Source organism: Dermacentor variabilis, unplaced genomic scaffold (assembly GCF_050947875.1).
Source record: "Dermacentor variabilis isolate Ectoservices unplaced genomic scaffold, ASM5094787v1 scaffold_12, whole genome shotgun sequence".
In the NCBI taxonomy this organism is placed as follows: Eukaryota; Metazoa; Arthropoda; class Arachnida; order Ixodida; family Ixodidae; genus Dermacentor; species Dermacentor variabilis.
This window is the reverse complement of record NW_027460280.1, coordinates 33,495,994-33,752,598: the sequence shown is the minus strand read 5'-3', so window position 1 is coordinate 33,752,598 and position 256,605 is coordinate 33,495,994. Positions and strand designations below refer to the sequence as shown.

Sequence of the window (256,605 nt, the reverse complement as noted above, 5' to 3'; positions counted from 1 at the left end):
CCTGGTAGTACGAAATGGTGATTTAAGGGTTTATTGGCACATGATTGTTGTTGCTTAAGAGAGAGAGAGGTAGAGAGAGAAATGCAAATGAGAGAAATGAAGGGAAGTTAACAAGAGTCAAAGCCTCCGGTTTACTCTGAACTAGGGGAAGAGAAAGGGGAAGAAAAGACGGAAAGAAGAGCGGGTACAAAAAGAAGGGCGTGAAAACAAAAAGGACGGGATCATTATGGTCTTTTAATAGGCCACTGTCACGTATAAACGTCAACGAAGCCTTGGCCGGCTTTCGGTGCGACGACAGCTCATGTCGGCATTCCAAGACTGACTGTTCTGACAGTGGCCTGTCGTCAAGGCGTGCCAACACGGCCGCTAGCGACAGCCGGTGCGCTCTGTATCGAGGACAGTGGCAAATTACGTGTTCTATAGTCTCCTCGCCGCCGCAGTGACTGCCAACCGCGCTCTCGTACATACCGACTCGGAAGGCAAAAGATCTTGTGAAAGCAACACCAAGCCACAGTCGGCAAAGTACTGTTGTCTCGAGTCGAAGTAGTACAGATGGGGGTCGAAGTCGAAGGAACGGATCCCGTCGGTGTAGACATGCGCGCTTCAAGCGTGCTGTGTTACATACGGCCCTTCCGGAAAGAAGGGCCACAGGAAGGGCCGATCAAACCACGCGCGCATGCAGGTAGGCGAAACGTCAGAAAACGCCATACAGTGTATCCCACATAACTTGAGCCAATAATTTAAACATGAAAGGCGCGTCGGAAGTGAATAGAACCGAACGCATATTATTCGCAATAGCCTAAAGTAACTCAGATATTTTTTTCCACATAACTACCGGATTAATTAAGTTTAATTACCCAACTTTTTAATTATTGGCTGAGGGCTCCAAGTATGATAAGCAGATTTGTAGAGCACCTTCAGAAACCACCGATCGAGTTGTTTCCTTTACGATACGTCTCACGTAGTCCGTTTTTTCCGGGTTGCAAAGCAAGCCCACGAAACATGAAAAAAGCCACGTGACGGAGTGTTTCCGCAGTGGTATTGTGCTCCTCTCAAGAAGACAGAGAAGCTACGCTTCTCTGTCGCCTTTAGTTAGGAGTTGTGTTCTCAAAGGCATACTCTACATTAATTGGAATGACTGACAGTGCAGCACGCGAGGCCTGTGGCACCGAAGAAAACATCGACCACCTGCTGTGCCACTGTCCACGATACACCCAAGAGAGACAAGAACTTGCCAAAACTTTCCAAAAACTAGACAATCGGCCGCTTTCTGTGCAGGTGCTGCTGGAACACCGCCCCCATCGCCCGTCGGCCCATAAAGCGGTGAAGGCGCTTTTGTGTTTTTCAAGGACGACGGGTTTGTGCAAGCACCTGTGACTATTAATGCAATTTCTGTAAGACCACACACGCCAGCGAACTCACCGATTTCCTTCTTTCCTTCCCTCCTCTCTCTCTCCCTGTTATCTTTGTTTCCCCCTTCCCCATTCCCCCGGTGTAGGGTAGCCAACCAGACGTTATTCTGGTTAACCTCCCTGCCTTCTACTTATCTCTTTTCCTCCCCTCATCCTCAAGAGTGCGTTCGGTGGACAAGGTCGGCTCCATCATGACTGGCGACGAAGAAGCGGCAGGGCGTTCTTTATCTCATTGGCCGCGCTCGGCCAGCAGCATGCATTTTCGCCGTCATCCGACGGAAGCCAATAATTAAAAAGTTGGGCAATTAAACTTAATTAATTAGTGAGTTATGGGGGAAACAAAAAATTGTCTGAGTTACTATAGGCTATTCCGAATAGTATGCGTTCGGTTCAATTCGCTTCAGACGTGCCTTTCATTTTTAAATTCTTTACACCTTTTTTCTCCCTTCTTTCTGTTACCCTTCTCTCTTCCCCCAGCGTAGGGTAGCCAACCAGACTATTGACTGGTTAACATCCCTGCCTTCCTTTATTCCTCACTCTCTCTTTTTTGGCTTAGTTATGTGGGACACCCTGTATATGAATAAAGACACGGATGCTTACTAACCAGTGCTGGTTAGTAAGCACTCGTGACGTTATAGCACCGACAAGGATCATCATCATCATCATCATCATCATCAGCCTGGTTACGCCCACTGCAGGGCAAAGGCCTCTCCCATACTTCTCCAACTGCCCCGGTCATGTACTAATTGTGGCCATGTTGTCCCTGCAAACTTCTTAATCTCATCCGCCCACCTAACTTTCTGCCGCCCTCTGCTACGCTTCCCTTCCCTTGGAATCCAGTCCGTAACCGCAAGTCGGGTTTCGGTGGTGCTATCCTTGTCGGATACTAGATTTAGTCGGAAACCCGACTAAAGCTAGCCGCGTTCAGATTGCTCACACAAAGTCACTGATTTCGCATACGGGCAAATAATTCATCCCTCTTTTTGCCAGTTTAAATGAGCAAATATGAAACGACAAAACGGGTTTACTAGCCCTCATATGGGGAGAGGGGGGTTGGAATACCTCGTGTTGCGGGCTGAATGAGAAACTTATGTCTTAAATTTAACTGGCATTCTCCTGTTGTAGTTCATGCGTTAAATATATAGAGCGTAAAGTGCATCGCTTGTTCCCTACACGTAGAAGTAGTCCGAAAAAGAAAAAAAAAGAGTGAAAGTTATTCACAGCCCTAAGACCAGAGAAAACAAACTCTCAGGCTCAGTGGCGTAGCAACAGGGGGGGCCGGGGGGCCGTAGGCCCCGGGTGCAAGGGGCCAGTGGGGGGGGGGGGGGGGGTGTCATATACGTCTGAAGACACCCGTTATTCCGCCGGCTACACCCGGGGGGGGGGGGGGGGTGACAGAAGACCTATGGGCCCCGGGTGCCAGACGACCTAGCTACGCCACTGCTCAGGCTATCAAAAGCACTCAGACAGTCGAGGCAGACTTTGATTCATGTTACCACCACCATATAAAATGGAATGTAAAAAAAAAGGGAAGAAAGCGCAGACACCCCGAACGCCCAGCGTGTCTGGTTTCTGCATATTTTCTTTGCGCGCCGTTTACATTGCACTTGTAACTTGAATCAAGGATTTGGCAACCAACGAGCCCATTTAATAGTATTACTTAAAGAAGGACCTTGTCACGGTAACCTAACTATACGACACTTATTATGGGCTCTAAACACAAACAGCCTAAAGGCCAAATAACATGTACGCTTGTCGGCGCCTACACATGCGCACCTGGTGCGCAACACATTGTACGTGCCGAAGCGCGGCGCAAGCACGGATATCTGCTCCAGACAGATATGGGTGCTCTGGCGGCCTCGCGTTTCCACGCGCCTGGCCACGCAGCTACGGCGTGGTACAATCAACACTCAGTGAGGAAGATTTATTTCATGCGGGAATGTGCTTTTTCTTTACTTTTTGCGCTGATCAAACGATTCTAAAAAAAGTTGCTAGTCACTTTCGCATACGCTGAAGAGGATAAAGGTGAAAGCCTGAGCGATCACTAGTTTCATTAAATTAGTTTGACATTCTCATTCGAATGTGTTGTTACTTTCTATTATCTGTTTTCTATTGTTTTTCTCTTGTCCTCTTTTTCGGTCGCCTAAATGTCGCCACTGATTTTGCGTAGTTAATGGCACGTTAGAGGAGGGGGAGGAAATAAAGAGAGAAGGCAGGTGTGTTGACCGAAAATGCGTCTGGTTGGCTACGCTACTCTGGAGGACGGGAAAGAGGGAATAGAAAGATGAGATAGAGAGAGGGAGGGGATAGGGAGGAAAGCCGCGGTGGGCTCGCTCACGCATGCGGATGGCCTGAGCGAGCTAGAACGGTCGTGGAAAGTCTATGAAGCCATTTCAATTGCAACGACAGCTAATTTCACCGATGCTTTTTTTGGTTTCATTGTCCGTTCGCTCTATATGGTCATGATTATGTGCTTGTATATATATATATATATATATAGGGACGTGAAGCAAGGGGTTTAGCCGAGGGGCCCGATTTTTATTAATCATATCATAAGAAGCCAACAAATATATATATATATATATATATATATATATATATATATATATATATATATATATATATATATATATATATATATATATATATAGAGAGAGAGAGAGAGAGAGAGAGAGAGAGAGAGAGAGAGAGAGAGAGAACATGAATACCATGTAACTTACCGCAAATGCTGGCTGGCAAACGAACCAGCCGCATAGACGAAGTTCCATGAAACACTGGGAACCTCAGTGCTTCCAAGGAGTCCTGCGCAAAGTTGCGACGCGTACGAGTCAGTATCACGAGAGCGCGCACGTCAAGGCGGCCTGTAAAACGCTCGCTGCACATTTTTGCCAGCTCGCAGCCACTGGTTGGCTCAGTGAGCACTACTCGCTTGTGGAGTTCACCAGTTTTCGCCTCGTTGAGCGCGTTATCTGGCAGCCTGTTTCATTGTTACATCTTCAGATAAACTCCACCGTGGTAGTATAGAGGAACTCAGCAGCGCTTTCGGGAAAGGAGTTCGAACGCTGCGAAGCGATATCTCATCATTTCTGGCTCACTGACACGACCTTCAATGAGAGGATCCCGCTTGGCCTGCTAAGCATTGCACTCGTTTCGCTCAGCGCTGCGCAAGTCGAATATATCAATATAAATAACAAGCACCGCGACGAATTGGCACAACGCGAGTGAGGCGAAAGATGTAATGGAAGGAGAAAAGGTTAAACAACGACGTCACAAAAGAAGGCAAAAAAAAAACGTACTCGGCTTCTGGGATTATGATAGCGGCAATAAACAGAACCCGTCCATCGTGGCAACCTGAAATCCCTTTGTTTGCTTTGAGAAGCTGCGGCCCTCCGCGAGTTGTGCTTCAGCCTTTTTTGTTCCCCATCTCCGCTTGACCGGGACTCGCCTTGTTGCATGTGCGCGCTCGGGCCGTGGTGCAACAAAAGCGCAAGACGGTGATGGCGCAGCGAAGCCCAAGAGCCAGCAGCATCCTAACTCTTCTCTATTTTATTTGCGAAGCGAGAAAAATGCAGGAATGGCAGCTCACACTCAGTCGTGAGCTGACGCAAGATTAACACGGCTACGGGCCAGAAGTATAACGCAACAGAGTAGTAAGTGAGGAGTATAGTGACCATTATCACTAACAAATTTCTAGCGGTTAAAAGGGAAGCTTTCCATCCACTTAGAGGTTAAGGTCAAGGTCAAGGTAACTAATGAAGTAGCAGCCAATGACGCACGTTATTGAACGCCTTCTAAACGTCCAAGATGTCTAGACGCAGGATGATTGATCAAGAATGCGGTCTACCTGATGAGTGAGTCACGAAAACTGAGTTTCAGATTAGTGTGCTTTCCAGAAGCAATGAATAAAGGGAAAATCAGACATCCACCCGTTCGTAGCAGTTGCTACAAAGGAAACCCATACGGGTTCCTCGAAAGAAAAGCTTCTAAGTTGAAGAAAAATTCGTCCTGGTCCGGGACTCGAACCCGGGACCACCGCCTTTCCGGGGCAGCCGCTCTAGAAGCAGTGTTGTGCCGACGTGAAAAATTATTTATTTTTCAAAAAGTAACTAAACATTTAAGGTTACATGTTCATGCAGTTTACAGCCTGTGCTAGTAAGTGAAATAGGGTGGTAATTCAAGGGTGAATTTTTATTACCCCACTTGTGGAAGGGATACACTGTGTCAGTTTTTCAGTCAGTAGGAAAGGTAGAAGGATCAAGGGACTGTTGGAAAATCTAGGTTCATACAACAGAACTGTCAGCTGAAGTACTCTTAAAGAATTCACTACTGATAAAATCATAACCAGGACATGAATTGTTTTGTAACCATCAATTAGCTTAGCAACACCAGATACATCAAGAATGACGGGATACATAAATGAAAAATCATGATTGTGTAAATCAGGTAGCTGTACATTGGTAGCAGGGTAGAAGTGTCTAGCAAAGCTGTCATTGAATATTGTAGGGCAGAGATTGTTAGGAATGCGGTCACCAGCCTAGCTTTCAGGCGCAATGAAGGAGTCCTACGAGGTATTTATGAGATGTCAAAATTTTCTAACATTGTCCTTCAGCAGTGATTGCAGAGTGGTTGACATGAAGTTATGCTTAGAAAATTTAAGGGCTTGTACGTAAACCTTAAACGCTAACTGAAACTCAATTCAACTGTTGTCGGCGACAGTCTAGCAAAACGGTAAAAATCTTTGTTCCTGTTCGATAAACGCTCAAGGACTATACCGAAGGACTTGTGGGTTTGTGGAGACATTCAATTATGAAATCTTATCTGTTAGCTGATGCACCTTGGTTTTAAGCAGTTCCCATGGAGTTAACTTCAACGAACCGGTTATCGCAATCTTCAAAGAAATAGTCAATAAGCGTGGCTAGTTCGCTATTAAAGGCTCGAAAATTAGTTCTTTTGTAATGTAGGCTATTTTTGCTCATTTTACCTGTTTTAGAATGCAGTCTGTTTATGTAAAAATGAATTAGAACGTCATCACTGATTTCTGGAAAATGCACAAAGTCAGATACGAAATCCGGATTGTGATTAATCAATAGTATTTATAGCGTTACGGGATACCCTGTTTGCCACTACTATTAGCTGGGTTAATGACAACAGCGAATAGAGGTCCGAAAATTTCCGAGCTTAGGCCGAGAATGTCTGAGAGTTAGATGTAACCTCTGGAAAATTAACATCTCCAAGAAAAAAGAAGTGACAATGGAAAATGCGTGCGAACGAAATTAATGGCGTCGTGTAATTCATCAATAAACGTAGACGAGTGAGAGGGAGAACGATATCCCACTCCTAGCATTATTTCAAGATGACCGACTATAACTGAGAAAAAAATTATTTCCAAGACACTATCAATACGGGTGCATGAAGACGGTATTCCTTTAGTAATAGCAAGCAAGAGAGAGAAAGAAAAGGATGCACAGAAAGGCAGGGAGGTTAACCAGAGGTAGTTCCGGTTGCCTACCCTGCACGGGCAGAAGGGTTAAGGGGGATAAAAAGAGAAAGAGAGTCGAAGGGGGAAATAGAGAGAAGGAGAGACGAGCACGGACAAACTGCGAACATTACAGAGCGGTTGGGGGCGACGTTCAAAAGTCTATCGTGAAGCTCCATAAACCGCAGGAACCTTAGTAACGCTAGTAAGGCCTTCAGCGCAGATGTTCTTTGGGAGCACTTACCTAAAGCTTTGAGTCTGATAGTGAATGATTGTCCAACTAGTCCAGTACTCTGCACATCACTTGTCTCTGGGCACTACATCGCGAGCAGACACAGATAATATGTGCGAACGTCTCAACGCTGTTGCATGTGTCGCACGTGAGCCTGTTGGCCATTCCAATAAGGAAAGCATATGAGTTCGTAGATGTAAGGCCTAGCCACAGATGGTACAGCATGGTCTGTTCATGTCATGGTAACCCAGACTGTAGGAGAATAGCAGGCAAAATGCCATCGCCACGCCTGGCTGTGCGATCACACCGTTAAACGGAATAATAATGCGCGTCATGAAGAGCACCAGAATGATGAACATGTGTAGACAGCCAAGTTTCCGTCAACGCAATGATATGCGCCGAGCAGCGATCAATTGCTCAGTACAGATCAGCATGCTTCTTCAGTACACTTCTAACATCGGAGAACTGATACATGATGTAAGGTTAATCGCCCATCAAACCTGGCGCTTCCCTAATTAGAGGCATGTGGCGGAGCGTCAACGTCACGAACACTGCTGTCGCCGCATGTCACTTTACAGACGCTGTCGATAGATCCCTCGTACACTGAGCAATTATTTATTTAAGAAGATTTTGTTGTAGCACAGTTTAAAATCTGGTTATCCGGGTCGATATTTCCAAATTCTATAAGCTTCTTTCAAGCAACACATGTACTGCGTGAGAATTCGTGCCTGATAGTGATGTTCCTCGACCTGACCTGATTGCGCAGTGAAAGAATCTTTTTGAAGATCCCCTGGCGATCAAAATTAATCCGAAGTCCCCCACTACGTCGTGCGTTAAATAAAATCGTGGTTTTGGCACGTAAAACCCCTGAATTAATTCATTCAAAGAATCGTTCGCAATAATAGAACAGGGGCAGTAGTTCTTTGAGAAAGAGTCTAAGCATGGCCCAAGCGGTCCGCACGTTCTATTGAATCTGTAGGAAACGGGTCAAGCCTTGCTGGTATTGCTGATGCCAATTTAGATTCCGTTTGTTCCCAAGATTCTCTTACATCAGCGATGTCACAAAAGATCAAATTATAGCGCCGGGATCTGTCTTCGATTTCGTCCAGACAAGGCTACATTAGGTTACTTCAAACTATTTTTAATTGCTTCTTTTACGTTCAATCATTGTTCAGTGAATCAATCTATTGTTTCGCCTTTTTCTTCAAGTTCATTAAGACTTGTGTGTATGTCACATAATTTCAATTCAATGACCCGTTCTTGATGGCCTTACCTTAACGCCAGCAGCCAATTCTGTCTAACTTCTTGAGCTTTGCAATGTGCGAGAATGCACATCTTTGAGCCACTGCAACATAATTTTCATTTGGTCGCCAGAATCATCAGGTAGCCTTTCAATGTCCCATATTCGGGAGGTCCCAAACGCTTGGGAGGCCCCAGATTTTGTTCAGCATCGCCTGAACGCAATAAAAAATTCATAAGCAACAAAGTTATAAGGTTCAACGAAGCAAGTAACCGATCTGAAAAAGAGCAAAGCTAAACAAGCGCGGGCACTACTCCGTTTTAAATCCACTTCCTTCAAGCCCAAGTTAAAGCTACCTCAAGCTCAGTTTGTAAGGAATAGTAGTTTCAACGTTTATGACAAACATGCGAGTATTCCAGCAACTGTAGCTGAATGAGAAAGCATATATCAAGTGATATACGATCATGCCAAGCCAAAGTGGTACGAGGCATCAAATGCTATGAGAATTTAAAACCATCTTGAAATTTTGTAAACATATCCCAAAGCCATATTATCTTTGTAGCCAATAAAACAGTGTTCGACAGCTTTAGGTACATTCCAAAGGCGACAGTTTACAGGAGTCATAAACATATTATTTGTGTAAAGCAAGGTTTTAAAAGGCCAAGCTTCATTGTGTCATATTATTTGTGTAAAGCAAGGTTTTAAAAGGCCAAGCTTCATTGTGTAACTTATAGAAGAAATTAATCATGCAAGAACAAGCAAAAATTTTACGAACCTGTGCAAGCATATCAGATCCTGGGAACACAAGGTATGTAGAAAGCGGGATAGCACAAACATTAGGTTCTCGTAAAGCTGCTTGCACTGTACTTATTATAAGTACTCACTGGAAAAACTTTCATAAAGTATGCGGAAAGATTAACTTCACGTATGCACTTGCATAAATGCGGGCGTAAAAGATGGAAAAGGCCACTGTGTTGGGTAAAACATTTGCATTGAGACTACCAAGAAAAGCACATCGCATACATGTAACTGTCCAAAGGTATCGGGTCTTTAGTTTGGTTCATGGGTGCAATATAGGCCGACACATTTCGCTGGCTCGGAATGGCCTGGCGTGCCCCCTGAGCACATCTCGGTGCTGCGCTATACGCTACAAGTGCGCACTACCGAAGATAACAACTTACCGCCTTACATCGATAAACCAACAACTTTGTTTCACGCCATCTTTCAACTTGTGCAATGTCTTAATATTACACGTCCTTCACTGTGCTAGAGCTTTACATTCGGAGCTGTCACCGAATATTCAATTTATTTATGTGGTCTTCCAATTTCTCAACTCACGAGGCGCGAAAATCTGTTTAGACCAGTTAGTGCTAGCGGACTAGGATTGGTGCACCTCTGTGCGTAGCAGATTATTAACCGCTGTGTCTCTTTCCTTACGCAATAGCTCTTGACTACCAGTCCTCAGCGCCACCATGCGTTCGGGAGAATACCTGGCGCTTGTAAGCGTGCAACGTTTGTGAAGAAATAATGAATCACCCGCAAAGGTCATAAGGCTCATTTCAAGCCAACTGTCGCAACCAACTGGCGCTCGACCATCTCCGAATCGTTTCTAAATATTAAGAATTTAATGTGGTTTAAAGCGAACTTTTCACAATAAATGTTGAGAGCTTCTCTTACGTGCGTGCACGCACTCCATACCTGTGCGAGAGAAATGTGAGACAAACGGAAGGGTCGCGTCGCTTGCACCACGTGTGTCTCGTCATTTCTGCACAGCCTATAGCCACGTGCCAACTAGAGCGATCGCAGTGTTTGTTACGCGTGCCTCTCACCAAGTTCACTGCGTAAAATTTTGGACACCAAAACGCGTGTTCACAAAGAGTTAGTGTGATGTTCGTAAGAGTAGATACCAAGCACTGATCATGATCACGGACATAATATTAGCGAAGGCGACCGGCCAATGGGAGTCAGCGCTTATGGAGGAGTCATAGCGAATTCAGCCCCAAACTTTTGGTAATATTTGGCGCTATTTCTGATCGACAACGCGGTCGATTCTCCAAACAGGAAAGACTTAGTGCCCGACGCTTTTATACGTATCTGGAAGACTACCATAATCGCGAATACCACTCGATTTTGAGTAACAGCTGAAAAAGAAAATTGGTGGAAAGGTAAACAAGAACTGGGGCCGAATTCATGAACCTTTTCTTTTGTAAGTGTTGTTTGCCATTGAACGGCTGCCTGCGCTAGTAATATTGTATTGGGGATGCATGAAGTATGCACGCGATGTATTTACAGATATGTACAGACGTAGTCAAGATGACTGACCAAACATTGGCGCAACGAGCCGAACCCCAACATCCGCGTGATCTCCCTGCATGCCGGCCGGTTCTGACATATAACCGCATAACTCCGTAGAAATATGTCCAACATTACGAGTGACTTGAATGTGTCCTCAAGAACAGTTGTAGAGAAATAACTTTCCTGTCAAAACAATCCCTGGGCACGTATTCACGAACGGCTTCGTATGGAAGAACAGACGCCAGCAAATTGGTATATCGAACATATTAACGAAGGCGACCGGCCAATCCCGAAATGTTCTTACGAAAGGGGCTCTTCGTGCATTCCGCCCCCGAGCCTATATTCACAAACAAGAAATTGCGCTGAAAGTCCATAAGACGCCCGCGTATTGTGATGTTGTGTACGCTATCAGCGAAGGCAGCCGGCCAATGGAAAACAACCCTTACGAAAGAAAAGCTTTGTAAATCCGGTCCTTGATTACTAGCTCAAACACTGCTCACAAACAAGCGCACGTGTGCGCATCGTGCTCATGTGGAAGATGAAACTCTGTTTAACTTCGGCTCTAAAATTCCTTTCACAAGTCCACATCATGCGATCTACTTCCAGTGCGCCATATTTCTTTCTCGTTTGACCGTAAATGCATTTTAGATTTGCTTACTATCGTCCAGTGTCTCCATGTAACTGCATGGGTGTTCTCTATGTGGTCGCACCGGCGAGAAAGCGAATGGAACGACGCAGTATAACATGGCTATGCTGAATTATTTGTGCGCCCAGAAGGGGAGTGTGCAAATAATTCAGCTTGGGTGCATCGATGAGCGGGGCACAACCTCTTGTATGTTTACAACGTCTGTTTTCGTAGGAGAAAGGAAGCAAGAGGCGCCCAACCACAGGGACATACCCTTTGAAACGACTTCACAAACGACTGCCTTGGCGCGCCATCTCTCGCATGAGAGCAGAAACTCTTCAGGAAGGCCAAGCACGCGGTCGGAGCGCAGTACAGGCGATGTGGCGGTGCGGTCGCATTTCAATGTAACATACAGTTCTTCTATGTATATGATCAAACGGAATCGCTTTCCAAGTGAATTAGCACTGAGTGATCCACGGAGTGCGTAACGCCGATTGCTTGAATGAAATAGACGACTTCGATCAGCACGATGACCCTTATTTCCAAACAACTGTTATGCTAGAATTATTTGTCAAAGAAAATTTCAGCCAATCCTAATGCTGGACATCTTATTAGAGAAGGTGACCAGCCAATGGTAAAGAACCTTTACGAGTGGGAAACTTTGTGAATTCGGCCCGAGGTGTACAATAGAACTGTCATGGTCCGGTAGCCGACATGAAGGCAGTCCTACTGCGGCGTTGACATGGTTCATATTTAGGTCACTTACAGTTTGTGTTATAACCAGATTATCGAGCCGAACCCTAACTGGAACCGAAAACGTAACCGAACCGAAATTCTGGTCGTAAATCAACGAGAACCAATATTTTTTAAACGTTGCTAAAACCGAATAGAACCTGGGCTTGTATTAACCAAAGAGCTCTTACGCTGGAATTGTTCGTAAAAATGCAAGCCAATGCAATCGTTATGCTAGCCATATTATTAGGGAAAGTGGCCAACCAGTGGCAAACAGCACCTACGAAAAAAAGGCAGTTTGGCCCCTGAACAAAAAAAAAGTAGCAGCAGTTAGGGGTTCGCAAAAAAAGTGATCAAGCATATCGGGTTACACGGGGAGTGCACGAATGCGTTAGGCTAACCAAAAGATCTTGCCACCTTGTCAACTAGCAGTCTACTAGCAGTCCGAGAGAGAGAGAGAGAGAGAGAGAGAGAGAGAGAGAGAGAGAGAGTAAACTTTCAGTCTAGGAGTCCAGCGGCCTTAGCTACCCTTCTCTCTCGGTTGACCAGGTTGAGCTGGCCCGTCGAGTTGGAGCTGGACAGCGCTGCCTCCCAATGCCGTATGGTGTGGTGTGTTATGGGTGTGAGCTGTGGTGAGACGACTCGCAAGATTGTGTGCGCTAGTCGGCACAGATGCTACATATACATGCTAAGCAATGGTGGCATCTAGGCCGAGACCCTTACAGTTGCGAACTGAAAAGTGTCAGCTGGGCTCTAATAGCGATAACTTTCTTCGAGGGTCTCCGAAGGACAGCCGATGAAGTTGAAACATTGTGGTTCCGCAGTAGACACGGTCAACTCGAACATCTGCGGTTAAAAGAAAAGAAACTCTGCTGCAGTGACTAGCAAAAGCTTACAGCACGCCCACCAAAAGATATGCATAGTAGAAGGATACGCTCTCGGGGTGGAACGCGGCAAGCCCAGGAAAAAAAAGCGGTAACCTTCGCACCACCAGCGCGAGTGAATGTCGCTGCCTCGAAAAGCCAAGTATGTCGTCACGAGTAGTGTGGAATGGACGGCGCAAAACAAGCGCCGGGTGCAATAGCCCCAAATTAAGCAGTTAAGAATCATTTTAAACGTAAAGATAAAGATAACGGAAACACCACAGCGGGACGACGACGGCGGCATGACGACAACGGAAAGATGACAGTGCGACGACGATGGCAGGACACCGGCTGCGCACCTGCGCTTTCTTCGCCTCTCGTTTACTCCACGGAGGCCAGGTATCCCTGCGATCGTTCCCTGCAGAATCACGCATATCCCATGCACAGTGTGCATGGGAGTCGATTTAGGCGAAGCCGTGGCGAGCTCTGCACCTCGGCTGCGCGTGAGCGTCCACCCTTTGCATCGAGCAAGTCCTGCCGCCGCCCATGAAAACTGACGACGGAGAAAGCTATTCGCTTCAACGCTTAAGCGTTGTGTCAGTCCAGCCGAGTGAAATGGTGCTGGCACTTCGTTACACCAAAAAACATGTCACTCGCCCCGCCTCTCGCGTGCATCTGACAAATCCGTAAGTAATGAAAGGGTAAAGGGTCGCTCACCCTGATATACGCGGCTAACAAAAGGGGATAGGAAAGTTAAACAAAGTGCCTTACAGTACATTTTGTGCGCGATCGCCTTTATGCGAAATCCCACACTTTTCGCACTATTGGCATTCTCTGCAAAAATGACCAGTGGTGTAATCTCTATAATAATAAAGTTCAGACACCAGCCAAGCACAATGCTAGAAAAAAGAAAAAGGAAAAAAGCAGCCCTGGAGCCATTAGCTTTAGCTCGGGTGCTCCTATCCAAATACATGTAAAAGGAGAATTCGTTTTTCTCGGCAACCACTGCACCAAATTTGGCGAGGTTTGTTGCATTTAAAAGAAAAACATAAAATCTAGTGTTGTTGGTTTCGAATTCTTGAGTTAGGTCGTGAATTTTTTATTACAAGTTGGCAAAGACTGAAAATTTTCAAAAACAAAACTATCAAGTTTACAACTCTGTAACTCAACAACTAAAAATGATTATACAATTCTGTGAACTGCATCTAATTGTACATCTAAAGCTGACAAAATTGAGATGTTAAACATAAATATAAAAAAAAATTTAATAATAGGGAAATACAACTTTTGCAAAACCCTTGTAACTTACGTAACAAATTCACGTAAGATACAAAATGACATATTGAATTTGTCCGCTTTGAATGATCTAATGGATGCCGTTTACAGAACCGCGATATCTGTTCTTGATGTAGAGCTATGAATTTGTAAACTTCGTGCTTCTATTTTCTTTCAAACGGTCAAATATTTGAAAATTGTTTTAAGAAAATTAAAGCCCTAAATCGAAATTGCACTTCCAACAGTCACTAGAATTTAACTTTTTCTTTCAAATGCAACAAATTTCATTAAAATCGGTCCAGGGGTTATCTCATAAAAACGTTTTTTGTGTTTTACATGTATTTGAATCGGCCGCGTCGGAGTTTGGCCCGAGCTAAAGCTCCCTCTTAAAGAGGAAGACAGGGATGTTAACCAGAAAATCGTCTGCTTGGTTGCCGTATGCTGGAGGGAGGAAGAATGGGAATAGAAAGATGAGAGAGGGGGGAAGGAAAGACGCGGGGAACGCGTGTACGCGAGCGGACAGCACCGCGCAGTGAAAGGCTCTCGCAAAGGACAGTCATTCTCAAAAAAAGAAAAAAAAATGGCCTTCACTACTTTGTGGGCCAACGAGCGATGGAGACGATGTTCCAGTAACGTCTCCACGAACCGTGGACGATCGTTCAGTCGTCTCAATGCACTGGAGAGGCCTTTGCAAATCATATTGAAGACAGTGTCTCAATAAGTGGTCAACGTTGTCTTCACAGCCGTAGACCTAGGCCCACCAGCGCACCGAGCAGTCTGCAGGACAAACAGTTAAAAGCGTCACCTGTTGGAAGAAAAAAGGAAGCAAAGAATAAAACACATCGGTGGAAATGTCGGCAGGCCCTTTTTGAACAACGCGGTTCGTCCATCCGACACCGGGCAGTTTATGATATAAAAAACAAAAGAAGCGATAAGGCACGGAACACGGCAAGATCGCCCAGTGGGAGCGCCGGCCTTTCGGATATACGGCGGCGTCGCACGACGCGAGCACAAATGGCCTCGCGGCACGAGAGGGCAGTTGCTACGGGCGCCGGGGTCTCTGTGCGAGAGACACACGTAATGAACGCACATAACTCGAAGGCGTGCCGGCAGTGCATTTGCCAGCCGCGCGGCACCTCGAATTCCGAGACCGGGTTTAGGGAGCCGTTGGGGAAGGGCAAGCAGAAGAAATATCCCCGCTGCGCGCCCTCTCAGCTCCATCGCACGCAGTGAGACCCCGCCGAGGGCGTGAGACAAGAAGCCCCCGGATCACGCAACAACTTCGTTTTGCGCGCGGAACGTGTCTCTTTGCGGAAGCGAGAATCGATTCCACCGCACTCCAATTGTTCACGCCCCCCACCAGCAACCTTCTTCACTACAAACCCCATACTCCAGCCTTCCCTCGACACCTACTCCAGATCGTATATATGGCAGCCAATACTCCGCGCCGTGCAGTTTGGCTCGCAGTACGACCACGCGAATCGTTCCGTCCGTAAGGTTAGGAGAAGAAGGACTCAATCTGGTGCCCGTTTAAGCGGGTCGTAAAAGGCCTCTTTAGCGGTGCATACAGCCTCCCGGCAGCTTCTCCGCGCCGCCGAAACACGAAACTCTGTCACTCTCAGCCCCCTTGTTTTCCCCCATCACAGAACTGCGTCACATACCACCCGAGAAGCAAACGAATGAGAGAGCATAAGCACTGCGCAGACACGACGCAGAAAAACGAGCATAAGGACCAAGAGCGCGTGAAGGAATAAAACAGATGAAGTTGAAAAAAACTACGGCAGAAACTCCACTGGAGTTGCTAAGTATGTGTAAGCATTGTGACCCTTGCTCATCGCGACGCAACCCGGTGTCATTATCACCCTTATCAAACTTAATCCGACTAGTATAAACCCTTATCAAACCTTATCGGTTGTTATCAACCTCATCGGACTCGATCCGATCCTTATGAACCCTGATGTGTCCTTATCAACCTATCGGTCATGCTCCAACCCTTATCAGCTCTTATCAGTCCTTATCAACCTTACTGGACTTGATCCGACCCTTATCAACCCTTATCGGTCCTTATCAACCTTATCAGAATTGTTCCGACCATTACAAGTCCTTATCACTTTTTCGCACCTTATCCATCCGCATATAACCATTGTCAACCGTGATTAAACCCATATAACCCCTCATCACTCCTCATTATCCTTATCAATTCACTGACTGCTTATGTGTTCGTGTTGCGCGACGCGAAGCGCATGAGGCTCAGAGATTGGTAGCATTTCGGTCGGCGAAGGAGCCAGAGACCACCTATAATAATTAGAGAAGGGAAACTGTACCTTCCAAAATTCAACGGAAATAAGAATAGCGGTGGCGTCATGAACAAAAGTATACGACCAAGAGATAGCACTGTCAAAAGTCAAAACTAATATCATCATCATTACGTAGTGAGCAATGTAGCCGCTGCGCTGAGACTGTTTGCGCTGCGCGCTCACTGGTTTTGGGCGTTTTGTTAGCGCTGGTGGCGTGGTATTTGTGTGTACGGTATTCTAACATGACTACAGATATCTTTATTACTTCGCCATACGATCTAAAGGCTTAAACTAGCAAAAAAAACTTCAAACACGTAAGGTTACATTATTTATCGTCAATGGTGAATGAAGCAGTACATGCCCACAATTTTCGTACTGGTCAGATGGACTTAATGCTGTCAGTCACTGAGCTTACAAGATACAGAAATACAGATAGCTGTTTATTTAATTGAATTGAAAGCTGAAATCGAGCGAAGTTCTCGGCGTGCCGCTAAAGCAGGGAAAACGAAGCTTCAGGCAACGATATTTGCGCTGGGCTACCCTCGCACTGTAGTTACGTACAGTGCTGCTTGACGTGTTCCATACCATTAGTATATTGCCTGCGTTCGAAGATTTCAGCTAGATTAAAGAAAACGAAACATAGAAAGTGACCGGTAAAGATGTAGTGTTAGCAAAATAAGATCGAGCTGCAATGTCCCATCCTTGTTTCGCTTTGTTTCTCTGCAAAACCTGCGAGCTGCCGCTCCCTTGTTGCGGCAATGGATGAAGAAGCCCTCGAGGACCTTCCTGGCGTCCAGCCATCACGTCGGGTCGCGTCCAGGAAACGTGGAAACGCGTCAAGTGACACGGACAGCGAGGCAACCGAGTTGTACTCGGACAATGTTGACTCGTCGGACGACGATTTCACGCTCGTCATGAGCCGAACTACAAAAAGAAGACTGCTACGGAGGTCATAGTCGCCAAGTGTCTCCACCGTGAAGACAACGCCACAGTGCTGGCTGTACACTATGCTCTTCATGCCAGTGGACCTTGTGTCCAATCTACGACTCCTAAACAGGCAAGTCCTTTCTGCGTTTCTTTAAGGAATCGCGCCAAAGGAGATGAAAGACGTGAGAATAAACGCACGGAAGGATGTCCTAGCAATAGACGTTCTACACCGTAGTGCGCTTCAAAGCCTGCGGCACGTAACGGAGATCGACAAAGTGAAAGTGCGATCCATGATTCCTACAGACTGCAATGGCACTGTCGGCGTGATTTATGGTGTCGATATTTCTATACCAACCGACGACTTAACAATAATAATAAAGCCAACTACAGAAGGCACTCTCATCACGCACATCACAAGACTTGGCAACACACGTTGCCTGAAGCTTGTGTTTGAGGGAGATTGTGTTTGAGGGAGCTCGTGTTTGAGGGAGCTCACACGTCAAAGTTGGCCACGTCCGCCAATACGTACCGAAGCCCCTGCAACGCTACAAATGCTGCAAGTTGGGACACGTAAAAGGTGTCTGTAGGAATAACCTCGTGTGCCCACGGTGCGCTGAATCTCATTAAGCAGATGCCTGCCGCGCAACTGTGTTAAAGTGCCATAACTGTCATGGCACTCATGAGGCCTCACCCAATGATTGCCCGCTAATGAGGAACGAGCGAGCAGTACTCAAACGTATGGTATGGGACCTTTCAACACACAGAGAGGCTGCCGTTACTATCAGGCGACGACGACATCGCCACCGAAGAGCATCACGAAGAGTTGCATCTACCGATAGAGATACACCATCTTCCGGCAAAGCGCCTACCATATCAACGCCGACTTCACAAAGACGGACACTGCGAAAACGAAGAAATGGGCAAGACTCGCACCTCCTGAAGAGTGGCCTACACTTCCACGAGCACAACCTGCCTCGGAGTCACATCAAATTGCGCCGCCCTCAATGACCTCACGAACGGCGGATGCGACGGCGACTGAGGATCGCCAAGTCATAGTGATGTTGAAGGCACTTATGGACACCATGCATATTTTACTGAGCAACATGAAAACCTCGTCGGCACAGAGCGCACTGCAGGTGCTGGACACCTTCTGTCAGGTGCTTGTGGCTCTAGGGTAAAACCACGGTCCGAGAGATACCGTCGTTTCAAGAGGAGCTCAAGAATGCCTCTGTCTTTCAGTGGAACGCCAGAGGGCTTAAGTCACGCATGCCCGTTTCTAGACAGTTTGTCTTTACGCACCAATTCCCCATTATCGTGATGAGCGAGCCCAACCGGGTATGAGTGCTTTCTGTCCTATACCCACGGAGAGTGCAGCAAGGTTCTTGTGTTTATACGTCGTGACTTGACTAATGTGCATCACCCAGTGCCTCCTGAAGAAGTAAATCAATACGTTTTCTTAACCGTGAAGAAGAAAAAGCTCACGTTCCCAATTCTTGGAGCCTACTTGTCTCCAACAAGCCGTCTAGATTGTGAGCGCTTACGAGAAATTTTGACATCGACTCCACAGCCGCGTGTGATCACTAGCGACATTAATGCCCACCATTACCTATGGGGAAGCTCCAAAGTGAACTCTAGACGCAGAACGTTGGTGTCCTTTGCGTCTGAACGCGAATTTCGCCTGTCAAATGATGGAAGCCCTACTTATCGGCGTGGATCAGCGTGCAGTAGCTGCTTGGACCTTGCCTTCGTTTCACGTTCGCTTTCGAGAACAGTGCACTGGTTTTCGGATTTAGAAACGCAGGGTAGCGACCACATCCCAACTTACTTGAAGATCGAAGGTTTGACTAGCTCCAAGTCCTTCAGAACCGTACAGTGCAACGATTGGCCTAAATACAAAATAATCATGGAAGATTGTTGTCGTGACGGCACCTCCTATAACCTACAGGGCGCGATAAAATATGCCAAACAACCACGCATTGGCTTTTGAAGAGTTCTTCCCGCACCGATTTTGACATCGAGCTCGCGAAACTTCGAGGAATTCGCCGTCGTGCGGAACGAAGGTATAGACGCACGAAGTCAAATCATGATTTGAGATTGGCTAGACGAACACAAAAGAAAATATAGCATCACATGAACAAGCTGGCATCCCGACAACGGGTATCCTTTTGCGAGTCCCTGGATCCGCGAAAACATTTGTCGCTTATATAGAGGACTGTTCGTGGCCTTCGCACAACCTTTGGTCAGCGCCACCCGTTGAAATGTCTGGCACTCCATCTACAATGTAGAGATATTGACGTCGCTGAATCTCTCTGCAGAAATATTACTGGTGAAGTAAAGTGCGATGGAACGGGTACGGAAACGCTAGAGCACCCACTGTTCTCACGCGATCCCCGCATGGAATTCCGTTTTTCTATGGAAGAACTAGAAGCTGCGCTTGCTTTGTGAGGCATTCCTCAGCGCCAGGACCTGACGGCATTACATACCGTGCCCTATGTAACCTAGGAGACCAAGCTCGGAAGGCACTCTTGTTCCTGTACAACGACTCCTGGCAGACGGGTACGGTTCCACAAGAATGGAAGTCAACTCGCCTCATTCCACTTCTCAAAGCTGGCAAGTCGCCTTTGGACATTTCCTCATACCATCCGATCGTACTTGCCAGCTGTGTCGGAAAAACAATGGAAAAAATTATTTTAACACGTCTGGAATGGTACTTTGAGTACTATGAAATCTACCCAGATGCTATGGCCGGATTCAGGCGTGGCCGTTCGTTAACAGACAACGTTCTTGACTTGGTAACATTTGTGCAACACCAAAAGGCCTGTAAACGACTATCTGCTGCTCTGTTTCTAGACGTTAAAGGGGCTTATGATAACGTCACCTATGAAGCCATCCTTAGCGCGTTAGAAGCCGTCGGACTTGGTGGTAAGATACATATGTGGGTGTGCAACTACTTACAGAGGAGACCATTCTACGTGCACACAGAAAATGGTCCGACATCCGAGCATTATGGTAGCCGAGGAGTGCCTCAAGGCGGTGTGCTTAGCCAGACGCTTTTCAATCTGACCCTCATTGGATTAGTTGACAACCTGCCAAGCACCGTACGGCTTTCCATCTATGCGGACGACATCTGCATTTGGGCATCTGGTGTAACACGACTTCAGCTTCGCGCTCGGCTTCAGAAGGCAGCCACAATGACATCTTGCTACCTTCGTCAACAAGGACTTGAAATTTCATGTGGAAAGTGCGCAATGGTGGCATTCACGAGGAACCCAACGTCTGCTTATGGCACATCAATTAACGGACAACTTATACCATACAGCGGAAGTCACAGGTTCTTGTGAGTCGTAATTGACAGAGACCTGTCTTGGACTCCGCACGTGAATTACGTGAAAACGTGGCTGACTGCTATCTGTCACCTGTTCAGGTTCCTTGCAGGAAAAAGTTGGGGAGTAACTATGCACGCTACGTTACAGCTGTACATGGCGTCTGTTCGTTGGATTCCTGCGGTACAGCCTGTCTGCAATATCCAACACCTGTAAGACTAAACTGCGCACGATTCAAAGCATTCTTGCCCAAGCCCTTAAGATATGTCTTGGCTTACCACGCAGTGCATCAACGGCTGAAACCATTGCCATTGCGCAGGATTACCCAGTCACGACGCACATTACCATTGAGACAATGCGTATGCATCTCAGACATTATGCTAGCCCCCTTCCTACCACCTGGCGCGCCTCACTGCTGAAAGGCCCTGCTCGACATTTAGCGCTACTGTCAGAGCACATCGTGCGTCGTTTACTTCAGGGTACGCACCTGCGGCCAAGCCAGTGCTTCCTCCGTGGTATTTGAGCCGTCCACAAGTAGATATAATGATTCCAGGACTACAGAAGACATATCTACCAGCCCCTGCTCTAAAACAGCTGAGCTTACTTCTTTTGCATGAAAAGTATAGCAACCACGTGCACATCTATACCGATGGATCGACTACGTCGTCTAGTTCTGGTGGTGGGGTGGTTTACCAACGCGAGGACTAGCACAGCGGTTCAAGACATCGCATGTCACGACCTCAACGGCGGCAGATCTATAACGGCGCTGCGTCGTGCACTGGAATTCATTGATTCTGAAAGACCTTGCAAAATGGGCTGTGTTCTCGAACTCAAAACCGGCATTACAGTGCACGCAGTCAGTTCTCCGACGCGGATGTCATGAACACTTGACATACGAAATCGTGAAACTTCACCATCACGTCCAACAAAAAGGTCACGAGGTTGTTTTTCAATGGGTACCTGGCCCATTGTGGAATCAGTGGCAATGATTCAACCGATAACGCTGCTCGCACAGTACATCAAGAAAAGCAAAGCGTTCCAATTCCGCTTTCGAGGACAGACGCCGCAAGGCAGCTTCGACACCTGACACGCAGTCTCTCACTGACCGAGTGTAACTCGCCAAACTTAAGACTTACACGATGCATCGCTTAAACCCCTCACTGCAACTCCGACCTCCACTCGGACTTTCTCGACGTGAAGCTACGCTTCTCTGTCGCCTTTGCTTAGGAGTTGCCTTCACAAAGGCATACTCTACATTAATTGTAGTAACCGACAGCGCTGCATGCGAGGTCTGCGGCACCGAAGAAAATATCGACCACCTGCTGTTCCACTGTCCACGATATGCCCCAGAAAGACAAGAGCTTGCTAACGCTCTCCAAAAACTGGACAATCGGCCGCTTTTTGTGCAGGAGCTGCCGGAACACCGCCCCCACCGCTCGTCGGCCCATAAAGCAGTGAAGACGCTTTTGTGCTTCTTGAGGACGACGGGCTTGTGTGAACGTCTGTGACTATTAATGCAATTTCTATTAGACCAGACGCGTCAGCGAACTCACCGCTAATTTCCTTCTTTCCTTCCCTGTTCTCTCTCCTTGTCATCTTTCTTTTCCCCTTTCGCTCCCTTAGCCAACCGGACGTTATTCTGGTTAACCTCACAGCGTTCTGCTTTTCTCTTTCCTCCTCCTTGACGAGAAGCACGCAGCGCAAGAAAAACAAAAAAAGAAGCTTTGTGCTAAATTTCACAACACATATTGCCTGCTCTTGATAATTCTGCTGCATGTTTAGTGTTCAGGTGCGGCGGTAAAGCCTTTGACACAAGTCGAGTACTCATAAGAAAGCAAGGAACGTTTTGGAGACAACAGTGCTTGAAAGGGCTTCAGTAAAGATTTTGTGAATACAACAAGGACACCAAATAAACACATAAGCAAGCCCAATTAATGGTCACAGCTCCTTGGAACATGCAATTTACGGTTTCATGTTGACAAAAAAAACAATCTCAGTTTATGTATTAAAATCTGGCAAAGAGATTGCAAGGAGTTGAACACTTCGACTGAGTAACAGAGGTGAGCAAGGGAAGCTTCAGCCTGGAGCCAAGGTTTCAACAAGAAAACATATTTTTTTAGGGCCGCGACGAAGACAAGTTCCCACGCTGAGGCTTCCCTTTCTCGCCCACTGTTGACTTGCTGAATGTTAAGCCAAACTTACTGTTCGCCGAGTATATTTTTGGGAAACATACCGTGCTCAGGCGAGTCTAGCAGTGCTATTGGAGGAATTAGAGGGCCGTAAATGGGATATAGTAGGGCTCAGTGAAGTTAGGAGGACAAAAGACGCATATACAGTGCTAAAAAGCGGGCACGTCCTGAGCTACCGGGGCTTAGAAGCGACGAGAACTAGGAGTCGGATTCCTGATTATTAAGGATATAGCTGGTAACATACAGGAATTCTATAAAATTAACGAGAGGGTGGTACGCCTTGTCGTGAAACTTCATAAGAGGTACAAATTGAAGGTCATACAGGTCTACGCCCTTACATCCAGTCATGATGACCAGGAAGTCGAAAGCTTCTATGAAAACGTGGAATCGGCGATGGGTAAAGTCAAAACAAAATACACTATACTGATGGGCGACTTCAATGCCAAGGTAGGCAAGAAGCAGGCTGGAGACAAGTCAGTGGGGGAATATGGCATAGGCTCTAGGAATAGCAGGGGAGAGTTATTAGTAGAGTTTGCAGAACATAATAATATTCGGATAATGACTACCTTCTCCCGCAAGCGGGATAGCCGAAAGTGGACGTGGAGGAGCCCAAACGGCGAGACTAGAAATGAAATAGACTTCATACTCTGCGCTAACCCTGGCATCATACAAGATGTGGGCGTGCTCGGCAAGGTGCGCTGCAGTGACCATAGGATGGTAAGAACTCGAATTAGCCTGGACTTGAGGAGGGAACGGAAGAAACTGGTACATAAGAAGCCGATTAATGAGTTAGCGGTAAGAGGGAAAATAGAGGAATTCCGGATCAAGCTACAGAACAGGTATTCGGCTTTAACTCAGGAAGAGCACCTTCATGTTGAAGCAATGAACGACTATCTTATCGGCAGCATTAAGGAGTGTGCAATAGAAGTCGGTGGTAACTCCGTTAGACAAGATACCAATAAGCTATCGCAGGAGACGAAAGATCTGATCGAGCAACGCCAATGTATGAAAGCCTCTATCCCAATACATAGAATAGAACTGGCAGAACTTTCCAAGTTAATCAACAAGCGTAAGACAGCTGATATAAGGAAGTATAATATGGATAGAATTGGAACATGCTCTCAGGAACGGAGGAAGCCTAAAAGCAGTGAAGAAGAAACTAGGAATAGGCAAGAATCAGATGTATGCGTTAAGAGACAAAGCCGGCAATATCATTACTAATATGGATGAGATAGTTCAAGTGGCTGAGGAGTTCTATAGGGATTTGTACAGTACCAGTGGCACCCACGACGATAATGGAAGAGAGAATAGTCTAGAGGAATTTGAAATCCCACAAGTAACACCGGAAGAAGTAAAGAAAGCCTTGGGGGCTATGCAAAGGGGGAAGGCAGCTGGGGAGGATCAGGTAACAGCAGAATTGTTGAAGGATGGTGGGCAGATTGTTCTAGAAAAACTGGCTACCCTGTACACGCAATACCTCATGACCTCAAGCGTACCGGAATCTTGGAAGAACGCTAACATAATCCTAATCCATAAGAAAGGGGATGCCAAAGACTTGAAAAATTATAGACCGATCAGCTTACTGTCCGTTGCCTACAAAGTATTTACTACGGTAATCGCAAATAGAATCAGGAACACCTTAGACTTCTGTCAACCAAAGGACCAGGCAGGATTCCGTAAAAGCTACTCAACAATAGACCATATTCACACTATCACTCAGGTGATAGAGAAATGTGCGGAATATAACCAACCCTTATATATAGCTTTGATTGATTACGATAAAGCGTTTAATTCAGCCGAAACCTCAGCAGTCATGGATGCATTACGGAATCAGGGTGTAAACGAGCAGTATGTAAAAATAATGAAAGATATCTATAGCGGCTCCACAGCCACCGTAGTCCTCCATAAAGAAAGCAACAAAATCCCAATAAAGAAAGGCGTCAGGCAGGGCGATACGATCTCTCCAATGCTATTCACAGCGTGTTTACAGGAGGTATTCAGAGACCTGGATTGGGAAGGATTCGGGATTAGAGTTAATGGAGAATACCTCAGTAACTTGCGATTCATTGATGATATTGCCTTGCTTAATAAGTCAGGGGACCAATTGCAATGCATGCTCACTGACCTGGAGAGGCGTAGCAGAAGGGTGGGTCTAAACATTAATCTGCAGAAAACTAACATAATCTCTAACAGTCTCTGAAGAAAACAGCAGTGTACGATAGGTAGCGAGGTACTGGAAGTGGATCTACTTAGGACAGGTAGTGACCGCGGATCCGGATCATGAGACTGAAATAATCAGAAGAGTAAGAATGGGCTGGGGTGCGTTTGGCAGGCATTCTCAGATCATGAACAGCAGGTTGGCATTATCCCTCAAGAGAAAAGTGTATAACAGCTGTGTCTTACCAGTACTCACGTGCGGGGCAGAAACCTGGAGGCTTACGAAAAGGGTTCTACTTAAATTGAGGACGACGCAGCGAGCTATGGAAAGACCGATGGGTGTAACGTTAAGGGATAAGAAAAGAGCAGATTGGGTGAGGGAACAAACGCGAGTTAATGACATCTTAGTTGAAATCAAGAAAAAGAAATGGGGCATGGGCAGGACATGTAATGAGGAGGGAAGATAACCGATGGTCATTAAGGGTTACGGACTGGATTCCAAGGGAAGGGAAGCGTAGCAGGGGGCGGCAGAAAGTTAGGTGTGCGGATGATATTAAGAAGTTTGCAGGGACAACATGGCCACGATTAGTACATGACCGGGGTAGTTGGAGAAGTATGGGGGAGGCCTTTGCCCTGCAGTGGGCGTAACCAGGCTGATGATGATGATAATGACGACGATGATGATGATGATGGTGGTGGTGGTGGTTAAGATGATGATGATGATGATGATGATGATGATGATGATGATGATGATGATGATGATGATGATGATGATGATGATGATGATGATGATGATGATGTATTACGGTGCAGGGCTAGCCTAGTTAGTGATTACATGCTAACCGTACATGGACCATGTAAGAGACTGCCAGAGATCCAGTCAACATGAAGTATCATTTCCTCGAAATTGAATTCAGCGCTTTTGATCGTAATAAAATTCTTTGCATTTTCATGTAACAAATTATCGTTGTCAGGGAGCATGTCATGCATGGCGGTAATGCCCGCCAAGCCAATTTGAAAAGAGCCGATGACAGAATTTGTGCGTCAGTAAGTAGGGGTTTGCTACATTGTGTCTGTCCTGGTCGTCATTGCTATAGTTATTAGAAAAGAAATAAGCTGTGACTCAACATGTTACTTCTCCGTTTGTCATAAAATAGCCTTAAAAGCAAGTAAGCTTGCATGTCAAATTTTAGCATTCCCGTTCCATATGATACCGAACTGCAGGCTGCAGCTTTCTTGATAGGCTTCACACCACTCGATCTCGTAAATTTGCAAACATTTCATGGTGAGACAATAGTTCAAGAGCACCTGTTGTCATTTTGGTGACTGTTGAGCATCTCATGGCTTGGCATAGGCAGCTTGCAGATCAATAATCTCTCTTTTGTCCGTCTTCCTGAAAAGATAAATGATAAAGCCATGACAAACATGCAAGCAAAAAATAGTGGAACAAGTCCAATAAATGAACAAATCAAAGTTCTGGGTGAGGTGTTTAGAAACATACTTTGTGAGCATTCTGGCCATTGATGTTATTTCAAGTGGTGACACATTGACTGTTCACTTGTACGTCCAGAAACAATGGGGTCCAAAGGGGTGAACAAATATGAGCAGCGTCTTGGGGGCTGGAGTAAAAAAAAAGTCTTATAAATATTATGGTGGAAGTGTGGGTGCGCTTGCGATTCATATCTGGCTGAGAACAGTGCAGAAAACGCTCCGCGACAGAAACGCACATACAACACTGTTTTGCGTATGCATTTCTTTCAGTGGTGCCCTCGCGTGCACTGTGCTTAGTAAAGGCTCAATTAGACGACAATTGTTTCTGCCAGACACTAGTAATAAACACAGTCATGTTATTATGTCTCAAATGCAAATAATCTGACTGTGTCATCGGAAGTACATTAGCCACTAATGTGCAATGAATTTATCGCGGTTTATAATTTGTGCAAAAGGAGCCAATACTATTTTTTGTTTATGCTGTACTTCATGTTAAGAATTTTAGTCCGCCTACTCCTACTCCTTAGTATGCAGATATCACTAAAGCAATACACGGACATTCTGTAAAGAGACTAGCTACTTGATTTCTAAAAGTCCCGGGATCAATACTCAATTGGAGATAGCAAAAGTAATTAATGACAAAATGATTATTTACCTGATTACGCAATATTTAGGTAATATGAGTAATGTAAACCAACAACACACTTAGTTTTAATCCCTTTCATTAGGTAATTTATTAATTAGTTGAATAACTAATCGGTTGATCAAATAACTAAATGTTTGTTTATTTGGTCTGAAACTATTATTAAATTAATCCATCAATTAAGTTATTCATTTCATTATACTCAGTTTTTATTATTAATAATTATGTTTCATTTACATTACTTATTTCAAAAATCGATAATTGAAAGTACTTCAATACTTAATATTGCAGTCAGATCTTTTTTATTTCTGTGACAACCGCTGTATATAATTCAAACTGGAACATCCCAGGGAAGAGCAAGCCTTTATTTTAAACAAATGCGTCGTTTGAACTTCGTAAACTACAAAAAAAAAATATCACTAACACAAGGTTCGACGCACACGCTAGGGGCACACAACCAGCACAACTGACAACAGCAGGAATGAGCGACGGGAAACCCTATGCGACCAATGTTGGCGGCGGCGTTGCTGTCGCATGGACTGGCATCCAGGTGCCGGACCTTTCCATACTTACCGCCTCACGGCAATGCATGGCGCGTACCGTTCCTTAACACACTACCCCCTTCTAGTACAGTGCAATAAAATTCACCGTCTTTAAACACGTTCGCTTGGTGGCGGCTATCGAATGTTGGACGCATAAACTGGCTGAGATATTATTATTGTTATCTAATTAAAGCGAACCTGCGTGATGCTGCTCAAAGGGAACGACCACCCCGCTCCTAAATATTACCGCCATGTACAATTGGATTGATAAACGGCCCCAACTGCAATTGATACCAATGCGCTGCTGCTTATCGCACGTCAATGAGGTCACAAAACCTTTATTCAAGTAATAAAGCACAGAATAACAGAAGTCTAAGAAAAACAATGACCTACTTATTTTGTGAAAGATGACATGGTAACTATGTATGTCGGTTATTATATATACATCTATAAATAAAATATTTTGCATTGTTGAGCGCCCCTAGCATAAAAAATATGAATTAGAGAATACGACCACACTACAGTAGCTCTATTTACGCGCTTCATGCTAGAACACGCCGCGGTTGATTTTGCGGCTTCTGGGGCGATCGCTGGCAGTTGAGAGAGCACGGGGCCTGAAGGAACGCCCCAACAAAAGGTGCATCCCGCGACCACCGAAACGCATCACGGATGTGGCATGCGTGGCACTAAAATTTCACAGAATCGGAATTCCAAGTCGGGGCTACACGTGGTCTTTGAGGTGGCTTTTCACCATCACCAAATCTTTCAAGAAAGCTTTCATAAACTTTCCTTCTTTGATATTTTTGTACTGCCGGTGCAACACGTTCGTATGGTTCAGATATATTCGCTATTTGCAAGTGTGGGTGCGCAGCCCAGTGGATAAGGCACTAGGAGGAGGAGGAGACAAAGGGGAGGAAAGACAGAGAGGTTAGCCCGTGTAAGTACCGGCTGGCTACCCTGTGCTGGGGAAAGGGGTAAAAGGCACTCGGCTTCTGAGCGTGGGGTCATAGGTACGAAAGTCACCACCATCAATGTTCTTCCTTTCGAATTTATTGTGTTTTTTATGCAATAATGTCTTTATAGCGATACTACTTACGTAACAGACGGACGGGTTTCCTCGTTGGGTAGGCGCAGAAATGCTTACCCATTTAAAGAGAAAGAAAATTGGCGTTGGCGCAGATTGCAAATTACAGGTGAGCACTTAGGGCTCAAAATAAGCGGCAGATGAACAGAGGGAGTTGTCAACACTCCTGGGCGAAATTCGCTTCTACACATTTATTTCGCTGCGTCTCGGAACGGGTTCCGCGTGGAATGTCGCAGAAAGGTATGCGGCAACTCTGGAGCGTACGTGATTTGCGACATGTTTCCTAAAATGTTTTCAGTGACAATGTTTAGCGCGGTAGTGAACTATTTTAATGAACAGTTGCAACAAGAGCCGCTAGTAACAATATGCACGCGTGCGCCTGCTTTTACAGTTGCGCGCGCAACTGTAAAAGTCATGTGTCCCGGATGCACACACGACTCCTCTCAGCACAGCGAACGCATGCGCACGTGTAGAATCACTTTGCCTCGTGTATGCCACGTTCGGCAACTCAATCATATTACAAAACCTTCATTAAGGAAAGCCTACATCTAAACCAGTCATTTGTTTACCACAGCTCTCTATTTCGGCAATTTCGCTCTTCTTTCGCGGTCACCAGACGATCCCATTTTTGTGACGTCTCCCTTCCTGCTCTCCGGCGCCTTTCGCAAGCCATGACAAACCAACTAGCCCAACAAGGCGTTTTGACCGGTTTATTATTTGGTATGTCACAGATACCATATTTGAGACATCGAGTTGAGTTGGCATTTTCCGCCACCACCTCTCACTCGAACATTTTTCTGGGTTTCTCAGTAATTACATTTCTTTGTATATATGCGGAGATTGCTTTCTTTATTTTATTGTTTTCGTGTAATCTCATTTCCACATTAGTTCGCGCCTCGTTCCCATGTGTTATTTCCACTGCGCTGTGGTAGCCAACCAGACGCATTTCTGGTTAAGATCCCTGCCTTCTCTTCTTATTTCCTCCTACGCCTGCGCAAGTGCGTCGCGTTTTCATGCTTTGGTCGAGGGAATCGTTTGTTATTAGGTTTAAAACCCACCTTTAGTAACTGTGTGTTCTCGTTTTACATGCATTGAGCATAGGAATATTATTCTTAGCATAATATCTAAAATGGAATCCAAGAACGCTCTGGATTCGCAATCCCCGTAAGGCATAATAGAGCGATACGTTGCACTATCTGAAGAACTAAACCAACAGTAGCAAAGTGTTACGCCGAGTTAAGGTCCAAGATTATCTGGTAAATTCTACATGTACATAGCTCTGGCTATTTCGCTGCATGTCTACCAGTCACAATATCGCCACTTGTGAAACAAAATGTGGAAGACTTCGCTCGACTCGTCCAGTTGCGCAGAGCCCACTCTTCAGTCCCTGACAAACGTTGGGGAAAATTAAAGGCTTCAAATAATCTCGCGGTTGTTGTCTTAATGATGCTACCTCCTAATGAGGGAAGACTTCCTGCACTTCCTGCATCATCGTGTGGATGACGCGCCTCATGTGCACGATGCCGCAGGTTACGGCAACATCGCGCCGAGCACCAGCGCCGGCCGGGCAGCGACCATCGCTTACGCGTTATTTGGCATTCCACTGCTGCTCATGGTGCTGGCAGACCTAGGAAAGCTGTTCACGCGCCTCATCAAACTCGCCTTCTCGACCATCCGGCGCTTCTACAACACCAAGAATATGCGCAGCCTGCGTAGGGCCAGCCGCAAGGTCTCCAGAGCACCTGGACAGGTGAGCCCGTCCGTGCTCGCTGCCAACATTTGCTTTTTTTTGTCTGTCCGAGCTCCTGTATCGCAAAATAACTTTTGCAAGAACCCTCGCTGCGTATTTCTTTTGTGAAATTTTGTGGAGCACGGAGAATGTTTGCACCTTGATATGTTGGTTATACCATATTTCCCTCCGCAATGTCGGAAACCAGAGAATGTGGAAAACAAGAGAATTCCATTCTCCCCTCTTCACGTTTTCTTATCCCTTTTTTCTCCCTATCCCAGAGTCTTCAATAGCTTCCCTGCGTTTTCTTTCACTTTCCTCCCCTCTCTTTCCTTCTTTAACCAGGAGGCGGCACTGTTGACTAAATACGTCGTACTACGCAGTACCGAAAATAGTAGGGGTGTGCGAATATCCGGAAATGGAATAGAGAATTCAATATATATGTATTCAATTCGTTACTCGAATCGAATAGGTAATATTCTAGACACCAAATATTTATCGATTAGTTTTCGGTTAACCCGCACCGACCTGCAATCCCTCGAAAAAGAAAAAGCTAAAACAGCGATGGGTTCATTTTTATCGCTTCCAGCCTAAGACTACCATGGCATCTAACGTGCAGCTCAAGCTTTAATGTGACAGTATGCACAGTGCTGATATTTGGGTTCTTGTTACCGATGCTTATGTGCCACCAATCTGATATTGTTATGATATGGTTAGCAGCTTCTTTATCTACCGCATTCTATATCACAGAGCTTTCTGTTGGCCATGCTTCAGCAGTACCATGATACTCTGGCTTCGCTCGTACATCTGCCATTTTATTAAGTCATTTCGTTTAATTTTTAACGCCTGACTTTTATTTAAGAGATGATGACAAAACAGCAGAATAAATGCTGTATTCGCTGGTACATAGGAACTTCTTTCAGTGCATAGCGTCTAATATTTTTTTTTATCAAGAATGCTCGAAGTAAAATATTATGGAACTCGAGCACTGCATTAAAAAATTGTTTTATTATTGGAAAACAGTGCGAAAACTATTTGATTCATGCTCTATTCGGTTTTGTATTCGTATTAGATTCGGTACACTCGCAAAATAGAGTGCCGAAGACCGCACGGTTAAAGCATTTCTATAGATACATATACAGTGAAAACTTGCGGGACCTGGACAAGAGAGAAATCGTCTGCGTCGGTCATCGCAGATTCTTGTGGCCTGGAGGACCAAGGCGGCCTACTCGTCGTACCCACCCAGAGCGCGCATCCGGCGTTCCCGTGGCCGCTTACGGACGGAGGTCGCCGACGAGGCCGCGGCTGAGGCGCGGGTTCCGGTGTCACTGGTGCTGCTTTTCCTCCTGGCCTACATGACGCTGGGCGCGCTCATGTTCTCGCTCTGGGAGGGCTGGAGTTTCTTCGAGGCATTCTACTTCGTGTTCGTGTCCATGAGCACCATCGGCTTCGGAGACTACGTGCCACAGCAGCCCGCGTTCATGATGGCCGCGTTTGTGTACCTCTTGTTCGGCCTCGCACTCACTTCCATGTGCATTACAGTAATACAGGAAAAACTAGCGGCCACCTTCCAAAAGGCTCGGGCCCAGATCGGCGTTTCACTGGGACTGCGAGACGCCAGCGGCCTGTTGGGTGGCGCCTATATGGAGACGGCGCACCATGGACCACTTCTGAACGCCGAGACCGTTTAAGGACCCGGGTCTGGTACATTGATAGTCTCGGTAATGCAGCGCGGAAACCGGCTTCTGGCGCGCTATAACGTAAAACTATTCCAAGCTTTTCTATTCCAATTCTGCAATCAGCCCTTCGCGATTGGTTAAAACTTTTTTGAACCACCCCCAATTCACCTGTCTGTCACGCGACGTCACGAAAACCACGATAGCTCCCCCATCTGATATGACGTGTATGCACTGATTATGCATGGTTTGACCAAACAAAAGAAAAATAGTTATTTCTCATTCGACGCCTTTTCGCCATTAGCCCTCGGCTATTGGTCAAAAGTTTCGGGCTGCACCCACTTCACCTGCCTCTCACGGGACGTCAGAAACCGCAGGAACTCGCCGCGTCAAAGTGATGTGTACGCGTTAAAGATGCATTAATATGCCGAACAAAACTGACTTTTGTTCTGAATAGCCGCAGGCTGCCCCGTTCCGAAAGGAATAGGAAATGGCTGTCACCGATCGCTCAGGCACTGGCTACTGGCACCTGCCGGAGAGCATGGGTTTATTTGCGTGTAATAAACCTTTTTGCGTGGCCGTGCAACGTTTTCGAGCACTTTCGGCACGTTTACGACCTCGTTCTGCCAACTCTTCTTTGCTGAGGATCCGTTTTAAAGACATTCTTAAGCTTCCGTTGCATGTCGCCGCGATTGTCGACGAGCCACCGCAAGCTAAGGGAAAGCGGACCAGTCGCAGACGCCGGCACCACGCTCTTCATCCGGTTATCGATTTTCAGTGCACTCGCTCGGCCCCATCGAATCCCTCTTCACTTGAGCGTGCTCCTTGCCTCTTGTAAGCCAATTAGATACGACAAGCAGCTCAGTGTAGGCAATGTTATTCGTTTTTCAAGCAAACAAAAGTGACCTCCTATGACCGACGAGAGCGTTTGATTGGTCTGTTCAGACAACCCTGCGGGTGACCACCCGGTGCTTGCGTCGTCGGTTACGCAAATTTGACGTCAGGAGATTGGAATAAAAACATATTGGAATAGTTTTACGTTATATGGCCCCAGTCGTAAGAAACTTGTCGCAAAAGTGCTTATCATTTGGACGTCACATGGCAACACTGTACACTGCTTGCAGTGCAAATTCCGTTCTCTTCGTGAGCTTTTCGATATATAGAGGCGGTGTGTTCATCGCAAAAATAATTAATGTCATGATAGCTCAAGTACAATGAAATAACTTGGTGAGATAAGATCACTTTATTATTATTACTTACACAAGAAGCGCCAAAAGCATGATGCAAGAGCTTATCATTTGCTTTTAGATAATAAAGGCTAGCATTGCAAGAACTTTGCGCAGATGGTAATAAAGTAACCCTGTTATAAAGCCTTTCCTCTTCTTCTGCTCCTTCTTTATTTCGATCAGAATTTTATTATTTCGATCAGAATAAGTCATCTAACTCTTCCTCGTCCACGAAATTACTTATTACTTCCGCAAAAAGTCGCAATGTGTAATATCTGATTACCAAAAGTTATAGTAATTCACCATACAGTTAAGTGCTTTAGGGCACACATTGCAAGTACGCAGTCGACTCCGTTCAGTGCTGGATGCATGTGTGTTAGGCAGAAGCCCTGAGATTAGTCCCAGTTTTGAGGCATATCAGTCCCCAATATGTATAATGTTATAAGCTGGCATTTCCCTATAGAATGATTCTGGAAAATAGTACGCGCAATGCGCAACTTGTTTCGCCGCTATTCTTGGTGGAGGCGGGGCGCGTGGGAATGGGGAGGTTGGGGGTTGATTGAGGAGATGTTGAGGAGCAGCCCGCGAATACACGCAAAATTGCCGCGTAATTGGCCTCTCGAGGCACTTTTGCGTGTATTCGCAGGCTCCTTTCACGATCGGAAAAACACTGTTATGTAGCAGGTATTGATCACAGAAAGCTGCATCGGGAGTTTCTCATATTGCTCAACAATTTTCTCATTGGCGCTTTTCATCTTATTTTAACAAATGAAAAGTTCCTTAATTGATCAAGACTACTTATCTAATTAGGCGGAATACAAAAAATAATCTAAGCATCTCCAAGCGACGGCAAACGACCTTACCTTGGTTCTGGACCGCTACGTAACATTTGCATATTTTTAAAGTTTGACTCAAGTTAAGTGAGACACCCTGAATATACCCAATTTGCTGCACAAAAATTTACCGATATGACGCTTTCGACATACATTTTTTAAAAGAAAGTGCTGTTTCATGCACAGATAAACAAAAGTAACCAGAACACCATTCCACTTTGAAAATAAATATCTCGAAACAGATGTGTAGTCTTCAGAATTAGTTCCAAGTGGATACGCCTTGCAAACTCACCTTCTATAATTCATAGATCAAAATATCTGCCGTAAAATAAACAATTAAGAAGTTAACTATCGTAATTAGGTTAATTACTCAATTAATTCATTTGATTTCTCGTAGAAGTAATGTCCGCTTCAACGAGTAGCTTAGATCAAGGGTCAGAATTTTGCTATCTGTCATAGGTAATTTTTTTTTATTTCTGGTGCAGCCAAAAAAAATACACCCCAATTAACGAAATACTAGTGCGCAGGTTTTCGTGCTCGTCAGGTGTTTTCCATGACCCAATTCGTAGAATGTCGTCAATTATTACGGCTGCTGCGCTGTGTCACGCGCTAATAACTTAGATAATTGTTTGCATATGTGACGTTATATAAGTAGGCAACTGAAAAAAATGAACGCTAGAAAATGCCGAACGAAGGCGGATACCTAACGTTGCTTTGCAATTCCGACTTCGTTTTCAGAATGTGTGTCAGAATGTTAGCACAACGTGCGCGAGTTATTTCTTAACCCTTTGTCTCGCATGCTGACAGCTGGGCGTTGTTCCCGGATGCAGAACTTCTAAATGCTTCGCGTAAAAGGCTTCACTTCGTTCTATTTAAAAAGACAAGATGCATCCATCCCATCGTCGCCTTTTCTGACGGCTGACGCCAATGTCTGAACGAAGTACGTGATTAAACACAATGGCGGTGTTAAGGAATCAGGGGCGCTATAACGTAAAACTATTCCAAACTTTTCTATTCCAATTCTGTTATCAGCCCTCCACGATTGGTCAAAAACTTTTTTCGACCACCCCCACTTCACCTGTCTGTCACGCGACGTCATGAAAACCGCGATACCTCCCCATCTGATATGAAGTGTACACACTGATTATGCATGATTTGACAGAAAAAAGAAAAACAGTTACTTCTGATTCGACCCCTTTTCGCCATTAGTCCTCGGCTATTGGTAAAAAGTTTTCGGGCTGCACCTACTTCACCTGCCTGTCACGCAACGTCACAAAACCGCAAGAACTCACCGCGTCAAAGTGACGTGTACGCGATAAAGATGCATTAATATGCCGAACAAAACTGAATATTCATCGGAATAACCGCAGGCTGCCCCGTTCCGAAAGGAATAAAAGATGGCTGCCGCCGGTCGCTCAGACGCTGGCTACTCGCACCTGCCGGAGAGCTTGGGTGTATTTGCGTATAATAAAACTTCTTGCGTGGCCGTTTAACGTTTTCGAGCACTTTCGGCACATTTACCCCCTCATTCTGCCAACTCTTCTTTGCTGAGGGTCCGCTTTAGCGTCATTCTTGAGCTTCCGTTGCATGCCGCCGCGATTTTCCACCAGCCACCGCAAGCTAAGTAAGGGAAAGTCGACCAATCGTAGACGCCGGCACCACCCTCTTATTCCGGTTATCGACTTTCAGTGCAGTGGCTCGGCCCCATCGAATCCCTCTCCACTTGAGCGTTCTGCTCGCCTCTTGTCAGCCAATTAGATACGTCAAGCCGCTCAGTGTAGGCAATGTTATTCGTTTTTCAAGCAAACAAAAGTGACCTCCTATGAACGAGGAGAGCGTTTGATTGGTCTGTTCAGACAACCCTGCGGGTGACCGCCTGGTGCTTGCGTTGGTGGTTACGCAAATTTGACGTCAGGAGATTGGAATAGAAACATATTGGAATAGTTTTACGTTATAGGGCCCCAGGGTGCTCGAAAATAAAGCCCAAGAATAATTACATTTTGCTTCAGAATTATAAAGAGTGTGTTATTTGTCTTTCAAGTTTCTGTCATACGCGCTTTCGAACTTTATATCTAAATAAACAATTAAACCCACCGGCGTAATATGTCAAGAGACATGTGACCATGCGGATATAAGCCATATTCTGCATGAAAACAATTTCAGGGGCCGAACTTACAAAGCGTTTCCTTCGTATGTGCCATTTGCGATTGGCTGGCCACCTTCGCTAATCCAGCATCAAAATTGGGTGGAATTTCCTCTTACGAACAATTCTAGCATAAGAGCCTTTTGTGAATGCGGGCACTGGTGTTTCAAAGCCACCATAAAACATGACGCATAGGTTGTTACCATAGAAACGGCCTGTAATTTGCGACTGTATCTGAAGCGCAAATATATAGTCGTATTGATAATACGAAAGAATACAGGCGAAACTGCTCCCAAAGCGCCTCGAGTGTCCTTGCCGTGACCACGTGCAACAACTCGCGGCCATAAACCAACCGGTATCGTGAGAGAAACAGGATGTCAATAGATAAATGATCAATCGGAGCCTATCAGTGCGTTCACCGTGACCAGATTAGGCGCGACGCCTTTCGATATATATAGCGCCCACTCCCGGAGAAGTCTCCTGCGCTTCCACTCACGAACTGAGCGAAAGGTAAGCTCATTATGGATCACACTTGAGAAAACCAGCGAAAAAAATTGACACGCAAACACGTCAGAAAGAAGAGACACCACAACGCGGGACTAGCAACTGACATATATTTGAAAACACGGATCAACTCTCGAACATCAACCGCCAACGCATGCGCAGTGCTCTTTAGCAAGGTACAAATTCTTTAAATTGATGAACACACCATTTTGCCCTAACTACCTCATCTTTAAATTCAGCCTTATAGAAAAGCTACCTCTTCATCGCTCAGAGAGATAAAATGAACACTGATGCATTTTCTTTCCTCTTGTATACTGATATAGAACGCCTCAAGTATTTCTCTTTCGGTTTTCGTCCTTCCCCTGCCAAGAATCGTCACATTTTCAAAAAGTGGTGCACAGTGGTGGTGCGCGATGACAATGAAAAGCCAAGTGACCAGCTCCTTGAGAATTGGTCAACGCACAATGCTCACGCATCCAGTCATTGACGCATCGGCCTGTTTGGCCAATATAGACCTCACCATACTTCAACGGGAGTTTGTAGATAACATGTGCCGCGCACTTAACGTGTTTGCTCACATGCTTCGTTTTGCAGGCTTCTTTCTTCTTTCCAGCACTTTCAATACGTGTGCACAGTCCTGACAGCTTACACTTCTTGTGCCTTGCTAAGAGCATCGTTCATGCGTCGGCGGTTTGATGTTCGAGGGTTGGTCCGTGTTTTCAAATATATGTCAGTTGCTAGTCCACCGTTGTGGTGTCTTCTTTCTGTCGTGCTTGCGCCTCAATTTTCTCGCCTGTTTTCTCAAGTGTCAGCATGAACCCACTGGCCCAGAAAGCAGCGCTTCTACAGTCATTATGGTCGCCTCCTCATTTCAGCGGGATGCGTAGAAATCGTCACTGAGGGTGCAGCGAGCCCAGTTTGCCTCACCGCATGGTTGGAGACGAAGAATATCGCCACACACCTGTCATTAGCTCTATATGCTCTCAAACCGCATAAGAAGCAGATGAAAGACGCTTAAGCTTCACAGCTGTAAAGCAGTGATTTGGGCTTGTTGGTAAGACATCGCGAGGCTTATAGCGCGTGAAGACATGCTTGTCAAACGCATTATGTAAGTCATGCCCGGAGCTGATGACCGAAAGCATCAAGGATCAGATCCTCCGTCTTCGATTGGCAGGTTACCCTACACATGTACTTATTAGCGTTGCTGAGGGTCTGCTCAAGTCGAAGCTATCAAAGAATTCCGCCAGCGTGCCTTGTGTACATAAGAGGAGCGTTGCTGTCATTCCATATAACCACGGCCTATGGCACCGTTTAAAGAAAATAGGTCAACGTGCGAATGTTAGGGTTGTGTTTTCAGCTTCTACAAAATTGCAATGTCTGTGCAGACTAACCAGACCAGGCCTCTCTGATAAGCGCACGTGCGAAAAGAAACACCAGGAACCGTTTGTTGAATGTGTGGAAGCAGTTGTTTACAACCTTCCTTTAAAGTGTGGGAAGAACTACGTGGGGCAAAGCGGAAGGTGCCTCAACGAGCGTTTAAAGGAACACCGTTATAATGTAGCAGAAAAGTGGGGTGGGTTCCTTGACGCCCACTGCAGGCATTGCAGGTGCACTGTTGCCGGGTTGGATGATGGTGACCACTCGACATGTGCTCCAGCATACAGAGACTGCTCCATTGTGGGAAGAGCCCGAGGTAGGATAACTCGCGAAATTATAGAAGCAGAAATGATTGATAGGCTTGGGGATAATTGTGTGTCAAAACCATCGATTGCCCTTCCCCCAAAGAGTTATTGTACCTGCGCAATGGAGTGTAAGGTTGTTTTTTTTTTTGCAAACAGCGCATATATGATGTACGCGAAAAAGTTGTATATATGTATGGGTCCCTTGCTCGAAATAAAGATTGTTGCAAGTTAGCGCATGTTGTTGCGTACTCCAGGGTAGCGTATCGTACTGCTGCCGAGAAGTAGCGGCACCTGCCTATCGAAGCTCGACCGACGTTACTTATTGGGTAGCGTGGCGTTGTCGGCGGTCTGCAGGCATCCGGTAGACCATGGCGACCAAGCAAGGGCGAGACGATTTTCTAGTGCGAAACTTGCACGGTTTATTCAAAGGTAGATGAAAGAAAATGAGAAGAGCATGAAGTGATTAAAAGTACATTTCGGAGCCCCTTAAATAGGCTCTCTACAATCGTGGGCGGGATCTTGCTTCCGTCGATGTTACGTGACCGGCACAGAAAGAGGGCCCCTCCTCCTCTGTGTATACCGAGCCTGCTGAAAGGAAGAAGTCGTCCGGCCTCCCAGAATTGTAGACGCCTGTCCGCCTCTTCTGCGTTTTGCGGGTTCGTGGAAGTTCTCTTCTAGGTCCCATTCGAGGAAAGGGTCTCTCTAAACTCGCACACACACACACGCACAAAAGAGGCTGTACACTGCGGGGCTTCCGGCAGACAGGCACATTCGAAATGGTCATGGCGAATTAGAAAGTCACGCTTCATTTCGACGAGGCCTGGTAAAAGGTCCGGTGCGAGAAAGTTCTTTCTGCGCGTGGATCAGGACGCCCAAAATAGCAGGCGAAGTCACGCCTCATTTCGACGAGGCAGGGTGAGAGGTCGGTTGAAACTCCTTTCGCCACGAAGTCTCAAGACACCAACCCTAACACTGTGTGTGTCACGTCTCACTTTCGTCCTTGTCTTTTTCACGCGCTATAAGCCTCACGATATTAAGCTTCACCTTTAAGAGTGGGACGGGATAGCATTCAAAGATCTCTGACTGCACCTCGCGCTTCCTGGCACCTGGAGCGCATGTAACCGTAATGTTTACCGGGAAACGCTGGCCGCCAATGCTATGCACGAAGGCGGGCTTTCTGGTAGAAACGCCTCCTGCGTGGGCCGCGATGTATGTATGTAATGTATGTATGTATGTATGTATGTATGTATGTATGTATGTATGTATGTATGTATGTATGTATGTATGTTATGAGCGTCCCCTTTGGAACGGGCGGTGGGTTGCGCCACCAAGCTCTTGCTATTATACTGCCTAATGTCCTACCTAGGTTAAAAAAGAACAAAAAAGCAAAAAAGAACACGATGAATTTTCATAAACAAATTTTCTGACCCCCTATTGTGAACTTTGTTTTTGTACGTCTCCGTTTTTTGTCGTTTCTTTTCTTCCACTAATCCTCCAATCACCTCTGTCTAATCTATATTGCTGGCATGTTTACTTTCCCCCTGCTCTCGCTGAACCCAAGGGCTTCAAGGAGGCCAGTGGTGCCTAAATCGACCGCTGGGCAGATATCTTCACATTCCAATAAAACATGCTATATCGTTTCCCTAGCTTTACCACAGCAAGCACCTGCTTCTTCTTCCTTCTTATATCTGGCTTTATAAGTGGGTCTTCTAAGGCATCCTGATCTCGCTTCGAAAAATAATGAGCTTCCCTTTGAGTTATCATAAATTGTTTCTTTGCTGATTTCGTTTTTTTTCCTCTTAAGTGGTTACTCATGGAAGATTTCTTTTCCATTGCCGCCACCCATGAGATTATTTCAGCCTCTCTGACTTTCCGCTTGACGTTCTTTGTTGCTGTGTTGCCCACCCTACAGGCCACATACTTGCTGGTAAGCTTCCTAGTTCTTTTCCTCCACTATGAATCAATGTTTTTCCTGTACAGATACCTCAACACTCTCCCAGCCAAATTACTTTCTTTCATATTCCTCAGTCGTGCGTCATAATCAATTTTACTGTGAGCTTCCCTCACTTCAAAGCTAGTCCAGCCCATATCACTCTGCACAGCTTCATTTGTAGTCTTACCCGTGAACGCCCAATGCGAGGCGACCCACTTACCTTTGGTTCCCATCGAGTCCTGATTGTACCCCTGATTTAAAGCAAACAACCGCATTTCCAAAAGTAAGTCCTGCAAACATTACACCTTTCCACGTACCCCAGAGCACCTCGTACCTATTGTATCCCCATAGCACTCTGTGCTTCATTATGGCTGCATTTGTCTTCCCCTTTACTGTTATTGTTTTTTCCTGTGTTTCCATATATCTATTGCCTTCGTTTATCCATATAACAAGGCATTTATATTCTCTTACCCGAGCTATTTCCTGGCTCTGTATTGCCACTGCCTGTTTACTGTTTACAGTGAATACCATAACACCTGATTTTCTAACACTAAATTTCGAACCTAAATTCTCGCCTTCCTGTCCACAGATATTAGCAAGACGTTGCAAATCACTTTGCTTGTTAGCTACAAATACAATGCCATCCGCATAAAATAAACCTGGAAGCTGCTGCTCTACTACTGCACCCGCCTGTCTGTATGAGCGATTAAACCAGATATTACTTCATTCTAGCACCCTCTCGATCCTCACCATGTACATCATAAACAGCAGGGGGGATAAAGGGCATGCCTGCCTCAGTCCCTTGTTGATATGAACTTTCTCCTTGCTCCTCATCCCTTTGCATTCAACGCAAACGGTATTTTCTAGGTAAATCTCTCTCAAAAGCTGTAGACAGTCGTCACCTAAACCTTCCCCTTTCAGAATATCCCACATGTTGCGGTCTACGTTGTCATACGCCCCTATAATGTCTAAAATGGCCACATATAACGGTCTGCTTTCTACTCTTGATATTTCAATACACTGAGTAAGAACAAATAAGTTATCATCCAAACGTCTACCTATTCTGAAGCCATTCTGACGTTCTACCAAAATGCCTCTCTGCCCATGCTTGCAGCTTTAATTTGATTGCCAGCATTGCTAGCCTGTATATCACCGATGTAATGGTCAACGGTCTATACGAGTGAATTCTATCTTTCTCCCTCTTACCTTTATAAATTAAATTCATTCTACTTTGTCGCCAACTGTCTGGTATTAGTCTATCTTATAATTTTTTTTTTATTTTTTAAAGCGATGCGTCGGAGCCGACCGCCATCTGGAGGTATTTATTGCAAGGAATCGGGCGCGTCGCTCCGTGGCCCCCGAAATACTCACGCGCCGGCGGGCGCAAATGGCGGACGCAGTGGCCGGTCTATGAATGGTGAAATGCTGGAAAATGGGTTTATTTGAGTTTTCGCGTAACAGAATTACGTTTTCTCGTATAGTCAAATTACAATCCGATGCTATCATGCCTGCTGGTTGTGTGTAAGTCGTACTTTACGATTTTTCTACGTACTTTAGCTTGAGAAATTCAATCAGTTCAGCAGCTTCCTTGCACCACATGGAGGGCCTGGGTATGGCTGGCTCCTTTTTGCCGAAATCTTTTAACGAAATCTTCTTTTGCCGATACGACGTCCGACGCTAGACGCTGATGCCGACGCCGGACCTTTTGAGACACGGGGCCCTTAACGCTGCCGCGTTAAAATGCCAAGATAGCAAGGGGTTTTATATTCTCGAAAAGAATTAGCGTGCTAGCACACAAGCGCGTATAGTACAGAGTTGCAGTTGGATGCGAGACACTGGTGCTATGATTTCCCTGTGGGCAGGAATTGAATTATGGGGTTTTACGTGCCAAAACCACTTTCTGATTATGAGGCACGCCGTAGTGGAGGACTCCGGAAATTTCGACCACCTGGGGTTCTTTAACGTGCACCTAAATCTAAGCACACGGGCGTTTTCACATTTCGCCCCCATGGAAATGCGGCCGCCGCGGCCGGGATTCGATCCCGCGACCTCGTGCTCAGCATCCCAACACCATAGCCACTGAGCAACCACGGCGGGTCTGTGGGGAGGAAACTTTCCGGATGCATGCGTGCTTCTCAAGCACATTTGCGAGCGACCACAATGATCTTTGAGATACATCCGGGAATGAAACAGAAGACAACAGAGTTTTTAGCCCTTCCACGTTCCTGTATCAGTCTTACGGTAATGCAAACGTCATCCTCAGCCTTGTATCTGCTCCGTTTTGCATGACGGAAACAGTCATCGCGTGGTCAGGTGCTTTCCCGCATGGCAATGCAGCACGGCTAATAAAAAAAGTTAGAAAAAAAGACTCACGCGCATGCGGCCAGCACGGCAACCTTTCTTTATTACACTGTATTCACAACGGTTTAGCCTATCCCTTCTGAACACCAGGCAAAACTTTAAAGCATGCAGGAACCAGGCGAAAGTAGAACAGCGTAGCGTCTCCATTTGTGAGACATGCAGAAGTAAGCGGAGGAGCGCTGTGCCAGCAGCAAATAGCGCACTTTTTTAGGCGTTGTTGATGAAACACCGGCAGTGATATCGAAGGTAACTCGCTCTGTGAGCGCAGACAAGTCTTGGCCCGACTTGCATCTGCGTTTACTTCTGCTGATTATTAGCGCAAAGAGCACAGCATACAGACGTTGCATTGCCAGCATCATAGGTTGGCGAATTTAAGTGAAGTTTACCGCGATTATGTAAAACGGGAAAGCGACCCTGGCATGAAAACTTGCGCAATTAAGTAGCAGCGCTGCATAAGCATGGTTAATAACATTCCTAACGGACAACCAGTTAGGCAGAAGGATCATAGGCAACCTGCATATGAAGACAATACATCGTGCCGCGTGAATCGCAACAGTGGTCGCAGTAAATGCAGAGACGCTGTGAACAACCCTCGGATTCCGACTTTGCGATGGCACCGGAAAGCGGTTCTCCCGCCATTCGCCGCTCGACGCTACCCGAATTGCCAAGCGGGGAATGAAATTAACTAAAATGATAATATAGAATACGTAGATCCAAAGCACATATCGGAATTTATGTCAAGCGAAGCTTTAGTGATTCAGTTACTTAAATGCTAACAAATTAAATGCGATTACGCAAGTGTGTTTATTTTCACCGCATGCAGCGTTTCTCTTTCTGCACTGCACAGGTCACAGCTTTAATGTCATGCACTGTTTGTGTTTATACACTACACCGTTCAGAAGCTATACCGGAAGACAGACTCCTAACTAGGCGGATGCAGTTCGAGATATTTACGCAGTGATGTCACGTGGGGGAAGGCGATGTTTGATGCTTGTCGGTGAAAGTATGCTGATGAGAGGTGTGTGGACGAAAATAAAGAAAGCAAAAAAAGCTCCGCTTTAATATTGCAATTCAACGCTCGCTCAATGCTCCTTATTTTAAGTTCTTCTTCGTAAAACTACTTTCAATTGATTCTGTCATCTGTCTTGTTTACATATGATGTTGAGGACGGACCAACTAGCAAAACTGGATACAGTTGTAGAATTTTGACCCTGTGTATTATACAATAAAGCGAATTCTAGAGGCGCATTTAAATCGCACAATATATGAGAGGATCTCAAGAGCGCGCCACTGCGCTGGTGGCAGCACTCTCCACGATAAGGCAAGCAACAGTGCTTGCCTCTACAGGGAGGGGTACACCACCTTCCGCACGCACCCTAACTGTCTCGTTCAAGGCAAACATCTGGACTATCCTCGGAGGCAAAAGTGGAGCCAACAACACTCGGCTGTTTCCAGGTGGAGTACACCACCTTCCGCACGCACCCTAACTGTCTCGTTCAAGGCAAACATCTGGACTATCCTCGGAGGCAAAAGTGGAGCCAACAACACTCGGCTGTTCCCAGGTGGTGTACACCACCTTCCGCACGCACCCTAACTGTCTCGTTCAAGGCAAACATCTGGACTATCCTCGGAGGCAAAAGTGGAGCCAACAACACTCGGCTGTTCCCAGGTGGTGTACACCACCTTCCGCACGCACCCTAACTGTCTCGTTCAAGGCAAACATCTGGATTATCCTCGGAGGCAAAAGTGGAGCCAACAACACTCGGCTGTTCCCAGGTGGTGTACACCACCTTCCGCACGCACCCTAACTGTCTCGTTCAAGGCAAACATCTGGACTATCCTCGGAGGCAAAAGTGGAGCCAACAACACTCGGCTGTTCCCAGGTGGTGTACACCACCTTCCGCACGCACCCTAACTGTCTCGTTCAAGGCAAACATCTGGACTATCCTCGGAGGCAAAAGTGGAGCCAACAACACTCGGCTGTTCCCAGGTGGTGTACACCACCTTCCGCACGCACCCTAACTGTCTCGTTCAAGGCAAACATCTGGACTATCCTCGGAGGCAAAAGTGGAGCCAACAACACTCGGCTGTTCCCAGGTGGTGTACACCACCTTCCGCACGCACCCTAACTGTCTCGTTCAAGGCAAACATCTGGACTATTCTCGGAGGCAAAAGTGGAGCCAACAACACTCGGCTGTTCCCAGGTGGTGTATACCACCCACCGCACGCGCCCTAACTGTCTCGTTCAAGGCAAACATCTGGTCTATACTCGGAGGCAAAAGTGGAGCCAACAACACTCGGCTGTTCCCAGGTGGTGTACACCACCTTCCGCACGCACCCTAACTGTCTCGTTCAAGGCAAACATCTGGACTATCCTCGGAGGCAAAAGTGGAGCCAACAACACTCGGCTGTTCCCAGGTGGTGTATACCACCCACCGCACGCGCCCTAACTGTCTCGTTCAAGGCAAACATCTGGACTATCCTCGGAGGCAAAAGTGGAGCCAACAACACTCGGCTGTTCCCAGGTGGTGTACACCACCTTCCGCACGCACCCTAACTGTCTCGTTCAAGGCAAACATCTGGACTATCCTCGGAGGCAAAAGTGGAGCCAACAACACTCGGCTGTTCCCAGGTGGTGTACACCACCTTCCGCACGCACCCTAACTGTCTCGTTCAAGGCAAACATCTGGACTATCCTCGGAGGCAAAAGTGGAGCCAACAACACTCGGCTGTTCCCAGGTGGTGTACACCACCTTCCGCACGCACCCTAACTGTCTCGTTCAAGGCAAACATCTGGACTATCCTCGGAGGCAAAAGTGGAGCCAACAACACTCGGCTGTTCCCAGGTGGTGTATACCACCCACCGCACGCGCCCTAACTGTCTCGTTCAAGGCAAACATCTGGTCTATACTCGGAGGCAAAAGTGGAGCCAACAACACTCGGCTGTTCCCAGGTGGTGTACACCACCTTCCGCACGCACCCTAACTGTCTCGTTCAAGGCAAACATCTGGACTATCCTCGGAGGCAAAAGTGGAGCCAACAACACTCGGCTGTTCCCAGGTGGTGTACACCACCTTCCGCACGCACCCTAACTGTTTCGTTCAAGGCAAACATCTGGACTATCCTCGGAGGCAAAAGTGGAGCCAACAACACTCGGCTGTTCCCAGGTGGTGTACACCACCTTCCGCACGCACCCTAACTGTCTCGTTCAAGGCAAACATCTGGACTATCCTCGGAGGCAAAAGTGGAGCCAACAACACTCGGCTGTTCCCAGGTGGTGTACACCACCTTCCGCACGCACCCTAACTGTCTCGTTCAAGGCAAACATCTGGACTATCCTCGGAGGCAAAAGTGGAGCCAACAACACTCGGCTGTTCCCAGGTGGTGTACACCACCTTCCGCACGCACCCTAACTGTCTCGTTCAAGGCAAACATCTGGACTATCCTCGGAGGCAAAAGTGGAGCCAACAACACTCGGCTGTTCCCAGGTGGTGTGCACCACCTTCCGCACGCACCCTAACTGTCTCGTTCAAGGCAAACATCTGGACTATCCTCGGAGGCAAAAGTGGAGCCAACAACACTCGGCTGTTCCCAGGTGGTGTACACCACCTTCCGCACGCACCCTAACTGTCTCGTTCAAGGCAAACATCTGGACTATCCTCGGAGGCAAAAGTGGAGCCAACAACACTCGGCTGTTCCCAGGTGGTGTATACCACCCACCGCACGCGCCCTAACTGTCTCGTTCAAGGCAAACATCTGGACTATACTCGGAGGCAAAAGGGGAGCCAACAACACTCGGCTGTTCCCAGGTGGTGTCCTTCCCAAGAATAGGAAATGCCGCCTGAAAGGTAGCTTTACCTATGGAGAGCTCCTACCTAAACAAATAGAAGCGGGAAAAGCTTCCCGCAACATACAATGAACCGGATTCAATTGGGCGTGTAAAAAAAATCTTGCCAATGTATGAGGCACATTTTTCTTTTATTTAGGCTGTCATCTTTATATATAAGAGATGCTGAAAATGAAAAATAAGGAGAAAAGTCGATGCATTAAGTTTACAACTCTGTAACTCAGCAGTGAAAAGACGACGTCACCATTCTGCGAACTGCATCTGTAAGGACGTCAAAAGTGGACAAAATTTATGTACGAGCGTACTATACACCGCTCAAACGTATAATAATAATTTGTGGATAGGACCTTTGCAAGACACAAGTAAAGCATGTGTCAAGGTGGCTATTGACAAGGTGCGCAAAGAGCGAGAGGTCGAACTCGGTGCCGCAGTCGGAACCCTGCAAGCAGTCAGAACCGGCCCCGTGCGTAAAGCGATGGCGATGCGCCTGACTGACCGGCAGTTCTTCGTTGTATATAATGTGATCGGAATGCGCCAGGTTAACTGGCGGTTTTTCTTCGTTACATTTGTCCCCCGGAGAAAAAGACGTCATCCTGGCGATCTAAGCATATGCTAACACAGAGGCATCGTAGAGGGGCTTGAGCCGATCTGAGTGAACAGTTTCGCGACCATGGCGGCGGTGATCCGAAGACGGCGACACGGGCTCTACGACATACATAACTGTAACGAAGAAGAACCGCCGGTTAGCCAGGCGTATCCCGAGCATGTGATGTACAACGAAGAATAATTCGCTCGGGTATACGAGGACGCCAAGGGACGACGCCGGCGCTCGTCGCAGGAACGGGCGCCGAAGAGCTGCGCTCTAATTAGATTAAATTATGGGGCTTTACGTGCCAGAACCGCGATCTGATTATGAGGCACGCCGTAGTGGAGGACTCCGGAAATTTTGACCACCTGGGGTTCTTTAACGTGCACCTAAATCTAAGTACACGGGTGTTTTCGCATTTCGCCCCCATCGAAATGCGGCCGCCGTGGCCGGGATTCGATCCTGCGACCTCGTGCTTAGCAGCCCAACACCATAGCCACTAAACAACCACGGCAGGTTCGCGCTCTAACATAAATTATGATTATAATTATAATTATAAGCGACTGAAAGGCGTCGGTGACGTCATTTTGCCCAGAACTGATGCTAATCTGGGGTTTAGAATAAGCCTGCCTAGCCAACCAGAAGGTGGCAGTGTCTATCAACTGCCGTCGCTTTCTTGCTTTTTTTTTCTCTCTCTCTCTCTTGCTTTTATTTTCGTCGTTTGGTCTTTCCATGGCATTTTGTCTGTTCCTGGCTTTGCGAAAGCAAAAAAAAAAACTGTCGTTTTCCTTATACAAGTTTCTGGCAAGCACACATAAGTGCCGGGATATGACGTGGTACCCTATAGGGTGATGTTCGTTTTCCACCCAACGGCACCTTAATCATCATCATCATCATCATCATCATCACAATTTATTAAACCCTTAAAGGCCCTTTGAGGGGAATTACATAAGGGCGGGGGGGGGGGGTCAGTAAGAACAGCAAAAAGCATGATCACCGTGAAGCGAAATGACAACTTGCGTGGTAGTGATGTCACAGAAAACGTATGTACACAGAACGCTCGAAAAGTAACATACTTATTATCTAAGCGCTTAAGAAATATTCGCTGGGAATTCTTCAGAGTGGGCACGGCGAAACGGCTACGACCATGCCGCTGACCAAGAAATTTGTTCGCGTTATGCAGGTCAGTTGTTCCTTCTCTAAAGTTAGGTGCGGAGACGAGCTTCTCTTACTGGTTTTGCCACGCCCAGGCATTTGTTTGAGGATTGCCTATGAATGTTATGCAGTTATTACAATTCTGCTATGTGGTAACGTTGAATCCAACACGGGACCCACTACAGCTGAAATGCTTCAAAATGTTCTGAGGGGGCAAGCCGATATCCGCGCTGATGTTGCTGAGATGATAACGAAGTTTAGCTAGTGTGAGCAACTCATTCGTGATCTCGACTCACGTCTACGATCACTAGAACGACTTATGAAAGAATCAAGAGAAAACTCTCCGATAATTTCAGCGCTTCAATCATCGTCTGATACCCTTAAGAATACGGCAACCTCGCAAAGTAGAAAACTTCTCGACCTCGAAGATCGCAGTCGAAGGTCGAACGTTATTCTTTATGTCATTTTTGAAGAGACCGAAGAAAGCGACGCATTTTAAAGAAAAAGTGTTAATGACGTATTTGGGGGAAAACTCGGAGTTAAATGCAAATCTATAGCCCGTATTCACCGTCTTGGCCGCCATCGATGCCGCCGCCCAGCAATTGCCTATTTCCAAGATTACGCTGAAAAACAAACTATCATTCAAAATGCGAGCAAGCTTAAAGGCACAAATATTTTCATCCGAAACGACTACAGCCACGAAACAGTGCGCATGTGTAAACTTCTTTGGGAGAGCGCTACGCATAATCGAGAGAATAAGAAGCGCGTGTCTCTTATTCATGATAAGTTGAAAATTGATGGTATACTGCTTGTATGGGACGACGCCAAGAACGAACGTGTACCACTACCTAAACAACGGGTCGTCCGACATTGACGTAATGGGCGTGCGGAGACAAAACACTTAAGATTACTAAATTTCAATGTTCCAAGCCTTATAAACAAAGTAGGAAAGTTTGAACTGTCACTTCTTGAACATGACCCACACATAGCAATAATTACCGAAACCTGGTTACACGATAACATTAGCGATTCGGTTCTATCTCCTACAAGCTATACTGTTTTCCGTCGAGATCGCCCAACTAGGGGTGGTGACGCAGCCATAGTCTTTAAAAAGCCTTTGTCCGCAGTTGTTATGAACCAAATAAATGGTCACGAGAGTTTGTTACGGGTTAATTGCTGAGGCAATTCTTTTATTGTATGCGCTGCGTACAGACCCCCTTTGGCTTCTCCTGAGTACATGTCCAAACTATGCGATCACATGGCGTTGTTCACTAATAAGAGAATTACACTCGCTGGTGATTTTAATATTCCTTGCATTGATTGGCGTAACCCCGCTCCATTCTTTGATGCTGACACTAACCCGTTTGCGCCCGTGTTGTCTTTATGTGTCTTCCTTTTGTGAGTGTTCAATTGCGGCAAAAAACATGTCTTTTAGCAAGCACCAACTATGCCAACAAGCAGTTTCGTTAGTGGATATTGTGACCATGTGTGATTTGAAACAAACTGTTACAGAGTATACAAGAGAAGTAGCTGACGCCTGTTCAACAATTGATTTAATTTTTTTTGGTAACGACATATCTAAATACACTGTCGATGTGCTTGACGGCGGCTCGGATCATAAAGCGGTTTGTCTCTCCTTTCCGCTAGGATTTACGAAGTCGCACAAAAAAACAAGAAAGGAAACTAATTAAGTATTTTACTAAAGCTGACGACCACGCCATAATGAACCGTTTGTGGGACTTTTGTGATAACATAATGGGCAGCGTCGCGACACCCTGGGATCCTCTAAAAGAGACAGTTCACTATTGCATTGACAAGTTCATTCCTGACAAATATGTTCGTGCTAACAAAAACAATCTGTGAATGGCCAGAGAAATCATCCATTTACGCCGTAGGCTAAAACGAGAAATCCCTCAGCATAATTACTCATCTAAAAGGCAAGCTTGGGCCCTATAACGCAAAACTATTTCAATATGTTTTTATTCCAATCTCCTGACGTCAAATTTGCGTAACCGCCGACGCAAGCATCGGGTGGTGACCCGCAGGGTTGTCTAAACAGACCAATCAAGCGATCTCCTCGTTTATAGAAGGTAATTTTTGTTTGCTTTGAAAAGGAACAACATTGCCTAGACAGAGCGGCTTGTCTTACCTAATTGGCTGATAAGAGGCGAGGGGCATGCTCATGTGGAGAGAGATTCGACGAGGCCGAGTCAGTGCACTGAAGATCAATAACCGGATGAAAAGGGTGGTGCCGGAGTCTGCGATTGGTTCGTTTTCCTTTTGCTTAGCTTGCGGTGGCTGGTCGAAAATCGCGGCGGCCTGCAATGGATCCTCAACAAAGAAAAGTTGGCTGAGCGAGGTCGTGAACGTGCCGAAAGTGCTCGAAAACGTTACATGGCCACGCAAAAAGTTTTATTCTACGCAAATAAGCCCATGCCCTCCGGCAGGTGCGAGTAGCCAGTCCCTGAGTGATCGGCGGCAGCCATCTTTTATTCCTTTCGGAAGGGGGCAGCCTCCGGCTATGCAGAGAAAAATTCAGTTTTGTTCGGCATATTAATGCATCCATAACGTGTACACGTCATTTTGACGTTGTGAGTTTTCGCGGTTTTGAGACGTCGCGTGACAGGCAGCTGAAGTGGCCGCAACTCGAAAACTTTTGACCAACAGCCGAGGGCTAATGGCGAAAAGGCGTCGAATCAGAAATAACTACTTTTTTATTCAGTCCAATCATGCGTAATCAGAGTCTACACGTCGTATCAGATGGGGAGCTATCGCGGTTTTGTGTGACGGCGCGTAACTGACAGGCGAAGTGGGGGTGGCCCAAAATGATTTTGACCAATCGCCGAGGGCTGATTGCAGAATTGGAATAGAAAAGTTTGGAATAGCTTTATGTTATAGCGCCCCCTGTTACTAAACTTTCCGATGACAAAGTTAGATGTTTCACTAAATCATTGCCTGACTTCTTGATAAACAAGCCCTGATAAATTCTGACGATATCTAGAAAAGACAAATGCTGTACCCCGTGAAACATTCGTTGACGGTTGTCTCGTGAATGATGCCCCAAAAAGTAAAATTGCTGAGCAATTTAACCATTACTTCTTTTCCATATTTACCACTTCCGGGCACGAGGCAACGCATGATAAAACTCTTTCAGTAATATCTCCCGATTGTATAACATATATGCAGGTGTACTGTGTCTGCTACTTAACCTGAAAACGAAATTCTCAGCTGGTCCGGATAATATTCCGAACACATCTTTGCGCAGGTATGCCGAACCGGTTGTACATATTTAAGTCATGTTTTCCGTCTTTCCTTCGAAAATTCCTTAATTCCTAGTGATTGGCGAACGGCACGTGTAGTGCCAGCGTTTAAAAAAGGCGATCGTCTGAACGTTGGAAACTACAGGCCTATTTCTTTAACTTGCACGACATGTAAACTATTAGAACACACAGTCGCACATTACACCACCTTCTTTCATGAAGAAAATAATTATCTGTCGTCTTTCCAGCACGGCTTTAGGAAACAATTATCAACAACAACACAACTGGTCACAACAATTCACGAGTTCGCCGCATCGCTAGATACGGGAAACCAAATTGATGTTACATTCTTGGATTTTAGTAAGGCGTTCGACCTCGTCATACACAGCAAACTCATTTCGAAATTACAAGGCATAAGCCTACCTGTTAACTTGGTTGACAGGATTCCTTCCTACATTTCTGATGGTAATCAATATGTACGAGTGAGTGACTGCGCGTCTGGCGTTGTACCTGTAACATCAGGAGTCCCTCAAGGTAGCGTCTTGGGACCTGTTATTTTTTTAGTGTACATAAATGACATTGTTACCTCCATAGATACGTACAAAATATGTATAAATCTTTTTGCAGATGACTGCATACTTCTTAAAACCGTTGTCACTCCTAGTGATCAAGAATGCCTACAATCTAACCACTGTGCCGTTTCCAAGTGGTGTAAGGATTGGTCCATGAAATTAACAATGATAAATCAGTCTTCATGCGCATTACACACAAACAATGCCCTTTTGATTACGAGTATACTCTCAATAATTGCCATCTGACGGAGGTTGATGAATATAAATATTTAGGTATTACGATTACAAACCGCTTAACATGGTCAAGTCATATTACTAAAAGATGCTCATCCGCTTCTAAAAAGCTTGGTTTCTTGAGGCACAAACTAAAGACAGCTCCATAAAAAAATAAAGCTACTGGCCTATAATGCATTTATAAGACCTAAATTAGATTACGCTAGTGTCGTTTGGGATCCATATTTCAAGACAGTTATTAAGGAACTTGAGATGGTGCAACAAGAAGCGGTCCGTTTTATATTTAGTGCTTACCAGAGAAATGACTCGCCGTCAGCGCCTTTGGCTAGTAATAACATTCCTGTTTTACAACACCGAAGAACAATCGTTAGGCTGAAATTTGTCCACTTACTATATTTTGGTAAACTTTATATTAAACCTGAAACTTACTTAACACACCGAATTTCTAGGCAAACTAGACACACACATGCTCATACTCTTGAACCTTACTTTGTGCGCACAATTTTTTTCATGTATGCTTTTTTTTTCCTCGGACCATAAAAGAATGTAACGCATTACCGTTGGAAGCATTTAGTGATGGGGATAATGCTGACTTTGAGAGCTGTGTACGTTTCTGTTTGTGACCGCGCGGTACAACCTGTGGTGTGCTTTTTTTTTCATATTGTGTATCTATTTGGTTGTGCTTTGCACTTTCGCTCTATTCTGCTGACTTTTAATTCATCATCGTCATCACCAGTCTGTTTTATGTCCACTGCAGGACGAAGACCACTCCCTGCGATCTCCAATTACCCCTGTCCTACGCCAACCGATTCCAACTAGCGCCCGCGAATTTCCTAATTTCATAGCTACACCTATTATATAGTCTTCTGCCGTCCTCGACTGCGTTTCCCTTCTCTTGGTACCCATTCTATAACCCTAATGGTCCAACGGTTATCTAACCAGCGCCTTACGTGACCTGCCCAGCTCCATTTTCTCTCTTTATGTCAAAAAGAATATCGTCTATACCCGTTTGCTCACTGATCCAAACCGCTCTCTTTCCGTCTCTGAACGTTACGCCTAGCAATCTTTGTTTCATCGCTCTTTGCGCGGTCCTTAACTTGTTCTCAAGCTTCTTTGTCAGTCTCCAAGTCTCTGTCCCATATGTCAGCACTGGTAAAATGCACTGATTGTACACCTTCCTTTTCAATGATCATAGTAAGCTTCCCGTCAGGAGCTGACAATGTCTGCGGTATGCGATCCAACCCATTTTTATTCATTCTATGGATTTCCTACTAATGATCAGGGTTCCCTTGTGATTAATTGACCTAGGTAAACGCACTCCTTCACAGACTCTCGAGGCTCACTGGCGATCCTGAATTCTTGTTCCCTTGCCAGGCTACTGAGCATTTTCTTTGTCTTCTGCATACTAATCTTCAACCCCACTCTAACACTCTCTCTCTTAAGGTCCTCAATTATTTCTGGCAATTTGTCCCCAGCGCTGCTGGACAGGACAACGCCATCAGCAAACCAAAGGTTGCGCAGATATTAGCCGTCCATCCTTACTCCTAAGCCTTCCCAATTTAATAGCTTGAATACTTCTTCCAAGCGCGCACTCAATAGCATTGAAGAGATTGTGTCTCCCTGTCTGACCCCTTTCTTTATAGATATTTTGCTGCTTTTCTTGTGTAGAATTAAGGTAGCTGTAATACCTCTGTAGATATTTTCCAGGGTATTTACGTAAGCGTTCTGTACTCCTTGATTACGTAATGCTTCTATGACTGCTGGTATCTCTACTGAATCAAATGCCTTTTCGTAATCTATGAAAGCCATATAGAGAGGCTTAGAGTACTCTGCAGATTTCTCAATAACCTCATAGATGACATGGATGTCATCCATTCTAGAGAATCCCTTCCTGAAGCAAGCCTGTTGCCTTGGTTGACTAAAGTCCAGTGTTGCCCTTATTCTATTGGAGATTATTTTGGTAAATATTTTATATAATACTGGGAGTAAGCTAACGGACCTATAATTTTTCAATTCTTTAACGTCTCCCTTTTTGTGGATTAGTATTATGTTTGCATTCTTCCAACTTTCTGGGACCATTGCAGTCGATAGACACTTCGTATAAAAAGCCGCCAGTTTTCCAAGCATTATGTCTCCCCCATCTTTGATGAAATCGACTGTTATTCCATCTTCTCCTGCCGCTCTTCATCGTTTCATGTCTTGCAAGGCCCTTCTGACCTCATCGCTAGTTATAGGAGGAGTTTCTGCATCCTGTTCATTGCTGTTTCTAATTTAGGTATACTCACTCCTCTGGGTTCTGTACAGGTCAGTATAGAATTCTTCCGCTGCTTTTACTATATCTTCAAGATTGCTGGTGTTAATAACCTGCTTATCTTTCAATGTATACATCTTGGTTTGTCCTATGCCAAGTATCTTTCTCACTGATTTCAGGCTGCGTCCATTTTGTACGGCTTCTTCAGTCTTTCTCACGTTATAGTTTTGAATATCACTTAGTTTCGCCTTGTTTATCAGTCTTGACAGTTCTGCGAATTCTATCTTGTCTCTTGAGTGGGACACTTTCTTTCTTTGTTGTTTCTTTAATATGTCCTTTGTTACTTGGGAGAGCTTGCCTACTGGTTGCCTTGGTGCCTTGCCGCCCACTTCAATTGCTGCCTCTGAAGCCAGCCTAGTTACGGTTTCATTCATTATCTCTATGTCATCTTCATCTCTATATTTGTTTGCAAGTACCAGCCTGAATTTGTCCGTTTTTACCCTTACTGCCTTTAGGTTGACCTGTTTCTTCTTGACCAATTTTACTCTTTCTCTCTTCAAATTGGGGTGAATCCTAGCCCTCACTAACCTATGATCACTGCACTTTACCCTTCTAACACTTTAACACTTCTACATCCTGCACTACGCTCGGATCAGCAGAAAGTATGAAGTCAATTTCATTTCTTGTTTCACCATTAGGGCTTTTCCAGGTCGACTTTCTGTTGCTACGCTTTCTGAAAAAGGTGTTCATTATTCGAAGCTTATTCCTTTCTGCGAATTCTACCAGCATCTCTCCTCTAGCGTTCCTATAATCGACGCCATAGTTGCTAATTGCTTGTTCACCAGCCTGCCTTTTCCCTACTTTTGCATTGAAGTCGCACATTTCTACAGTATACTGAGTCTGCACTTTTCTCATCGCTAACTCAACGTCTTCATAAAACTGATATACATTCTCATCATCGTGGCTGGATGTTGGAGCGTAGGCTTGTACTATTTTTAATATATGCCTCTTATTAAGTTTGATTACGACTACAGCTACCCTCCCATTAATGCAGTAGAATTTGTCAGTGTTGCCCGCCATATCTTTATGGATTAGGAATTCTACCCCGTATTGCTTCTTCTCTGGAAGAACTCTATAGGAGAGGAGACGGCCGTTATTCAGCTATGTAGACGCCTCACCAGTTCTTCTAATCTCACTAAGGCCGATGATATCCGAAACGATGTCTGATTGCCTGATAGACTTTTGATTATTATTATGTATTATACTGCTTTCTACCGTTTCACCATGTTTTTGTGTTTTTTTTATTTTGTCAACTGCTTTTATTACGCCCCCCTGCTTGGTCTTTCGACCACAGTATGTTGTAAATAAAAAAAATAACAGCAATTATAAACATACATAAAAGTCACCATATACATATATAAAATAGTGCAGATGCGAGGGCGGAGTATTAACGTGACACTGAGAAAAAATGGTTTGCTATTAGTTGACTGAATTTTAGCGGGTCACGCTCTGCAACGATCGATTTGAGTAAGTTGTTCCATTCCTAAATGGCTACAGGAAGAAATTGTTTGTTAAATGCGATGGTTCTACCAAAAAGTCGTTCAGTGCTCATGGAGTTGAATAGGTGATGTGAATAGCGGGCGGGAGGCAGTAGTAAGGAGCCATGCAAGTTAGGAAAGCAGTAATACAATTTATTAATTAAGCAGGGTCTAGCTAACTTGCGTCTGAAGTCTAGAGATTGCAGTTCTAGCGACTCCCTAATACTATTGATACTCGAATAGTAGTTGTAGTTAGATGTTATGAACCAAGCACACGATTTTTCACGGATTCCAGTAGCTTAATTAGATAGATTTGATGAGGACTCCAAATGAATGACGCTTATTCAAGTTTAGTGCGAATTAAGGTTATATACACTATCTGGCGGACTGAGGGTAGGCACAGGAACAACGTTCTTTTTATATAACCAAGTTTCTTTGATGCATTAGACGCAAGTTTAGCAATGTGTTCGGACCACGTTAAGTTGCTACTGATTAGGATGTCAAGGTACTTGTACTTATCTACATGTATTAGGTTCGTTGAATTTAATGAGTAGTCATATTCCGAGTTAGACTGCTTGCGAGATACTCGCATAACTTTACATTTAGAAGCATTAGTCGGCATCATCCAGCGCGAGCACCAGTTTTCTATCAAACGGAGATCGTTTTGCAGTAGTTTGTGGTCTTTAGTGGTGGTTATGCGGCGGTACAGGACACAGTCGTCAGCGAATAGTCGAATGTATGATGCAATTCCCGATTGCAAGTCATTTACATAATATAAATAGAGTAGAGGGCCACGCACTCATCCCTGAGGGACTCCAGACTACAGATTCATTATCAGCATCACACTTGAATGGCCTATTTTCCATGAGGAGCTTATCAAACTAGATTTTAAAGGTACAGAGCCCGTATTCACAAAAGAACTCTTACGCTAGAATTGTTCGTAAGAGAAAATTTCAGCCAATCCTGGTTTTGGACATACCATAAGCGAAGGCGCCAATAGCAGAGTCCACTTACGAAAGAAAAGCTTTGTGAATTCCGCCCCAGTTCTTTTCTCGGACGTACAGGTAAAGTTCATTCCAGGCTAGCCGAACGCGAGAAGAATAATCTTCTCTAATTTGGAAAGGAGAGCCATTAAGGGTGGATCAAGCGGCAAGTATTTTCGATTTATCTTTAAAACTAGCAATTTTTACTATTATTGGGCGGTTTTTTGCGTTTTAAAAGCGGCCCAGCCGGTGAGCCCGCTCAACAGCGGCTCAACGGCTCATTATCAAGTGTGATGTTAAGTTTTTCGAACAGAATGATATGACGCATGACACTGATTCCGCCCATGTCTCACTTTCCGCCAGCTGGAGTCCCAAGGAATCTTAGGTTGCAACGGCGCTGGCGGTTTTCAGAGTCGTCACACTTTGTGGTTACTTCCTTCACTGCAGATGTAAGTTTTACAATAGCACAATTAGAGTTATGGCCTGGTATCGGTTCACCGGTCTGAAACACTTCTTGAAGAACGTCATTTCGAGAGGTGAGACTACTGACTATATTTAAGTTAGGCTTTTCCGCGCGAATGAGGGTTAGTTCAGCCAGCATTATATTTTTACCAAGTTGAAGGCGATAAATGAGATTAGCTATAGTTTCAAGGGACGGGGAAGGGCTAATATCGTCAGGACCGGGGCTCAATTCGACGTCTCCGGGGAGCATAAGTAAGAGATTAGCAATGTAAACATAGATACATAATGTTCTACCTGTGCATAATGTGCAAAACCGGTTTATCGCGGATAATTCAAACGTGTTTTCAGGCTTGTGAGATCCTCTGTGCGGAAATTCTCCGACATAAGATGGCCTCATAGCCTGCAGGGTTATCTGCCTGAGCTAGCTTGGATGCTCGGTTGCCATAGTCGGAAGTTCGAAACCTCAGTTGTTTTGTTTTTTTTTTAATCTGAAGGTGGGAAGCTCGAATTCACTTTCTCCAGTACGCTACGTCTCCAGAGTTGGAGTGGCGCCTGACAACGGCAAAGTGCCGAGAGCTACTGGGGCTATACTAATCCAGGTGCAAGCAAATTAAGAAGACCCACTAAGCTTCAACAAAAGGCACTCCCTCACCAGAACAAGAATTGCCCTCCCTGGTGCAGCATTCGGCAACTCCCTCCCAAATGACTCATTCTATCAGCTAATGGCCCTCAGTCCCCAGCAACTGCGGAGCACCTGACCAAGGCGGCGGCAGACTTGTAACGCAGCAGAGGGTGCTAAGAATCTCTGGACCCGGACAGGCTGCCAATGAAAACTGACTAAACTCTCTCGAGTGATGCTAGCTTAGCAGGACTCTTTGAGGAAATATCAGGCATTGTTTGGGATATCATTGGCCTTAGTGATGCTAGAACTGGTGAGGCTTATACAGTGCTGACTAATGGTCATGTCGTTTGCTATATAGGACTTCAAGATAAGAAGTAGTACGGAGTAGGAATACTAATGCATAAGAACATAGCGGGTAACATTGACGAATTCTATAGCATTATTGAGAGGGTAGCAGTAGTCGTAATAAAACTCAATAAGAGGTATAGATTAAAGCCTACGTACAAACTATAGTACAAGCCTACCCTTAGACCTCTAGTCATGATAATGATGAAATAGATCAGTTTTATGAAGGTGCTGAATCAGCGATGAGAAAAGTGCAAACTCAGTGTACTGTAATGGGCGACTTCAGAGCAAAAGTGGGGGAAAAACAGGCGAGTGAACAAGCAATTGGCAACTACTGCGTCGATTCTAAGAACACTCGAGGAGAGATGTTAGTACAATTCGCGGGAAAATAAGCTGTGAATAATGAACACCTTCTCCAGGAAGCGTAGCAACAGAAAGTTGACCTGGAAAAGTCCTAATGGTGAAACAAGAATTGTAATAAATTTCATACTTTCTGCCGGTCCCAGCATAGTAAAGGATGTAGAAGTGTTAGGTAAGGTAAAGTGCAGTGATCATAGGTTAGTGAAGTCTAGGATTCACTTCAATTTCGATAGAGAAAGAGTAAAATTGGTCAGGAAGAAACAGTTCAAACTAGACGCAGTAAGCAGACCAATTCAGACTGGCACTTGCAAACAAATATGCAGCCTTATAGCAGAGAGATGAAGATTACATAGACGTAGTGAATGAAATCGTAACAAGGCTGGCTTCAAAAGCCGCAATTGAAGTGGGAGGCAAGGCACCAAGGCAACCAGTAGGCAAGCTCTCCCAAGTAACAAAGGACCTAATAAATAAACGACAAAAAATGAAAGTGCCCAACTCAAGAAATAAGATAGAATTCGCGGAACTGTCAAAACTGATCAACAAAGCGAAATTAAGGTATATTCGAAATTATAACGTGAGAAAGAATGAGGAATCAGTAAAAAATTGACGCAGCCTGAAATCAGTGAGGTTGAAATTTGGAATAGGACAAACCAAGATGCATGCACTGAAAGAAAAGCAGGGTAACATCCCCAGCAATCTCCAAGAAATAGTAAAAGCAGCGGAAGAATTCTATACTGACCTACACTATACAGTACCCAGAGCAGCTGCGATACCTCCATTCGAAGCAGTAATGAACAGGTTACAGAAGCTCCTTCTATAACTAGCGATGAAGTTAGAAGGGCATTGTAAGACATGTAACGGAAAAAAGTGGCAGTAGAAGATGGAATAACAGTCGATTTAATCAAATATGAAGGATACATAATGTTTGAAAAAAATGGAGGCCCTTTGTACGAACTGTCTATCGACCTCAAGTGTCCCAGACAACTGCAACAATGCCTACATTACACTAATCCACAAAAAGGGAGACGTTAAAGAATTGAAAAATTATAGGCCCACTAGCTTACTCCCAGTATTTTGAATAAGGGCAACACTTCAGTCAACGAAGAGAGCAGGCTGGCTTATGAAGGGACATTCTACAAGGGATCATGTCCATGTAATCAATCAGGTAATCGAGAAATCTCCAGAGTACAGTGAACCTCTTTATATGGATTTCATAGATTATGAAAAGGCATTTTATTCAGTAGAGATACCAGCAGTCATATAGGCATTACGTAATTAAGGAGTACAGGAGGTATACGTGAATATCTTGGAAAATATCTACAAAGATTCCATAGCTACCTTCATTCTCCAGAAGAAAAGTAGAACGATACTTATAAAGAAAGCAGTCAGGCAAGGAGACACAATCTCCCCAATGCCACTCGCTGCATGCTTGGAAGAAGTATTCAAGCTATTAAACTGGGAAGGCTGAGGAGTGAGGAATAACAGCGAATATGTCAGAAACATTCGGTTTGCAGACGACATTCTCACGTTCAGCAACGCTGGGGACAAATTGCAACAAATTATTGAGGACCTTAACAGCGAGAGTGTAAGAGTGGGGTTGAAGATTACTATGCAGAAGACAAAGATGATGCTCAATAGCCTGGCAAGGTAACAAGAATTCAGGATCGCCGACAAATTGCAACAAATTATTGAGGACCTTAACAGCGAGAGTGTAAGAGTAGGGTTGAAGGTTACTATGCAGAAGACAAAGATGATGGTCAATAGCCTGGCAAGGTAACAAGAATTCAGGATCGCCAGTCAGCCTCTAGAGTCTGTGAAGGAGTACGTTTACCTAGGTCAATTACTCACAGGGGACCCCGATCATGAGAAGGAAATTTACAGAAGAATAAAAATGGGTTGGAGCGCATACGGCAGACATTGTCAGATCCTTACTGGAAGCTTACCGTTATCATTAAAAAGAAAGTTGCACAATCAGTGCATGCTACCGGTGCTAACATGTGGGGCAGAAACTTGGAGATTGACAAAGAAGCTCGAAAGCAAGTTAAGCACCGCGCAAAGAGCTATGGAACGAAGAATGTTAGGCGTAACGTTAAGAGACAGGGAGAGAGCGGTGTGTATCAGAGAGCAAACGGGGACAGCCGATATTCTAATTGACATTAAGAGAAAAAATGGAGCTGGGCAAGTCATGCAATGCGTAGGTTAGATAAGCGGTGGACCATTAAGGTTACAGAATGGGTGCCAAGAGAAGGAAAGCGCAGTCGAGGACGGCAGAGAACTAGATGGGGTGATGGATGGATGGATGGATGGCTGGATGGATGAATAACTTTCTTGAGGTCCGTGAAATTAAGAAATTCGCAGGGGCTAGTTGGAATCGGTTGGCGTAGGACAGGGGTAATTAAAGATCGCAGGGAGAGGTCTTCGTCCTGCAGTGGACATAAAATAGGCTGATGTTGATGATGACGAGTACAATGAATGGCATAATGATCCACGTGGGTAATGCAACAGCCCGAGAGGGGGGCAAGGGGGGGGTGGCACAGCACCGCACATGAGCATCGGTCATTGAAGTGAACGCTAATAGCGTTAGGCAAGTAATGAACCTGTGTAAACAGTAGGAGTCTCATGATCGTGACTGTTACGGTGGCGTGCCCCGAGTGATACCAGAGTGACATCGGCTTTTGTAGGTGTGGCGTATCTCCCGCGCGCCCGGTGGCACGCTGTTGCCAGTCGAAGTCACTGTTGATGACCAAGCTCGGCGGTAGGCGTTTCGTTCTAGAGTCTCACGATGAAGCAGGAGCCGAAGTACCAAACTTTCTGGGTAGGCACGGGCTCGCAAGGAGCCCGTGCTCAAGCCAGCCAAGGTCTGATGCCGGGATGTCGGTGATGTAGTTTCGAGCAATGAAAAGTTGGCGTCATGTCACATTCCACATATTGTATTGCAGGCCGCTTTACAACGTTACCCTGCTGACCTATTTAACGACGCTTCAGGGTGACATGAACCATTCTAGTCCATTCGAATCAAGAGGCACAGACCAACCCAACAGGTGATGTCCACTCAAAAGTTGTTACGCACACAGAAGGGTATTCGTACGCTCTCCTTTAACAGGACTGATTACAAGAGGACTCAATCGATGATTATTCGTGTCGTTTGTGATGTGTATTTTATTTAAATGCATCGCGCTTGTTCGAGCATACCATGCGATTTTCATGTAGATGGTGGGACATGACATTATTTATCATTTTAATTTTTTTATGTCATCGTATCGACGTCCCGCTTCGTATGATTGACAAGGTTTCTGTGCGTCGTATACATACGTTCGCTCACACAATAAGATGCAAGGTGAGCAATACCCTGGGCGCAAGCACGACGTCGCTCCGAGTTAGTCCTGAATTGAAACTATGAGCTATGTAATAGAAGGATGAGGCTAACATCACGGAAGACGAGAGCGAATTGTACAACAGCAACAAGCTTTGATAATTAGACACGTTTAGGCGTTTTGGCAGACACCACACTTCTATGTATCTGCTACCACCCAACAGAGTATCATAATATTAAAATGCAGGCTATTGCACGCCCTCTGAGCAAAAGACCCTGTCAGACATTAAGCACGAGTTCACAGCGCAGCATTAATGTTACTGTCTTCCACAGCAACACACGCCCAATACAATTTATAACTGCTCTGTGCACTTTGATTACAAATCAGAGCGCGCCACAAAGATGAAAGTACGCGCTATCCTCGGCTATCAGTTGTGGCCTCGGGCCAATCGTCCGCAACGTATACCATCGCTTACGCGCGTCACCTAGATCGGCGCAGGTCGACATAATTATGTTCGTAAGACTGCTACCACCCTATCTTAGAAATTCCTTCTTACGTTGACGGCTACGACGGCTGTTTGGGTTTTGTAAATCGACTTGCGCTAATTATTAGCGCGAGTACTCAAGTTCGCACCTGCGCTACCATTAAATACATGTCTTTTGTAGACTACACCGCTCGTCTTTGTAGCGGCAGGCATCGCAAGCTTGCTGATTTTAGGAGTCGTTTGGACTCTGTGAACACGCTTTTTTTTTCGTGAGATATTTCTTGCGCCAAATTCCGCCCCAGATCCGCTTGTCTCTTCCTCCAGCATGCATGACAGTTGACCTGAGCGAGCTCTAGTCATAACCTCCCTGTCTTCTTTACCTCCTCTTTCTTGACAAACCTTGTCAATATCTTGCCGCTCGAGATGTTTACCATACTCCACGACTACGAGAACTAATCAGCCCTGTCGTGGTACGCCGATACGCCAACCATTACAAACGCCAACAAACGCCGACCATCAATTGAAAGGCCGCACAGAGCCCCACGCTGCAGACTCCTGTGTAGCCACGGCTCTCAAATGCATCAATTGCATTGGGCCCCATGATGCTACCTCAAAGGACTGTCCCAAAATGAAGAAGGAAGGAGAGGTCTTGAAGCAGATGGCGAGAGATCATTCGACTCGTTGTTGTTGCCCTTAGAAAGCAACGCTGCCGACGCCGTCGGACTTCAAAGAAGACAGATGCCTCCGTGAAGAGCGCGCCACGTCCAACAACTCCTCCTCCTCTGCCCAGTACGCATGGCGGAGTCGAGTCTAAGGTCGTGCCGCACAACACCAATACTGAAGCTAGGCCCGTGCTACCAAAGCGACAGCCCCCGCCACAGCCGAAGAAACTGCCGGGGCCACAGCCGATGTCACAGCTGAAGCTACAGTTGAAACTACAGCCGGAGCCACAGCCGAAGCCACAGCCGGAGCCACGACTGATGCCACAGCCGATGTCACAGGTGCCACAGCCGGTGCCACAGCCGGTGCCACAGCCGGAGCCACAGCCGGAGCCACAGTCACATCAAAGGATACAGCACACTGTAGTAGAGTCCACAGCACCGACTCCCGATAAAGTGTCGAAGAAGACCAGCAAGTAGTGGATCATCTCTATCCAGTGCTTGCAAGTCTCGAGTAAGCCCCATAGCTCACCCGCAGTCTCCTATTCGCGCAACGATCACTGGCCCTTTGGTCGTCCCAGATGTGATCAACGCAGATCACCAGCCATGGAACTCTGCTTTGTTGTCACCGTGCTTCACTGCACACGCAGTCATCACTTCGTTCCTCTTCTCTTCTTTCTATTCCCCTTGCCCTCACTCCCAATATAGGGTAGCAAACCTGACGCTTGTCTGGTTGACCTCCCTGCCTTTTCTCTCTTTGCTATCCCTCTCTCTCGCACAGTGGCCGAAAATATGGCAGACACAAAACTTAATTGCGAAAACTCAGGGGAGGCAGCGCTAACTGTGAATCAGGGGCACGCGCAGGCGTACGCGAATTATAACTGTTTAGGGATGGTATTTCATGTTATGTAATATTATGAAAAGCTGGCTAATGCACGCACTTCGTTTATTATTGATATGTCACGCCTAAACCATAAGACTCGCTTGTCCGTTCTTATGTCTGAATAAAACCATACTGTCATCAAATTTTCGAACGCGTTTACGATCGCGACAGTGTGACGAAAAATTTGACGGTGTTCATCCGGTTAACAAACTTTTATGCTAAAAAAAGAATAAGAGGTCGTTAACCGACATATCAATGCATCTTTAGTGCATATACACGTCACTTTGACGTGATGAGTTAAGGCAGTTTTGGGACGTTGGGTGACAGATAGGCGCGAAGTGGGCACCGCCTAAGAAATGTTGACCAATAGTACAGTGCTAACGGCGAAAACAGCGTAGAATTGAAAACAATAAAGATTTTTTTTTACCTAATCAGGCATAATCAGTGTATACGCGTCATATCATATGGGGAGTCATCGCGGTTTTGTGACGTCGCGTGAAAGACAGGCGAAGTGGGGGGTGGCCCGAAAAAATTCTTGACCAATCGTGGATGGCTAGTAGCAGAAATGAAATAGAAACAGCTTTACGTTATAGCGCCTCGTGTCTTGTCTTATATATAGTTTTTGCTTTGTCCTAGCTGGTGTAGTACAGCGTGAACGTATGCACGTAGAGCTTGCAGGTTATATGCCCGAAGATTCGCGAAGATAGCCACGTAATTTGCCGCCAGAAGGCCTACGCATGGAAGTCTACTGGCACAGTGCCAAATTTCCGGCTGAAAAACGCGCTAGAAAGCATCAGTACCGTATAATGCAAGCCCTGAACATCGTTATTTTTTTCTTTTTAGCACAATAATGATAAGATAGCTTATGCAGAAGCAACGACCTACAGCGCCTTTGGGCAATAGTTTGGAAAACTTCTGCAGAATTTGTGGGCCCATATTCGCGAGAAGCTCTGGCGCTAGAATTATTTGGAAGCGCAGTTTACAGCCAATCCTTAATTACTGTGGATATGTTATTAGTGAAAGCGAACGGGCAATGGCAAACAGCACTTGCAAACGAAAATCATAGTGCATTCGGTCCCTGTTACTCCTGCACGGGAGTAGCTAACACGCGCTTAGACCACTGCATGGCTTTAACCGTGTGTCACAAACGGGTCATACAAGACGATATGCAAGCCACTGGTTCGCGATATGCATGTTTTCTGGTGAACCTTGCTCGCGAATGGTTCCACAGACCTCGCGATAGAGGAGCTAGAGAACACCCTGATGACCACGTACTATACATGTAGCAGTGCCACGCAGCACGGCCACCTGCACCTCAAGGACAAGAAGTGGTTGTCCGGCCATCGAGCCACCTTGCGGGTACGCTTGAGCAAAGGAGGCGCAACAGCCAGGTTTTGCAGCTGATGGTCAATAGTGCGACATGTGCGGGTTGTTTACTCTAGGGTTACGGGCACAAATCGAAAGTTAACGTCGAGCACCGTAAACATAAGGTTCGCGCAGCAACGACCGGTTGAAGAGAGGTTGAATAACACAACCCAAGGCCAATCGGGCCGCGCGCACCAGGGCAACAACCGGCGGAGACAGTACGTCCACGCCGACCACAAGTCGTGCGCACGGGCGCGCCCTTGCTGCACGCTTCACTGCTCCAGTGTAAAAATCCGGTTCGCACGAGCTGGCCTTATAAAGCGCACCCCACTTCATTACGATGCGGCCTCCGACGCTGTAGTACGTTCACCAGGCAAAAGGCGGCCGCGACGGCAGCAGCGTTGGTATTTCTTATCGCCGCGTTCTCCTGCACTTTCTCTCTGGTCTGGTCCGTAGCTGCCGGCCGGAGAGAGATCGAGGGGCGAGGGCGCGTGGTCGGCGCAGTTACCTCGGACGGCGAGACCTGCCTGGAAGGCCCTCCTCTTTGACGAAACGCTCTCCGCCACACTGCAGGCAAGGATGAAGTGGGCCACCTCCTTGGGCCTGCTCCTGACCCTGCTGGTCGTCGGAACAAACTCCGGTGAGTGGGCGACGCTGCTGAGAGCAGCACTGTGGGGAAGGAATTCCTGGACAGGCACAGTGTATACGCCAGCCCGCTAAGGTTAAGCGAGCGCGTAAGCGGCGGCGACAGGCAGAAAACCACCACCGCTTACGTGACTGAAAAGCAAAGCATCGAGCGCTGCGGCCGCAGCTCAAGTGAGCTGCATTGGCGGGTTTTAACCATGCCATTTTAGTTTTTTTTTCCCCAGTACGTTTATCTGGTACGCGGAAGACCTTCACTTACTGGTAAAAGGCTCTTCGTGAATCTACCGAGGTAGAACGCTCTTCCAGTATGCGAACAGCTGTTCTGCCGTTTCCGCTTTAAACACTCGTTCTCCTTCCTGTTAGACCGGTCAGCAAGCGTTTGTTCGCCTTTCCCTCGATTTGCGTTTTTTTCGAAGCATCCTTGTCGTTCACTGTGGTTGCAGCACCGAGGCAAGAGTTCAATCGATCAGATCAAGCGAGCTCGCCTCATTATGTGCCAGAGATGCAGTGCTTCGATAAGACAAGGACTGTCAGTGCAAATGTTAAATATCGCAGGTACGAGGGTTATTCAAAAAGTAAGGGCCGTTTGGTCCTTATATATATTTGTTAGTAAAAGTTTTTATTGGCGGATGTAGTTTAGTACAAACCTACTTCACTTTTCTACACAATCACCGTCAACTTCTAAGTACATTTCGTACCGCTGCACCAGTGTCTTTACTAACTCTGCACATAAGTTCGCCGCCTGGGAATTGAACCAGTTGACAACGGCGGTCTTGAGTTTCTCGTTGTCTTCAAACCGTTGTCCCGAAAGCCACTGTTTCAAGTGCAAGAAGAAGAAATGGTCACTGTTGCAAGGTCGGGACTGTAGGGTGGGTGATCAAGAAGTTCCCAACCAAAATCTTGAATCTTCTCCTTGGCTCGGGCAGCGGTGTGAGAACGCGCGTTGTCATGGAGGAGGACAATTTCAGACGACAGTTTCCCGCGCCGTCAATTTTTGATCGCACATCTTAATTTGCTGTAACTGTGGCCCCACGTTCCATGAAATCAACCAAAAGAACGCCCGTTTCGTCCCGGACAACGGTAGCCATAATTTTCTGACTCGAGTAAGGAGATATTGCTTTAATTTTTTTCGGTTTTGGTGAAGAGGAGTGGCGCCACTGCGTTGATTGTTGTTTTGTTTCTGCAGTGGCGTAGGATACCCAAATCTCGTCGCGTGTGACAATGTGCGAAAACAACTAATCTCCGTCTTGTCGGTAGAGGTCCAAAAACGCTCGTGCACTACATTCCTTGCTGTTTGAGTTGGTCGATAAGCGTTTTTGGTACCCACCTTGCACAGACTTTGTGATATCCGAGCTTCTCAGTTACAATCGTGCATATTGTAGTGCGTCCAACAACATAAAATTTATCAGCCAGACCACTAACTATCAGTCATCGATCTAACCGCAATTCCCGGTCCACTTGTTGAACAGTTTCAATGGTCTGGATGCTGGCCCTGCCATTCCGCTCTTCATCGTGCATATTTTTGCGGCCATTTTTGAAGTCCCGACACCATTTTCTGACCTTTACTTCGCTCATCACTGTAGGTCCATAAACTAGGCACAACTCCCCACGAATTTGAAAAGCTGATGATCCTTTTGCATGCAAAAATCGAATTACAGTTCATACTTCACAACAGGCGGGAGCAACGATTTCCGCAGACATTGTCGCTTGTATTCCCCGACAAGCAGACGACTACTGGGCCAAAACAATAACTTCATTACATTCGCGAATAATTAACAGATGGTTCTGCCCAAATAGAACTTTATTTTGAAGTGTAAATATTTAAATATAAGCAAATGGCCCTTACTTTCTGAATAACCCTCGTACATTCATAGCGTGTAGTTCTGAGGACATTTGGTATTTTCCTGCGGACGAAATGGAGCATCGATCACTGTTCCAGAGGAGGCCTCGAGAGATCACGCGCCGCTATCGCTGGCACCGAGGCCGGCACGAGCCTTCCCCAGAGCACTTTTAGATAACTTCCCAGTGCTTCTCTTCACTGGCGGGTCTCTAATGCACTACAGTTCATTTACGTGGCTTACAACTAATAGCGGGAACCGAACTCAGACCTTGCGTATGCCCGTGTAGCACATAGTGAACATAGTGAACGGCCCACAGACCTCTTCGTACTACGGCCGCAGTCAGAGAAATTTCAGCCTCTTGCTGTGTCAACCTGTACTGGTGTGCGAGGATGGCTTCGCAGGTGCGGTCGAGAATTCTTCGCACAAGCGCGTGGCTCGGTCACTTCTCTCCTCTCTGCAGTTACTGCAGAGAGAAGAGGAACGACAAAGCCACGCGTTCGTGCAGGCCCCGTGCTTCACGCCAACTCTGGGCGCGGTTTATCAAAAGTGCAAGAGCGCTCGCGACCATCTCTCACACTCATTGCCATGTCAGAGGTATTCCACCGTGCCCGCGTGGCACGGCGCTACGCTCGCTGGTGGTGTTCTTATATTCACGTGTAAAGGCCTTTTAGAGAACTCAAAACAATAATCATCCAAGCTACCGCCAAAGCAGCAGCTCGACACGGTCCGAGCTGCCCGTGAGCGCCTTCGCCTGAGCAGCTTGAGCGATAGATGCAACGTGATTGCTTGTACCAACGGCAATGCGCAAGCTAATGTCCTCGGTTGGTGACCGTTGTCTTCTGAAGTCATTACACCGCCGCGCATGGTGGCGTCCAGTTACCGTGCATTTGCAATGTCAAATACAACTGTTGGCAGTTTTCACATTGACTGTATATTAGGTCTCTGAGTAATACTTGTTGGGGGGCTAGTTGGTGCATGTTTCCAGAAGAGGGTTATGTTTTTTCGGCGCTATAACCCTCTTCTGGAAAGGTATATTAGGTCGCACGTTGGACAGTACAATAGATGGCATCCGCATTTGCAAAACCGAGACGGAAACACTCGAAAGCTTTTAATTTAAGGCTGTAATTATTTGTTTTTGAAAAACTGCACCCGAACAGGGCTACGGAAGAAATGGGCACGGGTTAATGTGGAATTCGAGGAAACAGCGAGTGAGGCTGGATGAAGGGAAAGACCGATTGCGTGCAGCAGAACGTCGCTCGACGCCTTCAGCTTTTCGCGTCACGGTGTGGCCTCTATAGTCGCGTGTGCTGCAACCACCAAGCAAGGCGGATGACTCGACAAGCTTTATTTCTTAATGGCGCCAGTGGCACCGCGCGCTACGTAGAGCCCAAACTCAGCTTGAGCTTTTTGTACCCAGGCCCATAACGCCCACAAGTATTGGGTCTGCTATTTCTAAGAAACCGCTATTCATTGAACGAAGCTTCAAAGGGCCAAAAAACTTCCTAAACCGTAAAGCAACCAACCACGATGCCATCGTGCACTTGACACTCGCCTTGAAGTTTTGACCAAGTATAGCCATTAAAAGACGACATAGTTATCTGCCGCACAGCGGGCCGAACGAGTCTTTATATAATTAGTGAATCAATCGATAGCTACCTATACTTAAAAGCAACACGAATAATATTGGTGTTAGCACTCATGTAAAAGCTGAAGTGAGATGGCACCTTCAGGTTGCGCCGGTTACTCCTCGTACCAGTGGGAAAAAAGGAATCAACGGAAATGTCCAAAACCAGACGCACGTATAACATTAAGAATTGTCCACTCTTTGCAGTAGCACCCAACTACTATACTCAAGCAGTCATGGCAGCTTCAATTTTGAACTAAAGGTCGCACTTTATTGTAGATGTCCGAGTTATAGAGTTAGACATGCGATATCACCAGCTGCTCTTTCGCAAAGTAAAAGGGATGCAGAAGCTATATTAAATAAAATGATGAAGATATTTTTTTTTCCTAAGGCGGTACCACCTCATACAGTTGTTGAGACCGAGAGACCATTTCGGACGCACTATCACAACGGCGCAAATTAGTCAAACACAAGCGTATAGCAGAGAACTACAAAAATATGACCGTTCACAAAAGAACCAATGACACTCATATTGACACGTGTACTTGTTTATCTTTATCGGGCAACCACGTTTCACCGCCTAACAAATGTTATCGCAAAGCGCAGGACGCGCCTGCATGTATCAGAGGTTTCTGGAATGTTATCGATGGTTCCATCCGCTGTCTGTGACCGAACCTTGTGTAATCTGTTTGAATGTATGCGCGACGCGAATAATGTAGAACTTTGTGGAAGGCACGCGGGTCCCAGCGATTACTCTGGAACATTCGACAACTGATGTATAAAAGCCGACGCGCTTGACCCGCTGATCAGATTTCGACGACCACCGATCGTGCTCGACGCTATTGCTCTCCTTTAAGTGTAACTTGCTTTTGTAGACACAAGTTCGCCCAATAATACGCGTTTCACCATTTACCGTTTTCTTCCTTCCCCGTCACTACCACGTGACAATATATAGCCTTCAGGAATTCTTGCCGAGCTAATCACCTCAATTTACGAGACATAACGTCGCTCAAGAGAATCAAGAAAGAAAGGGGGAAAGAAATATAGCGCCAGGAAATAATAACCCTGCCTGTATAACAGCGCACACCCGCCTGGTTACTCAGTGGCTATGGTGTTGGGCTGCTGAGCACGAGGTCGCGGGATAATCCCGGCCACGGCGGCCGCATTTCGATGGGGGCGAAATACGAAAACACCCGTGTACTTAGATTTAGGTGCACGTTAAAGAACCCCAGGGGGTCGAAATTTCCGGAGTCCTCCACTACGGCGTGCCTCATAATCAGCAAGTGGTTTTGGCACGTAAAACCTCATAATTTAATTTAATAACAGCGCATGAAACGATGCCATAAAACTGCACACTCCTGCAGGAATTTACTGCTTCTTACAATGACGACTCTCTACAATTATTAAAGGCTGCACGATTCGAAACAAAATGGTAACCTTTTGCTGGCCAAGATTCATAACCGAGTGGCGGACATCAGGAAGCGTGCGATAACTGTGAATGCGCTTTTTATCTAACATTCAGTTATTAACTACGGCCAGTTACCGCAAGACCTATGTCACAGACGCGGAACTAGTTTCGAGATACGCGTCCCCACACTTGCAGCGAAATGCACCGCCTGCCCACCACCCCGCTCATTATTTCCCCTGAAAGTGCGCACTCCGGTACGAAACTATACGGAAGACCCAATCTACTTCGTCGTACATTTCGGTGACGATCATCTCGGAAATGGCGTTGGTCTCACAATTCCTACTAAGTGGACAGCTTTGAGCGTCGACCGGCTTCGATTCCGCCATTTAAAGTAATTATTACATAGTTCGTCACCAAATTCAGTTAATTCAAGAGGTGATTATTGCCCAATTTCTTATGTCGGCCGCTGCTCTATTATAAATCTTGAGCATCCAAACTGACCATTTTGTCGCAAATCCCTTATTTTCAGTGACTTCAGGTATTCAAGTTCATTCAATATCAGTAGAGCAAGAAATTGCCCAATGATTAAATGCGATGAGAGCCTATGAAATTAAGAAATACAATAACTGCTATATACAATAACCAAATAAAGTTACAAATATATATGATTTAATGAAGCCTCGTTTAATACTCGGCTGCTTGAAGCATTTCACGAGTGCGGCATTTGGCTGCGGGAGAACTATAAATACAGGCGGGCAGAGCAAGTGTACACGATCGTATTCGCAGGTAAATGCCGAGCGGTATAGAATCTTTACACTGCAGCTCCGGTAGCAGTTGAAACGAAACATCTTTGTTCGTGGTGCAGCGACGACAACGACGAGAGCGCCCACGGCTCCTACACAGGATAGCGGCCAGTTGGTGGTCTGCTACTGGAACAGTTGGTCCTACTACAGGAAGGGCAAAGGAAAGAGCCTCGTGCAGAAGATCGACACACGGCCATGCACGCACGTCGTCTACAACACGGTTGGTATCCGCGGCGCCGAGGTCGTCTCGGCAGACCCTTGGAACGACTACTCGGACAGTGGAGGAAACGGTGAGTCTACTTTACTGCGTTACACAGGAGGACACCAGGCCACGATGGCGTACACCACCGGTTTGCCGCGCAAATAATTGTACAAGAAATGTTAAGCGCTCGTGTTTGTTGGAGTTTTTCACGTAATTCACGTGTTCAAGTAATTTCACGTCCCGCAACAAAATAATGCTGTGTCGCAGCGTTTAGCGCGAAACTATAGTGCCATGAGCATGCGTTGATTCTCTTATAAAGTGAGTGAATTTGCTGTCGCTAGTGTAATTCGTGTGTGGTACGCGATGGTGTCATAATAGAAGCGACGAAGGAAGATGAACGCCACAAGTAGCCGATATACGGTGAACCAGGCCCCCGCAGGAAATCAGAAACGCGCCCTTCTTTCTTGTTGTTTTTTGTATACGATGGAATTCTGCAAATAAAAACTTAGCCGTCCGTAATGTTGTATAACTGGGTTTGTAACGCTGGGCGGTGACGGAGGCAGTGCAATCAAAATGTGCGTTGGCCTGATAAAAGTGCACGATACGTGTTTTCGAAAGGGTTTTAATGCGATGGCATTAAACATACCAAGACTTGGCATGCGGCAATGTATGGACTTATGTCCTGGGAGGAGCAACTGGCGGCGTGAAAGCGACGAAGCGGGAAGGAGTAGCACGCAGTGGTGTGACGTATATAGAGAGAGGCACGCGAAAGGAGCGCCAACGGTTCCGCGGCATGCGCGCTGGATCGCGCAATTTCCTCCCCCACACTACACGCTATGTGGAGGTGGTTGTGATAAAGCTATATCTGTGGTTCGAATGGGTATACCCATATGAACCACAGATATGTAGGTGTGCGAGGTCAAACAGCGATAGATATGGTCAGTGTGCAATAAGAGTTCGATAACGAGAGCTGCATCATATATGTTATATAGCGATCGCCGTCATGTATACTCATCGTGTTTCTGGGGCTTTACGTGCAGGCCACGACATGATTATGAGGTATGCCGTAGTGAGGGACTGCGGGTTAATTAAATGTGTTTAAGAGAAACAAATAAAAAAACAGTCGTGCTGCGTAGTGTCGGCTTACGATGGGTGATATTACACACTCGCGGACAGCAGAAGGTAGACAAGCAGCCGTACACAGATAACCATGTAGTACAAGTCATGCCGACAGATAACCAAATGAACTCGTAATGTTTCACTCGAGTGAAGGATGAGGACTTGTGAGTTTGTTTATTTTTCTCTAACTTGCCCTCACATTTGTTAGCAAGAGCAGGACAAATTGGCGCGGTGCTATTCTCCATGTTGTTGTTGCGCGTTCCTATATGTCCCTCTCACACGTTTAGTTTCCTACAAGACGGGTTTTCACCGTCGATTCCATATATGCGTCTGCTGCAGCAGCTCATCAGGCGGGCGGTCTGCTTCAGAAATTTTGGGCGTACTCTTTTTGCATAGAAAACAATTTGCGGCGTAGCCTCTAAGCCGCGTCAGCAAAATGCTGCAGATACGTTTTCTCCATAATTTGTCTTTTGCTGCCAGTGAGAAAGCATATATCACTATAGGTTTCCCATTGCTCCGATTCTCAGGCAACTTGCGGCGGTTCGCCAACCTGAAGAAGCGCAACGGCGTGCCCAAGCTGCTCGTGGCGGTGGGCGGCCAGAGCCTCGGCTCGGTGCCCTTCAGCAAGGTGGCCCTGTCCGAGAAGCACCGCAAGGAGTTCGCCGAGAGCGGCGTCGCCTTCTGCCGCGAACACCGCGTCGACGGCCTCGTTGTCACGTGGCACTACCCGGCCAGCGGGGGCGGCCGGCCTCAGGACAAGGAGAACTTCGTGCTCCTGCTCAGGGTACATATCCACAAAGCGGTCCATAACAGACTACCGTTACGTTGCGGACAGACGGAAACTATAGAGACTGACGCCATCTCCCTGTGTCAAAACATGAGCACTTACCGAAAAGTACGCATGAGTAAGAAATGTCCAAAACTGCAAGCGTGATTTAAAAAAGGCGGATGCCACTTTTAAAACTCAGCCCCCGCTGACTTGGAACCAAAATGGCGCCGCCACCGCGGAATGGCAACATTGATACGCGGCGCGAAGCAGCAAGGTCTTCGACAAAAAGTGGCATCACCAAAAGACGGAGTCGCGCGCGAATGTATAGCTTCTGAAGAGAGAGTAGCCAGACTTTCTCTGCGTTTGCGCCGACCGCGCCCTGAAAAAATATCAGTATTGTGCGAAGCTGGCGCCATTTAATAGCGCACCATTCACATCAAAATGATCAAACGACTGCAACTCGTCTATGTTGCTCAGTAGATGAAAGAGAATCCCTGGACGAGCGAGTCTCGTCACTGCAATATTTTGAAGGAAACGCCTCGAGGAGTGAGACTCGTCCTTGGCACGGAAAGGATTAATACAGCCTCCACCATGAGCAGCCTGCACGCTACGTGAGGACCGCCTGGTGATTGTGAACACAGACGCTGGCTGTTCTCAGAAGAACCAGTCCCGAAATGCTACAAAAAATGAAATTATGGGGTTTTGCGTGCCAAAACCACGATCTGATTATGAGGCGCGCCGTTGCGGGGGGCTCCGGATTAATTTTGACCACCTCGGGTTTTGAACGTGCACCTAAATCTAAGTACGCGGGTGTTTTTGCATTTCGCCCCCATCGAAATGCGGCCGCCGTGGCCGGGATTTGATCCCGCGATCTTGTGCTTAGCAGCGCAACACCAAAGCCACTAAGCAACCACGGCGGGTAAAATGCTGCAAAAATGAAGAAGTACGCGTGTATGCATTCTGTCTAATGCTCTCTCTTTTTCTTTTAAGGAGGCAATGCGAGTGCTACGCTGGATTGGCTATGTGAGAACATTAATTTGATACGTATAATACATATCAAACATTGTGCCTTATGGCAAGCCTCCATTTAAATGAAAAGCTATTATCTTAATCACCGGGATAAGGGCGTATATGCCTAAATCGCGCATATATATTCCACAAATTTTATGCAAGGCGAACCAAAATCGGGCAAAGCCAGCCTCGAGGCGGCAGGTAATCGGCGAAAGCTTTCAACATCACTCTCAATAAGAGTTGTGGGATTCTCGCTCAAAATTTTATTTTATTATAACGCTTTGTTAACGTCAAAGCGCATTTAACTGAGCGATGACCTCAAAAGGAATATTAAATTGCATTGTAATAATCTACGTTTCCGCAATAGCAAAGCACCACTCTTACCGTGAAAGGATGCTTGCTAAGCCAGAAAAGAAACGGAACACGCGTACGTGGCGACGCCGCCACGAACATCCCGAACCACCTCGCCGTAAGGTCAGGGATTTTGACAGCATCCACACACGGCTCTAGCTCATTGTTTATCGGTGAAGGACCACACTGCATTCTAGAGAAACTTATAACTCAGCCTAGCAAGTTTCGAAAACTTTTTCGGCGCCAGAACGGCTCAAATACAATACTTGGAAGTTCGTCAAGTATTGGTGACGTATTCGTGACGTGCTAAAGAAGAGGTTGCGGCGGGAATTCAAAAAAAAGTTTGGCCTCCGTTTTTTCGCCAACAGTAATTAACGCTTTTCCGCCAAATGAACGAAATATGTTTGGAAGATTGCCTCTACCAGTCTGGGCTGATCTATAGTCAGTGCCCATGAAGGATTCGCGTCGAGCCCAAGTTTGCTGCATTACGGCAATGACGAGGCGTCAGCGCCACGCTGCGTGCCGTTCGCAGGCCGCAAAGGAAGGCGAGCAGGGCCCCCAATTTGCTGCTACCCGCCGGTGGCAGCAAATCGCTCAGTGGCTATGGTGTTGGGCGGGCTGCTGAACACGAGGTAGCGGGATCGAATCCCGGCCACGACTGCCGCATTTCGAAGGGGGTGAAATGCGATAACACCCGTGTACTTAGATTTAGGTGCACGTTAAAGAACCCCAGGTGGTCGAAATTTCCGGAGTCCTCCACTTCGGCGTGCCTCATAATCAGAAAGTGCTTTTGGCACGTAAAACCCCATAATTTAATTTTTTTTTAATTTGCTGCTGACGACACCTGCCTCATTTAAGAAACTTTTGAAAGCCGCGAATGTTTGCAAGAAACTAAAGCTGTGGGACCCGAATACAATGCTAAAATTAAATGTGGCGTGGCAAAATCCGAAAACCATACATTATATGCGGTATTTCGCCGTAGACCGCAAACTCACTAAACGAACTTAATTTATGAAAATGCGCGAACTAGTTAACCGGTTATTGCGGTTTCTGAATGTTACGTCCGCCTCTCCATATAAACAGAATCACAAAGAAAGTGCACCCTACCACAGTTTTCTAAAAGAAATGCTTAAAAAAAAGGCTATTTATATTTCTCAAGCCTATGCTTATTAAAATATGTCACTGTAAGTTACGCCACACTATTATTTAGTGGTGGACGAACATTAATTTCTCTCCTTTTCAATATGCAGGAAATGAAGACGGCATTCAACAAAGCAAAGCTTCAACTTGGAGTCGACCTTTCGGTCGCTAGAGAAATCGTCATCAACGGCTACAACCTTCCAGAGATAGCAAAGTAAGTGTGATATCGTAAGACTATTTGTTACGCATACTATATTGCCGCCGGCCTAGGAAGAAGACAGAGAGAGACGTGCGGCTGAACCTTCTGAATGTGCAGCAGCGATTCAATTCATCCGACCGTGCTCACTGAAACGTGTTCAGTGGATATGTACGCTGAGGCTGTGCTACGCCTGGGCTGAGATGCCAGATTACATTGCCACAATCAGCAATGTGCACATTGCGGTCCACTGCTAAAAGGAACACACGAACGAAGAGCACGTGCGAATAACCTCCCCCCGCCCCTCAGTCAAGTATAATCGCCCGGCTTTGCAGTAGATTACTTGTGGTTAGCTGCCCTAGCACCTTTAGTGGATGTACCAGTGCAGTGCAGTGACATAGCGTTAGCCGGCATCGCAACCAGAGCGCCAGCAAAGTAAGAGCCGCCCGTTTTGAAGTGCTCCCTTGAACAATGGGCCGATGTTTCCTTTTGTTAAGTCGCCTTATCTGCAAACAAAGTACCGCCCACTCGGCCCAAATGTGAGAATTTTCACAAACTTAACATTACGGCATTATAATTAGTATTTGATTTATATTATATTATATTATGGGGTTTTACGTGCCAAAACCACTTTCTGATTATGAGGCACGCCGTAGTGGAGGACTCCGGAAATTTCGACCACCTGGGGATCTTTAACGTGCACCTAAATCTAAGTACACGGGTGTTTTCGCATTTCGCCCCCATCGAAATGCGGCCGCCATGGCCGGGATTCGGTCCCGCGACCTCGTGCTCAGCAGCCCAACCACTGAGCAACCACGGCGGGTTATTCGATTTGCGCAAAAAAGAACGATCACAGAGGGGAGAAAAAAAAGTAGCTAGCTGGCAACGGCCACCGAGACACAGCGCCTGCTGGCTCTACAAAGAAACAGGTACATAGAAAAATGATAGCGGGTAAAGAATAGGAAAGAGAACTTTAAATAAAGAAGGTGAATATAAAGAAGTGGAAAATAAATTAAATAATAAATAAATAGTTACAGCAGAATTTGTATTTGTTTTAACGATTATTGCTTTCCCGCGCCTGTCTTCTGATTTGGGCCGACAGTATTTTTAATAAATAAATAAATATCAATATTTGTATTGTCAAAGCTATTATTTATTAGGTAGTTCTTACGCACACATCGAGTTTCGCGGTAGATTCTGGAGCGTTCGTTCGACATCGAGCGCTGTTTGCAGCCTACGAGAAGCTATAAACTTCAGGATTCTGGTACAATGACCTTCGGCCTTCGCGCTTATCACAGGAACGTGGACTTCATGACCGTCAACGCCTTCGACTACTGGGGTGTCTGGTCAGGCCAAACTGGTCCCGTCGCCCCCCTGCACGGCTTGTCTGAAACTGACTACACCACCGCCAGCGTGGTAAGATATTCGACGATGCTCGCCAACACTATCTTAATCTTTCAAGCGGCCCTTTTCAACCACTCGATGTTCTAAAATCTGAGATTTGTGACGCGAAGCAGTATACACAGTGTTGGATTAAGCAATGGTGGGTGCGGTTATGGTGGCTGCAGTCTTGAGCCCTGACCCCTGAGACTAGGGATAGCAGGACCCCATTTATCGCGACATGGGGGAGTATGTCACCCACAGCCGGGAGCAGAAGCCGACAAAATTAGTTTTATCCGCCTAGTATCGTTACTTTGAACGGTACTTATGCCTACCAATCGAAATTAGGCCACTTAATTTCCGGTGCTGTTTCTCTAGCAGCTCATGCGCTGCGAATAGTTGTGTATAGTCATCAAAAGCTTACGTACTGCTAGACATAGGAAAAAACTAAATATTTCCGTAGCCTGGGCACGCAGCCTGGTATTCGGACTTCCAGCCTGTACTAGTGCACGAGAACAACATAGTATTGTACAGTGACTACGGTTCCCAAACTGCTCGGAAATTCAGCGTTTTCACAGATCTCGTAGTCCCTAACCTTGCGACGTGACTGTGTGTGTATTCTAAAGCCTTCCCTTTCATCGTGACATCGCGCACTAACAGGGAAGGCAACTGAAGGCGAGGATATGGACACAGTATTTCTCCATCGTCCGTTTTTCGGCCCACTGTTTCACTGCGAACAACTCGCACAAAATATGGTACTTGTACGTATGCACAGACCGTTTGCCGTAGAACAAGTATTCAATCATTTGGGAGGCGCTTCAAGGCAGCGTTGCCCGTTGCAGGCGAATAGCATCAATAGCTACCTCAAGACAGGCGTGCCGAGGTCAAAGATCGTGCTGGCCATCACCACACTGGGTCGCACCTGGACGCTGAACGACACCACCAATGTCGGCTACGGCGCGTTCACCTCGGAAGGCGGCCAGGCGGGCAACTACACCCAGACGTCTGGCGCTCTGGGCTACAACGAGGTGAGCGGGGCACTGCGTGGTTCGCGGGTGGGAAACGTGAATATGGCTGGCGCGCCACGCATTGCTCAATCAGCGCGAAGACTAAAGACGCGCTTCCTGTGCTTGGTTCGTTCGCGCTGCACCAACTAGTTGAAACATCAATTAGTCGGCCTGCCTGTCAGTGGTACCAGGATACGGTCATATGAATATTTTGCGACACGAAATGTTAAAATTTCAATGCTGCGGCCGCAGTAGCTCGGCATTCGCTTCACCCAGCAAATGTGCCCAGAACATACTTCTTTTTTCTTCAAAGAGTCGCTGCAGAAAACAAACGCATCGCAGAACGAGTAGCAAGGTTCCTGGGCATGAAAGGGGAATCAAGAAGCGTGACTCATCATGAATTCGGAGGAATAGTTGGAGAGATAAAATAAACTGAGATTAGCGCTGGGGAAGGTAAATCACCCGTGCGGTCGTTATGCCTCAACGCCCCAGATTACGTACGCGCAGTTTACGCCCTTTCGAATTTCGAAAGTATCCTGCAGCACCAGGCAATCGAACCCGCGGCTTAATCTCGGTGGTATACTGCCGCATGTATATGGGAACAACAAAATTTCCAACACCCATCACCTGCGACGCTGTACATTTACAGATCTGCGAATCAATGAAGAAGGATAAATGGGTTGTTAACTACGACAAAGGTCTGAAGGCCTCCTATGCGGTGCTGCTTCCGACGTGGATCAGCTACGAAGATCCTCAAAGCGCCAAAGACAAGGTAAGCGATTGTGGGCCGTGCGTTCTCTTGATAAACCAGTGCGCGATGCCTCAATAGCGACGAGCATATGTGGGTGTCATGACGTTTCTGCCAAATTCACTTGACGAAAATGTCGATCGACAACAGCGTGAAGTCCAAATAAGGTCGAGAGGAACTGCACCGGGCTACGAATTCCATTCGTCACGTGTGCTTCCGCTGGTTAGGTTAATCGGCGCGCCGACAGATGAGATCAAGGTTCAGATTGCAAAACGCTGTAGAAGATGACAGAACTCTGCTGTCTGTAAACTGGTGTGCCACGTCAATAACAGCAGGCTAACTCTGCAGATAACTGGCTTGAAACAACATTACAGATCAGAGTTTAATAGCGGGTCACCCATAAGTGCTAAGTGATAAATAGAATGTCGCGCTTGACGCTTATATAGCATGCATTCAGTAGCTTCTACGTGCTCACATTAACCCCAGAAAGCCCTGTTACACTATCCCAAGTGAAGGAAAATCATTTTAAATCAACTTGTCCATCTTTATTTCTGGCCATGAAGAGTACATTCGTACAAAAAAACAAAATGAAATGTTTTTGAGTAAAGGTAATTAGTTTAATGATTAATTAGTAATTGGTTTCCTGAACTACCCAGAAGTGAAAACTTGCTCCAGCATATTAATAAAAACCACTATGGGCTTTGCATTAACTTTTACGCCCTTAAACAGAGTTTCGACGTGTCAAATTGAGCGTATCAAACATGATAAATTGGCTATACTATATGGGGTTACTCGAACTTTCTACGTGAGACTGGTTTAGACGATCGCCTCTAGAACCTGTGAGACGTGCAGACAGTGCGAAATGCGCGATAACTTTTTTGTGTGGACAAGATTACTCTCGCGTGTATTGTGTCTACAGCGCGCATCCGCGTATTGGACGTGTATGTAGTAGCTAATTGTACCATGACATAATCGCCTGCCTTTTCCTGTATCCCCCACTTCCCTTCACCCACTGTGAGGAGTCGCAAGCCAGAGACACGCTCTCCAGGCCGACCTCTCCTCCTTCCTCTTCATTAAAATGTCCTCCTCTCTCCTTGTACTTCGGTCAACAATGGGCGCCGTTATTTTTGCTATTATTTACTGTGACAGCAGCTAATAGCTCGAAAGAGGGTTTGCTGCGTCCATGTGCCTTTCTCGCTACGCCGTCGTCAGGCCACCTCCTCCCCTACCTCCTCATACCCGGCTTGCATGGGGATGAATAAAACAAAACTTTCCCCACCTTGCGGCAATGTGCAGTTGAGAGATGGATGCAGTAACCACTACGCTACCGCTCAGCTGCAAAGAAATTTCTCCCGCACTGGTGGGCAAAATTATGTTCCCCGTTATAGCGCACCTTACTTAAAATGTAATTATCAAGGTGTACTTACCAAGATGCACGTGTCCGTCAGATCATTCCTCCTCGGATGACAACTTTTTATTTTAAACTTAAATTCGCCAGCCTTTCTTGTTAAAGCGTGGTTAGAGTGTCTTGCGCCTTTGCTCGACAAATTGCCGTTTGTGTCCCAGCGCATCGAAACAATTCATCAATGTTTTGTAAACTCTAGAGGTGTCGTGTTCCTCTGGGAATTTCTTCAAAGAACGCTTTAGAAAGGCTCATTCATCACTCCATACACAATAGGGTTATTGTTTTTCCTTTTAGAAAACCATGTGACACCCGCCATATGACACAATTATGTTGCTTGGCCTGCATAACCTTCAGAGCCAGTTGAGTTTCGGATAAAATTAAATTAATTAAGTCCTGAGGTTTTACTTGCCATAACCGCGATCCGATTATGAGGCACACCGTGGATGGGGGGACTACGGATTACTTTTTACCACCCGGGGTTCTTTAACGTGCTTCTAAATCGGGCGTTTTATTTTATTTTCGCCCCATCGAAACGCGGCAAGGATCGAACCCGCGACCTCGAGCTCAGCAGCGCAACGCATAGCCACTAGGCTATCGATCGTTCTTTCTGCTGTTTATTATGTTCGTAGTGTGTATGCGCAGCTCAAGAACCACCGCCGGACGATATAGACTAATTGGACGCTTTTTTGCCTGCCTGGCTGAATTCTGAGTGCATTTGTTTAGAGTAAACTTGATTCATGTACGACGACTGGTCCGTGCATGCGTGCGTGCGTGTGTGTGTGTCCCTCCACCGGACAAAGCTACAACGGAAACCCCATACGAGTTTCTCAAAAAGAAAACTTCGCAGCTGAAGCAAAATTCTTTTTTCTCCGGGATGCGAACCCAGGACCAGCGCCTTTCCCGGGCGGTCGCTCTGCCATCTGAGCTAACCAGGCGGCTAGCAGACCGCGCAGTGAGGGCGAATTAATGGACAACACGAGTTGCGATATTTTGACGTTGAAACTCGAAAGAGTGTTTTCGAAAGCTCCCAACTCTTGTTCTGAGTAAGGCACATCAATAAGCTTGATCTAACGGCATTCCTTGAATCATACGGAAGCCAGTGATACCCTATTTAGCAAAATCTGAGGAACATATATTTTGCAAATCTTTACAGGAAATAACTAAAGGAAGCTTGGAAGTGATCTGGAGATAGCTCATACCTTTTTGCGCGCTGTGTTCTTGTCGCTCTTTCGTCGAAGCGATAGACCACGCGAACGTAACTTCGCTCGCTGCTGCTGCCGCGCTTGCTCACACCAACGTTTTCACAGCGAGTGTCCGCGCTCATTGAGTGTGATGTGTTCATGTTTGCTCGTGCGCGCTGACACCATGCTTGTTAATTCTGTTAGTAAGCGAATGTTTCCAAGTTTACAGCGCCGATAAAACTACTATCCTCCCTTCGTATAGCTGTGCACTAATTTGCTATAACAATAGGTGCTTCGCCTTGCGGGCGAAACTGCGACTTTTTTTGACCCCACTAATTATATTGCTGACTCACCCGATTCTTGGCCAATCCCCCGTAGTGAGTATGAGCCATTCGTTAGAGAAAACCAGCCAACCAACCAACCAACTTTGAGCATTATTTTAAGCGCTTCTTATTTCTACCTGTCTGACTGACTACCTTTGTCGGGAACCGAGGGGTTGCAGCGGAGCGCCAGGACAAGAGGACCAGTATAGCAGGCTTCTAGAACCAGACAGCGCGTGCCGTTCTTGTGCGTCGAGCACGCGCCGCCTATCTTTATTCTCCTCATATTTCGCAGCCGGCACCTGTACTCTATACTCAGTAGTTCCTTGCAGCACTGTGGAAGCTGCACGAATCCTGAACCGATAGGAAGACCGAATGCCTCTCGAGATGTGCTCATCTGCGCCACGTCGTCTGCTCAGCGTCTGCTAGCCATCGTGTCGGTACATGCTCCGTGGTTGGTGCGTTGACTAAAAAAAAATGCTTTGACTTCATAACCATAAGATTAGTTTACATGGATGCGACAGCGGAGCTTCGCTTCAGCTGTACGTCTTCCCTGCAGTTACTTTGCAGCCTCCTTAGCAAGCAGTAAGGGCGAACGCCTTCATAAATGTTCACCTGCGGCACAGCGTCTCGCTGCTTAACGTCTACTTGGCGTTTGCTCGCTAACGTCATCACGTACCATGCTAGAGCAGGGTGGTAAATTAATGGGGCAGTGAACAAGATTGCATTTATAGTGTTCCGCATAGTCAACGTATCACCAGGGTTAATAGTGTGGCGCCATCTGCTAACTAGAAATCAAACCAGTTTTACGGCTTGGCGACGTGTCTGTAGTCCTAACAGCGTGAAGACAAACAGCCGATCTGAATAATTACAATACATACCTAGTGCTGTGACCTCATTTGAGATGCGACTTAGCGATGACGGATATCGCCACTTGTTTCTTGCTGACAGGGCGGATAGCCAGTAACAAGCGCAAATTCAGATCGAAACAGGAACTCGGCGCTGTAAGAGCGTGGCCATGTTGCTATAGTTGATCACGGTTAGGGTGGCTACTACGGTTACCGGCGGTAACTGTCACAGTAATTCTCCGTATAAGACAGGCATGCGCAGAGACCGTAACGTGTCATGTATCGCTGTACCGTATCATGTAGCGAGCAAAAATGAAACTCTCTATAGCAGCCAATAATCAGCCAGTTACACCCGGAACTATACACCGTTGCGCAAGGATATTAGCTGTGTACGCCTCGTACATTCGGCATTGCTACGAGGTAGTTGTGAGAGCGCCGACCTTAGTTGCGGCGTCGGTGGGCGCTACACCTTATTACGCACTATTTTATTTTATTTTGTCATCGGTTTCTTTCATAGCTTCGTTTACATATTTGTTTGCTAGTTAATTATATTGTCGACCGGGATTGTGGCATAACCCCTATAGGCGCCGTGCACGCCGACGGACGCGCCACTGGTGGAGGCCTTGTGCAAAACACGCGGGAGAGGAGCCTGGCGCGCGCCGTAGTTGTGTCGTTGATCGTGCTTCTCTGTCTTATTCACGTTTTCAGAGCAAGATAGGCAACACCATTCGCACGTGTGGGGTGGCCAAAGCTTCAGGGAATGTCGAAGAAGAATTGTTGCAGGGTGGGGGGGCTCAAATACCGGTGAAAACGTGCCGGGGATACGGTTCTAATCATTCCCGGCAAAGCCTCATCAGCGGGAGCAACGGTAGCAAAAATGGATTGTCGCTTCGAAGGGAAATTTCTTGTTCTCATCCTTTCCTTTGTCTCGTCAGTGTTTTTTTTTTCCCTCGATCATAGACGCGTGAGCAACGAAGTTCGTCTGCAGTGCAGCATGAGGTTTAAAAGCATTTCGCTAAAGTTCGGAATGCTGTTTGCCGCTTATATTGTTGTCCGCTTCTTTACCGCGTTGCGCTAGCTAGGCAGCACGACTGCACGAGCGCATTGCGTTGTATGTTAAAGCTACTGAAGTTTGCAAGAACTGAAATGGTTGGTTTCATGTGGCGCGGTAAATCCTCGCACCAGCTGTCGCGCACTTCATGTTTTTACATCTATTTTATGCGTGGCTTTGCACATGTTTAATTGATGCTAGTTGCTCCATGCATAACTTTTGTCGATTCTTTTGAGCTGCGAAGTTTTCACCCTGCCTTGCTTGTAAAGGGTATAAATCACGCTGTGTCTTATCGGAATGATACCAAGGAAGTGCTTCTTTAACAGCTTTATTCTTTTCACCCGAGGGCATCTTAGATATTGTTTGCGTTTTTGGAAATGTGTTTAGAAAATAGGTAGTTCAGGGCGAGAATTGCTAATAGCTGCTGCATATGGTATTTTTGATCCATTTCTCGCTGAAAAGTTCGCGTCCCGTTTGGGAAGTCATCACATCTCGATGCTGCCTGAGCAAACTTAACACGCCGAGTGATTCGTTTGTTTCACAACGTAGCCTCTTCTTGCATGTGAGTTTTGTACTCAACTGAATTCTTTCTTATACTTACGCTGCAGACGACTAAACCGGGCATTGCGCCAGCACTCATCTACTTTGACTGGCGCTGCTCTGCCTTTAAATATATCATGTGGCACCTCTCTCTAGTAATATAAAAAAGTACTGAAAAGTTAGTCAGTCTTTAGCTTTGTACGTTTCCAAGCAGCTCTCTTGGGGAATTTAAAATTGCACAAACTGCATCGGGAACGGTAGTTAATCGGCGTATGCAGCAGAATTGCATCGGCGGTACAGCCCTAACACGCGCTTTTATTAACCCGTGTGTTCGGTGACTTCGTTGGCTAGTGTAAGCGTTTCCATCATTAAATTGGCAATTACTCTTCTTGAGGCGACTTCGACTGCACTTATTCGGCGATGTCACATGTATTCATCGGCAGAAAAATCGCAACGGCATATGCAGAGATTGCACCGTGCGGATTTGTTTAAGTCTGCACTAACGACGGGTGCTTATTATTCAGGTACAGAAGCAGCATTGCGGCAAGGGTAGAATAAAAAAAACCATCGAGAGATCGCATCACTCAACAAAATTTATCGGCTAGTGAATATGAGCTCCACGTCATGTAAATGGGGTTCATGGCGTTTGTCTGCGGGACACACCTTGCACGTATGTGGACCATGTTGTCCCAAACACAGGTAACATCGTGTTCATACCCGCTCGCACAGAGGGCAGCATCTTCCCTAAAGCTGTCACAGCGGAAGCAGCAGCCTGGCACCCGAACAAAGGAGAAATCGCAGCCGCGAACTTCAGCCATCCTTGCTGCAAAGGGTTGTCGTCTGCTACTGCTCCCGCGTGTACTGTTGGAAGCGTCCGCTAGGTGGCTTTCAATGGCGCCTCTATAGGCGGTGCACGAAGCGTATAGTGGGTTTGTGCAATTCAAGAAGGGATCATCGTCATCATCAAGAACGCCAAACCAACGCCTTGGCCGAACCAACGCAGTTACGACGAGATTCGATGACCTTCCTGTTGAGGTGGCCTTGAAAGTATTCAGCTATCTTCCGAAACGCTGTCTTGAGACAATAGCCGATGTATCTGAGCGATGGGAGAAGTTAGCCTTCGACCCTTGCCTCTCGACCGAGGTGTGTATAAACCTTTGGGCAACGCGGACTGGGGGGGGGGGGGGGGAGTGTACGCATTGTCTTAACCACGGCCGCTCGATCCAAAAGCACAAGGTGCGGCCCGCTGCGTCGCGCCTCTCGGGCCTAATTCTCCGTGCGCCCGCTGCGGCGCCACTGCTCGGGGATGGCTGCTGATAGAGAGCGCCTTCACAGCTGCGTTGGCAAGCGCGATCTTTACTCCAGTCAAGGCGTAAATAATGAGTTTTATATTTGGAAATTGCAGATAAAATGTTTTAAGTCGTCATTGGAAGTGCTCATTACGCCACAGCAGATTGCCACAGGAGTGGAAATCTGTTCAAGAAGACAACTGAACGCTATCCGTGACGGTTGCCCGTACGATGCACGACCGGGTGATGCACTTCCATCGAGAGGTTCTGCTTGAAGCAATGTATCAGTACTTTTATTCATTTCTCATGAATGCGTACGAAAAATAAAAACTTTACATAGGGAGAACTTGTACCGAGTTTCCCAAGTAATGCAAACTAGCTTAGCTGAAATAAAAACGCTGATCATTGCAAATAATCATCAATAGATTGTTTCTCATGAAAACGAAGCATATTGAGTGATGCTAGAGGTTATCTAAGGAGTGCGCCCCTTTTAACGAGGTTTAACTTTTCCTCTCTCTTGCCAGTGTTCCTGACAAGTAACTCGCCCAACAGCGCCTCCCCCCTCCCCATCCTGCTTGGCATCAAAATCACCTCAGGACCCGTAAAAAAAAATTCTGGCTACATGCCTGGATGTCCACATTTAAGTCATTAATTGAAACAAACAATTCAATACAGGTGAAGTTGTCGGAAGTTTACAAGAGCAGCTGCAGCCAAGAAAAGTGCAAGAAATGTTTCAGCCGGCAGCTTGATACTTTTATTGCATTCTCATAAGCAAGGAAGAAAGAACTACGTTCAGAGCATGATTCTAAGGCAGTCTCTGGAACTAGAGCTTCCACCTTGTCGCTGAGAAACTGCGAGGCACTTTCGATGTTGGGGCTTTCTCCTGAGCTACCGCAATTATCGCTTGCCTCAACTACTGTGTGATCAGTAAGGTTTCTTGGATGGCGTTTCTTGGGCTGCACATTCTCTTCTTGCAGGTACTGTGGATATTTGCAAAACACGGTCGGTACCGCATTTGGAAGCAGGAGCCTAAGTTTCGTGTTCTTTTTATAGTCACTTTCTGTAAAGTGCAGGGAACGTACCAGATACCTGCCACTCGGTTCCCACTTGCTTCCTTTTCCCGACACTCCTTGGCGAGAGATATCTTTTAGCCACGCTTCTCGAAGCTCCAAGCCGCAGGGGAACTCGTGATATTTAACAGTCGGGTCCTTTTTGGCACTTGTGTCGCAGAGTGGCACACAACAGTTGCGCGGCATCGCGCCACATGAACGAGGCTGGCTACGGCACACACGCACACCGAAGAGCCTTAACAAAGCACAGCAAGCGCAGGCAAACTTGCTCACACACACACACGCGAAAAAGCACGAGATTAATGCATATCGCACGAGGCAAACACGTTCTGACGCGAACCGGCTTGCTCACACACACGCACACGAAAAAGCAAGAGATGAATGCATATCGCACGAGGCAATACACGTCCTGACGCGAACTAACTTGCTCACACACACGCACGCAAAAAAGCACGAGATGAATGCATAGAGCACGAGGCAAACACGTTCTGATGCGAGAACCAACGCCCGCTTAGCCCCGGCGCGAAGTCGCGAAAGCATCCCCGAGCAGTGGCACCCTCACCAAGAAAAGCAGTCGCAACTGTAAACTCGGCCGAGACGCGCCCGCCTATTGTCCGCGGCGCGACGTAGCTGGCCGCACCTTGCTTTGCATCAAGCGACCGTGTCTTAACAGAGCCACGCTGATACGCAAGCTCAACGTCGGTGATAACATCTTTATCCAAGAGATCGCTTCTCTCTCAATGCACTTCAAGCTGATGAAAGAGCTGCTGATTCCTTGCTACGCTCTGTCGAACCAACACATGCCGGCCATTCTGCAAAACTGCGAGTCTCTTGGCACCGTCGTCTTGTCTGGCAAGGGCCCAACTACATCCGCGCTCTCGACACATTAAAATGTATCAAAGTGCTTTCGACTTCCAGAGAGATTCGCATGAAATACGACGTTCTCCTGAAGGTATGCATCACCTGCAACGTGCTTGAACTCTCGACTTCAGCTTGGAATTCATTCGTCATATAACCACATGGGAGTGCCTCATATCACTGAAGCATCTCAAATGCCTATCGATAACTCTGATCTCCACGAGCGAATTGCTGCACGTGTCTAAGGCCTGTCCAACACTACAGTCACTCAAGATCAGCAGCGTTCAGAACGACAACAATGTGACAGTGGCTCAGGCTCTCGAGGCTTTCCACAAGCTCCGGATCCTCTCAATGGACGCAACCGCGGCACCCGATGGTTACACTCCATGTTCAGGATGCCCCGAGAGTCGGAACGCTTCCACATACAACAGCTCCAGATGGACGAGCAGCAGGTTGCCACCTCGTACAGAGATGCGGACACGTCACCATCAGTGCCAGAACGCTCACCCAGAAAGGCCCTCAACATGCTGCACGACTGCCGGAAACTGGAAAGTATCGCAGTTTACGGTGCCGGCAGCGACAACATGCTGCTCAAGGTGCTCTACACGCTCCCACAGTTTGTACGTGTCGAATTTAACTTTCCTGGAGAGGCAACAGATGTTGTGAGCAACCACGTTAGCAGATATTCGGGACAAGTCTGGCAGAGGCTACACGCATTTCACATCTCAGTACGCATTTCAAGCCCTTCGCGGCAAACGACGATATACGTGCTGTGCGGAATCTTAAGGAGTTCCTAGGTCTAAACACGTGTTTCTCTGAGAATCATTGCAAGTCCAAGATTTAGCGAGTCAATGTTGGTGAGCGGACGGAGGGAAAAGTTTCTGGGTGACCCGGGGATTGAGAAGGCTGCACACAGTCCAAACTTCGCTTCCCGCCATAAGCAAGACGTTGAAGTACCCTGTAGTGAACGTGTACGAAAAATGAAAACTTCTGGACAATCAAAAGAAAACTGTGTACATTAGTGACTGAGCAATAAATAAATGTAAAATCATTTGCCCTTGAAGCGGCTGTACATTCTTAAAGCAAGTGACGCGACCTCACGGTTTCTGGAAGATGTTCTTTCGGTGTATGGTAACACTAAAACAACTAAGTATTTGCAAATATTGGCTGCAATATCAAATGCGATATTTACTCTGGCAGGTTTACAAATTTCCAGAAATGAAACTTCAAAATTTGTTGCTATAGTCGACTTGCTTCTTCATTTGTGCAATTTGCCATATTGCTGCACGCACTCAATAAACCTCAGGCCTTGTACCTATAATCCAAGATTCGCGTGTAATGCCAGATGCCTTGCGGCTGCTTCAGCTTCGTACAAGTGCACAAGTGCTGCCGACGCCAGCCTCTTGGACTGTCATGAAAATGAGACACTGGGCAGGAACAGACACACTCCCGTTTTGTGTGATACTCGAACTTGATAAGCAAAGCCTTGCACAATCCACAGTATTGTTAGAACGCGTATTTCATAGGCCTTCGTCACTAGGTACTTTGAACATGCACAGCATGCGTGGTTGTGCAACCTTCGCAAGAATGAGGAAAATATTGCCTCAGAATAGACAATGACGACGACAAGGTGAACGCGTAACTTTCCTACAAGTAAAGCAATGAACTAGTTAGTGGACATTCACGATTGTGTTGCGCTTCATATAATACTCATGGAAGAACTTGAAGAATGAACATAAAAGAACAAGAAATGGACGCACTTGCGCGATGTACGTACATTTCTTGTTCTTTTATGTTCGTTCTTAGAGTTCTTCACGTAAGTATAATACTAAGCGCAATACAATCATGAGTTTCCTACAAGGTATATGCCTTCTCCTGTCGCACTGTCGACAGTATGGAAAGCTTGAGCGCGCGGTTCCTGTAGCCAGCCTGCATTGGCAAGGTGGCGCTGCGACTCTTTCATTTATCACGCTAGTGTTCCAACCACCAGCCGTTGGGGCCGTGATGAAAATTAAGCATTTCTAAAGCAGACAGACGTGCTGATGCTTCACTGGTCTGACTGCTTGATGACATAGAGTTTCCTACAATAATTTGCTAGACGACATAGATAATAATAATATTTGGGGTTTTACGTGCCAAAACCACTTTCTGATTATGAGGCACGCCGTAGTGGAGGACTCCGGAAATTTTGACCACCTGGGTTTCTTTAACGTGCACCTAAATCTAAGCACACGGGTGTTTTCGCATTTCACCCCCATCGAAATGCGGCCGCCGTGGCCGTTGACGACATAGAGTTTCCTACAATAATTACTAGAGGGAAGTCTGGCACTGCGATTGTTCAGCCATCAAGGAATGATGGGGTACATGGATTTGCCTGATCTTCGTGCTTGTGGCTTCGCTTATTACGCTTTATCTGAGCCTAAATTGGACTAAATTTCAAAGCAATTTATACTTTTTTAATGTAGTAGGTAATAAGACTCTGCAAGCACGCATAATCCCTGCTAACTGCAGTGGTTCCACTTGTCTATGCGTCCATGGCGTAATAGTTTCAAAAAACGAGTAACCGGGCAAAAAACGGGATGTGCAGACTGAGATAAACTAAGTGCTATCAACCCATAATTTATTGTGCACACAGCAATATACAGGGTGCCCCAGCTAACTTTAGCCAGAGTTTAAAAATATGCGAATGCCACGTAGCTGCACAGAACCAAGGTAATGTTGTTTGCCATCGCTTGGAGATACTCAAATTATTTTTTCATTCCGCCTATGTAGATAATTAGTATTAATTAATTAATCAGCTTCTCGAATATTATAATTAACTGAAGAGCGTCAATGAGAAAATTGCGGAACATGAAAAACTCCAGATACAGCTTTCTGTTGCTCAATACCTGCTACATAAAAGTTTTTCCGAGCGTGAAAAAAGCCCGCGAATGCCTCAAGTGTCCAGTCGCGCAGCAGTTTTGCGTGCATTTGCCCACACCTTTTTGCACGCTATGTTCTCGCCGCTCTTGCGTTGAAGCGATAGACCGCCATGAAGGTCACATCGCTCGCTGCTGCTGCTGCACTTGCTCACACCAGCGTTTTGACAATGAGTGTCCCCGCACATCAAGTGTGATGTGTTCATGTTTGCTTGTGCGCGCTGACACTGTGCTTGTTAACTTAGTTAGTAAGCGAATGTTTCCAAGTTTATACGGCCGATAAAACTACAATCATTCCTACGTAGAGCTGGTCACTAATTTTCTATCGCAATCGATGCTTCGCCTTTCGGGTGAAACTGAGACTTTCTGCGTGTGCGCGCGTGACACCACGCTTGTTAATTGAGATAGTATGCCTATGTTTACAACTTTATACGGCCGATAAAACTACTATCCTTACTTCGTATAGCTGTCTACTAATTTGTTATCGCGATTGATGCTTCGCCTTTTGGGGGAAACTGTGACTTTCTTTTTTCTCTCTGGCTTGCACTTTCCTAATACAGAGACTTGATAGCACGACCATTTCTATTACAGGCTGCATTCGCACGCGAGAAGCAGCTGGGAGGAATCGCTATCGTCACCTTGGATACGGACGACTTTGGCGGAAACTGTGGAGATCCCTTTCCTATCCTCCACGCCGCCGCCAAAGCGTTTCAAGGAACTGAAGACGAAAGCGTCTAGAGAGAGAGACAGCTGGTACCAAGCATAAAACTGAAGCAGTTTTGAATTTACGCATCAGGTATGGCTTGAAAGAAGATCCAGCAATCAACTACAGTTAATGCTGCCAGCCATTACAAGATTCGGTACAGGCACCCTCACGATGGGAATGCAGTGCCAATCAAAGTGTTGTCGTTTTCCTTGATCAGACAATAATATGCTGTAAAATGAGCAACCGACCAAACTGCTTCAGCTTCATTATGGTGCACCAGCTGAAAGCCTTCTGACACATGGACTTCATATGAGAGTGCTTCACTAAGCCATGAAAGTACATGCCTACTTGTTTTCTTCATTTAACTAGGCAGCTTAACAGTCATACGTTCTAAACCAAAGTGATATGCTTGTAAAAATACTGGAGAAAGCAATAAACACTCATCCTGTGGTTTGATGAAGTTATTCCGTGTGCATATCAAAATACTCTTCGAAGTGATAAAATATCCCTTACGAGAACTGATGCTACAGACGAGTATATCCGAAAGGGGTTCCTGTCCAGGAGCGCACACATATAGTACAATTCATGTATTTTGTATACACATAGCTGCATTGATTTTCTTGTAGCAGCAGAAGGACAATGGCAAAACTGCACAGTTGGTTATGAGGGACGCCGCAGTGGAGGACTCCAGATTACAGTTTGACCACCTGGGATTCACTGATGTACGCTAAGTACACGAGCTCCTCTCCACCAAAATGCAGCCGCCGCTACCGTGAATCGAACTCACAATCCCGTGGCATAGCCACCGAGATCGGTCAGTGCGCGCCACAAGACCCGGAGGCTTTCACTAGCAAAGCGCCATAGCGACTGAAGTAACTCGGCGGGTAAGCCCAACCTTGGGCTTAGTAACAGAGATCACCACCTTACAACAGCCAAAGATTGCATTTTACCGCTCTGTAATCCCCTTTACCTAAGCAGCGCAAAATTTGGACTGCGTATCACGCTACACTGTTTGATGGGACAGACAACCCTTCAGAACATGAACCGAGATAGCCACGCGGATGGAGAGATTGTGTCTCGTATTGACTGAAACTAGCACTGTTTTCCTCATTAAACGAAGATCTATATTGTCAGTTCAGAACCAATCGCGACAAGTAAAGCCCCTCAACATTTACAAGTAACGCCATCCTTTGAACATTTTGTTTTTTCATCCGAGAAAAAAGCCTGCGCTTCTCAAGTCTCTCCGGTGCCATTTTAGTTAGAAATGAATGAATACGCGCTGTAGTGTACGTAGTATATCATTTATATGGTGACCAGAGCTTTCGTCGTGAGCGCGTCTTTAAGAACAGCGCGCTTCCTTGGCGCTGTTTCTACTCTTCGGCATGAGTTGCTGCCGCTACGTTTGTCGTAATCGATTTAGTGAAGAAAAAAGTTCTTCACATCACAGTTCGGCAAACATGATGTGGAGCGAATAAATATATGGATGCACCGGATTGGTCGCGCAAAATTCAATGGGCCGCCGTCCGCGCGCCTTTGTGAGGTATGTAGGAGGTTTCCAAACAATACAGTGTATCTGAGGTATTTATTCCCAAGCTTTCGCACCGCGCTGTTACCACGGATGTCGTGTACTCCTTCTTTGAGCACCATGTCGACTCAGTTTTTCTTCCTTGAGTAATAGTCTGCATTTTTTTTTTGTATAAGAAAATTTAATGATGCATAGACTAAAATTTGAGTTCTTTAAGCTTGTGTGTTTAGTCATGCAAAAATATACAGCGCCAACTGTTAGAATACTCAATTAACAAATCAGACTTGCACGCGATCATACTTTAGCAAAAAAAAAATATAATGTTTCAGCTTTGAAAATTTTGTGTGAGACGCTTCTTATTCGATCAAAATTTACTAGGGCATTACTGTTTTCTTTTTCATTAGTGTTTGTCCGCGACGAATCGTTTTCGGGACGTATGATGTTTAATTTATGTAGGACATTTTTTGCCTTTAGTTGACTATTTAGGATCATTTTTCAGGCGACCAATTTCAGCCTTTGATTGCATCGCGAGAAATATTTTCGGGCTGCATTAGTTCGGTAACGGAATGTTCTTCGTTTACCCATTTAATGAAGATAACTTCAGCGTCCGCCAGCTCAGCGCTAAGGTCTTCAAAAGAACACTTGCATTCTGAGAAAATAATTGGACTGTACAAGTCTACAAAGTTGTTTAGAAATATTAGTATAAATCACGCCCCGGCCCTTACAGGCGAGGCCCATTCGTGACCCTAAACAAAATCGGAAGCGCCTTTTATTTTCAGGGAAAACGAAATAAATAAATAAATAATGTCGCACCTCAGTACAAGCCTGCGTGAACACCGCCGAATGCTCCAAGGTTATCAGCCATTGCACACAGTCAGTGCCAACGTAATAAATGTTAATGTTTATTACAAGCCTCTAGGCAAACCGATTATGCCCAAATGGCTGTGGCTTCATTAACGTTTCCACTCACCTTAACAACGTAGCTGTATATAACTGAGCAGTTGCAATCGCCAGTAGTCAAAACAGATATGCAGCGTCTATTTTTAACTAACACTTTGGGGCAGCTGTGCTTCACAAGTATACTTGCGATGATTCACAAACCGCACTATGCGAAAACCCGTACAACGAAACGCGAACACGTTAGCCCACGCTATCCCGCTCGTAACTCGAAAGCATAAGTTTTCTTACGCACCCCCCCCCCTCCCCCTTTAAAAAAAAAATAGTTTCGTTCATACCGGCTTTTTTTTCCAGGGTTTAAATAAGGCTTTCGGATGAAATTTCAGTGCGACAGGAAATAAATAGGAGCTAAAGTAAAAGCGCCAAGCTAAAATGTTATCACCCGGCTCACATTTACGCGTAGCGTCGTCTGCTACGCTGCAAAGGACAAGGGGGTGCCCCAATCGAGGAGCGAGAGCGCGCGTAAGAACAAGCAAAGCGGGGAATGGCGGCAGAGATAGCGCTACTTTTAATCATTGAGGGGTTTTAGGGAATGGATGGATACTATTAGCGTCCCCCTTAGAACAGGGCGGTGGGTTGCACGCCCCATTCTGTACAAGTTTCCTTTCATCAACAAATTAGATAAACTACACCTAAATATATCGCAAATGTGCTGTGCATGAAGACAACTTCCCCTCAAGACAACGTACAATACAGCGCAATCTGAAACAGCCTGCACCAACCATAAGATAATTTTATCTTCCTGGAAGATTAGCTCACTTTCATCTGTGAACATGGTTACCCCAGCACTACGCTACCACCTTTGCAGCTAATAAGTCACTATCGTCACTATATCAGTGCAGACAGTACGAAACAAAATGGCACCACGTGTTTTCAATGCCAACCTGCTTGTTTGTCACCTGCTGCCTACCCTCATCGAAACCGCAGTGTGGAAAGTAGTTTTCATGCAACACTACAGCTATAAAAAGTGGCTTCGTGTAAGTGGGCAGAGCTACACTTTTTTACACCAAGAAAAATGGCGACTTCTTACACTAGCTACACTCGTGTAGCCAGCGTAGGTAAAAAAATAGCCCTACTAGTATTTACAGCAGCCACAGGTGCACCAACTTACGACAGCAGCATTTAATTTTCAGAAGTGAAAAAGTCAAAACGCAGATGGTTAATGAAACTTGCACGAAGTCCTGCGAAAGCCATCCATCACTGTGCTTTTTCCAAATTATGAAGCAGGCTATTGGTCGCAAGATCGAGCGGAGTCGCCGCCTGGCAGACACTGGCTGAACCCCGATAGTGTGGATGGCAAGTCGCATCGCCTGCTGGCCGCTACTTGTTTACATGTGCGCATATGGTGCACACATCCGTTAAAGTCTGTTTGTTCCATGGTTGTAGCACAGTCATAAATAGTGGTATTTTTTTGACGATGCAAAGGCTTTGTGCGGTAGTTGTTGCACTGCAATAAAATCAGTAACTGCATGTGTCAAGTGCACGAAGTGCGATTGTTGTGCCCTCCATTCACCACAGTCATTAAAAAGTTGTTGCTGTATTGCGATTCAAGCACTTCACAAAAAAAAATTTGGCATAGTTTTTAACAAATAAAGTAATCGCTGCTATACTTAAACAGAACGTTTTATCAACTCTTTGTAGCATTGTGTTGATCATTGCACAATGTTCGTGATACCACGAAACATAAACGAGGTGGCGCGAGATCAGCTAGCAGTAGGAAAGAAAATCTGAAGCGCTTTTATGAACCGAGCAAATGTCTGCATGATCTAATCATGCAGACATTTGCTCGGGCGTATTTCCACTTCTAGCCCACAGCGACGTGTTTCAGCAGACTCTGCTTCCCACATAACCTCGAGATCAGTGACATCACCATTCCCAAGCAAATCACTTGAAATACAAACCAAGGGAGCGAGCAAAGCAAAGTGGGCAACGAAATGACCATGTGCTGCCTGTATGTGCGCGACCACACCAGTGGAGCTGTTCACGTGCTGCCCATGTGCAGCGTTACTGTACAGGAGCAGTTCATCCCATAATACGGCCAGGGTGGCTATCAGCGTGGCGAGGTGCGTGGTGATCACATGTCATGACGCAGCCGCTTGCGCTCAACCGATTTTCACTCCCCCTCCACTCTGCCTTTGTTTTCTGACACAACTCAACCCAACCCCACAAAGACACACTGCACCTTCTGCACAATGCTTTCACATTAAACAAGGTGCCCATAGAAAGATGTACTATATGAAGTTTACAATATAAATAAGCATAATAAAGAAACTTGCCACCATAGTTTGCAAAATAGCACTTTTTACTGGAGCAAGTAAATGACGCGAGTAGCCACAACTACAAAAGCAAAACACGGTCGCCCTATTCAGAACAGCATTACATTCAGATGGTCTGTGCGTCATAAGACTGCTAAGCATGAATAGAGAGGTGTTTATTTGCAAAGCCAGACTACCATAAAGAACAAAAGCAATGACACACACATGAGATGTTTCAGGTAAGGAACAATGTCTTGCATCACAAAAACAACATTCTATTCATATTAGCAGGACACCTCAACTGTACACAGAAATCTAATAATATAAAGCATCTGCCACAGAGTGAGATGTCCCTGGAACTAAGCAATAAATTGTTTTGCTATCTAGGGTACTGTTTCAACACCTAAGCTTTCAAGCAAGAACAGCACAAATGGAAATGTATAAAGATGGCATAATGGCACTTCAAAGGATCAAACACTAACTGATATCACTGTTATGCACAAGGAAAGCACCTAGCTTTAAGCAATGTTCGTGTTGGGGAAAAAAATGCACTGCCACATTTCATGCTGTTAACGATATGCTTATTCCTTGATGAGTGATGAAAAAAGAACCAAAGTAATGAACTAAATTGCCAAATTACTTGAAGCAAATAAATGCACGAGTGGCAATGTTCTGACTGCTGTGTGGTCAATAAGCACACAAAGAACAATGCACAAAAAGAGCTTCAATACTAACAACCTTGCAAAACAGCCACTAGGCCAGTGTTAAAAATTGGTTGTCTGTTTAATGTAAGTCAATAAATACAAAAAAAAACAAGTAAATGTTATAAGAAACAACATTTACAATAAGAACATATGCACATCAATCAAAACAAATTTCACTTCTTGTTCACCATAAAAAATTGCCACTTAAGATGCCATGAAAAAATTCACTTTGCCAGAAACCACAAAGGTACAAACTTGATTTTTTTCATGGTAAGAAAAGCCAACCAGGTGTGAACAACCAGTAGGTCAATTGTATACTACCCTGTCAAATGGTTTTAGGCAAGGATGTTAACTGGTATAACAGATACATCCTCAATGCAGCCCCCCTCCCAAAGAAACTTGCTCAACCTCTAAAATTGTAAGCAACATGCATACATTACTGTCTCTCTCACCTGGGCCTTACTGCCTCAAAGAATCCCATGAATTCACTGCACCAACTAACCCTAACAAACAAGCCCTGCAATATAACAGCCTGTTTCACCACAAGGTACAGAAGTGACAAAAATGAAAAATAATGCTCCACTGTAGATAATAAGAGCCTCTATTCGTTGTAAATATTTAATGAGCATGACCGGTTTTTTTTTTAATTTGAATATAAAATTTACATCCTTCAAATCTTGAACCCATACTCAGGTCTTGACAAAATTCATTTCTCAATAAAAAAATTCACCTACCAGCAGAAAAGTAAGGGGCATGAGGCCATCAGTGGTCTTTTAGTGAACTGCCTGTTTTAACACCGAGCATCTATCATTTAATATTATACAGTACCTGTGTACATTGTGCCTCTTAACAAAGAAAACATAAGGTGAAATCTGCACAATTATTTCATTTTAGAAATGCAATAATGAACCTAAGAAAGAAAATAGGCAAATATGGCCTATTATGGCTAGTGTTAATGCCCTCATTTCCTGTCACATAAGTGTATTGTTTTTTTTTACATCCTCTTTCCTTTGATTCTCTTTCTTTTAAAACAGCAGTTCATTCCTTTACTGCCTCGCAAAACAACTAAAAGTATACAGAACGAGACCGTAATGCAACCATATTAAAATTAGCACGTGGCACTCAACCCACAATGCTCCCCCTAATAAACTGGCTGGTTATGGCATTCTGCACCCAAGGGCAGGTTATGTAGGGGCAGTGAAATGAACCAGCTGCCTTTTTATTTGTGCATTATTTTACTATTACTATACAAAGCGAAAAACTAATAAATGAGGCAAGTTGGCAGCTGTCTCTGAAAGGTGCCCACCAGCCTCAAAGGGAATAGAGAGGACACAGAAAGAAAAAGAGTAAACAAAAAATATTGAGAGGAGAGGGAGGGAACATGCCAGCTAGGGGCACCAGAGAATCATTGAATGAGTACGAATAGAGACAACACAACAGCGAAGAAGACTGCAAGGACAACATGAAACTACTGCGCTTGTCCAGTCTTCTTTGCTTTCACATTGTCTTGTATGAAGTGACTAGCCCAGCAATGTGCAATGTTAAGTGACCCTTTTATGCTTATAATGCATTTCATCACAGTTCGTGATGTGCTTGAAATGTTCTTGAGTGATCTGGTGTCAATTTTATTATGCGCTAAAAATAAGCACAAGCTGGACCAACTACATGGGTAACAATCAGACTAAATAATGCTACATTTCTTGCTTCGCTGCTTACTAAGTACGGAACAATGATTGCCTTATTGCTTAAAACGATGTTCAATATTTAGAACACTGATCGAGCAGCTTACATATAAGTGAAATTTTGAGGCAAGAATATTGCCACAGATAGAAAAATTAGAGAAAGGTAAATAAGAAAGATACACAACTAATTTGCTTAATTAAGCAACTGTGGCATCCATACTAAAATTGCATTCAAGAAATTAAAGTTTAAATTACCACTAGGGTGTACAATTTTGCAATGTTTGGGATGTTTTCGTTCAAATATACTTTTGTAAAAAGGAATCAAAAGCAACACTGAAGATTCCTCCTTTTAAGTATTTATGTAGTAAATGTCAATGTTAAAATATTATAAAGTTCACTGAAAGTGGCTACCTGTGGCTTCGGGCATCTCTTTCCCGCTATTCTTTTGAACGTGGGCAATACTTTTGGCAGCAAAAACCACCGGTTATCACATCGAAGATCCACAACACATGTAATTTTCATCAAAATTTTAGATGTCATGTGGAGATGGCTGTTTCACTTTAACCTATAGCAACCTGTAGTGTCTTTGTGCATTATTTTATAATTGTTCAATAATGAAATACAGCACTGTCCTCATGACAAAACTTTTTTCTGCCAGCATGTCACTATAACTTGCTCCACTTGTTTCATTAGTCCTATGGCAACATACAAAGGTTCATGAAGTATGCCCATTCACTTCATTATACTCATGAAGAACACAACAAAAGAGCTTGCCTGCAGCTTGATGGCCAGAAACAAGTATGCTATGAGGTCCTCTCACTCCCATTTTTCTGCATACAGATGAAAGTTTGGGTGCATGACTTACTGCACTATAGGTGCAAAAAGCAGTAAACGACCAGTTATATATATGTCATCGTATGCTGAATTAAGCACACATCTTACACCACCAGTTGAAGCTTAGACTGTTGCCACATGCATAGATGGTGTCACTAAGTTTTTGGTTTGGTCCAATTGCCACTATTCGGCTCACATATTCTTCTAAATTCAGTCTAGGCTCTTCCCCACCTGAGCAGAAATGCAAACGTGGTCTGGACGCTCGAGATAAATCCTAAATAATTGAAAAATTTATTCTAGGCTATGGTAGAGAACTCCTTCAAGACGCTGTCCTGGCCCAAACCAGACAGTGTAAGTTTCTGCCTGAAGTCCGAGACCACATTTCGAATCTGTGAGAGAAAAAAAAAAGATGTAATGACTCAGGTTAACTGTTTCATAATTTGTTCATAATTTTATTTTTGTTCACAGTGAAATACAGTAACGCTTATCACAGAATCACACAGCTATGGTTGGTTATATGGGTCTATAGGGACACTAATAAGGAATACATTCATACCTTGATATAACAAAGTTCTACTTGCAGTACAAAACTTAATTAGATCACTAATTTCATTAGGTCGAGGTTTATATGCTGGAGCAATAAAGATTACCTGACATGTTCCTAGAAGAGTACTGGTAGACAGCATCTTGTCAATAAGCACCCAGGAAGAGAATCCCACAAGAAGGTCAATAATTATGGCACCAAAAGCACTGGCATGTGCAGAGGATATTGTATGGAGAGCAAAGCTTCTACACAGACAATGCCTACTGCTAGCGGTTGCTATTGCATTGTGCCATGCGTACACATGTATCACTTCATCACAGCCCACCAACACTAGGAATTTATTTTGTTTGTTTACAACGGTGTAGTCAGTCGTGACGCTAAGAACAATGTAACATTGTCCATCCAGCCAACCTATGAAGTTTGCAATTAGTAAAAGTCTTATAGACACGACACGCAAGAGAGCAAAATAGCACACAGTTTTTTAAAAGTTTGCCCTAAGCACACACTTTATGCAGGATGTATACACACATTATTAACAATGATTTAGTACCTTTACACACAGCACACAAGCAGCTGCAAACTTTAAACAGCACAAACTGACAAGTAACACACTGCTTTTTAGATTACAGTGACATTTTCAACAACTTAGCTGCTGTCGATTTTATCGGCTTCAGGAACTTCTCTGAATAACCTTACTCCAAGTGGGTACCCTTCTGGTGTCCTATCACAATCAGACTCTCCACGGTATGGTCACAGAACAAGTGAAACTTTATGACAAACAGAATACATCTTTTGTAAAGCATGATGAGACAGTAATAAAATCATAGAATGAGCCTGAATCAGTAGACTTTATGTAATTTTCAGAAGAGTTGGCAAATTATACATTATATTCATTTACAATAATGACATGGTGCAATGATACTACGATAATACACATTTCCTTCATTGTCACTAAGGTGCTCTTATGCTCATTTCCAATAGGCATTTTTCTGTCCCAACTGGCTATTAGCACAGTTGAGAGCATGTGTACTTAATATATTACATTGAAAAAAATTTCATTTGATTTCAATATGCTGTGAGGTCATGAGCATGAATGGAGCACATCCAGTGCTGTTTCCATACTGGCACGACTGACAGCCTGGCAGTTCCCTCTTTCACTCAACAGTCAGTGTTTCTCACCGCTTGCCAGCAACATGCATACACTAGGGGATAAACACTAATGATAAACTCATTGGTGAGCAATATTTTTTTTCTGCTGCTTGTCACAAATGCTGCAGGCACATGCACACAATGGTGTGGACTTCATTAACTCTTCTACTGCTGGGTTTTTTTCCCCGACTACTTCTCACCGCTGGCAGATTCTTTTTTTTTTGCATGTTAATTCAGTGGACATTTTCATGCTACACAGAAGCCAGTTCCTTGTCACCGCTTTCGTATGAGTCACAAAACAGTTAATAAATTTCGTTCATGCTGCTGGCGAAATTTCGCCTGTAAAACATGCTTAGCCATTGGACGTCTAAGCTTTGCAGAAAAACCAGCCTCTCAGGCACGCGGGGCGCGGGTTTGCGAACAGCGAGGGTGCACTTTCATGCCCACCAAGAGTAGAAAGGGGCCACTGTCTGTGCTTCCAAAATGCGTAATTCTCAGTATAAATAAAGACTTTTGTATTTTGATGACTGGTTTGGTAGAGCTCTCGTGATTGGAATACTACAGCACATGCCAGATCGCACGAGAAAAATAACCCCGTGCCTTCTACAATGCTGCGCGTCATCTGCTTTTTAGCTTCATTGAAAGGGAAAAAAAATAGAGCAGCTTTGAATTGCTTTTGCGCTGGTTTACATGTTACTGGCACATATACAACTAGTTTTCCAAGCTTAAAATGAATCAGTTGCTATTTAACAAGTACTTAATAAAATGCATTTATCGAAACCATTACAAACCTGGGGTGATAAGATGATCGAGGCAGGAAAGGTACAAAAAATTCTTCATTCATTGTTTTAATTAAATACCCTTGGTTTATGTAGCATAATATTTATATGAATTTTCTTTTGTGTTTTCCCAAACTTATTTTCAAGAATGTGATAGGTGTTCCTTTTCTGTTCCTTCTCACATCTTTTTTTTTTTCACAGCAACACAGTACAAGAACACACCTGCCGCTAACAGTAGGAAGCAGACTTTGGTAAACTTTCCTCGTCGTAAATTCACTTTGGAGCAAAACAAAGCACCATGGAACAAACACACAGGATATTTTTTTGTAGCGGTGCGTCGCCACGGGATCCTGTTTTCAGACTATGCAAAGCGTAGCATCAGCGATGCTCGCTGCAATCTTTTTTCACTGGATCACGGCTCAGAATAAACGCATGCGGCCCGAATAGTGCATCGTAAGCTCGGAATAATATTTCCGGAATGGTAGACCACCATTATCAGTTTGGGAATTCACTCTGACAAGGGGTAGACGCACACGACTGACGCGACTTGGCCCAGTTCCAAGCGTGGGCAGCCATCTTCTCATTGGCGGAGTTACCAGCCATCTGGCTCGTGACATCAGTCTAGAGTGCGCACCCATTGGTGGAGGCTCGCGTGCATCTGCCTTGGAGGAGTAAACGCCCCTACATATGACCTCCAATCATGGCGGCACCTATATCTCGGAGGCCACAACGCCAGTCTATAACGGGTGCACATTACGGGTGCACATTACAATCGAGGGCATTTATTTTCCTTCTTTTTGGTCACGGAAAACGGGTGCACGTTACAATCGAGGGTGCGTTAGGATGGAGAAATACGGTATGTGTTCCTTAGTTATACAGATGTGCAACTGCCATCTCATGTTACAGTACAAGCACTGAGATGCCTATTAAGTGTACTGGCAGCCCTTCAGAGCTATTTTCGACTTAGCTGTCGCGATTAGAGCCCTTGAGGGCAATAAAAGGTATGTTTTTTTTTTTTCCGAATGTTTTCACGGTCCCTAGGGAGTGCAAAAGTCAGACATTGGCTGATTAGTAATTACACAACTCAAGCAAATCAGTGCAGGCGAGGCCTGGTTAAATCTGCACATCCCCAAATAACCTTACAACTAACAATGAACAGCTGGTTAAAAAGAGCTCAGTAACAAGTTAAGCAATCCTATTTGCCCTGCGTCTTAACCTGTTTAATCTAGTGTAACCGAAATCGAGCCATATTATTAATGCATATGGATATTATGAAGACTTCACATCCTTGCACAATCTGCATGATGACAGAAACAAGTGCACCCACACAAACATACAGAGGCAAAAAAACTCAACTCACCATCAGGGTGAAAAATGGAGACTCTTTTGGTTTTTCCGAGTACTTTTCGTACTGGTCAAGATTGTCATGAAGTTTTAGTGTCAACGTGTCATAGTTGCTTCTCACAACATCCAAAACCTGCAAGGTAGTAAAACATGCATTATCTAGCACCATCTGATCACAGAGAAAAATGTCAATTTATAAAGCACTCTTCACTGGCTCTTTATGAATAACGCTCAGATTTTTTTTTTTTTTGCTCATTTTGCTTGTAACCCTAACAAGGGCTTGGCTTCATACAAGTCTCACTGCATTAAAGGGACACGATAACAAAGTTAAGATTGACTGGTAAGTTACACGCCAGGAATACCAAATAGGTATGATGTAGTAGAATACCATACCATACCTATTTCTTCCACTGCTTGCGGTACAATACCACCAGCAGAGGAAGTGCAAGCTAAACAAGGAGTGTAGAATCGAAATACAGGTGGAAACACCATGTTGAAACTCCCACACCAGCTCCAGTGTGATCATGAATTTTGGTAGCACCCTTCTTCAGGTTAGCTGAGCATACCTTAGTATAGAAGGACTATATTGCTTTTGAAAGCAAACAAATATGCAGCCTAGCAGCTGTTCATAGCTTTTCCTGCATGAAAATAGGCACAATGCTCAAAAATGCAGCAAAATTCGTGAGGTCACGCCAATGTCATTGGTGCCACGGCACAAAATTTAATCCGGGAAAGTTTGGTCTCCACTTTCCTAGCTAATATTCAACCTATCTGTCCCGAACAATAGAGCTTTTCACAATACATTGCCAGTCTAGACTGATTTAATGCTTCTCTTTAATGTGACTTTTAAAAGGACCAATAATAAATGAAGCACTCAAGGTACTATCCTACTAAAGACATAACTAAAGCTTGAAAAATTACCACAGTGCATGTAGCTGTGTGCATTAATTCTCGAAAATATTTGATATACTGATAGAGACATTGATCACCTTGAGATAACTATAAGCAGAATCGTTTGTTTTTATCTAATGTAGTGCAGGCATTCTTGCAGGCGACAAAAAATGCCTCGACAGCAATATGAGGAAGGGCAGTATTAGGCCTAAATGAATTAAAGCAAATTGGTCTCGAGACAGCAAAAGGTCAGCAGTAATGCTGTATCGTCTCAGTAAGATGCATCAAGGTGAACGCCTTTTTTTTCACCATTATTATTTATTTATTTATTTTTGTGTACATGATCAAGAGCAAGTAGCAAGGGCAAATATGGTTCAAAGTATAAGCACTGCACGCTGCCACCATGTTGCCTCGTTAACTACACACGCCACATAAAAACAGCAATGCTACATCCAAATTAGTATAGTGTGCTTATGCTATCTGTCAGACTCCCTTTCTGCAAGAATGCGAGAGTGATCCGAGAAGGACAGTGGCTTGATGCACGCCCAATGTTGGAGGTCACGTGATATATGCTTAAGTGGGGGTGCACATCTCCTCATCTAGTCCGGCCAAGTGTCACCCGCACCCTATCTTGGCAGAAATGTCCATCCAGCAGGTGCAAATGGTAGGTGTCCCGAGGTGGCTGGTGGCTGCATGTGCACATTCTTTGCGCATGCTTCCCTGCTGGAGGTCACGTAATGTCAAGTTTCGGAGCCGCGCTTAACAGGGAGGCAGTACAAGCACTAATTCCCCTTTGTGCTCTACATCACAGTTAGTGTTTGCAGTTTGCAGTCAGGAGAGTAAGATCTGGTCTTGCTTGCTTGTGCATGAGTGACACCATGCTTGATAATTAATTAATAAGCGAATGCTTGCTGCAGTTTGTACGGCCGATAACACTATGAACCTTACTTTGTGTAGTTGTGTAATACTTTGCTATCGCTACCAACGCTTTGCCTTTTGGGTGAAACTGCAACTTATATAGCACACACATGGGCTCTGCATATGCTATACTAAAACTGCCTACCTAATATGCACCCAACTCCAACCATATCAAAAAGCACCATCTCCACACTTGCTGATTTAGAATTTCACAACACAGGCAGCAGCCGCCCAATGGCTATTCGAGTGGCTAAATAGGTGGTGGTCAGTTGTGATCACTGCCTCAGCTCCATCTTTCTTGCAGTAATAACTCTTATTTGGCTACACTGGGACAAAGCACCACTCTGGGACTAAAATCTCATTTCTCAGGATCACTCAACTGCTGTGATTGCGGTGGCTGTCATATTTTAGAACCGTCATAAGAAGGGCACCCCTAACGCACTCTTTGTTCATTCTTTTAATGGCTTTTGGAGATTCAGTGCTACTAGGTGCTGCAAGAGCGCACAGCGCTAGTGGCATACTGGTGAATGGATACAAAAGGAATAACGCATCGCCAGGGTCGGGACCTGTTGGACAGAGCTTCAGGACTGCTATTTCACCACAAGCTGATGCTATCATAACTACCTACTGCTACATGACATACCAAATTTTCTCAGTATTGTGGTAGCATGATAATGCCGATTCCAGCACTTTTGACATCCGAAGACTGTTCCAATTGATGAACTTTATTAAAGCGACCCTGAAACGCTTTTGACGATTTTCTACAAACGTACTGAGTCGCTAGAGTAGGTCCTTCTGATCATTAATTGACACATCTAAGTGCCCCGCGTAAAGCGTGTAATTTATTATATGGTTTTAAAACTGCACATCGCTGCCGATCGCAGCACACTGCTCGGCGGAATTTTAAGCCGCCCCTACCAATATGACCGAAATCACCCATACGACGTCAGTGGGGCGAGCTATCCAATTGGCTGACAAGGGCGCGTGATCGATAATTTTTCCAACTTTATGGTAAACAAATGATCTTCGTAATAGTTGGAATGTTAGTTAATTTGTTTTTATGAAAAGAAAGTAACATAAAGAGAACGCACAAGAACAATTTTTCAGTACACTTAAGCACTTCCGGCACACAGCAAGTGTCGTCTGCTTGTGTTACAGCGTACTCCATTTTGACGAGAGCTCCGCGGTCAGAGTCGGTCTCAGTCTTTCCGCGAGCACTATGATTCGATTTTGTTGCCTTGTGGACTGCAAACGTAGCGACTGGCAATATGTCAAGCTGCGACATTGTGTCCCTCTGCAAGGCAGCGTACGAGCAAACTGGCTGCTGCGCATCGGACTGCCGCTATCCGATCGGTGCCAGGATTTGCGCGCTTGTGGCCGTCACTTTACACCAGAAGATTACTAACGCAATAGCGTTTTGCGAGTCCGGTATTATTAGGGCAAACGCAAGCGCAAGGGGACAGAGTCTGGCCGCTTGACTGTGCCGTAACGGGATGAGCCATGAGATGAGCAGAAGGGCAAATGTGAATGGTCTGCACGGTGCAGCCACCTGGTGGCACAGAGCTCAACCATACACAGTAGCAGCAATGAAGTGTATTCTTCTTTGCTGCTGGTGTGTATTTTTCGCAGGAGTGTAATCATCAACACGTTGTTTTTATAAATGTTTAAAATGTTTTAGACTTGGTTAGAGCAATTTTAGTGCTTTGTTTGGATGGTTAAGCGCTGCGCCAACAAGTGTATGGACCGCGCAGACCGATCAGGCCGCTCACGTACGTCTATGCTAAAGTTCCTTCATCAGCTTGAGTTTATGCCTCCAGTCATTTGCCGAAATGACCAGCTTGCCTGTGGTTACCGGAATACATGACACGTTCGGCGCTACGACAGAATGCTCGCAACGCACGCTGCTTCGATAGCTCTCGCTTGGGGTCGATGGCCAAGCGGCTAGCGGAGAGGTCTCACGCGGGTGGGGGCGGGCTCCAAAACAACCGGAAGTGGACAATGTGACGTCGCATCGTGACGCAGAACCAGTGAAGGCGGAGCTTAGCCCCGCTCGCTTGGCGAACGAGTTGAGGAGGAAAAGCATGGCTAGGGAGGAGGGTAACTTCTAATCGCTTGTAGCTCCATTAATACGTAACGCTTCACTTAACTTGTTGTGCGAATGTTCTACTTAAACTGTACCCTACGCATCTACAAAATTTGTCCGAACTGTTTCAGGGGCCCTTTGATAAATAAATTAAAATATCAGTGCTTACAGACCTTCATGCTTGCAGAGTACCATCACTAAACACAACAGAAATACAAGGTATTTGGTACAGATTCTATAACTTATAAAATCAACTTGGAAAATTATCACCAGCAGTGTTTTAACACAGTGGAAGCATAGTGCAGGAATATGCCAGACCATATGGATGTGGACAGCACTGCTAGTGTCAACGTCTTGTGATGCTATATTTAAAGAAAATGCTCGGAACTTTTAGTTCCATGATTGACTACATTCCATTTATCTGCTACTGTACATGTGTTGGCAGTTGCACTATCATCATAATAGTATTCTTTAATGTTTTTCTGCTCCCCATTGACATGAGTTGTGAAACACAAGCATACTTCTAGAATATACCTGTAATGCTTCGGGGAATAATGTACAAAGTCACATTACACTGCTGCTAATCCTTGAGCTCCTTGGCTGTAGTGGTGTGTTTACAAAGCATAGAATGCAGCAACAGTATGCAATTTTTTACCGCACCTGTTTTTCCGTCAGTGCTGACATGTGGTTGGCTGCAGACCAAGAATCAATTTTTGGTGTGAAGTGGTTCACAATTGCCCTGCACAAATACACGCAAGAGAATGGCGATGCATGGTGATGGATTGTCAACACAGTGAAAACATGTAAAAAGAAACACGTTCCCGAGTTCACTCAGAATCCAAAGACAGGAATCCAAGTTCATTGTCAAACAGTTCTTTTTTATAATGTTGCTCGAGAGAGGAAGAAAAGAAAGAAAAAAAAAAAAGATACAAGCTACTAGATAAGAATACCTCAGAACCAAGATATAGCAAAGCTGTAGTGCTTTCACACAGGAACATCACTAAACCACAAATTTTGTGAAATCAAGGCTTCCACATTTATCACTGTAAATAGTACTAGTACTCCCCACTTTCAGTACTCTCTTTTAAGCAAGTATACTGGAATCCTGAATATGCATTCCACATTTTTGCCATGACCCAAAGTCCACATTAGTGCACCATGTAAAACATCATCACCAATAATGCAAAGTGTGTTACGAGTTTTCATTAAAAAAAAAGATTAGATACAATGCACATAAATTTTGGTATAGCATTGCAACCTTTGAGACTTCTTCTGTAGCAGTGAAATCCAGGAGGCCATGGTGAAAGGAATAACTGTTCAGCAGGACAAATTATTCATGATTCAAATGCTAGGTCTCCTAAAGCTGAATTATTTGACTAGCAACTGCTCAATTAAAATTTAAAGCTGGACCTTTAACATCATTACTATAAACACAAATGCCTTCTTTTTTTTTTCCTGGAAACTGCATTTTGCTAGCTTAGATTACTGTTTTTCTCTGGGTGGCAGCATACAGGGACCATAACAAAAAAAACTTAGGTTGTCAGTCCAAGCTTCATTCGTCTACTATGAGAGTTAAACCTCGAAATAATGAAAACAGTGAAATCAGTAATTTGCTTTGTTATATTGAAATATGTTGAAATTCAACCTTTTATTTATTTATTTATTTATTTATTTATTTATTTATTTACTTATTTATTGATAAATACCTTACAGAGCCCTCATGGGACACTGTGCAAGAGGGGCAGTACAGTAAATACATACATAAAGATCAAAATACATTAACACTTTAACAAAGTAAAACATCGATTAGTGCAGAAAGATGCAAACGAACCCAAAAACTTAAGATACACTATAAAAGCAAGGGACTAACAATAGCATTCAAAATGAAAGAACAAGAATGAAAATGCAACAATGAACAAAAAAACAATTTTAACTCAACGGGAACAGTACTACGGATTTGCAAAAGATAAAAAATAATTACAGGGTTTTATGTGCCAAAACCATGATCTGATTATGAGGCACTGTCTATAGGGGGATATTGAAATTCTGATCACCTGGGTTTCTTTAACGTGCACCTAAATCTAAGCACATAGGTGCTTTCGCACTTCGCTCCCACTGAAATGCAGTCGCCATGGATTTGACAAAAGGTCGTTTTCACATTAAAAAGAAAGAAAAAAAGATGGATTTATCGGCAACAGCACTATAGACAAGGGCAATGGTGAAAGTGGCAAATGCAAAACATCAGATTTTGGAGCACAAATATTTTTTAAGATTATCGCAAAACTTTTCGTGATCTCGCTCTGATACAAGGTTATCCAGAAGGTCATTTCACAAACAGATAGCTGGTGGAAGAGCCAATAAGTTAAAAGCATCAGTATCACCGTACACGGGCGCCAAGCTCAATTAAGTTGTTACGCAGTCTGCGTGAAGTTTGATGAGTGAGATTAAGGTGTACAGAGGATGTCATACTGGTGTGATGAATTTGTGGAATATTGATAAAACAGCAATGTCACAACAATTAATGGCTGAAGTGAAATGCCTTGTTTAATTTCTATGGTGGATGAGTATCTGAAGTTATGCACAATGAACCAACTGGGTTTGTTCTGAATGGCTTCTAACATGTTGATAAGATATTGTTGATATTGACACGTGTACTTATCTTTATCGGGCGACCACGTTTTGCCACCTAACAAATGTTATCGCCCAGCGCAGGACGCGCCTGCATGTAAAAGAAGTTTCTGGAATGTTATCGATGGTTCCGTCCACTGTCCTTCACCGCAACTTGTGTAATCTGATTGCATGTATGCGCGAGGCGAATAGTGTAGAACTTTGTAGAAGACACGCGGGTCCCAGTGGTTAATCTGGAACATTCGATGACAGAGCTATAAAAGCCGACGCGCTTGACCCGCTGATCAGATTTTCGACGATCGCCGACCGTGTTCACCGCTATCGTTGTGCTATAAGTGTAGGCTGTCTTGTGGGCACGGGTTCGCCCAATAAAGGTTAAGTACATGTGTCAATATAGTGACCAAATTAAGGAGGTGCATTCAGTTGAGGATGAATTAAAGCGAGATGAGCCAGTTTACATACACTGGAGGGAGAATTGTGTAGGTTACGGCATAGATAACCTAATGACCTTGATGCGTTAGCACAGACCGAATGAATATGTGAAGACCAAGAAAGATTTGGGGTTAAGTTTGTGCCTAGGTACTTGTACTGCGTAGTATGTTCCACAATGTTGTTACCAATTTTATAGAGGCCACTAGAGTTATGAAGTTTATGGCTAAAGGTGACTAGTTTGCACTTGGAAACGTTTAAAGTCATTAGCCAGGTCTTACGCCACTCACCAATACATTGTTCAAGGTCCTCTTTTTTTTTTTGAAAGTGAAAGTTTATTTTCTTTTCAACGAAAAGAGGGCGCCAAGACAAAAGGCAAGAGCCTGACAAGGTCCCTGTCACCCGTAAAACAGCTGGCATTGTGCATAAGCACTTCACAACAAAATACACAATGAATTTCTCAAGCACTGTAAAAGCATGAAGCAGTAAGTTAACATGCACAAAATTTGTACAAGAAAAGAATAAATTGAGTACACAACTTATCGTATTAGTGGTGTAAAGACACAATATCTTTTTTATACAAACATAAAAATATCAGTCCTAAAACAAAGAAACAATATCACAGCTTGCAACATGTGCGTTATAGAAAAAAAAAACATTTGAAAGGTAGTAAATTAAATACAAATAAATACAAAATATGGCGACTAAATAAATGTATCATTCCGTTTGTTCCAATAGGTATTTTTTAATTGTAGCTTTAAAGCGTTTTTGTGGAAGGTAATACTCAGTTTCAAAGGGAAAGTTATTTATTACCGTGGGAATCTGGTAGCTTAGTGTTTGCTTGCCATAATTGGTGCGTGTGATAGGAACAAGTTTACGTTTCATCCGAAAAGCATAACGGCTGCTGGAATTATCTAGGCAAGAAAAGAACAATCTATGATGATGGATGTACTTCAGTAGACAGAAGTTGTATACTTCTTTTACTTTAAGGATGCCATATTTCTGAAATAGCAGTAACGTAGGTAAATCTGAAGGTCTACCATGAAACCCTTCAATGGCACGCATAGCGCGTTTCTGAATTGAAATTAATTTGAGGTAATTGCTGGACGTCGTAGTTCCCCATACAAGGATACAGTAAGATAACCTTGAGTACAGAAGTGCGTAATACATGGATATCTTTAACCAGAGGGGCAACAAATGAGATATCTTACACAAACAGCCGACTGTTTTACTTAAATCAGACATTAATTTGGTGATATGAAAATTCCAAGAAAGATTCTTATTGAACCAAACACCAAGAAATTTCTGGTTTGAAACACGTTTTAATTCAGTATGTTCGTAGAAAATTTTCAGAGTGATACTCTCTACTGTATTAATAGGCTGAAAAATTATGTAGTTAGTCTTTGATAAATTGAGGCTTAGCCGATTCGTCAATAACCAGTTATGTAACTTTCTTAAATATGCATTTGCCGTAGCCTCCATTTGGGACAAGGAGTGGGATGAAAAAGATATATTCGTATCGTCAGCGTACATGACCAGATTAGGCGATTCGGATATGCTAGCGATATCATTTATGTATACTAAAAACAATAACGGTCCTAATATAGATCCTTGAGGAACACCATGCTGAATTGCCAATTTCTCTGAGGGTATGCCATTAACTTGAACATACTGTAATCTGTTATTTAAATGGTTCTTTAGCAAGTCAGATGCAATACCACGTATGCCATAACTGTTGAGCTTGCGTAGCAGGGTGTTGTGATGAACGCAATCGAATGCCTTTCGGAAATCTAAGAAAAGACCAAGAGTGTACTGTTTCATTTTGATATTCTTAATAATTCTTTCTTTTACTGTTAAAAGCGCCTGCTCTGTTGATTTGTTTTTCAGAAATCCATACTGCGAGGTAGTAATAAAACACTGAACTTATGGAAAAAATTCTCGAGACGAGTATTGATGACACCTTCAAAAACTTTTGATAAGACGGGTAGAACAGAAATGGGTCTATAATTCGATATGTCATTCTTTCCCCCACTTTTGTATACTGGACATACACGTGCTATCTTCAGCTGATCTGGGTACACTCCGCTTTCTAACATACGATGAAGGGCAAGATTGTCACTATTGTTGTAGATTGGATGGTAAATAATACTATCATCAGCAAATATGCACATACAAGATGATATGTTGCCAGGCAAGTCATTAATGTAGATGAGAAAAAGTAAGGGACCTAGAACACTGCCTTGTGATACCCCAGAGGTAAAATAACAAATTGATGAAGAATAATTGTTTACTAGAGTAAATTGCTGTTGTTTTGTTAAAAATTACGAAGGCCATTTAGCGTAAGTGAATCTAGTTTTAGTAATGATAGTTTTAATATCAAGCAGCAGTGAGCTATACAATCAAAGGCCTTAGCAAAGTGAAGGAATGTGCAATCTCACTGAACATCACTGTTCATGTTAAAATGCAGGTCAGTAGTAAACTCAAAGAATCGAGTCTCGCAAGAAAAACCCTTTCAGAACCTATGCGGTCAGAAAAAAAAACTGTTAGACTCTAGATGAGCGTAACTATGAGAAGCTACAATATGCTCAAGCATTTTGCAACAAATGCATGTCAAGAAAATGGGGCGATAGTTTCCAGGTGAGTTCTTATTTCCATTCTTATGGACTGGCACCAGCTTTGCTATCTCCCAGTCAGAACGTAACTTTTCAGTAATTAACTATTGCCAAAAGATGTGGAATAAAATTATGTTTGAGAGTGATGTAGTATCCTTTAAAATTTTCGAGTTGATATTGTCAATACTAGAAGAACAAGACATTTTAAGGTTTTCTATAATTTTGGAAATACTTTGGACTGTAACATCAATGTGTGCCATGCAAGCGCCTCTAGTAACCTTGCTCGAGAATTTTGGGAAGATGGTCATCTTCACTAGTGAAGACAGACGAAAAAAATGAGTTAAAAGCATATGGGGAATCAGTGTCGGGGATAGAAGTGTTATCTTCATGATGCAAGGAAATGCACTTACTGTCACTATCAGGACTTATTACTTTCCAAGTTTCTTTGGATTAATCTTAAAGGGACACTAAAGTGAAAAATTATTTCTTCTGCATCAGTAAATTACCGTTCCACAACACCAAAAACACCACTCTTACAACGATAAGACGCTTGGTAAGCCAGAAAAAGCGCAAGAACGAAATACGGGTGGCGGCGCCTACTTAAGTTCCTGCACCTGGGGGCTGTGACGTCTTGGATTTTTATGGCATCTTCTAGAGCCTACTAATTATATATAGCGGTACATATTGACTACATTGTGTTCTATAGGAAGCAAATATTAAACATGGCAAGTTTTGGGAACCTTTATTCAGCCAACGCGGCCCAAATGCGAAAATATACTTTGGAATTCCTGCATCGACATCACGCTGACGTACCAGCGCTGGGGTTTCGGCGCGAAATTCAAATACTGATACTTAGACCTTCATTTTCTCATCTAATAATCAAACTTTTTTTTTAAATGACTGCCTGCAGGATTCTCAAACAATTCTTCATTAGTCTAAACTGATTTATTGTTTCGCTTTAGTGTTCCTTTAAGGAGTGATGGGAAGGGAAGTCTTGAGAAAAATACTTTTCCTTGGCAGCAGCAATTTCGTAACAGTATGTCTTACGGCATTCCTCATACTTATCCCGGGCAGACAGTGAACGAGAATTTTTCGCTGTCTTATAAAGCCGCATCTATCTTTTTCTGAGTCAGTGCAGAGCCTTGTTAACCCACCGATTAGTTTTATCATTAGTTACAGTTATCAAAGGGACGTGCTTTTCTAGTAATCTTGACATCTTATTTTTGAAAAGAACCCAGTTTTGTTCTGCTGAGCAACTGTAAAAAGAAGGTAACAACAAGCTATCAAAAATGGAAGTAAATTCCGTGTTAATGGTGCTGTAGTTGGCTTTATTATAATCTCTCATTTTCTTTGAGTTCCTGCAAACGGTGGCTGTATAGCAACAGTTACTTGTCGTAATTTGTGGTCACTAAACCCATTCAAATAATCTATGTGGCCAATTGTTTCAGGTACAGTTGTTATAGTAAGGTCTTAAGGTCATAAGGTGAGTAATAACTTGGGAAAAATTAAAGTCTAATGTTAAGTTGCAAATAAGTGCAGTCACCGATGGATGATTCTTACACGAAAGGGGCCGCAAGATCTTTCGAATTATCAGGCACTGATAAAAATCAAATTTGAATGAGAAAAAAAATCATTTTGTTGAGTTTGAGAGTCAGCGACGAAAGATATGGTTCCACGCCGATATCTTCACATCAGCGGTATGAAGCGAAGCCAGCGACACTTTCGCATCCGGTCTGTGCCAGTGGCTGATAGTGTCGCCCACAGTAGGACAATGCTATTATGAAAAGTGCCAGCAGTTGTGAGAAAATGCTTCACCTGCCTCCCACTTCAACACATCCCTGAAACTCTAGATTACATGACCTCCAACATTAAACGTGCAGGAAGACAGCACACGATGCCATGCCACCTCAGCCCTGCCCAGTCTTTGCATAAGTGACAGATTACCGCTAAAACAGAATGCATCGGCTGCGTACGTGCTCAGCCACGCTCACAGCCATGTGCAGCCACGTGTAGGATACGTGTGCCAACTTGTGAATAGTGAAATACTTTGTTACATCGAGAATTTTGTTATATTAAAGTGAGTTATATCGAGGTTTAACTGTACGTCCTATCTCGGTACTACTATATCTTTCTGACAAAAGAATTCAATTTTCAGGAAATACAAGAACCTAAGTTGAAATAATTTCAAGACATACCTATCAGCTCTCAATAATAGTGGCTGAAAATAGGACACTAGAGAACATTCACAACTTAATCTTTGAAATGAAAATTTACTTGAATTCCGTTCTGCAACATTACATTCTTAGCTACTAATCCCTTACCAGCTAACATACGCAATGAAAGATGCCACATTATAACCCCAACACAAGCTTCATGCAGATAGGCAAAGCTGGAGCAGCTTTGTCCAAACTGAGGCCCACCTGTGTCTTGGTTAGGTTATGCATTTTTATCAAATTCAAAAAAAACTTGATTACGGGAGAAGGGCAGCACTAGACAGTGAAGGACACCAAAGGTTTCAAAAGCCAGCCCATTGCATAGCCAGAAGTTCATAAAAAAATTTGTCACAAAAGTACAACTTTCAAAGCAACCTGCAGTCTGAGTTTTCAGAAAGAAAAGAAAGTTGTTCATTGTAAGACAGAGGTTTCTGTCAATGTGCATTCCATTAGCACTTACACATTACTCTAAAGGAGGATGGGTATAGGCACTGGGCAGCCAATGTGAGATGCCATCATCGCACTGACGAGCAGCACTGCTAACGGCAGCAGTAAGAGCACTGGCATGTGACGCAGACGATGGGGTGGAGGGCACACATGGCACTTCCAGTGATTCCATTCTGCGGTTCTTAAAGCATGACGAAATAGAAAACGAATTTTCGTGCATTGGCCCTAGAGAAATGTCACTGTTTGTACAAGGCAGCTCACATTTATGACATCAGGTGGTATATAATGCAGAAAATGAGTGCAAATTGCAATGCAAACGTACCCTGCAAACAAAATTCACTGCATCAAGCTCAGACCTGTAAGTGCAGCAGTTATGCTGCAGACATTTTGTTGTGCACATTAACATTGCTATGTATTTAATCATGCAGATTGGCGAAGCAGCAGAAAAATCACGGACAATGTCTCCGTGTCTTTTTTTTTTCTTCACTGTTCACCGACTACACGTGTTCAGCATGTTCCTGTTCTCTGTCCATTCTTTTCCCCCAATACTTCGGCGATTCTAATGACTTACAAACTAGCCAATCTTCAATCTTGGTCTATTTCACAGTTTGGCGTGACATGAACCAGCGGCGGTGGCCGCCGGTGCACGTGTAAGGCCGGTGGTGACGGCAAGTACGAACATGCCATTGCATTGGCATTCCCTGTCAATGCAGAGCCTATTCAATGCATATTCAATGCCTACATCTATGCCTATTGGGAATGCATTAATGATGAAGAGAACAATAGGGAAAAAAAGGGGGGGGGTAATACATAAAAAAGAAAGTGGTTGTCATGGGAATTTACAGGTAACACACTAAAAACATTTAAGGCACTGTATAACTGAGTAGGGAACATCACACTCACCTGACATTTACCAAATGATTCGAAAGTTTGGCTGCAGAGTCCTTCCACTGGCTGTCTCCAGTTGTGTAACGTAGTGCTGAAAATGTTAGCAGATACATGTTCAAGCAGAAACAATGACAGAACTCATCTAGCACCGCAGAACAGAACTGTGTCAAAGGGTTAAGGGCTCTCAAACAACATTTTGCATGTCTTTATATATACTCTGAACAAAAAGATGTACACATCAGGATTTCATGGCAGATCAAAAGGTCATAAATCTGTATTTAGATGTTTGTAAAGCAGTAAGAAAAAAGTAAGAATTTTAAATGCACTATCGCAATAAATATTGTTGCAGTTTGCGGCAGCCTATGGAATGTTTTTCTCTTGCTTTTGTTTTATGATGAACCTGCATAAAATGAATTCATGATTCACAATGGAAAAAAGTGTTATGCATAAGTTGAAATAGTTAAACCTCGATATAATGAACTTCAATGCAATTAATTTCTCAGTATAAGTAAGTAAGTAACTTTGACAACTTCTTGTACATGGAGCATAATGTATTTTGAACCTCAATATAATGAAGTGTGTTTATACACGATTTAATATAACAATTCTCTGCCACCACAAAGGAATACTGAGACAATAAGTGGAAACTTCCATGGACACAGATGGTCAAATGAATGAAGTGCATTATTAAAAGCACTTCTTGTTGGGCTAGTTGGTAGCTGTTCATTATAAAATATGAAGACACCAAATAAACAGACACACATGCATCTGCTTGCAAGCACACCTCACAAGTCGCACGGCGCAGGGCAACCACCGATGTCAGTAACGTCATGTTCGGTATAAAGTCCAAGTGTGATAAAATCACACTTGGACTTTATTGGACATTGTCAATATTTATACAGCTTAATTAATAATCAAGCACAGTACAAGAATAAGGTGCTGTAAATGTGAAGCTTTACATGCACTATATGTATCCTCCAAGTAATGATCCTTCAAATTCGAGGTGCATGAATAGAAATTTCTGAAACCAAATCAAATTCGAATCGAGTAGTGATAGAATAAAATTGAACCAAATATTAAACACCTTTCAACAGTTTTCAAATAATGAACAGCCACATCTTCAATATAAGACTATGTTCACATTCTAGTATATTTACTTCTTTCTGTCATTACATTGCGCATTACAAAGCATCGTTTATTAAAAGTTCAAATGGAGCATTATTAACACATAGGTGGTTTATTCACAGACTCAGGACTGACTGGCAAATGTAAATGATCGTGGTTTAGCAAGAAAAGTCTGGCTGCCTGAGCGGCAAAGCATGCTCCACTGCATAACTTCTCATGTCTAATGTCACTAAGGGCGTTCAGATGCAATTTATCAAACTCTGGCTTCAATTTTATGTTTTTATTGTGCTCAGTTGACATTTTGAAATATTCCAGAACTACACGAAAACTGTGTTTACAAATAGTAGCTACTCAGTCTGAAAACAGAATCAAACAAGACAATAAGACCATAACAGTCGATTCGTCATGTGAAAGTTTTGAATGTTCGCACACCCCTACCTGAAATAATTACGTACCCATTGAGTACATGCTGTCAAAGACCTGGTGCATACGGATGACCTCATAGTAGAGTTCATCATAGCTCCCAGGTGAAGGCAGGAAGGTGTCTCCATATGTAATGAAAAGGTTGAAGATGTTCACCACTTGACTAGCCAACTGGAAGATGTCATGTTTCTTGACAAAGTCTGACTCTCGGCTCAGCAGGAACTTGAGTAGGCTGATCAGTGCTGCAAATATAAACAATCACATATGCACCACCAGGGAGGATAGTACTACACACTTCAAAACCCATTGTCACAAAACCTACAGAAACATAAAAAAATCCAGGTCACTGACATAAGGAAAAGAAATAAATACCCTCTAAGGTTTTATATGCTAAAACCACATTATAACTATGAGGCATGCCATAGAGGGGGACTCCGCATTAATTTTGATCACCTGGGATTCTTAACTTGCACCCAATGCATGGTACATGGGCATTTTTACATTTTACCCCCATCGAAATGCAGCCGTTGTGCCAAGATATGACACTACACCCTTGGGCTTAGAAGGGCAACATCAATACAGCAAGTGCACATAAGGGAAAGAACAAGCTCATCGCATTTTTGAAGAATCAGCCATAAAAATTCACCAACGATTACAATACTCCCTAATGCAAAATTTGAGTGTAGCTCTACACCTGTTTTCATTACGCAATATACTGAGGCTTCGCACCGATCACCGCACCAACTGGCGGGGCCGCAACGCATGGTGCTATACAGGGTGTTCCAACTATCATGTACTAAGATTTAAAAATATGCAAATGCCATGCAGCTGGACAGAACTAAGGTAATGTTGTTTGCCGTCACTTGGAGATATATTATTTCATCATTCCACTTAATTGCATAATTAGTCTTAATTAAGTAATCAGCTTCTCAAATATTATAATTAGATGAAAAGTGACCATGAGAAAATTGTAGAGCAACATGAAAAACCCTCGATACAGATTTCTGTTGCTCAGTACGTGCTACGTAAGTGTTTTTTGGAACACGAAAGAAGCCCCCGAATACTTGCAATATGTGCCGTAAAGTAATTAAGAAGTGAAATACCTAAATTCCCGCTGTCCATCACAGCGCGCCTTTACATGTTCTGATACAATATAGTGGTGCAGCCAGACGTGTCACCCCCCTGTACGGAGAAGCATGGCATTGAGGCACCCCAATTGATTCTTATTTCGAGTAAATCCTACTTGGCCTCATGTCGGTTACTGAGTGAATTAGATATATTTATTACCACTGCATGCAAGTGGCCATGTTTAATTCTATCCCTAATAAATGTTGTAGATTATTAGAAGAGTTTTCTTTTTTTCATGAGTTGTTAGTGTTGCCTAGTTTAAAGAGAGCAATCCTGAGACACATATCATTCCCATGCATTTGACATGCCATTAATAAAAGACCCTGCTGAAGGGATCACCGACGTCAGCAAGTTTTTTTTTCAAGCTAAAAAAAGCAGGCAAAGCAATTTGAAGGAAGTGGAACATACAGCAAAATAGTATTCATACTCTAGGCACCTATCGTGGTTGCTCAGTGGCTATTCGATCTCCGTCAAAAAAGCAAAGCCTGTGACAAACTTGCGCTAATCGTCATCTTAGCGCTAACCAGAGGCAATTAAGTTCTCGCGAGTGTCCAAAAAAAAAAAGGCAACCGAAACGCATGCACGGCGGCATCCTTCCTATGTGCACCTTTGTGAGCACTAAACGAGCGAGAAACAAGTGGTAGCCCTTTGAGCGATTAGTAACGAGATAGCCACCAGTTTCGCAAGCAAAAGAAGTCGAAACCGCCCGCAGAACAAAACCCAACCCGCCACCCGCCTGCGCACGCACGCCAATGCGTGAGTGATAGTATATAGACGCACGGGAGTAAACTAGCTCTAAAACCATGCAACGAAAACCGAGAGAGGGAAGTGCGCGAAAAAAATTCTCTGTATTCCCACATAGTGGCAGCACATGATAGAAAAGAAAAAGTTAGGAAATTGGTGCGCTTTTAAACGTACAGACGGCGCCGTAAATATACGGCATCGACCACTTTTAGACTTGTTCGCGGCATCGTATATTTACGTCATTGACCTTCAAAGGGTTAATGCTTGCACCATGTTTCCATCTACAAATCTGGCAGTTCGGGTCAGCTAAGACTTCAAGGGTTTCAATAGTGAAATAAAATATCCTTTCGCTGCTTTATGTGACTCACATTCGGTGTAGGCAATCTTTGTTCGCAGGGAAAATGAGTGGTATAGCACCCTGAAACAATTAAAATCCAACTCCGGCGAAACCATGTTGAGAATTTCAAAGAAAATCAATATTTTTGTTTACAGTAACATGCTATTCAACTGACACAAACTTTCAATCTACAAATATGTAAGAAATTGTGTACTTTTCTAACTTTGTACAAACAATCTACAATTACAGTATAACCACGTTGATACATTCCCGTAACGTATGTTATCTTGGCGCCAACGTTCACTATCGAGAGCACAAAAAATGACCCAATAGAGTTACGCACATTTTTACCGGTACATACGTTCCCGGAAAACACGATTTTTCGGCACCAACGTTCAGTACGTCGCTAAACTGCAATCGTACGATACATCTTCGGGCCGCTAGATCCCATGTAAACAAGAAAATGCGCGAGGCGCGCGCGATGAAAAACAGTATATATAGCTGCCCGCCACGGCAGCTTCACCGCAATACTCGGCCGCCCATCCCACATGAAAATGCTGGCGCGCACTCAGTTTCTGGTTTCGGTACCAGCAAATCCCTAGGGTCTCACACGCGGCATTCACAGCTACCACCACCAATCCTATTGCGATAAGCGTCTTCGCCTATCTGTTTCAGAGCATAGTGCCGTCGGAAGGGTAGCGTACGCTTTTAATAGGCGATAACCGAAACGCGCTACTATTCCCTGCTGCAGACTGCGATCGTATAGGTTTTCCGGCCGCTAGATATCGTGTGAACAAAAAAAAAACGCGAGGCGCGCGTGGTCGAGAACAGTATATAGCCTCCCGTCTCGCGTGAAAACGACAACGCGCACTCAGTTTCGCATTTCGGTACCAGCAAATGTCCGCCCGGGTCGTCACACGCAGCATTCACAGCTATCGCTGCCAAACACATTACGATAAGCATCTTCACCTATCTGTTTTACAGCACGTGGTGCGTAGTGCCATTGGTAGTGCACTGCACGCTTTTATTTAGGCAATAATCCAAACGCGCCGCCGTTCCCTGCAGCAGGCAGCGCGAAAGCATTACGTTTCGCTTCGGTGGCATCTGGCGCCACCAGCCAGCTCGATTTCGTTTCGGTTTCTCTCGTCGCTCTCTTAAAACACCACACAAAAGGAAAACAACAAAACGCGTCTCGGGCTGCTGGAGTACCACCAACTTGATGCGCGTCAGTGTCTCGTGCCGCAACGATCCGTGCGTGACGCTTTGTATTACATAGATGTCAACAATAATTGAGTCTGTCAATTTTTTTTCGTTACTTCGGATCGTACGTTTTCCCGCTTAGTATGTCTTTTCTCACAGTTTTTCCCAAAACTTATGAACGAGGTTGCATTGTATTCCCAATAGCACCATTTCAATATTTTGCATGTTACTTATACACTATTTAAATTGGACAATTAATAAATAAGAGTGAAGAAGCCCGTACTAGATCCACTAGAACTACAGGCATACCGAACACCACTATGAAACAACAGTACCATAATCAAAATGCCTCCTTCCAAAGGAAGCGACAGCGCGTGTAAAGCTAACCTATTTAATGCAAGGCTTGAGCGAAAAGCACACCATAGTGCCCTCACAGAGCTCAAGGCAACTTACATGTCCACAACTCCTTCCAGCTGTACTGAAGCCGCACTCGACACTTCTTCTGGTAGCAAAGTAGCCGGTGAATTATACCTAAGCACCGCCTGCATAAAAACAATAATTTTTAACAGAAAGCAAATGTAATTATACTAATTATAAGCTGGTAAGTTAGTCTGCAATTATTTGAGTCCGCTGTTATTCATACCCTGCTTCTCAACAAGATATGATGATATGGTAACTTCATTCATGTTGCCTTGAATTCACATGTGCGAATACTTGTGATATCAAACAAACAACCTAAAACCCTCTGACTCTTGGCAAAAAGCTCTCACCAACAAAACTGTGCATAGAATATGTGCCCCTCTAACATGGTGAAGAAATAGTGCAAACACGAAACAACAGCTAGAACACAGCACTGACATTTATTGCGGTGACCGCAATCTATACATAAGTCAAAACACAATAAAAAGCGGCTAAAGAGTAGGAAAACAAACCAATACCACCCATGAGAAAATGTCATCTGCTGTTAAGAGGAAGCTTTAGCTCGGGCCCAACTCCGACGCGGCCTATTCAAATACATGTAAAACGCAAAAACGTTTTTATGAGATAACCCCTGGACCGATTTTGATGAAATTTGTTGCATTTGAAAGAGAAAGTTAAATTCTAGTGACTGTTGGAAGCGGAATTTCGATTTAGGGCTTAAATCTTAACACGATTTTCAAATATTTGACCGTTTGAAAAAAATAGAAGCACAAAGTTTACAAATTCATAGCTCTGCATCAAGAACTGATATCGCGGTTCTGTAAACGGCATCCATTAGATCATTGAAAGCGGACAAATTCAGTATGTAATTTTACATCTTACGTGAATTTGTTACGTTGGTTACAACGGTTTTGCAAACGTTGTATGTCCCTATGATTAAATTTTTTTATATTCATGTGTAACATACCAATTTTGTCCGCTTTAGATGTACTATTAGATGCAATTCACAGAATTGTGATATCATCTTTCATTGCTGAGTTACAGAGTTGTAAACTTGAGAGTTTCGTTTTTTGAAATTTTTCAATTTTTGCCAATTTTTAATAAAAAATTCACAACCTAACTCAAGAATTCGAAACCAACAGTCACTAGATTTTGAGTTTTTCTTGTAAATGCAACAAACCTCGTCAAATTTGGTGTGGTGGTTGCTGAGAAAAATGAATTCTCCTTTTACATGTATTTAGACAGGAGCCCCCGAGCTAAAGCTTCCTCTTAATCCTTCAGATAGGAAAACTCTTTCTTCGAAACAAATGACTGACGGCACGTTTATAAATGATGACCCCTTCCTGGAAAGTTTCTATGTTTAGTCACCAACTAGATTTCACGAACTTATCAAATGACCAACTTCGCAATACTGTTTTGACCACTTCCGCAAGCCTCATGCTTCAGCTTTCCCAATGACACATAGTTTTTGAGAGAACACGTTACCATCCAAACGCAGGTGCTTGTGTTTCTCTCTTATTTGAGTGTACGTATAATAAAAGCACACTGACTTATGTTTTTTAATGTCTGCATTTCCACTGCCTAATTCACTGCAGTATGTTGTTCCTAAACTGACACTGATTCGTTTTGGCCACTTAGAAAATCTGGCTTATTCAGAAAATAGCAATTCACTGCTCCCATGATATCATGGAAGCAGATTAAACCTGGCAGGGATTCATCAACGCCACAAGAAAGTACTACATGCAATAAAGTGAATGTGTTGGCTAGTTTTTAAGCATCTTGAAGTAGGAAGAATTGCAAAAGACTAGGACACAGAAGAGGCACAAGGCAACCACACATAGTACTGTTGTTCTTTTTTACTTTAATTAATTACTACACGCAATATCTAGAGTGATACTGTAGGCTCGCTATTGCACCTTTTTACAGCACAACTTCTTAACACGGACAGGCAAAAGAACACAGGACAAGTACTGCATTCAGCACTTGTCCCATGTCCTTTCACCTGTCCATGTTTAGAAGTTGTGTAAAAAGACGGAGCGGTACCAACTCGCTCAATTTACAATCCGATTAGGTTCCCTGTTGCATGCAGGAAAGTAACTTTTTGGACCAGGAGCTCACGAAAGCATTTTCTACAAGCTGGGAGTGCTTATGTGCTATGTTTAAAATGTGCTGCAGTGCCCTTTAACAGTAATATTGAACACACATACAGAACACAAGTTTTCCCTTTTCCAAAATCTTTGATTTACTACCTCTATTGTACAACACTGGAGGAATACGCAATGGCAGCAGTTACCCGACTAGTTATAATGGGGTACACCTGCACACAATGCTGCAGGTGTACCCCATAAGAGGAGTTTAAAAAAACCTACTGGTAGAGGTCAATCAGCAGGTTCTTTTTCATATGGCTGAAGATAAACTCCACCATGAGGTCCAAGAGTGCACAGGCTAGGGGACGAGAATGAACATCTCGCAGAGGTGTCACCTTACGATGACGCATGGGCTGTCAACCAAGAGAGGATGCAGTTTAGATAGAAATTATCTGTTTGTGCTGGTGTCTCTAACACATAAGCCACATTTCACACCACATTGATGTTTTCAGATTTCTTTTAAATGCTGTCAACAGTGCAACTATTGCATGGTGCATCAGTGCATACATGTGTTAGTGTATGTTAGCAAAGGCACAAATTAGAGGAGACCACCTCACAGACTTTACAATGTTCCAAGACATTGTTTTAAACCCCATGACAGGTGCCCTAGTGTTTTTGCTCATAGTTTGTATGCAAGCACAGTCACAGTTCAAAGCGCAGCAGTGCTGAACAAAATGCCTCCTACTGTGATTGGGAACATCAATAGTATAGCACAGAAAATACTGTTATGCATGCAGCATACATTTGCATGAAGGCTATATGTGCTGACAAAAGTTCCCAGGGCACCTGCAATATCTGGCATCCCCCCCTCCTAACTGGCAAATGCTCAATGAATATATCGATATAAAAGCAAGACACAGTAGGGATGAAAGTAGCTTATTTTGTGCACACATGCCTTTGCAGAAATTCAGCATGGAAGGATGCAAGGGGACGATATTTGTGGTTTCCTGCCAGCAAAACTGCCTTCCACAATCAGTCTTAATAATCATCAAATCTGTCACAACGTCTGTCAATAACATATTCCACATATTTCGATATCTGTCAACAAGTTTTCACCATAGCGAACACCTTTCTTGCTGAAATGCTGGCTACATGGACAAGAACAGCCACTATGAAGTATGGTAGTTGCAAGCCACACATTGGTCAATATGCTTGTAGCAAGCCTACGCCTGTGAGGGGAGATTCGGCTCAGAGTCTCACCAGGCCTGAATGCGGAACGAATGTTTGTACTAACAAGGTTGTGTCAGGACTCCCTAAATTTTTTTAAATGTTGGACAGTCCCAAAATTCTGATATAGTTAGCAATCCTAACTCTATAAGCAAGCATATGAAGGCTACTTAAAGGAAATTCTGGAGATTCAAGACAATCTTTTACTGCTCGCTGTCACACTAGCCCTAAGAGCTTGATCCGTAGAGGGCCGAGCAACTCTGAAACAAGTCTGCAATTTCATGGGATAAAAGGTGCTAAAGGCAGCTCCACCACATATATGTGCTAAGGTATAGACCACTTTATGGGGGGCACAAGACCACTAGTAGTTCAATGAATGTGCTGGCATATGGAATATGATGTAAAGTTAAGGTTACAACACTTCTACACTTTTACAAGTGGTTTCCAATAAAGTATTTGCACTGTTTAATACATGCAATAATTCAAAATGCCCAGGCCAAATATAAACAAGCTTGGCAGTAGTTAGTATAGTTTCTAGCCCTTGTGGAACACATCAACCATGTGTAAATTCCAGATGTGAATCCACAACGAATACGAAATTCCCTACATTTGTTGTTTCTCACAACACTATTGATACATTTTGATAACATGTTTTAAAAGAACATCTGAAGGCATACAGATAATTACTTGTGCCATTCATTCATAATGACAGCATTAAAGAATGAGGCAGTGATCTGTGCAACATTTATTTGCAAATAAGCACGAGCAAAAGACGTATCGTCCCATTTTTTTTTTTATCCATGCTCAGCGAACAGTACGGCTGCAAACTGTTTGACCAGAGGTACAATTTAAAAAATACATCTAGGCATACCATTCTATGCAGCTGAACCTTGAAGACCATGTTGACATCATGCATCATGGAATTGGCATACTGATCCTAAAATAAAAGCAGATCAAAGAATAAAAGAAATGGACAGAACATGCTTGATAACAAAAGTTGCAGTTTCGTCTGAAAAGTGAAGCATCGATTGCGATAGCAAATTATTAGACAGCTATACAAAGTAAGGATAATAGTTTTATCGGCCGTACAAACTCGTAAATATTCACTTACTAACTAAATTAACAAGCATGGTGTCATGCACGCATAAGCAAACATGCACATATCTCACTCGATGACCGTGGACATTCACTGTCAAAATGCTGGCGTGAGAAAGCGCAGCGGCAGCAGCACGTGAATTGACCTTCAGGCTGCCTCTCGCTTCAATGGGCGCAATCACAGTGCACCCTTAGCTATCACCACTCAGATCAGATCCATCACAGATCACTTTCAAGATAGGGCCCGTGCGGCTGCACCATACGCAGACGCCGCCAGAGTAGACCCACTCCCCACTTGGTACCTTGAGCTCAATGCCAGACAGCACGCTTCCTCATCGCCTTCCTCCCTCGCGCGCACAAGATCAAGTCACCATTGTCAGCTCACCCTCACATATTTTCACTCACACATACAGTATACAGTGCGTGGCCACAATGTTATCGCACTTGGACTATATACGGAACCTCATGGCATCGCTGACAGTGCAAATGTGCCTGGAATGTCCTTATAATTGCTATCGCAATAATAGCAGAAGATATGCTACGACTCTCAGGAGAAGAATGACCCATTATAATGAGAAATGCAGATTACAGTAAAAGGGACCCTGCAACAACTTTTTGGGAATATTATCTTCTCTTAAAGCTGCCATTTTTAGAAAGTATTAGCAAATACAACAAAGGAAATTGTGCACAAGAATGCAAGTTGTCCAAAATGCAACCTAATAATATGCTTTCAACTCAAATATCATGGGCTTCCACTCTCGCATTTCCTCTCCTGGCAGAACCTGTGGTCTCCTCGCTACGCTCACAGCACGCACGCTCTGATATCGCGCGCGCCGGATGACCACCGCGGGTTTGTGCACTCTGAGCCGCCATGTATACAGGGCGCCACATCCACACCTGCTCCAGCCCGCTCCGTGTGCCAATGCGCCGCTGCGTGCATGCGCACCTCGCTGGCCCCATTTAGGGGAAAGCGAGACCGCACGCAGAGCAAGGGAGACCCTAGGCTAAGCACTCGGGAAGGAAGAAATACCATTTATTAAGCTGGGATTCGATACAAACACCAGTTTTATCAACACGTCCAAATCTAAATCTAATGGCGACACAATACATGGCCAAATGGTCGCCGGTGGCCGCTAACGGCACACCACAACTGAGGGAACAAAGAACAAAGAACCAAGCAGCAAGAGGCTGCCTATCCTTCAGTCAATGTCTGCCATCGTGCGCCCCACAGCAGAGAAAATGGAAATAGAAAGAAATGATAGACGAACAGACAGGGGCACAATCGGAAGATGCTGCCTCAGGTCATCGAGACGATGGAAGAGTGCCCACCGAGCCGAAGTAACTATTGGCGTGCCGCGGACAGAGGGGGCCGCCGCCGGCAGACAGGAACACATACGCACCTACAGATGCCCCAATGTGGTCTTTCCGGGCCCCGTCCTGCGCAAGCGTACCAGGAGCACACGCAGGCAGGGCCCGAATCCCGCCAAAATGTCGGCCAATGGGTGAAGCATGTTGACCTTCCCGTGGGCGGGATGACAGTGACCCGCTGCCAGCCCGTCCAGGCAAGGAGGAGAGGGACACGGAGCCCCCGGAAATGCAATGCAACGGCTCCACACAACCACCGCGAGAGCCCGAAACCCCACAAACTTTGCCATGCAGAAAATAATAGCAACATATTGCATATGTATAGAGGAAGATAGTATGCCGACAGCAGACTTGCAAGCATGAGCATGCACCACTCAGAGGTGCATGAACTGAATTGAGACACCATGTATCTCTTTTGGCAATCTCTGTGTAACATTGAAAGCAGGTAAATAGTTGAAAATGGAATTAAAGCAATTTGCAGGAGTGAAACTAGAGTGCAAGTTGATGTCAGCAAAGAGTACATCATGACTCGTACATGACAAATTACGTGTAATGAATTACTCATAATTTATTGTAGTTTTGTAATTAAACAACTACATTATTTACTCTGTAATGCTTACTGTAATTCAATTACCTTTTGAGTAACAATTACATGTAATTAGTTACTTTTTGGCAAGCCAAGCCATAACAGGTGACACAATTTTGGAAACCTGACTTTGGTGGGCCCGATAGCAGCTTGATAGCGAAGGCCGTTAGGATATAATGCCAAGATATCATCGAGGATGATTTCTGCAGCTTTTAATTAGCACAACCAGGAGGTTCTTCTTCAAGTCCCAGCAACAATGAAGTGCTGTGCATCGAAGAGGAACCAGATACTCAGTATTGACAATCTCGTGTGCAAGACATCCGCACATTACAACACAGCCCTGCCTCTGAGACTGCCCACCGAGCCAATTTTCAGTGTCACTGCTGATGTATTCATGACAAAAACTAGATAAGATGACCAATTACATTTTTAAAAAGCAATTGTTTGTAGATATATGTAATGTAGAAGGGCTGCAGAGGACGTACTAATTATGCCAGGCCAGCTCGTTCTGTTTATGGCATCTGTACTTTATAAAAGTTTGGAGAAAAGTAATGTAAAATTAATCAATTACTTTTGAGTAATTCCTCAGTTACTTTTGTGGGACAGTAACTGGTAACTGTAATCAATTATATATATTAAAGAAGTAATTGTAATTGAAATCGGTTACTTTTTTTTTGTAGCATGTACAAGACTGCATACAGCATGCATACAGCAGCAAATTCTGGTTCTTCACTGGAACTATCTGAATGTCCAAAGAGTAGGTGTCAGCTGGTACTGCTATGAGTTCAGCAAAGCTGTCCCTGCTCACTCACCAGACAGGCCCACATGAGAGCAGACATAAAATACACCTGTTTGCCCACTGGTTGTCATGCCACAGATGATGTCACACCAACTTATTTCTTATGAAACAGTTTGTCACTAAGTATAACCTATTTCTGTTCACAAAATGGAGCTACCATACAGCCTTTTATAACGCAAGGCAGCACTACCAAGTACAAAAAATCGCACCAACATATAAGTACTAGTTTGGATTGATACTGCAAAGCTGGGTTCCTTGCCTTCTTCACGAGAAAATTGCTCATTTCACCTCCCAAAGTTGAGAGTGCAGTTTGCACGCAAGTGTGACCAGTACACAAGTCTATGCAGTATTTTTAGCAATGAAGCAAAGTAGTGAGCGGAACATTGCTGATACATTCCCAGTTTATATGCCCATTGGGTTTATGCATGTTTTTTTTAACAATTAACCCCTTCCGTGCCATACTACTCTCCAGAATTCTCCCCAAAAGATGGCCAATTTATTTTTAATGACCTCAGATGCCAACACGTTTTACTTCCTCAAAAAGCATACATTTGCTTCTGCTTGATCTGTCTCTATCTATTAAAACCATGACTAAGCAATGAGGCAAAACTAGGCACTTCCATGGCATTTCTAGAAAATGCAACATACTGTTGACGAGCTGAACTCTTCCTTGGATGTTTTTGCCAGAAACAAGTGGACCACCCCAGCTCATCCAAGGCACGGACAGGGTTTATACGTTCCTGGGTAACATGATTTCCGAAAAAATATGCCCGACATTTTACCAGATTTTAGTAAAATTTTGCATCCTGATAGACAAAAAACACGTTAACATACGAGCATACCAAGTCTCGACAGTTGCAGCACGGCATGGCAAAGCAGGCACGGCAAAGTTTCAGGCTACTGCGAAAGCCTTTCTCAAAGATGAACTTCAAATGACCAGCAAATAAACAATGCATAGTGATTAATCTGCGCAGTCCTTTCGACTACTCAAGTGCAGCACATACCACACAAATGTCACAACAGAGATAAGTAATATGAGAGAATGCAAGATTCAGAATACACAATCTTTTGCTTATCCTTAAGCCAAGCCTTACCAGCAGTCAAGGAATAACTTTTTTAGACTGTACTATTCATGCATAACTTACAATAACAGTAGCATAAGCAAAATAACTAGCAAAAAACCAAGCACTCACTTCAGTGATGCAGGTAAGAATGATGAACCCAAGCTTAGTCGTGTTTGCATTGGCTTCAACTGAAAGGAAAAAAATTAAACAACATATACTTGAAGAGTGTGCCAGGTAACAAATAACCAGAAAATCATATGCATTCTATAATAGCAGCAGCCATCACATAATGGTCAAGTGAGATGCAAAATTTCATAAGCTGCATACTCATGTTACATCTGCATTTTCCCATTCATAATTGCAGAACCAAAATCTATTTAAACACAGTCCTTGCCCCTAAAAGATACCATTTTCCATACTTACCATGCACAAACATCAAGTCCTCCCCCCCCCCCCATTACATGGTACTCCAATCCCACGCTATATAACAGTCAAAAAGAGGCAAGTGCTTGGGCCCTTGTATGGATGGCTTCCAAGAGCTTTCAACAGAGGTTTGTATCTATGGTAAATGAATTTTCCAGAAACTGCATTCCTTTATTACACGAAAGCCAAGCTGAACAAAGTTGTAAACAATTACAGTCTCACAACAGAAACATTCAAAATATTGGCAGCGCTACTGCATAAGTGCAAAAAACACCTGATTTGAAAGTTTCTTGCACAGGGCATTCTGGTGGTGTGAGCACCAGAACATTACAAGCATATCAAATTTAGGACAGCGCAAAACTGTCCTGTGTAGACCCTTCCATATTTAATCAGTTGGTGCTATAATTCATACTCGCTAATCATAATAACACTCTGCCAGATAATGCTGCAGAAAATAAAAATAACACAAAAGAATACTGTATGGTGAGACATGGGATAATGTTCGCCTCGTAAATATTCTTCTGCTGCTGGGCAAATGTTGTGTATACAAAGCATTTCATTCAAGGAAAAGAGGAGTTTCTTGGAAAACCGAAAAAGTCATCTTCCTACTGGCAGCTTCAGAATTCCTTACTTGTGCTCGCAACAATGTCCAACTAAAGAAAGATGGCTACAACATCCAGGTTCACGGCGGCTCTTTTACTTGGCGCTGTTGGTGCTCTTTTCTCTGTTGGTGCTCCAATTAGAGTCGCAAACAGCTTGCTGAGGAAGCAATAGGGCCTCATTAACTCATTATAACAATACAGCCTTATGCTTTGAGTAGTCAATTAAATCACTTTGGCCCTGAAATCTGCTAGCTTCCTGGTTAATTCAGATGGTAGAGTCACCGCCCCAAAAGGAAGTTGGTCCCATGTTCAATTCCTTTAATCAACTTCATTAATGTGCCAACATACTAAACTAATCGGAGCTCCGTCGTAGCAATAAAGCAAATGAGCATTGTAAGAAGTACCACAACTACAAAACAAAGCAAGGCTCTTTTTACAAGTTGAAGAACAAACTATGACGGCATTGCTGCTGAGCAGCCAGCAGCTACTAAGCATATACCATGCCCATGCAGAAAAGGTCATTAAATAGGCACAGCAGCTGGGTATTGTCCTCATGACAAATGTCACAGCTAAAGTGATACTTCTATGAACCAGTTACCAGTACATTTGCAATGGTCCTGCAAACTGAACCCACCTTTTGTTTTTTGCATTACAATGGAACAGAACTCCAGGAATGTGACAAGCAGGTTGGATGGCGGCTGATCCATGGTATTCACATCAACAGGGACTAGGTCTGCACGTATACAAAGCAAAAAGAATTCGGCAGAGACACCTAAGATTGCTTGCATGTGGGAATGCGAAAGCATTGTACCGTTTGTAGACTTCGGAATGTCATGAACACGCTCATTGCACGCACTAGGCACACCTTTAGTCAGCCAGAACTATGAAGCTACTGTAGCATCAGGGAAACATGTTCGTCTCACACCCCGGAGGCCCGGGTTCAATTCCCACCCAGACCAAAATGTGCTGAATTTTCTTTGCAAATTAATTTACTTTGCTTACAGGAACCTCCCTGAAAAATTTGACATCCATCCGAGCATTTTTTTATAAGTTTTTACGCTTTGCGCCATCAGCCATTTTTGGTACCATCTTTTGGTCACACTGATGCAAGCAGATTTTTGTATAATGGGGCATATAATGCATTCACTTTAAAAAAGCAATAAATTACATGTAACAGTTCTTGCAAGAGAGACTGCAAACAAGTAAATGGACTATCTATTCTATCTGTCTAAAATTGCTCATGTATACAATGATTTGGGTGCATGTTAAGGAACTCCAGATTGTGAAAAATCAATCCTGAGCCCTTCACTATGGCATTCCTCAGAGCCCACAGTACATCTTTAGGATTTCAAGCCCCATAATTTAATATCTTGTGCTACTTAAAAAAGCAAAGGGGGCGTTCAGTAAATGACATCACTGAAGTTCATCACTAATTCAAATGTCTAACATTATAATGGAGCGGCAAGGAATCAATAAAGCTGGCAAGAGAGAGCTAAAAGAGGTGTTCATATTACAGTAGGCATGATAGGGTTGTTGCTATGATTATAACAATATTCAAGCTTGTACTAGCTTTCCCAATATGCTAACATATTCCATTCAAGCATCCCAAATGCTTCTTTCCATGGGTTTCTTCCACAGCTGGTTTTAGACTATAATGACAATGCATAAACCAAAATGGCAATAGTCAAACGCATTTATATTGCACTAGTAAATAGGTGCCCCCGAATTCGATATCACATGTAATTCAACATAAAAGTTTTATGAAATTTGACCAGGAAAAATATATTCGATTTGGCAAGGTCGTTTTTCTTATTTTTTTTTACGGAACTCGCGAAGTAAGGATAGGCACGCTGATTACCTATTAGCGGAATGTCCCGACGTCATAAGTCCCACATCCATAGACCAACACAGGCAGGCTCACAAATGCAGCAATGGCTGATGTACTCATAAGTATTTAATTATATTCTTCCAGCTGTTGGCACAGCATGGCTTGGTGCACGGCCATGATGTGAGAAATTCGTGTACATGACGTGCAATGCACGCTGCCAGTGAAATTAAAGGTTTGTTTATTTGTACTTCCTCAATGATAAGCATGCTAGCTGCCTATGCACACAGGAAAGCCAACTTATAAACACATTCGGCACTGCGCAAGTTTGATCTATCAGGTGTATGCGCAATTTACATTATATACATATTAACAATGTACAGAAATTTTTCTATATAATGGATAAACTGGTGTAACTGGGTTTGACTGTACAGCTGTCGTAACAAATACTGAACAGGTGATGATAAACTGCAACATGCGCCCTCCACAAGAGAAGGGGTTACTAGAATGCATTAGCAACTGGCTCACCATGTGGCGAGTGTTCCGTAGGAGATGCAGCACCACTGGTTGGGGCGGATGCAGTTGCATAGGACTCTGTCTGAGACTGAGTCAACAAGACAAGAGTTCAATAATAATTGGAAAGCAAAACATAGAAAGAAGCCCAAGCCACCCCCACCTCTCAGCCCCATAGATGTACGCACAGTGGAGCACAGAGGGGCCATTGCCCCCCTTAGCCTGCTTAGGGCAGGCGTCACTAATCGAGTGACTCCTCCTTAGTTGCTAGTTCCCTGTTTCATGAGCCCCTTTAATGGCTGATTTTGCCTTTTGTTAAACAGGGTATTCTACTGTCTACGAGCTATGCTTTGACCATTCAGCATTAGTCAAAAGAATGCAACGCTTTTGCTTTTAAACAGGTGAGGACAGAATGCAAAAGTGCTAGAACTATTAGTCAATTATCCACCTGTATTAGCATCCCGAGTTGAGAACGTCTACGGCCTTGATAAGCATAATCTTTAAGTGTCTTTATGCTAAGGAGAGTTCTGAAAAGAAACCTACACTATTATGATGATGCAACAATCAGCACCTTGTGGATCTTCCTAGTACAAAACGAGAAAGCAGTTAATATTGTTTCTTTGCATCAGTTTATATAATAGTGCCTGGTCCATGGCTGCAGGCCACTTCAAATAACCTGTGGACAAAATACATATTGCACAACAGCCTAGCACATTGCAATGTAGAAGTATGATAAGCAATTGTTTCATGGTAGCTTTTCATTGCTGGTTGAACCAAAATGTCCCAGGGTGGATAGCGTGCCATAAGGAATGTGGATATGTAGGGGAGGGGGGGGGCACTGCAAGATATCTTGGTTCCCTTAATGAAAAGCACTGCATTCTCTTAGGTATGTCCCGCCCTAAACTAAAAAAAAAAAAGATGCCGTATTTCCACGTCTACCAAAGTAAAAAATAGAAAGTACAGTGCCTCACATTTGTCAGGATCGTTATGAAGTTCCTGTTTAAGTGAACAGCCTCATACAGGGCAAGAAGAACAGCATCATCGCTCCTGAATGAAATAAAGAAGTACACCAAAATTAACAACACACTTTACATCATCAACAAACAAATGTCAACTGGTATAAAAATCAGAAACAGCAAGGTTGTAACAGTTAAAATAGTTTGGTATATCCAAATAAGTTGAAGCTAAACTGACTTAAGCAGTTTCTCAACTAGAGAAAGAGCTACTTAGCAAAAGCATGTCAACCACAGCATGACCAACTATGCCTAGGTTTTATAGGGTTTTTAAATGCCAACAGTGCTCTATGTCACCCTTTTTTTGTTCTTTTTTTGTTCTTTTTTTCTTTCTTTAAAATCTTGTTAGCTGCAAACCTGAAGCATAATGCACCAAACCAGCCTCTCCATTTATTCTCATCAATGAAGAGAGATCCCGCATGGCATGGTCTCCAAGATTAAAACCAGCCAATCAAATGACCTCCTCACATTGTCTGCCGCGAGATGAACTTTTAAGATGGGGAGTACGCAGGCACGAACACTCTCTGCTGTGTGCTGCTGCATCATAATGTGGCAGGTGTAACAGTCGTGCCTGGCACAAACAGACCAGTTTAGCAACTGACAATAATTCAGAAACATTTGCTCTGGCAGCCCTTTGCAGTTTTACATTAAAATGTCGAATAGCGAAAAAGAAAGAAAGTCAGATGCAGTAACAACATTAGACACGAAATGAGCATGAAACAAAACAAGAAGTAGACGCAAGATGCATCAAACAAGCAACAGAAAAACTTGTTAACCATTCACAAAGGCTTGTAGCAGTGTGTGCCGAGTTTCCACATTGTTCAGTTCAGTTCGTTATATTTTACAGCGAAGCTGTATGTGGCTAGGGTTCCATGTATTTTTTGTGTGCGTCAACAAAAACTATCATTATCAATGGCTCATACCTTCGTAAACAAGGAAAAATGCCATGGCTCATAGCCCAATAAGGCAGAGGCTACAAGCATTCATCATAGTGAAGCAAACAGTGCTTACATTTTTTCTAATCACGCATACAACATAGAGAACAGCAAAATACTGTCATCATCAATGGCTCACAGCCCCTTAAGGTTCATGGCTACAAAATGTATGCACATTTGTCCTCTTGATTCGCAACAGGACAATGCCAGTGACTGTGGGGATGTATGTCCGTGCCATATAAACGAAATACAGAATTGTGATATCCATTGTGCATATATCTCCAGGCACACCCAAAAGTGATATCGAGAAGTTCATGACCAAGCACTTTGCATGGGTGATCCGTGATAACACTACCCCGGTGATCATCATTGGAGACTTTAATGTGGAAATTTCAAAACCAGACAAGAAATGGTTCACTCAGTTTGTTCTAGAAAAGTTTAGTTTGAGGTGCCACACAAATCAATATGATAAACAAAATGAGAACAAGGTAAAAGCGAGAGCCAACGTTTTGACAAGTGGTATTGTCTTTTTCAAGACCTTGAAAAAGACAAGTCCACTGGTAGAAGTGTTGGCTCCCGCTTTTACCTTGTTCTCGTTTTGCTCATCGTCTTGAATTTCCATCTCCCACCTTCCCTGTGTTTTTCCTGGACACTAATTCAAGTCACTCAACTACTCAACAATAGTCATGTAAAGATTTAACTTTGACCAAGATACTGTGTAAATTTGTAACCAAACCAATCAGTATATATCCCAGTAATCACAAAGCTGTTGTGACTGCCATAACCAAATAATGAAAATAAATACATTTACCCTTGTTTAACTCTGTGTGATATGCTACAGCTTCGCTGGTCATCCACCTTCATAGAGTGAAATAGCTCCTCAATTTTTATTACTTTAAGGACCTCCGAGAAGGGGCATTACATAAGGGGTAGTTAAATAATAATTTACATAAACATAACACTGAACCACGTTAAGTAATGCACAAATACAAGTGTTGCTTATACATCATCATCATCATCATCATCATCGTCGTCGTCGTCGTCGTCATCATCATCATCAGCCTGTTTTATGTCCCCTGCAGGATGAAGGCCTTAACTGAGACCTCCAATTACCCTGTCCTGTGCAAACCGATTCCAACAAGCGCACACAAATTTCCTAATTACATCGCTCCACCTAGTCTTCTGTCGTCCTCAATTGCGTTTTCCTTCTCTTGATAGCCATTCTGTAACCCTAATGGTCCAACAGTTATCTAACCTGCGCATTACATGATCTGCCCAGCTCCATTTCTTTCTTTTGATGTCAATTAGAATATTGTCTATACCCATTTGCTCTCTGATCCAAAACGCACTCTTTCCGTCTCTTAACATTATGCCTAGCAATCTTCGTTCCATCGCACTTTGCACGGTCCTTAACTTGTTCTCAAGCTTCTTTGTCAGCCTCTAAGTCTCTGCCCCATATGTCAGCACTGGTAAGATGCACTGATTGTACACCTTCCTTTTCAATGATAATGGTAAGCTTCCAGTCACGAGCTGGCAATGTCTGCCGTATGCGATCCAAGCCATTTTTATTCTTCTGTGAATTTCCTTCTCGTGATCAGGGTTCCCTGTGATTAATTGACCTAGGTGAACATACTCCTTCACAGACTCTAGAGGACGACTGGTGATCCTGAACTCTTGTTCCTTTGCCCGGCTATTCATCATCATTTTTGTCTTCTGCATATTAATCTTCAATCCCACTCTTACACTCTCTCTGTTAAGGTCTTCAATCATTTGTTTTAACTCATCTGCATTGTTGCTGAATAGAACAATATCATCGGCAAACCGAAGGCTGCCGAGATATTCGCCGTCTGTCCTTACTCCTAAGCCTTCCCAGTTTAACAGCTTGAATACTTCTTCCAAGCAGGCAGTGAATAGCATTGGAGAGATTGTGCCTTCCCGTCTGACCCCTTTCTTTATAGTTATCTTCCTGCTTTTCTTATGTAGAATTAAGGTAGCTGTGGAATCTCTGCAGATACTTTCCAAGCTATTTACGTAAGCGTCCTGTACTCCTTGATTACATAACACCTCTGTGACTGCTGGTATCTTGACTGAATTAAATGGTTTTTCGTAATCTATGAAAGCCATATAGAGAGGCTGATCGCACTCTGCAGATTTCTCGATAACCTGATTGATGACACGGATGTGATCCATTGTAGAGTATTCCTTCCTGAAGGAAGCCTGTTCCCTTGGTTGACTGAAGTCCAGTGTTGCCCTTATTTTATTGGAGATTATTTTGGTATATATTTTATATAATACCGGGAGTAAGCTAACGGGCCTATACTTTTTCAATTTTTTAACATCTCCCTTTTTGTGGATTAGTATGATGCATAACTGCTAGTCGGCCTAGTTGGAACAGATTCGTCTTAAAACTTTTTGTGCGCAAACAAACAGGGACGAAGAATAGGGGCAACACAAGGACGAGTATGATGTTTGCATTTTTCCAGTTTTCTGGGACCCTTTCAGTCGATAGACACTTCGTATAAAGAGCCGCCAATTTCCCAAGCCTTATGTCTCCTCTATCTTTCATTAAATCCACTGTTATTCCATCTTCTCCTGCCGCTCTTCCTTGTTTCATGTCTTGCAAGGCCCTTCTTACCTCATTGCTAGTTATAGGAGCAATTTCTGTATCCTGTTCATTACTGTTTCTAATTGAGATATCCTGACTCCTCTGGGTACTGTACAGGTCAGTATAGAATTCTTCCGCTGCTTTTACTATATCTTCGAGATTGCTGATGATATTACCCTGCTTATCTTTTAGTCAATACAGTAGGTCATTATTATACACTGTTACGTTTGATAGGAAAAAACATAACAATAACAATGAACCATCTTAAAAGGGTCATGAACCACTCCTCAGGCTTGGTGAAAAAAACACAATCTGCAGATAGCATACGGCGTTGTGAACATCTCAGCCAAATTTTGCAACCCCGCGCGGTACATGGAGCTCACAGGAAGAGCACGACTCTCTTTCAAACAAAGCAATGTCATAGCCGTCGGGTCTCGCCAATTTCGATTAGTTTTGAACACTCAACTAGCCTCAAACCACGCGAAACTTAAAGGGACCCAAAACAAGTTTCACGATTCTGTACAAACGTATTGAGTCATTAGGCTAGGTCTTTCTGATCATTAACTGACACATCTAAGTGCATCACGCAAAGTGTGTAATTTATTACACGGTTTTAAATATGTACATCGCTACCGACCACAGCACGCCACTCATCTGAGTTTTCAACTGCCCCTGAGCAGCTGACGTGAAATGACCATATGACGCCAGTAGGGCAAACTATCTGACTGGCTGCCCAGGGCTCATCATCAATCATTTTTCCAACTTTATGACGAACAAATGTCGTTTGTAATAGTTGGAATGTTAGTTAATTTGTTTCCATAAAAAAGAATGTAACGGAAAGAGAATGCACAAGGACAATTTATCACTACGCTCCAGACTTCCAGCACACGGCAAGTGTCGTCTGCGTGTGTTACAACGTGCTCCATGTTGACGAGAGCTCCGTGGTCAGTGTTCGTCTCGATCTTCCTTTTCGAGAGCCCCATGGTTTGCTCTTGTTACGTTTTGGGCTGCAAACGTTGAGACTGGCAATATGTCAACCTGCGATATTGTGTCCCTCTGCAAGGCAGCAGACAAGCGGAGTGGCTGCAGCACATCGGACTGTCGGTATCCGATTGGTGCCAGAATTTGCTTGCTTACAGCCATCACATTAAGCCGGAGGACTACTACCACAACAGTGTTTCGCATGTCTGGCATGTCAGCACAAGCGGATTGGGCCTGGGCTTTCAAGGGATGAGCGGAGGCACAAACATGAACAGTCTGCATGGTGCAGCAAGCTGGTGGCAGAGAGCTCAACCAAACAAAGAACTAATATAGCAGTAACGAAGTGTACACTACTTTGCTGCTGGTGTAAATTTTTGTTAGGAACGTAATCGTGAACACATTGTTTTTCTAAATGTTTAAAATAGTAGAAATAGTAGTGTGGAGGGGCTTTAGTTTATGCCTCCACCCATCCGTCTAAACACCCAGCTCGCCTGTGGTTACTGGAGTACTGGACACACTCAGCTGGTTCATCCAGGCCTTTTAGTAAAGCAATGAAGGGGGCTAGTTGGTGAACGTTCATGGTTATATTGCGCTCAGTTTTACAGACACGATATTAAGGAAGGACAGGACGAAGCGCTTTGTCCGTCCACGTCCTGTCCTTCCTTAATATCGTGTCTGTAAAACTGAGCGCAATATAACCATGAACATCCAGGCCTATATCGACAGGAATGTATGCTCTGCAGCGCGCCTAGAGCCAACTTCCATCACATAATGTTCTTATGCCCTGAGCTCCAACCACCCTCCAAGTGGAAACTCACCGACGTAGAGGGATGGGAGACCGCAGTGTCTAGCTCCAACCTAGCCAATCAAATACGGCTGGTGGACTGGGCTCTGAGGGTTGCCAAGGGCCACAAACTCCCGGACACCCTACACACTCCTGAGCCCCCTCACAAGTAATGTTGTAAAAAGGCTCAAGTAATAAATGTTTACCACCACCACCTCAGCACTGCGACAGAATGCTCACAATGCACGCTGCTTCAATAGCTCTCGCTTGGGATCGACTGCCAGGCGGCTGGCAGAGAGGATGGAGAGGCTTTGCACGCTGGCTCAAGACAACTGGAAGTAGATAACACGACGTCCCATCATGGAGTTTAGCCCCGATCACTAGGAAAACGAGTTGAGGAGAAAATGCATGGCTATGGAGGAGAGTAACTTGTAATCGTCCATAGCACTCTTAAAGGGCCCCTCACCAGGCCCCATAGCAAATTTTGGTTATATTCTGGCAAGTTGTTACATGTCATCTAGGGAGCATTCTTCCGCAAAAATTTGCGGAAGAATTTGACACACTCTCCACTCACCCCGTCTAGCCTCCGCAAGCGAAATTCCTTCCCTGCATTCTCCCATAGCGAACCTCGAGGATCGCATGACGCATACGTCACGGTCCCCGCCTTCATTTTTTTTCTCCTCACTTTTTCGCAGCGTGGCGCAATTCCGCTGATGGTGTCACGCGCAGCTGTTGCGATTGTTTCGTTTCCCGCAGCACAAAATTTTCCGCATTGTGCATGAGGACATCTGACAGCAATATAAGTGCTACACAAATATTGAGGCAGACACAAATGGATCACAGAGCATGATCCCACTCTGGAACACGGTAGAAAATGACCTAGTTTCAGTGTCTGAGCGTGTGACTTCACAACGTGGGAACAAGCAGATGAAGATGTTGCCTTGAATAATTCTCGAAGTCGTGCGTCATCACGAGTGATGCACAGTGCAAACATGTATAAGTAGGCGCACTAGCACATGCACGTCATCCTTGGGCTTGGAGCGCGGTGGCCGCGAGGAGAAGGGAAAACGGCGTTCGGTTTGAAATTTCAGATCTTTCCGCGGCACGTATCGATGTAATACTTTGGAGACACGATCGTTATCACATAATGTATGCTCTGCACTTGTCAGCTCAAAATGGCCAGACCTGGTGAGGGGCCCTCTAACATGAGATGCTTCACCAGATTGTGGTGTGAATGATTTACTGTAGCTATACCCTACACGTCTACAAAATTTGCCCAAACCGGTTCAAGGACCCTTGAAGGTCAGACCACACGTAAGCTTGCCAGCGCATGCATATCCTAGCTAGACGCCTTGGCAGACATGGTTTCATAGTCAGCTATTGATAGCGCTTCAAAATGCCCAATTTTAATGTGGTTACTATCTGTCGGTCAAGTTGGGGCAGGACGAAGCCAGTCTGCACCACGTAGCGTGGCCGTACTGGAGCACATGAGCTCGAGCATGCAATCCAGGCCTGTCATGCACATAGCAAATGTTGTGCTATACTGGCTATACGCACTACAGTTACCACAGTTGCATGTAGCTGCATCTGCTGTGCAGCATAGATACCACGGCCACCATGGGGTGTCGCGACTAGCCCACTCGCTTAGGGTCCCTCGATAACCGTCTTACCCACTGAGAGGAGGTGTGCATTGTGGCACCCTAGCTCACTGAGCTCACTACCAGCTTGCTGAAAACGACCGCATGCTCCGAGTGTTCTTTGTGGCTGACATAGCTTCAGGTGCATGACAAGCTGGCCCGAGCACCAACAACACACTGGAGCAGGTTGTCTGCTTCCTATGTTGCACACCTTAAAGGTGTGTAGCCCTCACAGTCAAAGCTCGTTATATTGGGAATTCTTTCAATGCGAATCCACAGTGCAGCATCCAGCGCTTACCCGATGTGGGCACTGTCGACATACTTTCACTAGCAAACATAAAGACAATGTTTCGTTCACCCTCGGAAATTGTGTGATTGCCATAGTGATAAGTACGAAAGAAAATGTAGTACTTGTCACTCTGTGCAAGAAAACACAGCCATGTGCAGCTATCTGGTACTTTGTAGCACAGAAAATGGATGAGATACCGTGAACGCAACCGTAAGTTGAGGGATAGCCTCCGAGTTTGGCGCGTCGTAGGTACCAAAATCGGATGTAGTGGCATCTACGTTAACCAAAAAAAAATTTGACCTGCCCACCAGTGACGTTCAGTAGACGGAGCGTTGTGGGCACTACCCGCTCCACCGTAGCCCTTACAGTGCAAGGCAATGAACATGGAGAGGGAACACTGCAACGGGGATCAAAGGCAATCTTTGATTGCCAATAACTCCGCTTCTGCTGAACGCAGTGAATCACTTTTCCCTGCAAAGTATTTCTAGAATAGTCTATTATGACTTCAAACACTCTTCTCGACTTCTATAAAAAAAGTATTTCAAAGCACCTTTAAGCAATACTAAAAATACAAGAAAGTGTTACTTATACAATGCAGCAAGCTATTGTTATCCACTCTAAAGTTTGAGGTATTCAGTCAGACGTTGCAAAAATAAAGATGAGCAGGTGATGGCAACGATTTCTTTGGGAAGGCCGTTCGAGTCTGGCAATTCGAAAAAAGAATGGTGAGAAAGTAGTGGTTCGCACACATGGACACAAGACTTGCTACGGGTGCAATGTAAGGTGGTTGATTAAAAGCACTGAAAACTTGTGCTAGAGCGACAGGCTAGCATTGTGGCAATGATAGCCAAGGGGTGATAGACCGGATTGCGATTTTGGTGATGTAATGCTTGTCATATGAATACCAAGAATGATGAACCTAGCTGCACAATTCTGAACCTATTCCAGTGCATCGATGAAGTATGCTTGATGTGGATGCCAGACAGCTTATGCGTAATTCAATTTTGGTCAAACAAGTGGTTGATATGCAATTAATTTTACGTGCTGTGAAGTGTGGCAAAAATTGCGCTTTAGAAAACCTAAGGTTTCGTTAGAAGCTGACATAACGTTTGTGACATGAGTACGCCAGTGCAGGTCATTGCACACAGTGACACCTAAGTATTTACATCATAGCACTAATTCCAGGGGTGCGCTATCCTTTTCGTAAGGAAACACGAGAGGGTTAAGGCTTCGAGAAAATGACATCATTTTGCATTTTTTGGCATTAAGAGCCATTAACCAAGTGATACACCATTTTAATATGTTAGAGAAATCACCCTGTAGAGTTATTTGATCAGATATATTCTGTACATTGCGATAAATAACGCTATCATTTGCAAACATGCAAAAGTTATTAGACACATGCAATGGTAGATTATTAATATATATTAGGACTATACAACCATTTACAGCTTCTATTTTACACGGAAGCTGTATGTGGCGGTGTGGTCAGTCTAAAATGTCATCCATAGAACAGCCACCAATGCAGCTTGCATTGGAGCCCCAGAGCAGCCATATGACCACAGCATCAATGAGAACATGTAGCCGGATATCAGCATTAGTAGAGCCAGCGCAGCATATAGGAACATATGTCCAATATAGCAGAGAGTAGAGTACAAGTACTAAGCTCGGATATAGTGAAGCATTTGCAAAGTCTCAGGTGGATTTTGGGCAGTGGCAAACAAGACACTTAGGACTTCCAACGAGTGTGAGAACTCCCTCAAGCAGCTTCACTGTCTGTAGCTCAGATTTGCATACAACTCTGAAGTCGTCATCTTTTATGATTCAGTCACTCACGTAGAAGTAATAGGTTATGTGTTGTCTCACTGTCAAATGCTCGTCAAATGCTGTCTCATTTTCATAACATCTTGAATGACCCGTCTTCTTCCCTCACACTAACAGTGCAAAGACAAAGATTATTTTCTCTCTTTTATTTGTTCGCATGTTTAGCGACTCATTTTTCTTTCTCTCCTCGCCAACAAGGGCCCACACAGCCTGGGTCCACATCTGCAGATGATTTCAGCTTTGGGCAGTGTGCTTCCTTGCAGTGAACCAGAATGAAAGGAAGCACAACTTGAACCTCAGCGACTGGAACAACAGCTGAGGCAACAATCAGTTAAACTAAAGGTTTTCAGGTCATCACATACTGCAGCAAATGGGCATGGGCAGGACATGTAATGAGGAGGGAACATAACCGATGGTCATTAAAGGTTACGGACTGGATTCCAAGGGAAGGGAAGCATAGCAGGGGGCAACAGAAAGTTAGGTGGGCGGATGAGATTAAGAAGTTTGCAGGGACGACATGGCCACAATTAGTACATGACCGGGGTTGCTGGAGAAGTAGGGGAGAGGCCTTTGCCCTGCAGTGGGCATAACCAGGATGATGATGATGATGATGATGATGATGATGATGATGATGATGATGATGATGATGATGCAAGCATGTCTGCGATTCAGGCAAACACGCATCACCCATTTGTTAACATATTAATGTGTTATTTGTGCACGGATTATATACCTAGAAGGTACAGTCTCAAATTTAAGAAGAAATAGGGCAGCTCACACACAAGCTTATATGGTGTGTGTTTGCTCTTGTGCATGTACATGTTTTTAAGCATGTAGGCACGAATGTGTGACAGCATAGAAAGACAATTAACAAACCTTCCGGAGTCTTTCATGGGTGCTCCCTCATCAGTAAGGAACATGGTGCCAACCTGAAACAAGAATGTGAATGGCTATAAGAACACTATATGTCTGAGGAAACAAAAGGCAATATAACCTCAGATTTCTTTGCATCATAGAAATCTGCAAGACATTAATGAAATAAAAGTGATGTTCCATGCAGCTATTCTTGCTGGCATGAATTAAGTGCCAGATGTGTGCTGCAATTTTTTTTCCGACAAGGTTTGTTACAGTGCGTATAAAATGTGCCTAAATAAATGCATGCAGACCTGCTTCATACAGAAACTGCAGCAAGGCATTATGGAACACTCTGCAGAACAAAGAAACTGAGGATTGCTGACACACTGCTGACATACCGATGTGTGAGAATGATACCTCAATTTCTTTGTGTTGTAGTGAACAGATGCAGTTAGGTATTGCTGTTAGTGGAGCTAATGATGGTTGTAGCTTTATGTCTGAGTATCTTCACTGCTCAAGCAAATGTGTCCATTTTTATTTTGCATTGTCTCTTGAAACAAAGTCAATTTAAAGATAGCGCTCATCCTGTTCCCCTTGTCTTTTTTAGAATTATCAAGTTTAAGTGTAAATGTCTGAAGGGACCCAGACACTTACATCAGGCCTGTGTACGTGACCCTACACTAGCTGCCAAATGGCTTCATGTACAATTTGGCTATGTGTCTGTTGGCCTGGAAACATTTTTAACAGATAGCACACTTCACCACTGCACAGAATGTGTTCAACATCACTGACTTGAATCGCAGCATTTCACTCATTGCCAGCTCTACAACAAAACCACACCAGCCATGACTATTTTACTTGAAAGCTTTCAACTTACAAAGTTCGTTACTGTAGACAAGAGACCAGCTTGAGGCTCAGCTTGTTCTTGCAGAAATTGTCTGAAATGCACACATATCAACTAATGGCACAGTTTCACAAAACGTTTCAGAAGCAGCTAACACAACATAAGTAATCATGCACAGTAGTACAATCTCATGCAAACTACAAAGATAACTCCCTTTAAACAAATTGCACAGTGCTATAACCTCATATAAGACATTAAGCTAACACTTTCTTAAACAAATGCCACTTATGTAGCACAAGCAGAATTTGCATTAAATTTTGATGTACCAGTGCCTGCAAAAGTTTATGGGACATGAGATTCATGAAAAAGCTGAATTCCTGCAACAACTGGGCACATGACCCAAATTTGAAGCTTCAATCTGTAATAGGTTTCGCGACCCACACAGTGGTTTATCAAATTAAAAACCCTATGTTGCAACAGAGCAGAAACTTGGCATTTGTCGTGGAAACCATGTTCTGTAAACATCTGCGGACATCCTTACAAATTTTTATCAATTTCATCCGTGCATCAACCTGTTATTCAGTCAGCACCGAGTGACGGAGCACAGGGGCATAATATGCTCGTGCTGAAAGTGCTAAACAGTGTAGTTGTCTACCATGCTACTCCTCTGACAACGCACAATCCTTGCTGCTTATCAGCTCATAGTTTTACCTGAATACCTAGATAAAGAGAAAAAGAAAAGCATCCACACTACCACTTAACTATGACTTACTATGACACTAGTGCAGCAAATTAAAAGCTCTGGTACACTTTCACACAGTTGGCAGGCATGGTTGCACATAACTGCTTGCCTTCAAGGTGACAAGCACGAAGGATAGCAGCACCTTCAAGAGAACAGCCTTCACAGAAAACGGTCTGTGTTATGTGCTCTGCACGTGTGCACCAGCTTCACCAACACTATGACCGTGCTCAATTAAAGGGCGCAGAGCAGCAAGCCGCCAATGTTCACACAAAACATTTACAAAAAACACAAAGATGTACAAGAAACATGTTTTCCAGCTTCCATGCTGGGACACCAGAAAACAATTGAATGTAACGTTTCTCACCGATTGAATTCAGCAAGGGCAGTGGATACAACCATTCCATACCCCTGAAACAAGTAATGGTCACTTTAAGAAAACCACTAAGAGTTTTTGAACAAAGAGGAAGTGAGGTTTCCACACCTTCATCTCACATTTCAGCCATGTTTGAATGCTGATCTTATGTTGTGAAATGCATAGGCAGGAACTCAGAGAAATTTTCAGATCACGAGAGCAATGAAAAAACTGGGTTTACTAGGTAATTGTTTAGAACATCAGCATGCATAGAGAGGCGCATGCATTAGGCTGCGCATATAAGTGCAGAGTGCACACCCCAATTCTCGGTTGTGTGCTTTGGCTATGAGTAAATTCAGCTCTTAAAATTTTTGGAAACACTTGCGCAATGGTTAAAATCTACGGGCAACATCAGAAAGCTTTATGGCAAGGCACTCCTACAGTAGGCAACCTGATATCAAGCAGTCACATCAAGCAGTCGTCTTCTCTCACGTCCGTGTCATTTTTTAGTGTCGTGCAATATCATTTAAGTAATGGATTATCAACTTGCCCGGAATGCTGCTCTCATTAAGTCACTTGCAGTTTACAGCAGCATCATCCTCTCCAACTGGGGCTTTAACAGTCTCATTATATCTACCAAGACGGCAGAGATCGAGTCCCACTAAATTGCAATACCCTGGTCATCTTTAATGCAAGAAGGAATAAGCACCAAAGTATAGAAACTAGATTGATATTAGAAAGCCAGTTAACAGAATGTCGACCAAAATGATGTTGTCGAAGGGGTTAGACGTTTCGGCTTCCACACGGAAGCCTTGTTCTGAGTGAACAAGGCTTTGGTGTGGAAGCTAAAATGTCTAATTCCTTCAACATAATCATTTTGGTCCGCATTCTATTAATTGTATTTCTAATATGAATCCACTTCCCGACCAGACAAGATGTCGTCCAATTATTGATTTATACAGACTATAGTTTATGAAACTTAAAGAATTGTAGGACCTACATAAAACAATGGCTAAATAACAAAAACATATCTATCTCACTAAAGTGCCTTGTGCAACCTGGAAATGTTTTGCCCCCAAACACCTGCAATACTTACATTCAATGCCAGTTCATTGTCCACAATAGAAAGCTTCACAATGTAAGGGTTGGCTGCCTACACAGAAAAAAAAAGGGTGTCATTTCAAATGGATGAACCGGGTTGGTGCTTATACCTTTCATAACGAACTGTTTTGAAAATTTATGTATTACCTCCCAAATTTAATTCATGTGATCTGGTTTTTACCACATCCTAATATGTTTGTCCCACTATAACCTTATTCTGTTTGCTGGACAACGTGCATCATAGGCAAGGCAGGGTAAACACCATCAAGGATATTACTCTACCCTTGGCACTGCTACTCAACAGTATGGCCCGCTTATAGGATACACCAAAATGATATTTTTTTAAAGGTGACAGCAAAGTGCTCACCTCATACTTTCTATAGCTCACAAGAATTGTCAAGACCAAGACCGCGTCATAGCCACAGTGTGCTCGAGAATGCTTGTCTGCAAGCAGCTGTAATGAGAAAGCACCACTGTTAAACAGAAGTCACGAGGTAAAACTATGCTTAAGAAAGATTGATGCCAACTGTACCTGTAGAATGGCTTCAAAAACACAGTTCATCATGACATACTCCAGCAGCGTGTTATTGCTAACATTTTCAGTAGCCTGGAAGATTTTGAAAACCGAGAAACACACAATCATTTCAGTGGTGTCATAGCTAAAAACCACTTGAGTGCACTGGCTTCTAACAATCTACTAAAATGTAAAGTAGAAGGCAAGCATACGCCCATAATTAGGAACTGCTCCAGCCACAGAAACAGCAACCCACAAATATAACACAGGACGTCTTTTACTTACACCTATTAAAGCCAAAAATTATTCAGTTACCTATCAGAAATCAGTTATCAAAGAACTACAACATGACTGATGGAAAGGAGCACACTTTGTCAACCTTGAGTTAACCCTTTCAGGTGCCAACTAATTCTGATGATTTAAAACTTGATTTCACCACATTTCTTACATCTTCAGCTTCATTAAAAACGTACAGCTCCAGAATAGAATAAGAATTTTAAATTCTCCAGCAAGTTTTGTCAAGTTTACAGAATGTGAATTCCATGCGAAAACTCACTATAGGAACATCAGATATGAGAACATCCATTATTTCATGTCTAGCAGGCTTAAAAAGCACCTATCCAGCCACTAGAAAATTACACCTGGTGCAACACACTGTGAAAAACAATGAAAGAAGTGAACCCGCTGCATACAACATAGTCGCACCAAACAAAAATACCCAACCATCTACCTTCACCTCATTTTACTAAAACACACATTTTATTCATGCTTGCAGCATGATTCCAATCAGAAGAGTTTTAAGATGTATGTGACACATTTTAAATATAATTACTTTTATCAATGCTGTTGGTGCACACAACTGAATGCACAGCATCTTAAAGGGTTGAACAAATTTTACCAAAGCAGTCACTCTGGATATGAAAAACTAGGCGTCAAATAATCTCACACTGGTGGTAGTATAAACCACAGATGACGTGCTTTTTAAACGGCTAACAGTGCACATAATAAAATGCAGGTAATGTCACTTAACTCATAAAGAGCTATGCTCAGTTTCAAAGCACAATTATCTTTACATATCTCCACATATAACAAATTGTTTGGAAGGTGTTTTAAAACTATCACTTTGGCTGATGCCAGCTGTACATCAGACAATTAAAACAGAGCACTTTTCCAGTACCCTAACTTGGGACCATAGCGTGAATGAAATGCATAGAAGCTTGTGCATACTGATGGCCAAATAAATAAAAATATATACGTGTTACCTGAATGCATAAAACTTTTGCTGGACAATTGTTCTTAATTTTAACCCAGTTTACATAAGCTCACTTGGTTTGGTGAATGACGACAAAGAAAAACGAACTGATTACTACTGCTAAAGAAGAAAGAAATTGAGGTTATAGCAAATACTCCTTTTCATTCTGATATTCAGGAGATCTTGGATAGCTATTGCATAATTAAAATCAATCACTTCCATAACTACAACCTTACACATTTATACCTCACAGCTAGGGTTCCATGTTTTCGGTAAATACTGTAAATACTGTCTATATTAACCCTTACTTCACAAAACCAAGGCACTTGCCGGTTAAATTTTCTAGTGCACAGAAGACCTAGAAATGGGAAGGAAATGTGCGACCATTCAAAACAAAAACTCCAAATTTTGAATAATTCAAAAGAAAAAAATAATAAACACCAGTCAACACAAAATTCTTTTGAAAAAATTACCACTGAAGAACTTCGTCAAGTTCTAATGCTGAATTTCATCAAAAATAAACACTGAAAATGCGGAATCCTACTCGTATAATAAAGATTACTCAATTTACTTTGGCTTGTCAATGCTAAAAAATTATTCATCTACATGTTGTCCAGAAACCTGTCTTTCTTCTACTCATATTTATTTGCGATCCATAACTGAAGCTTTCTCACTCGTTCATAGATCCTCAAAGAACTATGCTACTGACTGCCATGGAAAACAATGCACAATATCATTCTCTCATCCAATCCTGTCACTGCTTGTGTATGATGACAATTGTTTCCAAAAGTTTTTTTATGCATCACAATTATGTTATGCTCATAATTTATGCAACATAACCTTCTTGGCACTATTTCATTGTGCAGAGAAAATGCTCTCTGCATGTATCTTTCTTCTTAAATATGACCAGGAACCTTATATCTGCAGGTGTATTGATTTCACAATGAGTCTTCTGTGAATATATGGGGATTCACCTCATCCAAGCACATTATAAATGTATTTTTAAGTAGGTGCACCTTGCTTTTGTTTTAAAAAAATATTTGATCAGATCTGATTAACATCGATATACAGTCCCTGCTAATAGTTAAATGCCATACATGCTTAAATGTTATACAATTTCATTTTCTATAACTGCCAGCCTGAACAAGCACATTGTGTTATAGCATAATTACGGTCCTAACATCATGGCAGTCATTGTTTACCCCAATCATGCACATTAAAGAAGATTTCCTTCTAAAGCACTTATTAAAATAGGTTAAAAAAAGGAAAAAGTGTGTCAGCAACCACTAAACTGATTTCGATGAGACTTGTTAGATATAAAAGAGAATGTCAGGCGTCACAATTAGAAAACGTCTAACAAAACATCAAGTTTACAAATTTGTAATACCATATTAAAACGGATATTACATTACTGTGAACTGAGCAAATTAGGTCCTTTAAAGTAGAAAAACCAGTTATGTTGCACAGTGCTCTGGAGTATGCTACTAACTTTAAAAAATTAATTCTTGCATTTTACGTGCCAAAACCACGGTTTGATAATGAAGCCCACCGTAGTGATGGACTATGGATTCATTTTGACCACGTGGGGTTCTTTAACGTGCACCTAACGCACGGTACACAGGTGCTTTTGCACGGCTACTAATTTGTGAAGATGACTTTTGCAGAACTTATCCCAACAACACATAAGCTTGAACATGCCGTATTTGTGTGCTCTTGACACTCTAATAGATGCTGTTCCCAGAATTTGAACAACCATTTTCAGTGCAGGGTATGAAATGTAAACTTTGTGCAGTATTCTTTATTTTCAGTCATTTTTGGCAATTTTTGCTACAAGAAAACAACTGACACCTTCAATCAAAATTTCTTTCATATCAGTTCAGTGACTGCCCAAGAACATTTCTGCCTTTTACATGCAATGCACGGGGCACGGGGAAATTGGTGTTGGCACTGAGCTAGAGCTACTCTCTTAAAATGCAATAGGCTCAGCCACTCAGCGGCTAAGCCTTACAGGAAAGCTAACTTCTCAATGGCAGGAGGCATGACTACAGTCTAGCAGGTCAAGAAAGCAGCAGCAAATGATTGTCAAAGCAAATGTGAATATGTGCCCCAGCTAATCACCCCTCATCCAGGTCTCCCTCTCCTAACTTATTCTTTGTACCCATGTCCCTCCTTCATTTTCCTCAGATGTTTCTTTGTCGCAAAATCCTGTTGTTTATCCTGTTGTGGGAGCTTATTGTGTCTGGTGTGAGTGTGACTCTCCCACTGTAGTCGCCCAGCCATGTAGTTATGTGTCTTCACTGCGTGGTGGCACTAGGCTCTGACACTGTCTCATGCAGCGCTTCAATGGGTCGAGATGGCCCACAGCAGAGCGCGGTATACAGCACATGGCTTCTAGCTCAACGTTTAGGGCATTAAAGTTAAATTATCTGCGCTGGTTTTATGTGCAGTATAACTGGAATCATAAACAATGTACAGTAGCAGCATGGCACTGAGTTGAAAGCAGTGGTTCTGCATTAGGTCTCTGCGGCGCCACCATTGAAATAAACGAGATGCAAGATGTTTTAGTTGGTCTAAATAAGGGGCAAATTATGATAGACGTATAGGTAACGTTTAAAGTGTGAGGTTTAATTAGGGTTGTTGCAATAAATTAGATATTTATGCCCTCTGAAGCATTATAAGAGTGGTTTAATCATTATTATAAATGCCGAAAAATTTTGCTCGATGCCCTGCGAGAAGTACAAATGCCACCAAGATTGAATTTAGATATTATATGGAAAACATTATGGCAGATCACAACATGAAGCTAGATTGTGTGGTGTTCAATTACACCCTTAGTAAAAGAATCCCTTTAGCAAATGCTAGAAAGTGTTATATACAGCCTTTTTCGGCTATTTCGCAGCTTGAAATATTGCCAGTCGCTACGTTTGCAGCCCACAATGCAACAAATGCGAATCATGGTGCTTGCAAAAAGACTGAGACCGACATTGACCGCGGAGCTCTCGTCAACAGGGAGCACGTTGTAACACAAGCAGACGACACTTGCTGTGTGCCGGAAGTACTTAAGTGTAGTGAGAAATTGTTCTTGTGCATTCTCTTTCTGTTACTTTCTTTTTATAGAAACAAATTAACTAACATTCTAACTATTACGAAGAACATTTGTTCACCATATAGTTGAAAAAATTGTTGATGACACGCCCTGGGCAGCCAATCGGATAGATCACCCTACTAGCATCATTGGGCAATTTACATCAAATGGTTAGGGGCGGCTGAAAATTCAACCGAGCGGTGTGGTGTGATCGGCAGCGATGTACATTTTTATAACCTTATAATAAATTACACACTTTACGCAGAGCACTTAGACACATCAATTAATGATCAGAAGGACCTACTCTAATGACTCAGTATGTTTGTACAAAATCGTCAAAATCGTTTCAGAGTCCCTTTAAGTGCTATGTGTGGCTTAACTTCACCATTTCTGGCTTAATTAGGGGCTTTACATGTAAATACAGGACCTTCTTTTCTTTTTACTGTTTTTTAGTATGATATATATTTTCATGCGCGCGCTATATGCAACATTCGGATTACGTGTCACTGGCATCTTCAGTGGACTAAACAAAGTAGCTTGATTAGATTCGGCTAAAATTAGAATAAGGCTACAGGTAACATGACAGCACAGTTCAAGAGTGCATTAATAACTGCCTTTGGAATAAATTCATTATACAAGCACTTCAAAGCATTATAAGCGTGACTTACGAGCGGTGCAGAATTTAGACCATTGCCCAGGGAGAACTGTAAATGCCACCCAGATAAAGTTTAACCAAAATGGGGAGAACTTTATGGCAAATCAGCACTCAAAGTTAAAGGAGTACGGTTAAATCCCAACCTTTGCAAAAGAACATAATTTAGGAAGTGCCTGAAAGCAGCGTACCATATTTACTCGCATAATGATCGTACTCGCGTAATGATCGCACCCCTGAATTTTGTCGTCAAAATTCTATTTTTTTTATTTCCCACGTAATGATCGCACCCCGAACTTGCCGCAGCCATATGTTGTGTGCCAAGTCTAGCTAATAATGATCGTGCTTACCATCTGTCGAATGCTAAGCGAACGACTCTTCCAAGACAAACCGAGCGGTCTGCACGCACCAAACATTCTTAAGTAGATGCCGCATTTCATTACTTTCCGCACTTCCATGACTAAAAAAAAGCTGTAACCAATCTTGCCTTTATTATGTGTAGGCTTTATAATGCAAAAAAGAAGTGAGGCGTGCAGACAGGACACAAGAGTAGAGAAGTGGACACCACGAACGCGGACTATCAACTGAAGGGAGCACTGAGGCGAAAAAAGAAAGAAGACACAAAACTCATATGCGCATGCTCAGGAATGGTAACACCACGTGTCAGTCTGGTACAAGTGCCGGTCTACGTGAGAGATAACTGTTAAGGCACTTAATCTCTTCCTTATGTAAAGTAATCGAAGGCTGACTCACGCACGCACTTACACCACTATAGATATGCCATGCCTCTACCATAAGACGCGTAGCTTCATTCTTATGCCTGTACAATATCGCGCATTCATCTAACTCTAACGTGCAGTTACAATCTCGGCAATGTAGCGAAAGATTAGAAGGTGATCCACCGGTTAACGACCTCTTATGTTCCATTAGCCTCTGATTGATTTACCGTCCCGCTTGCCCTACGTAGAACTGGCCACAGCTAAGGGGAGTTTTATAAACCACACCCATACGACAGTCAGTAAAACTGTTGTTCTTATTGAGCTTCACTGGAAAAATATCTGTCCGTTTTTTGCCTTTTACCCGCTACTTTTTATTCTGTACGGCAGCGCATATCTTACCTAGCTTATTGGGAGCAGTGAAAGCAACATTAACATCATATCTACTTGCAACTTCTTTAAGCCTGTGCGACACTGAATGAATATACGGAATAGCCACTACTCTTTTTTTGCTATTACTGCTTTCTGTAATCACGTCCGTCCCTCTCGAAACCGACTTCTTTAGGCACTCAGCCACAGTGGCCACCGCTACACTAGGATAACCTGCTTCTAATAGGCGCCGGACCTGCGCATTAAAACTGGCGCTCATTTTGTGCATGCAGGATCTGGTGAGGGAAGACTTAAGGCACGACATGGCAATTCCGTTTTTAAATAATTTAGAATGCTTGGATTGAAAATTTAACAACGCCTTCGAAGATCTTAGGGAGTACTGCCAACAAACGTGATTTTGTTCAAAGACCAAGGAAATGTCTAGAAACTGAATTACGCGAATTACGAGTATTCCTGCGGCAGGCAGCTATGTACTATTCTCGATCGCACATTTTCTTGCTTACATGGGATCTAGCTGCCGGGAAACGTATCATATGATCACATTTTGGTGACGTACTGAATGTTGGTGCCAAAAAATTGTGTTCTCCAGGAACGTATGAGCAGGTAAAAAATGAGCGTAACTCTATTGGGTAATTTTTCGTGTTTTCGATTGTGAATGTAGGCACCGGGAAAATGCACGTAACGGGAACATATCAACGAGGTTCTACTGTATATACACGGGCAGCATTTTTAAAGTGTTTGACTTAACTACAGGCAGCTTAAGTTCTTAGTGCAACTGCTCAAAAGAAACACACAAGTCTGCTATCCTTTCCCATATGTCTTGCGGCAAATCCTCTAGAAAATTTTTTTTAGAAAGTCTGCTGTCCTTGCGTATACTGTGGCATGCAGCAATACTGCATAACTGCAAGGTCTAGCAGAAGTCTAGACAAGGAAGCTAAACTTGAAATGTTAGGCTACAAGTCGACTTCTTGCAAAAGAGAATGTTACCAAATGCACAACTGAGCACACTGCGGTCCCTCACTACCTCAGCATGGTCAGAGTCGAGCCCGAGTGTAGTGTCAGACAACAGCGCCTCTAGCAGCTGCTTCTGTTGCATGATAGACGGCAGTAGGAGAGGGCTTGGCAGCACTTCAGCCGCCCATGTGACATGCATCTAGTTAGAGCAGGTGTTGGTGATACACATGTCGGTGAAAGGATCCATCATGCAATTCAGCCTTTCCTGGTACATCTCGGTGGTGGCACACGCCCACAAACAAAAGACGGGGTACTTTGTACACAAGGTCAATTAGATTGCATTCTTTATCCCCTGTTAAAATGACCCATTTGTGCTGTGGAGATGTCTTCTTAGTCTGCACATTTGGTGTTTTTGGCTGTTCATGCACAGCACATGACGGTGGCATGCTCATAGTCAGAGCTGGTATGTCACATTACTTGGGAGGAGCAACCCCTGCATTCTTTACTTGTCTCTGATTAGGGGTGAAACGAATGGGCCTTTTACTAATTTATTTACAATCCTGCTTTCGCCCGGAGGCATTACAGTAAGGGGGGTGGCAAACGACACAAATAGCCTTGAATGTGCCTAAAAACCTTCACAGACAGGCTCTGCCATGCTACATTCAACAAAAATCAACAACAAAAACATCAATCAAACAACAAAAAGTACAAGAAAAGGCAAAAAAATTATGCCAGGAGCTGCAAAAAGTGCTTGAGCATAACAAAAAAAGCTAGAATCGCAAGAACTTAGCACAACATGTGCTGGAAGACTAATCCATTACCTGAATGTGTAAGGAAACAAATGAATTTTGATAAAGAACAATAGGCCATTTCTTTTATCTTTATGGCGTGATCATGATGCAGTGACATGTATGTAGGAGCATGAAGAAGGTAGCTATCTTTTCAAACTGCACTTCGTCTTAGGAGTATAACCCTTAAGAAAGTTAGACGAAGAAATGCACGTTGTGTTGATAAGTCACGCTAACTAAGCTGTTTCTTTATTTCTGTGATGCTACTCAAGGGTCGGTACTGCATTGTTGCAAATTTTACCGCATGGTTTTGAATGATTTCTAAGCGCTGTTATGGTACTTTAATATGCGAGCACTTGCAAGCACATTCAAGAAAGGGACAAATGTTAGTTATGTAAATAAGTTCCCTAACAACCTGAGGAGAATGTTTAAGTTTCGCTTATAAGAATCAAGACTCAACCGGATTTAGTGGCTACAGTATCTATGTGGGTTTGCCATGTAAGGCTCGATGAAAATGTTACGACTAAGTATGTTGTATGGTTAACTTATTGTAATTCTTTCGTTACGGAAACAATACCCCGAGCTCATAACGCTCCGTTTGCGACTGAAACATATGTATTTGCGCAATGAATTGTTTAATATCATGAGCCATTTGTCACACCATGAACAGATTTGGTTTAAATCAGGCTGTAAAGTAGTTATATCAGAGTAATCCCTAATCTCACAGTATACAACACAATCATCTGCATGTGAGGTAACATTACAGCCAACATCATTAATGTAAACCAGAAATAAAAGTGTACCCAGCACAGATCCCTGAAGAAAGGCAGAAGTAACTGAAAAAGAGTCAGAATTTAGCACAGAAGGGGTCCAAGTGCAGTAAAAAAGCTGATCTCGGGACTTTAAATCCAATGGTTCAATCCACTGCAGTGATATGCGTGCATACAACCTCACTGTGCACACACCTGGCACCATTTTACAGCCTTTTATGATCCCATTAGGACATTTTTAGCAGAACAGTGCAAGTGGCAATGCATTGCCGTAATGTATGCACACAAAGGACCCCGCATAAGTGCGCATGGTCCCATGGTCAGACGCACTGCAGTAGCAGATTGTCCATCACGTCATGCAAAGAATTTCAAGTCCACAGATAAGGCAGCATTAGGCATCATTAATTCTTATTATAATCAAGTATGTGTGTTCCCTTCTTATTTTAAGCCAGCTACCAGAAGTCTCCTTCATGTTACTTTCATAGCCATGTTATTTTTACACAAATAAGATACCAATACAAAGGTACAATTGTCTTACACAGTCTAGAAGAATCACACAAGTAGAAAAAGTCCTATCAACTCAAGCAAAAAGAATCTGTAAGCACACACTTACTGTTACAAGCACGAGCAGAAACCGGAGGACCAACGATTTAAGGCTGTGAGTGTAATCACCTTCCAGAAAGCCACGGATCAATTCAATCAGTTCCTATATGACAAAAAAGAAAGTGAAACCAAGAAAAATAATTACAGCAATGAGCATACCTGTAGTTTGCCCACATTTCCTTTACATAGAAATTCCATTTAAGCCAGAGGGTCGATGACAATAAAACTACATCATTCATTGACACTTTTACATTATGTCTGGCTGGGTATGAAGGTTATCAAGCATCATCTGCATCAATAGAGGCAGAGAAAATAGCCTAAACCAGTGTTTTTCAAAGTGCGGGACCTTTGCGGGACATTTTGGTATGCGTCCCTCCAAGACTTTTAATTTAAGGTACGGGAACACAAAAACAAGGAAGCTTTATTGAGCGTAATGTTAAAAACTAATTTTTCTCAAAGAGAAAATGCAGCAGCCGTGGAACCTTCCACTTCCAGATCCAGTGACCGAGCATGATGCAACACATTCGCGATGACAAGCTCCACAAGCACCAGCCCAGATATCTAGGTGTCGTAATTTGTGCAGGGTTCATTCGCAGCTTGTTACGCTGATCTCTTCAAGGGTTTGCAGTCATAATTGCATTGTGTGATCACAGTCCGAAAAAATTTTCTTATTTTCTCAGGCATCATATTATAGAGATGAGCAGAAGTACCATATTACTGCATCATTGGTAAGCATCTCTTAGTCCACAACATGAGTGAAATCGCACTTTAGGAACTATTCCAAAAGCATCCTCTGCCGCTGCTGCTCCTGTCAGCGCTGAGAACAATGCTGCTTTAGGCCCCCATGATTTATATCAGAGCGAAGAAATAAGTGCATTTGTTGATCTTCTCTGAAGCAGAAATACTGCCCCTATTTGGTGCAGACTCCGCTTGTTCACCATCATAGATGAGCTTCTGCTAACCATGCTGCTCACCTTTTCGTCGTAGAAGCTTCAACATGTGTTAGAGATATGCTGAACTCAAACACGCATTAACAGAGACCTGTATCACCTCATTGCATAAACTGATGGCTACAGATTACAGTTTTTTACTCTGCATGCTTTATTTGTTGCGTGCCGTCTGCCACAAGTACCAGACGACATGCGCCGCTGAGAACCGTTGTACTGAACACAGCCCCACTTTTGCATCATGATGCGGAGAAGTGGCAAACTATGCTCCAGACGGGTCAGTCGGCACACCTACTCCTCTAGCCACCATAATCCTGCTGTTACTATGCCAACACATCCCGTTAGGCCGACAGGCACCGGAATCACAGAACTATCTCCCAAATTAGACTTACTATGCGCTCATAACTAACGTTTCAGGTGAGTTTAGAGAAGGTGAAAGCTCATTTCAATAGTTCCTGGCAATCAACACGAGTGAGAATGTAGCCATCACAATAATTCACGCTGAAGTGAGAGTCATAGGTGCTGCCATGTTGAACAATGCCATTTCTTAACGTATGTAAACATTAGATATCTGCGCTCACGCCGCACTTCGAAGTGTATAATCTGTCCTGCACCGTCTGAGCATGCGTGAGGTGCGTGGGCACGAGCTTTCGTGTACCAGCACATATACATGCAGTTAGACCTTAAAGCAATCAACGCTAGACTAAAGTTTTCTGTCAGTACTCCTTTAGCCAAGCAATGCTGTCCACATGGCTAATTAAAGGATGGGTATGCAAAGGTTCCTGTGGACATTTAGGTTCCAGGCATAGCAAAAGTGCCAGTGCCACCCTGTTTGCAACAACTGAAAGCCATTAGAGCCTGCTATGCCTGTTAATCGTGCCATCTGTGTCCAAAGGAAGAGCACTAACTGAGAAATACTGCATCACGATACAAATTTACTTGCTACATAAGTACACATGTGCCAACGCAGCTCCATCACTGTGTTCCCCAACCTACAAACCTCACTCTTCTAGGCATTGATTCTGACCCTTCAGTGTTCTTACACAGAGAAACTAAGCACCACAATATAACTGTAAAGTAGCTAACTTACTGGACATCACATTTGTCTGCAAACTCTGGCCACTGTTCCCCTTCATTGTCCTGCTCCAGTGTTCCCATACCTGCCTCCCCAATTGTGCTGCTTTGAGGTTCTCAAAAGCTGCCCACTCTAGGAGAGCTCATTAAATTAGGCATTTAAGCGCTTATTTAGGCTTTCAATCTGCCAATGTACCTTTTTTAGCATATTTTCTGAGCATGTGTTCATTACGGTACTGCTATGTTTAGAATGCACAGAGTCATATTACAAAAAAAGTACTTTAATGCGCTGGTCATAAGAATTTTGTACATTCAGATGTATTTGTGAAATTCTTCTTGAAGCTGATAAACTTGATGCAGTTTTCTAGATGCAGTGCGATCTCGATTTTAAGTGGAATACGTGCATTCAGACCACAGTACACCAGGGACATCTGCACTTGAAACAGCTGCACAACTGCTAAACAATAACAAATAGTCATCTACAACCCTAAAAGCCTTAAAAGGCTCAGAACCTTTGGGCCTAGAAAGAAACTTAACCAATAAATTGCAGAAACAAAGAAGGTTTGGGAAAACAATGTGCGGTCTCTGTTTCTGTCTCGTTGATAAATAAGTGGCTTTCTGAGCAGAAACATAGGTAAACTTTAAAGATCGTATAACTTTTGTTTAGTGATACTGGAATAGAGGTATGTGAAACATAGTAATTTCACGTAAAATTTCACAACTTACTGTATATGATAAAGGAGACCAAAAATAAAGCTGTTTTAAAAGCCTACCTGCATTGTTGCTTCAGCCATATCAAATCCAATGAGGAGATTGATGATGTCAAAGCCATAGTCGCCATGAGATTTCTTGTAGACACCTTGAATAAGGGCACACAGTGTCTGGCAAAAATAACAATTAAAATTAATGTGTTGCACCAAATTTCACAACTACAAAAAAGTACAGCATCCAAGTAACTGTGGAAATTAGCTAACATACACCTCACAACTTGTCAGTGCACATAAACATGTTAAGCAAATGAAATAGTAAAATTTATTTCATTATCTACGTATAATGTCACATAGAAGTTCTGAGTGCTCCTATTCACCCACTGCAGAGTGCCATTACAGCAAAACACAATGCGGTCTGTACTTTAGCTGCGCATTTCAGTGTAGCTAATATAGGAGTAAGAGGCACAGGCTCAACATAGCAAGCATTCTTCAACTTCCCAAATGCATTAGTTTTGTTCAACTCTGCCATCTCTTTTTTTATCCCCCTTTTCTCACGAACAGCTGCAATACAGCAGGTGGATGAACATAGTGCTGTCCCGTTTACTTCTGTATTCCATTTTTACGCCTTTTTTTTCATGATGACTCCTCACCAACTAGTTCACCTTTATATCACACTAAGGATCCACATGACGGTGTATGTGCTATAAGAATTTTTAAAAACATTACTGCTTCATGTTCAAGTCATAAGCATCAAATATAAATGCTTGAAGAAAACGAGTAACAGCACTGGACAACCAGACGTGACTGAAACAAACGAAGCACTTCGTCTGTCTCAGTCACATCACGTTGTCCAGCGCTGTTACTCGTTTTCTTCAGACATGCAACAACCAGCCCAAACAGGCACATTATTGCATTACAAATGCTCGACATATTTCATTCTCCCATATCCAGAAACATAGTAGCCTGACAGTTGGTCTTGTAAATCATTCAATCCAATCCAGCCTGCGAGCACACAAGCACACTCAGTCAGATTAAGTTTAAATTTTTTACACACATACTACTGAGATAATCCTGGTACAATAGTGCATAACATTCCTTGCATACCAGAGGTAAAACATTATTCTTTAGTTCATTCAGCCACTCGCAACAATCATGAGATTGGAAAGAATGTTATCAAGACCATTACGGTTATGACTAGACTATTATGGTTATGAAGAGTTCGGCAGCGGTGCAATACGGTCACCCGCATTGACTTTCCTGCTTTTTGCAGGTAAGCAAAGTTTTCTGTACGTGTTTTTCATGCCTATTTCCTTTCACACTGCTGCCAAACACAGCTGTTGTACTGGTGGTTGCTTTTTTTGTGTGTGTGCGTTACCAGTTGACAGGTAATGCACACACACAGCATCATTTCTAAGAAATGCCGCCTCCGAAGGGAAAACGCGTGGATGCAGAAGACTTCAACAGTTCACAACAAGATTTGATAAATTTCAAAAGGGAGGTTCTTGATGAATTCAAAGCGCTTAAGAAAAGTGTTCAGTACTGTAGCGATACAGTACTGAACTGTGATACAGTACTGTGATACAGTACTGTGATACAGTGGCCGAATGTCACAGGGATGTCAAAGAACTTATGAAAGACATTAAGTCGCTTAAGACTAGCAACCAAGCTCTGCAGGAGCAAAACCGCAGGTTAACCCACCAAATCAAAGACCTCAAACACTATTCTTGAACAAACAACATTGAAATTAAGGGCATCCCTGCAGACTATGAGCTACTTGAAGCCGTCACCAAGTTGGCAGAATTTGTCGGTGAGTCTGTGACCGAAAGTAACATTGACATTTGTCATAAAGTACCAACCGTAAAGAGAAATAAAAACATTGTCGTGCAGTTTGTGAGGCGAGAAAAGCATAATGCAGTCCTTACGAAAGCAAAAGAAAATGCAGATCATGACTACTATGCTGGGGCACGGGAAAGCAAGTACTGTGTACATAAACGAGCATCTCACCCGAAAAAACAAGCAGATACTTGGCACTGTGAGGGCAAAAAAGAGGCAGGTGGGGTGGAAGCATTTACGGACCAAGGACCGGAAAGTCTTCACAAGTTGAGAAGATAGCTCCCCTGTGCTTCAGCTCAATAGCCCCTACGACGTATAGCTCATGATAAACATTGCTGAAGAGCCATGATAAGCCTTCCAGAGCGATCTCTCTCAATCCCAAGCTTATGTCTTATTTTATTGTTGTGCCAAGATGGCTGTTGCGCCGACAAACCTAAAAACACTGTGAAACAAAAACTTCTTAGCCTTCCTTCATCTTAATGCGCGATCATTGAAAAATAAGCACGATGATATAGATTTGCTCATTGATTCTACTGGTGTTCACTATGACGCCATAATGGTCTGGGAAACTTGGTACTCATGACAAAACGTTCCGTTTACATTACTGGTTATTAAACCTTCGTGCTAAACCATCCGCAACGCCGGGGCGGTGGCATGTTGCTGAAGGTTAGTCGCGCTCACACAGTACAAATTCGGGAGGAATCCTCTGTCTCAAATGATAATTTCGAAATATTAACTGTGCAAAACGGCTCCAGGATTACATCCGTGGTATACCGGCCTCCTAGCGCTCGGTGTAAAGTTTTTCTTGATTTTTTTGAGGAAATGTTAGAATTTGTGTCCCAAAACAAATATGTACTGTTTCTCAGCAGTGACCTGAACATAGGTTTGCCATCTGTTTCCAGCATTAGTAGTGATTTTCAGTCAATTCTCACATATAGTGGATTTAAAAATGTTATAAATTAATCAACTCACATTACTGTTAGAACAGCGAGCCTACTTGATCTCTTCATTACAAATGCAGACTGTGAAACTGTGTCAAGTGGAACACTTATGTGCGATATTAGTGACCATCTCCCTGTCTTTGCTTTTATTTCTGATGGAAATTAAGTAAAGTGTGAACATAGCAGTCCTGTGTGCACGCAGGATATTACAGATCATTCCATTCATGCCTTTCAAATGGAAGTTCAGATTCATGATTGAAGTCATCTTCTATCGTGTAGCGACGCAGATAGCATGTACGAAGTGTTCATTGTGGATTTTAAAGCTACGGTATATATAAAAGACATTTTCCAGATATCGTTATCAGAAAATGTAAGAACTCTCGAAAACCTTGCATAAACACGTCCCTTCACAAGCAGATAAATTTGAAAAAGTGCATGTACTGGGAATTTGTGAAAACTAAAGATATCGACAAACTTAAGGCTTTCAAGGTGTTTAGAAATAAACTCAATGCTAAACTAAAAGCCGCGAAAAAAAGACTATCATCAAGCCTATTTTAACGATGTTGTGAGCAACTCTGCCCTGTTCTGGAAGCGACTAAACAGCCTTATAGAACAGACCAATGTTTCTCATGTTGACAGCATGTTTGTGAACAACCACATTGTTTGCGTGGCAGATCTTTCAAATCTTTTAAATGATCATTTCATAGCTGTTGGAGTGCCTACAAGTTGTAGCAGAACAAGAATACCCTCGATTCATAAAATAGCAAAATTTTCTGGTAGTATGGTGTTTTTTCCCACAAGTGAGAATGAAGTTAAAACTATGTTTTATAGCCTAAAAAATTCCAAGTCACGTGATGCAAATGATGCGGAAGTTAGGCCAGTTAAATTTGTTATAGACATAATTGCGCCCATTTTAGTTGAAATTTACAACTTATGCTTAGAAAAGAGCTGCTTTCCGAAGGAAATGCAGATTGTAAAAGTGGCAGCAATCCATAAAGGTGGAAATAAAAACGACCCAAATAATTTTAGGCCGATTTCCATTTTACCTGTCTTTTCGAAGGGATTAGAAAAAAATCACACAAGCAATTGTATGGTTTCTTTGACAAACACTCGCTTATCTCGACATCAGAGTATAGTTTTCTCAAAGGCAAATCAACGTAATTGGCTTTACTAACCCAAAAAGAGTTAATAACTGCGGCACTTGATGCAAAAGAACTGGTCTTAGGTATATATTTAGATCTCACAAAAGCATTTGATACTGCTCATCATATCACACTTTTAGCTAAGCTTGAAAAACACGAGATTGATTACGAGAAAGCATTTGATTCAGTCGAAACCTCAGCAGTCATGGAGGCATTGCGGAATCAGGGTGTAGACGAGCCGTATGTAAAAATACTGAAAGATATATATAGCGGCTCCACAGCCACCGTAGTCCTCCATAAAGAGAGCAACAAATTCCCAATAAAGAAAGGCGTCAGGCAGGGAGATACGATCTCTCCAACGCTATTCACAGCATGTTTACAGGAGGTATTCAGAGACCTGGATTGGGAAGAATTGGGGATAAGAGTTAATGGAGAATACTTTAGTAACTTGCAATTCGCTGATGATATTGCCTTGCTTAGTAACTCAGGGGACCAACTGCAATGCATGCTCAGTGACCTGGAGAGGCAAAGCCGAAGGCTGGGTCTAAAAATTAACCTGCAGAAAACTAAAGTAATGTTTAACAGTCTCGGAAGAGAACAGCAGTTTACGATAGGTAGTGAGGCACTGGAAGTGGCAAGGGAATACATCTACTTAGGACAGGTCGTGACTGCGGATCCGGACCATGCGATTATCCCTCAAGAGAAAAGTTTATAAGCCACACCCCCCCCCCCATCTGCGTCTTACCAGTACTCACGTACGGGGCAGAAACCTGGAGGCTTACGAAAAGGGTTCTACTTAAATTGAGGACGACGCAACAAGCTATGCAAAGAAGAATGATAGGTGTAATGTTAAGGGATAAGAAAAGAGCAGATTGGGTGAGGGAACAAACGCGAGTTAATGATATCTTAGTTGAAATCAAGAAAAAGAAATGGGGGGCATGGGCAGGACACGTAATGAGGAGGTAAGATAACCGATGGTCATTAAGAGTTACGGAATGGATTCCAAGGGAAGGGAAGCGTAGCAGAGGGCGGCAGAAAGTTAGGTGGGCGGATGAGATTAAGAAGTTTGCAGGGACAACATGGCCACAATTAGTACATGACCGGGGTAGTTGGAGAAGTATGGGAGAGGCCTTTGCCCTGCAGTGGGCGTAACCAGGCTGATGATGATGATGATGAACAACACGGAGTACGTGGTCACGCAAACAAGTTTTTGTCTTTGTATCTGCAACAACGGTCTCAGTACATTAGCCATAATAAATCAAACTCAAAAATAAAACCTATCTCACAAGGTGTGCCACAAGCGAACATTCTCAGACCACTTCTTTTCATTGTTTACATGAATGATCTTTTTTCGACCACTGAAAATATCAAAAGGATAGGATATGCAGACGATACCAACATATTTTTCAGGGGCACAAATCCGGACACTCTCGTAAATTGTGCAAACATTGTGCTCCAGGATATTGCAAACTGGTGTGATAGAAACTATTTAAGAATCAATGCTTAAAAAACATAAGCTATCATGTTTCACCCAAAGCATAAGGCCCTAATATTTGAAAATAGGTTTTATATAAAAGATGAAGAAATTAAAATTTTAAATGAGGTTAAAATACTAGGAGTTAAATTTTCAGAATATCTACTTTGGAACAAACATGTAGAATGTCATTGCGGAAAGCTAAACAGAATAACGGGACTGTTACATAGACACCGACATGTCTTGCCTACCAGTGCAAAATGAACTGTGTATAACTCACTTTTTCTTTCTACACTAAATTATTGTCACCTAGTCTGGGCAACAACATCAAAACAAAACATCACTAAACTAAAATTATGTCAAAAACGAGCAATTCGCGCTGTAGCTAATCTTTCCTCCAAAGAACACACGTCTAAATATTTTTACAAATGCAAATTAATACCAGTTGAATTCATTTATTCATCTCGTCTAGCATGCATGTACAGAACTATGTTGAGAAGAGGAAGTGTTGATTATGCAAATTTGTTTAACCTGAATTGTTGCGAAATTCCCTATAACATAACACACGCAGACATTTGGCTAACACATTTTTGTAAACTGGCCACCCTCTATACGCAATGCCTCATAACCTCGAGCGTACCGGAATCTTGGAGAACGCTAACATAATCCTAATCCATAAGAAAGGGGACGCCAAAGACTTGAAAAATTATAGACCGATCAGCTTACTGTCCGTTGCCTACAAAGTATTTACTAAGGTAATCGCAAATAGAATCAGGAACACCTTAGACTTCTGTCAACCAAAGGACCAGGCAGGATTCCGTAAAGGCTACTCAACAATAGACCATATTCACACTGTCAATCAAGTGATAGAGAAATGTGCAGAATATAACCAACCCTTATATATAGCTTTCATTGATTACGAGAAAGCGTTTGATTCAGTCGAAACCTCAGCAGTCATGGAGGCATTACGGAATCAGGGTGTAGATGAGCCATATGTAAAAATACTGGAAGATATCTATAGCGGCTCCACAGCCACCGTAGTCCTCCACAAAGAAAGTAACAAAATCCCTATAAAGAAAGGCATCAGACAGGGAGATACGATATCTCCAATGCTATTCACAGCATGTTTACAGGAGGTATTCAGAGGCCTGGAGTGGGAAGAATTGGGGATAAAAGTTGATGGAGAATACCTTAGCAACTTGCGATTCGCTGATGATATTGCCTTGCTTAGTAACTCAGGAGACCAATTGCAATGCATGCTCACTGACCTGGAGAGGCAAAGCAGAAGGGTGGGTCTGAAAATTAATTTGCAGAAAACTAAAGTATTGTTTAACAGTCTCGGAAGAGAACAGCAGTTTACGATAGGTAGCGAAGCACTGGAAGTGGTAAGGGAATACATCTACTTAGGGCAGGTAATGACCACGGATCCGGATCATGAGACTGAAATAACCAGAAGAATAAGAATGGGCTGGAGTGCGTTTGGCAGGCATTCTCAAATCATGAACAGCAGGTTACCACTATCCCTCAAAAGGAAAGTGTATAACAGCTGTGTGTTACCAGTACTCACATATAGGGCAGAAACCTGGAGGCTTACGAAAAGGGTTCTGCTGAAATTGAGGACGACGCAACGAGCTATGGAAAGAAGAATGATGGGTGTAACGTTAAGGGATAAGAAAAGAGCAGATTGGGTGAGGCAACAAACGCGGGTAAACGACATCTTAGTTGAAATCAAGAAAAAGAAATGGGCATGGGCAGGACATGTAATGAGGAGGGAAGATAACCGATGGTCATTAAGGGTTACGGACTGGATTCCAAGGGAAGGGAAGCGTAGCAGGGGGCGGCAGAAAGTTAGGTGGGCGGATGAAATTAAGACGTTTGCAGGGACAACATGGCCACAATTAGTACATGACCGGGGTAGTTGGAGAAGTATGGGAGAGGCCTTTGCCCTGCAGTGGGCGTAACTAGGCTGATGATGATGATGATGATGAATTATGGACAGCAATCCACATCCTACCGCATTGCTGACCTTCCAAACACCCTAACTACAAGTGGTACAAACCCGGATACCATGTCTCCTCTCGTTCCTTTCTCACTTATTTCCTTTTGCAAAATCTTGTTGTGTGATTCTTGTACTTGTATTTGAATATTGTATACATATCAGTACGCATGAGTATGTGTATTCCTACCTATATATGTGTGTATATATATATATATGCACATAAACGTATGTCGTCTATTTATACAAAGTTTGATGTGTCTGATGTATTCATTTTTGATTTCATTTTCATTTTAGCTGCATTGCCGCAGCTTATTTCCTGAAATTATTTTGTATGTACCTCTCTGATACCAGTTTTCATTTCTTTGTGCTAGATAAAAAAAAAAAGAAAACCAATTTACTGCCTATGCATCCATGTTACTGTATTGGACGTTTCTTTTTTCTTTACACTTTCTGTAAAGTGCCTAGACTTATGTTAAGCTGTCATGTACCTATGTTACTGCTGCACACTGTTGAATTGTATCATAGGGGGCCGGACTTAGTCAAGCTGCAGTAATGCCACTTTCACCCCCCCCCCTTCCCTTTTTCTCTTTGTTGAGAGATGAAATAAAGTTTGATTTGATTTGATTTTTGGCGCAGAGGGAAACAAGGTCAGGTTAAGTGGCAAGACACTAGCAAGAAAATTCTTGGAGCCAAGAGGCTGGAGTGAGAAACGGTACAACGCAAGAGACTTTGGCTAAGTGACGACACTTACATGCAGTAAAGCATCATTACATTAGTAAACCCTGTAGAAGCAAACCCTGTAGAAGTCACATGAGACAGTACAAACGGTAGAAGTCACAACAGAAAATTGTCTGCATCAATATACAGTAAAGCACTTTAAAGTTAACTGCCACTGTTCAATATCACTGCTCGCAGTCACACTCAGCTTTTGTAAATGAAATTAAAACCCAAAACATGAGGAGGCACCAAAAAAAAAAAGGAAAATGGCATTTATTTTTCTCATTTTCATTACCCCATTACATGTTCGACCCACAACAATCACTGCCCTTTCTATGTCACCGGTGCCGTCCCATTCTGCTTCCTCCAACCAGCTTAAAACTACAGCAGTTTAAGCACATACATTGCCTAGCCTGCTCTAGTAGTTAAAAACTAATTTTGTGTTCTCAGTAATACCAGCACAATACATTCATAACTGAAAATGAACTTTTTCTACTTAGAGCCTTACCTGCAAAGCATTCACTACTCGTATACGATGGTCACTTCGCAAGGCTTGTACGCAGTGGTAAAAGAGGTTGTTTATCGTATCCTGCAAACAAAACATAGAACACAATTAAAGCAGCGCCAAGTAAACGACCAAAGCTGACCCTTAAAGTAGTTATTTTTCTCTTTCTCTTTATTATTTAGTTTACCTTGAGTCTGACGAGATCTTCCCCTGACAGGTTGTCAAACTGTTGTTGTATAAAGTTCACATTGACCTAGAGACAAACAATTGGTTACTAAACTGTAGCGAGAACAGGCGACTTTCTTTTACCTTTAACAAGAACAGTTCGTCCCAAAAATTTTGATTATTTGCTGAAGGATCGACGCCCTGGATAGAAGAATACAATTGGTTTACACGACTGGGACACAAATACAACATCCAATTGCAGCACTTGCCTTGAAAAATCCTTCGTAGATCTGAACAAACTTTTCTTTCAGTGGCTGTCTAGATGCTTGTTTGGCGATCATGATGTCCTAAACCGAAAACCAGGCCCTCATGGAGGAACTGCGGAGGAAACAAGTGAACGATGTGGTGTCGCGCTTGTGGTGTCGTCTTCTCGTGTCGTGTATCGTCTACGTTTTGCGCTGTTAACACCAGAAGTGAACGATAACGCCCATTTTTACTAGTTTGCTTTGACAGGCGTTACAACGCAGTGAACTTTAACGGTTACAAAATTATAGTTTACGCAGTGCCAACAGTTATCGCTGTCAAATAAGTCAAAGAACTAAAAACGTTTTACAACTGCTGCTCAAAGAACGCAAGCGCCTCAAAAAAAATGAGCACTGAAGTATATGATCTCACTGCGCGCCACTTTTGTAAGGTTAGTACGGCAGGCTAAATTTTGTATGTAAACTTTTATTTACTAGCAGACCCAGGGGATTCACAGTTAAAACCGACGAAATATAGACACAGAAACAGACGCTGAGATTTCGTTAAGAACACTGCTTTTCGCATGGCCCCCCGTGTAGATGCATACGCACGATTGGCTTTCGCGACAATGTGTACACTTGTCAGTACTCTTCAGCTTTTGGATCACATTTTCGTTAACAGTCGAGGACGTTTCAATCACAATATGGAGCAACGGCACAGAGTGTAGCGCTTCTCCTTTTTTTTTCGAAACCGTACTGCGACCGATAGCTACCGATTCACCAGATTCACCGCAAAAGAAGCACGAGCGTGAGCTTCCGGACCGGCCATAGACAGCCGTTGTTGCCAGCTGAGGCTTGCAACATGGCCAAGTAGTTCGTGTTTCGCAAATAATTGGTTTCGTTTTCGCGTTCTGTCTGCTTCCAGCATACAGCGAAGCCGTGAAAGCTTAGTGCATAACTCTACACGGCAGGTGAATTGAATCGAGCTATTTTACTGATTAAATCAGTAGACTCAACACAGCTATCGGTGAATATAGCAGGATGGAAAGTGAGAGTGCTAGAAATTGATACTTACTAGTGGTAGATATTTGTTTAGTTCATCTGAAGTGGTATGCCTCGCAAACTCACCTGCTACAATTCGTAAATTGCAATATGTGCAGTAAAGTAAGTAATTAATAAGATAATTAGTGAATTTTAATTAGTTGAATATGTATTTTGATTTCTCGTGTACGTAATATCCACCTCCCCGAAAAATGCACCGGTGATTACAATACTCCCTGATGCGAAATTTGAGAGCAGCTCTATACGTGTTTTCCTTCCCAATGTATATATACATATATATATATATATATATATATATATATATATATATATATATATATATGCAGCCGTAATATTTACCGGGAAAAGCTTGCGACAAACGCTATGCGCGAAGGCAAGCTTTCTGGGTCTTTCTTTTTTCCCGCATGGCCGGTGCCACCGCTGGCACGGAACCATAGCGGCGAGAATTAGGAGTGGCGCCCTCTCGCGAGTGACGTGACGGCCAGGACGCCACTCGCTGCGGCTCGCTCGGCTGCTGCGCGCTCGTTCCCTTCGTGTATGCTTGGGGTATGAGTAGCTCGAGCCGTACGTATTGAAGGATACGTCGGCTTCTTTCAGCTGCCATGCCTTAACCACAGTTTCTTCTTCAAAAGCGCGTGAGTGGAGAAACCTTGCGGTTTGGATATCGCAAGCTATGTAGCATTAAAAGGGTCTACTGGTTTTGCAATGCACATATGCGCCGTGTCTATCCGTAAATTTTGCGTAAAAAGAATGTCGGCAAATTCAACACGCGAAGTTGTGTATGATGCCTCGCTAAACCTTTAACATTCCCTTAGTATTTAGCTATGAGCGACATTGCATTTTACATGGAAGAAAAATCTTGGTAATTGGCGCCAGCATGTTATCCGATGTTAGAAAGACACTGCCCAGCGAAGCTGTCATCATGATTCGTATTACTCTGGTGTGTTGTTCTATTCAAATATGGCCATTCATTAATGCGTAAAAAACTAGGCGCGCATTTCTTATGAAAAAGTTTGCTGCTACTTTAATCCTCCTCTGAAACAGGCCTCCAAAAAACGAATTGCTCATGGCTGCTAACACGACGGCGCGTCATGTAAAGTATTTACATAGTTAATTCACAAACACTATAGTAGCAATCACCTGAGAGAAAAGTTTCGTTGTTAAGATTGAGAGCCAATCAATTGAAAGTGATGAAACGTTTCATAGTGGCCCTCAGTAGCCTTTATCGACAATATGGCACACCCCTGATCTCGTAACGGTAGCAATCGACTGTCGGTATGGCGAGGCACGCTATGTTCGCGAAACTCATCAGTTCACTACAACTTCGAATTGAAACCATAAAGCATTTTTTACAGCGCCAAATGGAATAGCTAAAGTATTCTCGAGCTACTACAGCGTAGCTTAGATTGCCTAGAAAAGGAAAATTCAAGCACCTTCTGTCTCACCTTGTCTCGATCCAGCGTTCTTTAATTGTATAACTATTCGTTTCGTCTGTACATAAAAGAGAACCTTGCCCAACTGCAGTCTAAATAAAGTTTGCTCCAATCCAACGCAAACATTCACAAAGAAAGCACCACAAGCGTTGCATATACTTTCACTTGATTTCTGACCCTCCACTGGAGAATTTCGATATCTTCAATATGTCCCATACTACTAATGATAGACGCTTCGGCTTCTTTCTGGCTGCAGCCATGCGGTCCAACAGGCATACTTCGCTAAAAAAATTGGGCCGAGCAGCCTGTGTCAGTTCGCCAAACAGATTCGTCATGTATATTCCTCAAGCAACAAGCACCAGTAAATTTCTCAAGTGAGTTGAACGTGTATCACGGAAAAGGAAATATATATTGGCACATTCTTATTTGTATTCTGTAAATAGCTGTAAGCCTTCATTAACTTTAGTTCAAATTTCCGCCGCTTAAGATAAACACGGGAATAACCGCCTAATGTTGACAACCAGTTAAAGAAGCAAGTGGTGCTTGTAGAATCTAAACTCCAGTATTAGTTAAGTCCCCGTGTTACTGCCATGCGTTTCTGTGAAGAAATGCAAAAATTCGATATTATACCATGAACTACTCGTCGTGAGCAAACCTGTTTTAGCGGATTAAAATCAACGTAACTGTTGTAGAAGTCATATATAGCCAGCGTTTGTGACATACTTGTTGCACCGCGGCAGGTATGGTATCATAACTGGATTGTTGTATGCTATGTTTTTGCGATTGTCCATCCGCGCATGAAAAACCCGCAATGGGCTCTTTTGCGCTCCTTCGGCTGGCACTGTAGCGTTGCCTTTGAGAGCTGCATTCTTGTCTAAGAAATTAGCTCTTTGAATAAGTGTTCGCAAAGGAAGACGTCGTAAAAATATATTTGAGACGACCGCCATAAGTATACAAGCAGAGAGAACGATGGCGATCAAACGAAAACACCGCAGAAAGCGCCCGGACAACGCCCGAACTGTAGCAGACGACAGGCGCGAGTCCTTGCCCTGACGTCACGCGAGCGGCGCTCGCAGCGCCCCTGTAGTTCGTTCTCGGGGCTAATGGTGTTGGGCTGCTGAGCACGCGGTCGCGGGATCGAATCCCAGCCACGGCGGCCGCATTTCGATGGGGGCAAAAACACCCGTATTTAGGTGCACGTTAACGAACCTCAGGTGCTCGAAATTTCCGGAGTCCTCCGCTACGGCGTGCCTCATAATCAGAAAGTTGTTTTGGCACGTTCTTTTTCGATCACCACTGCCGTGGATGGATGGATGGATGGATGGATGGATGGATGTTATGAGCGTCCCCTTTGGAATGTTTGGAATGCTATTTCGTTATGTTGATGATCACCTGATTTTCTGCAATAGGGAAGAATTCGATTCCGCTGCTACTTCAGTAAGTGAGCAATTTCAACTTTATGGAGGAGGATTAAAGTTTACCAAGGAATTTCCCGCGTTCACGCGTAATTCAGTTTCTAGACATTTCCTTGGTCTTTGAACAAAATCACGTTTGTTGGCAGTACTCCCTAAGATCTTCGAAGGCGTTGTTAAATTTTCAATCCAAGCATTCCAATGTAGTAAAAAAACGGAATTGCCATGATGTGCCTTAAGTCTTCTCTCACCAGATCCTGCATGCACAAAATGAGCGCCAGTTTTAATGCACAGGTCCAGTGCCTACTAGAATCAGGTTATCCTAGCGTAGCAGTGGCCACTGTGGCTAAACGCCTAAAGAAGTCGATTTTGAGGGGGACGGACGTGATCACAGAAAGCAGTATAATAGCAAAAAAGAAAGACTAGTGGCTATTCCGTACATTCATTCAGTATCGCACAGGCTTTAAAAAGTTGCAAGTAGATATGAAGTTAATGTTGCTTTCACTACTACCAATAAGCTAGGTACAGGGTCTGTTCTGATAGTAGGACTCATTTTTTTTCTAATTTATTCGTGGGAATGATACAAATGATTAGAATTTTTCAGCGTAGCACCCTTCCGCATCTATACACTGCTGCCAACGAGCTTTTTCAACGAACGCAATGATTCGCAATCTAAGTGACGACACGCTAAAGAGCTTGACCAAATTCTTTAACGACACGGTCTGGACAGAGGACGGCGTCCTTCCAAAAGAAAGGAAGGAAGCAAAAATTATTCTTATTCCAAAATCAGGCAAGCCTCGTAACATCAACAACCTTCGAACCATATCCTTAACGTCGTGCGCGGGGAAACTCTTTGAAAAGGTTGTGCAGATCCGGCTCTCGTACCACATAGAGCTAAACAACATGTTTCCCTCCAACATGTTCGGTTTCCGACCCCACGTGTCAGCGCAGGACGTTTTTCTACTACTAAAGCACGAGATCCTGCACCCCAACAAAGGGTCGGACGATAAATTTGTACTGGCATTGGACATCAAAAAGGCCTTCGACAGCATCTCCCACCACACTATTCTAGAGGGGCTGGAAGCGGTGAACTGCGGAACGCGAATTTATAACTATGTGCGCTCGTTCCTCAGCGACCACACGGCTACAAGCGGATTAGGCTCCACGAGGTACGACACCTTCAACTGTCCCGACAGAGGTACCCCTCAGGGAGCTATACTCTCTCCACTGCTATCTAATGTAGGGATGAGAAAGCTAGCCCTGGAGCTAGATAAACACCCGAATCTCGGTTGTGCGATGTATGCCGATGACATCACGTTCTGGGCTCACCAGGGGTCCTACGGGGACAAGCAAGAAACTCTTCAAAAGGCCATAGACGCAGTCGTGGAATACGCGAGGGCGGCGGACATGGCATGCGCACCCGAAAAATCGGAATTCATTCGGGTGCGCGCGAAATATGCAAGAAAGAAGGACTGGGTGCCGTTCACTCTGACTGTCGACGGGGCGCCAATTCGTGGAGTGGAGACACTCAGAATATTGGGGATGTGGATACAGCAGAACGCTGGAACATCTCACACTCTTCAAAAACTAAAGGAGGTCACAGGGAACGTGGCCAGAATGACACGGAGAGTGGCAAGAAGCAGAGACGGCCTAACTGAGGGAGAGACCATCAGCCTGGTTCACGCATTCGTAATTAGCCAAACCACAAACGCCCCTCCGTATCAGGCCTTGACAAACCAAGAGATTATACAGGAAAACACAATAATAAGAAAAGCCTTCAAAGCCGCCCTTGGTCTTCCCGAATGCGTTAGCACAGGGAAGTTCGAGGGACTGGGCCTGCACAATACTTTTGACGAGTACGCAGTCGCGACGTTATATGCCCAGAAAGAACGACTTTGTTCTTCAACTCAGGGCAGGGAAGTATTGGCGAGGTTAGGTCTCTTCTGAAACCCCAGTATTGCGGAGAGGAAACGGCACAGATAGACCGCAGCGTTCGATCGCACATCGCGGTGGCCCTAATTCCCAAAAACATGCACCCCAAGTACCATCCCGGACGACGCAGAGCAACGGTAAAGACCCTTCACAAACGTTTTGGCATGGGACCGGGGGTGTATTATACGGATGCCAGTCGAGCCAGTTCAGACACTTTCACCATAGTCTCTACATGCAACAACAACATAACAACGGCATCCTTCAAAACCGCCTCGGCATGCGTGGCAGAGGCTGCAGCCATCGTCTTGTCCATTCAGGACGCCGAGCGCCAAACCAATTCGGCTGTCATATTATCCGACTCACAAGCGGCTTGCCGCCTGTTTTTACATGGAACGGCACCCAAATCAATAATCAAAATTTTAGGCACTCAACTAGAGGGGCACCACACTATCGTATGGTGTCCGGCAGACGAGCGACTGGCAGGAAACGCGAGGGCAGACCGTATTGCTCGAGGATTAAACGTCCGAGCAACGGCATGGCCTAGCGACGACCTTCCACCGAATTCTCGTGACATCCTCCTAGAGCAAAGGCAGGAGCAGAGACGTTTTGGACATCCTCACTCCGATTTAAACAGCCAACAGGAGAGGGATTGGCGTTGTACGTATTCAGACGAATACATACCCCAACCTGCACCACCTACACAGAATACACCCCACGAGGTTCACTAACGAGTGCCCGTGGTGCACAGACACACCCACTCTAAAACACATCACATGGGAGTGCCCCAGGAGGCCTCCGCACATAGACAGTCCCATATTACACCAACATCCACTAATGAGGAATAGGCAGTGGGAGGCATGGCTTGCGGACGAGGGTCGGGAGAGCCAGTTGGCTCTTCTGGACCAAGCCCAGTGAGCCGCTCGTGCCAGTGGGGCCCTGGAATAGGGGCGCCAACCATCGTGCCTTATTTTGTTTACATTGAATAAAGTTTTACTCTCTCTCTCTCTCTCTCTCTCTCTCTCGCCAGGAATGCCTGGACCGGAATGCTGTTTAGATCCCTCGTCACGGCCTGTTGAACCGCCTCTACCGATTCGGGATGCTTCCCATTGAGCGTCGATTTTATTCTCGGGAATAGAAAAAATTCTCGCAGGGCCAAGTCGGGGCTGTAGGAGGGCTGAGGTAGCGTTGCCGCCATGTGCTGGGCAAGATATACTCCACGAAGCGGAACGCTGTGTGGCTCGACGCATTGTCATGGTGCAACCGCCAATTGTTGGCGATGGCTGGGCGGACACGAACAATGCGTTCTCGCAGCCTTTTGAGGACTTCCACTGAAAAAACTGCATTAACTGTTTGTCCGGGTGGCACGAACTCTTTGTGGATGACTCCATGCCGATCAAAAAAGCAAACAAGCATGGACTTTTGCTTGAATTTGCTCATTCATGCTTTCTTGGGACGTGGGAAAGAAGGGGTGTGCCATTCTGAGCTCTGGCGCTTGCTCTCCGGGTCGTAATCAAACACCCACGTCTCGTCCCCGGTCACTACCTTGTCCAAAAAGTCGGGGTCCTCATTCACATGATGAAGACGATCCTGGCAGATCGCTTTCCGGTTGGCCTTTTGCTCCTCTGACAGCACTCGCGGCACGAACTTTGCGCACAATTTCCTCATGGCTTAGTTTTCTGTCACGATCTCAAAAACTTGGGTTTGAGGAATGCTCAAGTCATCAGCAATCATTCTGATACTCATCCTACGATCAGTCATTAAAATTTTCACTCGCGACACATTTTTGTTGGTCTTCCTGGTCGAAGGGCGTCCGGAGCGGTCATCGTCTTCCACTCTTTCCCTACCTGCTCGCAACAGCTTGTGCCACTCAAGAACACCTGATCTACCCATGGCAGCATCACCGTAGGCCTCCTTAATCACGTCGTGGGTCTCTTTGCCCGTTCTACCAAGCCTTACACAAAATTTGATCGCGTATCGCTGATCCAGTAAGCGATCCATGATTCGCCGTGACGAGGCGTTTCGAGAGGGGTTCACAGTACAAGCGACCTGCTCTCTTCAACGGCCAAAAGCCGACTTCCGATTTTTCCCAGCGTTCCCAATATCCCCCTTCACCGATCCTGCGCGCGTAGACAGCCTCTCGTCCACCCGTTCGCCCAGGAAAAAACCAGTCCTACTACTTTCAGAACAGACCCTGTAAGATATGCGCTGCCGTGCAGAGGAAAAAGGAGCAGGTAAAAGGAAAAAAAAAAAGAACAGATATTTTTTCCTGTGAAGCGCAATAAGAACAACAGTTTTACTGACTGTCGTACGGGTGTGGTTATAAAGTTCCCTTTAGCTGTGGCCAGTTCTACGTAGGACAAACGGGGCGGTGTAATAATCAGAGGCTAATGGAACATAAAAGGTCGTTAACCGGTGAATCGCCTTCTAATCTTTCCCTACATTGCCAAGATTGTAAATGCACGCCAGAGTTAGATGAATGCGCGATATTGTACAGGCACAAGAATGAAGATACGCGTCTTATGGTAGAGGCATAGCATATCTATAATGGTGGAAGTGCGTGCGTGAGTCAGCCTCCGATTACTTTACATAAGGAAGAGATTAAGTGCCTTAACAGCTATATCTCACGTAGACCGGCACATGTACCCGACTGACACGTGGTCATACCATTCCAGAGCTTGCGCAGATGAGTTTTGTGTCTTCTTTCATATTTTCGCCTGAGTGCTCCTTTCAGTTGATAGTCGGCGTTCGTGTTGTCCACTTCTCGTCTCTTGTGTCCCGTCTGCACGCCTCACCTTTTTGCATAATAAATACAGATGTCTATTTTCCGCCTTAGCTATTTCTATGCACTGAGTAAGCACGAACAGGCTAAGCGCCTACCACTTCTGAACCCGTTCTGAAGTTCTCCTAGTATTCTATTACTTTCTACCCATGACTGTATTTTTAATTTCACCGCCTGCATCGCCAGCCTATATATAACTGATGTTATCGTAATTGGTCGGAAGGATTTTATGTTCGTCTTATCGCCTTTCTCTTTATAAATCATTCATTTTACTCTGTTTCCAGCTGTGCGGAATTTGCTTATTTGTTATGACTGTCTCCAATGCATTTATCAGCGTTTCCTTGCTCCTTGGGCGAAGTTCATTAATTAACTTGATTGGAATTTCATCTATCCCTGCGGACGTGCATTTTGGAAAATTTGCTTCCGCCTTTTTCCAGTTAAGATTGGTCAGTTCTAAACTGTTTTCTATTGTGCTATCCTGTGTTGCTCCCTTATTAGGGGCGATTACCCTATCGTCTTTCCTAACTGACTCAGATTGTTAGATACGGGACCGTTTCCTGAGCCTACTTCGAGTTCACCAGACCACATCGAATCGCACCACAGCTAATTAAGGAGCGCAGAAGCACGGATACCACATTCCCGAGGCGCAGCACGAGCAAACAAGTTGGCGGCCCCCACCTCGTATGCCGCAGGTGGAGCTATTCACGGCTTGACTCTTCCCGAAAGTGAAGCGAGAGCCTGGCACTGTTGCAGGTAAAGTGGGTCCCGAAGCAAGACGGCTGTAATGCACCGTGAAAACCTGGCAGCGTCGCCCCCATTCATCTATTGTGACGGCGCATTGCAAGTCAGCAAGGCAAGACCGCAGGGAGAAGTAAGCCCTCGCCGATTGACCGAAAATGGCGTCACCTGAGCGGGCTCTCCCATTGGCCGAACGTGGCGTGTCTTCGAGACACTGAAGGGCTTAAAAGACGCAGACCGAGAGCATTCCGGGAGCATTCCTTGATTCATCTCTTTCGAACTTCTTGCGACGGGCCGCAGCGTCCGAGTTGCTGCCGGCCCGTAATGACTCTAAGACTGTTAATATACGCTCACTGCAAATAATGTAAATAAACCTTCCAAGTGTTTCATCCCGACGTCCTCCTCAACTCTTACAACATATAACTGAACCAATGTTGTTCACAGCGTCATCTCTCTCTAAACAATTTCCCTCGGCATCGTAAATTTGTTCTTGATTTCTGTGATTCGCTTTACCCAGCCAGCTTTCGCGTCCGCGCATAGGGTTTCACCCCAATGCGCGGACGTGAGCGCCATATGGTGGTGCTTCAAGGTGGCTTCCTCCGCTTTCCTCCTCACGCTTCCGCTGCACCCTCCTCCTCCGCTTTCGTCCTCACACTTCTCGCTCTCGCCGTCCTTTCATCCCCCACTGCGATCCACTCTTTCATCCTTCGCTGTACTCGTTCGCTCGGTTACGCCGAGGTACGATGCTGAGGCACGCCGACACTCAACGCAGGAACCGGCGCTTAAGAGCTGCGCTCCAATAATCCAGCTCAAGGACTAGAATTACATTATTTGCAACAGGCGATTTTTTTTAATCCCGGAAAACTTCAAAATAATCACCCCGTATCGAACTTTCGTCGGGCGAGGACGAAAGAGCGCGCGGCGAGCCTCTCTTCCGCCCTAGCTTATGCGAGCCGGCGCAGCGCTGCTTCAATGTGTTGCCGTCGCATGCTGCGGAACGATTTTGGATTTTCACGGAACGAGTTTTAGCTCGTTCTCCGTGAAATTTACGCGATGTCAGTTGATATAAGGTCGTCGAACAACCACTGTGTAGGGTTTAGGTTCAGCAGTAGCCACACTATTAGGAAATTTATCTTGGCTGCGCAAATATGCGACGCGCATCATCATGTGTTGTGAATTATGTTGAGTATATCAGTTTTCACTCGACGAAGAGAACCGTCGTCTGTGAACTGCCAGCATGAACTGAAAAATCTGCTCACTGTCTGATCGCTTGACAGGGGAACTAAACCATAGAAGTGCTATTCAAAACTATTTTATTCGTGGGTAGAAACCCCGTTAGCGAAGAGGGTAGTCGTGCATTGTATCTGTACATATAGCAATTTGAACGCTCTTCAAATTAAATAGCACAATTTATTCCGCAGCAGAACGGTACCCGCGTCACAAGTTTCAGAACTAGTCATTGCTACTAAACCACAGCTTAGAATTACAGCGAGAATGCTACAATAACGTCACATTTGTGAAACGGATTTGAAGAAATACAGAAGTCTGCACATCGCGCTGGGTGCTCCATCCCCCTCAACAGCAGCAGAAAATCCAGCCATGCCGGTTTAAATCACTTCAGTACGTCTCACAGAACAGTTTCCCACGTAGAAACGCCACGTCATGATAAAGAGACCACGCGAGCGCGAAAAAACCACCAGAAATTGCCGCTGAGCGTATACCATGGCATACTACAGGGAGAAGCCAGCATGCCGACTGCCCATAGATGGCGCCACTGCCTGTGCAATATGGCGGTGCCCATAGGGAAAAAAACGAGGATCGACCTATTCAGGAGGGCCGGGCTATACGTACACACTGCGAAGCCGAAATCTCAATATAACATCACAAGCACTGGCTGATGCCACGCTTCACTCGCAAGATAGTGCGGAGAACCATTAAGTTTGTCGCATCTTTCTTACGGACTCAAATGGATGCCATCTTACGATGACATTACTTCCGTCAGGAAGTCTCGGACATAGGCACAAATATCCTGTGCCAAAAATAGCGAGGCTGGCGGTCTTTCAGTAATAGCTAAATTCTTGATCGTGCTATATTTCCCCGCTTCGGCAATTTCTACCCTGACAAGACCGTTTGACGCCCTGCTGCTTGTCATTAGGAAAAAATAAAATTGCTGCTCCGACGATCCTCCTCCGCGCAGAGTAGGCACGCAGCAGTAAACAATATCTTACTTCGCGGCGCACATGCCGGCACACAGTGAGACAAGAAGTGGCGGTACCGTCATTGGTCTATGAATTAAATTTTTCTCTCCTACGTCCATAGGTGAAACAACAAGCACTTTGTACACAAGCCCTTCCATACGACTCGTGGAAACTATGGACTACATAGAACAACATTAACTTCATAATTCGTAGTTTCTTTAACATTGAATTTGCACCACCAAGGGATACAACCCAACCATCAATGCAATCTTCCTTTCGCTCTGAGTCGCGTGCCCTAGGAAGTTGTGAAGAGCAGCATAACTCAAGAGCTCACTTATCGGAGCAGACAACACGTCTGAGGCTGTTCGTGTATGCCCAATTTATTTCGTTCATGGCTTGTCTTTAACTACAATTTTTTTTCGGTGGGAAATTTCAGCTTGGATTTCTTTCTTCTTGTTATCGTTTCTCTAGTTGTGGGAGTGGCAATGAGCCGTTAGACCTTGCTCCGCGACTTGGAAAGATGCGCCAGGATACTGATGTCGTCAATTTTCCAGGTTTCATTGGCACAAAACCGCTGCAGCTGGGCCTCTATGCTCCTGCAGCCTTCCTCGAGGCGCGACGGCAGCGCGGCGATGCACTCGTCCAGCTTAGTCCTGTCGCTGCACCCAGCGCGCATGCGCTCCGCTGCCTCGAGGGCCTCCTGCGCAAGCGAGAGAAAACGCTCGCGAACACCGTCACATCTGGGGCCGATGCGCTGGGGAGACAGAGAGAGAGAAAAGAACGGAAACAGCGCGACACCCCACACTTCAAGACAATGCGCGATGTACAACACCTTTTTTTGTAGACCTTTCAGTTTCGACTTGTGGCGCAGCCGTATCGAAAAGCTGGGCCTTTAATACAGCCTTTTGTGACTGTTTTTGGCTCCAATTTAGCTCGCTAGTGCAACGCCGGATGCGTGTGTATTTCTCTGGGCCGCAATGCTGATCGATCGCTTTAGAATATACCGCTTCAACGGAGCAACGGTCCGTAGAGCTATCTGTATATGGTCGCATAGGATGCGACGTAAAAATTTAAATAAACAAACGGAACGCTTCACGTCAAAGAAAGTTTACAAAAGTATACATTTGAAGTTTAACCTACATATGTCGACGAAGTTAAATTGTGGTCTACACGCAGCAACTCCGGCGAACACTGAATGAATATTCAACTATGCATACGTGGTGGTATAACGCGTTAATGTATCGGTCTGCAATGTTCTCCTAGGAAAATGCAACACACGCTTGTATTAAATGAAAGACGGAAGGACGCATGAAATCTCGGCCAGTTAAACCTATACAATGACCCCATAGCCATAAAAACATTTATCAAGATCCTAGGCTTTATTGTATAAGAAGGCGGGTAAGCTGAGCATTGGATTAAAAAACGCTAAACTTAAATAAATCAAATCTCTCACGTGAATAGTCGAATAACTAATAGCAATGAATAAAAGAGTAAGAATTACAGAACCGCAGAGGCAGTCACACTGCTCCCTGCATGACACTATAAGGCCAAACAAAGCAAGAGGGAAACAATCGGCATCCAAGTCCGAAAAGCAACGAGGCCATTCACTCTAATCAATAATTGTACATGAACGATAGAATCAGCGTACACGCATCGGTTAAAAGCAACGACTCCACAAACACCCGAACAAGGAAGAAAAATCTTCGAGTATCAGCTGGCGCCAATACCGGGGGAAAAAGTTCGGCAGCATGTTACACTCCTGTAATACGTGCAGGCGACAGCCTGCTGCACACTTGGTAATGAATTAAGTTATACGATCGGAGGGGTCAAATTTCTTGCAAGACATAACGAGCCGCAGTGGTTCGTGTACGTGTGGTGCTTAAGGTCGACTTCCTCAACGACACAAGCGAGCACTTCCTAAAGGTGCAGCATGCTTGTCGCCAGTAAGTGTTACAAATGTGTAACACAAGCCGAACACAATTACAATGCATCCTCTTAGCAAGGGAAAGCAGCGCTCGCGGTCGAACGCCTTGCTCCCGCCGCATCGCACGTCGCAACTCGTATATCGCTTGGCCAGCACCCTCGGTCGTAGCGTAATTCCGAGGCCTACATCGCAATCCGCTAGGCCCCGCGCGAGCGTCCTCCATCGCCATCTCTGTCACTCCGCAGTCGACTGTCGCCACAACCACCACCGCCGCCGCCGGGTGGCGTCAGCAACGCAACACCTGTTTTAAATGTTTTAAAGTGGAGCTTTTTTCGCCACTTTCCCACTGCTGCTGCTGCTGTCTGGCATGCCGCGTCGGGGGGTGGTTCGGGAGCGTGGCAGTGAAGAAAAGAGACGCGAGAAACTCGTTTGGACGCTGGTGTTAACAGCGCAAAACGTAGAAGGGACACGAGACAAGAAGACGACACCACAAACGCTCACTCGAAAAACAGTTGCACCCTTTGGGGTGTATATTTGTCCCACAACGATAATCGTCATCTGTCTTGCCCGCGTTTCCTTTCTTTAACGCTGCGAGCCCGGTACTTCCCGGTCACGAACGGCATGCGCGTTATCAGTGTGACGCAGCATTCTCGACAGGAAAGCAGCGAGCGCCGAGTTTTCAAGAAAGGAAACGCAAGCAAGGCAGATGACGATTATTGTTGTGGGACAAATATACACCCCAAAGGGTGCAAACTGTTTTTAGAGTGCTGTTTGGACCGCACAGCGTCGAATGTGCACAATGCCCGCGGGAGCTCCCTGGGCGGCGCCACAGCTGTAATTATCCGTGACCTCCCGCAAGCGCTTACCTTGCTACTAAGGTGCAAGTCCAGAGGGAAGCTAGAAACAACAGAATAGAGGAGGGAGGAGAGGAGGCGGAGGAGGGCTATAACCGAAGCTTGTCCGGTATGCGGGTAAACGCAAACCAAGTGTATTTTACTTTACTGCGATGGTGTAAATTTTTGGCAGTGCCGAAAATTTACGCCAGCAGCGAAGTAGAATACACTTCATTAAGGCAATATTAGCTGTTTTCGTCTGTTTGAGCTCTGAGCCACTAGGTGGCTGCACCATGCAGGCTGCTCACGTTTAATTACGCCTCCACCCCAACATCCCCGCCTGCGTTTACCCGAATACCGGAAACGCTAAACCTCTCAAATAACAGCCTTGCCACTCTTCGCTCCTAGTTCCCTTACAAATGCAACACAAGGGGGTGGGGGGGGGGCATAATAGGTGACGTGAGAAGGCAAGGAAACGCTACTACTATAGACACGAAAGCGGTTGCGGGGAAAGTGGATGAACTTAAGTTCAAGGTACGGTACGGTGCGTTTCTGCTATTTCTGAAAGATAAACGCCATGCAAATATGTCAAGCGGACAACTTACGCTGGGCGTGCTAAACAGAGCCGCAATAAAAACGCCTCTTTCTCTTCACAATCAAGCTCTCTCTCTCTCTCGTACGATCTAGGCGACACTGCGGAAGTGGTTACGCGTCAAATAGCTTTGCGGCTATGACATTGCTCGAGGCCGCGGGTTTGATCCCGATGCAGCCGCATTTCGGCGGGGGCGAAATATAAAATGTCCGAGCACTTAGATTTAGGGACACGTTGAGGAACACCGCAGTGCCAAAAATAATCCGGAATCCGCCACTACGGCCTGCCTCATAATCCGTTTGTGGGTTTGGCACGTACAGCCCCATAAGCCAATTCAAGTTTAATGCTTCTGCCACGATGCGATGTGCGTGTGAGGCAATGGCAATGCTCATCCCTATCATAAGTTATGAAATATGGCGCACAACAATGCCTCAAGCAAACACTTCTCCCTCTGTGCTTTGTGTACTACGCAGTCAAGCAGCAGTAATGCACGCAAGGTAACGTTTAACATCAACTCCTTACTCTCGTGTTCGACAAAATGTTGAAAAAAATTAAACATTCGCCGTCAACATCACCGCTAACTACCGTCAGTCAAAGCAAACAACACAGAAAGTTTCGCTTACATCGTTTCCCACAGTGTGTGGGATCTGCATAATTTTCCTTTTTTCTCTGTCTGCGCGCGCCGCTCGTTCCTCTCCAACCACCTCTCGCAGAAAGACGGTAGCGTTTTTTTTTTTTTTTTTTTTGCATCGCTCGACTAGACGCCACGTTTTTTTTTTTTTCAAGGCCATCACGCAAGGCCTATTCAAATACATGTAAAACGCAAGAACGTTTTTCTGAGATAACCCCTGGACCTATTTTGATGAAGTTTGTTGGATTTGAGAGAAAGTTAAATCCTAGTGACTGTTGGGAGCGGAATCTCTATTTAGGGCCTGAATTCTCTTAAAAGAATTTTCAAAAATTCGAAAGTTCGAAAAAAATAGGAGGATGAAGTTAACAAATTAATAACTTCGCGTCTAGAAGGGATATCACGGCTCTGTAAACGACATCCGTTAGATAATTTAAAGCGTACAAATTCTTTATGTCAATTTATATCTTACGTGAATTTGTTACGTTGTGTACAAGGGTTCTGCAAAAGCTGTATTTCCATATTAGTAAGTGATTTGATATTCACGTGTAACAAATTAGTTTTTTCCGCTTTAGGTGTACTGTTAAATGCAATTTACAGAATTGCGATATCATTTTAAATTGATGAGTTACCGAGGTGTAAACTTGATAGTTTCGTATTTTGGAAATTTTCAATTTTTGCCTACTTTAAAAAAAATTGACGACGTACATAAATCGAGAATTTGATACCAACAGTCACTAGATTTTAAGTTTTTCTTTTAAATGCAACAAAGCTCATCAAATTTGGTGCAGTGGTTGCCGAGGAAAACGAATTCTCCTTTTACATGTATTTATATAGGAGCACCCGAGCTAAAGCTTCCTGTTAAAGATTACACCTAGAAAGAAAGGCACTTGAAAAACCACGAGACAAACCATACCAGCCTCAGACGAGACACGTATGAGGCAGTAATCGTCATGAAATCGCAAACCGGTACACTCATCACAGAAAGGTACAAGAATTATTTCTATATAGACTGCAAGGTACACTCAAATGTTCAAAGTACGGAGCAACTCTCATAACGAACACACTTTCTGGAAACGCCCAGTGTAAGAGTTGGAGTCGGATATGTCAAAAGGGGTAGCCAGCCCATGCCGTCGTCCGACTCATCCATGCTAAGGACGTTGTTGAAGGGAGGAACATGCTCTCAACGAACGAGGAGTACCGGGTTTATTTACAATAGAGAGTTTTAGAACAGGGGCCCCAATAGTTTGGGGCCCCAAAGAGCTTTGCGGGTGTTAGCGTTGGGCACGCAGGAGTAAAGAGCTTTAGAATAGGGCTATGCGTTTGCGGATAGCGTATTGCGCTGACAGCGCCACTACGGCGAAAAAGAAAAGATATTAGAAATAATTAAATAAAATATACCATTTTATGATAAAAATAGTAATTTTGACTTTCGTGTTTTCACGTTTCACGTTAACAATTTACAGGTTATTCTGTAAGCAGCAAACAATTCGTTGCGCTTAGTTTTAAGTAACCAACTTTGCGTGCCTTCATCAGCCAAGCTAAGCCGTCTTAGGCCTACGAGCCATAAAATCCACAATCAAATTCGGAATCAGCGGCGTCTAATGAATCAATCTTCATAAAACACGCTAGTTGACAGAAAGCGATAACCGCAGTCACTTCTCCTAGCTTGAGAACTTCACGCATTATCACGAATCGAGCCCAGTTTGGTGCTAGGTTAGAGCCGTCGCTTCGATGGGTGCCGCCATGTTCGCTTACGCAAATCTTTTGGGCAACTTTTGGGGCTCCGGCTAAATCAGCGAAATAGCGTGCCCGATGCAAAACCCAAACGCAGTTTGCGTCTCGCGCATGCGCAGTAGCTTCAACACTATTTCTTTGGGCCCCCAAAACGTTTGGGCTAAAACTCTCTAATATCAACGTGAAGAGTGGAGAACGTTACATGTCATCAGTCTAGCATAACTGAAGCGAAGTACACCGAGGAGCCGAAAAACTTCGCTTAAACCCTCTCGGTTCCAACAAACTGGGCATGATGCAAGTTGCGCAAGCAGGCAGCTTGTTACGGTGGGAACTGCCCAGCGCTAGGCGTTATCCGCAACGCAATCGTGCATGGCGAATCCCGCGCGTCTTCCGCTACAGGGCGTCCAGAGAAGCCACAAGATAGAATCGTTGTTGTCCAAGCAGGGATATGCGTAGTAAAGTATTACTTATGTGGTCACTATACTAAGAAAGAAAATTAAGCCTCAGCTATAGTTTTAGTGGACTTTCCAGCGTGCAGTCGAAAGCCCCTCTGTCCTCCCTAGATCCCTAGGCCAGGGAAAACTGCCACCCCCCTTCGTCCAATCGGAGTGTCCAAAGTCGTCGAACGACCCGCGTTGAGGGCGAGGGTTCACACAATTACTGCTGCACCTTTTTTTCACTGGACACACAGAAAGGAGGGGAGCTTCGTAGACGGGGATTGCCACGCTTGACTCAAGCTGGCACGTCTTGGTTGCAGGGATGACCCCGCAGTTAAATTAAATCTGCAGGTATTCAATGTGTGAACAGATTTTCAGGTGCCTTAATTGTAAGAGCGGTTGAAGCACATCCCTAGGGAAGAATTTGGTTAGAGGTCTCGAGCGGCTTCTATGTTCAACTTTTCCAACAAGCAAATCTATTCGTGGGAAAGTGGCTGGTCGGGGAGAAAAAATGTATTCAGATGGATATTTACACAAAGCTGTCTTTGGGTGCGAAAACTGGAAGAAAACTGAGGCTTACTCGAAAACAAAAGTATGCCTTGCCTATAACTTGAAGAAAACTAATGGAAGCACATACTTTCACGAACTTGCCCGAAAATATGGCTAACATATGCGGAGAAGATCCAGTTTTCTTCTTCTGCCAACCTTTGTTCTTTTTTCGCCAATTTCCTTTTTGCAAGAAAATCCAGATAAAGTGGTTCTGATTTATTTGTTCGCTTCTTCATTTGTTAGTTCGTTCTCTTAAGTTTGTTTACTTGAACCACCATGCCAAAGCCTGACTGTTGAGTGAAAGCACACGTCATCTTAAATCCAGTGCTGACAATTCAACCCTTCAACGTTCATCGTAAGTCCAACCTTTAAAAAAAAGAAACCAAATAAAAAAAACACTGCCCAAGCAGTCCGTACAGATAGTTAATCAGCGAAGCTGACACGTGTGGCCCCAGTGTTTATCCCTGAGTTAATACCCACGGTTAATTAAACGACGGCTCGGCAGGTTGCCGGATCCTCGGTACGCAATTGCTGCTTGCACTCGGCTGCATGAGCCTGTTCTTGTGCCCGGGCTGCAGCATCGGCACGGCGTAAACGAGATCGTTCCCGGTTCTGCTCGCGGCGTTGCTGATCGAAAGCTGCCTTCTCCTAAGGAGTACGTATGACGCGGGGCCTACCCATTTCGGAGCCGGAGAGAAACTTCAGCGCACGCACTCGGTTGCGACGGAGAGCAACGGCATCCCTACTGGTGCAGCAAAACGCGCGCCTCTCGCTCTCTAACATTTTTTTTTCCGCATGCGCGTGGGGTTGCGCCGGAGGAGTTTTCGACATACAGGCGACAGATGGACGAATCGGCTAGCCAGCTTCGATGTATAAAGAAACTGACGTCGAGATTATACACTTATTCGGCCGACTTCGTGAAACCCTCAGCATAACCAAGTATGCGTTAAGTCTTTCAACTTTCGTGAACTGTGAAAGATTTGCATAAAAGTGACGTTGCCCGGGTCAGAAATCGATTGCCTCACCATGTTAGACTTGACAAACTGTCTCAAGACTGACTTTATTGACTCTTTCGCCTCCCTTCCATTTTTTGTTACTCCGATTTAATTAATTTTTTATCCCATGTCGTCTGCACACGGTAAAATAGTTAAAATGTGTGAAAACGCAATACCGTTCACGAACAAACCCCTGACTGCTAGACAGGAGCGCGTATGTGCATGTACAATCATGAATAAAATGAAGCCAGTAATAAAATTCAAATTACAATTGAAAGATTATAAGGGTGTGCCTTAGAACACTTACATTATTGTTGTCGATTCAAGCTTCTTTTTAACAGGGAGAGGCGGGCTAGTTGGTGGTCGATATATTGTAATGCATCATGCAACCGCGCCTGTCCTGTGTGTTTCCTTCTTTGTCCTTTGTTGTTTGCGCGGTTACATGATGCATTCCAATATCGATTCAAGCTTCGTCATGCGACATATGACGAAGAAAGACAATTGCCTTTTTATTTGACAATCCATGAGCGAAGTTCTTATGTTTTTTGCCCGTTCATGTTTCAATTTTCTCTCCATCTATTTGCTTGTTCATATGTCTAGTCGTTCGTGCCCTGTCTATGCGCTGCGCCTCAGTTCTTTCTGCAACGTCCTCTTTCAGCGCTCGAAACTCAGGTCGTGTAACATATTTGTAGGCGAACATTTCTCGTTTGCTACTCGTCATGGTCGCAAATGTTTGATTAATTTTGCTAAAGCATTACCCAAGTCGCCTGCTTACCACGTCCGATTTCATAAATTGTTTGTCAATGACACGTGTTATACGTATAATCGCAGTAGCGGTAGCGTGCGGCAATTAAGTCGCAATGCTGTTTTAAACGACAACACTGATAATCTCAATAGTGATACCAACGATAATATTGGACCTGCATATAACACACGTGCGCGCTCACACCATGGTAATTCGCAATGACTCCATCCCAAGCGTACACGGAAATAACAATCGACGAGGGGAAGTGGTGGCTTGTCCTCTTCATGTTTATCGGTTCCAGTTTTATTTACTAATGCTACGAGCAGCATGCAGGATCGTGATGAACTTGGCATTGCTATGTCCTTGTGTGATGCTGATTTAATCATACTAACGGAAACATGGCTTAACCCGCGAGCACGCAGTACGGAACATTTCTAGTTGAACAATGCCTATGATGTACATCGCTGTGGCAGGGAGGATCGGCAGGGCGGTGATGTTTTGATAGCAGCAGTGCAAGGCATCCCATCGTTTCGTGTAGACACTGAACCAAATCTAGAAATAGTGTGGGCGTGTCTTACACACAAAGAAATAGAGTGAACTCCCGTTAAGACGAACTGGGTTAAGCCGAATTCTTGCATATAAGTAACGACATGGGAATGTGTGTTTGGTTTTCCATAGATCCAATGGAAAAAAAATCAGCTTAAGACGAACCGCCTCAGACGTACCATTCGGTTAAGACGAACATTCGGAGTGACCGCCACCGCTACCGATCCTGCAGGTTAGGGTGCCTCGATGCGCCGCGCCCGGGAGCGCGACCATCGAGGCACCCTACTGGAGTCCTGCGGCGCACATCGCCCGTGGACAAAGGTGAAAGCAAGGGGCGGAAACAAAAAAAGTTAGTGACGTTTACTTCGTGAACGCGAGTGACACGCAAACGCATGGGTGCTATAGTGGGCACGAAGCTATCGGCTCCCGGTGCGTTCAGACTTTCCGCAACGCAGATCATATTCAAGACGGCTCGCGCGGCCGCGCCATAGGCAGCAGCCGCCGGAGTAGAACGCCCCCTTGTAAACATTCGCTTACTAACTAAACTAACAAGCATGGTGTCAGCGTGCACAGGCAAACATGAACACATCACACTCGATGACCGCGGACGCTCGCTGTCAAAACGCTGGCGTGAGGCGCAACGTACAGTAGCGAGCGACCTTCGTGCCGTTTCTCGCTTCAACGCAAACTGAGCAGCAAGAACACAGTGCATGCAAAGCTACGAGCCATCGGCCCACCTAGGCTGTACCCCCAAAGCAGATCGCTTTCAAGATAAAGCCCGCGCGGCCGAAGTACAATGCCCCCCCTCCCTAACCTCACCCGGCGTCATGCGCGTCAAAGAAGACGACGCGCTTCCTGCCCCCTTTTCTCCGTTGCGCACGCGAGATTGAGCCGCCGTCGTCGGCTCACCATCGCACGCTTTCACGGGCACACACAACGTACGGCGCGAGAGGGCGATGTTATCACGAGACGAAGCCGGTTCGTCCGTATCGCAAACAAAACCTGTAGCAACTGCTGGAGGAGGTCAACCCAGCGCGCCTCCGCCTACCTTCCTCCTCTGCGACGCTTCGCCTCGTATTACCTTTTTCTATTAAGTTTTCTTTTAAGTTCAGCTAAATAGATGCTTTTTGTCATTTTCCCCCTTTGTAAGTCTTACTTCATTTACCGTTTTGAAGTAAGATATATGGATGCACCTGGTCATGCTGCCAATTATTATTTTGATAAGACGAACTTCTTATAAGACGAACAAATTGTCATGGTCCCTTCGAGTTCGTCTTAAAGGGAGTCTACTATACTCGAATCGTATTAGGAGCCTGCCTATCGCCCCCCCCTACACAATTCCGTGCCAAGTTTCGTTGATGACTTACATGAGTCGTAAATGTTATTGTCAGCCGGTATCCTTCCTCCCCAATCATTCTTTTAGGGAACTATAACTATCCGAACATCACGTGGTGGGGTGGACTTCCACTACTTAACCCATTCTCGTCGCACTGTCAGGATTTCTTAGACATGTGTGCATGCTTTAATTTCACGCAGATGGAAACTAAGCCTACCAGAATCGCCGCAGGAACATCTAGTACATTAGACCTTATTTTGCCTACACACCCACATCTCATCTTAACACTCACGCACTTGTCTGGTTTTAGCGACCATTCGCTGCTTCATTTTAACATTAACATGTCCTTTTCCCGTCACACTAAACAAAAGAAATTTATCCGCGACTACAAAAAAAGCAAATATTCATATTATTAATCAGGAACTGTGCACATATTTTGACGTATACGTCATTGATTTTGATACACGGAATGTCGAAGAAAACTGGGTTCTATTTCGTAATAAAGTCGGGCAGCTTATCACTGCTTACGTTCCTCTGAGACGCATTCAGTGCAATAAAGCGTCACCTTGGTTTAGCAAAGAGCTAAAGCGCCTTTCCTATAAAAAAGAGCGTTTGTTTCATTCAACAAAGTTATGAAGAACAGAAAATCACAGGGAAGTATATCGAAACGTTGGAACCCGAGTACTGCGTAGCACTCTGTCATGCCAAAGATTATTACGCTACTAACCCTCTCCCAGCCCTTTCATTAGGTAGTCCTAAAGCATTTCGGAGAAGCGCAAATGTGAAGGAAACAGTATTATTTCTCTTGATAATTCTGAAAATGAGCCTATACACCCGAAGAATGCGCCTCAGTGTTTAACAATGTTTTTTTTTTTTCAGATAATTTTTCTTCATGTCGAGTTGATTGTGTTAAAAACGTATCACATCATGATTACCCTTTGATGTCCCCTATCTTGATCGAACACTCTGGAATATTTATTGAAATATTATTTAATAGACTCGCTAAGGCTTTCTTCGCCTTGTGGAACTGATAGTATCAACTCTGAATTTCTAAAACGGACTAACCATTACTCATTTTTGTTTTTTGCTGAACTCTTCCAGAAGTCGCTTGATCATGGTATCCTTCCTCTTGATTGGAATATTGGGAAGGTGGTTCCTGTTTCCAAATCAGGCAAAAAACATTCTCCATTAAATTATCGACCCATTTCGCTAACAAGTATCCCTTGCAAGCTGATGGAGCACATATTGTACAGTCATATATTTAATTCTTTAAAATTAAATACTTTCTTTACGTCATCACAACACGGCTCCAGGCGTTCGTTTTCTGAAACTAATTATTTATTTTCACTCACCGCTTGCACTCTACACTATAGACAACAATTCCAGATCGATTGCGCCTTTCTAGACTTCCCGAAGGCTTTTGATACGGTGTCTCATGTGTTGCCGAGGCAGAAAGTTTCCTCTTTGAACCTTGACAATTATGTACAATGCTTATTTGGCTTGACCACTTCAATGATTCGCCCTTAACTAATGTAACTTCAGCAGTTCCGCAGGGCTCTGTTTTAGGTCCGTTACTTTCTCTAATAAGCATTAACAACTTGCCTGATTGTATGTTATCTTCAGTTAACCTATACGCCGATGGCTGTGTACTGTATCGTGGGATTCGTGATGATAAGGACCAGGAAATTCTACAGACTGATCTAAATAACATCGCCGCTTGGTGTAAAAACTGCCAAATGGAACTAAACACCAAGAAATGCAAGCTGATGACTGCTACTAGACGCGACGTGCACGTACCTGCATACATGATTATCCACGTCCAGCTGGAACATGTTTCATCCTACCGTTATTAAGTGTAACTATATCATCTGACTTAGCCTGGAAATGTCACACTGACTCCACAATCAATGACGCAAATCGTATGTTAGACTACTTGCCGCTGTTGCGTTTCGCCTGCGACACGTGGTTTTGCCGGCGCGACTGCGGCGGGGCGGCAGACATTTTGGCCCGATCGTCGTCGCCGCAACGCTCATCGGCAGGTGTTTCCAGGCGCGACTGCGGCGATGCGACCGCAAAGGATCACCCTCGCATTCCAGTCATTGTGCCAGAACCAGGCGATGCGAAAGCAGGGATCATCCTCTCATTACAGTCATTGTGCCCGACCGGCAGCGCTACAACAGGGTGCTACGAGATCGTGCTCGACATGGTGCTACGGCAGCGCTACAACAGGGTGCTACGAGATCGTGCTCGACATGGTGCTACGGCAGCGCTACGACAGGGTGCTACGAGATCGTGCTCGACATGGTGCTACGGCAGCGCTACGACAGTGTGCGTCACCATTAGCCCATTGTACATTCACGTGCTCGTCTTTTGAGGGGTTCCTTCTTGCCCTCAACTGCGAGAGTATAAAAACAGCTGCCCCCGGACGCCAAAAGGAGGGCTCCGATTTCTTCTGTTGAGTGAAGTGCTCTCCCGTCTCTCTACTTCGGTCAACCTGACCGCCAACTCTTTGCGATGTTAAAATAAACAAGTTGTTTTGTTGTTACCAGTCGACTCATGCTTTGCCGTGACCTTCGGATGCTTCCAGTTGTACCCCAGGCCGCCAGGCCAACGCTACCCTTGGGGCTTGCGACCCAGGTACAACCACGGGCGTCAGCGCCGAGTTCCCAACAGATCGTACCAGCAGTCCGATCAAAACATCTGGTTGGCAGCGGTGAGATCGCCTCCGACTTCAAACAACTGTCTGCCAGCGGTGAGATCGCGACAACGGAGGCCAGCAGCGAAGAGATGCAGTTGACTGTATGCTGAGCAGCTCAACGACGATCCGGGAGCAGTGCAACGAGCCCTGTGTGACGACTGGTTGCCTGCAGCGGAACGACTGCGCGGAATTCCTGCCTGCGAGGTTTGGTGAGTGCGGGACTTTCTTCTTCTGAGCTTTGCCAGGCTTTTGTTAGTGTTAGAAACAGAGCTGGTAATTGTGGTTGTCGTTGCTGCCGGGTTAGTTTGCGGCAAGACAATAGTAAGCAGTAGAGAAAGCAGCATTCAGAGCAGCCATGGATTTGAAGTCGTTGCGCAAACCGAAATTGCTGGAGCTTGCAAGAGAGTTGGGTCTGGATGTCTCAGACAAACTAAGAAAACCTGAACTGCTAAAGGCTATTCTTGAGTTAGAGGCTGAGGATGACGAGCTGTCGGAATGCCTTGAGACCATTGAAGAGAGGGAGACTGCAAAAAGACAGGAGCGCGAACTTAAAGAACAGAAAGAAAAAGAAGAGCGCGAACGTAAAGAACAAAAAGAAAAAGAAGAGCGCGAACTTAAAGAACAGAAAGAAAAAGAAGAGCGTGAACGTAAAGAACAGAAAGAGCGAGAGCAACAAGAGCGTGACCGTCAACACGCTTTGGAAATGAAGCGTCTTGAGGTAGAGATGGAACGCGCTCGTAATGGAAGTCAGGCACACGGTGCAGGAGAACGCGTATTGTTCAAAATGACTGACCTGATGCGGCCGTTTAAGCTTGGAGAGGACATTGGTTTGTTCCTGGTTAACTTTGAGCGAACGTGCGAGAAGCAGGGGTTCTCTCGGGAAACGTGGCCACAGCGCTTGCTCACTTTGTTACCCGGCGAGGCGGCCGACGTAGTCGCTCGCTTGGATAGAGAGGAGGCAGAGGATTTCGACAAAGTAAAATCGAGTCTGCTAAAAAAGTACCGGCTGTCTGCGGAGGCGTTCCGTCGGAAGTTTCGGGAAAATGAGAAAGGAAAAAGTCAGTCATATACAGAGTTTGCGTATAGGCTTATGTCGAACATGCAGGAGTGGCTCAAAGAAGAGAAAGCGTTTGGTGACCACGATAAAGTTCTGCAGTGTTTCGGGCTAGAACAGTTTTATAGTCGGTTACCTGAGAACGTGCGATACTGGGTCTTGGATAGGCCAGACGTGAGTACGGTGGCTAGAGCCGCTGAGCTAGCCGAGGAGTTTGTGACGCGTCGAGCTCGCGGAGCTAAGGACGGTCAAAAGGGTGAATTTGGCTCGAAGTTTGAGAGGCCGAAGTTCACACCCATGAGAGCAAAGGGGAACACGCGTAGTGAGGATGCAAGTGAAAGCAGTCCGACCAAACGTAAAGAGACGGCGGCAGCCGAAGCCGAACGCAGAAAGCGGTTCGAGATGAGGCGAGCGGGCGTTTGTTATACGTGCCAGAAGCCGGGTCACTTTTCGGCGCAGTGTCCGGAAACAACACCAAAAGTTGTGTTTTTTTCATTAGGCAGCACTGACGAGAACATGAAGCTTCTCGAGCCTTACATGCGAGACCTCCTCGTGAACGGGAAAGAGTGCCGAGTGCTTCGCGATTCCGCAGCTACGATGGATGTAGTTCACCCGTCTTACGTAGAACCCCATATGTTCACGGGCGAGTGCGCATGGATCAAGCAAGCCGTGGAAGCTCATAGCGTGTGTCTGCCGGTAGCAAAAGTGCTTATTGAAGGACCTTTCGGAGCGCTTGAGACGGAGGCGGCAGTGTCATCTATGCTGCCACCCCAGTACCCGTACCTATTTTCAAACAGGTCCGATCACCTCCTGCGCGAGAAGGGGCTTTTGTTTGGTGAAGCTAGTGTTCAGGCCTTAACCAGATCGAAGGTTCGGGAGCTCGCTGCAAAGGCGGTAGTTGCGGGGCCGACGTTATCAAACAACGAAAAAGGGTCAGAGGCGCAGCAAGCTGATATTCAGAGCACGCCCGAACTGAATAAAATTGAGTCTGTAGCGTTGAAGGCGCCAGATACTGGAGAGGAACCGCCCGACGCGGGAAAGTTAGAAGAGCTATCTACAGATTTGCTCATCGCGCCTACGTCAGACGGACTTGATAGGTTGCTAAATGTCAGCCGGTCGGCTTTGATAGCCGAGCAAAAAAAGGATGGCAGCCTGGAAAACGTGCGCTGCAATGTCAAAGAAGGTATCGCCAGGAAAACTGCGCGTTTTGTGGAAAGAGGTGGAGTCCTGTACCGGAAGTATCTAGACCGCAGAGGAGTGGAGTTCGATCAGCTGGTCGTGCCTCAATGCTATCGTCAGGATCTGTTGCGCTTGTCACACGGGTGTTCGTGGTCCGGACACCTAGGAGTTAAGAAAACTAAGGACCGTCTCTTGCAAGAGTACTATTGGCCAGGGTGTTTTCGGGACGCAGACCATTTCGTGAGGACATGTGACACTTGTCAGCGGGTGGGCAAACCAGGGGACAAATCGAGGGCGCCGTTGAAATTGGTACCTATCATTACGGAGCCTTTTAGACGGCTCGTTATTGATACTGTGGGACCTCTGCCGGTAACAGCCACGGGGTACAGACACATTTTGACTGTGATCTGCCCAGCGACAAAGTTCCCTGAAGCAGTGCCGCTTAAAGAACTCAGCTCAGTTGAGATAGTTAATGCACTACTGTCCATATTTGCGCGAGTTGGTTTTCCTGCAGAAATTCAATCAGATCAGGGCACAGTGTTTACTAGCGCTTTGACGACAACTTTTCTCGAAAGGTGTGGGGTAAAGCTGTTACACAGCTCAGTGTACCACCCACAGTCGAATTCCGTTGAGAAGCTCCACTCCGTCATGAAGCGCGTGTTGAGAGCGTTGTGTTTTGAACATCGAACTGACTGGGAGCTGTGTCTGCCTGGGGTGATGTTTGCTTTAAGGACCGCGCCGCATGCGGCTACGGGGTTTTCGCCAGCTGAACTGGTGTACGGTCGCTCGCTTCGATCTCCGCTTCGCATGCTTCGTGAATCGTGGGAAGGTAGGGGCGACGACCCAGTCGTGGTGGAGTACGTGCTTAAGCTCCTCGAACGCTTAAGAAGGGCACAGGAGTTGTCAGGTGAAGCAATGACAAAGGCCCAGCAGAGGGCCAAGGTTTATTATGATCGGACAGCCAGGGCCCGTCGTTTTGAGGTGGGCGATGAGGTCATGATATTGCGCACATCGCTAAACAACAAACTAGACGTGCAGTGGGAGGGCCCAGCACGAATTGTTCAGAAACTGTCGGACGTTAACTACGTGGTAAGTCTGCCAGGAAAGCGGAAAGCACAGCAAGTTTACCACTGTAATCTGCTCAAACCTTATAGACAAAGGGAAGCAGTGGTGTGCATGAGGGTAAACGTTCCTGAAGAGCTTCCGGTCGAGCTTCCGGGACTAGGCTCAGTGACGAACAGGGAAGACACCGGTCAAGTCATTAGTGACCTTATCAGTAAAGCACCGCTGTCGCCCGAGCAGAAAACCGAACTACACCGGCTATTACAAGAGTTTCAAGGTCTGTTCTCTGAGAGGCCTGGTAGGACTTCTGTACTTACTCATGATATAGAACTTACCTCCCCAGAGCCAGTACGATCCAAGGCGTATCGGGTGTCACCCCGCCAGAGCGATATTATGGAGGCTGAGGTAAAGAAAATGGTACAGCTCGGTGTTATTGAGGCGGGTGAGAGTGATTATACCTCCCCTTTGATTTTAGTTGAGGTACCGGGCAAGGAACCTCGTCCTTGCGTCGACTACCGCAGGCTTAATTCCATCACTAAGGATCAAATTTATCCGATCCCTAACATCGAGGAGCGCCTTGAGAAAGTTAGTAGCGCTCAGTTTATTTCCACCCTAGATCTTGTCAGGGGTTATTGGCAGGTTCCACTTACAGAAGAGGCTAGTAGGTATGCGGCGTTCATTTCACCAATGGGAACATTCCGTCCTAAAGTGTTGAGTTTTGGTTTGAAGAACGCGCCATACTGTTTTTCAAGCCTCATGGATAAAGTGTTGCGGGGACAGCAAGAATTCGCTTTACCGTATCTAGACGACGTAGCGATATTCTCCGCATCCTGGTCTGAGCATATGGCACACTTGCGGGCAGTGCTAACCCGCCTGCGCGAAGCGGGCTTGACAGTCAAGGCTCCTAAGTGCCAGTTAGCACAGGCCGAGGTTGTCTACCTCGGTCACGTGATTGGTCAGGGTCGTCGCCGCCCCTCTGAAATAAAAGTGGCCGCTGTGCGAGACTTTCCGCAACCGCGCACCAAGACCGATATTCGGTCGTTCTTGGGTGTCGCCGGCTACTATCAGAGGTACATCCCTAGGTACTCTGATATCGCGGCTCCCCTGACGGATGCTCTAAGAAAGACAGAGCCTCAAACAGTCGTCTGGGACGAGACAAAGGAAAGAGCTTTTAGCGCCCTAAAGAGTGCCCTAACAAGCCAGCCTGTGCTACGATCGCCAGACTATACAAAAGGGTTCATTGTTCAGTGCGATGCTAGTGAGCGAGGCATGGGCGTTGTACTGTGCCAACGGGAAAATGGAGAAGTAGAACACCCCGTCCTGTATGCTAGTCGTAAGCTGACCAGTCGTGAGCAGGCGTATAGCGCCACCGAGAAAGAGTGTGCGTGTCTCGTGTGGGCCGTTCAGAAATTGTCATGCTATCTAGCCGGCTCGAGGTTTATCATTGAGACGGATCACTGCCCTCTCCAATGGCTGCAGACCATCTCTCCCAAAAATAGCCGCCTCCTGCGCTGGAGCCTCGCTTTACAACAATATTCCTTTGAGGTGCGTTACAAAAAGGGGAGTCTCAACGGTAACGCCGATGGCTTAAGTCGAAGCCCCTAACGTAGGAATCAGCCTCAAAATTGTTTGTTACTGATGTTTTTCTTCCTGAGGCAGGATTTTTTTTAACATATTGCTTTTGTTTAGTGTTTCAAAGTGATGATATGCTTTCTAGTGCAATTTTCCAATTTGTGGACGCGTTCTGAGTGATGCTAGACTACTGTAAGGAACTAGGCAGTGGTATAAAAAGGGGAAAGAGCCTGGCAGGGCTTAGTGAGGGTTGTGCCGTGCTTGCTGACTGAGCGGTTGAGTTTCAGCGTAGTTCTAACGCTTGCCGGGAACGAGAACAAAAATGTGAACTCTCCCGAAGTCACTTTGCAGTGTCCCGTGCGAACCTGAACTAGAGAACGAGGCCTTCTCTGTGCGCTGCGCTCAAGAAACGTTGAGGGACGCCCGACTTCGGTTATGAGCATCATCGAGCGACATCCCTCCGGACAGCGGATGCAGTCCCCTGTCCATCGGGATCTCCTTTCCCCGGCGGGGCGGTCTGTTGCGTTTCGCCTGCGACACGTGGTTTTGCCGGCGCGACTGCGGCGGGGCGGCAGACATTTTGGCCCGATCGTCGTCGCCGCAACGCTCATCGGCAGGTGTTTCCAGGCGCGACTGCGGCGATGCGACCGCAAAGGATCACCCTCGCATTCCAGTCATTGTGCCAGAACCAGGCGATGCGAAAGCAGGGATCATCCTCTCATTACAGTCATTGTGCCCGACCGGCAGCGCTACAACAGGGTGCTACGAGATCGTGCTCGACATGGTGCTACGGCAGCGCTACAACAGGGTGCTACGAGATCGTGCTCGACATGGTGCTACGGCAGCGCTACGACAGGGTGCTACGAGATCGTGCTCGACATGGTGCTACGGCAGCGCTACGACAGTGTGCGTCACCATTAGCCCATTGTACATTCACGTGCTCGTCTTTTGAGGGGTTCCTTCTTGCCCTCAACTGCGAGAGTATAAAAACAGCTGCCCCCGGACGCCAAAAGGAGGGCTCCGATTTCTTCTGTTGAGTGAAGTGCTCTCCCGTCTCTCTACTTCGGTCAACCTGACCGCCAACTCTTTGCGATGTTAAAATAAACAAGTTGTTTTGTTGTTACCAGTCGACTCATGCTTTGCCGGGACCTTCGGATGCTTCCAGTTGTACCCCAGGCCGCCAGGCCAACGCTACCCTTGGGGCTTGCGACCCAGGTACAACCACGGGCGTCAGCGCCGAGTTCCCAACAGATCGTACCAGCAGTCCGATCAAAACACCGCGAAACTTTTGCAAATCCCCGTCATCACTGAAACTTCTACTGTACAAAACACTACTTCGATCTAAGTTGGAAAACGCTGCTGCTATTTGGGTCCCTTACAATGCTACTCCGGTTATTTCTCTTGAAATGGCTCAGAACAATTCCACTTCTTTCCTTCAAACTACGATCTTACTTTTAGCATAAACTTTGTGAAAAGCAACTTGTACCTACCATCGTTATCATTGCGCAGAAAGGCTTTTCGCTTATGCTCTTTTCATAAAGTATTTCATCATATCCTTATCAGTGAGCTCATTCTAGCACCTACTTATCTGTCATCTCGAGTTGAGCACCGTCATAAAGTAAGTGGCACTTTTTGTCAAACACAGATTTTTTTATTTATTTATTCCACATACAATGGACGACTGGAACCACCTTCCTAATGATATCGTGTGAATCGAAGACAATGTACTTTTCCGCCGAACCTTTGCTTTTTTTCAACTGTGACCTCGTGACGCCATGCGCTTATTTTTCCTTTCGTTCAGTTCAGATGTTGCTACGTTTATATAATTTGAATTTCGTAGTATTCTCGTCATTTGATTTCTTAATGGTTACGTCCACTGCGCATGTCGCTTGCATTATATAAATTTGTTGTAATAGTTATTGTTGTTTTACGCATGTACCCCTTTCCCCTCTGTAATGCCTTGGCGCTTGAGAGTATGTGAAATAAATAAATAAATAAATAAATAAATAAATAAATAAATAAACCAAAAGTCCTCAGCAAACACGCTGTCGTTAGGTTATAGGGTAGGGTTTTCAAACACACGGAACCGCATGCGTCCCGCGACCGCGATGCTCTTGAGCGTTTTCACCCGCCATTCTCCTTGAAGTTTAACCAAGCGCAAATCAACACTTTAGCTATACCATGAAACGCCAGTAAGCAGCTCTCAGGGATCCATGTAATACGTATATGGCCAGGTATGCAGGATTGAGTTTGAGATCCCTGTAACTTGAAGGTGGTGACAGCTTGTTACACGTGAAAGTTCTTTAGAAACAGACGTATATTTATATTGCATCGCAAAACAAGTGCAGCTCAGAAAGACGGGGACAGAGATATATAGACACACACCTATCCTTGTGCCGGTCTTTTGCGCTGTGCTTGTTTTGCGATGAATTACGAACATATCGAGCCTCTACCCTTGCCAGCTTTATATTCCATCTCCACTGACTGCCAGCATCACTGCCGCGCCAAGAGTAAATAGTAAACTACACCAATCGAATGCGCGCAGGTTCAAAACTCGCTGACAGTGGCTCACCTGACGTATGTCACCGGCGGCTATCCGGAGTCGGCCGAGCCATTCCGTCACGTGGGATCGAAAAATCGCCACGTAATTCTCGGGAACGGCTCGCTCTTTACGCATGTCCCGAAGCATGGTCAGGAGGTCGACCTTCAGCGCCTCGAATCCGTTTTGAACGACTCGTAGCCTAGTGGGCTTGACTCCCACCGGAGCCAGGTGCTCGGTCAGAGAACGCAGGAGCTTCTCGCAGGCACGGCTCGTTTGCCAGGCGCACGCGTTGGTATTGGCCTCGAAGAGGGCAAAGTGGCGCAGCAGGCAACAAGCCTGCTCGTAGCGCTCCAAGCAGCTAGTGGCCCCTTGGTAGAGGCGACTCAGCGACGCCTGCTCCGTGGTGGCCTTTTCCTGGCGCGTCAGCAGATCCCCCAGCGCGAACACGCTCTGCTCCACGCTGTGCGCTAGCGCCAGCCAGTTCTTGTACTGAACGAAAGGGGCAGGGGAATAAGCGAAGGCGTGGCTCGACATGGTACGCAGCACAGCTGCGTGTGCAGTCATATACACTACATACGCCTTATCGACAACTTCCGAGGGGGTTAAAAAAAGGCGCGCTTTTCACCAACGCTTCGGGCCGCGTCACCAGTCGCGTTGCTACAGGTCAGTTACTGTCCCGCCTATTGTTATCGTGACGATGATGTATTTCTTCTTGCGGTGTCGTGGCCCTTAAGTTGTAATTCATTTAATTGTGTTCGCGCGGTCGCTGTGTACTTGTGGCGTCTTTTATTGCTATAGCGGGAGACGTAGGGGCCAAACCTCAGGAGGAAAAACTAAAATTTATGTCCGCGCTGGGATTCAAAAGATTAAAGCTAGCAACTGTAACCTTTTGGAGGCTCTGAGCAAGGTACTTCATCTTCATATTGAAGTACAAGATGGCCAGCAGGCACTGACTAAAAGAGTAGCAGACCTAGAAGCTAAAGTTGAGACGTTGTTCTCGAGACAATCCGCGTCTAACTACGATGACACCTTTTAGAAACTGTGAATCCTTGACGCAACGAATCCTCGCCTCTGGCAACGCACTTTCCTTCCTTGCCTAAAGATGCAAACTTTACAGAAATGCTGAGTCGAGTTAACATCCTTCAGTCAAGAATTGACGCAGTGAATACGCCGGCGGGTTCCGCTCACCTGTATAACATATCTGTAATGCAGGACAAGATCGATTATTTGGAAAATCGATCGCGAAGACCTAACACCTTGTTTTATGGCATTGCAGACAATGACTAAATTGAAAACTGAGAATCTTCCGAGCGTGTCATCACTGAGTTTAGCAGAAATCAACTCGACTTTGCTGTCACCACCATTGCCAGAGCTCATCGAGTTGGCCGTTTCGTTGTTGGAAAAAGCCGGTCATTCAAAGCAATGCTTTACAACGAAAAAGAAGTCGAGTCTATTTTGTACCGTGGCTTCAAATTTCAAATTACGAACTTTATCATCGGACGTGACTATTCAGAGGCTGAACGTGATCAGCGACGTAGGCTATGGCAGTTCTCCAGGACGATAAAGAAGGACAGGGACCTAGTGCGTCTTGTCTTTAATAAGCTGTTCGTGAACGATCATGGTTTCGTGTGAGGTGTGAATGCCAATAATCCTGTACCTATTCCAAATCGTTCCTCAAAATGAAATTCTCCCTGCTTTCTTCAACCTCGCGCATTGCATCTTGCCTGTTAACGCACCTGCGCTGTCCCTAGAAAAGTTCGGATAATTTTGTACCGTCCTTCTCGTACACCAATATTCGAAACATTCTGCTTAAATCTTTTGCCTTGTCATCACTTGTAGATCCATGCTCTGCATCTATCGTGTCTCTGACTGAAACGTGCTGAACGAAACGGTATCTGATAGCTCGATCTTAACTAGTTGGCCTGAATTCAATTTTTTTCGCTACGGTAGAATACTGCGAAGAGGAGGTGGTGTCCTTATCGCAATAAAAAGGACTTTGTTTCTTCACCAATTCATATTGATTCTTTTCTTGAGTGCGTGTGGGTATGACTTAAGTGCGGTGCTACTCAAATAATTGTACGCCCTCCTGATATGCAGGCAGGTTCTGTGACTGAATTTAACCGCTTACTAAGTCGTGTGACCATGCAATTAGGAATATTATTAATTTTCGGAGACCTGAACTTTCCAGAAGTATGCTGGCCCAGCAATCTGTTTCATCAGTCCACACGAAAGCGCATTCAATTCTTCAAACATGCCTTCACTTTTCCCATAGCCAACTTCGCAGCCAGCCCACTCGAAGCTCATCAACATAATCAAATGTACTCGATTTAATATTAACAAATGATGCTCATATTATTTCAACCATAACCCACCTTCCTGTTCTCTCTGATCATGATATTATAACCGGTAACCTTAACAGTCTACTAAACAAGCGCCAAAGTATTTCTGAACAAATACGATGCTATAGCAGGGGAAATTTTACAACAATCAATTCTGAACTCTATCATTTTTCTAACCATTTCCTCGCTAGCCATTTAACACGCACTGTCGAATAAAACTGGAATTTACTTAAAAACGTTTTGACTAACCTACTAGATAAGTTCATACCAGTACTATCCATAAAGAGCCGCAATAATGTACCGTGGTTTAATCTTAAACTAAAAAAAAATATTGTACAGACAAGCAAAAAAGTACTGACTTTCTGATTCATGGAAGAGTTACAAAGTATGTGATAAAAAGTATCCGTTATTGCTCAGAACCACCCAACGCCATTTCTTTTAACCACGACCTGTTATCTATGCTTACTAAGAACCCTCTCAAATTCTGGCACGTCATTAACCCGAACGATATTGTTAATATTAGCATCACAGGTGTTAACAATGTTGTTTTTCTGAAGAAGAGTGCGCTCAAATTTTAACAATGCTTTTGTATCAGTTGTTACTAATGAAGACATCACCACATGCCCTAGCTTAACTTTTTTTACCACTATGCATATGCCCGAGATAACCATCACCGAAGCTGGTATTATATCCCTGCTAAACAAATTAGAAATTTCATCTGCTTCGGATCACACTGGCATCAACAATAAAATACTGAAAAGTACATACCCTAGTGTATGTCCACTGTTCTGCGCACTTCTTTCACAATCATTAGCAACTGATTCCATCCCAAATGACTGAAAAGATAGCTAAAGTCCGGTGATCAATGTTCTCCATCCAACTATCATCCCATTTCACTAACCAGTACTGCCTGTAAAATTCTAGAACACATTATACATTCTCAGGTCATTAACTATTTCGAAGACCATAACCTTATATTCAAACACAAGCACGGTTTTCGAAGAGGATATTCTTGTGACACGCAACTTGCCGGCTTCATCCATGATATTCGTTCTTCCATAGACGCCGGTTTGCAAGTAGATGCAATTTTTCTAGACTACTCAAAGGCTTTTGACCGCGTTCCTCATCACCGGCTACTGACCAAATTGGTAAAGGTTAACATTTACCCTAACGTTCTAGCTTGGATAAAATATTTCTTATCAGCTCGCGTACAATTCACCTCTGTTAATGACACTACCTCACCTTTCGGACACGTCACTTCTGGCATCCCCCAGGGCAGTGGGATTAAACTATCACTGTTTTTAATCTATATTAACGATCTTCCATCTTCACTGCCATTCAGAATTAGACTGTTCGCCGACGACTGCGTCATATATCGTAACGTATTCATCATCACCGACCAGCTGACATTACAGTCCGACCTTAACACGACAAGTTCATGGTGCTCCTCCTGGCTAATGCCACTTAACCGCAGTTAAAACAAAGTCCGCGTCATTTACAAACCGTGTTTCCCGTGTAACTTCGTCTTACGAATTAAACGATAGCCCTATTGAACTGACATCAAGTCAGTCAGATTGTACGGCCTTCATGTACAATCTGACTTAACATGGGATTACCATATTAACAGAACCCTTGCTTCCGCTAATCGTTTTCTCGGCCATCTTAAGTGCAACATTAGACAGGCGCCTATTCACCTTCGTAAACTTGCTTACACCACGTTAATCCAACCTAAAATTGAATATGCATCTGCCATCTGGGACCCTTATAAACACTGCATTATTAAAGACATCGAATCCCTTCAAAACCGTGTTGTTCGCTTCATCTACTTAGAATACTCACCTTTCGCTACAGTCACTGCTTTAAAAAATCACGCTAAATTGCAAGAGCTTTCGCATCACCGTAAACTTGCTCGCTTATCACTTTTCCATAAACGTTATCATCACACATCCCCCCATGACTACTTTTTCCAGCAACCAGCAGCTATCTTTACTCGCCGGGATCATCCTAACAAAGTAAAACAGATAATGTGCCGCTCAAAGCATTATACGCTGAATAATTCATGCCGCGTACATCAAAAGATTGGAACCAGTTAGCATCACACATCGCTATAGAACCTAACATCAGTAAATTTCAAGACCTCATACATGATAACGTACATGCAACCATCCCTGATTAATATTCCTCTGGTTTGTTTTTCTCACAGTGTTAATTAACTCACTAGTTTGTTTTCCTGTACGTTTAATTGTATTCTGCACTTTTATTCAATTTACTTTATACTCTTGCTCTGTACTTTAACCGTTGCAGAACTTTCTACCTTCGTTTGACTATGTTCTCTATTCGTTCTCCTTTATACAACCAATAACTCGAGTTATTACGCTTGTTTTTCATGTAACGTTCAAATATATATGCAGTTTACATCCTTATTTTGCAACTATACTGTGTTACTTTTATTGGACTTTTTATGTATTCTTTTTTAATTTATTAGTTATATTGTATTACATTTTTTTTTTACAAATTTTGTGTACGCCTACACTTATTTGTACCTGACACCCCTATGTAATACGCTCAACCAGAGCGTCTTTAGGAGTAACTTGAATAAACAAAAATAAATAAATCAGCAGGTCAGGCGCCACGAATATGCTTCCATTCGCCGAAACACTCACTACCGTTATTTTATTTACCGCGCGCAAACGCGTTTATTTCCATAATAATGCGCACACTTATCATGCCTTATAAGGTGGCGATAGTGGAATGCATACTGACCCAATACGTGGGGTTGGTCAACGGGAAGGGATCCGATGCCGGCGAGCTTCCGCCTTCGTCCGTCCGCGGCGCCTTCATCAGGTCCGTCTCGCGGCTCAAGTCGGCGACGATTCCCGCTTGCACAGCCTTCACCGTGGCTGGATCCAGCTCGACTCGAATAAAGTCGCTCTCGAGCAGGTCAGTTGCCACCATGACGCTGCACAGAATACGCGCCCACGACCCATAAAAAGTCTCGAGCGCAGTGATATAGATATCAGTCACAGCGAGTCGTGTGTCCTGCGCCCACGTCCGCGTGAACGTGGCCAGCAGCTTGCCGATCGTGTCGTTCCAGGCCTTCAGCACCGTAGTCTTCGCCTGCAGCACGGCGGCGCTCGACACGCAGCGATCAGACATGAGAACCTCGTCCTGCAACTGCGACATCATCTCCGATTCCAGGCTTTGCCGCATTTCGCCCGTGCAGACGGTGAACAGCTTGTGCATGAGGAGTGCCTCAGAGGGAACCTGTTCCTCATCCACGAGCGACGTGAGGACCTTGAAAGACTTCTGGAACTCGGTACACGCACTCGTTATGTTAGCCTGCGACTCCTCAGCCTGCCGGATCCACGTTTCTATGAGTGAAGAATCTTGGCGGTTTTCTTTCAAAACGGTGAGAATATCCCGCAGAAGACCCAGGATGTCACTGACCCCCTTGTTCCAGGTAAGGCCGACTTCGTTACAGAAGTGACAGAAACAGGCGATGCAGCTGTTGATTGTGAGCTTCTTGTTTCCAGCTGATCTCTGGAAGGTCTGGCCTAGGAGATTTGGAGCGTGCCGGACGTGGCCGATGATCGCGTACAATATCTCGTTCCAGCAAGTGGTCAGCCGGAGGTGCATTGACTTGGAGTACAGCTGCAGGAAATCTTTGTTTTCGTGGGCAAGCAGGAAAGCACGAATGTCCTGTACTACGTGCAGCCACATCTGTATGACCTCCAAGTTCAGGGAGTGCACGGTGGAACAGTATATGTCGCTGAGAATCCTGCGCAGCTCGTCCGCGTTGTAGTTTTGAGAGATGGTCTTTACGAATGTAGATTCAAGGCCAGAATTGTCGACTGTTGGGTAATCCGACCTGCACGAGCAGCGTAATATAATGCCATCATGCCAAAAGTACCGCGCGCGACCAGCCGCGCGGTACTTTTTCGTATTTCGCGGGCTTTCTCTCAGGCTTAGAAAAGAACGTTTATGCAGCACTTATTGAGCAACAGAAAGCTGGATCTGGAATTTTTCAGGATGATCTACAATTTTCTCATTGACACTTGTGCTGCGAATATTATATTCAAACAGTTGATAGATTAATAATTAATTATGTAGTTAGGCGAAATACAAAAATATAGTCTGACTTGCTCCACGTGATGGCAAACAATATTACCTTGATTCTGTCCAGCTACGTGGCACTTGCAAATATATTTAAACTTTCGCACAAGGTACGTGGAACACTCAGTATAAGTGCTCTGCGCTGCAATGTGCGTAATGCAGTACGCTCTCCCAGCTCCCCCCCTCCATTGTCCTTAGTGCTGCAGCTGTATACTGAATAGCAGTGTTTTCTTATCTGGATTACGTGGCAGACGACAGTGTCCGAGGGAACTTAGTCTAGGTAGGGTGTCTAAAACACGCCGCCCAAAGAGCTTTGTCCATAGTCCCTGTGCCCATCGGTAGTATTACTTTGCCACGCTCCCCGTCTCTGTAGGTTGAGCGACGCACGTGAGACGCGTGTGCTATATGCCGAGTGTCCCGGGTAACTTGAGCCAAACCTTAAAACCTGCAAGTGGCACGTAGCTGGACAGAACCAAGACAATGTTGTTTGCCGTCGCTTGGAGATACATTATTATTTGCATCCCGCCTAATTACATAATTAGTCTTCATTAATTAATCAACTTCTCAAATATTATAATTAGATGAAAAGTTGTAGATGAGAAAATTGTAGAGCGACATGAAAAACTCCGGATACAGCTTTCTGTCGCCTAATACGTACTACATAGAAATGTTTTTTAAGCATCAGATAAGCCCGGATGTATGTATGGATGGATGCTATGAGCGTCCCCCTTGGAACGGGGTGGTGGGTTGCGTCACCAAGCTCTTGTTATTATATTGCCTAATGCCCTACCTATGTTAAAAAAGAAAAAAAAGGAAAGGAAAAACAAAAAACGAAGAATAACCATAACCAAACTTTCTGAACCCCTATTGTGAACTTTGCCTTTGTACGCCTCCGCTCTTTGTTGTTTCCCTAATTTTTTTCCACCAATCTTCCAATCGCCTCTTACTATACTCTACTGCGGACATGTTTACTTTTCCCCTGCTCTCGCTGAACCCAAGGGCTTCAAGGAAGCCAGAGGTGCGAAATCGACCGCTGGGCAGATATCTTCACATTCTAATAAAACGTGCGCCATCTTTTACCTAGCTTTACTGTAGCAAGCACATTCTTCTTCTTTCTTATATCTCGCTTTATAAATGCGTGTTCTAAGGCATCCTGATCTCGCTTCGAAAAGTAATGAGCTTCCCTTTGAGTTATCGTAAATTGTTTCTTTCCTGATTTCGTTTTTTCCTCTTAAGTAGTTACTCATGAAAGGTTTCTTTTACATTGCCGCCGCCCATGAGATTATCTCAGCCTCTTCGCGAACTCACGCAAAGTGCCGCGAGTGGCCAATCGCGCGTCAATTTTTGATGTATTGCGGGCTTCTGTAATGCTTGGAAAAACACTTCTATGTAGCACGTATTGAGCAACAGAAAGCTCTATCGGGAGTTTTTCATGTCGTTCTACAATTTTCTCATTGACACTTTTCATCTCATTACAATATGTGAGGAGCTGATTAATTAATTAAGTCTAATTATGTAATTAGGCAGTATGCAAAAGATAATATTAGTTTCTCCCAGCGACAGCAAACAAGATTACCTCGGTTCTGTCCAGCTACGTGGCCTTTGAATATTTTTAAGGTTTGGGTAAAGTTATGTGGGACACCCTACATAATGAATGCGTCCGATGCTCCAGTCAAGTTTGAAACCGCTGGTCCGGTTAGTCTGTAATCCCGCTAAAGTGAAGACAAGATAACTGACAAGAACGAAGCAGCAAACTATATAAATGACGTTTCAGTATCCACGCATGCTACTATGTAGTTCAGGTGAGGTTGGCGCATGTCGTCAGTTAACTAATGCGACGCGACCAACACTTGAAGAGCGACTGCAACATCGCTCCTTGTTCTCTTTTTTCTAACGCACTGCGTATTTTCAGCGCGCCAATGTTATGTGACACCATGCGTCCCGTCAATAAAATGTGTGCGTTTGTCCATGTTTTAAGCAAGCCGTCACAAAAATGTCCTTCAAAAAAACAATCATAATCAGCATCACCGACGCTCCCAGCGAAAATTACTAGCGCATCGTGTTCGTGCTGCGCATGCTCGCGGGTTCAAAGCGAACGCTCCTTGGAAAGCATCGCAGGGAAATTGTGTTCGCCGCGAGCACTTGGCGCGATCTTGTAAACACGAAGCAGGCATGCGTTCCGCTTTGATGGACCTCCGGTGGCGAGCGTGCCGACACGCGCGCGTGAAATGTGGGGCGCCGTCCAAAACCATGCGGCGCACGTTGGTAAACACGCACGGCGAAGGTCTTTGCCCTCGATCGGCCACGTGAGAGAGAGAGAGAAGAGGGGGCGTACGCGGTGTCGGCGACGGACGATGCCGCCGCCACGTCCTGGAGCCCGGGCGCCCTGGAGAGAGAGCTGCCGGCGTCCGACAGCGCCATCCTGGCTCCGCCGTGGGGCCTGCTCAAACTGCACACCCAAAGAGCGTCGCTTCAGTGCGCGCTGTCTTCTTTCCGAGGGAGCGCGATGCACCGGCTCTCGACGTAGCGCCTAGGACAACACCCTCCGAGGGTATTTCAAAGGCACACGAAGGGCACAGGGCTCAGAAACAACTGCGGTGACGCGCATGATGGCTTCGAGAAGGCCGTACTATACTACAAGCCATTCTTATATATCGTATCGCTAACACAACGACGTCCATGACGCCCGTATACACTAGTCTATACTCCGCGACCACTCAAGTAATTATTGTTTCGGTAACACCTTTGTTCTCAGTGAATCACAAAACAGGTTTTGCTTTAAAAAGAAAGTGCAAATTCCCCTTAATTATTTGGATTTTTGAATAGCGCATTAAATGTATCGAAAGAATTCCGCTGGAAACGGTTCTTGCTCGTAAGATCTTTTTTTAATTCATGGTTAGTGCATGGAACAAACACCTTCTTTATTCCCCCCCCCCCTCCTTTTCTTTTGTTGTTGTTTAGACAGCCAGCGCCTATGCATAGTGGCAGTTGGTGCCGGGTATTTATCAGCATCATAGTCCTCAGAGAGTCACGAACCTGGGAAGCGGCGCATAATATACGCCCCATGCCTGTTGTCAACATATTCTAAATATGGAAACATCACACAATAGCGCTTTGCACAGCGAGCCATAAGAGCAACGGAATTTCCCTGGTACGCCGAAAACGAGTTGATGGCAAGACTATACATAGGCTCAAATGTTTTGTTCACCATATCCTGTCTTTATACATTTTTGATCCCACGTTGCATTCATTATGAGGCAAACGACTACTGAAAGCTGCGACATATGATATATTGCTTTACAAATACACTCAAGGTTTTATATTCTGTCCCGTTATAAAATGTCGCAAAACGAAATTAAGCAAGTTTTCTTAAGTAACCCTCAGCATAAGAAGATGTACTAACTGATGTGGTTTAAGGATCGAATAGAAACTCAGTGCTGATTGCGTCGCTATCGATCCACATCCTGAAACTCGCCAAGATTGGTGCGCGCCTGGACATGCAATAAAGCCTCCATAAACAGCAAGCTTGTTTCGCAGCTCTTATGAGCATTGAATATATATTGCATTAACTGCATACTAGTATTAGTGCTGGACACAACAAGCTGAAAGCAAAATAAACCACGCGTGTTACCGATCTTGCTTAAGTCACTTGTATCTTGTCGAAGCGAATCATTGATAGCGCTGAGAAGCGACGTTTCGTTCATGACTTGGTCATGGCTGCGCGCTCGTAGAGCGGAGACATGTTGCGTCAATGCGAGATGGGGCTACGAATACCGCACATCCGCAGTCCTGGACATTCTGACGGACCCCAAGGCCTTCACGTCATGGCGCCTCGCGCTGTGGCAGTGCTGCCTACCAATGCCCTCACGGCGCGATTGCGAGAGAAGAGCGAGAGGAAACGCTCGGTCTGTGTACTCACGGCTCGGTCCAAGCCAGGCGGGCATGCGCGCTCTAGAAGCCACGAGGCGCGGCCGCACGCCCTACAACGCCAGCCCTTCGCAACGGGCCCCGCGCTGCTTCTCGTCACATGGGAACACGGAGAAGGCCGACGTCATAAATTTCGCCAAGCCGAGGGATATTTAGTTGTCCTTGAAATCAAAATGCTATGCACAATAACAGAGGTTGGTCAAAGACTACGTACCTGCTCGCTTTCGTCTTCTTTCTCTTCTGTCCCTCCTAAAATGAGAAATATATTCACCACGCGGGCTGAAGTACGAAATACGTTCAGAGACACCACAGTCCTGAAGAGGGACAGAAACAGGACTGTATACTGTCTTTCCCTCGGCACGGTTCGCACGTTGTGTCCTGCTATTACTTTATTGACAACTTTTTTTAGCATTACATACTCGGCTGTATTGCGGTCAAGTTGTTCGCTCAGACGACCGTTGCTTTGTCCTGGTCAGGAAAGTATCCCTGGCAAATGTCTGGAAGTCTCCGAATGGCAGACGTCTTCATATAAACGCAAGAACGAGGACGTCACGAAGTGTCCGTAACATTATCACAGCGCTAGAGGACGAACTCAGTCTAGTTCGTCGCATTGATTTCTAGATCGCTCCCGTAGCGCATGATCGTAAGAAACTTTTAATCAACAAGATAGAAAGACCGATGGGTTGATCGATCGCCCTTGTGTTGCTTTGGGTTGTTCATGATCAAATTGGCACAGCATCGCGCTGCTGCGCCGAAGGAACAGGATTCGAACCAACTGTCGGATCAACTTGGGTCACTGGGTATGGACCACTGGGTGTGGACCACTCGTCAATGAACCTCTTTGACGCAACTTGGGCCCACTGGGTAGGTGCGGCTGTTCACCTACAAAAGAAATCCTTTAAAATTTTTGTGGTACTGGGAGGAATGAATACCGCGACATATATGTTCAGACAATTTTGTCTGAATATATTTTCGCAAATATATGACCGCGAAGTCCGCGCATGGCGCGGACTTCGCAGCGGCTCCGCAAGATGGCGCCGCGTGTTCAGTGAGAAGCGTGAGAAAGGAACCCGGCTGCATACACACCTCATACATAACGCGTTTCGGCGGCGACAATGCGGTGTCTCTCTATTATATTTGTGGGATGGATTCTGCCGGAATTGTTTTTTTTAGGAGAAGAATGAGTTGAACTAACCCACTCAGGTATGAAATGATTACATAGTTAGCAAGTTGTCCTTTGGCCACTTCTGCATTTATATTTCGCATTTATGTAGTGATTGGTGCAGTGATTCTTATTCATGAGTCACGATGGTCGGGCCCTCTAGTACAATGCTTCCGTTGGCCGATGCAGGCTAACGTTCGCGACGTTAGTACACTTGCAATTCCAGCTTTTTTTTTACTTGTTTTCGCCAGAAGTTGAATGGAAACTGAAGTGGTGTCTTATCCCGGACAAGTTATGCTGCGCTACTTTGTATCAACTTGCTTGATTAATATCTGGCTCTTTCTCTGTGGAGTCCTTCCAAGGCCTTGGCGCATAGCCAAGCTTCTCGTGGTGAGGACGGTTTACCTCCGTCTAGAGAAAATACGTGCACTGACGTTTTCGTTTTTAGGGTAATAGGAAGTGAATTAATGTTTATGATGAAGGCAAGGGGAAGTCGTATGACAAAGTACAAACACATTCACGAGATTGTACTGTCATGTCCCATCGCTAATTGTTTATACGCTCAGAATCTGGCATGGCGCTCTCTATACTATGCCTGTTGCGCAATGAAGCTTAATCACTTCATCATTTCAACTGGCTTACAGTCGTTTCTCCTCCCTGACGAAGAGGAGGAGGACGGATTCGGCACTTTCTCTATAACAGCCTGGCTTGCCCTTGAATGTTACTTTCTTTTGAAGAACCGATGCTGGGGCCCTACCAGAGAAATCTATGCCTTGCCATGCAAAACTTCCCGTTGTTACTCCCGCCAAGTAAATGGTCAACATATTTTTCTTTTGTTCGTTTCTTTCTCTATCTCCTTCCGATAGTTTTGTTTATTCCTTGTAATGCAAACATAGAATCCGCATCTCACTGGTCGGTCGCACTCCTAAATTTCTTTTTTTCTACTTTCTTTTCGTGGTCTTTATTTAGATTTGAAGGCCCATTCCAATAGTCCATTTTGCATGCACCGCCCGTTTCTTGGCCTTGTTGCGTTTCGCCTGCGACACGTGGTTTTGCCGGCGCGACTGCGGCGGGGCGGCAGACATTTTGGCCCGATCGTCGTCGCCGCAACGCTCCCCGCCAGGTGTTTCCAGGCGCGACTGCGGCGATGCGACCGCATAGGGATCATCCTCTCATTACAGTCATGGTGCTACGGCATCGCTACAACAGGGTGCTACGAGATCGTGCTCGACATGGTGCTACGGCATCGCTACAACAGGGTGCTACGAGATCGTGCCCGACATGGTGCTACGGCATCGCTACAACAGGGTGCTACGAGATCGTGCTCGACATGGTGCTACGGCAGCGCTACGACAGTGTGCGTCACCATTAGCCCATTGTACATTCACGTGCTCGTCTTTTGAGGGGTTCCTTCTTGCCCTCAACTGCGAGAGTATAAAAACAGCTGCCCCGGACGCCAAAAGGAGGGCTCCGATTTCTTCTGTTGAGTGAAGTGCTCTCCCGTCTCTCTACTTCGGTCAACCTGACCGCCAACTCTTTGCGATGTTAAAATAAACAAGTTGTTTTGTTGTTACCAGTCGACTCATGCTTTGCCGGGACCTTCGGATGCTTCCAGTTGTACCCCAGGCCGCCAGGCCAACGCTACCCTTGGGGCTTGCGACCCAGGTACAACCACGGGCGTCAGCGCCGAGTTCCCAACCGATCGTACCAGTGGTGCGATCCAAACATCTGGTTGGCAGCGGTGAGATCGCCTCCGACTTCAAACAACTGTCTGCCAGCGGTGAGATCGCGACAACGGAGGCCAGCAGCGAAGAGATGCAGTTGACTGTATGCTGAGCAGCTCAACGACGATCCGGGAGCAGTGCAACGAGCCCTGTGTGATGACTGGTTGCCTGCAGCGGAACGACTGCGCTGGACTCTTGGCTGCGAGGTTTGGTGAGTGCGGGACTTTCTTCTTCTGAGCTTTGCCAGGCTTTTTGTTAGTGTCAGAAACAGAGCTGGTAGTTGTGGTTGTCGTTGCTGCCGGGTTAGTTTGCGGCAAGACAATAATAGGCAGTAGAGAAAGCAGCATTCAGAGCAGCCATGGATTTGAAGTCGTTGCGCAAACCGAAATTGTTGGAGCTTGCAAGAGAGTTGGGTCTGGATGTCTCGGACAAACTCAGAAAACCAGAACTGCTAAAGGCTATTCTTGAGTTAGAGGCTGAGGATGACGAGCTGTCGGAATGCCTTGAGACTATTGAGGAGAGGGAGACTGCAAAAAGACAGGAGAGCGAACTTAAAGAACAAAAAGAGCGAGAGCAACAAGAGAAAAAAGAAGAGCGCGACCGTCAACACGCGTTGGAAATGAAGCGTCTCGAGATTGAGATGGAACGCGCTCGTAATGGAAGTCAGGCACACGGTGCAGGAGAACGAGTATTGTTCAAAATGACTGACCTGATGCGGCCGTTTAAGCTTGGAGAGGACATTGGTTTGTTCCTGGTTAACTTTGAGCGAACGTGCGAGAAGCAGGGGTTCTCTCGGGAAACGTGGCCACAGCGCTTGCTCACTTTGTTACCCGGCGAGGCGGCCGACGTAGTCGCTCGCTTGGATAGAGAGGAAGCAGAGGATTTCGACAAAGTAAAATCGAGTCTGCTAAAAAAGTACCGGCTGTCTGCGGAGGCGTTCCGTCGGAAGTTTCGGGAAAATGAGAAAGGCAGAAGTGAGTCATATACAGAGTTTGCGTATAGGCTTATGTCGAACATGCAGGAGTGGCTCAAAGAAGAGAAAGCGTTTGGTGACCACGATAAAGTTCTGCAGTGTTTCGGGCTAGAACAGTTTTATAGTCGGTTACCGGAGAACGTGCGATACTGGGTCTTGGATAGGCCAGACGTTTGTACGGTGGCTAAAGCCGCTGAGCTAGCCGAGGAGTTTGTGACGCGTCGGGCTCGCGGAGCTAAGGACGGTCAAAAGGGTGAATTTGGCTCGAAGTTTGAGAGGCCGAAGTTCACACCCATGAGAGCAAAGGGGAACACGCGTAGTGCGGATGCGAGTGGAAGCAGTGCGACCGAACCTAAGGAGACGGCAGCAGCCGAAGCCGAACGCAGAAAGCGGTTCGAGATGAGGCAAGCGCGCGTTTGTTATACGTGCCAGAAGCCGGGTCACTTTTTGGCGCAGTGTCCGGAAACAACACCAAAAGTTGTGTTTTTTTCAATAGGCAGCACTGACGAGAACATGAAGCTTCTCGAGCCTTACATGCGAGACCTCCTCGTGAACGGGAAAGAGTGCCGAGTGCTTCGCGATTCCGCAGCTACGATGGATGTAGTTCACCCGTCTTATGTAGAACCCCATATGTTCACGGGCGAGTGCGCATGGATCAAGCAAGCCGTGGAAGCTCATAGCGTGTGTCTGCCAGTAGCAAAGGTGCTTATTGAAGGACCTTTCGGAGCGCTTGAGACGGAGGCGGCAGTGTCATCTATGCTGCCACCCCAGTACCCGTACCTATTTTCAAACAGGTCCGATCACCTCCTGCGCGAGAAGGGGCTTTTGTTTGGTGAAGCTAGTGTTCAGGCCTTAACCAGATCGAAGGTTCGGGAGCTCGCTGCAAAGGCGGTAGTTGCGGGGCCGACGTTATCAAACAACGAAAAAGGGTCAGAGGCGCAGCAAGCTGATATTCAGAGCACGCCCGAACTGAATAAACTTGAGTCTGTAACGTTAAAGGCGCCAGATACTGGAGAGGAAACGCCCGACACGGGAAAGTTAGAAGAGCTATCTACTGATTTGCTCATCGCGCCTACGTCAGACGGACTTGATAGGTTGCTAAAAGTCAGCCGGACGGCTTTGATAGCCGAGCAAAAAAAGGATGGCAGCCTGGAAAACGTGCGCTGCAATGTCAAAGAAGGTATCGCCAGGAAAACTGCGCGTTTTGTGGAAAGAGGTGGAGTCCTGTACCGGAAGTATCTAGACCGCAGAGGAGTGGAGTTCGATCAGCTGATCGTGCCTCAATGCTATCGTCAGGATCTGTTGCGCTTGTCACACGGGGGTTCGTGGTCCGGACACCTTGGAGTTAAGAAAACTAAGGACCGTCTCTTGCAAGAGTACTATTGGCCAGGGTGTTTTCGGGACGCAGACCATTTCGTGAGGACATGTGACACTTGTCAGCGGGTGGGCAAACCAGGGGACAAATCGAGGGCGCCGTTGAAATTGGTACCTATCATTACGGAGCCTTTTAGACGGCTCGTTATTGATACTGTGGGACCTCTGCCGGTAACAGCCACGGGGTACAGACACATTTTGACTGTGATCTGCCCAGCGACAAAGTTCCCTGAAGCAGTGCCGCTTAAAGAACTCAGCTCAGTTGAGATAGTTAATGCACTACTGTCCATATTTGCGCGAGTTGGTTTCCCTGCGGAAATCCAATCAGATCAGGGCACAGTGTTTACTAGCGCTTTGACGACAACTTTTCTCGAAAGGTGTGGGGTAAAGCTGTTACACAGCTCAGTGTACCACCCACAGTCGAATTCCGTTGAGAAGCTCCACTCCGTCATGAAGCGCGTGTTGAGAGCGTTGTGTTTTGAACATCGAACTGACTGGGAGCTGTGTCTGCCTGGGGTGATGTTTGCTTTAAGGACCGCGCCGCATGCAGCTACGGGGTTTTCGCCAGCTGAACTGGTGTACGGTCGCTCGCTTCGATCTCCGCTTCGCATGCTTCGAGAATCGTGGGAAGGTAGGGGCGACGACCCAGTCGTGGTGGAGTACGTGCTTAAGCTCCTCGAACGCTTAAGAAGGGCACAGGAGTTGTCAGGTGAAGCAATGGCAAAGGCCCAGCAGAGGGCCAAGGTTTATTATGATCGGACAGCCAGGGCCCGTCGTTTTGAGGTTGGCGATGAGGTCATGATATTGCGCACATCGCTAAACAACAAACTAGACGTGCAGTGGGAGGGCCCAGCACGAATTGTTCAGAAACTGTCGGACGTTAACTACGTGGTAAGTCTGCCAGGAAAGCGGAAAGCACAGCAAGTTTACCACTGTAATCTGCTCAAACCTTATAGACAAAGGGAAGCAGTGGTGTGCATGATGGTAAACGTTCCTGAAGAGCTTCCGGTCGAGCTTCCGGGACTAGGCTCAGTGACGAACAGGGAAGACACCGGTCAAGTCATTAGTGACCTTATCAGTAAAGCACCGCTGTCGCCCGAGCAGAAAACCGAACTACACCAGCTATTACAAGAGTTTCAAGGTCTGTTCTCTGAGAGGCCTGGTAGGACTTCTGTACTTACTCATGATATAGAACTTACCTCCACAGAGCCAGTACGATCCAAGGCGTATCGGGTGTCACCCCGCCAGAGCGATATTATGGAGGCTGAGGTAAAGAAAATGCTACAGCTCGGTGTTATTGAGGCAGGTGAGAGTGATTATACCTCCCCTTTGATTTTAGTTGAGGTACCGGGCAAGGAACCTCGTCCTTGCGTCGACTACCGCAGGCTTAATTCCATCACTAAGGATCAAATTTATCCGATCCCTAACATCGAGGAGCGCCTTGAGAAAGTTAGTAGCGCTCAGTTTATTTCCACCCTAGATCTTGTCAGGGGTTATTGGCAGGTTCCACTTACAGAAGAGGCTACTAGGTATGCGGCGTTCATTTCACCAATGGGAACATTCCGTCCTAAAGTGTTGAGTTTTGGTTTGAAGAACGCGCCATACTGTTTTTCAAGCCTCATGGATAAAGTGTTGCGGGGACAGCAAGAATTCGCTTTACCGTATCTAGACGACGTAGCGATATTCTCCGCATCCTGGTCTGAGCATATGACACACTTGCGGGCAGTGCTAACCCGCCTGCGCGAAGCAGGCTTGACAGTCAAGGCTCCTAAGTGCCAGTTAGCACAGGCCGAGGTTGTCTACCTCGGTCACGTGATTGGTCAGGGTCGTCGCCGCCCCTCTGAAATAAAAGTGGCCGCTGTGCGAGACTTTCCGCAACCGCGCACTGTTGCGTTTCGCCTGCGACACGTGGTTTTGCCGGCGCGACTGCGGCGGGGCGGCAGACATTTTGGCCCGATCGTCGTCGCCGCAACACTCATCGCCAGGTGTTTCCAGGCGCGTCTGCGGCGATGCGACCGCCTAGGGATCTCGTTCCAGTCATTGTGCCCGAAACAGGCGATGCCAAAGCAGGGATCTCATTCCAGTTATTGGGCCCGAAACAGGCGATGCCAAAGCAGGGATCTCGTTCCAGTCATTGTGCCCGAAACAGGCGATGCCAAAGCAGGGACCATCTTCTCGTTACAGTCATTGTGTCCGACCGGCAGCGCCACGACAGGGTGCTACGAGATCGTGCGCAGCGCCACGACGGGGTGCTACGAGATCGTGCGCAGCGCCACGACAGGGTGCTACGAGATCGTGCGCAGCGCCACGACAGTGTGCGTCACCATTAGCCCATTGTACATTCACGTGCTCGTCTTTTGAGGGGTTCCTTCTTGCCCTCAACTGCGAGAGTATAAAAACAGCTGCCCCCGGACGCCAAAAGGAGGGCTCCGATTTCTTCTGTTGAGTGAAGTGCTCTCCCGTCTCTCTCTACTTCGGTCAAACCTGACCGCCAACTCTTTGCGATGTTAAAATAAACAAGTTGTTTCGTTGTTACCAGTCGACTCATGCTTTGCCGGGACCTTCGGATGCTTCGAGTTGTACCCCAGGCCGCCAGGCCAACGCTACCCTTGGGGCTTGCGACCCAGGTACAACCACGGGCGTCAGCGCCGAGTTCCCAACAGATCGTACCAGCGGTCCGATCCAAACATCTGGTTGGCAGCGGTGAGATCGCCTACGACTTCAAACAACGGTCTGCCAGCGGCGAGATCGCGACAACGGAGGCCAGCAGCAAAGAGATGCAGTTGACAGTATGCTGAGCAGCTCAACGACGATCCGGGAGCAGTGCAACGAGCCCTGTGTGACGACTGGTTGCCTGCAGCGGAACGACTGCGCGGAATTCCTGCCTGCGAGGTTTGGTGAGTGCGGGACTTTCTTCTTCTGAGCTTTGCCAGGCTTTTGTTAGTGTTAGAAACAGAGCTGGTAATTGTGGTTGTCGTTGCTGCCGGGTTAGTTTGCGGCAAGACAATAGTAAGCAGTAGAGAAAGCAGCATTCAGAGCAGCCATGGATTTGAAGTCGTTGCGCAAACCGAAATTGTTGGAGCTTGCAAGAGAGTTGGGTCTGGATGTCTCAGACAAACTAAGAAAACCGGAACTGATAAAGGCTATTCTTGAGTTAGAGGCTGAGGATGACGAGCTGTCGGAATGCCTTGAGACTATTGAGGAGAGGTCAAAAAGACAGGAGCGCGAACTTAAAGAGCAAAAAGAGAAACAGGAGCGCGAACTTAAAGAGCAAAAAGAGAAACAGGAGCGCGAACTTAAAGAACAGAAAGAGCGAGAGCAACAAGAGCGTGACCGTCAACACGCTTTGGAAATGAAGCGTCTTGAGGTAGAGATGGAACGCGCTCGTAATGGAAGTCAGGCACACGGTGCAGGAGAACGCGTATTGTTCAAAATGACTGACCTGATGCGGCCGTTTAAGCTTGGAGAGGACATTGGTTTGTTCCTGGTTAACTTTGAGCGAACGTGCGAGAAGCAGGGGTTCTCTCGGGAAACGTGGCCACAGCGCTTGCTCACTTTGTTACCCGGCGAGGCGGCCGACGTAGTCGCTCGCTTGGATAGAGAGGAGGCAGAGGATTTCGACACAGTGAAATCGAGTCTTCTAAAAAAGTACCGGCTGTCTGCGGAGGCGTTCCGTCGGAAGTTTCGGGAAAATGAGAAAGGCAGAAGTGAGTCATATACAGAGTTTGCGTATAGGCTTATGTCGAACATGCAGGAGTGGCTCAAAGAAGAGAAAGCGTTTGGTGACCACGATAAAGTTCTGCAGTGTTTCGGGCTAGAACAGTTTTATAGTCGGTTACCGGAGAACGTGCGATACTGGGTCTTGGATAGGCCAGACGTGAGTACGGTGGCTAGAGCCGCTGAGCTAGCCGAGGAGTTTGTGACGCGTCGAGCTCGCGGAGCTAAGGACGGTCAAAAGGGTGAATTTGGCTCGAAGTTTGAGAGGCCGAAGTTCACACCCATGAGAGCAAAGGGGAACACGCGTAGTGCGGATGCGAGTGGAAGCAGTGCGACCGAACCTAAGGAGACGGCGGCAGCCGAGGCCGAACGCAGAAAGCGGTTCGAGATGAGGCGAGCGGGCGTTTGTTATACGTGCCAGAAGCCGGGTCACTTTTCGGCGCAGTGTCCGGAAACGACACCAAAAGTTGTGTTTTTTTCAATAGGCAGCACTGACGAGAACATGAAGCTTCTCGAGCCTTACATGCGAGACCTCCTCGTGAACGGGAAAGAGTGCCGAGTGCTTCGCGATTCCGCAGCTACGATGGATGTAGTTCACCCGTCTTACGTAGAACCCCATATGTTCACGGGCGAGTGCGCATGGATCAAGCAAGCCGTGGAAGCTCATAGCGTGTGTCTGCCGGTAGCAAAGGTGCTTATCGAAGGACCTTTCGGAGCGCTTGAGACGGAGGCCGCAGTGTCATCTATGCTGCCACCCCAGTACCCGTACCTATTTTCAAACAGGTCCGATCACCTCCTGCGCGAGAAGGGGCTTTTGTTTGGTGAAGCTAGTGTTCAGGCCTTAACCAGATCGAAGGTTCGGGAGCTCGCTGCAAAGGCGGTAGTTGCGGGGCCGACGTTATCAAACAACAAAAAAGGGTCAGAGGCGCAGCAAGCTGATATTCAGAGCACGCCCGAACTGAATAGACTTAAGTCTGTAACGTTAAAGGCGCCAGATACTGGAGAGGAAACGCCCGACGCGGGAAAGTTAGAAGAGCTATCTACTGATTTGCTCATCGCGCCTACGTCAGACGGACTTGATAGGTTGCTAAAAGTCAGCCGGTCGGCTTTGATAGCCGAGCAAAAAAAGGATGGCAGCCTGGAAAACGTGCGCTGCAATGTCAAAGAAGGTATCGCCAGGAAAACTGCGCGTTTTGTGGAAAGAGGGGGAGTCCTGTACCGGAAGTATCTAGACCGCAGAGGAGTGGAGTTCGATCAGCTGGTCGTGCCTCAATGCTATCGTCAGGATCTGTTGCGCTTGTCACACGGGGGTTCGTGGTCCGGACACCTAGGAGTTAAGAAAACTAAGGACCGTCTTTTGCAAGAGTACTATTGGCCAGGGTGTTTTCGGGACGCAGACCATTTCGTGAGGACATGTGACACTTGTCAACGGGTGGGCAAACCAGGGGACAAATCGAGGGCGCCGTTGAAATTGGTACCTATCATTACGGAGCCTTTTAGACGGCTCGTTATTGATACAGTGGGACCTCTGCCGGTAACAGCCACGGGGTACAGACACATTTTGACTGTGATCTGCCCAGCGACAAAGTTCCCTGAAGCAGTGCCGCTTAAAGAACTCAGCTCAGTTGAGATAGTTAATGCACTACTGTCCATATTTGCGCGAGTTGGTTTTCCTGCAGAAATTCAATCAGATCAGGGCACAGTGTTTACTAGCGCTTTGACGACAACTTTTCTCGAAAGGTGTGGGGTAAAGCTGTTACACAGCTCAGTGTACCACCCACAGTCGAATTCCGTTGAGAAGCTCCACTCCGTCATGAAGCGCGTGTTGAGAGCGTTGTGTTTTGAACATCGAACTGACTGGGAGCTGTGTCTGCCTGGGGTGATGTTTGCTTTAAGGACCGCGCCGCATGCGGCTACGGGGTTTTCGCCAGCTGAACTGGTGTACGGTCGCTCGCTTCGATCTCCGCTTCGCATGCTTCGAGAATCGTGGGAAGGTAGGGGCGACGACCCAGTCGTGGTGGAGTACGTACTTAAGCTCCTCGAACGCTTAAGAAGGGCACAGGAGTTGTCAGGTGAAGCAATGACAAAGGCCCAGCAGAGGGCCAAGGTTTATTATGATCGGACAGCCAGGGCCCGTCGTTTTGAGGTTGGCGATGAGGTCATGATATTGCGCACATCGCTAAACAACAAACTAGACGTGCAGTGGGAGGGCCCAGCGCGAATTGTTCAGAAACTGTCGGACGTTAACTACGTGGTAAGTCTGCCAGGAAAGCGGAAAGCACAGCAAGTTTACCACTGTAATCTGCTCAAACCTTATAGACAACGGGAAGCAGTGGTGTGCATGATGATAAACGTTCCTGAAGAGCTTCCAGTCGAGCTTCCGGGACTAGGCTCAGTGACGAACAGGGAAGACACCGGTCAAGTCATTAGTGACCTTATCAGTAAAGCACCGCTGTCGCCCGAGCAGAAAACCGAACTACACCAGCTATTACAAGAGTTTCAAGGTCTGTTCTCTAAGAGGCCTGGTAGGACTTCTGTACTTACTCATGATATAGAACTTACCTCCACAGAGCCAGTACGATCCAAGGCGTATCGGGTGTCACCCCGCCAGAGCGATATTATGGAGGCTGAGGTAAAGAAAATGCTACAGCTCGGTGTTATTGAGGCAGGTGAGAGTGATTATACCTCCCCTTTGATTTTAGTTGAGGTACCGGGCAAGGAACCTCGTCCTTGCGTCGACTACCGCAGGCTTAATTCCATCACTAAGGATCAAATTTATCCGATCCCTAACATCGAGGAGCGCCTTGAGAAAGTTAGTAGCGCTCAGTTTATTTCCACCCTAGATCTTGTCAGGGGTTATTGGCAGGTTCCACTTACAGAAGAGGCTAGTAGGTATGCGGCGTTCATTTCACCAATGGGAACATTCCGTCCTAAAGTGTTCAGTTTTGGTTTGAAGAACGCGCCATACTGTTTTTCAAGCCTCAGGGATAAAGTGTTGCGGGGACAGCAAGAATTCGCTTTACCGTATCTAGACGACGTAGCGATATTCTCCGCATCCTGGTCTGAGCATATGGCACACTTGCGGGCAGTGCTAACCCGCCTGCGCGAAGCGGGCTTGACCGTCAAGGCTCCTAAGTGCCAGTTAGCACAGGCCGAGGTTGTCTACCTCGGTCACGTGATTGGTCAGGGTCGTCGCCGCCCCTCTGAAATAAAAGTGGCCGCTGTGCGAGACTTTCCGCAACCGCGCACAAAGACCGATATTCGGTCGTTCTTAGGTGTCGCCGGCTACTATCAGAGGTACATCCCTAGGTACTCTGATATCGCGGCTCCCCTGACGGATGCTCTAAGAAAGACAGAGCCTCAAACAGTCGTCTGGGACGAGACCAAGGAAAGAGCTTTTAGCGCCCTAAAGAGTGCCCTAACAAGCCAGCCTGTGCTACGATCGCCAGACTATACAAAAGGGTTCATTGTTCAGTGCGATGCTAGTGAGCGAGGCATGGGCGTTGTACTGTGCCAACGGGAAAATGGAGAAGTAGAACACCCCGTCCTGTATGCTAGTCGTAAGCTGACCAGTCGTGAGCAGGCGTATAGCGCCACCGAGAAAGAGTGTGCATGTCTCGTGTGGGCCGTTCAGAAATTGTCATGCTATCTAGCCGGCTCGAGGTTTATCATTGAGACGGATCACTGCCCTCTCCAATGGCTGCAGACCATCTCTCCCAAAAATGGCCGCCTCCTGCGCTGGAGCCTCGCTTTACAACAATATTCCTTTGAGGTGCGTTACAAAAAGGGGAGTCTCAACGGTTACGCCGATGGCTTAAGTCGAAGCCCCTAACGTAGGAATCAGCCTCAAAATTGTTTGTTACTGATGTTTTTCTTCCTGAGGCAGGATTTTTTTTAACATATTGCTTTTGTTTAGTGTTTCAAAGTGATGATATGCTTTCTAGTGCAATTTTTCAATTTGTGGACGCGTTCTGAGTGATGCTAGACTACTGTAAGGAACTAGGCAGTGGTATAAAAAGGGGAAGGAGCCTGGCAGGGCTTAGTGAGGGTTGTGCCGTGCTTGCTGACTGAGCGGTTGAGTTTTCAGCGTAGTTCTAACGCTTGCCGGGAACGAGAACAAAAATGTGAACTCTCCCGAAGTCACTTTGCAGTGTCCCGTGCGAACCTGAACGAGAGAACGAGGCCTTCTCTGTGCGCTGCGCTCAAGAAACGTCAAGGGACGCCCGACTTCGGTTATGAGCATCATCGAGCGACATCCCTCCGGACAGCGGATGCAGTCCCCTGTCCATCGGGATCTCCTTCCCCCGGCGGGGCGGTCTGTTGCGTTTCGCCTGCGACACGTGGTTTTGCCGGCGCGACTGCGGCGGGGCGGCAGACATTTTGGCCCGATCGTCGTCGCCGCAACACTCATCGCCAGGTGTTTCCAGGCGCGTCTGCGGCGATGCGACCGCCTAGGGATCTCGTTCCAGTCATTGTGCCCGAAACAGGCGATGCCAAAGCAGGGATCTCATTCCAGTTATTGGGCCCGAAACAGGCGATGCCAAAGCAGGGATCTCGTTCCAGTCATTGTGCCCGAAACAGGCGATGCCAAAGCAGGGACCATCTTCTCGTTACAGTCATTGTGTCCGACCGGTAGCGCCACGACAGGGTGCTACGAGATCGTGCGCAGCGCCACGACGGGGTGCTACGAGATCGTGCGCAGCGCCACGACAGGGTGCTACGAGATCGTGCGCAGCGCCACGACAGTGTGCGTCACCATTAGCCCATTGTACATTCACGTGCTCGTCTTTTGAGGGGTTCCTTCTTGCCCTCAACTGCGAGAGTATAAAAACAGCTGCCCCCGGACGCCAAAAGGAGGGCTCCGATTTCTTCTGTTGAGTGAAGTGCTCTCCCGTCTCTCTCTACTTCGGTCAAACCTGACCGCCAACTCTTTGCGATGTTAAAATAAACAAGTTGTTTCGTTGTTACCAGTCGACTCATGCTTTGCCGGGACCTTCGGATGCTTCGAGTTGTACCCCAGGCCGCCAGGCCAACGCTACCCTTGGGGCTTGCGACCCAGGTACAACCACGGGCGTCAGCGCCGAGTTCCCAACAGATCGTACCAGCGGTCCGATCCAAACAGCACCAAGACCGATATTCGGTCGTTCTTGGGTGTCGCCGGCTACTATCAGAGGTACATCCCTAGGTACTCTGATATCGCGGCTCCCCTGACGGATGCTCTAAGAAAGACAGAGCCTCAAACAGTCGTCTGGGACGAGACAAAGGAAAGAGCTTTTAGCGCCCTAAAGAGTGCCCTAACAAACCAGCCTGTGCTACGATCGCCAGACTATACAAAAGGGTTCATTGTTCAGTGCGATGCTAGTGAGCGAGGCATGGGCGTTGTACTGTGCCAACGGGAAAATGGAGAAGTAGAACACCCCGTCCTGTATGCTAGTCGTAAGCTGACCAGTCGTGAGCAGGCGTATAGCGCCACCGAGAAAGAGTGTGCGTGTCTCGTGTGGGCCGTTCAGAAATTGTCATGCTATCTAGCCGGCTCGAGGTTTATCATTGAGACGGATCACTGCCCTCTCCAATGGCTGCAGACCATCTCTCCCAAAAATGGCCGCCTCCTGCGCTGGAGCCTCGCTTTACAACAATATTCCTTTGAGGTGCGTTACAAAAAGGGGAGTCTCAACGGTAACGCCGATGGCTTAAGCCGAAGCCCCTAACGTAGGAATCAGCCTCAAAATTGTTTGTTACTGATGTTTTTCTTCCTGAGGCAGGATTTTTTTTTAACATATTGCTTTTGTTTAGTGTTTCAAAGTGATGATATGCTTTCTAGTGCAATTTTCCAATTTGTGGACGCGTTCTGAGTGATGCTAGACTACTGTAAGGAACTAGGCAGTGGTATAAAAAGGGGAAAGAGCCTGGCAGGGCTTAGTGAGGGTTGTGCCGTGCTTGCTGACTGAGCGGTTGAGTTTCAGCGTAGTTCTAACGCTTGCCGGGAACGAGAACAAAAATGTGAACTCTCCCGAAGTCACTTTGCAGTGTCCCGTGCGAACCTGAACGAGAGAACGAGGCCTTCTCTGTGCGCTGCGCTCAAGAAACGTCGAGGGACGCCCGACTTCGGTTATGTGCATCATCGAGCGACATCCCTCCGGACAGCGGATGCAGTCCCCTGTCCATCGGGATCTCCTTCCCCCGGCGGGGCGGTCTGTTGCGTTTCGCCTGCGACACGTGGTTTTGCCGGCGCGACTGCGGCGGGGCGGCAGACATTTTGGCCCGATCGTCGTCGCCGTAACGCTCCCCGCCAGGTGTTTCCAGGCGCGACTGCGGCGATGCGACCGCATAGGGATCATCCTCTCATTACAGTCATGGTGCTACGGCATCGCTACAACAGGGTGCTACGAGATCGTGCTCGACATGGTGCTACGGCATCGCTACAACAGGGTGCTACGAGATCGTGCCCGACATGGTGCTACGGCATCGCTACAACAGGGTGCTACGAGATCGTGCTCGACATGGTGCTACGGCAGCGCTACGACAGTGTGCGTCACCATTAGCCCATTGTACATTCACGTGCTCGTCTTTTGAGGGGTTCCTTCTTGCCCTCAACTGCGAGAGTATAAAAACAGCTGCCCCGGACGCCAAAAGGAGGGCTCCGATTTCTTCTGTTGAGTGAAGTGCTCTCCCGTCTCTCTACTTCGGTCAACCTGACCGCCAACTCTTTGCGATGTTAAAATAAACAAGTTGTTTTGTTGTTACCAGTCGACTCATGCTTTGCCGGGACCTTCGGATGCTTCCAGTTGTACCCCAGGCCGCCAGGCCAACGCTACCCTTGGGGCTTGCGACCCAGGTACAACCACGGGCGTCAGCGCCGAGTTCCCAACAGATCGTACCAGCGGTGCGATCCAAACAGCCTTGGTGGGTATGCGCCACAATCTTTGAGGTGACTATCGTCATCATCAAGAGGCGTCTCCAAGTGTACAGTTCTTTCCCTATTATTGCTTAATAATTTAGCATGTTCCTTGTCTTCACAACATGATGTGCATACAGAAGTACACACCGACGACACTGAATTTTCTGCTTTATCAGGTAATATAAGTATGAGTGAGTGAGTGAGTGAAACAACTTTATTAGGTTCAGAGAAGACGCAGGGGAGACCCCGCGCCACCCGGCTAGTCCCACGTAGGGACCGCCAAGCCGAGCTTGACGGCCCGATCGCGGGCACCCGGACGGCCAGGGTGTGGTCGTTGAGTTCGGGGCTGCCCAAGAGCGCAGCCCACCTACCCTCGCTGAAGGAAGAGCCGATGGCTTCACACTCCCACAACACATGATCCAATGTTGCCCTTAGTCCACAGGCAGGGCAGTCCGCACTGGGATACTTTTCAGGGTATATTGCATGAAGAACCGCAAGGTTAGGATATGAACAGGCTTGTAAAGGTCGAAGTATCATCGCCTGCACCCTGCATAAGGCGGGGTGCGGGAGGGGGAATGCCCGTCTTGACAGGTAGTAGTGTGTAGTAACCTCATGGAACGTGAGCAAGGGTTCCCCGCGGAGCAGTGGGACTGCGGAGGCGGCGCGGTCATTGAGTCCTCGCGCGGCCTCGTGCGCGCCCTCGTTAGGGTTAGAGGGAGAGCCCTCAGTCGACCCCAAGTGAGCGGTGTTACGAACAGCCGGCGGGGGCTGGCGATCTTCGGGGAACCAGGACGGACAGGCGCCACCATGTCTGATTCGATGACTCGCTTTGAAAGGACGAAATCTGCCTGGCCCGCTGCGATGAGTCACGTTGTGAGGACTATAATGCGCGAGTCAACAGGCCTTCGACGCCGACTGGGTTACCGACGCCGACCTTTTTACCGGGTTGCAAAGAAAGCCAGCGATATATGAAAAAAAAAAGCCACGTGACAGAGCGCTTGCGCAGTGGTATCGTGCTGCTCTCAAGCGTGCGTTCGGTGAACAAGGTCGGCTCTCGTCGGATGACGGCGAAAATGCATGCTGCTGGCCGAGCGCTGCCGATGAGATAAAGCACGCCCTGCCGCTTGTCCGTCGCCAGTCACGATGCAGCCGACCTTGTTCACCGAATGCACACTTGAGAGCAGCACAATATATATATATATATATATATATATATATATATATATATATATACACGACGTACATTCAATAAGCACAGTATATTTGACTGACGTTTCGGCTGGTGGTGTCCAGCCTTTGTCAAAATGGCTGGTGGCTGGGACGACGGCTGGTGGACCAGCCTTTGTGACTTCTACAAAGGCTGGTCCACCAGCTGAAACGGGTCAGTCAAATATACTGTGCTTATTGAACGTACGTCGTACTCTTTTTCTTCATTATATATATATATATATATATATATATATTGCTAAATTCGCTGTTGTTAATTGGCGCTAACTAAAAGGCTTTGTAAATACGTGCCCTGGGCCCATATTCACAAAATGTCTTTACGCTAGAATTATTTGTAAAACAAAATTTCAGCTAATCCTGATGCTAGGCATATTATTAGCGAAGGCGGCCCGCCAATGCGAAAGAGCATTTACGAACGAAACGCTTCGTGAATACGGCCCCCGGATCCCAGCAGGAACACGGACGAGCAGTCGAACTTTGCTTGAAGAGAATAAGGACAGGCACAGCTCCGACACCTATGAGACTGGCACACTTTTCCTAAAGGAAGGCTTCTTGTCACAGTGGACCAGACACATCTGCAGATCTCTGCTTGAGCTGCAACATCGGAAAGCGAGCCAACGTGTTCCACCTCGTACAGGAGTGCACAGCCCAGCACTGAGGCAAGATATAAGCATTCTACCAGCAGCTCTCCGTCCCGCAAGTTTTGAGCAATGGAGGAGGTCAAGGGGAAGGCTACAACACAGAAAGGGGATCCTGGACTGTCATGGAATCTTTCCGCGAGACGCCATTGTCTGCGCAATTTGAACTTGCCAATTAATGCCAGTTTCCCTTCTCCTCCGATTTCTCCACAGAGCGTCACCACCAAGAGGGCGTGTCATACCCGATTAAAATGAATAAAACATTGGCAACAACCCAGGATAGTAGGCAAAGAAAGCGTTGATTTAAAAATTACCTTGTGGAAGCGTATGCCAGAAGCAATGTCATTTCTATTGCACAGACTGCAACTTGTGCGAACTCCTGCTAAGAAGCGCTTCTTTAGTTCAACGGACATATATAAATCTCCGGCCAACGCAAAATTTTTTTGACGGTCACCCAATTTTAAGCGCTTACGAGTGTATTACTTCCATGTCTGCCCCCCCCCTCCTACACCCCTCCCCCCCCCCCGACGTGATACGCCGACAACCGCACTAATAGTGCTGCTACGTACTTCTAAAATCGCGGGAAGATGGTGTGTATTTATAAACGAGGCAGCATAGTTTGAGCCACAAGTGCAGGTAATACGTGGATGAAAAGCTCCAGAAAAGGTGGCCCACTCGCCTGAACCGAAAACCGTTATTTTTCTTTTCGGTTTCACTCCGGAATGAAAAAAATCGTAACGCTACGGTTCAGTTCCGGTTCGAGCGAAAATAACGTTTTTTTTTTTCGGCTTTCAGTTTTTAGTTCAGTTGCGGTTTGATACCCTGGTTTCTGTTACGTTATCTTTAACGCGGTTCTTTATTCTGGGCCTGTGAAGAAAGCCCGCGAAGTAACAAAAACATGACGGAACTGCAGTCTTGCGCGTCTGGAAAGTAGCGCTCTCAATTGCGTTTGACAGAACACAGTTGAGAGCAAGTCCGCATGCAATCGCAAATAATAATAATAATAATAAAAATAATAATAATAAAAATAATAATAATAATAATAATAATAATAATAATTGCCACACAATATACAAAACAACACAAGCAGGCCGATCTAAGCCTTAGTTGGCTTGTAGGACCGTGCCAATGAATATGATAGACAAGGCAAAAAGATGTACACAAATTGATGAGACATGAAGAAAAAAAAAATAAAACGAAAGGCAAAAAATTGAAAAGAACAAGATAACATTTGGTTATGTACATATAACAAAAGTTGAAGAGGTAAATATTGCTATGCAAAAAAAATGTACAAGAGGTTAATTTTACTGTAGATGCTTTAAGAAGTGTTTGAGCGTGCTTTTTGATGTCGCGTTAAAAATTTCTTCTGGAAGTTTGTTAAATATGTCAGGCACATAAGCACAGCCTCTGGCCGCGCCATACCTTGTGGCTGAACGAGGAACTACATAACGGACATGTATTCTAAGCTCCCTTGTGGCGGCACTTTTTTGTTTGAAAGCGGAATTCCAGAAATGTTTGACGACAACTGTTTCTATAAGTAATGAATGCAAGTTCGGTAGACTAAGTTCACGGAAGATATTTGCACATGTTACTATTGGGGAATTGTATGCAACATTTTTAAGAATGTTTTTTTATAATCCGGTCTACCCTGCATTTCCAACGATCAGAACAAAAGCCAAAGACTGTAATGCCGTACCTCAACACACTGTAACCTAGTGCATGTGCTATAATCTTTTTCACAGACAAGGGTGCAATACTTTTGATATTAAACAACAGCCACGCTGCTGACCACAGTTTAGAACAAATAAGTGATAAGTGATGTTGCCAAGATAAATTACTATCTAAATAGATTCCGAGATATTTTACGCAATCCACGTATGGAATAGGCGCACATTTACAATGAACACAGTCTGAATCATGCAAGTAGAGAGGCATGTTAATAACAGTAGTCTTAAGTGGGGAGCGAAAACAAACAAGCTTTGTTTTTTGGGCATTTACAACAATTCCATTATTAGAGAACCAAAGCATTGCCTTGCAACATTTCAGTGGACATTTCAGTGAACATTTCGAAATTGCCAAAGGGAAGTCGTTAACGAAGATATTAAACAAAAATGGCGATAAAATGGACCCCTGAGGAACTCTAGCTTTTACCGACAGCTTAGAACTAAATACGCCTTTCTCATCGGTAGAGACCACCTGAAATCTGTTGCTCAAGTAATTTTCGAGAACTTTGTAAGAAGGTCCACGAAATCCCCAAAAATGCAGTTTACTTAACAAGATTTGATGATTAAGGGTGTCAAACGCTTTCGCTACATCTAAAAATAGCGCACATGTGAAAAGATTCTGATCAAATGCCGAGAACAGTTCATCTGAAAATTCCTCAAGCAGTGCCACAGTACCACGCCCTGAAACAAAGCCAAACTGTCGATTGGCCAGGATAGAAAATTTGTTAAGAAAAGAAGACATAGTGTGGAAAAGAAATTTTTCTAAGACCTGAGCAATGATCGGCAATATTGAAATTGGCCGATAGTTTTCAATACTATCTTTCTTCTCTGACTTGTGTAGTGGTACAACAACTGCAGTTTTTAAGCATTCTGGAATCTCGTCGCCTTCCAAAAAACCATTCAGTATATGCAGGATAATATCTGACAGCGCATTGAAATTCCTTCTGATGGTGTGTAAAGAAATTCCATCATATCCAGTGGGCTTGTTAGGACGGAAACTGAAAATAATTTCTTCCAGATCACCCTTCAAAATTCTCCGAAGAAAAGCCGACGCAGATACGGAATGCCCTAACGGTGGAGTGCTTGTATATGAAGAGGCGGCCCTTTGGGACGCTTTAACAACGTGCCCGTTGAAAGCATCAGCCACTTCTGTGGGAGGTTGTTGAAAAGCACCGAAAATAGACCGGTTATTGGAACTCACTCCTCTGAGATGATTTACCAAAGACCAAGTTTTGCTTACATTATTTGAAGATTGTTGGAATTTATAAAAGAAGTAACAGCGTTTGGCGGCACGCAGAAGAGCAACAACTCTATTTCTTTCCGACTTGTATTCTAATCGCAGTCTTTGGTTTCTGGGATTTCTTTTGCAGCGTTTCCACAAGTTGTCTCGATACGAAATGGAAGCAAGAATTTCCGTGTTCATCCAGCAGTGACTCTTTCTTATGGGCTTAGCTATCAGCCGTGTGCAACGTAATTCAAAATGTTTCATTTGCATACAGAACCTTTCATATACTTTGCCCGAAGAATCTTCTTTGGTTAAGGATGCCCAGTCAAACGAAACGATAAGGTTATCTAGCTTGGATTGATTAACAGTAGGGACAAGGCATTTACGCTGCCCAGATCCAGTTTCCACCGATGACGTTCCAGACGCGTCTGGTAAAACAAGACGGCATGCTACAAAATAATGGTCCGCCATCCGTTGTAGAATAGTACATGACCTAAATGAACAGCTGGGAGCTCTGACCGCTATGTGATCTAAACAAGATTGCACTAGGCTATTATTAACTAATTCCGCTCTAGTAGGAGCTGCAATTGTGCATTCCAGACTATAAGCGGACAACGTAGATAAATAATCACAAACAGTCACTTTTTCAGGGCATAAAATATTGATATTCAAGTCTCCGATCAACCAAAATTGGTCCGCTGAGCTCCACTGCCGCAGAGCTTCTTCAAGCTCAACAAGAAACCGTGAAAGGCTGCCTGAGGGTGGTCGATAAATCGATAAGATATGGACAGAAAATGACCTCTTACAAACTTTGACCATCATAGATTCGGCATGTACAAAAGAAGCATCAACAGAAGAAACTTCACAGTTGTCGTTTGCACAGAGAGCAATGCCTCCGCCACGACGCCCGCTTCGTGTGACAAAATGTGTGGAAAAGCCCTGCAAGGTAAACGTATCAAGGCAAGCCTGGGAAACATTGATTTCTGTAATCACAAATACGTCTACAAAGTTAACTGCCGATTCAACCAGAAATTTAAATTCGTCCCAGTATTTACGCAGACTTCGAATATTAACGCTCACAATGGTAAAATCTTCATCAGAACTGCACGGAAATTCTTGTTTAAATGAACTGAAGTCCGGTAGTTCACTGAATAAAAGAGGCATGTTGGCTAAGCAATGTTTTCCAGGTCTGCTTGTTTACCAATTCGAACAAGAGACGCTGTTTCATTCTTTTTCACGAAGATCTTGCCTCCTTTCGTCCAACAAAACCGATAACCCTCCTCCTTTGCCTTCGTTCTCGCTTTCCAGAAGAGATCACGGTTAACTTTGGTCAAGTTATCATTGAAGTAGATCATTGGAAATGATGCACTTTCACGTAGTTTCTTCAGTTTTCCCCGCGCTTCAAGTCATTTTTCCTTCCAAATTACAGATTTAAAGCGCACCAAGACCACAGGTGTACCACTGATTTTGACTTTTAAGCGGTGTACGGCTGCAATATCATCAGACGAAAACCCTGAGAGGTCCAGATTTGCTGCCATTTGTGTGATTGTTTGTGTTAGGCTTTCATTACTTTTCACTGGCAAACCGTGGATCTCAAGATTCTTTAGTCTGCTGTACTGCTCACTTTCATTATGGTTTTCTTCTAGCTTTTGTATTACTACGGCCTGAGTTAACACCATTGTTTTCAGAGCTTCCAGTTCAGCGCAATCAGACATTTGACGTTCCTGAATGACCTGTTGTTGTTTCAAAATAGAATCATACTTCTCTGACAAAAACGACACCGATCCTTCTAGTTCCTTAACTGATTTCGATACAGCCGTGAACTCTTCCTGCAGCAATAGGAGAGAATCAACATTGTTATGCAGAATCGGCAACGATTGCAAACTTTTTCTGATTTCCCTTAGCTCATCCAACAGTGATGACTCAGAACCACTGTTATCCTCCAGTTCAGCCTCTGTGCCGCTGTTTAGTTTCTTGTTACTTCTGTACGTTTTACAGACCCACGCATCTCTCATAGCATTCCCCATTGTAGTGAAAGTGTTATTATTATTATTATTATTATAATAATAATAATAATAATAATAATAATAATAATAATAATAATAATAATAATAATAATAATAATAATAATAATAATAATAATTTATTATCAAATCTGCGAGTACAAGTACAGAAATCAGGTTCGCCTAAGCCATCACAGTGGCTTGTCACGCGAAACCCGGCAATCTGTAACAAGACTCAGCCAGAAACTGACTTTTCTTTCTTTTGAAAGAAATGAAAATAAAAAGACATTGAAAACTAAGGTAGCGAGTGATAAAGTACAAGGCAAAAAAAAAAAGAGAATCCCGAAAAAACAACAACAAAGAAAACAAAAAAAAAAGCGAAGAAACGACCAGAGAGCGAAGACATGTTTCAACAATGACCGGAAAAATAAAAATATGACGCCTATAATCATTCTGTGTACAATGCCCTTAAAGTTTTGCGAATGTCGCGTACAGACTTACAGGAAGAAATTTCAGAAGGAAGAGCATTGAATATATCTGGAACATAAAAGGCTCGAGTATCCCGCGAACTCGTGCTCAGCAGCCCAACGCCATATAGCCACTAAACTTTTGATTCGATGTTGACTAACTTGCGAGTACCGCGAATGAAACCTGTGTAAGTTTTGCGAGCGCGCGCTGCCGAGCCTTCAAAAGAGCGGCAGCATTTTAGTTAGCTTTAATGCGAGGTATTCCTTGGCTCATGCCAGGCACATTGCGGCGTGGGTAGGTTCCTGTCTAGCTTCGTTTTATAAAGAAATTGGAGGACGCTTAAGCTTCGCCTTTAATAGCGAAACACTATTTATTTCAAAAACCCCTGACTGCTTGTTACGCTTCCCAGCAACCGCAGCTTTCTTGCGGATGCGCGCAGGCGAGCGCGATGGTGTTGTTGCAAGGAACTGAATCGGCCGCGCCGCTCGCAAAAGTGGTTTCCGCGTAACAGAATTATGTTTCCTCGTATATTCAAATTAAAATCCGACGCTATCTTGTTCGTAGGTCGCGTTTAGGTCGTACTTTACGGTTTTTCTGACGTATTTTACTTTGAAGAATTCAATCAGCTTATGTAACACCTCTGCGCCACGCGGAGCGCCTACGTGGTTGTGGTTCGGAACAATTTTTCGCCAAACGACATCCGACGCCGACATCGATTTTTTTTTTCGCGACACGTGGCCCTTAACGTTGTCACGTTAAAAGTAAATTTAATTGTCCGACAGCTGGATCTGACGCCGAGCACGGTGGCCCGATGTTCCAGCCACGATCGCACGTGGGTTTCTCTCCTGCCAACGCCAACTGAGACGACTGTCTGCGTCACGTCGCATAGCACGAGCTAGAGCGCGCGTGCTAGTTTCCATTCGGTTACAGACTTACCTTATACTCTTTACCCTGCATGCGTCATGAGCGAGGCCGTGTCCCTTTCTCCCATTTTTGTCTCGTGGTAGCTAACGCGTTGGCACGCGGTGACTGCACTATACCTTCGAGATCGGTCCAGCTCGTAACGGAACAGGTTCGGAAGTTTCTTCCCGGAGCAAAAAGATGATGATGATCATAATAACAAAAAGCTTTCTAACGACGTTCATACCATCCTCAGTCGTCGTCTTTCACCTGTCCTCACCCACAGGCTCGCTTCAAACTCAACTGCTTGCTTTACACAAACACGCTGGCCCTTATGGTAACTCTTTGAAGAACCCCAAACGCTTATTAGCCAGCTACCTGCAAGATGCCTCGCATAACATCCATTTATAGAGCGCGTGGGAACTGTATATTTATACACGCGTGTAGAAGAGTAACTAAATTATGGGGTTTTAGGTGCCAAAGCCACGATCTGATTAACAGGTACGCCGTAGTGGGGGACTCCGGAAATTTGGACCACCTGAGGTTCTTTAACGTGCACCTAAATCTAAGTACACGGGTGTTTTCGCATTTTGCCTCTATCGAAATGCGGCCTCCGTTGCCGGGATTCGATCCCGCGACCTCTTGCTTAGCCGCCCGACACCTTAGCCACTAAGCAACACCGGCGGGTTTCCCACGCGTGTACGGAAGTCGAACTATCACGGCGGTTTCAATTACTTATTTTTTAATCTGATGTAGAAAAGATGGAAACGGGATTGCGGTAGAATTGAGTGGAAGAGAAGAAACGTGTTCATTTCATCCTCTATCTGGAGATATCCGGTGCGTGGAAAGTGGAAGGGCTGAAGTTGTAAAGGAAGGACGGGGCACCTTTGTGGGAGGAGACAAGGCATGCGTATATATAGTCCTTGAGTATAGCGCCTCGTAAACGAAACAGAGCAGCAAATCTAATGTCGACTTATGGTCTCGCGCTTTTGCTTGCAGCAAGGACGGAAGAAGAGGAGGACGAAGTGCGCCTGTCTTTGGGAGCGGCTCGGTGTCGGCGCGGCAACCCTTCCTCCCTTTCATCAATTCATCTTGAATAAACGCACCTCATCGTAACAATATGATGACCAGATTGCAAAGCAAATTTAATAGGCACTCTCTCGCACTGGTAAAAGAAATAAATGTTTTTCGAATATCCACTAATGAGCTAGAAACCCTAGTCGGTTCTTTTGCTTCCATATGCGTTCGTATGTAGGGAGAGAAGTGGTTCTTGTGGGAAAGGAGGAAAGGCTGGCACTATCTTCTGCAACCCATGAGGGAGCACGGCTCAGCGCCAACAGGGTGGGGGAGATGGGATTAAAAGAAAGGGAGAGTAGGAGGGAGAAAGGTATGGGCCCTCCCGGCCGGGCTGCTCTGATGTTGCTGGGACGTATGTAGGGACAACCCGCGACTGGGGCCGTCGCCTTCGCCATCGTACCGTCGAGATCGGTCTGCCCTCGAGCGTGGGTGAGCATAACCAGCCAGTCACAAATTCTTGCGCGCGAAAAGTTCGTTACGAGTAGAGCCCCGGTTGGCTGACGGCCTTTTTCACCGCACTGGTCGGAGGGGGTGAGGCAGCCGCGGCTTGGGTCCCTACGACCGGTGCGTTCTTCACGCCGCCATGTGCCGGCCACATGCGCACCCGCTCTCTCATGAGCGGCGGCGGCCGCTGTCCCGACCACGGAAGGGCCGGGAAGCGTCAACAAACAGTGCGCTCGCCAATGACCGGACCCAGACGGCGCCAGCAGGGACGCAGGAAAAGAGAAAAACAATCGCAAGGAGAGAGAAGAAGAGCCCTGCAGTGAGAAACAACGCCTTTCATGGGAAACAGCTACATTCGCACGACGACAGCTCGACATTGACCTGAAGGTAGAACACGATGTTGCCACAGGTACAATATATCCTTCCATAGGTTAAGCTGGAAACTTGTAACAACCAGGACATTGATTCAGGCCGACCTCTCAGCTTTTCTATCATAATAAATGCCTCTCTCTCTCAATAATATAACAGCCAGCTTTCTTCGCGCTAGGCCAGTTGTGTTCGTGTACCGCCTGGCGCGTGGCTCTCTGCTCGTTAGGTACACAGGCTTCACAGCCATCCCGATTCGTGGGGCGAGCCCTTTTTGTGGCGGTCATGAGGATACGGGTCATATTTTTTCCCAGTGTTTGCTTTCCACAGCTCTCCTACAACGGAGAGCTAGTCTATTTGGTCTTCCAGTGTTCCTTTCGAAACAGTCCGTTTCTTGCACCCGTTGCCTATAGAAGCAGGTGATCAACCAGTTCGTGCTTCTCTTCTCCAGTGCTCATACCAAGTTTAGTTACCAAGCTGCGATGAAGTTTTCAGGAGACGGGCACTGGGCTTTCATCAAGTTCTTGCATAAACACGGAAGGAGGTCTGGTTCCATCTCAGCTAGGAGCGGCATCGCAAAGGCGAGAAGTTTCTCGAAGTGTGGGCTTGCCCTTCCCGCGATTTTTGGTGAGTCAGGAGGAAAGCTCTCCGTCAAGCTATAATGCAGACGTTTAAGGCCGCTCGACTTGGCCGTGTGTGCCAGTCGATCCACGTGTTTTCGTTCGTCTTTGTGGAGCCAAGAAACTGAACCGGTCATGGCGCATTCGATTTCGGTAGCGTCGCGGATGGCACAACTTCTGGGGTCTCCATGGTTGTTTGCCGTGTACACTTTTGTGTTAAGGCAATTCAAGGTTCTGTTGGGCTCGTGTCCCTCACTACTGACATGGCTGTTTGTGTGTGTGTGTTGAACCGAAGCCCCCCCCCCCGCCCATTCACCAGTCAACCCGCGTGGAGGGTGGGGGGGGGGGTCAATGCACTGAATGATGTTGGGTTTATGAGTACATGCAAGATCTGGGACGCGGGACAGTCGGAAATGCGTTGTGGTTGCTGCTTATTTTGTATGTACAAACTGACAAGGCCAAAGATGAGAGTGCCTATTAAATTGTCTTTGCAATCTGGTCGTCATCATATTGTTACGATGAGGTTCGTTTATTCAAGATGAATTGATGAAAGGTACGATTTCACCTATATATATATATATATATATATATATTTATATATATATATATTGTGAGCATTATTCATACGCTTCATATTCTCACCTGTACATACTCATCATCACCGTTTTCGGGGGCCTGGTGGAGGGGCTCTCACTCGAGAGAATAAAGAAAAGACTGACTGCCTAAACCTCGTCTCACAAGTAGTGGAGTGTGTTGTCCGGTTCCTTCGCCCTCTCGCTCCCGGTCTCTCTCCAGCTTCACCTACGCTACATTCCTGGAGTTCCATTCGGGTCGCCGCTTCTACCAACTGCACTCAACCATGTCGCAAGACCAGCAGACCAGTACCCTGACATCCACCTTGCCTACTCCTGGGGGAACCCCTTTTTGGACAGTCACCACCCCTCAGAAGGATCCACCGGGGCTTGCTGGGCTTCCAGGTGACGACGTTGAAGACTGGGTGGAGCTATCCGAGCGCGTGAGTAACATTAACCACTGGAACGAATTAGCAAAACTTGCTCACGTCGCCTTCTACCTAACCGGCGTTGCGAAAACTTGGTTTTACAATCATGAGCTCGATTTCGACAACTGGAGCACCTTTAAACACCATCTACACCACATTTTCGCGAACTCGTCTGTCCGCTCCGATATCGCCAAGAAGCTTGCTGAGTGTGTTCAGCACTCGGGTGAGTCGTACACTTCGTACATAGAGGACGTCCTCGCTCTCTGCCGCCGCGTGAACACCTCGATGGCAGAGAGTGACCGTGTACGCCACCTGCTCAAGGGTATTGGGACTGCGGCATTCAATGCTCTCGTAGTGCTGAATCCCACTACCGTCGCAGACATCATCAGTACGTGTCAGCGTCTCGATGAGCTTCATATGCTCCACTTACACTTGGACACATCTGATTTCGAGGCGTCCAATGACAGCAAGTTACGTGCCTTGATTCGCTCCATCATCCGTGAGGAACTGCACGCCCAAGCTTCGTCAAACCCTCCTGAGGTCCATCTGACGCCTCCTGGTGGCGGCCTACGCCATATCGTGAGGGAAGAGATAGCTGCCGTGACCTGCCCGCATGGCCCGAGCCCGCACCCTATCCCTACGCCAACTATCCCTACGCTCAGGTTGCCTCTATAGTGCCACCCTCCCAGCAGCCACCACAACAGGCACCTGCACCGCACGTGTCCCTGAATCCTATCACTGCAAGACCACCGCCTGTACCGTCTTACAACGCATGGAGCCCACCTCGACCGGTTTGTTACTACCGCAGCATCCGTGGCCACATTTCAAGGTTCTGCCGACGCCGTCAGCAAGATGAAAGACGTGGCTATGTCGGGTTTGAAAGGGATGAGTTTTCTGGCCCTGTATCACGACGTCGGCGTTCTGATTACGATTATTATCCACGACGTTCCCCATCTCCACAGGACTTCAACACTGCAGGTTCATTGCGTTTCCCGCGTCGTCGCTCTCCATCACCGAAGCGGCGCTCCTCTTCCCCTCTACGACCGGCTGCTTCGTACTCCGATCACCGCCCAGAAAACTAAATGGTGCAGCTTCAGGAGGGAAAGCTGCATCCTTTGGACAACGTGAAACTGCTCCGAAGCGCCCGTCAAATGTACTTTTGGTGTGTGTTGAAGGTGTCCGAATCGAAGCCTTGGTTGACACAGGTGCATCGCTTTCCGTTATTAGTACTGACTTGTGTTCTCGATTGCGAAAAGTGAAGACACCGTATAATTGCCCTCCCCTTCGTTGTGCTAATGCAGTTCTTGTTCAGCCCTCCAGTGTTTGCACTGCGCGCGTTTTCATTGATGGCATCCTTCACCACATTCAATTCGTCGTGCTGTCTTCGTGTACCTACGCGATGATTTTGGGATGGGACTTCCTGTCCTCCGCCTCAGCTTTCATCTCTTGCCGTCAGCGAACTATTCATATGACGGACACTGAATCTTCGTCCGAGGTCGATGCTCATAGCCTACGTTTCCTCACGTCTACCGACTGTTTCATTCCCGCGGGCAATGAGCATATTCTCACACTGACTTCCGACACTATTCTTAATGGTGATGTGTTCCTTGCACCGAGCGGTCACTGAATTTCTGTTGAGCTAAGCCTTACTCCTAGCCTGGTGCGGTTCCAGGACGGAGAGCGTTAGTCGCTGTTCGTAACCCTACTTCTTCGCCAGCTGTGCTCTCCCAGGGCACTACTGTGACATGCTTTACTGACACCGAACGTCTTTCGCTGGTACCGCTTCACACCGAATCACCACCTTTGTCTTCCACAACTTATTATCATGCTGCTGCCGCTGCTTTAACGGCCGCGATAAATCCCGATCTGACCGCTGCGCACAAAGAAGACCTTTTGGCACTCCTGCAAAAACACAGCGCCTTATTTGACGTTCACTCCAAGTATCTGGGGCGCGCTTCCGTCGCAGTACATCGCATCGAAACCGAAGGCAGTTCGATTGTACGCCGCCGCCCGTATCGCGTGTCTTCCGCAGAACGGAAAATCATTGCGGATAACGTTGATGACATGCTCAAAAGAGACATCATTCGGCCATCGTCCAGTTCTTGGTCGTCTTCTGTTGTGCTGCTTCGCAAGAAAGACGGCTCTGTATATTTTGCGTCGATTATCGAGCCCTTAATAAGATCACGTGCCCTTGACTCCCTCCAGGGTGCAGAATATTTCTCTAGTCTAGACCTCCGATCCGGATACTGGCAAATCCCCACGCACCAAGCGGACAAGGACAAGACAGCCTTTGCAACACCAGGCGGACTTTACGAGTTCAACGACATTCCCTTCGGTTTATGTAATGCTCCTGCAACATTTGAACGCATGATCGACACAGTTTTACGTGGTCTTACGTGGAAGACCTGTCTGTGCTATTTAGATGACATCGTTATTTTTTCTACAACTTTTCGTAAGCACCTTGAGCGTTTGGACGAAGTTTTCACATGCATTTCCAACGCTAGACTCCAACTCAACACAAAGAAATGCCATTTTGCCAGAAAGAACATCAAAGTGTTGGGCCACCTCATCAGCAAAGATGGTGTTCAACAAGATCCCGAAAAGGTTGCTGCCGTGCTTCGCTTCCCTCGCTCTGAAACTCAAAAACAATTAAGAAGTTTCTTGGGCCTGGCACACTACTTCCGCCGCTTCATCAGTAAGTTTGCTGCCATGGCGTCGCTCCTGCACAAGTTGCTCACGTCGGGCACTGCTTTCCCCTGGACGGAACACTGCGAACGTTCTTCTCAAGCCCTTAAGCAAGCATTAACCACCAACCCTGTCCTCTTTCACTTCGATAAGAACGCACCAACTTGTTTACACACCGACACTAGTGGCCATGGGATCGGTGCTGTCCTTCCTTCTACAGCGTGATACCACCTCACAAGAGAGAGTTGTTGCCTATGCCAGTCGCGCACTAACGGCTGCCGAAAAGAACTACTCCATCACAGAACAGGAATGTCTCGCAGTAGTTTGGGCAATCCAAAAATTTCGACCATGTCTTTACGGACGCCACTTCACGGTCATAACTGACCACCACGCCTTACGCTGGTTGTCGTCAATAAAAAATTTGTCTGGACTCCTTGGTCGATGGGTGGTACGCTTGCAAGAGTACGATTTTGACGTTGTCTACAAGTCTGGGAAAAAGCGTTAAGATGCTGACGCTCTCTCTCGCTGCCCGCTGCCACTATTATCTTCGAGTACATCTCTCCATTGCTCGCCACTCGATGATGAGACTAAGTCGCCACTCCCGTTATTACCTCTATCGGTTACTGACACGTTATCTTCCAATCACGTCTCTCAGCTCGCCTCGTGTCAACGTTCTGACCCCTACTGCAACAGCATTGTCCAAAGCCTGTGCGGAACTACTGCTGCACCAAATGCCACATTACGCCGAGAAGTGCGACTATTTAAGCTCGACAAAGATGTGCTGCACCGCTACATTTACAACTCCGACGGACACCGCTGGGTACCTGTTCTTCCACGTTCGATGCGCACACAAGTCCTTGAAGCCTTTCACGACGACCCATCTGCTGGCCATTTGGGTTTCCACAAAACATACCACCGCGTTAGGAGCCGTTTCTTTTGGCCAGCATGTCTACCTTTGTGGCCAAATACGTCACTTCTTGAGTCCAGTGTCAACGGCGGAAACGACCGACTTCGCCTCCTGCTGGGCTTTTACAACCAATCCCATGTCCCGAGACACCGTTTGCCATCGTTGGGATAGACCTAGTCGGCCCATAACGTCGGCAGGTCATCGATGGATCGTGACAGCTGTTGACCAGCTCACACGTTACGCAGAGACCGATCCTCTACGTTCTAGTTCGGCCTCCGACGTTGCCACCTTCTTTCTGGATGCCATTGTGCTGCGTAATGGTGCACCTCGTGTACTGTTAAGCGACCGCGGCAAGACTTTCATGTCAACAATGATCGCAGAAGTACTCGGAGCTTGTGGCACAGTTCATAAGACGACATCCACATGTCACCCACAAACAAATGGCTTAACCGAGCGATTTCATCGCACACTATAATAGATATGATATCAATGTATATCGGACGAAATCGCGTAAACTGGGACAAACTTTTATCTTTTGTGACTTTCGCTCACAACACCGCTATCCAACGAACTACGGGGTACTCCCCTTTCTACCTAGTTTACGGCCGTTCACCTACATTCACCATCGACGCCGCTTTCTTCAATGCCCTAACTAACACCTCGGTCAGTATACCCGAACAGTTCGTCTCGAGACTTGAGGAATGCCGTCAACGTGCTCGCTTCAACACAAAAGTCAGTCAGCTAGATCGCAAGCAACGTTACGACATCTCTCGTCGCAACGTCTCCTTTCGTCCTGGAGAGGAAGTGCTCCTTTGGACGCCCATTCGTACACCCGGTTTGTGCGAGAAGTTTGAATCCCGCTTCCTTGGACCCTACATTATTAATGAACAAACATCCCCCGTGAACTATCGCGTTACTCCCGTAGACGTTTCTTCGGACCATCGTTATCGTGGTTCGGAGATCGTTCCCGTTTCACGCCTGAAACGATTCGTTCGGCGTTTGCCTCCTGGCTAAGTCGCAGCCTGGCAGGCCGCTTGCGCGCGCGGGGAAATTAGTGTGAGCACTATTCATACGCTTCATATTCTCACCTGTACATACTCATCATCACCGTTTTGGGGCCTGGTGGTGGGGCTCTCACTCGAGAGAATAAAGAAGAGACTGGCTATATATACATATATATATATATATATATATATATATATATATATATATATATATATATATATATATATATATATATATATATATATTTGCCATCGCTTGCAGCTACTCAGATTATTTTCTTCCATTCCGCCTAATTATATAATCAGTCTTAATTTATTAATCAACTTCTAAAACGTTACAATTAGAGTAAAACTGTCAATACGAAAATTGTAGAGCAACATGAAAAACTCCCGATACAGCCCCCGTGCAACAGAAAGCTGTATCGGGAGTTTTTCATGTCGCTCTTCTAATTATAATATTCGAGAAGTTGATTACTTAATTAAGACTAATTATCTCATTAGTCGGAATGAAAAAAAAATCTTAGTATCTCCAAGTGACGGCAAACAACATTACCTTGGTTCTGTCCAGCTATGTGGCTTTCGCATATTTTTAAACTCTGGCTAAAGTTAGCTGGGGCACCATATATATATATATATATATATATATATATATATATATATATATATATATATATATATATATATATATATATATATATATATATATATATATCCCTCCGAAGAAGGTTTAAATGAGTTTATGTGTCAAGGTTTTTTTTCTCTTTCATTCGGTGCGGTTGTTCACCTATGCGTGGAAACTTCGCCCGCTCTCACCGCTTGTCTCACGTTCGCGTCCAAGTGTGAACGATGCCTTCTAGTGCTTTCGAAACTCGAAGCTCTTCTTGCGGCCGTACGGGCGCTCTGCAAGTGCTATCTAAACAGAAGGCCACTCATGGCGGCGTGCACACGTGGATAAATATGGCTGCGGACAAGCCGCGGCGCTGCAGATAGGCAACGACTGTATAAAGCTTTTGAGGGAGATTTACCTAGAAAATATTGTTTGCGTCGAATGTGAAGTGTCGGGCAGTGAGGAGAAAGTTGATATCTCCAAAGGACTAAGACAAGGGTGCCCTTTGTCCCCGCTGTCGTTTATAATGTACATGTTAAGGATGGAAAGGGCGCAATATCGGATTTAAACTCTCGTACAAACAGGCGGGCACAGTAGTAGAACAGCAGCTTCTAGGTTTGTTTTATGCGGAAGACATTGTGTTGCTAGCTAGCAAGCAAAGTGATATGCAACGTCTGGCTAATATCCGTGGACAGGAAGGTGCTAATTTAGGATTGAAATTTAGTAATAAAAAAAACCAGGTCTTTTAGTATTCGATGAAAGAAGTGAACAGACAGTGCCAATACAGGGCCAGGAAATGCCTCGGGTAAAAGATTACAGATGTCTTGATGTATGGATAAACGATGGCAATAGATATATCGAAACACAGGCAAAAAGGACAGCAAAGGGGAAGAGAAATGCGGCCATAATGAAACACATAGCGCTATTGGGATACAACATATACGAGGTGCTCCGAAGTATGTGGAAAGGTGTAATGGTTCCAGGACTTACTTTTGGAAATGCGGTTGTTGGCTTGAAGTCAGGGGTACAATCGGGGTCCGATGGCAGCCAAAGCTCAGTGGGACGTCTCGCATTGGGCGCTCTCGGGAAGACTACAAACCAAGCTGTGCAGGGTGATATGGGCTGGACAAGTTTTGAAGTGAGGGAAGCTCAGAGCAAAAATTGATTTCGAAAGATGTCTGCGAAATATGAAAGGAAGTAAATGGGTTGCCAGAGCGTTCAAGTATTTGTAGGAAAAATGTTGACTCACAATGGAGGAAAAGAACTAGGAAGCTTAAAAACAAGTATGCGGCCGGTAAAGTAAACAACGTGGCAACAAAGAACTTTAAACGCAAAGTTAGAGTGGCTGAGACAATTTCCTGGGTGGCGACAAGGGAAAGGGAACCGGCTGTGAGTAACTACCGAAGAGGTAAAAACGAAATCAGGAAAGAAACAATGTATGATAACTCAAAGGGAATCCCTTCACTTTTTGAAGCGAGATCAGGATGCCTTAGAACGCGTTGTTATAAAGCGAGATACAACAAGAAAGAAGAAGCACGTACTTGCTGCGGTATAGCCAAGGAAATGATGGAACATGTTTTATTGGAATTCGAAGATATCTACCCAGCTGTCGGTTTACGCACCGCTGGCCTGCTTGAAGTCGTTGGGTTCAGTGAGAGCAGGGGGAAAGTAAATATGCCAGCAACACAGATTAGTTAAAGGCGATCGGAGGTTTGGTGGCAGAAAAGTAGGGAGACCACAAACAATGGAGGTGTCGTGCAAAAATAGTTCCCAATAATGGTTAAGAAATTTTGATGCTGAGAATTTTTCGTGGTAAAAAGAATTGGTAAGCCGTTAGGCAAAAGAAGAAAAAGAGCTTTGTGGCGCAAACTACCACCCCGTTTCAAAGGGGACACTCATAGCATTCATCCATCGATCCAGCTTGCGTTTGAGCATTTGGTTTCTCGCAATGGTGGATCGCGGTGTGAGAATAAGTCTCAAATTTCCGGCCCACTCCACCGATTATCGTTCAGAAGTATCGGCTGCTCCGACGACTGCTCTGAGCTGCAACACGAAGCCGACGCACTCAACAAGCCTATACTGGGCGTTTCTGCGAATACTTTCAGCAATTTTTAAAAATAATCTTGGCAGATGGCGCAATTATAATCTTTGAGCTGTACTGCTCAAACAGGGGGACATTTTCTGGGCGAGAAATCGAAATGCATATTTGAATACTTAACAAACATTCACTAATTAAGTGTTTAACTAATTACTTTACAGCACATATTGCAATTTGTAAATGGTAGCCTGGGAGTTCGCAAGGTAGATCCTATTGGAACGAATTCTCAGGATGGCACCAGTTTCGAGATATTAATTCCCAAACTTTGTGAAGAAATACATTGGCGGTTCAGTTACTTTTGTGCTTCAATGCATAAAACGGCGTTTTGTTAAAGAAGTAAGTCGAAGGGCAGTGCATTTTCGCAGCAAGATTTATAGTCCATATCTCGATAATGATGTCATCCACATAATTCTTTTCAAGTGGACATGCCTTGCAGTCTCACGAGATAATATTTGTAGCAACATTCAATAAACATTCGCCAAACTACGTATACCGCATATACAGAATTTAGCCTCTTCTCGCATTTCTTCCATCTTGGCTTCGATGGTTTCTCATCCCTTCTGAAATTTCTTAATAAAATCGCGGCAACTGCGGGCAGGCACGGATTGCGCGTCTTTCTGCTCGCTCGTGTCACGTGTTACACCGCGTCCAGCGAGCGTGGCGTGGCTCACAATATGGTCCTTCAAAGTGGAGCAACGCGAAGCATCGGGTATTTCAGGCGCGCTGTCGAGTCTACGCACCAATTTGCGTAGTAATAGTGAGTCTTTGGATGACGTCCACACTACGATTTAACGAATGCCGGTTTTCCACGCGGCGTGTGCGAGTGTGCAAGTGTGTGTGCTCGTGAATACTGTGGTGTTTGTTAGGCACGCAGTTGCCGCCAGAACGCAAGAAAAGCACCTTGGCTTAATTACGCGCACTGCTGGGCTGGTTGCTTCAGACTTTACAATTTCTGTCGCGTTAACCTTGAGGACAAGACCAAACTAAAGATGTTTTCGCAGCCGCCAGGCCTTCATTGTGTCGTTGTCCTCATTAGCGCGATGCAAATTGGAAAGTATAGTGCAGCTGCAGGATGCAGAGTTATGTCATGTAATTTGCTATACATCGTAATACTACTTAAATATTTATACGAATGTATCAATAACCTTCTAGAGTCGGCGCAACTGCAACATAAGATTGTATGTCACTGCAGAGGAGAATATCGTTATTAATGAAAAATGGATTTGTTTACAGTGAAAAGGGTAGAGAAGACATGGAACGGTCCGAAACAGGCGATCACTCCAAAATCCTCGCGCCGCTTCTTCCTTCTCTTCCACGCTCATCCGATGCGGCGTTACATTTTCCACCGGAGCAGACAAAGCTCACCGAGTGAGTCAGAGTGCGCGCTGATGCAACGGTTTCAATCGTGGGACGCTTAAACTTGTGTCTTGCGTGAACGGCGGTTATCAGCAGTCACTTTAGCGATTACATAGGTCACTTCACTCAAGCATTTGAGAACGACGAACGGGCCCGAATACTTGGAGAGAAGGTTTTGGCAAAACCCCCTTTTCCGAACCAGTGCCCACAGCCACACGAAGTCACACGAAAGCTAACGATAGGGTTCTGAGCCGGGCAAGTCGACGTGTTTCTTCGGCGCGACACAATATCTGCGTGACAAAAGCATCGTCGTTAGGTGAAAAAGGAAGTATGGTGTCGAGAAAACTTTGAGGATGGCGAGCGTAGAGGATAAAGAAATGTGCGTATCCTGTGACTTCATGCTTGGCTGTGTTGAAGCCCATTACCTCTATGTCATCTTCATCTCTATGTTCTAAGGCTGCATATTTGTTTGCAAGCACCAGAATGAACTGGTCTGCGTTTACAGTTACTGCGTCTAGGTTGGCCTGTTTCTTCTTGACCAATTTTACTCTTTCTCTCTTCAAATCGAGGTGGATCCTAGCTCTCACTAACCTATGATCACTGCACTTTGCCCTACCTATCACTTCTACATCCTGCACAATGCTAGGATCGGCAGAAAGTATGAAATCAATTTCATTTCTTGTTTCACCATTTGGGCTTTTCCAGGTACACTTTCTGTTGCTACGCTTCTTGAAAAAGGTGTTCATTATTATCAGCTTATTCCTTTCTGCGAATTCTACCAGCATCTCTCCTCTAGCGTTCCTAGAATCGACGCCGTAGTTGCCAATTGCTTGTTCACCAGCCTGCCTTTTCCCCACTTTTTAATTGAAGTCGCCCGTTACTACAGTACACTGATGCACTTTTCTCATCGCTAATTCAACATCTTCATAAAACTGATCTACTTCCTCATCATCCTGACTGGATGTAGGAGCGTATGCTTGTACTACCTTTAATTTATACCTCGTATTAAGTTTGATTACGACTACTGCTACCCTCTCACTAATGTTGCAAAATTCGTCAATGCTGCCCGCTATGTCCTTATGGATTAGGAATCCCACCCCGTATTGCTTCTTATCTGGGAGACCTCTATAGCAGAGGACATGTCGTTTATTCAGCAATGTATAAGCCTCACCAGTTCTTCTAATCTCATTAAGGCCGATGATATCCCAAAGAATGTCTCATAGTTCTTCAATGAGTTCTGCTAAGCTAGCCTCACTCGACAGAGTTCGGCTGTTAAAGGTTGACAAGGTCAGTTTCCATTGGCGGCCTGTGCGGACCTGTGTTACAGGTCTGACCGCCGCCTTGGTCAGGTGCTCGGCAGCTGCTGGGGACTGAGGGCCATGGGTTAATTGTAGGAATCATCAGGGAGGTAGTGGCCGAATACTGCACCAGGGGGGTTAATTCCTGTTCTGGTGAGACTCAAGCTTAGTGGGCCTTCCTAATTTGGTTGTACCTGGATTGGTATAGCCCCCTTCGCTCTAGGCATCTTTTACCGGTGTCAGGCGTCACTCCAAGCCTGCAGATGTTGTGCGCTGGAGGAGGTCGAAGTCAGGCACACCATCATTAGATGCCTAAAAAAAAAAAGGATTTGAACTTTCCACTATAACAACCCAGCATTCGACATTGCTCAATCAGATAATCCCGCAGGCGGCGAGGCTACCTTATCGCCGAAAAGTACAGCCCAGAGGGCCCTACATGTCTAAGAAATCCGTCGATTTATCCGCCCTCGGCGGGTTTTGCCGATCGTCATAGGTTGCACGATATAGAGTGAATTCAAGTGGCCCCAACATCGTGTTTCCTGAATCTCACGCACGCGGCCTTGAACGCGCCTAGCTACACGATATATTTTCATTGAATTTGAACAGCGCTTAAAACTTGAGTGTAAACGTAAGCAAAGGAACAAGTTTTCAGCGCTTACCGATAAACACCGAGCCGCGTATCGTCCGCTCGTTGTCTTGTCTGCCTGCCTCCTGCAGCCCGAAACTTACGCTCCCGAGTATAGGAGAAAATATAATTCTGTTTGGAAACTCAAACACAAACCCCTTCTCCAGCTGCCGTTTCATGTCTGTCGCTCTAAAAGATTAGCACGAGTGATTGGTGGACGGAGCGGCAAAATCATGACGCGCGGCGCTGCTGTTCCCTAGCGCGCCGATAGCGAGCGCGCCAGGCACATTCTATATTACAAAACAGGGGTGGCCGGCAGAAACCAACCCATATTAAAGCCCGCATTTCGAAAGCTAATGTATGCCTCACTTTCCGGCCAAGCTGTGCACCAACGGGGCTGCACAAGTGAGCGCATTTATTTATTTTTTATTCGCGGGCGTTATTAGCGATGGCATATGTTTCTTTGTCGCAGCCTCGTTGCCCAGCCTCGTCTGTTGTCTGTAACCACCTCGTCGCCTCGTTGGCGCATAGCTTTGCCGAAAAGTGAGGCATACGATAGCTTTCGAAATGCGGGCTTTAAGATGGGTCGGTTTCTGCCGCCCACCCCTGCTTTGGACAATGGAATATGTGCCTGGCACTCTCGCTATCGGCGCGCTCGGGTACAACAGCGCCGAGTGTCGCGATTTTGCCGCCCCGGCCACCAGTGACTTGCGCTAATGTTTTCCCGCTGGGACTGTACGCCTAACAAACAGTTAGTTTCACAATACACAGTTTTTGCTGCTGTGTTCTTCACAGTCACTACAATGTGACGATATGAGGAAAGCAATGGTCTACTCGAGGGGATTGAAGAAGTCGTCCCGAGTGAATCGTTTCGGACAGTCCACCCTAGTGTCAGCCACCTTTTCCCCAATGAGCAAGTTACTTATCCATGTCGCTCTCTGTTGTGCGTCGTCTGCTACTTCGTGATGAATTTGTCTTTCCACCGCTTTGACCCGCATAACGGTATACAGCAAAATTCTTTCGGCATACAGGTCTTTTTTTCATTTTCGGGCTTGTGCGTGGCGGCATCACGACGATTTGAGAATTACGAGTCAACGTTGCAGGCACACTGTAATGCGAGAACCTGCGGCCTAACCTAGATCGGCTGGTTCTCGTTGCGAACGATAGGGGGCGAGCATATAGTTGAAGCCGTGGTAGTGGTTCAGAAAGTTTGATGCTGGGAATTATTTGCGTATGTGTGTGTTTTTTTTTTTTTCAAGAAGATAGTACATTGGGAAAAATAAGAACAAGAGCTGGGTGGCGCAACCCATCACTCCGTTTGAAAGGTGACGCTCATAGCATCCATCCATTCTTCCATCCCTCGCGAATTAGAGACTATAGTTCTCACGGACGTCCCTCACCTCCTCTATGTAGTTTTGTGCCTTTGCTTTAACTACCCGCTAAATTTTCCCGTCTTTAATTTCCCCTAACCCTTCACCCAGTGCAGGGTATCAAACCAGAATCTCTCCCAGTTAACCTACCTGCATTTCCCATCCCGATTCTCTCTCTCAGAACATTGATAAAAAAAAAAAATCCACGGACATATCTACCTTTTCGAGCAAGCAACGGTTCCCAAGGCTTTCAGCGTTCGAGTCCGCAAGAATGCAACGTATTGCATTCCTGCAGTACCTGCATCACGCTGGGTTGCATTCTGTTGTTATGGTCTCAACAGCTCATAACCGCCAGGGGGATTGGCCACAAGCGTATATTTTAAGCCATTTTGTTCATTGTTTAGTACATATGCCTTGCTGCAAATCCACCGAATAAAAAGACCATGGATGGCAGAAAGCAGTGATACCATGCTCTATGACAAACTTCCCATTCTATACTTAGAAAAGTTGCGTGTGCATATGACAAAAACAAAAAGTGCGTTCAGACTTCATACGTCATTCATACTGTTGCGAGATCGCTCCGATCTGGTGGAAGCGGAGAGACGGTCACATTTTGCTGTCCGCGGAAGCACCAAGAAAGGACGCTGCAATTCGATTTATGTATAGCAAACCTAAAGTTTGGCTCACCCTGATTTGCGCTCTGAATTTTGTATTCCATTTCGCGCACTTTCACTTCGATAACTACGAAACGTAAACTCTCGAAAAAATCGTGGCAGAAGTCGCTCATCGCAACGTGCGCTAAGCAGCTCTTATCCACGGGGTCGTTAGCTTAACCTGCCACGGAAGAAATTCTCGCCATTGGCAGCGCCGTTCGCTGCGTTTGTAACAGGTGCAAAGATCCTATCCTAAAACCATTATCCTGCTTATTCACACGATCAGTAGCACAAGCGTCGCTCTCATCTCTCTGCGACACGCGGGTCATCAAAATGCTCGAAGCGCGCCTGTCCTTTGCCAAAGTTGTATAGCCATATTCCTAGCATGCACAGCAACATTGTTTGACATAGCGCAAAAACGGCTATTTATTTCAGTCCGCGCTTGTACGCGCAGCAATGAAACGCACGTCCATCATCTGGTCATGCACAGATGTGCAATCTCATCAACTGCTCCTGTCGCGCAATGCTTAGTTGCACTACTTGGAACTATCTGGAAGTTTCGACTGTTCAGCACTAATAACCAACAGCAACTGTCTAGGGGGCCATCCAAAGAATGAACTTTAGCGCCTAGCTTCTCGTGTTCTATAGCAAAATACCGTTGTAAAGCGTTGGCTGCAAGCTCACGCCTGCCTTTGCCTTCCGTAGTTCAAAGTACCGGGTGTACTCGCGTAAAACTTTAACGAACTTTTAATAATCACCTTTGGCAGATAGCCCAATCTAAGCCTTGAGCTAAATTGCTCAAATATTATTTGCACGAAAGACCGAAACTCATAATTTCCTAACAATAATTCGCTAATTATGGTTTTAGACAGTTACCTTACGGAACGTAGATAATGTACAAATTGTAGCCGGGAAGTTCGCAAGGGAATTCACTTTGAATGAATTCTCAGAATGACACCAGTTTCTAGACATTAATTCCCGAACTTTGCGAAGAAATACATTGGCGGCCCGGTTTTGCACTTCAATGCATAAGACGCAGTTTTGTTAAAAAATTAGGTGGAGGCGCAATGAATTTTTACCGCAAGTTAGTTGGCGCATATCTCGAAAATGGTGTCATCCATAGAATTATTTTCAAGTGGATATGCCTTGCGGTCTCACTGGCTACAGCTTGCATACTGTAATGTGTGTCGTAATGTAATTAATTAAAAAATCAGTCGATCTCGTCTTTCGATTTATCGTTCAAGTAAAGTCCACCTCTTCGAAAGGACCAGCGATTTTGCTTAGTCTTCGTCGAAACACCTGGTATATGATCAAACTCAATTGGACTGTGTGCTCTTTCAGTTAGTTTCACTAGCCTCCTTTTAGGTGCACACACTTTTCTGTGTGGCTAGTTTTACACCCTGTGCTTATCGGGTACTTTCCAAACGAAATGAATGATCTCCTTGCTGGTGCCCTGTGTCGCTTTTGCCTATACAGACTGTTCCATGTAACTTGAGCAAAAGTTTAAAAATATGCAAACGCAACGTAGATGGACCAAACCAAAGTTGATGTTTGCCGTCGCTTAGAGACATATTTTTGCATTTCGCCTAATTAGATAATGTCTTCAATCAACTTCTCAATTATTATAATTAGATTAAATCCGTCAATGAGAAAATTGTAGAGCAACATGAAACACTCCCGAGTGATTAATTGTTAGGAAACTTTATTATTCCACCGAACTGGGGTGCCCGCCTCTTACCCTACACGCAGGTAGGGGGGGGGGGACGAAACAGTCCCCGCGCGTTGAGGACGGTGATGAGTCTTCACGGCCTCAATGGCCAGGCGGATTGCTCGACGCTGGTCGTCTTCAGCCTCGCTTTGGAGAGCCTCCCAGGCTTCTCTACTGTCAATGTTTTCTTTGGCCGCTGGGGAGCCAGCACATTCCCATATTACATAATCTAGAGTACCTTTTTCCTTACAAATTTTGCAGAGGGCGTCGTTATAGTCCCTCGTCTGGGTTAGGAAAATCCAATATGGTGATGTATAATTGTTGCACTGGAGGCGCCGCCAAATGCGAGCGTCCTCCAGAGAGAGAGACCGATGCGGAGGAGGAAAGATCTTTCTTTCGGCTTTGTAATGATCTACAATTTCCCTGTACGTGATGATGCTATCTTTGGTCCCTGGAACTGGTTGCTCTAAAATTGCCCGGTGGTAGCGTGCTCGGGCGAGCTCGTGAGCGGCTTCGTTACCTGGGACTTCTTCACGGGCCGGAACCTAAATAAAAGTTATGTCCCTCCTAGGAGGGTTTTTGAGTAGAATTTGGAGGGCCTCTTCCGAGATTCTCCCTTTGTTAAAATTTCGGATAGCTAATTTGTTATCGTATAATATTACTCCCGCTTTTGTACCCGCACAAGCGAGCGCTACTGCAACCTCCTAGGTTGTACAGGCGTTCCTCGTGCACGTGGAGCACGCTATCTTAAAGCACCCGTCGCCATCAACCACCGTCGATACCGCAGCCCCGTCTCTGCCGCAAGCGGCGTCCACGTACGCTACTTTATGCGCCGGTGTGTTTTTAAGTTTATTTACTAGAGCCTTAGCCCTGTGAGCTCTCCTCTGTTTTTTGTAGATAGGATGTATATTTTTAGGTAGGGGGGCAATTCGGAAGCGCTTACGCACGTCCAACGGAATGTCCTTCTTGCCAATCGGGGCACCCCGATTCCAACCCATTGGATTCTTACCCATTCCAAGATTTTTCTCCCTGTTTTGGACTGGCCTAATCTTTCCTATTGAGACACTCGTACTACCTCAGTAAGCTCAACTAGCGTGTTGTGAACCCCTATTTTGAGAAGGAAGTCTGTTGAGGTCTAGTCTGGGAGCACTAGGGCTCTCTTACGCTCTTCCTAATGATCGCATCTAATTGTCTCTTTTTCTTCTTGTTTAAACACAAGATACGGTGTGGCATACGTTATTCGGCTGGTAATAAAGGATTGCATGAGTCTGAGGAGGCTGTTCTCTTTGAGACTTCTGCCTTTGAGTGCAACTCTCCTAAAGATCCCCGTGACCTGCGCCGCGTATCCTTCAAACTTCTTGATTGTCGTGAGGTTATATCCATTTATCTAGATATACTTGCCCAGAATTCTGATTTCCTCCACCCTGGGAACCTCATTACCGTTTACAAAAACATTGATGGGTCTGCTGACCCCAGCGTGTCTCCTTTGATGTTTTGGCTCAATGATTAATAGCGCCGATTTCTGTGGCGAGCACGTCAAGCCTTTGCTGGCCGCATACTCTACCAACATGTTCGCCGCTATCTGTAGTGTAAGTTCGATGGCTGCGTCACTCCCACTGTTAACCTAGATGTTGATATCATCCGCCTACATGCTAAATTTTATCAATGTAATCTTATTGAGTTCCGCCGGGAGACCCCTCATCGCTATGTTGAATAGGAAGGGTTATAGCACCGACCCTTGCGGAGTCCCCTTGCTCCCAAGTGTGACGGGAGGGTACTTTACATCCAGAAATTTTATATTCGCCTCCCTCTGTGACAGAAAATCTTTGACGTATGCCCATGCCCTATGTCTCACACCTATCTCTTCGAGGTCTGCCAAGATAGCCCTCTGGCTAACGTTGTCAAATGCCTTGGTGAGGTCGAGGCCTAGGATCGCCTTGGTGTCAGTTGAGTCGTATCTGTCTAAGATGTCATGCTTAAGTCTGAGCATGACATCTGTTAACAAAACGTTGTTTCATGCAATGAAGCACGCAAGTAACTGGAACGCCAATGCATTTCTCCACAAAGTTCGGGAATTCATATCTCGAAACTCGTGTAATCTTGGAAATTTGTTCCAAGTGGATCCGCCTTGAGAACCCCACGGCTATAATTTGCAAATTGCAATATGGGCCATAATGTAATTAGTTAACTTATTCGTGAATTTTTCTTAATTAGTCGATTTTGTATCTCAATTTTTGTGCAACTATTGTCCGCCGCTTCGAGTAGACCACCTCATGAACTAGAATTATATCTGCCACAGGCAACATTTATAGATTTTTTAAAGTGTTCGCTGAAACAACCTGTATATTATGGCTCCCAGTGGAAGTAGTACGTGTAGGACCTTAACAGAGACAGTGTAAGGGTGGGTTTGAAGATTAATATGCATAACAGAAGAGAAAGATATGTAATCATGAATAGCCGGGCAAGGGAACAAGAGTTCAGGATCGCCAGTCAGCCTATTGAGTCTGTGAAGGAGTACGTTTACCTAGGTCAATTAATCATAGGGAACCCTGACCATGAGAAGGAAATTCACAGATGAATAAAAATGGTTTGGAGAGCATACAGCAGACACTGTCAGCTCCTAACTGGAAGCTTACCATTATCAATGAAAAGAAAGGTGGTGGTGGTAACAACTTTATTGAGATTCTGCTCAGTTATGATCTGGCAGGCCCGAGTCCTAGGATGGCCCCTCACGAGGAGCGACCCTTTCGGCCCAAGTATAATCAGTGCATTTTACCGGTGCTGACATATGGGGCAGAAACTTGGAGACTGACAAAGAAACTTGATTACAAGGACCGCGCAAAGAGCGATGGAACGAAGAATGCTAGGTATA

At 45.2% G+C, this 256,605-nt stretch overlaps 4 protein-coding genes across 7 annotated transcripts in view; 2 read left to right on the top strand and 2 right to left on the bottom strand.

The window, feature by feature from the left end:
• The window catches only part of LOC142565778 (TWiK family of potassium channels protein 18-like), a 199,977-nt gene extending 163,620 nt beyond the window's left edge, over window positions 1-36,357 (top strand). The window contains exons 4-5 of the mRNA XM_075676308.1: window positions 30,333-30,553; window positions 31,729-36,357. Of these exons, the coding sequence (XP_075532423.1) occupies window positions 30,333-30,553; window positions 31,729-32,223 (716 nt within the window). The 3' untranslated portion in view covers window positions 32,224-36,357. The remainder of the gene's footprint in view (window positions 1-30,332; window positions 30,554-31,728) is intronic.
• A 25,530-nt stretch (window positions 36,358-61,887) lies between these two features.
• Window positions 61,888-92,689, top strand: LOC142566253 (chitinase-3-like protein 1). The gene is made up of 11 exons (XM_075677095.1): window positions 61,888-61,982; window positions 63,694-64,034; window positions 65,677-65,804; window positions 66,384-66,450; window positions 72,194-72,421; window positions 73,980-74,236; window positions 76,834-76,937; window positions 78,218-78,335; window positions 79,142-79,327; window positions 79,956-80,078; window positions 92,126-92,689. The coding sequence occupies exons 1-11, from the start codon at window positions 61,888-61,890 to the stop codon at window positions 92,270-92,272; spliced, it is 1,794 nt and encodes a 597-aa protein (XP_075533210.1). The 3' UTR covers window positions 92,273-92,689.
• Window positions 92,690-97,138: 4,449 nt separating this feature from the next.
• LOC142566046 (armadillo-like helical domain-containing protein 3) lies at window positions 97,139-170,359 on the bottom strand. 3 transcript variants are annotated; one of them, XM_075676755.1, is made up of 25 exons: window positions 170,133-170,359; window positions 169,548-169,656; window positions 169,423-169,479; window positions 169,301-169,366; window positions 169,117-169,197; window positions 160,566-160,673; window positions 157,782-157,874; window positions 148,580-148,654; window positions 148,415-148,501; window positions 148,043-148,099; window positions 146,959-147,002; window positions 145,886-145,946; window positions 145,030-145,082; window positions 135,057-135,132; window positions 134,101-134,176; window positions 132,382-132,480; window positions 130,852-130,910; window positions 126,685-126,750; window positions 124,869-124,999; window positions 122,533-122,621; window positions 118,703-118,912; window positions 117,138-117,213; window positions 108,566-108,644; window positions 104,030-104,146; window positions 97,139-100,586 (listed from the first exon to the last, which is right to left on the bottom strand). In XM_075676755.1, the coding sequence occupies exons 2-25, from the start codon at window positions 169,617-169,619 to the stop codon at window positions 100,494-100,496; spliced, it is 2,025 nt and encodes a 674-aa protein (XP_075532870.1). In that variant the 5' UTR covers window positions 169,620-169,656; window positions 170,133-170,359; the 3' UTR covers window positions 97,139-100,493. The 3 variants fall into 3 exon arrangements, with proteins under 3 accessions (XP_075532870.1, XP_075532871.1, XP_075532872.1); XM_075676756.1 differs by having other exon boundaries at window positions 170,294-170,346; XM_075676757.1 differs by lacking the exons at window positions 97,139-100,586; window positions 104,030-104,146; window positions 108,566-108,644 and having other exon boundaries at window positions 118,686-118,912.
• An 11,084-nt stretch (window positions 170,360-181,443) lies between these two features.
• Window positions 181,444-250,216, bottom strand: LOC142566274 (uncharacterized). Of its 2 annotated transcripts, XM_075677158.1 has the most exons (7): window positions 250,037-250,216; window positions 212,097-212,131; window positions 211,875-211,971; window positions 210,291-210,404; window positions 206,606-207,710; window positions 201,534-201,992; window positions 181,444-181,774 (listed from the first exon to the last, which is right to left on the bottom strand). In XM_075677158.1, the coding sequence occupies exons 4-7, from the start codon at window positions 210,374-210,376 to the stop codon at window positions 181,568-181,570; spliced, it is 1,857 nt and encodes a 618-aa protein (XP_075533273.1). In that variant the 5' UTR covers window positions 210,377-210,404; window positions 211,875-211,971; window positions 212,097-212,131; window positions 250,037-250,216; the 3' UTR covers window positions 181,444-181,567. The 2 variants fall into 2 exon arrangements, with proteins under 2 accessions (XP_075533273.1, XP_075533274.1); XM_075677159.1 differs by lacking the exons at window positions 210,291-210,404; window positions 211,875-211,971; window positions 212,097-212,131.
• Between the last annotated feature and the right edge of the window lie 6,389 nt (window positions 250,217-256,605).

Bases quoted from the DNA above. Each gene is read 5' to 3' on its own strand.
- LOC142566253 (XM_075677095.1), top strand. From the start codon at position 61,888: ATGAAGCAGGAGCCGAAGTACCAAACTTTCTGGGTAGGCACGGGCTCG. The intron at 61,983-63,693 runs GTGATGTAGTTT...TCCTCTGCCCAG, and splicing joins GGTCTGATGCCGGGATGTCG to TACGCATGGCGGAGTCGAGT. The intron at 76,938-78,217 runs GTAAGTGTGATA...CGCTTATCACAG, and splicing joins AACCTTCCAGAGATAGCAAA to GAACGTGGACTTCATGACCG.
- LOC142566046 (XM_075676755.1), bottom strand. From the start codon at position 169,619: ATGATCGCCAAACAAGCATCTAGACAGCCACTGAAAGAAAAGTTTGTT. The intron at 135,133-145,029 runs GTTTGTTAATTG...TATTTCATTCAG, and splicing joins CCCATGAAAGACTCCGGAAG to GAGCGATGATGCTGTTCTTC. The intron at 104,147-108,565 runs GTGCGGTAAAAA...ACTACCTTGCAG, and splicing joins CAGCACTGACGGAAAAACAG to GTTTTGGATGTTGTGAGAAG.
- LOC142566274 (XM_075677158.1), bottom strand. From the start codon at position 210,376: ATGGCGCTGTCGGACGCCGGCAGCTCTCTCTCCAGGGCGCCCGGGCTC. The intron at 207,711-210,290 runs GTACGCCCCCTC...CTGCTCGTGCAG, and splicing joins TCGTCCGTCGCCGACACCGC to GTCGGATTACCCAACAGTCG. The intron at 181,775-201,533 runs GTGAGCCACTGT...TCGCTTGCGCAG, and splicing joins CCGCCGGTGACATACGTCAG to GAGGCCCTCGAGGCAGCGGA.